This window comes from Musca autumnalis, unplaced genomic scaffold (genome assembly GCF_047663935.1).
Source record: "Musca autumnalis isolate F117 unplaced genomic scaffold, ASM4766393v1 scaffold_2, whole genome shotgun sequence".
In the NCBI taxonomy this organism is placed as follows: Eukaryota; Metazoa; Arthropoda; class Insecta; order Diptera; family Muscidae; genus Musca; species Musca autumnalis.
In genome coordinates this window covers 42352642-42640999 of record NW_027411755.1, presented here as the reverse complement: position 1 = coordinate 42640999, position 288358 = coordinate 42352642, and the positions used below count along the sequence as shown (strand labels likewise).

Here is a 288358-nt window from a genome sequence, read left to right as displayed (position 1 = left end):
TTATACACCATATATTTTATATTCAATTGTTTGCAATTTTTTGTTTTTGTTGCTGTTCAACAACTTGGTGCCATTGTTTCAATACACTGCCGCGTTTATTGTGAAAAATGTGCAAAAACAACCACAGCAGCAATAGCAACAACAAAATAATTGTCAGTTTCATAGTAAAACGGCGTGAATGTCTGACTGACTCCGGCCATTGTGCCAGTAAATATCATTTCTATGCAAATTATTAACAACAATTTCTGACAGCTATAAATCATTATTAATTATTGCCATTTGTAAACTTCCCATTGAGGTGGTTGGTTGTTGTTGGTACTTTCCTCCTCTTACTTAACCCTCAACATCCCCTTCGTTTTTACGTTGACTATAAAATATTTACTATTTTAATTGTTAATGGAAATTATAGTAACAACAATTATTATTAAATATCACCTCACAATATTTTGTAGTGACAGTGGATAGCCGGTCGTGGTGACAGAAAATTATAGCAACTGTATACATGTATACAGATAACGGGATTCTCATCGATATCCCTTAACAATTCAAAGTTTATTTGTTTATAAATATTTTCGGGAAGACTTAAAAACAATTTGAAATATTTCTAAAATTCGAATGGAAAATTTATTTCTGGATATGTTGGTGTCAATGATGACTACTGATGGCAAGTTTCAACAACATTTCTAAAATAGTTTCCAATAATGCCATAGTTCTTAAATAATTACAGGAAATAATGTAGAGCCCCCAATTGCCGACTCAATCATCAGTTTTCATTTACCACTTGTTTCTAATTTACTCACTACAAAGGGTAGGTAGATAGCCAAAGAGAGTGAAGAAGAAGAAAAAAACGTAACGTAACAACTCTCGAAACAAGGCAAATTAATCATATAAATTAAAATGAACACTTACATCAACACCGTTATGGCATTTCAATGTAGCAATTAACTGTTTGATAATATCAACGAAATGTTATTTATGATGTATTTTAATTGTCCCCACAAATTATAGAGTTCACAACAATTACAGTGTTGTATGAACGACAATAGGGGGCAAAAACTACCATATACTACAGGCAATGCATGTTTTTTATTAGTCACCAACCATCATTGTAAGTTGAAATGTTGTAAACTGCGTTTTCTCATAAATATATTGCAAACACTTTGACATTTTCCCAGCAATTAGTTTTATAGATAGAAGTTCACTTAACGACAAAGCGATTTTTCAAAAAAAAAAATCTGGCAGCTAACATTTGGGACAGAGACAATTCCTTTTCTGGATAAAAGCCCTTGGTGAGTATATTAAGAATACCGAAGGACAGATCTACCGTGAGTCGAACTTACGAGTTATGGCGTGATGAAGATTCTGCTGAAGCCCTGTAAGGCATCTGAAATTAGCTTATTTATGTTATTACATGTCTGCAGTCAAATCGAATGAGGATTATTTTCGTAGAGCTTTTCGTCCTTCTATCTCGCTTCTTCCAATGTCCTTTTCGTCCCATATTTTCAGGTTCGCTATAACAGTACCACAAGATTACATTTTTCAGCTTCGAAATGTTCTGCAAACAAGTCGCAGAAGAAAGTGAGTTAGAAGGTCGAAATGCTCTACGAAAATAATCCTCATTCGAAGTCATCTCATAAATAAGCTAAAACAACAGTTGACAAAGATATAATGCTAATTTCAGATGCCTTACAGGGTTTTCAGCAGAAACTTAATCACGTCATAACTCGGAAGTTTGACTCACGGCGAATCTGTCCTTCGGGTTCTTATTATACTCACCAATGAATTTCACCCCCAAAAGAATTATCGTTACTCCAGATTTTCACCTCCATATTGTGTCACAGTGTACATCATCGGAAAAATTAAAACTGATTTTTTAAAGAATATTTGTTCAAATATAGGAGAACTAATTTGTCATAAACTAGGATGTCAAGCCATAAATAGGATGCCATAAAACAAACACGTGTACAAAACGAGGGTTTAATATTTTCTAACAAAATTTTATTTGATTAAAATTCCAAATTACATGAATGAATGTTTCTAACTGAATAAAAATTATTTTGGAAAATGTTCATAACATTGACAAACAAAAAATAAATATCAATGCCCACGTGATTGAAAAAATTTTTAAAACATAAAGTGGAAAATTGAGAAGTAATATTGCCCACAGTAACCCCACCAGTTTCAGTTGCGCTCGAAACTAAAATTTTTCTTGCTTCTTGTAACCATTCCGGATTCTGGAACTTTTTCAAGGTGTACATCTTCAATGTTGACTAATATTCGTGCAGGCTTTATACGATCTATTGACACGACTTTTTCATTGTTGTTTACCTTGATCGTGAAAGTTGTATCATCTCGACGTATTACCAAGTACCGTCCATTATACGGCCGTTGCAAAGGTTTCATAACAGCATCATTTCTCAAAAATACATGTGTACATGTTGCGATATCTGTTGGAATATATACAGAGCTACTTCCATGACGTTGTACCTTTGACGTTCGTAATTTCTTCATGTGCTCACAGAAATTTGAAACCCAGTCATTACTGGTTGAATATTTACTGTAACTTACAAATTGACCTGGAATTTGCAGAGTGGTTCCATATACCATCTCCGCGGGTGAATATGTCAAATCAGCGGATGTTGAGCATCGTAGTCCGAGCATTATTAACGGTAACTTGTCAACCCAGTTTGTATCCGTATGACATTTGATGGCATTTTTCAGAGTTCGGTACCACCTCTCGATTTGTCCATTAGCCTGTGGATGATAAGAGGTCGTGTGAATAACTTTTGATCCAATTAACAATAATTCAAATTGTCGTCCTTGATCCTTTGCAATTTGCTTTGGAACACCAAATCTAGCCACCCAGCCTTGTAGAAATGCAGAAGCCACAGTTTCAGCTGTGATGTCTTCTATAGGTATCGCTTTCGCCCATCTTGTGACACTATCAATGCAGGTGAGGCAATATCTATAACCTTTCGAAGATGGTAAAGGTCCAACGATGTCGATGCTGATATGTGCAAATCACCTGTCTGGAACAGGATATGAACCTACAACGCTTTTGGTATGTCTTCCTACTTTTGACATTTGGCAAGTAACACCTGTTTTTTCCCAAGATGATATATCAGCTTTCATCGATGGCCACACAAAACGATCAGCTGTAAGTTTGAGAGTGGATCGAGTTCCTGGATGTGATAAACTGTGGACTAAATTAAATATTTCCCCTCGGAATCTCTTCGTGACAAAAGGTCGAATATTCTTTTTTGAACAATCGCAATAATAATTCCTGTTTTGATTCGGTCATTTTGATTTTCTTGAAAGAAAGACTGTGTTCCGTAGATGATAACATTGAAATTAGTTCTTCATCAGTTTCTTGATCATTTGCTAAGTCGCTGAAATTAAATGAATTAGGCATTCAGGAAATCAACTGTCACGTTATCTTTTTCTCGAATATATCGGATATCCGTGGTATGCTGACTAATGTAGTCTAGTTGGCGTAATTGTCTCGGTGATGCTTTTTCTGATTTTTGTAGAAATGCAAACGAAAGAGGTTTATGGTCGGTGCAAATCGAAAATGATTGCCCTTCAAGAAAATAAATATATCTGCGTTGCGTTTCTGAAAACTTTTTGGAATAGAATCCAAGAGGTACCCATTTATTATTGACATACTGTTGAAGAACCGCACCCACACCAAAGTCAGATGCATCGACCCAAAGAGATATAGGCGCACCCTGGACAGGATAAGAAAGAAGTGTAGCTTTCGCAAGTTGATTTTTGCACTCTTGAGTCCATTCAGTCTTCCGTTTGCCGTTCTTTTTCTTACCCTTCTTAACTTCATGAAGATCAGCTTGTGCTTCGGCAGCGTTTGGTATAAATCAACGATAAAAATTGATAAGACCAAGAAATCGGCTTAACTCCAAAACAGTTTCGGGTAACGTATAATTTTTGATCACTTCTACGCATTCTGGGTTTGGAAATAGACCTTCCGCTGTTACGATATATCCAAGAAATCTTAATTCTGACTTCGAATTCACACTTGGAGACATTAATGGTAAGTCCATAAGTTCTTAATCGCTCAAATAACAAAACGTATATGTTTCTTATGTTCTTCCAAATTTGCTGAAGCAATTCTTACGTCATCGATATATACGTAGCAAAAATCAAGACCTCTAAGAATCTCGTTCATGAAACGCTGAAATGTTTGTGCAGCATTGCACAAACCTAATGGCATTCGTGTGAATTCGAATAGTCCAATTGGTGTGGCGATTGCTGTCTTCGAAATGTCCTTCTCCTCTACGAGAATTTGAAAATATCCCGTTACCAAATCGATCTTTTAAAAAATTGTCTTTCCATGCAAATTACTAGCAAAATCGTGTATATGCGGGATGGGATATCTATCTGGAACGGTTACCTTATTTAATGATCTATAGTCCCCACATGGACGCCATTCATTGTTCTGTTTGGGTACTAAATGGAGTGGGCTTGACCAATTGCTCATCGAGGGACGACAAATTCCAAGTTCCATCATATATTCAAATTCCTTCATTACAATGTTCAGCTTTTCAGGAGACAATCTTCTGGGCTTGCTATGGGCCTTTTGTTTCAATGTGATGTTTCACGGAATGTTTGACAAGACACAATTTATTAGAAGGTTTAGTGACATCCTTGAATTCTTCTAAAAGAGAGTGGAAAGGGGAATCTCTTGGAGTCGTATTGCTTGTTACAGATAAAATTTGCTGTTCGTTATATATTGAGCATACAATTTTCATGTTTGTTTTCTTATCAATTAGGCAGTGTCTTCTAACATCAACTAGCAAATCGAAATGCTTCAGAAAATCGGACCCAATAATTGATTGTGGTACGTCAGCAATTATAAATGGCCAAACAAAATTTCTTCGCAAACCAAGATTCAGCTCAAGGATTTTTTCACCATAAGGCGTTGAACGTTTTTGTAAAATTGAAGCGGGTATCACAGACACATCCGCTCCGGTATCCACGAGGAACTGCTGATTATTATGTGTGTCTCTTAAAATTAGGCGACATAGCGTCAAACCCCCTTCATCCGTCACCATAGAAGAAGGAGTTTTTAGTTTTCCGTCTTATATGTATGTACACGGTGGACGACACTTGGATGCATTACTTCCAAATTGGAAATGATACCAGCATAGACGTCCACAAGTATCACGAGATTGACTGGAATTTCGATTTCTGCTCTTACTTCTTGCACGATGTCCAGCGTTAATTGACAGCTTATCGATTCGTTTCAAAATTTCACTCACCTGACCTTCAATGCGATCCAACCGCGAACACGAATTCTCCTTACTAACTTGTGATATCGATGAATTGCCGAGTTGATCATTAATTTTATCCGCCATGACTGCAAGTTTGTCCAGGCTGTCGGTACTTACGGATAAGACTGTTTTTATCATGGTTGGTAAACGTTGAAACCACAAAGATTTGAGCATGTCGTCTGATACTTTCCCTGATGATAGCTGGCGCATCTCCCTTAGTACGGCAGATGGTTTTCAATCGCGCATTTCGACATTCTGTAACAATTTCTGCAATCTTCTTTCTTCAGAATCTTGAAATTCAGCTAGCATTGCCGTCTTTACTTATTTTACATACCCATAGAAGAGTTTTCAATTTTAAAAAAATATAAAAATGTTGAAATATTCTGTTTGACACCTAAAATGCTTTCAATATTTATTTATGGTGACTGTCAGAAAATGATGCATAAGAAAATATGTCACCATTGTCAGATCGGTATATTTTTTTTTTTTATTTTTAGTGATTTAGAGTGTTGGCAATAGAAATCCGTTTCAAATTGTACACTTCAAGAATTTACTTTTTGCCTCGAAAACCAGTCGTTCTTTTATCATATGTAGGCTACTTTGGCGGTATATGCCCTCCAGAAATTAAAATATGGACCAAATATACAATGTTTACATTTTTCATACAAAAGTAATTGTCCATTTCACCCACTAATTAATATCAGATCATCATCCAAAACTGTAGGCACCTTCTTCAACCTAAAGTCTTACCTCGTGCAAAATTTCGTGACTTTTGAGTTATAATTGCGACCTCTAGCGTGTTTATTATTTTAATCTATATATATAAAAGAGTAGTGACGTGAGTGACTGACTGACTGAGCTGGATTCCAAAATTTTGAAATTAGGGTCACTGGTGGAGAGTAACAAAGAAAGGTATTTGGAAATTTGAGCTATAAGTGCACGAAAAGTTCTAAATGATACTAAATTTAGTACAATTTGGGTGAACAGATTGAGCTGGAATCCTGAAATTTTTAATGAGGGTCACTGTTGGAGAGCAACAAAGAAAGGTTTTAAGAAATTCGAACTATAAGTGAACGAAAAGTACTAAATGGTACAAAATTTAGTACAATTTGGATTTGGGTGAACGGATAGGGCTGGAATCCTGAAATTTGGAATTAAGGTCACTGATGGAGAGTAAAAAATAAAGGTATTTTAAATTCGAACTATAAGTGAACGAAAAGTACTAAATGGTACTAAATTTAGTACAATTTGGGTTTGGGTGAACAAATAGAGCTGGAATCCTGAAATTTGGAATTAAGGTCACTGATGAAGAGTAAAAAAGAAAGGTTTTTGGAAATTCGAATTAAAAGTATAGGAAAAGTACTAAATGGTACTAAATATAGTACAATTTGGATTTGGGTGAACGGATAGAGCTGAAATGCAAACATTTGGAATGAGGGTCACTGATGAAGAGTAACAAAGAGAGGTTTTTAGAAATTCGAACTATAAGTGCACGAAAAGTACTAAATGGTACTAAATTTAGTAAAATTTTTATTTGGGTGAACGGATTGAACTGGAATACAGACATTTGGAATGAGGGTCACTGATGAAGAGTAACAATGAAAGGTTTTTTTAAATTCGAACTATAAAGGTACGAAAAGTACTAAATTAAGAACAAATTGGGTTTGGGTGAACGAATAGAGCTGGAATCCTGAAATTTGGAATGAAGGTCACTGATGGAGAGTAAAATGGATAGGTTTTTGGAAATTCGAATTTAAAGTATACGAAAAGTACTAAATAGTACAATTTGAATATGGGTTAACGAATAAGGCCGGAATCCTGAAATTTGGAATGGGGGTCACTGAAGAAAGGTGTACCAAAGGTCGAAAAGTCCTAAATGGTAGTAAGTTTAGTATGATTTGGATTTGAAGAGCTGGAATCCTGAAATTTGGAATTAAGATTACTGTTGGAATATAGAATCGAGATATGGTGGTAGATTTGGAAAATCGTACTAATGTGCACGAAGCAGTACTAAATGGTACGGAATTTGCTACAATTTGTATTTGCGTGAACAGATTACTGTTGGAGTGTAGGATTGAGGTAGTTTCGGAAATTCGTACTTATGGAAAAGTGTTAAATGGAACTACATTATCAATAAATTGGGTTTAGGTGAACGGATAGAGCTGAGATATGAAAGTACAAGTGTACAAGTGTATATAGTACAAAATTCGGTACCTTTTGGTATTTGCTATATGGTATAGAATTTTGTACAATTTGTGATTTTGTGAAGGGTAGAACTGGAATTTCGAAATTCGGTATTAGATTAGCAATTGCTGTTTAGAGTGGAGGTAGGGAGGAGGTTTTGAAAATTCGTACTTATTTATAGTACTATAATGGGTTTCAGTACTAAATTTGGTGTTGGGTGTAGGAACAAAGCTGGGATTATATAATTTGGAAATACGCTATTTGTACAAAAAATACGAAACTAAAAAATATTTGTTATGAAGATCACTCTAAAATTCGAGACAAAGTTCTGAGTTTGAAAAATTGTACTGAATATTGTTCCATTGATTTGATGTTAACGCCAAGGCGTTTCTAAATAATGTACTGAAATTAAGTAGTCAAACGTGAAGTATCTTTTCAAAAAATGTTTTTTGTTCTGACTGCTTTGGTATGTAAATTTGAAAACGTGGTCCAATGCGACAATTTTGTTAACTAGAAGTTATTTACCCCCTGATAATAAAAAAGCCTAAATTGAAATGCCTCCAAAAAATTTTCCGTTATATACGGTTGACATACCCGTGCACATTAAGTACAATTTTTTGTAAAAAAGTTTTTCTAACCTTTCATTTTGAATTCCGAAAATTTAACGGACCTATTCGGGTTCTGGGCGAAACCGCTAAAGCTAGAACCTTGCATTGTAAATGTGCGTGATTGTTGTTGTGAAGGGGTGTGATAAAGTTTAGTGTTTGGAAATTCGTACTGAAAGGGAATGCTGTGTTAGTGAAGGGTTAAAACCAGGAGTCAAATCTAAAATTTGCAATATGATACGTAGTTCCGAAAATTCGAAATAAAAAATATGGTAGTTGTGTAGGGATGCGATACGGCAGATTGTTTCTTTTTATAATTCTTACTACAATCGAAAAAAAACAAGTAAGAAAAGGCTATAGTCGGACGGGGCCGACCATGTGATACCCTACACCACAACCTGTAGGAATTAGCTATGTGCAACCGCCTTGCACGATGAATGTCCGGGTTCGATTCCCATCAAATTGTCAAAGGTGGCAAAATACCCCTTAGTAATGTCGGCGATATTTCCTGAGTATTTCAGCCATGAAAAACGTCTCTACAAGTGGCAACTTAGGACACGCCGTTCGGACTCGCCGATAAAAACTAATTGACATATCAATAACTTAATATGAATCCATTGATATAAGAAAAGCCTCCCTTGTCCTTACTGGGATGTTTGTGGAAAATATATAAATTATACATTTCTAAAAAAAATTCGAAAATTGGAAAATTCACATTGATTAGCCCCTCATGTTCAATTACACACCAAAGAAGATAGTATAAGTCAGCTGCGCTAACGGTGATATACCTTCAGCCTCTAAAAATACATTTATTTTGTAACACGAGTTTGTTTCAAAATACGTGGAATCTGTAGGTATCGTAACATGGGGCTATACCAAATGAATTTTTGTAAGCTAAATTCTAAGTTTTGGAAATATTTGAGAATTATTTTTTTCAGATATGTAATTTTAGTTGGAGCCGGCAGGGGTTTTTGGAACTTCTGGACTATTATCTCAGGAAGTATGACTTACCCCGGGAAAGGGACCAGAATACGGACCGTAAAAAGAACCTTCTTCAAAAAAAAAAAATAATAATAATCAAATAGATCCGATACGGGTTCTCAAACTGCACTTTTCCCAAATTTTGTGTGGGAGGTACTCGAAGGACGGATAGTTTCGACCAATCAGAAAATCGCATTAAGAGTTAACTTGCAGATTTGCAGCGCAAGTACAATCTGCTGAAAAAAATTCAAAACGATTCTAGAGGACTCTTAAATTTCCCTTTTCCGAATTTTTTGTGGGAGGTACCCTAAGGACCGATATAGTCTTATCCGATCTATATCTGGAAGGAATAATATATGGAAAGTTTGGAGCAAATCGATTGCTTACTTCGCCAGTTATCGTTCACACAATTTTTCGAAAACAATTTTGAACTTTTTTGGGGGAGGTGTGGACCGACATAGCCTACATTCGAACTTAAACAAAGTTTACGTTTAATCAAAATGTTACGTTAAAATTTGTTTCTAATCGGTAGATCCATTCGAGAGTTGTCGTGCGCACCAGCCAGCTCGACATTAAGAGAGACAGATGAACGGACAGCGCTAAATAGACTCCATATTGTCTGAAACGAATTTCGTCCAAATATACTCGGGGTCTAAAACCAATATTGCGATGAGACACATCTTTGGTCGTATTTTGTGTGTATCCCTTTTACCCTAAATCCTGAGGTATACAATAGGTGGCGAGGCGACCCCATGTTGCAATATTTGTATAAAAATCCAATTTGACAACTGAACTGAAAATTTCTCTGTCATGATAGAGACAATTTGTAGCATGGGAGGAAATTGTGGTTCTCTACACAAAACACATTATATATCAGGCAGTAGGTGCGTTATCTAGCAGACACATTATTGCAATTTGCATCAGGGGAATGATCAGTAGTTATTTTTCCATATGTAGGCTACTTTGCCGGTATATGCCCTCCAGGAATGAAAATATGGACCAAAAATAAAATTTGTATATTTTTCATACAAAAGTAATGGCCTAAGTCAACCGCTAAATAATATCAGATAATCATGCAAAATTATAGACATTTTCTTCAACCTAAACTCTTACTTCGTGCAAAATTTCGTGGCTATTAAGCTACAATTGCGATCTCTAGCGTGTTTATGATTACACTACCAAAAAAAAAAAAACTGGATATATAAGGCTGTAACTCTGTTATCTGATCACATACATCAACATAATTGACATCAATGGAAAGGTTAAGAGATCGTCTTCCAAATATAACTCGCGACTGGGGCATGTGTCTTTCAGGAACAAAGATATAAGCTGTTTATTAAAAACTTTCACACAAAAGTTATGGTCCATTTAACCCTCTAAATATTATCTGACCGCCATCTCAAATTGCAAGCTTCCTCTTTGTCATATACTCTTACCTTATTTAAAATTTCGAGGCGATCGGACTATTATTGTGACCTACAGAGCAGCTGCAAAATCGGATAAAAATTATGTTTTTGGTCCATTTAACCCGCAAAATATTTCACGATCATCACCAATTAAAATAGCGATCTATTTTGATGTGAAACCGACCTCCATACCAAATTTCGTGACGATCGGTCCATAATTGCGGCCTAGAGTTTGATTACAATTTATAATGGACAGACGGACACACGGACGGACGGACGGACGGACACACATCTCAAAATCGCTTTATCTCGCCGAGATATGAAGATTGGTATACCACATTGGGGGTCTCCTACGAATATTTCGCGGTGTTACATGAATTTTTTCCAAAACAAACTTATAATACCCTTTCCATATAGTGGGGTAGGGTATAAATATTGGTAATAAAAATAGGTATAAATACAACAGAATCTCCAGTATTCACCATTCCCTTATTAAATATTGTTTATATATATTTTGTTCCCTTTCCGCATAACTCGGTAACTCTGTTATCTTATCATGTACACCAACACAATTGGCATCAATAGAAAGGTCAAAATTTTATATTCCAAGTATAGCTTACTTACCCGGAATATGTCTTTCATGAATAAAGATATAAGCTGTATATTAATAATTTTCACAATTTCACACTAAAGTTGTCCATTTAAACCTCTAAATATTATCTGATCATCATCTCAAACTGCAAGCTTCTTCTTCGTCATATACGCTTACCTTATTTAAAATTTCGGAAAAATCGGACAATTATTGCGACCTACAGAGCCGCAACAAAATTAAATAAATATTATGTTTTTAGTCCATTTCACCCGCTAAATATTTCACGAACATCACCAAAAAAAAATAGGGATCTATTCTGATGTGAACCCGACCTCCATACCAAATTTCGTGACGATCGGTCCATAACTGCGGCCTGGAGTTTGATTACAATTTATAATGGACAGACGGACGGAAGGACGGACGGACACACATCTCAACATCGCTTTATCTCGTCGTAGGGTATAAAAACGATTGTCATTGAAAATATATTTTCTAATAAACTAACAACTATTTCTTAACAATCCGTGTTTACATTAATTTTTCGAATTAGGCCACTTTTTATAACCTAACATTAGTCTATGTATATTATTAATTGAATAGCATATTTTATCTTCGAAAGAAACAATTTCAATTTAATTAATTTCTGGAATTACCCTAATTCAAACTATTTTTATTACAGCTACTAAACACTCCATTAAGAAGGCCATTCACCAGGTAATTGAAAACTAAACACACTGCCTCAGGTGTGCAGGTGTGTTTAACGAAGAGGTGGCTGTGGTGGTAGCCACCGATGTTTGTCTTTAAGTCATTTTGTTGTTCGTGACATTCCCTTTTAAATGTTAAAGCAAACAATTATTCAGCCACATTTGACATTCAACCAACCAAAGCATAAACAATTCAATGTCCATCAAAATTGTTGTCGTGTCTGACCGGCACAGTGTTGTTGTTGATTGTCGTCTGGCTGTTCAGAATGTGTTTAATAAATCACTTAAACTCCCCCTCGTGAGTGTTACTCCCTCTGTTATAAATGTTAGCTCCCCCTCTTAACTTAGTTACAATTAAAACAATTAAACTTATTGTAATTTACAAAAGACTGTGACAGCATTTGAACAAATGACAATTTATTAAGAAATTAAGAAGACAATAAAAAAGACACATAAAAATAGCGACGAAAACAAGACAAAAAGGTAAATAATGTTACACAAATAGAAGTATTTCAAAGGCAGCTACGCCATCAAGATAGTGTTCTGAGATACAGAAGTCATTACATTTAAGTGAGTTGTAAAAATTTCATAATTTATTAGGGCCATTTATTTCAACAAATAACATGTTTAATTATCACGTGGATTTAGTAGAATTAAAAGAGTGAATTCCTAAGACTAATTCACCATTTGAATCTCTAATAAAAATATTTCCAAATTCCCATTCACGCATTTGCTCTACAAATATTTCCCAACATCAAAACGGGTAATAATTGAAATTTGTTCATGATTTTGTGGTTATGATGGCATGCAAATTAGCACAGGTTTCTATATACTTATTTATTCTATCGGTTACTCATCGAAGTATTATTACACCCAAATATTTATATTATCGTTGTGGTTATTGTAAAATAATATAAAAGCGCTCACACACACACTAACACTTTAAATGAAATTTACAAATATCTTTATTGGTTATAAACATTCCCAAAATTTCTAAAAACAAATCAAATTATTTATAATGTTTCATGAGTACAGAAACCACACTGCAAATATATAGACCAAAGCAAATTGAAATGAAAATGAGACCAATGACCAAAAACCTAAAAGCGCAAATTCTCGTACGCGCCACCAATATCAACACCAAACAGCGTGCCACACCAGTGGGTACAGTAAGTCAATAGGTAAACAATTTGAAATGTGAAACAATTGAAATTATGAGCACGTATCCAACCGATTGTAGTGTATACGAAGTGTTATGAGTAGTGTTGCCAGATTGAAAATCTCATCACATTATTGGAAAAGTAAGACAAAGTGTGGCCCACGATTGTTGATTTGGTCGTCATCACAACTTCTGCCCTTTTGAAGGTTTAAACACTCCGGAACCGCATTTGGGATGACAAAGAAGTGGTTGTTGATAGTGTCCTCAACTATGCTTTTAAAGTCGATTCCACTTCATTCGCCATAATAGGCTGTTGATATTATATTTCGTGATGAGAATAATCGCTCCGCCCGGGATACCAACTATCCTCAGTTAAATCTTTCTAATTGACACGCCTACCTGCAGACGACCCGGACTTGAAGAAGTGAGTCTATCTAATCAAACAATCATGAACAAACATGAAACAATCATGAACAAAATATATGTTAGAAATATATTTGGTTACAAACAAATATTTGTTTGGGACTGTTTGCAAACAAATTTATGTTTGGATCCAAACATAATTTGATTGTATCCAAACAAATATATGTTTGCAACATTTTGTAACATATCTCAATTTTATTTGTTTGGGTACCAACATATTTTTTATGTTAGAACATATTTTTTATGGGTGGAGAGAGGGTGTTTGTCAAAGAGAGTAACAACAGTGCTCTCGCGGCTGCGGAATGCTGTTTTATAATAAAGAACTGTGTGTATTTTATAATAGAAGACGTAGAAGTGAAGAAGGGGGCTTTGGTGCTGTGTTTCTTGTTTTGTTGTTGTTAGCCAAAATAGCAAGCAAAGAGGAAAAGAAACAAGTAAAAAAGTATCAGTCGACTTTGCCGACAGAGATATACCCTCAGCCTGCACGGATTGAAATACTTTTTCCCAAAAAAAAAAAAACTTATGTATTTAGGGAGGTTTTAAAAAATTTGCTGATATCGATAGATAGGGCTTTTTTTATCACACTAGCCTACGAAAAACATAATATCGCTGTAACCAGGGCCACTGGGAAAACCTTCGGTGAAAAATGTGCAAAGGATCCTCGAACCACACAAAAATTTTGAACATTTGTGTGGGTGGTACCACAAGGATTGGACAGATTGGCCCGAAATTTGAACATAAACTAAGTTTCGACAATATTTAGAGATCCAAAGTTTGGACCAAATCTGTTGTTACGTCTACAGAAATCGCATGTACCATTTTAGCGATATTTTCAAATTTTGTGGGAGAGGTACCGGAAGGAGTGGACCGATAAGCAACGCCTTCGCTGAGGGTATAACAAGTAAAAAAGTATCAGTCGGCTTTGCCGACAGAGATATACTCTCAGCCTGTGTATATTGAAACAATTTTTTCCGTAAACGTATGTATTTAGGGGGTTAGGATTGATTAGGATTAAAGATCAAAAGTTTTGCGGAGGAGATACTACAAGGAATGGATCGACATTGACCATTATGGAAGTGGATCTTCAGCCACTACATATGGTGCCATAGGGGGTTTTTACACCCTTCGGGCTGTTTGCTCAAGAAGTATGGACTTTCCCCTGAAAAAAGGTATACCTTCGTAATTGAGGCAGCGAATGAAAGTTGCTTCAACAAAAATCAAAGTGATTCAATATCAGGTCCTAAAGTAAACTTATCCGAAATTTTGTGTGGGAGGTACCGAATGGAGTAGACAAATATAGTCCATATTTGAACCTGATCTATATCTGGTAGATATATTAGGATGTGTAAAGTATGGGCCAATTCGGCCACTCCCTTCAAGAGTTACCGTACGAACAATTTTTCCGAACATTTTTGAACTTTTGTGGGGGAGGTTCCTGAAGGAGTGGACCGATATGGCTTATCTTCGAACGTAAACTATGTGTGGACAAAATATTACTAAGGCCAAATGTTGGACCGAATCGGCAGATCCGTTCGAGAGTTATCTTGCGCTCCAATCACTACACACGGTGTCATGGGGTTTTTTGTAACTTTCAGGCTATTTTCTCAGGAAGTATGGACTTGCCCCTAATGAAACTTACAGCGTCGTATAGAGGACAGCGAATACAACTTGCGTAAACAAAAATCAAAGCGATTCGAGACAAGGTCCTAAACTGAACTTTTCCGAAATTTTATGTGGGAGGTACCCGAAGGAGTGGACCGATTGAGTCCATATTGGAACCTCATCTAAGTTTGGTATAAATTACACGATGTGTTAAGTATGGACCAAATCAGTTATTCCCTACAAAAGTTATCGTGCGCACAAGTTTTGCGACAATTTTTGAACATTTGTGGGGGAGGTACCTGAAGGAGTGGACCTATATGGCCCATCTTCGAACTTAAATCGAATCTGGACAAAATATTTCGATACCCAAAAGTTGAACCGAATCGATTGATCCGTTCGAGAGTTATCGTGCGCACCAGCCTGCCAGACAGACAGACGGACGGACATTGCTAGATCTACTCAAAATTGTCTGAAACGGATATCGTACAAACATACTTGGGGTCTAAAACCATTATTTCGATGAGGCACATTTTTGGTCGTATCAAAGTGTAAATACCCTCTTTAGCCTAAAGGCTGAGGGTATAAAAAATTGCCAAAGTATACTGAATTCGGATCAAATTTGGATATAGCTCTCATATATATTTGCTCGATTTGAGGTACTTAGTGCACCAAATACGCAAGTCTGTGTAATTTTATGCAAATTGGGAAATGTCGCGAAATTCGGGCAATAAATAAGTTTGCCAAGTTATATCTAAATCGGTTCAGATTTAAATATATCTCCCATTTTTCATCCTATTTAGTGTACAAATACGTAACATAAGTCCGATCCGGATTAAATTCGGTATTTCTGGCCGAAATCAGCCAAGAGTAGAGTCTGCCAATTTTTGTTATATTCAGTTCATAGTTAAATATAGTCCCCTTATATATTTTCATCCTATTTAATGTTAAGTTGATACGATAGGCAGAAGTTAATAATTTGGTTAAGGCGTGCACAAATGTTATTAATTTGTTGTTTAACTCCCGTCATGTTATTATTATTATCTTTCGCAGAAATCCAGTCCATAACATGTTTAGGTTCGCTGGTTTTTTAACCAAAAATTAATAATATTCAAAATTTTAAGTTTTACGAAATCTGGAAATTGACATTTTTTTTAATTCGCAAGTATACGCAAAATTTATTTTAAAAAACATCACATACTAACACAACAAATTATTAACCACATCTAATATTACATTTACATTTTTAATAATAATCTTAATTTATATACCATTACCCGTATTTCCATTTAAAAAAAAACAAGTGAGCCAATGCTACAGTCGGGTCGGGGCCGACTATGTGATACCCTACACCACTACCCCTGTTCATAAGCTTTTGACTAATAAAATTCAAAATATTAAAATAGGGATAGCTTAGCGCCTGCTTTACATCATTGTAATGATGGGATTTTTTACTTTCATTGTCAGACTTTGCTTTTGGAAGGTCCGGAACCAAAGCTGTGATATTCGTCATTATTATTAAAATTGTAAAAATGAAAAGTTGTGTGCGATATCTTCGCTGTTTGACCACCTACGACAACCTAGGTAACATCGTTGCAAAGGTGATACTTTCTACTTTCATCAGCAGGTTTTGCTTTTGATATACCCATTTTAGAAGCAGAGATATTCGCTTTGAAATAAAACGTTGACTTTTTCTCCAAATAAGTTTTTTGCCCATTCCGACCTCTGAATATTATCCGACCATCACCAAAATCAATAGACTTCTTTCTCTGTAGGATCCCCATTAGCCCCCAAAATTTCGTGACGATCCGATTAAAATTGCGACCTGTAGCGTGATTACAAAAAAATGAAAAAATGGGATGTGGCCACCTACGCCAACCTACTTTGCATCACTGTAAAGATGGGATTTTCTACTTTCATAGTCAGACTTTGTTTTTGGAAGATCCCCAACCGAAGCTGTGATATTCGTCATTACTATTAAAATCGCAAAAATAAAAATTTGGGTTTTATTTGCGACTATTGTGATATCTTCGTTGTTTGATCACCTACGAGAACCTTCTTTACATCATTAGAAAGGCGATATTTTCTACTTTTATTGTCAGGTTTTGCTTTTGGTATACCCCGTATAGAAGCTGAGATATTTGCTTTGGAAAAAAACGTTGTCTTTTTATCCACATAAGTTTTTTACCCGTTCCGACCCCTAAATATTACCCGACCATCACCAAAATCAATAGGCTTCTTCCCCTCCGGGACCCCCATTAACCCTCAAAATTTCGTGACGATCCGATCAAAATTGAGACCTGTAGCGTGATTACAAGGTTTAGATGGACATACGGACAGACGGACGGACGGACACACATAGCCAGATCGACTCAGCTCGTCGAGACATTAATTTTGGTATATATAAGTATGGGTCTACGACCATTATTTCGATGCGTTACAAACTTTTTGGCCAAAACCAACTTATAATACCCTCCCCACATAGTGGTGTAGGGTATAAAAATTATAATATCAACAGATCAGGTGTTGGCGCCAAAGTACCTAAATTGTTTAATTACGACTGAATGCCAGAAATAAACGGAATGAAAATTATGACATCTTTGGCATATCGGCGAGGGTCGTTGCTAGATTGTAATTTTATGGTTTTGGAGGTTCGAAAGTGTTAAGAATATAATTCCGTTATTATTTAATTTCAATCACTGACTTGAAAAAAATACTTTTTGCCTCAAAAAATTGTCATTGGCCCCATCGTCGAGTGGCGGGCTTACAAAGCGAGACTATCCATTAGCTGAGCTGCAGAAGACCTAAATTGGGATTTTCTGCATTGACGGCAGGAAGACCAGTTGAGGCCGGAAGTATGTATGTATATCCATAGATAAGCTAAGCAGAATTCTATATATAAACGGACCTAAGAGGGAGTATATTTATAGTCCAAAGTACGGTCTCAATCTAAAGACGAGATGAGGGGGAAATAGAAGTTCTATCCATAGACATCCTAAAAGAGGACCTATATACAAGCGAGTTGTAAAGCAAAGTGTCTATTTATATGGTAAAATGTTTACGGTCGATGTTCTATAGACCGTGTTGACGCGAGGAAACATTATCTCGACCAGTTGTCATCACCCCAACAACAACATGTTCGGCTTTATACCCCACACCATAGTATGGAGGGTATATTATATGTTTTGGCACCCGAATATCACCATAGGAAGGTCAGGTTTGAAAATACGCTATACCGGCCCATTTTTGGTATAGCTTCCATATAACGGCACCTCCAGATTTTCGGTATTTTGAGGACTTTACCTACAATTTTTAACCCAACTAGTTGTAAGTTGGAAATAGAAGTTCTTAGGGGTCACAACACTTCTTCACCAAAAATTGGTAACATAGGTCCATGTTTACGTATAGCCCCCATATAAAGGTACCTCCGGATTTTCGGTATTTTGAGGGCTTAAGCTAAAATTTTTAACCGAACTATCTGTAATTTGCCTATTGAAGTTCTAGGGGTTACAACATTTCTGCGATGTAAACTGCGATGTGAACTAGATAGTTACTTTGGCACAACTCTAACTGACAGACCTTCAACCTCTATGCAACTAACTGTGGATCGAGAAGATCGCACCCTCTCACTCGCATGTTGGAAAAAACGACTTCGACCCACTAGCCTGATTAGAGGTTTATAATATTTTAGTCGATCCAGTCACTTGGCTCGTTGCAGCACCATCTCCTATACTGCTTCTAGCTCCACTTTTGCAGTGACTAACGTATCTGTCATCTGGAAGTTCGGAGTTCTTGAACATTTCCCACTCTCCATTCCTCCTGCCGCTTCAGCGACAGGTATAGACGAAGCAGTCATACTAGATAACACTTTATGTAGCTGTTTTGTGGGCGTCTGTCTCTTCGGCTTGTGACACTGTAGGCACTTCGGTAGGTAAAAATCTTGTTGCTGTCGTCGCTGCCGATGTGGTCAAGTTATCCGACCCTACCACAGACACTTGTGATTCCTTGTGAAGGATTCCACAGGTTTTTGGTACTATTCCGGTAGAGGTGGAGTCTAAGCAGAGAACTAGTGATTGAAATACACTCGATTTGGAGGAAACGTTTGTTAAAGTGACAATATTTCCTTTCGAAGTTCTTCACGATTGGTATTTTCAGACGAATCTCAAGGAATTTTGCTTCCTACACATCTTATCGTCATCACCATTCCATACATACACTTATGCTTCCTTTCCCTAGCTTTCTACTTTCAGTGGGTGGAAATGTTGGGGGTCGTCCATATGCCCCTCCTCTACCTCATTTTCAAAATCATCCTGCCTTAGAAACATGGGCCTATCTCTTACTGTCACTGTTCCATCCCCATTGGAAGTTGCAATCCGTTCCGTGTAGGTTAGTACTCCTTGAAGCAACTAAGGAGGTCACCTCCCTGTTCGATTAAAATGGGATAACCGTGTTATTTATCCAATTGCCAGACAGGGGATTGTTTTCCGATTTGCTCACGGACGAACTTTCCCGACTCAGACCGAATGTTAAACTCTCTATCGCTAACCATAATATGGAGGGTATATTAAGTTTGTATTTTTGTCTTTAGTACATAGGCAGGCCAAGTTCGAAGATAGTCCCACCTTAAAGTACAGCCCCCATGTAACAGTACCTCCTGATTTTTTATATTTTTTAGAATTTAACTACAAATTTTAACCAATCTAACTGTAATTTGACGTTCTTAATGGTCACTACTCTCCAAAATATTGTCTTTATAGGTCTTAGTTTTGGTATAGGCCCCATATAATAGTACCTCCCACTTTTCGGTATTTTGAGAATTTTAGCTACATTTTTTGGCCGAACTATCTGGACAATGACATATGAGGTTCTCAGTGGTCATAAAACTTCTTCACAAAAAATTGTCAATAAAAGTCCATGTTGCGGTACACATGTTTTAGTATAGGCCCCATATAACGATACCCCCGATTTTCGATATTTTAAGAATTTTAGCTACATTTATTGGCCTAACTTTCAGTAAATTGTCATTTGAAATTCTCAGCAAGCAATGTTTTTATACGCTCAGCATTTATGCTAACGAGGATATATACACTTTCATACGGGCAAAATTTGCCTCATCGAAATAATGGTTTTAGACCCCAAGTATGTTTGGACGAAATGTGTTTCAGACAATTTGGAGTTGATTTAGCCATGTCCGCCGGTCTGTCTGGCTGGCTGGCAGTTGCGCACGATGACTCTCGAACGGATCAACCAAATTTTGGGTATCGTAAAACCCCACAAAAGTTCGAAAATGTTCGGAAATTTTGTGCACACTATATATTGAAGGGAGTAACCGACCATACCTTGCACATCGTGAAGTATCTACCAGACTTAAACGAGGTTCCAATATGGACTCAATCGGTCCACTCCTTCGGGTACCTCCCACACAAAATTTCGGAAAAGTTCAGTTTAGGAGCATTTCTCGAATCGCTTTGATTTTTGTTGTAACAACTTGTATTCAGTGTACAAATTTCAACAGGGGAAAGCCCATACTTCCTGACAAAAAGGTAGTGACCGATTTGGTCCATACTTAACACATCCTAATATATGTACCTGGTATAGATCAGGTTCGAATATGGACTATATATGTCCACTCCTTCGGGAAGCTCCCACACACAACTTCGGATAAGTTCACTTTAAGACCTGCTCTCGAATCACTTTGATTTTTGTTGAAGCAACTTGCATTCACTGACCCCCCTTTACGATTAGAAAGGTTTTTTCAGGGGCAAGTAAATACTTAATGAGAAAATAGCCCGAAAGTTGTAAAAATCCCCATGACACCATGTGTAGTGGCTGGAGCGCACTACAGCACTAGAACTGGTCAACCGATTTGGTTCGAATGTTTTCCTTCGTCATATTTTGTCCAAACTTAGTTTCAGTTCGATGATGGGTCCACAACGTCCCCCAAAATTTAAAAAAAAAATTACCAAAATGCAATTTAAACAAGTTAAAAAGTATCAGTCGGCTTTGCCGACAGAGATATACCCTCAGCGTGTGCAAATTAAAACACTTTTTGTCACAAAAAACTTATGTATTTAGGGGGTTTCAAAATTTTGGTCGTATGAACCGACAAAAATGTTGATTAGGATTAAAGTTCAAAAATTTTGCGGAAAACGTACTTAAAGGAATGGACCGACATAGACCATGGGGGTGCCATAGGGGGTTTTTACACCCTTCGGGCTGTTTTCTCAAGAAGTATGGACTTGCCCCTGAAACAACTTTTACCATCGTAATTGAGGCAGCGAATGTAAGTTGCTTCAACAAAAATCAAAGTGATTCAATAGCAGGTCTTAAAGTGAACTTATCCAAAATTTTGTGTGAGAGGTACGGGATGGCTTGGACAAATATAGTCCATATTCGAACCTGATCTATTTCTGGTAGATATTATGAGAATGTGCAAAGTATGGACCAAATCGGTTACTCCCTTCAAGAGTTATCGTACGCACAAATTTTCCGAACATTTTCGAACTTTTGTGGGGGAGGTACCGGAAGGAGTGGACCGATATAATCCATCATTGAACTTGAACTAAGTTTGGACAAAATTTTACGAAAGCCAAATTTTGGACCGAATCGGCAGATCTGTTCGAGAGTTATCTTGCGCTCCAACCACTACACACGGTGTCATAGGGTTTTTTGTAACTTTCAGGCTATTTTCTCAGGAAGTATGGACTTGCCCCTAATAAAACTTACAGCGTCGTATAGAGGACAGCGAAAACAACTTGCGTAAACAAAAATCAAAGCGATTCGAGACCAGGTCCTAAACTGAACTTTTCCGAAATTTTGTGTGGGAGGTACCCGAAGGAGTAGACCGATTGAGTCCATATTGGAACCTCATCTAAGTTTGGTAGAAATTACACGATGTGCAAAGTATGGACCAAATCGGTTATTCCCTACAAGAGTTATCGTGCGCACAAGTTTTGCGACAATTTTTGAACATTTGTGGGGGAGGTACCTGAAGGAGTGGACCTATATGGCCCATCTTCGAACTTAAATCGAATCTGGACAAAATATTTCGATACCCAAAATTTGAACCGAATCGATTGATCCGTTCGAGAGTTATCGTGCGCACCAGCCAGCCAGACAGACAGACGGACAGACAGACAGACGGACGGACATTGCTAGATCTACTCAAAATTGTCTGAAACGGATATCGTACAAACATACTTGGGGTCTAAAACCATTATTTCGATGAGGCACATTTTTGGTCGTATCAAAGTGTAAATACCCTCTTTAGCCTAAAGGCTGAGGGTATAAAAATGTCACTAGGTTGCATACAATTTGGATCTTTTAATATTTTCTCCAAATTTAATTTAATTTCTAAAATGGTCCATATTCGTCCTCTCCTTAAGGTACCTCCCACGCAAAAGTTCAACATTTTTGTTTAACCGCCTGTTCATGTATGTATGTCGCAGGGAAACCTGTACGAAAGGAAAGCAGTCACTCACTTCCGTCTAAAAATGCGTTCATGTATTTCGCAAACTATAGTGCGACTGCCGTTACGTATCCTATGCGAAATACTACTAATTTGAATGTACAAGTGTACAACTATGTTTATAAATGAGAGCCAAATGAGAAATGAAAACAAAATCCACATATACATACAAGCATTGGAATATGTGTGATTTGTTTTATTTGAAAAATAAAATGTGTCGGTATTTTGAATTATTTTATTTTATTGATTTCTTCAAAATAATGAATGAAACCGCCATTAAAACGTGTCTATAAAATTTTTATTTTGTTTCAAGAATGTGTTGCATAAATTTGTTTTAAGATTTTCGGTGTTATTCGCGAGTTTACGTTCTACTCGGCCGCTACAAATCAAGTGAGTGATTTTGACATTCTCTTTCTATAAGAGACAGTCCTTTCGAAATACATAAACCAAAATTTAATGGAAAAGTGTACGTTTACGTGTTATTTCGTAGCGCTTGTCGGTCGCAGAGATTTTCGCTTGGAAGGTGTTTACATGAACAGAAAATGATTTTTTCGACTTCCGAAGCGCAAGAAATCTTTTGGTCGACATACATGAACAGGCTGTTAATGTTTTGGAATAGACCCCATGAACGATTCATCGCGATTTTCAATATTTTGAGGATTTCAATTACATTTTTTGACCGACCTAGTTGTAATTAGGTATTTCATGGTCGGTGCTGTCGCGAAAGTGCTCCACTAAAAATTGCCAAATTAGGTGCATGTTTTGATATAGCCCCCATAAAACCATCCCTCCCGATTTTAAGTGTTTTGTTGAGTTTAGATACAAACTGCCTGTAAACTTTTAGACTAAAAAATTTCAACACAGGTTCATGTTTTGGTATCGCCAACAATCGAAGTACCTGTAATCTCTTGAGTTGGTCGAAAAACTTCCACACCAAAAAGTGTCAACATAGAATCATGTTTTGTTATAATCACCGTATAACTGTACCTAATGATTTTTGACGTTTTGAGGAGTTTATCTACATACGTAAATGTTTTGGTATTGCCCGGTAACTCCCGTTTTTCTGTATTTTGAGGAGTTTAGCTATAAGTTTTAACCAAACCAGCTGTAATTTGACATTTGAGGTTCTTAGTGGTCACAACACTTCTACCAAAAATTGCCAATAGAGGTCCATGGTTTCGTGTAGCCTCCAGATAGTGGTACCTGTCGATTTTCGGAAATTTTAAGTGTTTTACCTATATTTTTTGAGGATGAGGATCTCTATAGTCACAAAACTTTTCCATCAAAAATTGTCGAGATAAGTCCATGTTTTCGTATAAAAATACCTCCCAATTTTCAGTATTTGGAAGATTTTAACTACATTTTTAATTCGACCCAACCGAACTTAAAGATTTTTTATTTGTTTTTATTTTAGGAGTTGTATATCCCGGAATGGCGGAATGTATGAGTGTAGCGGTCAAGTGTGGAACCACCGAGATGAAACTGCGTAATGTGTACAGGCCATCGATTGATACTGTGTCCCGCGTCATCAAAATCTATGGCATTTAATCGTAGGAAATTAGCAGAGAGACATATCGCCGGCTGACCAAATAGATAGCTCCACATTATGCACCGAGAACAAGGACGTTCCCAATAGGATGCCATAGTTCGCCTGACATATACATCGTATCACCTGGGCTGTATACTATGGAATTGCAATTCAACGCCATTCGAATTCAATTCACGATATGTATGAGGAAATATGGGCGACATTTGATCATTACAGTTCAAGCGACACAAATCCACGTCACGAGAGATGTCCAACCGGTGAAGACTCGTGGTGTTCATATCAACGGGCTCAGGCAAGAAAAGAGGCTTTCACACACTTCCATCAAATGTTTTGGATGCTATTAGACCTATATACACGATCTAAGTAAGAAGTCTTTACTCGAAAGATGCGTCGGCGGCTTCAATCAAAATAGCAACGAAAGCTTCAATCAATTTATTTGGAAAATTTGCCCCAAAACCCCTTTCAAGTGGAGCACTCGTTGTAAATTTAGCTTTAGCTTACAATGCGACTGGTCTTTTTAACGAAGGTACAAAATCATTGTTATTTTATTTGAGCTCGATCGGATTGAGACACATTTTTTTAAATTTGTTGGCCGATTTTTGACTAAAATCGAAATTTTGATTTTACAGGTCACTATTTTTGTTCAAATAGATTTTTTAAAATTCTGTCTCGCTTAAAGACAAGATTATTAGGTTCTTAAAACGCGCCCCAAAATATATGGAGATCGGCCCATTCGTTTTCTAGCAAGCATTTTTACAAAAAATGGGTTTCGCAGGTAGCCATTTACCATAAAACTGTGCAATATTTTCAACAACAAAAATTCCAAAGGTAGTTTAAGATGTGTTCTTTCATAGGAATGAATGATATACCTACAAATATTGGTAGTTTTCTCAGAATATAATATGAAAATAGAGTTATTGGCAAGCACAACTAGGGATAACCCCTTACGATGGGATAACCGTGGTATTTATCCAATCGCCCACCAGGGGAATGTCTTCCGAGTTGCTCACGGGAAACTTTCCCGATTCAGACCGAAAGTTAAACCCTCTATCGCTTACAATAATATGGAGGGTATATTAAATTTCTGTCTTTGCCTTTATTTCATAGGCAGGCCAAGTTCGAAGATGGTCTATATCACCCACCTTATATTATAGGCCGCATATAACAGTAACAGTACCTCCTGATTTTCGATATTTTTTTAAGATTTTAACTACAAATTTTAACCAATCTAACTGTAATCTGAAGTTCTTAATTGTCACTACTCCCCAAAAAATTGTCTTTATAGGTCCAATTTTCGGTATTTTGCGAATTTTAGCTACATTTTTTGACCGAACTATCGGTAATATGATATTTGGGATTCCCAGTGGTCATAAAACTTCTTCACTAAAGATTGCCAATAAAAGTCCATGCTGCGTTATATATGTTTTGGTATAGGCCTAAATAACGGTACCTCCAGATTTTCGGTATTTTGATCTATTTAGTTACATTTATTGACCTAAATTCCAGTAATTTGCCCTTTAAAATTCTCTGCACGCACACAACTTCTCCATAAAAAATTGGCAAAATAGGTCCTTTTTAGCTACCTGTTATTTGACATTTGAGTTTCAAAGTGGTCATAAAACTTCTCCATCAAAAATTGTCAACATAGCCTCTATATAACGGTAACTCCCGATTTTAAGCATACTCTAGCTATATTTACTACCTTAGTTCCTCTTATTTGGCATTTAGTATTCGCCCGATTGAAGGCATTTTCTAACCTAATTTAGTAATTTAGGATATACGTGGTCAGAAACTTCTACACCTAAAATTTTGGACAGGAAAGGAAAATTTTTATAAAATTTTAGTTCAGAATATTTTATGGTGGAGAGTATAGAAAGTTCGGCCCGGCCGAACATAATGATTTGTTACTTATTTTGTTTTTATTTAGTTTGTAATTATCCATGAGGATTTTGTATATGGAGGACCGGAGGATAGTCTGACATAGCCTTCCACTGCTATGTCAGAAACTTTGCAAATAAGCCTGCTAATCATTGATGTGGTATCAACGAGGAGTTCTAATATTGTTGTTATATTACTGCAAACCGCAGAAGTCCGGTGGACAAGTTAATGAAATCTACTTGAAACCACTTGTATAGAAGTTTTCCATGGCTGAAATACTAAATAAAGAACGCCTTTATTACGCCACCGTTGCAATGATGCTGTCTGATCTGGGATTGAACTCGCCCATTTAGTGTCTTGCCCATTTAGTGTCTTACCACTGTACCACGACAGCAACGCGGCAACCATTTTCATAATATTTATTTAAAAGTTGTTTTTATGTGGCAACATCGCATCCAATTGTTTAATATAATTTTCAAATTATTTCCAGCCTATAATAATCCCCTCATATAAAACTAAAAATATCTAAAATCAAACACACAACAAACACTCACAAAATTATATGAATAATTTTCATCAATTCATTTGGGGCTAGCAACACTCGACTCTACACCCATAGTCTTGTGATAGACAGCAGCAATGGGCTCTCAATAATAACAAAACATTTCAATTCATTTTGCCGTCATTATTATTGTTATTATTATGCGATTATTATTATTAATTTTTATGGGAATTTAATAAGGCAGAAATGTGATTTTTATAGATGCGTGATTTGGTGGGGCATACGGAAAACCAATAGACCAATCAATTCGTCCGTCGACCACGTAACTCTGTGCAGACCTTTGTGGCAATGTACGGCGTGTCGTACACACAGGCATTTGAACAATCAACGTATTTGCCAATATTTTTATTTCAATAATTTATATTTATTGAACAAATTTATTTATAATTTGATGTGGTCAATTGTGTGCCCGTGTGTGTATGTGAGTTTGTGTTTTGGGGATCTGATCTGAATTTGAAACATGGTGGTATTTTGTGGGTCAATTATTCTCTTCACACACTTTTTGTTTTTGTCACATTGCAAAAGAATAAAGTGTGGTGTGGTAAAATGGTTTCAATAACTGCTAATAGATTGTTGTTCCCAGATATTTTGATACTCTGGAAAATGAACATGTACATATATTGTTTACTGTCATATTTGTACGGCTTGCGGTGTTAACAAGTGCAAATATTCCACCTCTTGTTTGCTGATTTCGACTGTTGTGTTCCTGCATATTTTTTTTTTATTGATGGCTAAATAATTCTGCAAAATAAATAATGTTTTTTGGTTTGCAATTATCCTATGCAATATTTTTAAGAATATAAATGATTTTGAGGTTTATTGAATAATGTAAATGTGGAGTATTACGGGAGGACTACGTCGTGGTGCTTAATGTGAGTACCTACCTTACAGTCTACCTCACAGTGCTCTTAACACCGGGTGAACACAATGCGTCTACCAACGCCCCCGCACAAAATGTACGAGTACCACTACGCTCACACGTATTTGGACGTGATCGCCACCTTGGTAAGAAGCGGAGCCTATCTAAACTCCTGCCTTTCTTTGGGTCAGGCACCTGGTTGATATGCAACTCCACATTCGAGCCAAAACTCTACCCGCGATTGGGGTCTAAACCACAGCCACCGCGTTGCTCCCACAAGGGGCCAACACCAGATCCGAAGATCTCCTCCAATTAAGCCTCCTCCAATTAAGCCAGCGGAACAAACATACAACACAGGACAATTAACATGTTGTCCTCACGGACGGATAACCGGCACTACATCCACACCAGGACCCGACGCCGCACCACACCAACTCTCCTCCAACACCACACGCCCAAATTGTAGAGATGACTATGTGGAGGATTTACCTCCACCAAGTCTAGCCCTTCTCCTAACAAACACTTCACGTGCAAAACTACTTAAACAACTAAAGGTCCGCCTGTCTTCAAGTGCCCTACTGAAATCCCACCCCGCCCCTCCATACGTGATACCCATATTGACTAAATCTCTAATGTCATCATAGTACCGGCATTCCGTCAGTATATTCCGCCAGTCTTCAGTCATCCCACACCCACATAAATCTGTCCCGGACAGGCCTATTGCATATAAAAATGCATTTAGAGAGCCATGCCCCGTCAGTAAGAATCCCAGACTCATGCTAAAGACGAAGTCTGGGCGGTCCAGTAAGATCGTTGCGTCAAGAATAAATTCGTACGTCACCCTCCCTTTGACGCTATCCGTACACCTAGTCCGCCACCTAACGCTCCCGAAGGATTGCACGGCGCCGCCTAATATCCCCATCCACCAGATCAGAAGGCCCGAGCCAATCATCCTCAGACAGTTGCAAGCCACGCTTCAGCTTGTACAGAACAGTCCTACATCTCACTTCCAGGTCAAAGGGCAGGGCGTCAAGTAACACCTGCATTGCGTCCGTAGACACAGTGCGAAACACTGGCAGACATGCTAACATGACCACTCGTTGACACGACAAGAGCTTCCTACGTCCAACAGAAGACTCTGCTGCGGCACACCATACAGGTGGACCATATGTTGCACAGGCAACAAAAACTCCACCATATATGGTGCTCACGGAACGCCTGCTCTAACCCCAGTCGGTCCGCAAGACCCTTCTAATTATACCAGCAACAGCAGTTAACTTGTCCTTCAAACGATCAAAGTGCGGCAGGAAATTCATTCTCTCGGCCATAGTTATTCCAAGGTACTTGATTTGTTTGACATACCGTATGCCGTGGTCACCAAATCGTACGTGGAGATGTCGACTGTGCATTAATCTGCCTTTCAGCAGCATTAGCTCAGTCTTCTCCCTGGACACCCCAACACCCACTCGGTCACTCCAGACCCGTACGATGCCCCTGGCCTCAACACCCACTCGGTCACTCCAGACCAGTACGATGCCCCTGGCCTCCTCAGCACGAAGTTCCAGTTCGACACGAGTCTCACCTTCGATCATGATGAGGAGATCATCAGCATACGCACAGATCTTGAAAGTGGTCGCTAACTCCCGCAGCAGGGAGTACATCATAAGGTTCCAAATAAATGGACCACAGATAGACCCCTGAGGGCAGCCTCGCTCCACCTCTGTCCAGACCGTCTCATTGGCTCCCACGATACAAGCCCTTCGTCCACTGAAATAACTCGACCACAGAACAAACTCCCGACACCCCCACGAAAGGAAGTCAAATGCGCCCTTAAAGTCCACAAATATGCCTAAGACATATTTGGCATTCGACCCGCTCAGACTGTTCTGCACATGCATCCACGCGTCCACCGTACGTGCCACTATCCTCGACAAAGCCGAATTGATGCGGTGAAGGACTCACGCCGCGGGATAGAGTTGGGCAATCTAGTTCCTGGAGCGGATCGATCTTTCTAGTTCCTTTTGGAAAATATAGTTCCGAGACCGATATAGTTCAATGAATCTTTCTCTTTCGTCGTTCTTTTTGTTTCCTTCGTTCCAAATCTTTCTTGTTTTCATCGTTTGGCGGATTAATTGACATAAACAAATTGACATAAAATAAATAAATAGTAGCGATGTAACGTGCATGTGATTTAGTTTTATTTAACAATGTGGCAGCATCTGAATAATAAACGAAAAGAACTAGAAAGTGTGAAATTAAAGGAAGGAGAATGAAAGGAACTATATGAATGCAAGAGCTGGATATAGTTCCAATAGTTCTTCGTCGGGAATAGTTCCTTGGAACTAGTTCGTTCAGGAACTACAGAAGACGTATGCTCATAGACGTTTTAAACCACAGCGAATAAAATAAGCATCTGTGGACAACTTAGCCGACCTGGGGGTTTGGTCTGGGATTAAACTTTTCATTACTATAATCAATACATTTGGATGCTTAAGTTATTACCATATAGCTAAACCACAGATGGAAATGCTTATGCGATTGATTAATAAGCCACCATTGTAAAAAATCAACTACTATGAAAAGCAAAAGGAAAGGAGATTCTAAAAGAATACGTCTCCAGAACACATACCGTAGACGGGACACAATTTCGTTAAATTTAAAATTCCTCCACATCAGTTTTATCTGGGTCAATGCCTCTACTGAAGACAAGGACGACAAAACAACAATTTTTATGTGTGCCTTAATGTGATACTCCCTGCCCATGGACTTTAAATAATCATAGACGATTTTAATGTAAACGCTGAAAAGTAGATAATATTCATACCAATTGTCGGTAAATTCAGCCGCCATAGTAAAACATCCCATAAAGAAATGAGTCTTGTCGACTTCACGACGGCAAAAGACCACAAATCGATCATGTTGTAATAGATGGAAAGCATGCGTCGAGTGTATTGTATGTACGACCATTTCAAGAAGCGAACATCAACTCAGACTACTACCTTGCTGCAGCAAAACTTCGCACCCGAAAAAATTTAGTGAAAAATGTACGCACAGACACAGCTCGAAAACAGGACATCGGAAAGCTGTAATCACAGCAGACATTCGCTACATAACCTGCACTACTTACGCAATTAGTAAACATTAGTGGTCCTCGTACCTCTTGTACTCTAACTCGGCATCGCCATTAATGCAATAAACAACATCAAAATGGTTTCGCAACTAAACACCGTTAAAAAATTAACGGGAAAACACGTTGTAACCTCTGTAAATTAAGACTGTGATTAAGAATAAACAGCTCATAAACCGAACATAAACAAAAGTGTTGAGCTTTTGTTAGGGAGGAACCCAAGGTTTTTTGCCCGATGTCTGAGAACACGATTTAAGTTTAAGATATATATTACGATGTGAAAGGTTCTATTTTCAGAGTTGTTGGACCATTATGTCAGGATACATCAGGATTTGGTCACGTGAGTGACTGACAGATCATCGCCCAGACGAAACGGCTAAAGCTAGAAGCTTGAAATTTTGAGTGTAGATTGTTCTTGGTGTGTAGGCATGAGATAACACGGTGCTCTTGAAGCAAATTTTAATGTTGATAGATGAAAAAATCGAAAAACCAAAAAAAAAATCGTCGGAGCGCTTTTTAAATAAATCGCGATTCAAGTTGGCCTTTTTAAGGGTTGTTTAGGTTTTCACGATTTTTCTTGGAAACCGCAGATCCTATTGAAATCGGACTAAAGAAGATGTTGTAGCCAAGACATTGTTTTATAAGGAAGCGATAGATTCAATGTATTAACCCTATTTGAACTTATATATCTCATTAACGGTAAAATCTACGAAAATTCCATAAAGGTCAATCTTGTAGAGAATTTGCATAGCTACAACATCTGTCATAGTCCGATTTAGATAGGATTTGCGGTTTTCAAGCAAAATCGTTAAACCTAAACAATCCTTAAAAATTCCATCTTGAATCGCGATTTATTTTAAAAACGCTCCGGCGATTTTTATAGTTTTTTGATTTTTCTCGTCTATGAACATTGTAGTTTCAGAATCCGCAAAACCTTCCGAGGTGTAAGCACCTTCCATTTAAATTTGCTTCAAGATCACCGTGATAAGGCTTTGGAAATTCGAACTACAAGGGTACGAAAGTTATTAAAAGGTTCTAAATATGGTACCCTTTGTATTGGTCAAACGGGACCAGCTAGAAATCAGAAATTTGGAAAGAGGGTCACTGATTGAGATCTAGAAAGATGTACAAAAGGGTTTTTGGAAATTCAACCTATAAGTGTACGAAAAGTACTAAAAGTTACTAAATCTGGTACCAATTGTATGTTATGAAAGGATATAACTAGAATCTTGATATTTGGTATGGGATTCAAGGTTAGGAAGTGGTGTTAAATTAAGGAAATGGTTTTGGAAATTCGTTCTTATGTGTACGAAATGCACTAAATAATACTAAATTTGGATTTGGGTGACCGGATGACGCTGAAATGATGAAATCCTGAAATTTGGAATCCAAGATTACTGTTGGAGTAAATGATTGAGGTAGTTTTGCAAATTCGTAATTAGGTGCACAAAAAGTACTGAATGGTACTAAATTTGTTATAAATTGGATTGTTGAGAAGGGATGGGGTAATCGCTCTATTTTTGTTGTTAGGATTTCGCCCAAATTTTTCGAACGAAAACACTGTTGTATTATTTTCCCAGCAAAAAAAGTTGGAAGTTGTGCAATTGGAGTTATGATTTCACAACATCTTTCGATGTAGTCCAACAGAGTTATGAAAAATGCACTCTGTTAGATACATTTTATAAGCAGTTGATTTAGACATCCCTGAAAAGAAAAATCACTTGGTTGATCCCTACCCAGCGTTAGCATTTTTTTTTTATAAAGATAAAAAAAGAAAGTTTCTACGAATTTGTTATAAAATAAAGAAATTTAAGCTAAACACGAACATTTTTGCGATAATTCACGAGACGGAAATTCCTAATGGGGTGGAGTTGGAGTCCATTTCGATAGCTGAACTAGTGATGGGAAGGCAAAATAAAAAACATTTTGGATGATGAAGTAAAATCAGTTGGGATTGTACCCAGCAAAAATCCTCATTACAAACCTCCTTTCCCACCCATTATTTTAACAAGGGCATGTCGCGGGAAATATCTGGTTATTTTGTAACCACTGAACAAAGAAGATGGTAACCACTGAAGTAAGCAGATACTGAGTAGATTCTGACTACTTATTTCAGTGGTTACAAAATAACCAGATATTTCGCGCGACATGCCCTTGTTAAAATAATGGGTGGGAAAGGAGGTTTGTAATGAGGATTTTTGCTGGGTATGAAATGCAGAGAAGGAGGAAGTACATTTAGTTGTGATTAAGTTTAATGACGAATTTTTATAATTTGTACTAATGTAATAAAGTTCTTAATATTCTTGTTTTAAACAAATAAAAATGAGCATTATTTATTCTGGGATATTTCGCAATGGCTTGCATTTTTACTGCATCTTTAGATTGATTAAAAATAAAATCTGAAGAGTGCCTATAAATTCAATCCAAAACACTACATCAAAAGCTGTAACTTGTTTCGAAAATGGAGTGCACCCTAGCTGTGTGCTGTGGAAGCATAATGGAGTACATCCTAGCTGCGCGCTCCCTTGTAAAATGCATAAGCGAATTTATAGAAAAAGATGTACACCAACGGCACTTGTACTGAACACTTGTAGTGATTCAACTGCATCCGCGGATGCAAACTTTATGCTGGGTAATTATATATTGTTTTGTTGTTTATATTTTGGTATGGAACGAAAATTCCAGCGTTGGTAGACCTCTATATTTTGAACATGAGTGTAAATATCAAAAATTTTATAACTGAACTGTAGCATCATCCAATCTCTGCACAAAAAAAAAACAAATAACGGGAGTGATGGGCATATGTAAATATACTATGACAGACCCAATCACCGCAATCTACAATAAAAAACATAATTTTTTATATTGCAATAAAAAATAATTTAAAAAAATTAAGTTTCAGTGTTTTATCTAGAAATGCACTTAAAACTAGAAAATAATTTGTCGCTTAGCCCCAATAAATATATTCTTTCTCAGGATGGAACCTCTCAAATAAAACGCTTGCTGTTTAATTTTGCCACCATTTATAATTTAAATGCAAGCGTTTTATTTGAGAGATTCCGTCATGAGAAAGAATATATTTATTGAGTAAATACATTTTTTGACCACTGAGAACAAAATTATAGTCAATTTAGGCATACAATTTAGATAAAAACATTAAAATGCCTGAAATCGTGTAGTACCGTTATATAAAGGCTATACCAAAACCTGGAGTTATGTCCATAATTTTTGGTGGGGAAGTTTCTGTACCATTGGGAACTCCAAATGCCAAGTTACAGCCAATTCTGGCTAAAAATTAAGATAAAATCCTTAAAACATTGATGGTACCACTCTATGGGGGCTACACCAAAACCAGGACCTATGTCAAAAATTTTTGGTGGAGAAATTTGTGTACCATTGGGGACTCCAAATGCCAAGTTACAGCCAATTCGGCTTAAAAATTAAATTAGATAAAATCCTTAAAACACTTGAAATCGGGTCATACCGTTATATGGGGACTATACCAAAACCTGGACCTATGTCCACCATCTTTTGTGGGAAAGTTTCAGTACCATTGGGAACCCCAAATACCAAATTACAACCTATTCGGGTTAAAAATGAAGATAAAATCCTTAAAACACTTGAAATCAGGCGGTACAGCTATATGGGGGCTATACCAAAACCTGTACCTATGTTCATCATTTTTAGTGAGAAAGTTTCTGTACCAATGGGGGGTCCCATTGCCAAGTTACAGCCAATTCGGCCTAAAAATGAAGATAAAAGCCTCATAATACTTGAAAGCGTGTAGTACCGCTATAAGCGGGCTACACCAAAACCTGGACCTATGTTCACAATTTTTGGTGGGGAAATGTCTGTATCATTGGAAATCCCAAATGACAGCTAATTCGGGCAAAAATGAATATAAAATCCTCAAAAAACCTGAAATCGGGTGGTACCGCTATATGGGGGATGTAGGAAAATTGGACCATATTCATGTATTGTCATCCAAATCTGAAAAGTGTGCAAAAGTGTGTTTAATTTCGATTGGTCAAATGAAACTGCGCTAAAAATGAGTTACTAGATTTGAAATAAATCGGATGGTACCGTTATATGGGGGCTAAAGGAAAAAATGGACCCATATTAGATTTGGTTTCATATTTATGTATTGTCATTTAAATCTTAAAAGTGTGCAAAGTTTCAGTTCGATTGGTCAAATGCAAATGTGTAAAAATGAGTTACCAGATTTGAAAAGCAATTTAAACAAAACACCGTTAAAACACTATAAAAATGGACCAATATATGTTTTGATTCCAAATTCATGTATTGTCAGCTAAATCTGAAAAGTGTGCGAAGTTTTAGTTCGATTGGTCAACTGCAAATGTGTTAAAAATGAGTTACCAGATTTGAACTAAACGGACACCAAAGCAATGTAAATAAAACACTGTAAAAATACCACTTGGACGATGTTTCTGGAACATAATACAATACTACCCTTGAAACACAGACCACAAAGGCCTCTAGAAACCTTAATGCGTGAAGTGTAGTCATGATCCCAATGACTGGGTTAAAACGTACCATTTATTTATATTGGTCACCGTAGGAGTTTTTGAGCTATTGAACCAGTATCTGAGGAAGCATGGCTTGTTCACGAAAATATGGTATCGTTGTAATCAGCAGAGTTGTGCCAAATGAACTATATGAAACTCTCTAGTTCACTACGCAATTCCAATGGCCCACATCATTTGTACGAACAAATGTGTATACCTATTATCACACGTTAGATTTTATGACGTTACATATACGTTTTTGAACTAGTACAGCGAACTAGGAACTAGATTACAAAACTCTAGTAATCAGAATCCCAAGCATTACCTTCGATGATAATTAAAACGCTCTTAAGCGGAACGCTCTTAAACTTTTGTGAGGGACGCAGCGAAAGCGTTTGTCCGATTATCCATCTTCGAACTCGATTTCACTTGAGAGAAATACTTCGATGTGCAATGGATGGAACCAACGTAGTCACTCCTTTCAATAGTTATCCTGATCATCCGAACTTTGAGCCATTATCACAGAAACTATAATTTGCACTAAAAAAATGTTACCCTCGCAAAAGGGCAGAAGGGCAACACTTCTGCGAATAATTTTGGGAGGAAAGTACAAGAAGGAATAGACTAATATGGTGAAGACCTGTTACTTCCTTCGTCAGTTTTCGTGTGCGTTATTTTACGGACATATTTTAGCATTCATCGCCACAAGAGTTATCGAGCACCGGCCAGACCGACAAACAGGGCAAATTCGACCTCAAATTTTCTGAAACTAATTTCCACCAAACATATTTGAGTTCCAAAGCTATTTTGAATGACCAAATACAACGTGGAAATTGTTTTGTTCTTCGCAATCAAATAACTAAGACATATTTTTTGAAGAACGGGCAATATTTAGGGACGTTTTTCTCAACAGATGGAGCTGTATCATTTGATACAGAAGTTCCCACTACTCCTGGGATGTTTGGTTTGGAAATGGGCTATATGGGCACACTTTTTGATATAGCCCCCATAGAACAGTACCCCCAAATTTTCGATATTTTTAAGGCTTTAGCTTCATAACCGCGCCGAAATGGGTGAATTTTGGTATTTAGTGTTAGTTTGTCGTAAAAAAGCTTAGAGGTATAGGTCAGCGTTTTTATATAGACCCCATAGAAAGTTTCCAACCGATTTTAGGTATTGTGAAAGTTGTGACCTCATTTTCACACCGAAATGGCTGGAATTTGTTATTTAGTCTTCTTCTTTTCAGTGCAGGTCAACGTTTTGATATAGCCCCCCATAGAACGGTACGGACAGATTTTCGGTATTTTAAAAAATTCCATATATAGTCTTGGTTGGGAAATATAAAATACGTTTTTACACCTTTCGGGCTGTAATCTCAAGAAATAGGGTAATTGAAGCAGCGAATGTAAGTCGCTTCAACGAAAATCAAAGTGATTCGAGAGCAGGTTTTAAAGTGAACTTATCCGAAATTTTGTATGATAGGTATCCGAAGGAGTGGACAAATATAGTCCATATTCGAACCTGATCTATATGTGGTAGATATATTAGGATGTGTAAAGTATGGAGCAAATTGGAACTTTTGTGGGGGAGGTACCTGAAGGAGTGGACCGATGTCGCTTATCTTCGAACATCAACTATGTTTGGACAAAATATTACGAAGACCGTATGGAACCTCATCTAAGTATGGCAGAAATTTCACGATGTGCAATGTAGGGACCAAATCGGTTAATCAACTCTAAATTGTCTGAAACGGGTTTCGTTCAAACATATTTGGGGTCTAAAACCATTATTTTGATGAAGCATATTTTGCCCGTATGAAAGTGTATATCCAATTCCTCGTTAGCGTAAATGCTGAGGGTTTAAAAAGAATTATTTTGTATGGACCTTTAATTTCTCAGCTTAGGCTGTGGATAGGTTGACCATATTGGCAGCAGTGCTTCGTAAAAGTAATGGTTTCAGACCCCAAGTATGTTTGGACGAAATTAGTTTCAGACATTTGGGGTCGATTTAGCAATGTCCGTCCGTCTGTCTGCCTGGCTGGAGAGTGACCGCCCTATGTCAGGTTTATAGCTACAACTTCAGAGCAAATTAGGTATAATTTGGCATTTATGGTGGAAGAGGTGCAAAAACTCGATTAAAAATTGTGGTCTCGAGTTAAAAGTTGAATATTCTATCACACAATGCTTCCTCTATGCAACATAAACCCTTAGCGCTTGTTTATTGAATAGTTGTATTCCGAGCCAATAAAAATTCGCAAGCTAGCAACTAAAGAACCGATAGAACTTAAAATTGTAAAAAATAACACAAAAAATTAAACTGTAATCAAATTTTTTTTTTATTCGAAAGATCAATACGTGACATTAACGTTTGAAAATGATTTCGGGCATATGGGCACCGCGGCTGTTCTTGACGAAGTGCATTCTGGACGTCCAATTTTTGGCCACTTTTTCGAGCACTGCTGGCCGTATGTCACGAATAACACGAACAATGCTGGCCTCCATGGCATCAATTGTTGCTGGTTTATCAGCATAAACCAGTGACTTCACGTAGCCCCACAGGAAATAATCGAAAGGTGTCAAATCGCACGACCTTGGAGGCCAATTGACAGGTCCACTTCTCGAAATCAACTTATCGCCAAATTTTGATTTCAATAAGTCGATGGTTGCGTTCGCCGTATGGCACGTAGCGCCATTCTGTTGAAACCACATCTCCTCCGGATCAATGTCATCCATATTTTCAAACAAAAAATCATTGATCATGGTGCGGTAACGATCTCCATTGACCGTAACGCGAGCTCCGGCCTCATTTTTGAAGAAATAAGGTCCGATGATGCCACCAGCGTGAAAACCGCACCATACGGTGCATTTTTCTGGATGTAATGGAGTCTGTAGGGTCTCTTGTGGATTGGTCTCACTCCATATGCGGCAATTTTGCTTATTAACAAACCCGTTAAGCCAAAAATGCGCCTCATCGCTGAACACAATTTTGCGATAAAACAACGGGAATCGACGACTGATTTTCAAAGTAAATTTGGATAATTTCGTAGCGTTGTTCAAGCGTGAGTCTATTCATGATGATTTGTCAGAGTATACTGAAACAAATAAAAAAAAGTTTCATCAAAATATAATTTTTTGTGTTACTTCTTACAATTTAAAGTTCTATCTAGCTTAAAAAAACACCCTATACTAGCAATTACTAATTAACATTGTTTTGTTTGTTTCCATACAACCAATTCCTCATACTATTAGGCCACAAACGCATTAGACTTTATGTTTCCTACTACTTGATTTTCATTACACATTTCCTATACACAAAAACTCCACGATGTTGTACATCCATACATACATAATTTTTTTATATTTAATTCTCATTTACATATTTCAATTATGGTGTTGGCTAAATTGCAATTTATTAATATTATTTTGTTTGCGTTGCTAAATTATGCGTGTCGGAATTTTTAATAATATCATTAAATGTTCATAACTTATTGCGAACATTTATGGCGGTTGCGAGTTAAGATGGCAGTGATGGTGGCGATGTTGGGTATGGCAGTAATTTATATTTGTTCAATTGTTGTTTTTAACAAATTTGTCAGTTTTGGTTGCTTTTAGTATATTTTTTGGGGTGTGGAGTTTTTTTCACATCTTTTAAAAATTCCACTCAAGTAATCCAAACACTAAATTGTCTTCACTTAAATTTAATTTTTTTGGAGTGGTTAAATAGTGTAATAATCATAACACACAAGGGTTTCTGGCTTTTTCTGTTTTATAATTTAATGTTATTGTCCACGAATATACGTGATTTTAATAATATTTAGGGACAAAAGTAATAATATGGCAAACAATATTTGGGGTATGTATGAAATTTTGGTAATTATTGGATATTGCTACCCAAAATTGGTAGACAGCTAGGTAATAATCAAGTGATATATGTTGAATGGAATTGTATACAAATTATTCTAAAATTAACAATATAGGCAAAAATTTACATAAATATCAGCAATATTTAAGGTGATTTATGATTGTATTTGATGTGACAATCGCATTAGGGAATTACCATATTTAGAGGGGTCATAAATATCTGATTTTTTTGGGGTAACAAATTGAATATCAATAAGATCGAATATTTTCAAAATTAATAAAATTGATTTAATATTCTGATAACAAGCTAGAAATTGGTGATATTGTACTAATGCTATAGAATTACATACATAGGTGATTTTAACATAAGTTTTGTTCCTGAAGTCGAAGCGGGAATATAATCCCAATTGTTTTGCGTTGTTATTCTTCTGCGTTATTCCAACTGGGACTATGTTTCGAGCTATCATCATTAACTTGTGGTTTCCACACATCATTTTATCCATACCCTTTGTTTGTACTTTCATTCGTCCTCACAACATGACTTAGTCAGGTACAGCCAAATAGAAATACCCTATTGTTTCCTAAGTTTGCGAATGTACCAGTGGGACGTCAAGTCTCAAGTTTTCTCTATACGCAACCATCCACCTCAAACAACCCCAAATTTCATGAATTCCATTTTTCCTGTACAAAAAATTCCCCTCAGTTTTTTTTTAAATCAATTTCAAAAATATCTTATTTACAAAAATATTTTCATTACATTTATCGAGGAGACCAACCACAACATATGAATTAAACCACAACAAAAAGGAAAAGCCCAAATTGAAAAATACTTCATAACAACAAATATTTTTCCAATGCAATGTATTCGATTTTTTTAACAAACTAAATCCTAATGAAATGTTATGTAAAGGAAAAAAAATAAATTTTCAAGTTGAATTCAAATAACAACACATCACCTACTACCATCCAAGCCACCCAATTGATAATGCAATTGTGAATTGATGTGAAAAGTTGTTTTGTTTGATAACCACATTAAAAGCAAAAAAACAAATCACATACATATTTTTTTGGTAGAAACAAAATATTTTTGAATATAATGAATTAGTTTTTTCCTCTGTCATACATAAACAGAACATGAAAGAATATTTTTTGCATGTGACAGTGGAACAAATGTTATTCAAATGTGTCTGCCCTTAGCCTTATACCTAAGTGTGATTCATTGAAAAAAAGGCTTTAGACCCCCACATTATATTAAGAAAAAATGCTTTTCAGACAATTTAAAAGATAGTAGGCATATATGTCCTTCCGTCTGGATATCTGTAACGAATGATAACTATCGAACGGAGTAACCGATTTGATCCAAAGTTTGTTTATGTATCCGTTGTGATTGTTACTCTGTATGAAGTTTATCTTGACATGAAGGATTCTCCACTGTTTTGCTCAAGAGTTCACCAATAATGTTATTCGTTTCAGCCGGACTTGTCTGTACCTCCATGTTTTGCTTGCATTCAAGGACAGAAATTCGGTTATGCTAAAAAAATATCTAAAAATTTTGTTATATTCAAGTGAAATACAAACATATGTTCAGTGCATGGATATCAATTTCAACATTGAATTCAATAGAAGAAATAAATGCATAAAAATTAATAAGACCGGGACACCGATAAATCCATTACCCTACTATTTTATGGCGATGAGAACTCTTGCCTGTGTATACGTACCGACACTACTCATACGTACTACGAAACACTACAAGAATATTAACCCTCACAGAGCGTATTAGTACTGTCGTTACGTATGCACTACCAAGGGCTCATGTTGCCATAAAATAGTGACCACTAAAAGTAACAAGTGATCCACATTCAAAGATAAGAACAATAACAAATAAGAAGGGGGTTAAGTTAGGCCGGGTCGAACTGTTTATACCCCCACCTCCACTATATTGATGTAAACATGAACAATTAGTAACTACTAAGCTCCTTTTCTACGAGGAGAATAATATGTTAACTGATGATAGTTATCATTATATATGTTATATGATAATAACCACTTTATACTTATATTTTCCTGTGTGGAGGTTTCCTACCCATTGAGATTCCAAAATCTCAGTTTACATTCACTTCAGAAGGAAAATGTTGCAACTCTCTTTAAAAGAGCTCATCGTTCTTCTATCCTCTGACTAAACACAAAAATAATCTCGGCTCCAAAATTTGACCACAAACCCCTCGAAATACAAACAATTTGGAAATACCGATCCATGGGGGTTAGACTAAAACCTACACATACATATGTTTGTTTTTTTTTTGTAAGTTTTCAGCTAATTTGGTAGAAAATGTGACTAAAATCTTCAACAACAAAAATCTTAAATTAGCTGGTACCCATGATGCCTTTGGCAAAACGTGAGCATATGATCTCTGATTTTTTGCACGGTATGTTTTGTATTTGTTATAATGTTTTCTACTCCTGGATGCGGGCCACCAGTCCCGGCTCCGTTTGGGACCAACTGGTAGTAGCCTTTATGGGTACGAGGTCGTACCAGAGACTTAATTTTGGGACCACGGGTGCCGGCAAGCCCCCTGGTCCTTGTAGCACTTTCCTTCGGGAATGCAGTCTCGGACTGGGGACGGTAGTTGGTGCGGCCCTTCGGGGAGTATCGTGGTGGCTGTGGTTGCCCAAAATCGCGGGAAGAGTTCGTAGAACTCGAATGGGGTAGCATTCTCTACCGGCTGTCTGTGCCATAAAAAGACAGGAGTTTTAGATGGTGCTCCGCGCCAAACCAAGGTGGTGAACAGGGCCAAACACCAGAACGCAATTGGTACCTCACTACGGTGCAAGGGGCGCTGATTGGTCGCTTGTAACTAGTCCAGTGTTGTGAGGACACCGTGGGGTTAGGCTGAAAGGCAGGTACCCACGTTAATCACACCACGTTCTGTACTCCTGGATAAAACTTTAAAATATCGAAAATCCGTAAGTGCCGAGATGTTGAGGCCACAACATTCAAAATACCGAAAATCGGGAGGTACTGCTCTATGGGGGCTATATTAAGACGTTGATCTATACCGATATATTGTACCCCCCCACGAAAACTAAATACCAAATTCCGGCCATTTTGGTGGTATATTAACCCATTTCGTACTTATTGTTCGATTTTTCGAACAGTATAATCACGTTTTTTCAAAAAAATATTTATTTATAAAAAAGGTTAAATTTTAAACAAGTTTTGGTATATGTATAAAGTCTAATCTGTCAGCAAATAAAAAAAAATTATTCCCATCGATGTTAAGGGTAGATTTTTGAAACCTATATTTTTGGATACTATTTAAATTAATTTAAAAAAAATTAAATTAAAAAAGTAATCATGGGAAATTATTGCCAATATATGACCCGTTTCACAAAATATAGAGAACATGATTTACATGCTCAAGCGCGACTTTACAGATGTGCAAAGTTGACTGTTCGAAATTTCGAACGCTGGTACTTAACCTACATATCGATGGGTATATTAAAACGTGGAAATTTAGTGACAAATTGCGGGGAAAAGTTATTAAAGCACCATATAAGACTAAATACTAAATTTCAGTAATTTCAAAGGGATAGTGCGGCTAAGATCCTGAAATGAAAATAATTATCAGTTTCGTAAGTGACAAATGAGGTTTTGGAAATTCTTTATACGTCTGTGGGGGACCTAATTATTCCACATCAAGCCTCCTCGAAGCCTCATCAAAGCCTTCTTACAATAACATCAGATGTGTAAGTTTTTTCGAACACTTGGGCATTATGGAAAGTAGTATGGGAAATAAAATTATAGCTTTGTAACAAAGACCTCAAAGTCTACTAATAGCTTTAAGAGAAACTGTATGAAGGAGTAGTCCTTAACATTAGGGCATTTCGGGGTCCGGAAGTATTACTACAATTTCAACACGATCCGAGAAACTGCCTTAAGCTGGACTAAAACGTCACCGTGTTCAACGGAAGACATAACCGAAGAAATGGATCGACGTCTTCCATCTCCATCGAACTGGATTCAATTTTGGGAGTCATTCCTTTCCATATTTAACGTACCAACCAGCCATTTTTTCTGGAAGTATAAACGTGCCCTTGAAAAAAACATGTTTTTGAACATATTCTTAAATATTTGATAATATCTTGGAAGAAGACCTGACCGATATCAACAGAGCCTATGGCATACGAGGTCTTCTGTGACTCGTGTAAGGCAATGTGAAACGTACAAGACCCCTTTGAGAATTTTATAGCAATAACGTAATTAGCATTTTCGTTGCTGACAAATGAAGTTTTCGAAATTTCCAGCTCAAATCTTTAGGCGTTTGTGGGGACATAATTATTCTACACCATTTTCAACGAAAGACATAACCAATGGAATGGATCGACATCATCCATCTTCGAACTGGATTCAATTTTGGGAGTCATTCTATTTCATAGTTATTTTGCCAACCAGCCATTTTAGTTGGTCACCGTAGAATTTTTTAGAGCTTTTGGAAAAAAATGCGTGAACTGATTATGCAAGATTACACTGAGATTGAGGTATCCTTGGACATTTGTTCCACTAGCATACATTCCATATTGCATGAACACCGCAAAAAAGGTTTGTTCTTGTTGGATCCAGCACAATTTGACAATTGCTCAAACAGGCTGGTTCCAAGAAATGTGGAAAAAATACTACAGCGGTACTTTAAAAGACGTTTATAGGATCGTCACAGGTGACGAATCATGGATCTATGCGTATCAGCTCGAAGCGAAACAGCAATCGTGGGTCCTCGAATACGAGCCAAATCCAACAAAGGTCGCTCGTCGAAGAAGCACTTCTAAGTTTGTTCCTTCGCAAAACTGACCATACAACTTGAGTACGGTTGATTCTGAGTCGTAAAACACAATTTTCTTGCCTGAAATGTTCGGAGAGTTCTCTCACATCGGCTTCAACCAGCGCCTTTTTGAAAGGACTTAGCACCCAATGATTTCTTGTTATTCCCGCACTTCAAAAAAATGCGAAGTTTCGTTGCCAGAACATGCTGTTAATATACATATGAGGGTATTTGTATGTATATAAAAGTACTTTTAACTCAAAAGAACCACCCTAAAATGTTTAGTTTTGTTAGATTTTATGATTGCCAAAGTTTGAGCACAATCGGTATATCGTCGGTGTCATGTTCCATACGCCATTTGCCCGTTTTGAGATAATCGCATTTTAATGTTTTGCGCCACAACTGCGTGGAGCTGACTAAAAAAAATATTTATATTTGTGAATTAAAATATTAAAAATAGTATATAGAACATATTTGCAAAAAAACACAGAGGAATATGTATAGGAATATAAAAGTTATCGAGATTTTTTTTAAAAAAAGAACTTTTGTCGATTTGTTCCATATCCACACTTATGACACAAATGTGAAATTTTGTTAATCACATGGAACAAAGTGACAAAAAAATTTTCCATCTTTGCCTCAATAAATTAAATACTTCTAAATCGAACATTAAAGTTCTGATTTTTGAAATGTGTTTTTAATCTTGTAAGTTTGTAAAATATTAATTTCATAACAGCAAAAAATTTAAGCTTTCGGGTCAATGCGTGGATATCTCGGAAAGTAGATCAGATAGGAGAAAACCGACTAGAAATTCAGAAAGAGCATACCGGAAAACCCTAGAAACCACCTGTATCTCAAAAAGTCGAAAATGGCGTATGGAACACTTAAGCATGACACCGACGATATGTCAAGACCTGCCACTGGGGCCTCGAAGTTTCCATAGTAATTTATATGGGACTAAAGGCGAATTTTCACGAAATTGCTCTACCGAATCAGCTGTATTTCAACTTTTCTGCGGAGATGGACATTGCCTTAGGTTATCCTCCTCCGAAAAATTTGAAGTTTTAAAAATCATAACATTGAAATTCTGTAAACCAAATTGTACACGAAAAACTTTATTTTAGTTGAATTTATATTTTTTACCAAAGAATTCTGATACTTCCCATAGATAGAGTGGACGCGTCATAGATTTTTCCTTTTATAACGAGCTAAAATTTTTAACCGAACTAGCTGTAATTTGACATTTAAGGTTCTTGGAATTTGAGGTTGTTAGTGGTCACAACACTTCTCAACCAACAATTTTCAACATAGGTTTAAGTTCGGCCCGCCCGAATTTAATCATTTTTACTTGTTTTATTTTTTCCTGCAATAGTATATGCCTTTTTAATTGTTTTATATAAATTCCCTGTGCCACTTATGCGGCAAACCTTAATTATGTGTCTATGTATATTTTATAGGGGACGTTTGCAACTCTTCGTATTTCAAATTAGATGTAGAAATTATGTTCAAAAATTTTTGTTTCAATATTATTCACAAAATTAGAATACATGCCTGGCAACGAATGAACGTTACCTACCTAAAAACAAAAATATCCTTGAAAAAAAAATTCTATAAAATATTTTCAAAATTCTAATTCATTTGATATACATATGCACAAATGTACATGCATATGCAACTACTACATGTTGATACATTTTTATAGCTAAATTTAAAATTTGTTGAAATATGGATTTCTATGCCTAGAAACAAAACAATATTTCATTTTTGTTCGAGAAGAAAACAAAAAATAGCAAAAAACTCAGAAAAATAACACATCAAGTGAAAGAAAAATCTTGTTGAAATATTTTCTATTTAATATTTTTTGCTTTGACCAATTGATAGTTGGAGTTTATATAGGTTCTAACCACTAGGATTAGAAATAAAATACCAGAAAAAAGTATGTGGACCACATATGGTTTACTTATGTTGCACATTCGGGAGGGAGTGTATATGGGGTAAGTGAAAATGAATACCTACAAATATTGCTTTGCAGAGGTAGGTATGTAGGAAGCAGTATCAAGGTAACTATGGCAAGCTAAGTTCATAGGCTGCATCTGAAACAAATGATATCACCTACACAATGGACTACGAGGAGCATACAACTAACAAATAATAACTCAAATGAAATAGATATGCAACCATGCATAAATGGACTATAGACAAAATAACAGACAAAGACACACACTAACAAACACAACGACTCACATGCATACATTTGAATATTCTTTTAACAAATATTTACGGCTTTTCTTTCGAAACAACGAAAATAGAGAGAGTTGCCCTGGCAAGCATTTTATATGTAGGTCTGCTAGGAAAGTTAAAAAAATAACGGAAAACAACTAAGAAAATTTGCCCAAAACTAAAGTGGAACAGTGGTTAATTCGCTCGCCCCCATTGAACACTGAATTCCTTGGTTCGACCTCCAAAATGTTACTCCTCCTCGCCTTTCGTACTCGGAGATAAAATGGAGGTCATATCATTTAAATTTAAATCGAATCTTGCTGTAATCGTTGGTATTGGATAAGTCCCCTTGTTCCTATCCAAGAATCAAGCGAATTCTGGACCTTAGTATGGGAAATACCAAATGCCTTTGGTCAAATATATTATAAATTCGAATAAAACAAGTTTTTTCCAGAATTTCTTAATTTTTTTGGTATGACCATCCTCATCAAAATATTCTATTAAAAACCTAAAATAGTTTTCCCTAACGTATTTCATTTTCCCCATTTTTACCAATATGATTGTGGCAATCATACTACTACCAATACATTATTCCATTGCCTGTCATGCCACCATATGTCCTTCCTCTGGCCATGCATGCACAGATGCTCAGTGCAAATATTTCTCAATTTATATGCAATGTTTATGATTTATTATCAAAATGCAAAAATAAATGGATATACCGAGAAGAGTACACACACCGAATGGATGCATTGTTTATGCGAATGGATGCTACATACTATGTTTGTAAGTACCATTTATGTACATATATATGTATGTTTGCATGTATGAACCATCATATCATCATTTTCATTTATTTGGACAAGACTTGAAAGTAATGAACACATTGAGGGTCTATGGTCATTTCAATACATGTTGTAGATGGTATTACCGATGGTAGCTTCACACAATGGGTGTAATGTGGCCTACAAATACTTTCAAACCCACCATACATATTGAAACTAAAATGGGTAGAAATCGACAAGGATGTTTAACATCCTTTTTTAGAAAGCGGAAGACCAACTTGTGATAAGAAAGGAAATGAAAATGGGATTGTATAAAATTAAGACCCATACAAAATCTGGTGAATGTTTTTAACCTAAACCGTCATTAAGGACCCGATATATTTTCCATTAACTCGTAACTAATTGCAGTAGGAATTCAAACTAGAATTGGGGTTGATACAAAGGACTACTGACATATCCAAATTTAACATCGATTGGCAAGTAAATTCGATCTGTACGTTGAAATCACAAAACTCTTCTAATAAGTCCATACGACGGATAATATCCTATGGCACTGTGAAAAACCATAATAATGTGAGATCTCACACATTGATTCAAATCAGCGCCTTTTGACAGGTCTAAACATGATGGGTCATCCGCCGTACAGGCACGCGATTATTTAATTTTATTCCCGCACGTTAAGAAACAAGTGAGCCAAGGCAATAGTCAGGTCGGGGCCGACTATGTGATACCCTACATCACTACCCCTGTTCATAAGCTTTTGACTAATAAAATTCAAAATATTAAAATTGGGATAGCTTAGCGCCTTTGCTCTGAATGTCTTCATTAACACAGGTCCAAATAAAAAATGGAAAAGTGGGATGTATGCCAACCATCAATAGGCTTCTTTCTGTGTTAGACCCCCATCAACCCCCAAAATTTCGTGAGGATCCGATCAAAATTTCGTAGTGTGATTGCACAAAAATGGAAAAAGGGATGCATTACCGACTATTGCGATATCTCTGTTGTTTGACCACCTATGACAACCTACTTCACATCGTTGTAAAGGTGATATTTTCTACTTTCCTTGCCAGGTTTTGCTTTCGATATACCTCCTACAAAAGGGAGATATTAACTTTGAAATAAAACGTTGGCCTTTTTTCCAAATATTTTTTTTTTGTCACATTCCGACCTCTGAATAATATCCGACCATTAACAAAAATTAAAAGGTTTTTTCCTCTGTGGGACCCCCAATAACACCCAAAATTTCGAGACGATCCAATTAAAATTGCGACCTGTAGTGTGATTTCCAAAAAAGTGGAAAAATGGGATGTATTACCGACTATTGCGATATCTCCGTTATTTGGATACCTACGCCAACCTGCCTTACATCATTGTAATGATGGGATTTTTTACTTTCATTTTCAGACTTTGCTTTTGGAAGGTCCGGAACCAAAGCTGTGATATTCGTCATTATTATTAAAATCGCAAAAATGAAAAGTTGTGTTCTATTAGCGGCTTTTGCGATATCTTCGACAACCTACGTAACATCTACTTTCATCAGCAGGTTTTGCTTTTGATATACCCCCTTTAGAAGCAGAGATATTCGCTTTGAAATACAACGTTGACTTTTTCTCCAAATAAGTTTTTTCCCATTCCGACCTCTGAATATTATCCGACCTTCACCAAAATCAATAGGCTTCTTTCTCTGTAGGATCCCCATTAGCCCCCAAAATTTCGTGACGATCCGATTAAAATTGCGACCTGTAGCGTGATTACAAAAAAATTAAAAAATGGGATGTATTGCCGACTATTGTGATATCTCCGTTATGTGGCCACCTACGCCGACCTAGTTTACATCATTGTAAAGATGGGATCTTCTACTTTCACAGCCAGGCTTTGCTTTTGGAAAGTCCCCAACCAAAGCTGTGATATTCGTCATTATAATTAAAATGGCAAAAATGAAAATTTGGGTTTATTTGCGACTATTGTGATATCTTCGTTGTTTGATCACCTACGAGAACCTACTTTACATCATTAGAAAGGCGATATTTTCTACTTTTATTGCCAGCTTTTGGTATACCCCGTATAGAAGCTGAGATATTCGCTTTGGAAAAAAACGTTGTCTTTTTATCCACATAAGTTTTTTGCCCATTCCGACCCTAAATATTTATTATCCGACCATCACCAAAATCAATAGGCTTCTTCCCCTCCGGGACCCCCATCAACATCCAAAATTTCGTGACGATCCGATCAAAATTGCGACCTGTAGCGTGATTACAAGGTTTAGATGGGCAGACGGACGGACGGACGGACACACATAGCCAGATCGACTCAGCTCGTCGAGACATTCATTTTGGTATATATAAGTATGGGTCTACGACCATTATTTCGATGCGTTACAAACTTTTTGGCCAAAACCAACTTATAATACCCTCCCCACATAGTGGTGTAGGGTATACAAATGCGTGGTAGTAGCCCTCTTACATACAAATGGGTTCACAAGATGGATTATCCCACAATTTTGCTCTAATCCAGAGATCTCTTCTTTACAACTGCAATTGAAACATAACAATGTGATCTAATGATTTTGAGAATGTTAAGTCTCTCAAGAAACTAAGTACAGGATATTCACCAAAACAAAAACCTGTCAGACTCCAGCAGTAAAACAAACAGAACCAGAGCGGAAATCCAAACTAAAGAGAAATTCCACAGCAAGTTGCCGCGATATATATTATAAGTAATTCCACCTTTAAGTAAGCCACAAAGAGGATCAGATTGAGGAGAGCAGTAAAGCCTCTAAAAAAAACAAAAACAAAAACCAATTCCGCCTTCTTATAATTCCAATTAATCGACTCAATGCCAATGCACAGGAGACTGTTCCGAGAATTCTTCAGCAATAGACGGCAGAGTGAGCTCGAATTACAGCTGAGACTGTAGGAGAAGAAGATGATTGCTGGGATTGTATAGTAGAAAACATCTTTCGCCAAAAAAAGTCATGAAGCAATATATGGACGAGAAAATGATCAGTATAGATTCATATTTCGGTAGTTACCTCCAGATTTTACGTATTTTGAAAGTTGTATACTAGGCCTGGCGATTTGTGTGGATGGCAAAACAACTTTAATGGACGCGTCACGTTTCTGATTCCTGGGATTGTACTGAGTAAAAAAGTCCACTAGACCACATGTCTACGACCAAATTGAAGTACTTTGACTGAATTTCTCAATATTTTCAAAATAAGAATTGAACAAAACAAAAAACATTAACCCAAATATATCCAAGAATATAATGTTTTGTTCAATATTTATTTTGAAAATTATGAAGTTATGAGACATAATTGAATGATACTATTCATCCCTTTAAAAGGAAAGAAGATTAATAGAAACCCGTGGTGAAAAAAGATGCTATATATGCTTAAAAATTTTAGAAGCCCATTTTTCGCTACAAAAAAAAAAATAAGTGAAGCAAACACCCAACGGTATCTTCGTGTTCCACGAACCCCAACACGATAGAATTTTTGCATCGGAACGCTTGAATATTTTTCTGGTCAACTCTTGTAGCTCAGTTGCATTTATGGACATTTGCTGAAAAATTTGCACTGTCGCAAGGCCAAAACTGTCTAAAAGATGTACCATAGATTTCTTAGTTATTGTTTTGGCTACAATTTTCGTCTTAGCGTTGGATCAAAAATCTCAATGCCAAAATAGACAAAAAAGTGAATGAAAAAACTTCAAATCAAAATCGGGAGGCTCAATTTTATCGTAGACATATGGTCTTGTGGAATTTTTTGTTCCGTACTATCCCAGGAACCAGAAACGCGACGCGCTCTTTAAGGTTTTTAAATCGCCCCGGCCTAACCCTCAGCCTCTGTGAATTAAAACAAGTAAAAAAGCGTTAAGTTCGGCCGGGCCGAACTTTTCATACCCTCCACCATAAAATATTCTGAACTAAAATGGAATAATTAGTTTTCATTCCTGTCCCCAACTTTAAGTGGGTACGTTAAAATGTCAGATAATGTACATAAAATGCTTCATTCGGGAGGCCCTTTTATGGTGCCTATATCTAACTATGCATGTTGAAAATTTTTGATGGGCTAGAAATTGGAAGGTACCGTTATATAGGGGTTATAATAAAACATGGACCTATGATGGGAGCCATTAATGTCAAATAACTCCTAATTCGGTTAAAAATTGCAGCTACAATCCTCAAAATACCGAAAATCGGTACATAACGTGGGAAATTCAAATGTCATTAACAGCTAGTTCGGAGGTATGTGGGCTATAAGAAAATATTAACTTAAATGAACAATTTTTGTTGCAGAATTTTTTTTGTTTTGTAGAATCCTCAAAATACCGAAAATCGGTACATAACGTGGGAACTTCAAATGTCATTAACAGCTAGTTCGGAGGTATGTGGGCTATACGAAAATATTAACTTAAATGAAAAATTTTTGTTGGCTTTTAAATTTTAAATTACAGAAAGTTCGTCCAAAAAATAAAGCTAAGGTACGGAAAATCGGGAGGTTTGTTCTGGGGCTATACCAAAACATGGACCTACGTTGGTTAAACATTTTAAGTAAAATCCTCAAAGTACCGAAAATCGGGAAGTATCGTTATATTGGGGCTATGTTAAAAAACTGTTGATGCAGATGTGTGGTGACCACTACAACCTTCAAATGTCAAATTATATATGGGAGCTATATCCGAACATGGACCTATGTTGACAATTTTTGATGGAGAGGTGTTGTGACCACTAAGAACTTCAAATGTCAAATTACTGCTAGTTCGGTTTAATATTGTAGCTAAAATCATCAAATTACTGAAAATCGGGAGGTACCGTTATATGGGGGCTTTATCAATACATCGACCTTTCTTGACAATTTTTGGTGAAGAGGTGTGGTGACCACTAGGAATTTCAAATGTCAAAAGTTCAAATTACAGATAATTCGGTTAAAACTTGTAGGTAAAAATCTCAAAATATCGAAAATCGGGAGGTACCGTTATATGGGGCTATACCAAAACATGTACCTATGTTCATAATTTTTTCGAATATAAGTTTTTTGGTCACTAAGAAACCTAAATATCAAATTATAGCTAATTCGGTCTAGAAATAAGACTTAAATCGTCAAAATACCTGAAATCGGACGGTAACGTTATATGGGGGCTATTCCAAAACATGGACCTATGTCCACTAGTTTTGTTATATAAGTTTATTGACACTTAAGAACCCTAAATGTCAATTTATAGCTAAATCGGAAAATGTATCTCAAAACGTCAAAATACCGTAAATCGGGGGTACCGTTATATGGGGGCTATACCAAAACGTGGACCTATGTCCACAAGTTTTCTTATATAAGTTTATTGGCACTTAAGAACCCTAAATGTCAAATTATAGCAACATCGGTCTGAAAATGTAGCTAAAAACGTCAAAATACCGTACATCGGGGGGTACCGTTATATGGGGGCTATACCAAAACGTGGAACTATGTCCACATCTTTTGTTATATAAGTTTATTGACACTTAAGAACCCTAAATGTCAAATTACAGCTAAATCGGTCTGAAAATTTAGCTAAAAACGTCAAAATACCGTAAATCGGGGGTACCGTTATATGGGGGCTATACCAAAACGTGGAACTATGTCCACATCTTTTGTTATATAAGTTTATTGACACTTAAGAACCCTAAATGTCAAATTACAGCTAAATCGGTCTGAAAATTTAGCTAAAAACGTCAAAATACCGTAAATCGGGGGTACCGTTATATGGGGGCTATACCAAAACGTGGACCTATGTCCACAAGTTTTCTTATATAAGTTTATTGGCACATAAGAACCCTAAATGTCAAATTATAGCTAAATCGGTCTGAAAATGTAGCTAAAAACGTCAAAATACCGTACATCGGGGGGTACCGTTATATGGGGGCTATACCAAAACGTGGAACTATGTCCACATCTTTTGTTATATAAGTTTATTGACACTTAAGAACCCTAAATGTCAAATTACAGCTAAATCGGTCTGAAAATTTAGCTAAAAACGTCAAAATACCGTAAATAGGGGGGTACCGTTATATGGGGGCTATACCAAAACGTGGACCTATGTCCACAAGTTTTGTTATATAAGTTTATTGGCACTTAAGAACCATAAATGTCAAATTATAGCCAAATCGGTCTGAAAATGTAGCTAAAAACGTCAAAATACCGTAAATCGGGGGGTACCGTTATATGGGGGCTATACCAAAACGTGGACCGATATAGCCCATCATCGAACTTGACCTGCCTGCAAACAAAAGACGCATTTTCCCAAAATTTCAGCGTCCTATCTTCATTTTTGTGGATCAGAATTTTACCCTGATCAAGAATATATATACTTTATAGGGTCGCAAATGAGTATTTCAATGCGTTACAAACGGAAAAACAAACTTAATATACCCTCCATACTATGGTGGAGGGTATAAAAACTTAAAAAAAAAAAACAAGCAACAACGGCGTTAAGTTCGGTTCTACCGAAATTTCTATACCCTCCACCACGAGTTGTATTGAAGTAAAACTAAAAAATTAGTTTCCCTTCTTTTATGGAGAAGACTAACTTCAACATTCCAGCAATTGGGTAATACAATGTGGCTATCTTTAAAAATACCAAATTCGGGAGGTACCGTTCTATGGCCATAACCTTCAAAATACCGAAAATTGGCATGTACCGTTCTATCGGGGCTATATGAAGGCATGGAATATACCGACAAATTTAGAGGGGAAATTTGAACACCTCCAATGAAGACTAAATACCAAATTTCAGCGATTTCAGTGGATTATTTGGCCATAACTTTGAAAATACCGAAAATCGGGAGGTACCGTTCTAAGGGTTTCGTATTAAGGCGTGGACCTGTACAAACACATTTCTCGGGGAAAGTTTTATACCAAGATCGAAGACTAGATAAAAAATTTCATCCATTTCGGATGAATATTAAGGTCTCTTAAATACCGAAAATCGGGAGGTACCGTTCTATGGGAGATATATACAAGCGTGGGCCTATATCGACAAATTTCAAATGAAGACTAAATATTAAATTTCAGCCATTTCAAAATACAGAAAATCGGGGCTTTATAAAATAAATCCCCGAACAGAAAATGAAATAAGTCCCCAAATTTGGAGCATTACTTTATAATGAAAAAAGTCCCCAAAATAAAATAATTCTCCAAAGAAGTGAAATTACTCTTCAAATTAAAATGAAATAACTCCCCATAGTTGGGGACTTATTTCATTATGAAATAAGTCCCCAATTTTAAAAATTAAATAATTCCCCAAAAAATTTATTTCTCTGTTATATGTTTTTATGCAACAAAAAATTGCAATTTAAAAAATATAATCTATATATGAGGAAAAGTCAAAATTTTTTAGTTTCCATGAAGCCAAGGTTTGCACTATTATAGTACGCGAACTATTGTAGTTTACCAGTAACTATGACTATTGCTGGATTAATTTAGATGTTTTTGTACAAAGCTCAAAAATTTAGCAAAAAAATTTAATTTACGTGGTAGTTACGACCGCGTAAAGGAAAAACCATAGGTAAAAACACGTTGAATCTAAACAGGTTTTTTACATTGCTATTCGATTTCTGATTAAACCATTCAAATGACGGACATCTGTCCAAAGTAAAAGTTGGAGAATACAAAATGAAGATTACACTTCTAATGTATCACTTTCCAAAATTTCCACTGCATCCACCTTTTATGGATGCTGACATTTTGAAGCCGGATTTCAGGTGTTTTTTGTATTTTTTATGTAACTAAGACGCGCATTCGGATATTTCGAAAAACCAATTATAGGACTAAAGAACTCGCGATTTCGCATAATCTGATATGTATATTAAGTATGTAGCCCACACAGCAGCAGAGTAATCTACTGCCAAAGGCCAAAATTTAGTGCGATATTTTTTCTAAAAAACCTATTTTTTGGGTACAGTATTTACAATATCGTTTTGAGTGTGCTGGTACCCCGCGATATTTTAGTTTTTCGACGATCCGGATCATATGCATCACAGATCGTAAAAATCCATCTACTAGAACGGCGGAAATGGCTACTGCAAAAGTTGAAAATTTTGCATGAAATGTTTTTCAAAATATCGCTGACTAATTCGCGTTTTATGTGGATCGTTTCCATTTCAATGAAGAAAGTGAATCATCACTCGCGTTTGTGCGAAAACAGCGGTTTAAAAAATTTAGTGGCATGGGAGCTGTATCCGATTTATCCAAAAAATACTGTGTGATGCTACATCCACGGTTCTTGATGGATTTTATTGAAATATGTTTAGATCGATGTATTTTTTCACGGTTGATAGTGAAATCGGATGCGCATAAAAAGTGTATGCACTTTGTGCAAAATATAAGCGTTATACAGTTTGTTGCTCACTAAACTGCAGACGATGCTACATCTTAGCGCCCAAAGTAAATCCTGGCAAATGTGTACAAATTAAAAGAGAAGAATTCGCTGTGTTGGTAAACCGCATGCGCATCCAGTGGTTTTGAGGATTTCGCGATTTACACGCATTTCAAAATGAACATTACCCGATACAGTTTTATTTCAAGAGCATACCATATTAAAAGGAACCCAACATTTATTTGAAGGATACCCATATCTTCCGCTAGATGTTAGTGTGTATTCGAGAAGTGATTAGAATAAAAAATTTGATTTTTTGCGTGAAATTAAACTAAAATAGAAGAATAACTCCGACCTATTTTTCCTACATTTTTTTCAAGTAACTCACAAAATAAATTTCAATAAATATTTTCTCTTACAAAAATTTTATAAATTTCCTCAATATATTTTTTTGTTTTTGCTATAATATGAAAACCACTAAACGGATTTGTATAGTTTTGGTTTCATTTGAATCTTCGCGATGTATAGATTACGTACATATTTTTTATATATTTTTCAGATGCATAAACAGGTTGAATTTTATTAAAACAAGTTGCAAAGTTCCAATTTTTTAAACTCTTTCTCAATTTCCGCGAAAACTTAAAACTTTTTCACTAATGTTATGGGGCCTCAGTAATCATATATTACGAAGGGAGCCCTAATTAAGAGAGTTTCTCAATATAATGATTAGAGTCTTTTAAAGATTTTTTTCTTTTTATCAGAATTGAAACCGCCATAACTTTTGCGCGCAACAACCAAAATTAGTATCTCGAACAGATTTAAGAATGGGATTTTTTTCGCAATCTATGTACCAAAAATCTTTCATGTAGCTTAAAAAAAAATTTTTAATTTTTTTTTTATGGAAAACTAAAAAATTTTGTCTTTTCTTCATATATATATAAAATTGAAATTTGTTTGTCTGTCTGTTTGTTTGTTTGTTTGTGCCTTATAGACTCGAAAACCGCTAAACTGATTTTACTGAAATGTTTAGGGTACATTGCTACATGGCCTGGAATGAAAGTAGGCTATATCATTATTTGAAATTTCGCGTTGATCTGGAGATATAGCATCAAAACCGGAGGTACCTCTAAATTTTTTAGATTTTGTATGCAAATATCTTTAGAACTATTACAGATACAATCTCCAAATTTTGTATGTGTGACGGAATTTAATGTAGAAATAAATTTACCAAATTATATTCAAATCGGTTCAGATTTGGATATAGCTCCCACATACATATATTTCCGACCGATTTCCTTATTTTATGTACCAAACATGCTATTTATGTCCAATTTCAATAATATTTGGAATGTGTGACGGAACTTGGTCTGGAAATAAACGTGCCAAAATATATCAAATTCGGTTCAGATTTGGATATAGCTCCCATACACATATATTTTCGGCCGACATCTTTATTTTATGTACCAAAGCGCTATATATGTCCAATTTCGCTGAAATTTTGAATTTCTCACGAAATTTGTTCTAGAAGTAAATGTGCCAAATTATATCGAGATTGGTTCAGATTTGGATATAGCTCCCATATACATATATTTTCGACCGATTTCTTTATTTTATGCACCAAACACGCAATATATGTCCAATTTCGCTGAAATTTAGAATGTGTGACGGATATTGGCCTAGAAATATATGTGCCAATTTATATCGAAATCGGTTCAGATTTGGATATAGCTCCTATATATATATTCTGCCGATTTCATGTATTTGAGGCACCAAACACGCTGTTTATATCCAATTTTAATAAAATTTGAAACGTGTAACTGAACTTGGTCTAGAAATACATGTGTCAAATTATACCGCAATCGGTTCAGATTTGGATGTAGGTCCATATATGTTTTCGGCCGATTTTCCGCATTTGATGCACCAAAACACGCTATATATGTCCAAATTCGCTGAAATTTGGAATGTGTTACAGAACTTGGTCTAGAAATAAATGTGCCAAATTATATCGAAATCGGGTAAGATTTGGATATAGCTCCCATATATATTTTCTTCCGATTTTCCGCATTTGATGCACCAAACACGCAATATATGTCCAAATTCGCTGAAATTTGGAATGTGTTACAAAACTAGGTCTAGAAATAAATGTGCCAAATTATATCGAAATCCGTTCAGATTTGGATATAGCTCCCATATATATTTTCGGCCGATTTCCTGTATTTTATGCATCAATCACGCTATATGTGCCCAATGTTGTTGAAATTTTTTTCTGACGGAATTTGTTCCAAAAATAAATGTACCAAATTATATCGAGACCGGTTCAGTTTTTTACACACTATATATGTATGTCCAATTTCACTGAAATTTGGAAAGCGTGACGGTATTCGTTCTAGAAATAAATGGGACAAATTATATCGAAATCGGTTAAGATTTGAATATAGCTCCCATTTATATTTTCGGCAGATTTTCTGTATTTTATGCACAAAACACGCTTTGTATGTTCAATTTCAATGAAATTCGGAATGTGAGACGGGATTTGGTCTAAAAATAAATTTGACAAATTGTATCGAGATCGGTTCGTATAGGAACGTAGCTCCCATATATATTTTCGGTCGATTTCATGTTTTTGTTACGTATGTACAATTTCAATGAAATTTTGAAGACTTAGCAGTCAATAGAAGTCATCCTTATTTACACAAGTACTTATAGTTGGGAAGGAATTGACCAAGGCTACATCTATTAAGTATCATATCTTTGAGAGACTTCTTAAGATTTATGTTTTATTATGATATATATAAATCATTAGGAATACTTATAGGCGGAAAGGCTTTTGGAGGAGTGTTACGTCCTGAAACATACAAAAATACCATAGTAGCTCCATAACAACCCTGAAGCAGTATATAACGCCTTCATATCTCCTATATTTATTCGTTAAAATATAAAAACGTTAATATAATTATGCATTCCATTATATTTTATCGTAGTCGGGGCAGCAAAGCGCGCCGGGTTCAGCTAGTTTTTTATAAATTTAAATAAAAATAAGCACTGTATCCCTCGTATTTCCCAGGCAATAAGGGCACTTAAAGACGTTGTTTTTTTGATCAGCAATTGAATTATTCTTCAAAGATTTCGTTTTTATTTGCAAAAGAAACTTCCTGACTTTCCTCATGGAAATAGGTATCTATTTTTGGTACCATATTTGCACACATGCCATTTCTCTCATATATTATCCAAGATAAAAAGGTTTCAACCGTTATTTACCGTTTTCCAATAACTCTGTTGACTTATCTATTACACTGTCTTTCATAGGACTATTTTTTAATTTTTCTTTAATAACACTATGCAACACTGAAAATGCAAACAACTTCTAGTATGCATTTTTTGAAAGTACATATTTAGACTACAAAAACCCTAGTAGGGTTTTGTCCTGTCAGATCCAGTGCGGATTTTATGGCCTTTTTTGCATTTATCAGGCCTTTATCTCAGAAACGAATAGGAATTTGGCCTTGCTGTCTTTAGAAATATTGTAGCCCTAAACTAGTAGCAGAAGAGAGACGTACTGGTTAAGGAACATCCAAGAATGGACAGGATACTGGGATGAAACGAATCTAATATATGCTGCGAAGAATCGAGAGCTGTCAATAATTTCATAACATAAAACATTAAAATATATTAATTTGTAATACATATAGTATTGTATGATCGCTTATATCCGAATAACGGATCCGCAAATAAAGAAGAAGAAGAAGAAACTAGTAGAACTTATCTTTTGAAAAAACCACATAAGAAAAATTCCATCTAGGGCATCAAAATCTATAAAATATAGAAAATTTTACATAATTGCTGAAATTCTGGTCAGTATCGGCAAAACTATTGAGAGTTGAACCAAGTAACCTTTGCAAAAATCTTCCAAATAAAGTTCTCAACAATTCTTTAGAACATTCTAAAACTCTAAAATGCTTACTTCATGTTGTTTCAGCGGTATTTTCATCATATCTTTTACAACACGTATTTCAAACACAGTTCGCCTTTCGGATTTCACTACATTATTGACATTTGTATTAAATCGTCGTTGAAAAATTTACTGAAAACAACGGCATAGAGGCATTTTACAACAATGACATGTTCTGAAGAGTTGTGTATTACATTCCAGGGAATATTTTTCCAAAAGAAAATATTCAGAAAAAATTAGCGGTTTTGGAGATACGGTGCGAAATGTATAAAAATTGCATAAATAAATTTGAGGCAATAAATGTAGTTTTTCGAGTTCATTATTTCTCCAAATATTTTATTCTTGTCCTTATCTACAAATTTGTTTCAAAGGTCAGAAGAAGATTCGCATTGGTTTCAGAGATATAGCCCCGAATTTCTTTAAAAACTCGATATTTAACCATGTTTTGATGGGGCCATAAAATCCGAGCTGGATCTGACACAACAAAACCCAACTAGGGTTTCTTGTCGTTTGAGTCTGTACTTTCAAGAAATCCTCAGTTCGAATTGTTTGCACAAAATCACCTTAAAAATGTTGCACAGTGTAAAGGTACATATTCCATGTTTTGATGTATTAAGAAGTTGCGGGTAAATTGTTTTGTTGTGAAAATATCAACCTATTCTAAAAACATGTAAGCAAAGGCTATAGTCGGACGGGGTCGACCATGTGATACCCTACACCACAACCTCTAGGAATTAGCTATGTGCAACCACTTTGCACGCTGAATGTCCGGATATAATTGCCTGGCCACATCAAATTTTCAACGGTGGCATAATACCCCTTTGTAATGCTGCCAATATTTCCTGAGTATTTCAGCCATGAAAAAGTTCTCTACAAGTGGCAACTTAGGACACGCCTTTCGGATTTGGCGATAAAAAATACGTCACATATCAATGACATAACATGAATCCATTGGTATAAGATAAGCCTCCCTTGTCCCTACTGGAAAATATTTGTGGAACAATTATATAAATTATACATTTCTAAACAATATCCCAAAATTGGAAAATTCATATTGATTGTGGGTTTATTGAAGATCTATCGTCCTCACATATGCTTGTGATTTTCAGGACATTTCGAAAATAGTTAATTGTAGTTATTGTATATTGTATACCGATATAAATAACTAATAATGAATATAAATTCAAATAAATTGAATGCAAACAAATTTATAAATCCCAAAATTATTCATATTGATTTACACACCAAAGAAGATAGTATAAGTCAGCCTCTGTCGTATAAAAATATATTTATTTTGTAACACGAGTTTACTTCAAAATACGTGGAATCTGTTGGTATCGTAATATGGGGCTATACCAAACCAATTTTAGTAAGCTAACTTCTGAGTTTTGAGCTATACCAAACCAATTTTAGTAAGCTAACTTCTGAGTTTTGAAAAAGTTTGAGAATTATTTTTCGGATTTGTAATTTTAGTTGGAGCCGGCAGGGGGTTTTGGAACTGTTGGACCATTATCTCAGGAAGTATGGACGGACGCCAAAAAAATTGTACCGTTGCAGTAGGGACCGTTAAAAGAACCTTCTTCAAAAAATTCAAATAGATCCGATACGAGTCTTCAAACTGCACTTTCCCAAATTTTGTGTGCGAGGTACTCTAAGGTACAATCAGCATCTGACCAAAAAAGAAACAAACACAAATATTATGTATTTTGTATTTTGTAGGTATCGTAATGTAAGCCTATACCAAATCAATTGTAGTGAGCTAACTTCTAATTTTTGAAAAAGTTTGAGAAATATTTTTTGGAAATTTGGACCATTATTTCAGGAAGTATGGACTTAGTCCGGGAAATTTGTACCGTTGCAATAGGTACCGTGAATAGAACCTTCTTCAAAAAATTCAAATAGATCCTAGACTGGTGCTCAAACTGCACTTTTCCCAAATTTTGTGTAGGAGGTACTCTAAGAACGGGACCGATATAGTCCATATTCCAACCTGATACGTTACTGGATGAAATAATAAGAAGTGCAAAGTTTGGACCAATCAGAAAATCCCCTTGAGAGTTATCTTGCGGATTTGCCATTTTAGTTAGGTTTCTTGCTTGTTTTTCAAGGTTGCTTGGACCTTTTCGGCCATACCCAGCAAAAATACTCATTACAAATTGGCCTACTTTCTCATTATTTTAACACGGGCATGTCATAGGGAGTAAGTACTTATTTTTTGGCACTTAAAAGTAAATAAATAAGTACTTAAATAAGTACTTACGACTTGAAGTAACCAGGGAGTAACAACTTATTTATTTACTTTTTAGTGGCCAAAAAGTAAGTACTTACTCCCTATGACATGCCCATGTTAAAATAATGAGAAAGTAGGCCAATTTGTAATGAGTATTTTTGCTGGGTAATCTCTGCAGGTATGGACTTGCCATTGCGATTGTACCATCGTAAAGGGGGCCGCAAGGACAATCTGCTGAAAAAAAAATCAAAACGATTCGATAGGACTCATAAATTTCACTTTTCCAAATTTTGTGTGGGAGGTACTCGAAGGTGTGGACCGATATAGTCTTACCCGATCTATATCTGGACGGAATAATAATATATGGAATGTTTTTTACCAAATTGATTTCACGCTTCGACAGTTATCTTTCACACAATTTATAAGCCAAATTTTGAACTTTTGGGGGGGAGGTGTCCGAAGGAGTGAACCGAAGCGACCCCATGCTGCAATATTTGTATAAAAATTCAATTGGACAACTGAACTGACAATTTCTCTGTCTTGATTGAGACAATTTGAAGTATGAGAGGAAATTGTGGTTCACTACACAAAACCCATTATATATTAGGCAGTAGGCCCGTTATCTAGCAGACACATTATTGCAATTTGCATCAGGGGAAATATTAGTATTTTTTTCCATATGTAGACTACTTTGCCGGTATATGCCATCCAGGTATAAAAATATGGACCAAAATTAAAATTAGTATATTTTTCATACAAAAGTAATGGGCCATTTCACCCGCTAAATAATATCGGATCATCATCCAATATTGTACGCATCTTCCTCGACCTAAACCCTTACCTCGTGCAAAATTTCGTGACTAATGAGCTATAATTGCGACCTCCAGTGTGCTTATGATTACACTTCAAGCAAAAACTGGATATATTAGGCTGTAACTCTGTTATCTGACCGCGTAAATCAATATAATTTACATCAATGGTAAGGGCGAGAGTTGGTCTTCCAAATATTATTTATGTGGGCGGAATGTGTCTTCCAGGAAGAAAGATATAACAGGTATATTAAACCTTTTCACACAAAATTTATGGTCCATATAACCGTCTAAACATCATCGGATCACCATCGCAAATTGCAAGCATCTTCTTTGTCATATACTGTTACCTTGTTCGAATTTGCGAGGTCATCGGGCTATTATTGCGACCAACAGAGCAGCTACAAAATCGGATAAAAATTATGTTTTTGGTCCATATCACCCGCTAAATATTTCACGATCATCACCAAAAACTATAGGTGTGTATTCTGATCTAAGCCCGACCTCCATGCAAAATTTCGTGACGATCGGTCACGGACAGACGGACACAAATCTCAAAATCGCTTTATCTATTCGAGATATGAAGATTGGTATGCCACATTGGGGGTCTCCGACGAATATTTCGCGGTGTTACATGATTTTTTTCCAAAACAAACTTAAAATATTGTTTCTACATAGTGGTGTAGGGTATAATGATTTTGCCAAGCTGGGGAATCGTTTTGCAAAAAAGTGGCAAATTGACCCATGCTGCAACGTCTGCATAAAAATCCAATTGGACAATTTAAACGTTAGTGCACCATGTAATTTGCAATAATGCAAAAACTGGGAATAGGAAAATGTAGTTCTCTACACAAAACACATTATATATTAAGCAGTAGGCCCGTTACCTAGCAGACTCGTTATTGCATTTTGCATCAGAAGGAAAGGTCAGTAGTTCTTTTTCCATATGTAGGCTACTTTGCCGGTATATATCCTGCAGGAAATAAAATATAGACCTAAAATATTTTTTGTATTTTTCATACAAAAGTAATGGTTTATTTCACCCGCTAAATAATATCGGATCATCATCCAAAATTGTCGGCATCTTCTTCTACCTAAGCTCTTACCTCGTGCAAAATTTCGTGATTATTGAGCTATAATTGCGACCGCTAGCGTGTTTATGATTACACTACAAGCAAATAACTGGGTATATAGGCTGTAACTCTGTTATCTTATCATGTACACCAACACAATTGACATCAATAGAAAGGTCAAGCATTCCCCTTCCCAGTTTAGCTTACTTGCCCGGTATGTCTCTTCTAGGAAAAAAGATATAAGCTGTATATTAAAAATTTTCACAATTTTCACACAAAAGTTGTGGTCTATTTAACCCTATAAATATTATCTGATCGCCATCTCAAATTGCAATCTTCATCTTTGTCATATACTCTTACCTTATTTAAAATTTCGAGGCGATCGGGCTGTTATTGCGACCTACAGAGCAGCTACAAAATCGGATAAAAATTATATTTTTGGTCCATTTCACCCGCTAAATATTTCACGATCATCACCAATTAAAATAGCGATCTATTCTGATGTGAAACCGACCTCCATACCAAATTTCGTGACGATCGGTCCATAATTGCGGCCTGGAGTTTGATTACAATTTATAATGGACAGACGGACGGATGGACGGACACACTTCTCAAAATCGCTTTACCTCGCCGAGATATGAAGATTGGTGTACTACATTGGGGGTCTCCGACGAATATTTCGCGGTGTTACATGAATTTTTACCAAAACAAACTTATAATACCCTTTCCACATTGTGGTGTAGGGTATAACAAAACAATTTACGTTCAAATACGATTGTAATAAATTTTCAACATGATACTTCCTTTTCCCCTATGATTTTAGTTTCATATATTCCTTCTTCATTCTTCAACAATTTATGCTGCAAAGGCAGGTGTTGTATATTAATCATTTTGTTCAAAAAATCGAGTTTCGAGGAAAACGCGTTTTAAGTTGGCGATTCAAATTTGACTTCTCTACTTGAAAAGATTTTTACACAAAAACTAAAATAACAATTTGGACCATATTTTGCAAACAGCTAGCCGGATATCAGTGCTAAATTTCTGTGCAAGATCAAGTACATTTTGAAGTGTTTTAGTGCTTCATAAATTCCAAAAACCTTTGTGTTGAATTATGCGAAACACGTAGTAAATGAGCTGTAACTCGTTGAGTTTTAGAGATATCAGCATGAAAATTTGACACAAGATAAAGTAGAAGTCGTAATTGCAAACTCAGAAAACGCGCTTTTTGAGTTATGCCACTCTTTGAGTAACTGAGCAATAATTTAAAATTCCATACTGATCAATAGACGCTCTTCAACAAACTAATTGATAAGCAATAACTACGAAGAAAACACAACGACTAGTTTCTTAATAATTTGCAATTTTAGAAAAATGAAATAAGTCCCCAAATTTATATTTAGGGATTTATTTCATTTCCAAAATTGGGTAGTTATTTCATAATGAAATAAGTCCCCAAAATTGCATATGAAATAAATCCCCAGAAAAATTAAATAAATCGCCAAAAATTTACATTATAGTCGTTGTTGTTTGGTGTATAAAATTTTGGCGACTTATTTCATTTTCAGTTTGGGGACTTATTTCGTAACGCCAAAATCGGGAGATACCGTTCTATGGGGGCTATATGAAGGCGTTGTTCTATACTGACGAAATTATGGGGGAAAGTTTTATATCCCCAACGAAGACTAAGTACCAAATTCCAGTCATTTCGGTGTTATAATGAAGCTAAAACCTTCAAAATACCGAAAATCGGTTGGTATCAAAAAGTGGACCGATATAGCCCATTTGCAATACCAAAAATCCAAGGAGTAATAGAAACTTCTATACAAAATTACAAAGCTCTATTACAAAGCTCTATTATCTGTGAACTGTATCTTGATTTCAGCAGACGGACGGATGGATATGGTTATATCGACTTAGAATTTTGCCCTGATCAAGAATATACATACTTTATAGTATCTCCGATGAATATTTCGATGTATTGCAAACAGAATGACAAATTTAATTATACCCTCCATAATATGGTGGAGGGTATAAAAAAACTTATGTAGTTAGGTGATTTTCAAAACTTTGGGCGTATGAACCGACACACAAATATGGATTTGGATTAAAGATCAAACGTTTTTCTGGTGAGGTACCTAAAGGAATGGACCATTTTGGAAGTGGGTCTTATTATTGGAGTCGTTCCTCTTGCCATTTCAATTGGCCACCATATAATTTAGAGCTTTTGGACCATTATATCAGAAAACATGTACTTGCCTGCGAAAAACATAATATCGCTGTAAACAGGGCCACTAGGAGTACCTTCGGTAAAAATTCCAAAAGGCTCCACGAACCCCTTAACCCCACAATAATGATTAACATTTGTGTGGTTGGTACTCCAAGGAGTGGACCGATAAGGCTCACTTTTGAACATAAACTATGTTTGGTCAAACTATTTCGAGATCCAATGTTTGGATCGGTTATTCTGTTTATGAGATATCGCGCGTACCATGTTAGCAAATATTTTCGAACTGTTGTAGGGAAAGGATTTGATTAATATTCGAAGAAATATTACGATATGCAAAGTGTGGACCAATGCACAGTATTCGGTTCGAGAATTTTCGTGCGCACCAGTCTCTACACAGTTTTAGGGTAATTTTCTCAAGAAGTATGGATTCGCCACTCAAAACACTTGTACCGTCGTAATAGCGGCTTTGAGCGCAACATGGTGCTAGAAAAATCAAACTGATTAGAGTAGGTCCTAAACTGCACTTGTCCGAAATTTTGTGAAAGGTTTATCCGAAGTAGTGTACCGATATAGTCCAAACTATGGAGCAAATCGGTTAATCCCTCCGAGAGTTATCGTTCGCTCCTGCCAGCCAGACAGACAGCGGGCGGACGTTCGTAAATCGACTCCAAATTATCTGAAACGGATTTTGTCCACACATATTTGGGGTCTATTTGGGGTCGATGAGGCACATTTTGCCCGTATGAAAGTGTATATGCCCTCGTTAGCATAAATGCTCATGGTATAAAAAGTAAAGAAACAGAGCTAACAATTGCGATCTCTATGTGGAATTCAATAAAATCTTCTAAATGGGCCCCTTTACGATGGTAAGTTTGCTCTAAGCCAAAAATGCCACAACAACACATTGAATATAAAGAGGTCTGAAGTATCGTACAGAAAGGAAGAGCAAGAGGATGGAACTTCCCTTCTAATTCTTATTGTAGTAGCAAAGCGCAACGGCATGGTTTTCTTCGTTGCGCTTTCTATGCTGCTATTTTCAAATATGATAAGAATCGGCGTAAGCCAGAAAACCAGCGACAAAAACTGTTTCTGATTACCCAAATCTACATCGAAGTGAGACGGCAACAATGGCCCTGATGGAAATCTACCGTATCTAAATAATGGTTTTGTACCCCAAGTATGCTTTGAAAAAATTCGTTTAAGATAATTTGAAGTCGAATTAGGCTTGCCCGCCCGCCTCGCAGGTGTGTACGAAAACTCTCGAACGAAAGCGATTTGGTGCAAACTTTGCACCTAATAATATCTTGTCCAAACATAGATCAAGTTCGTGGATAAAAAATTCTACAGTGGCGAGCTAACATGGCTGATTGACACGAAAACTATCAAAAGGAATGACCCCCAAAATTAGGTCCAATTCCAAGATAGAATATGTCGGTCCATTTCTTCAGTTACCGCCGCCACAACACTTTTTCGCTTTAATCGAGGTTAAGGTCACTTCTCGAATCGTGTTCAGGATTACAACAATTGCAAGGGGAAACCAATGCATCTTGAGATATGTTCATTAAGAGGTGAGTCATAAATTTATAATTATCCCTGGACATCGTTGCTTAGAGTACTTATACATTCGTCTAAGTCATGAATCCCTGTTATAATATCAGCAGTATCCTTAATATCCTTGTAGTTCTTACTTGAATACTTATTAAGATATTTCACAGACGTAGCCTAGCATATCCTTGTAGATCCTGCTTGTGTATTTCTTGTGGTCTCTCGCAGCCCTAGCTTTGCATATCCTTGTTGATTTTGTTTGAGTACTTATTAAGATCCCTTTCAATCGTAGCTTTGCATATCCTTGTAGATACTGCGGGAGTACTTATTAAGGTCTCCCGCAGACATGCATTTCCCTGTAGTTGAGTACTTATCGTACAGGCCGATTTCGCTTTTGTCACCTCTAGCGAAGACCCTTGAGGTCTTAGTCCTCCCCAGCATTAGAAACAGCTATCAAGTTGTCGATCATCAGCATGGATTCCGTAAGCAGCACAGCATGACAACAGCGCTGCACGCCATCTCCACACATATTTGTCTAGGACTCAACCAGGAGCGGCAGTGTGATAGAACAGTGATGGTGGCGCTTGACTTATCAAAAGCCTTTGATACTGTCAAGCACTCCACGCTGTTCGAGGACATCGAGCAGACAACCCTCCGTTCAAGTCTGAAACGTTGGGTAATCAACTATATGTGTGGTCGCCAGTCGTATGTGGAATTCAGGAAAAGGAAATCCAAGTCCCGTAGAGTGAAGCAGGGAGTTCCACAAGGAGGGGTGATATCTCCGGAACTGTTTAACCTCTACCTTTCCTGTATTCCACCCCCTCCAGACGGCATTGAGATCGTAACGTATGCAAGTGATTGTACTATCCTGGCGTCAGGTACCTACCCTGATGACATCTGTGAGAGACTGAACTCCTATTTAACCGATCTTACCACCTTTTTCCACGCGCGGAATATGCAGATATCCGCCACTAAATCGACGGCAACTCTGCTCACCACATGGACGGCGCAGTATAGAAGAGAGTTGAATATCAGGTTCGATGGTAGCAGAATTCCGACCACAAACTGCCCCAACATTCTAGGGGTCACATTCGACACCACTTTCACGTCGTCCGCGCATGCCACAGCTATCTGCGATAAACTGAAATGTAGGAACAAGGTCCTCAAGTCCCTAGCCGGCAGCACTTGGGCTGCAGATAAAGAAACCTTGTTGACCACGTATAAAGCGACAGGTCGGTCTGTGGTAAGCTATGCGGCGCCAGATTGGTCTCCGAATTTATGGGACACGCAGTGGGATAAGATTCAAATTTGTCAAAACGTCGCCCTTAAACCAGCAACAGGGTGCCACCTCAAATCTACAGTGGACCATCTACATGAGGAGGCAAAGATTTTTCCAGTACGACAACATAATGAGATGCTATCGTTGCAGTACTTGCTCGGGTGTTACCGTGAGAGCCATCCCAATCACCATCTGCTGGCCACCGATACACCCAGGCATATCAAGAAGGATATTCATGCTCTAGAGACGACGGTCCAACAATATAGGAGAGAACCTCTAGATCAACAGGCATATCAGGCAGGTTTGAACAGCATTCACACGGACACAGTTGCTAAGACCATAAGCAATTATTGTGTGAATGCAGTCATCCGAGCACATCCCCCATCTATCGCAGCTGAAGAGCGGCAGCTGCCACGACAAACCAGAGTAGTTTTGGCTCAATTACGCTCGGGATATTGCAGTCGCCTAAATTCCTATTGGGCGGGAATCGATCGCACCGTGCAGGACATGTGCCCAGTATGCGGCATGGGCCCGCACGGTACTAAGCACCTATTCAACTGCCCCACCAAGCCTACTCATCTGACCCCAGTGGATCTGTGGTTACATTCCATCGAAGTAGCCAACTTCCTGGAACTGGAGATAGACCCAGAGCCAGATTGAACAGGAGAACGAACATACAAACTTAATAATAAAACACTGTTAAAACAACATCAACAACACCAATACCCGGCTTCACTGCTCATTGAAGTGATTACCTCTCCACGTCTCAAGTGGAAACCCCTGTCAAACCCGATAATCTCATTACAGTGCGGACCGAAGACTGGTAGTATAGTACATTTCCCCAAGTGAATTATGAAGTGTCATACTCGTTATACATACCTAAAAACTACATCAACCATGATCAACTGTCTTTTACATTCTGTCTAATCTAAATAAATTCCTGTACTATCCTTTGGATCGCCTTGATGTGGTGCTTTGGATTGAGTTTAAAGGCATTCTTCGGAATATGTTTTTAATCAGTATAAATGAAGCGCTCAGTGCCAAAACGGCTTAAGCCACATGCCCAAAAAAAAACACACTGACAATAAAGAATTAACCGGAACCTCTCGAAATAAATCCTATAAAAATCAAAATTGCATTATTTTAGCAGGTAGTATAACCTAGTGTTATACAATGCAATATGGAGTTTTTTAGGATTTGTTTCAAAAAGTTCCGGTTAGGTCTTTATGGTCAGTTTAATTTTTTTGGGCATGTGGGTTAGGCCGTATTGGAACTGAGTGCCTCAAATATGCACTAACAGACCATTGCAAAATAATAAAAAGCATTTATTATTTGTGTAGAACAAGAATATTAAGAACTTCATTGCATAACACAAATTATAAAACGTCTGAATTAAATTCAATCATAACTGAGTTTATATCCTCCGCTCTCTATTTTATACAAACACTGATTTTACTTCATCATCTAAAAGGTTTTTTATTGTCTTCCCATCACGAGTTGAGATTTCGATTTGTACTCCATCCCCACTCGATTAACTATTTTTTGCACGGCCGTAGGATGAGGGTATTTAGCTGTTGGCAAAGCCGACTGATTCATTTTTACTTGATAAGTAATATTTTCGAACGCTACAATAGCTACAACCCTAGAATATTTTTCAAAGACCCAAGAGGTTTTTGAGGTTAAACTATTTTAAAGGTACAGGGAGTTTAAGTAAATAATATGTCGATATTTTAAAAATGTTTAATATATACATATTATTTTTATATCTCCTGCTCTATGACTCTACCGAGTTCTGCAGCCTATTATATATTCAAATGCCATCTTCAAAAATGCATTTATTTTTTCTTTGCTCCTATAACTCTCTTTTTTTGCAATTCTATTTACTTAATAAAAAAATTTCATATGATAGGATGATAGTTGAGGATAAACACTCTTTTAAAATTCTCTACTATCATTCACATCTCATACGACCTTTGGTGCTGATGCTGGTACTGCTGCTGGTGGTACTCATAAAAATCCCATCTGTTGTTGGTATTTATTATTCATCATAACACTCATAATGGGAGTTAGAGTACCACAACACACAGAAATGCTTCTCCATGTTATATAAACAACAGCAATAGACTCAAAACGAATGGATTGCTGGTGGTACTAAAAAAAGGTAATAAATTCCATACATCCTAGTTGCAAAACATAAGTCCCACATAGAGGAGAGGAAGAGGGGACAAAAACCTACCAACTAAGGTCATATACTGAAATATGCATTGAAAGTACAGTTTTGTTAACCAACACAAAAACATGCAACATATAAAAGTACTATAAGCCCCTATACATATGCAAAGCATAGTTTAGTTTTTTTTTTTTTGTCATTGCTCTCCTAAGTTTATACTCTTGAATTTATAAAGTCTAAAGCATACAATACGGCGCAAACAAAGAACAATCACACTCTCATGCATATTTTATGGAGACAATGGATGATTTTTTATGGATGACTGTTTTTCTGGGCAAAGTATTTGAAAATAAAAATCACAATACCTACGTATGAATGTATATATGTGTGTGTGCATAACAATGAATTTCACATATGACAGATTTCTTGTGGTAAATGTATTGTTATTTGAATGCCTAGTATACATATGTATATTGTTTAAGTGCCTAAAAGTGGACTCTGTTTTGTGGTGACACTCAAAAATATTTGAGTATGAGATGAACATTTTAAAAATCAAAAACAAGTGTCAGTTTGTGCAAATGTGGATTTTCCACTAATCCACGATTATTGAAAAAATATGTTTTAAAAAATGTACGATTATTGAAAAAAAATTTTTTAAAATTCCACGATTATTGAAAAAATATTTTTCTAAAAGTCCACGATTATTGAAAAAATATTTTTTTAAAATTTCACGATTATTAAAAAAATCGAATTGCAAAAATCGATTATTGCAAAAATATTTTTTTAAAATTCCACGATTATTGAAAAAATATTTTTTTAAAATTCCAATATTTTTAAAAAAATATTTTTTTAAAATTCACTTTTATTGAAAAAAATTTTTTTAAACTTCCACGATTATTGAAAAAATCGAATTGCGAAAATCGATTATTGCAAAAATATTTTTTAAAAAATTCACGAATATTTAAAAAATATTTTTTTTTTTAAATTCACGATTATTGAAAAATATTTTTTTTAAATTCCACGATTATTGAAAAAAATCGGACTGCAAAAATCGATTATTGAAAAATATTTTTTTTAAATTCCACGATTATTGAAAAAAATTTTTTCAAAATTCCACGATTATTGAAAAAAAAAGAAAATTAAAAATAACAATTATTCAAAATATATCTTTTAAAAATTTAATGTTTTTGAAAAAAATATTTTTTCAAAAATTAATGATTTTTGACAAAATATTTTTTTAAAAAAAGCCACGATCATTGAAAAAATATTTCTTAAAAAGTCTAAAAAACGACGATTATTGAAAAAATATTTCTTAAAAAGTCTAAAAAAACGACGATTATTGAAAAAATATTTTTTAAAAAATCCACGATTATTGAAAAAATATTTTTTAAAAAATCCACGATTATTGAAAAAATATTTTTTAAAAAATCCACGATTATTGAAAAAATATTTTTTAAAAAATCCACGATTATTGAAAAAATATTTTTTAAAAAATCCACGATTATTGAAAAAATATTTTTTAAAAATTCCACGATTATTGAAAAAATATTTTTTAAAAATTCCACGATTATTGAAAAAATATTTTTTAAAAAATCCACTATTATTGAAAAAATATTTTTTAAAAAATCCACGATTATTGAAAAAATATTTTTTAAAAAATCCACGATTATTGAAAAAATATTTTTTAAAAAATCCACGATTATTGAAAAAATATTTTTTAAAAAATCCACGATTATTGAAAAAATATTTTTTAAAAAATCCACGATTATTGAAAAAATATTTTTTAAAAAATCCACGATTATTGAAAAAATATTTTTTAAAAAATCCACGATTATGGAAAAAATATTTTTTAAAAAATCCACGATTATTGAAAAAATATTTTTTAAAAAATCCACGATTATTGAAAAAACATTTTTTAAAAAATCCACGATTATTGAAAAAATATTTTTTAAAAAATCCACGATTATTGAAAAAATATTTTTTAAAAAATCCACGATTATTGAAAAAATATTTTTTAAAAAATCCACGATTATTGAAAAAATATTTTTTAAAAAATCCACGATTATTGAAAAAATATTTTTTAAAAAATCCACGATTATTGAAAAAATATTTTTTAAAAAATCCACGATTATTGAAAAAATATTTTTTAAAAAATCCACGATTATTGAAAAAATATTTTTTAAAAAATCCACGATTATTGAAAAAATATTTTTTAAAAAATCCACGATTATTGAAAAAATATTTTTTAAAAAATCCACGATTATTGAAAAAATATTTTTTAAAAAATCCACGATTATTGAAAAAATATTTTTTAAAAAATCCACGATTATTGAAAAAATATTTTTTAAAAAATCCACGATTATTGAAAAAATATTTTTTAAAAAATCCACGATTATTGAAAAAATATTTTTTAAAAAATCCACGATTATTGAAAAAATATTTTTTAAAAAATCCACGATTATTGAAAAAATATTTTTTAAAAAATCCACGATTATTGAAAAAATATTTTTTAAAAAATCCACGATTATTGAAAAAATATTTTTTAAAAAATCCACGATTATTGAAAAAATATTTTTTAAAAAATCCACGATTATTGAAAAAATATTTTTTAAAAAATCCACGATTATTGAAAAAATATTTTTTAAAAAATCCACGATTATTGAAAAAATATTTTTTAAAAAATCCACGATTATTGAAAAAAATATTTTTTAAAAAATCCACGATTATTGAAAGAATATTTTTTAAAAAATCCACGATTATTGAAAAAATATTTTTTAAAAAATCCACGATTATTGAAAAAATATTTTTTAAAAAATCCACGATTATTGAAAAAATATTTTTTAAAAAATCCACGATTATTGAAAAAATATTTTTTAAAAAATCCACGATTATTGAAAAAATATTTTTTAAAAAATCCACGATTATTGAAAAAATATTTTTTAAAAAATCCACGATTATTGAAAAAATATTTTTTAAAAAATCCACGATTATTGAAAAAATATTTTTTAAAAAATCCACGATTATTGAAAAAATATTTTTTAAAAAATCCACGATAATTGAAAAAATATTTTTTAAAAAATCCACGATTATTGAAAAAATATTTTTTAAAAAATCCACGATTATTGAAAAAATATTTTTTAAAAAATCCACGATTATTGAAAAAATATTTTTTAAAAAATCCACGATTATTGAAAAAATATTTTTTAAAAAATCCACGATTATTGAAAAAATATTTTTTAAAAAATCCACGATTATTGAAAAAATATTTTTTAAAAAATCCACGATTATTGAAAAAATATTTTTTAAAAAATCCACGATTATTGAAAAAATATTTTTTAAAAAATCCACGATTATTGAAAAAATATTTTTTAAAAAATCCACGATTATTGAAAAAATATTTTTTAAAAAATCCACGATTATTGAAAAAATATTTTTTAAAAAATCCACGATTATTGAAAAAATATTTTTTAAAAAATCCACGATTATTGAAAAAATATTTTTTAAAAAATCCACGATTATTGAAAAAATATTTTTTAAAAAATCCACGATTATTGAAAAAATATTTTTTAAAAAATCCACGATTATTGAAAAAATATTTTTTAAAAAATCCACGATTATTGAAAAAATATTTTTTAAAAAATCCACGATTATTGAAAAAATATTTTTTAAAAAATCCACGATTATTGAAAAAATATTTTTTAAAAAATCCACGATTATTGAAAAAATATTTTTTAAAAAATCCACGATTATTGAAAAAATATTTTTTAAAAAATCCACGATTATTGAAAAAATATTTTTTAAAAAATCCACGATTATTGAAAAAATATTTTTTAAAAAATCCACGATTATTGAAAAAATATTTTTTAAAAAATCCACGATTATTGAAAAAATATTTTTTAAAAAATCCACGATTATTGAAAAAATATTTTTTAAAAAATCCACGATTATTGAAAAAATATTTTTTAAAAAATCCACGATTATTGAAAAAATATTTTTTAAAAAATCCACGATTATTGAAAAAATATTTTTTAAAAAATCCACGATTATTGAAAAACTATTTTTTAAAAAATCCACGATTATTGAAAAAATATTTTTTAAAAAATCCACGATTATTGAAAAAATATTTTTTAAAAAATCCACGATTATTGAAAAAATATTTTTTAAAAAATCCACGATTATTGAAAAAATATTTTTTAAAAAATCCACGATTATTGAAAAAATATTTTTTAAAAAATCCACGATTATTGAAAAAATATTTTTTAAAAAATCCACGATTATTGAAAAAATATTTTTTAAAAAATCCACGATTATTGAAAAAATATTTTTTAAAAAATCCACGATTATTGAAAAACTATTTTTTAAAAAATCCACGATTATTGAAAAAATATTTTTTAAAAAATCCACGATTATTGAAAAAATATTTTTTAAAAAATCCACGATTATTGAAAAAATATTTTTTAAAAAATCCACGATTATTGAAAAAATATTTTTTAAAAAATCCACGATTATTGAAAAAATATTTTTTAAAAAATCCACGATTATTGAAAAAATATTTTTTAAAAAATCCACGATTATTGAAAAAATATTTTTTAAAAAATCCACGATTATTGAAAAAATATTTTTTAAAAAATCCACGATTATTGAAAAAATATTTTTTAAAAAATCCACGATTATTGAAAAAATATTTTTTAAAAAATCTACGATTATTGAAAAAATATTTTTTAAAAAAATCCACAATTTTTGAAAAAATATTTTTTAAAAAATCCACGATTATTGAAAAAATATTTTTCAAAAAATCCACGATTATTGAAAAAATATTTTTTAAAAAATCCACAATTATTGAAAAAATATTTTTTAAAAAATCCACGATTATTGAAAAAATATTTTTTAAAAAATCCACGATTATTGAAAAAATATTTTTTAAAAAATCCACGATTATTGAAAAAATATTTTTTAAAAAATCCACGATTATTGGAAAAATATTTTTTAAAAAATCCACGATTATTGAAAAAATATTTTTTAAAAAATCAACGATTATTGAAAAAATATTTTTTAAAAAATCCACGGTTATTGAAAAACTATTTTTAAAAACTTTCAACGAATATTGAAAAACTTTTTTTTAAAAAATCCACGATTATTGAAAAAATATTTTTTAAAAAATCCACGATTATTGCAAAAATATTTTTAAAAAAATCCACGATTATTGAAAAAAAAAAATTAAAAATCAACGATTATTGAAAAAATATTTTTTTAAAAAATCGACGATTATTGAAAAAAAATTAAAAATCAACTATTATTGAAAAAAAATTAAAAATCAACGATTATTGAAAAAATATTTTTTTTAAAACCACGATTATTGAAAAAATATTTTTTTAAAAAATCCACGACCATTGAAAAAAAAAAAATCTTTTAAAAAATCCACGATTATTAAAAAAATATTTTTTAACAAAGTCACGATTATTAAAGAAATATTTTTTTAAAAATCCGCGATTATTGAAAAAAATGCTTAAAAAAAACCACGTTTATTGAAAAAAAAAATATTTAAAAAAAAATCGACGATTATTAAAAAATTATTTAAAAAAAATAATATTAAAAAATTAAGTTACAGTGTTTTATTTATAATGCACTAAAAACTGGAAAATAATTTTTCTTTTAGCCTCAATAAGTATATTATTCTTCTCTCAAATAAAACGTTTGCGGTTTATTGTCATTTAATTTTGTCACCATTTTTAATTTAAATGCAAGGGTTTTATTTGAGAGATAGTGCATATTAAATAAAACACTGTAACTTAATTTTATTTTTTGTATTTTTAATTTTTCAGTAAATAGATTTTACTATTCCAAACATCCTCCTCCGAACTTCTGAACAACCTCCACAGAACCGCCGAACTTTCCCTTCTCAACTTGCCCTTTCCACCTTCAACGGAACCACGTAACCAAATTACAGACACTTTGGTCCGAAAATGTATATATGTATACTATAGGAAAAAATTTACCCATACTGGTTTTGGTTTCATATTCATGTAATGTCATCCAAATCTGAAAAGTATGAAAATTTTTAGTTCGATTGGTCAACTGCAAATGAGTTATAAATTACTAGATTTGAATTAAAATGACACAAAGCAAGTTAAATAAAACACTGTAAAAATCAACAATTATGGAAAAAATATTTTTTTTTAAATTCACGATTATTGAAAAAATACTTTCTAAAAAAATCCACGAATACTGAAAATTTTTTTTTAAAAATCTACGACTATTGAAAAAATGTGTTTAAAAAATTGTCGATTATTGAAAAAATGTGTGTTAAAAAAATCCACGAATAATGCAAAAATATTCTTTAAAGATCCGCGATTATTAAAAAAAAATTGTTTAAAAAATCCACGATTATTGAAAAAAATATTTTTCAAAATTTTACGATAATTAAAATTAAAAAAAAAAGCTATTATTTAAATATTTTTTCTAAAAAATTAACGATTCTCGAAAAAATTGCTTTTAAAAAATCCAAGTTTACTGACAAAATATTTTTTAAAAAAATCCACGATTAAATATGCATAATTTTCTCAAGCTCGAGGTCATCCACGATTATTAAAAAATATTTTTTGATAAATCCACGATTAGGATTTTTTTTTAATTCACTATTATTGATAAAATATTTTTTTTATATATTTATTTTGTAAAAATGATTTTTAAAATATCACCTATAATTGAAAAAATATTTTTTAAAAAATCCACGATTATTGAAATAATATTTTTTTTTTTTAAATCTACGATTATTGAAAGAATATTATTTAAAAAATCCGCTATTATTGAAAAAATAAATTTTGAAAAATCCATGATTTTTTAAAAAAAAATATTTTTTTAAACCACGTTTTTGGATCTTTTTTCATCTTATTGTTCTATCTCAAACAAAGACTTCAAGGTAAACATTGCCCTCCAAATACTTTGGCCAAACTTAACGCCGCCTTATCAATCTCAAATCTCCCCACATTGAACATAATTTCTGCAGATAACATAAAAAGGCTTCATAAGGATTGAAAATTCCGTGTGTTTTTTCTTGTTCTTCTGACTATCCTGACAACATTTTACTCTCTTGTATTTCAAGTAAATATTTCAAATAATTTAAATTGTTCTCTTGTCATTTGATCATTGTTTTGTTGAAGTGTTTTTTGATCACTTGGCACTTAACATGCCATTAAAGATAGTTTCCTTGAAATGACCGAAGGCTTGACAAAAATGTCCTTAATTTTGCAATGCGTGGTGATCTTCACAACTGAACCTCATGTATTCCCAACAGAAATGTCAAAGGAATCTGTTGGATGTTGGTGTTTTTTGGTCGATCTTCTTTTCGCTCGCACTCTTCATAACATAAATGCGAAATTTTTAAAATTCTCCAAATCCGTCTTTAAATGGTTATGCTTTGGCATTGAAACAAGCCTAAACAATGCAATCGTTTAAAGGCTTGCTTAAATACCATGAAAAACATAAAACCAATAGCTCTGAACCCAACGAAGCACCACTATTTCCATCGAACACTAAGTCCGCAAGACGGACAGACAGCCAGCCACAGAGATCGACACAATACAAAGTGATATCGCTTCAGATACATCAGTGTTTGATTTCGCGTGAAATTCACTCACGACTTGTAATTATTTAATTTAATTGTTCTGTTGTGTGTTCCGAAATGTTTAACAGCCACAAAAACATTTAGCAGCAGCAGCAGCAACAAAAACAAAAAACAACGTAACAACATTAAAATGAAAACAGGCGGACAACAACGGACACCATCAATGGATATATGGATGGATAGATGGACAACGGCAGGCCGGCAGTTCGAATGGTCGTTTGGTTTTGTTTCTTCGGACAGACAGAAATTGCTAACAAAGCATCGTTTAGCAATGGACATAATGGAGCAACAATGATGTACTTTTTTGCTGGCTCGGTTTTTTCTGTTCCACATAATGATGGGGTGTGTTTATATGTTTGTTGTACGAGATGAATGATAAGTTAACAAGAAGTAACAAACTTGGCGCGTAGACTATTTATAAGAAAAATTTCGAGGAATAACATAAATTGAAAGACTTTGCAATACCCTACACACATTTGCTAAAGCTTCAAGCTAAGCCGAACTAAGAATTCTTTTCAATTTTGAATAAAATGCTTTTTGATGTTTTTATGTGGTCTTTCCATCGAAATCTTAAGTGTCCCACTCACTATCAAACAAGCTTGAAAGAATTCATGGTAATATGTTTAAATTTGACTTGAGGTTTTGTTTCGGAACTCCTTACTTAGCCAAAGTAGCATCTGTTTGTCGGAATTATTCATCTTCTAATTTCACAACAGTTGTTGCTTGTCATTGACTACCTAAAAATTGTAGTTATCAGTGTCTAAAGTTGGCCCGAGTATAATGGACGCATTGCGCGGCTATACCATTAACTTTCTCTTATCGCCGTTTACTGCCACACCCATATCAGATTATTTTGCTAATTCTTAACAACTACCGTAGCTGTTACTTCTTCTAGGACTATACTTAGAAGAAGTAACAGCTTAAGTGTTCCATACGCCATTTCCCATTGTGAGATAATCGTATTTTAATGTTTACGTTACAACTGCGTGGAGCTGACTGAAGAAAATTTTTATATCTTGGACTTGATTTACACTGTACAAAATTTTTAAAGTAATCTTATGCAAACAATTTGAACTGACGATTTTTTGAAAGTAGGGACTAGAGGTGGGCGCGTTCCGTGCCGTGAGTAGTGCGTGTTCGTGCCTTCTCTAAAAACGCCGTGTTTGTGTGTGTCGTGCCGGAATACATTTTTGGCCGTGCGTGATCGTATTTTTTTGTTCGACACGGTTTTGCACGACACGACTAAACACGATCTGCACTATGTGACACGAAGTTTTTGGTCTCCCTTTAGAAGTCGTGCGAGAGACCATACTAAACACGAAAATTGAACAAGAATATAAAACCGACCAAAATATTCCTAAAATTATTTGCCTAGTTTTTGTAGTCTGATACTTATTGCCGTTTTGTTATGGAGAGGCCAGAGTATGAGTGGAAAAAGATGATGTTTGTTTGCCATTTGTTTTGTTCATGAGAGAAGCAAACACAAAAACTACTCTGAAAATCACCCTCTTCTCGAATTAGGAAAACTGATTGACTGTCCAAAAAACGTTGTAGGATATTTTAAACACTCGGAGCTTAACAAAAAATTGTCCAAAATGTTAAAACACCTTGGAATTCAACATATATTATGCTTGCTTACGAAGTCCAGAATGAGATTAAGAGTATTTTGCTAGCATTTACTAGAATGAGTTGGATCGAATATCTGACTTAAAGTTTTCATTGCTAGAACTTCTATTGGGTTTTCATAAAATATTCAAAGAGTGTTCCAAAACATTTTTGTCTTTTGGACTAAAAAACTTTTTCAGAGTTTTTGGATCAAAATGGCAAAAAGACGAAAAATGAAAAGTCTCCAATTGATACAGAAATTGATACATATTATCGAGTGCCGCATCTAGCCAGACTGATGTTTTAAACTTTTGGAAACAGTCTAATCTAAAATATTTAAAACAATTATACTATGTTTACATTTACGAAATCCACTCAATTTCAACTGTCAATTCCTTAGTGTATACGTCAAATGAAAACTCATTTGAAATCCATTGGATTTCATTTGACGTTTGAGCAATGGAATTGACAGTTGAAATCGAGTGGATTTCGTAAATGTAATCTTAGTGTTAGCAAGGAAATATTTGGCTATACCAGTCTGCTCAGCAACGAGCGAGAGATTTTTTCCTCATCTGGAAATACTCTTAAAGAAAGATGTACTAGACTTTTGAGTTCTAACTTGAAGGATAAAATAATGTTTTTAAATAAGAATAGAAAAATTAGGAGTACATATGAATATGAAGTCTGCCGTTTAAAGGTTTTCAAATATACTCCACTTTTAGAGAAGGATAATCTGATATGAAAACAACCGCTATTTTAATACACTGAGGGAAATTTTATTACTTTTGAAAAGCAACATACGAAACCTAAAACCTCAATTCCCATGACTGTGTTTTCCCGCGGAAACAGGGCTTTTACATATGCGAGTTCAGTTAAAAAAAAAAACTACTAAATCGTAAAATTCGGTATGGAGGACATAACCTGGTCCATTTACATTATAACATAACACTGTTGAGAACAGTCGCGGACACCGAAATAAGAACACATATAAAATACAAAGTCCAAAGGTTGTGTTCAATTTGAAAAATGTGCTACAATTTTCCTCAGTGTATTTAAACAGCGGTTGTTTTCATGTCAGATTATCTTCCTCTAAATATGGAGTATATTTCCAAACCTTTAAACGGCAGCATCCGAACCACTCGATTGTATCCGTCGAGGTTGTCTGTGTCACATTCTATCTTACTTTGAAGAAATGTGACATTACTGCGCGACTCCTTTTGATATTCCGAGATGTTTCAATTATCTGTCATTTGAAACCCTTTTACGCTGTCATTTCGGTGTTCGAGGAATTATTTATAGGTTTTCTTTGGTGAAAAATGAGTAGAAAGCCTTGCTTTATCGACTGAAAGAATTCGGCGTTAATATCTCACAAATTAGCGAAAATAAAATGACTGTTCTATCCTAATGACCAAAAATATGTTTCGTAGTACTATCGGAAAATGGATCAGAAAATCATTTCGCGAAGAGTTAGAAACATAAATTTTTCTGTGTTTGATGCAAGATTAAAAACATATATTCATTCGTTTTGGGATAAATAAACAAACATTATCAAAAGTTATTTCTATTCTACTGACGTGGAGTGTATATGGATTTCACTTTTTTTGTAATTTCGTGCGTGAGTGTGCGTGTTCGTGCCTTCTCGAAAAACGCCGTGTTTGTGCGTGAATGTGCATAAAAATTTTGGTCCGTGTTCGGGCATGTTCGTACCTAATTTTTTAGGCACGCGCCTATCTCTAGTAGGGACCCAAACGATAGAACCCCCTAGTTGGGTTTTGTTGTGTCAGATCCAGCTTAGATTTTATTGGCCCATCTAAACATGGTTAAATAAAGAATTTTTGAAGCAATTCGGGGCTATATCTGTGAAACTAATACGAATCTTCTTCTGACCTCTGAAGCAAATTTTTATATAAGGGCAATAATAAAATATTTGGCGAAATAGTGAGCTCGGAAAACTACATTTATTGCCTCAAAATTTATAATATATCTAACAATGCCATAATTTGTATACTTTTTGCACCATATCTCCAAAACTGTCAAATTTTTCTTAATGTTTTCTATTGCAAAATGTAATACACAACTCCTCAGAACATACCATTGTTGTAAAATGCCTCTAACACATTGTTATTAGTATATTTTTCAACGACACACAGTGCGAAATATGAGCACTTTAGCTGAACTTTGCTAATAACTTTTAAAGGAAAGGGCGTAGATTCCTAAAATTTTGCAAAAATGTCTTTTATATTAGTGGATAGTGTTTGGCTCAAATTGGGTCACATAGGCCCGCAGTTTCCCGTAGCGTTCATGTAACCCCGGCTGCCGTATTCACGTTTTACATTCATTTTTCAATCGATTTTGCTGCAAATTGGTATATTTAGCTTTCAGCGGATAGAAAACTTATGTACAAAATATTTTCAATATAGGTTCGCGTTTAGGTATAGCTCCCATTGAACGGTACCGGTAGATGGGACCGATTTTAAATGTTACAGACACATTTTCCAATGTATTTGGTTGTATTTTAGCATTTTATGTTCTTCGTAGATAGAAAACCACTGTGCGAAATATAAGCATCGTAGATACGCGTTTTTGGTATATCCTCCATATGACGGGTTCCTTCATGTTAGGTATTTTAAATGTTGAAGACAAAAATTGCAACCGATTTTGATGCAAATGTACATTTTAAGATATTAGCGAATAAACATCCTCCTCACATAAAATCGGTTAACATAGGTCCACTTCTGGATGAAGCCCCACAACCGTACACATCCATTAAGAAGTAAAATGTCAATAATTTTTTGTTTTCATTTGTAGCATCCAAAAATGTTGCACTATATATAAATCACCAACATTTACAGGTCAAAACTATGAAAAATTGCGAGAGGAATCTTAATTTAACAGAAATCACCATTTGTTAGAATTAGTGAGTCCATTTCTACAAAACGCAGTCAACAATGGCGTTCATTGCCGCGGTTACCTTCCACTTTGGAAAATGCAATTAAATAAATTTTTCGAAGTCATTTAAAAAAACTTGAATTTCTCCGAAGACCGCACGTTGCCGCAGCTGTTTTATGGATTTGCGAATAGAGGAGACCCGAAATTTTCAGACCATATATATTCTAACACGGAAATGTACGGAAATCACTTTTGAAATATCCACGGAAAATAAAAAAATAATTTTCAAAACTTCAAAAAAGCACTTCATTCCTATTAAAATTGCATGAAAACAATAAGAGTTTTTTGCATTTTTTAAAGACTAAAATATCATAATTATTTTGTAAAATTTTAAGAAAAATAAATCATGGCATACTGACTTACCATTTTCCGCGCCACGCTATTTTTTAATGAAACCAAATTACATTTCTTAGAAAAAAAAATTATGAAACAAAAGTGCAACTTTATGTGCATTTTTAAGTCGTTTAGTGGAGTACTTAGCTAACGAATTCAATAAAAATTTAATTAATTTTATGTACTTCAAAATTCCTTAAAGTTCCACTAAACTTCCCATATTTTGCACTGTGCGACAGTGAAACAGTGTTTGAAATACGTGTTGTAAAATATATGATACAAGATACCGCTGAAACATTATGAAATAAGCTGTTTTGAGTTTCAGAATGTTCTGAAGAATTACTAAAAACATTATTTGGAAGATATTTGCAAAAGGTTAATTGGTCCAACTCCAACTTAGCTGATACCGACCAGAATTCCAGAAATTATGTGAAATTTTTAAATATTTTTTTTTATTTTTGATGCCCTTTGAAGGAGTTTTTCTGGTATGGTCTGTTCAACAGATAAATTCTACTGCTTTAGGGCTACAATACTGCCAAAGGCAGCAAGGCCAAATTCCTATTCGTTTCTGAGATAAAGTTCCGATAAATGCAAAAACATGTACTTTTAGCCCAGTGTAGATGAGGCCATAATATCCGAATTGGATCTGACAGGACAAAACACAACTAGGGGTTTCGTAGTCTCCATTCAAGATTTATCGTGCGCATAAATTTGCCTTCATATAGCCCCCATAGAACGTACCTCCCGATTTTCGGTGTCCCGATATTTGGTATTTAGTTTTCGCTGGTTTTTTAGTACCATACAACGGTACCACCCGATTTTCGGGTACTTAGTCTTCGTTGGGGGTATAAAACATTCTCCCAGAAATTTGTCGGTATAGGTCCACGCCTTTATATAGCACCCATGCAACAACGGTACCACCCGATTTTCGGGTACTTAGTCTTCGTTGGGGGTATACAACTTTCTCCCAGAAATTTGTCGGTATAGGTCCCCGCCTTCATATAGCCCCTATAGAACGGTACCTCCTATTTTCGGTATTCTGAAGGTTGTGGCCACAGCAACCCACCGAAGTGGCTGAAATTTGGTATTTAGTATTTGTTGGAGGTAATAGCCTTTCTGATTGAAGTTCGTTGGTATAGGTCCACGTTCCGATATAGCCCCCTTAAAACGACGCCAATATCTCACCGAAAGACTGAAAATTGTTATTTAGTCTTCCATGGGGTTAAAAGAAAATTATCTGTATAGGTCTGCGGGTTCCTATATCCCCCATAGAACCCTAGGTCTTGATTATCGGTATTTTGAAGGTTTTACCGTAATATCGGAAATTTGGTACTTAGTCTTCTTTGAGTCTATATATCGACGTTTTATCGAAATTTAGTATTTACCCCCAGTTTTTGTAACTTATTTTTGTTCGTTCGTCTATATTCGTAATAATTTAGACATTCATAGCTCAGTCCCCAGATGACATACACATCTAATTTTTCGTATACCCGTTCCATATATCATTAAGGATACCTCATTTAAAAATCAGCGCTCTACATTTGCGCTAAAGCGAGTAAATCGATCTACAAAATTTGACAATTCGTGTGAGAAGAATAAAAATTTTTACAAAAACTGGGGGTTAGTCTTCTTCATAAACGAAAGAAAACAAATTGTTCCATTTTACTTCAATGCAACTCGTGGTGGAGGGTATAACAAGTTTGGCCTGGCCGTATATTAGTTTCCTTTACTGTCCAGAATTTTAGGTTGAGAAGTTTTTGTGACCACGATCATAAAATGTATCTAAAAATGGGGGCTAATGGGGAAGTTTTGTGAACAGTGGGAACCTCAAATGTCAAATTATATATAGTTCGGTTAACTAATGTATCTAAATTCCTCAAAACACCGAATATCGGGAGCTACAGTTATATGGGGACCAAAATAAATCCTGGGATCTCCCATGTTTAACCCGATCAGCAGTAGGGTTTTGTAACCTTTTTTGTTCCGACAAAAATCGTTAAGACTATGATGCTTATAACTTAGATATTTACACTGCACCCCGGTTAACTACCTCCCATAAAATTCCAAAAGAATGAGGCAGTTATGCGAGAAAGGCAGTTACGAAAATCCCGCATAGCTACCTCATATGAGTAGTTATAAAAATCTCATCTCAACCTTACGAAAATGACAACAATTAGAATATAATCGTCATGAAACAAAACGATGTATAGTAGAATAGTTAATTTCAAGTCTAAAAATATATAAGTTGTATTATTTAACCAATAAGAAATTTAGCATAAATTGAGCATAACATAGCACTGGACATCTTCATCACAATTCAGGTACACCAGTGCGGGTAATAAACCGATAAAAGTATTATTAAATGTTCCTTTTGGAGAAAATATATGACGGGCAAATATCCGAATTGGGTACTTTTAGAAAAGTAGTTAACCGGGACAGTTTGAACTCATTTATATGAAAAAACTTTGGGGATTTAGGTTGTGAGGCAATTAAACGGGAAAGGTAGTTAAGCAGAGAAACAAAACAAAGTATTAATTAATCCCTACCGAAAAATAGCAAAAGTGCTGTCAACATTTATTTAAAATTTTCATTCATAATGTTTCGTTTAAATTTTACCGATTTATGTCGGTAATCAAAAAACGAGTTACAGAATTCCATTGCAGCTACACAGAAAAAAGTTTTACCTATTTTCGTCCGTGATGTAGTTTTTCATGCTGTACAGGCACCTCACATAAGATACATGTGCAGTTTTTTTCTTTCTACTTTCCATTATGTGCTCCCTACTTTCCATTATTTGCTCCCATATTTCCTCTCTTGTTTGGTAAATGCTCTTAACTTTGTTCTCTTTTTCTTTTGAATGGTCTTATCGCCTTACCACCACATTGACACTGTATACAAACCACAACCCCCACCATCGTCTCACATTCATATTGAGACTATATATAGTCTCAACAAACCACACCACACACATACACACCACACAACATACCTAAACCACTGTAGTTCGCAACAATTTTGTTGTTAGTTAACTGACAAACCAAACAACTACAGCGCGTTTGGTGTCGAAAAAACAAAGTGATATACGATATAATTCGCATCTACAATTTTTTAATTTCCTTACTATAAAGGCTACATCCCTGCCAACATTTTTTCAATTTTTGGAAGATTGTTCGCTTAGATTAATCTTCTGTGATTCCCCACGGCGATCATTGGGTGATTGTTTACATTTTTTTCTTACATTTTTCAAATGATCGCTGTAATCTCATTTACGATGGTAAACGTTTGCCCCTAAGCCCATACTTCTTGAGCAAACAGACCGAAGAGTGTAAAAACCCCCTATGGCACCATATGTTGCGGCTGGAGATCCACTTCCATAACGGTCAATGTCGATTCATTCCTTTTAGTATCTCCTCCGCAAAACTTTTGATCTTTAATCCTAATAAACATGTTTGTCTGTTCAAACGCGCAAAATTTTTAAAACCCCCTAAATACATACGTATTTTGGGAAAAATTATTTCAATATACACAGGCTGAGGGTATATCTCTGTCGGCAACGCCGACTGATACTTTTTTACTTGTTTTCTTACATTTTTCAAATGATCGCCGTTGGGAAACACAGAAGACTCTTCTGGAAGAGCAACAGATGATTGTTACTAACATTTTTGATTTTGTTGCATATAATTCTCATATACACTTTCTACAGAACTTTGATATAAATGGCAAGTATAATATTATGAGTATTGACAAACCACACATGTTCAGGTTTTGCCAAGTTTAACCAAAAGACAACATAGTGACTGAGGAAACAGTTAACTGAGTACAGTGCCTATAACAAATAACCACAACATAAAGGAATAATTAAAAACCATAACAAAGCAGAAAAGAAAACAAAAGCAGAAAACTAAACAACAAATAAAAGAAACAAAAAACAATTGTTCTATTCTTTTTTTAATTTTTCTTTACATGTTGATCTTCTGAAGATCTTCCAGATGATTAATCTGCGATTCTTCCTCGCGATTTGCTTCCCGGACACAGTTACTTTATGTCGGCGATTCGCAGGTTATCATTAGGCGCGCTCTTCCGCGATTGAATTGATCTTCCCCGCGAATCGCAGATTATCTTTAAGCGATTAAAAATTTTGACAAAATGTTTGCAGGGATCTAATATCTCAACCTAGTGCTGATAGACTCGACTTGTGTGAGGTAGTCATTCTCTCAGAAGAAACCAGCATTTTTTTTTTTGCTTTATGAAAAGCGTTCATGAAATGCAGAAATTTGAACCTTGGCAAGACTTCAAGAACACTATTCCTAAAATGCAGTATTTTTTTCTTTGTATGTCAACTAAATTTGAGCATAAAACCTAAATTTATGAACTATAATTAATTTGTGGAAAATCTAAAATGGGCCTATATTCGGAAAACGAAAAATTACTTTATGCATCGAAAAACAAACTTGGAGACACCATTGATTGATATCCTAAATTCGCTATATAAATTCCACTGTATACCTCTATATATATTATTCCCGCAATTTTCTGTAGATACACCAATATTTGATTCTCACATTTGGTATTTGCAACAACTGTTTCACTTGAATTTACCAACCCAAAAACCCTTTCCCAAAATGAAATTACGAACATGCTTTAGGCAAAATTGTCAGCATGATGGCTTATTAGTTGGTAAATATTAGCAGATAATATAGTTAAGGCCGCCATCAGACCATCTGCTTTTTCACATGTATGACATCAGCTGTTCTGTATATTAGTATACCCAAAGTTACAACATAAATGTGAAAAAGCAGATGGTCTGATGGCCGCCTAAGCAAAACATTCAAGTTATAAATGAACATTTGTTCAACCACAAAATACACTCATGAGTGTAAATACGGACATGCCAGTCGCCGCCACCGCATATGATTACGTTCTGCTAACCCACCCAGAAAAATATCATCACAACGCCTATTTCCATTAACATGGACTGTGATTTTATGTGCCCATTCTAATTTAATTCCTAACACCACCGACCACCTTCAATATTTTGCCGGTCATTTACCACATGCGTTTCATGCAAACGATTGCCAAACACCACCACCCAGCCACCCACCATCCATCCTTCCATCTAAGCACAACCATCATCACATCCCCAAAGTTCAGTTGTCCGGTATGCATGGTGAATGAATGAATGCGTCACTTGTCACTTTGCTTATGGTGATTGGTACTTAATATGTGTTCGTGTGTGGGGGCGCTGTTGTTTCGTTTACTGTCTGACAATGAGCTGTCATTATTTTATGCCTCATGACAAAATAATTAATCGCTTTGTGAATATTAAATCAATTTTTCGAAAAAAAAATTACGGCAGACACACGTACAGCCATCATAAGCACTTTGCTCAGATGGTTGTTGCTGTTGTTTTTTCTGGCATCAAGTAGCCTAAGGCCATGTTAGGTTATTTGTCAAATTGTCGTTTGAGTTTTGTAGTTGTTGTTTTGTCAAAAGGAACAGAGGAGAAGTCGACAATCCATTGGAAATTGATTTTTGTTTGCTCTGCAGAAACTTGACAATGTGGGCGGGCGGTGGACTAAAGTGAATGTTGCCTAAGTTGAGTGATTGAGCGAGTGAGTGGAGGCATGGGTTTGATGACTGCCAACAAGTGCAGAAGGAAATGATTGACGAAATAGAAAATAATTGGTATTTGTTGGGTGGAAAACAATCATAAATTAGTCCAAAGGCGTTTCTATACTACATTTTTTGGGGGTTTGGACGCACTAAACGAAGACAAATGTTTTGGACAGAGATAAATATTTGTGGCCTTAAGGCAAATTTGGCCATGCCTTCCTTTTTAGATTTAGAGGGGTAGTTAATTTTAGTTAAACAAAATTTGAATTTATGCGACAAAAAATTAAAAAAAAAATATAATTTTCATCCAAGAGATTTTTAAAACAATTTTTAATATTTTGAATTACACGGTGCTATTAAATCAAATTTAAATGGAAGGTGCTTCACCTGGGAAGTTTTTGCGGATTCTGAAACTACAATGTTCATAGATGAGAAAAATCAAAAAACAAAAAAAAATCACCGGAGCGCTTTTTAAATAAATCGCGATTCAAGTTGACTTTTTTAGTGGTTGTTTAGGTCTTCACGATTTTGCTTAGAAACCGCGAGTCCTATCAAAATGAGACTGAAGAAAATGTTGTAGCTATGAAAATTCTCTACAAGATTGACCTTTACGGAATTTTCGTAGGTTTCACCATTTTGGAGATATTGAAGTTCAAATTGGGACAATGCACTGACTGTATCGCCCCCTTATATAACAATGTCATAAAGGGTGCGCCTTAACTAACTTTTAATGAAAACCTCTTACACAGGGGAAGTTTTTGTGAATTCTGAAACAGCAATGTTCATAGATGAGAAAAGTCCAAAAACAAGTAAAAATCGCTGTAGGGATTTTTTAAATAAATCGCGGTCAAAATTCACATTTTTAGGTGTTGCTTGGAACCCGCAAGTCCAATCGAAATGAAGCTAAAGAAAATGTTGTAGCTGTGACAATTCTCTACAGGATTGACGTTTATGATTTGTTTCAGGTTGCACCATTCTTGAGATAAAGAAGCTCAGTTTACATTATTAGTTTTTTTTTTTGTTAGGGTTTCGCGATTTTGCTTGAATACGGCAAGTCTTATCGGTATGGGACCTGAGAAAATCTTATAGCTGTGAAAATTCTCTACAAGACTGACTTATGTAATTTTTCCTAGGTTGTACCATTTTTAGATATATAAGCTTAAGTTGGGAAATTGCAGTCATGACATTGTTTTATAAGGAGACGATACAGAATTGAATTGAATTTGAATTGTCCCAATTTCAACTTCTATATCTCAAAAGTTGGAAAACATACGAAAATATCATTAAGGTAAATCTTATAGAGAATTTTGATAGCTACAACATTTTCTTTATTCCAATTTTGATAGGACTTGCGGTTTCCAAGCAAAATCGCAAAAACCTATTTGAATCCCGATTTATTTCCGGCAATTTTTTTTTTTATTTTTTCTCATCTATGAACATTGTAGTTTCAGAAAACTTCAGAGGTGTAAGCACCTTCCATTTAAATTTGATTCAAGAGCACCGTGATTATTTTTTTATTAAATTTATTTTTCATTTATTTCCAGATTACATGAAAATATTTCTTCCAAGTTTTTTGTTGAATACTAAAAAATAAGATAAATGAATTTTCTCCATGTGAAATTAGAGATGGTGATTTGGATTTTGGTAAACAAAATTTGAATTTATGTGGCAAAAAATCAAAATTGTTTTTCTGTTTGATAAATAATTTTCATCCAAGAAATTTTTAAGATAATTTTTAATATTTCAAATCATATTACCCATATATATTTAAAAATCAAGTTATTTTTATTTACCTATATCCAGATTATATAAAACCTTTTTAACCAATATATTTTTAAATTAAAAAAAAAAAAATTAAAATAAAAAAAAATAATTTAAAAAAAATCTCCTCCGTGACAATGTTACTCGTAACATTGCCGTGACCAGGATTCGAACCTGGGTTACTACGGCCACAACGTAGGGTCCTAACCACTAGACGATCACGGCTATTGGAGATGTGTTGTGTGCTTGTGCTAACTGTCATTTTGTTACCAATGCCAAACAAAGCAAGCGCACAGCGAACGAAGCAAGCAACCAACACGAATGCTAACATTGATGGTGAATGGATGGCGCACAACCAACCAGCCATCCATCCACCCCAAAGTGGTGGTTGTTGTTGTAGTTTTCTGTCTGAATTCATTGATAACGCTAGCGTTTCTTATGGTTATTTTTAGCATGGTTTTCAGTATTTGAATATACATTTTTGTTGTAGAGTCGAGTTCATTGTTGTTAGTAAAAGCTGTATTTACGAGGAAAAAAGTGAAAGCTTCAATGCGCTTTAGAGCTTTGGCATATCGTTGCTGTGCGTATGGAAAAATAAACTTTATATTCAAGAAAGAAATACATATTTTCCAATCATTAATCGCAAACCTCCACATACATATGTACATATGTAGGTCTTTATAGAAACCTTAAATAAAATAAATAAATAAATTTAAATGATATACAGTGAGTCACAGTCAATATGATACCACCATTTTAGAAGTTAAACTAAGTTTGGACCAAATTTGTTCATGAGATTTCGTGCATACCCTTTCGAGTTTTTTAAATATTCGTGGGAAGTACCGGACTTTTTGAACCGCTATTGCCTATCTTCGAACAGAAACTATGACAAAATATGACGAAGGCCAACTTTTAGACCAAATCAGTTCGAGGGTTATCGTGCTCCACAGCCACTATATATGGTGCCATAGGGGTTTTTTACACGGACTTGCCCCTTAAAGGAATTTTTACCGTTGTAATTGAGGCAGCGAAAGCAAGTTGGTTCAACAAAAATCAAAGTGATTCGAGAGCAGGTCTTAAAGTGAACTTACCCGAAATTTTATGTGATAGGTACCCGAAAGAGTGGACAAATATAGTACATATATTAGGATGTGTAAAGTATGGACCAAATCGGTCACTCCCTTCAAGAGTTATCGTGCGAACAATTTTTCCGAACATTTTTGATATGATGTATGATATGTCTTATCTTCGAACTTAAACTTTGTATGGACAACATATTACGAAGGTCAAATTTTAGACCGAATCGGTTGATCTGTTCGAGAGTTACGTTGCGCTCCAACCAGTACACAAGGTGTCCTAGGAGTTTTTTGCACCTTTCAGGCTATTTTCTCAGGAAGTATGGACTTGCCTCTGATGAAATTTGTACCGACGCACAGTGTCCGATTTTCCAAAAAAAACCTGGCCAAAAATCGAAAAAAAATTATCAATTTACACTAAAAGGCGTCAGATATTGTTTATAGAATCCCAGTGCGTGTAGTTATGAAAAAATATTTACATTTCTTGTTTAATAAGTGGGTATAAAAGCAGGTCGAAGTGACCCTATTTGGATTTTTTTCTTTTCAATATTTAAGTTGTTTATAAATCTATGATAATATGCAAAACAAACAACGGTTATTAAATATTTTCTTTTTGTAATTGTAATTAAAGGTATGTGAAAAGTATTTAAGATGTTCAGTGTTGCCAATGAATTGTGCGTTCTTTAATAATTGATGTCCGTACTTGTTAATTTTTTTCAAGATCAATTTTCACAATAAATTATGAAAATAGTTATGAGTAAGATCAAGTTGGGCCGTGTAATTTATCATTTCATAAAAAAGGAAGGGGTTTTTACCAATTTCCATCGAAACATACTGCACATATTTGCACTTTTTATACCCTACACCACTATGTGGTAAGGGGTATTATGTGTTACTTTAGCCGATAGCTTTTATTGCTAGTGCTTTTTGTAATTTTTCTTTATTATAATTTATAATTATAATAAATATATTTAAATAAAATAAATAATAAAATTATGTGTTAGTGCATTTGTATGTAACATACAAAAGGAAGCGAGATAGACCCATAGTTCCTTCTAGGCATATACATAGAATCACTTTCTGAGTCGATTTATGCATGTCCGTCCGTCCGTCCGTTTTGGTATAGCCCCCATATAACGGTGCCCCCCGATTTACGGTGTTTTGATGTTTTTAGCTACATTTTCAGACCGATATAGCTATAATTTGACATTTAGGGTTCTTAAGTGTCAATAAACTTATATAACAAAAGTTGTGGATATAGGTCCACGTTTTGGTATAGCCCCCATATAACGGTACCCTCCGATTTGCGGTATTTTGACGTTTTTAGCTACATTTTCAGACCGATGTAGCTATAATTTGACATTTAGGGTTCTTAAATGTCAATAAACTTATATAACAAAAGTTGTGGACCACGTTTCGGTATAGCCCCCATATAACGGTGCCCCCCGATTTACGGTGTTTTGATGTTTTTAGCTACATTTTCAGACCGATATAGCTATAATTTGACATTTAGGGTTCTTAAGTGTCAATAAACTTATATAACAAAAGTTGTGGATATAGGTCCACGTTTTGGTATAGCCCCCATATAACGGTACCCTCCGATTTGCGGTATTTTGACGTTTTTAGCTACATTTTCAGACCGATATAGCTATAATTTGACATTTAGGGTTCTTAAGTGTCAATAAACTTATATAACAAAAGTAGTGGACATAGGTCCACGTTTTGGTATAGCCCCCATATAACGTTTTTAGCTACATTTTCAGACCGATGTAGCTATAATTTGAAATTTAGGGTTCTTAAATGTCAATAAACTTATATAACAAAAGTTGTGGACCACGTTTCGGTATAGCCCCCATATAACGGTACCCCCGATTTACGGTATTTTGACAGTTTTAGCTACATTTTCAAACCGATTTAGCTATATTTTGACACTAAGGGTTCTTAAGTGTCAATAAACTTATATAACAAAACTTGTGGACATAGGTCCACGTTTTGGTATAGCCCCCATATAACGGTACCCCCGATTTGCGGTGTTTTGACGTTTGTAGCTACATTTTCAGACCGATGTAGCTATAATTTGACATTTAAAGTTCTTAAATGTCAATAAACTTATATGACAAAACTTGTGGACATAGGTCCACGTTTTGGTATAGCCCCCATATAACGGTTCATTTAAGTTCATATTTTCGTATAGCCCAGATACCTCCGAACTAGCTGTTAATGACATTTGAAGTTCCCACGTTATGTACCGATTTTCGACATTTTGAAGATTCTAGCTAAATTTTTTAACCGAATTAGGAGTTATTTGACATTAAAGGCTCCCATCAAAAACTGTCAACATAGGCCCATGTTTTATTATAACCCCTATATAACAGTACCTCCCAATTTCTAGCCCACCAAAAATTGTCAACATACATAGTTAGATATAGGCACCATAAAAAAGGGCCTCCCGAATGAAGCATAAATGTACATAAACATTATCTGACATTTTAACGTACCCACTTAAAGTTGGGGACAGGAATGAAAAGTAATTATTCCATTTGAGTTCAGAATATTTTATGGTGGAGGGTATGAAAAGTTCGGCCCGGCCGAACTTAATGCTTTTTTACTTGTTTTTATGTGATATTTTGTCTTGCAGGTATGTACAGATTTTCTTTCATTCAGAATGTCAGAATATAGTATAGGGTCACTTTCTGGCGTTTGGGTATAATTTGGAGTTTTGGTATATTCTAAGACCTATAGTAAAATTTTATGGCGAACAAATTTCGAGAATATTTTGGTCTGATCCGATCACATTTTATAGGAGATTTTAAAGATTTGTGGAAAAAGGGACCAAAAGGACCCCTTTTATGACTCGCACGAGGGTTAATTTTTTTAAGAAAAATATTCCTCGCATTCTTGTCAGTATAGTTACCAAAGACATTATACCTAAAGTGAAAGGATTCCAAGTGATCTTAACTCAAATATTTCCAAAACTGTAGAAATGGTGGAAGCTTGCAACACTATTTCAGTTTCTTGGTTTTTTTGGTAAAAATGATACCGATGTTTTCTTGGTATGTAATGCAAATAGAGATTTCTTTTCTTTGGTAACTTATAGTGAAATTTAGCAGAGAACATTTTTGTCTTTGACGGCATTCTTCTAAAATGATGCTTTGTATGACAATTTTGCCAAAACTCACATGAAGTACGCCCATAACCCTAAAATGTGTTTATAATTTTGCATATTTCTGGAGTTTAGGTAAGGTATAGAGTTTTGGTTATTCTAGGACCATAGTAAAAATTGATGGCGAACAAATTTGTAGAATATTTTGATCCGATAAGATCACATTTTATAGGAAGAGGGACCAAAACGACCCCTTAAATGACCGCATGAGGGTTAAATAATATCAAAAATGCGGCCGGAAAAACATAAGAACCAAAGGATAGGTCAAAATCTATTCATATTTAGAGTTTTGGCCAGGTTTTTCGGAAAATCGGACACTGTGCGACGTGTAGGGGACAGTGAATAGGAGTTGCTACAAAAATCAAAGCGATTCGAGAGAAGGTCCTAAACTGCACTTTTCCGAAATTTTGTGTGGGAGGTAACCGAAGGTGTGGACCGATTGGGTCCATAGTGGAACCTCATCTAAGTCTTGGAGAAATTTTACGATGTGCAAAGGGTGGACCAAATCGGTTACTCCCTTCAAGAGTTATCGTGCGCACAAATTTTCCGTACATTTCCGAAGTATTGTGGGGGAGTTACCGGAATAGGTGGACCGATATAACCCATCTTCGAACTTAAACTAAGTTTTGACACAATATTACAAATGCCAAATTTTGGACCAAATCGGTTCATCCGTTCGAGAGTTATCGTGCGCACCAGCCAGAGAGACAGACGGACGGACATTGCTAAATCGACTCCAAATTGTCTGAAACGGATTTCGTTCAAACATACTTGGGGTCTAAAATCATTATTTCGATGAGGCACATTTTGCCCGTATGAAAGTGTAAAAACCAAAAATGTTTTACAATCGATGAATCCGAGTTTCATACACATTATGAACATGTTAACATATTCTATATAGTATGACTGAAATTCTTTAAAATTGAGTGTTTTAGGAGGGATCCCATAATGTCGACCATTAAAACTAATTTTCGTGGAAGCTGTGTTGGCATCAATGCAGAAAAGTGGGTAAAAAGTAGTTGAAGCCAACAAGTTTTTTTATGTTCCCTTCCGATTTCTGGCTTAACCTTATATTTTATAGACCTATGTCCAAAGAAAGAATGACAAAATACTCCATGGGCAACATGATACTAGTGTATGATTTTTGATATATCCACTGCATCCACCTAAAATTGATGCTGACAGTTTGAAGGCGGAATTTCTGGGTTTTTTTCCAAAATTTCCAGGCCAAAATTTCATGCGTGAATTTTCTTAAAAAACCTATTTTTATACCCTCAGCCTTTAGGCTAAAGAGGGTATTTACACTTTGATACGACCAAAAATGTGCCTCATCGAAATAATGGTTTTAGACCCCAAGTATGTTTGTACGATATCCGTTTCAGACAATTTTGAGTAGATCTAGCAATGTCCGTCCGTCTGTCTGTCCGTCTGTCTGTCTGGCAGGCTGGTGCGCACGATAACTCTCGAACGGATCAATCGATTCGGTTCAAATTTTGGGTATCGAAATATTTTGTCCAGATTCGATTCAAGTTCGAAGATGGGCCATATAGGTTAACTCCTTCAGGTACCTCCCCCACAAATGTTCAAAAATTGTCGCAAAACTTGTGCGCACGATAACTATTGTAGGGAATAACCGATCTGGTCCATACTTTGCACATCGTGTAATTTCTACCAAACTTAGATGAGGTTCCAATACGAACTCAATCGGTCCACTCCTTCGGGCACCTCCCACACAAAGTTTCGGAGAAGTTCAGTTTAGGACCTGGTCTCGAATCGCTTTGATTTTTGTTTACGCAAGTTGTGTTCGCTGTCCTCTATACGATGATGTAAGTTTCATTAGGGGCAAGTCCATACTTCCTAAGAAAATAGCCTGAAAGTTACAAAAAACCCTATGACACCGTGTGTAGTGGTTGGAGCGCAAGATAACTCTCGAACGGATCTGCCGATTCGGTCCAAAATTTGGCTTTCGTAATATTTTGTCCAAACTTAGTTCAAGTTCAAAGATGGATTATATCGGTCCACTCCTTTCGGTACCTCCCCCACAAAAGTTCGAAAATGTTCGGAAAATTTGTGCGTACGATAACTTTTGAAGGGAGTAACCGATTTGGTCCATACTTTGCACATTATGAAATTTCTACCAGACTTAGATGAAGTTCCAATATGAACTCAATCGGTTAATTCCTTCGAGTACCTCCCACACAAAATTTCGGAAAAGTTCAGTTTAGGACCTGCTCTCGAATCGCCTTGGTTTTTGTTGTAACATCTTGTATACACTGTCCCCTATACGAAGGTGCAAGTTTCCTCAGGGGCAAGTCCATACTTCCTAAAAAAATAGCCTGAAAGTTGAAAAACAAACCCTATGACACCATGTTTATGTTCTCGAACGGAAATGCCGATCCCGGCCAAAATTTGGCCTTCGTAATATTGTTTCCAAACTTAGTTTAAATTCGTACATAAGCCATATCGGTCCACTCCTTCCGGTACCTCCCCCACAAAAGTTCAAAAATATTCGGAAAAATTGTGCGCACGATGGGAGTGACCGATTTGGTCCATACTTTACACATTCTCATAATATCTACCAGATATATGTAGATCAGGTTCGAATATGGACTATATTTGTCCACTCCATCCCGTACCTCCCACACAAAATTTTGGATAAGTTCACTTTAAGACCTGCTATTGAATCACTTTGATTTTTGTTGAATCAACCTACATTCGCTGCCTCAATTACGATGGTAAAAGTTGTTTCAGGGGCAAGTCCATACTTCTTGAGAAAACAGCCCGAAGGGTGTAAAAACCTCCTATGGCACCCCTATGGTCTATGTCGGTCCATTCCTTTAAGTACCTTTTCCGCAAAATTTTTGAACTTTTATCCTATTTTTGTCGGTTCATACGACCAAAATTTTGAAACCCCGTAAATACATGTTTCTTTTGAAAAAAGTGTTTCAATTTGCACAGGCTGAGGGTATATCTCTGTCGGCAAAGCTGACTGACACTTTTTTACTTGTTTGCGTTTAAAATTTACAATTGTGATTCAATTTCATCTGAACCCCGCGTGAATTTAGTTTTTTTACGCGACGGATCTAATGGGCCCTTCCGCGATGTCCGGCTATGTGTGTCCGTCTGTCCATCTAAACCTTGTAATCACGCTACAGGTCGCAATTTTGATCGGATCGTCACCAAATTTTGGGTGTTGATGAGGGTCCCGGAGGGGAAGAAGCGGAATGGGCAAAAAACTTATTTGGAGAAAAAGTCAACGTTTTATTTCAAGGCGAATATCTCTGCATCTAAAATGGGTATATCAAAAGCAAAACCTGCTAGTGAAAGTAGTAAATATTACCTTTGCAACGATGGTAAGTGGTCGTAGGTGGTCAAACAACGAAGATATCGCAATAGTCGGTAATACAAACCAACTTTTCATTTTTGCGATTTTAATTATAATGACGAATATCACAGCTTTGGTTGGGGAGCTTCCAAAAGCAAAGCCTGACTATGAAAGTACAATATCTCACCTTTACAATGATGCAAAGTAGGTTGGCGTAGGTGGCCAAATAACGGAGATATAACAATAGTCGGTAATACATCCAATTTTTAAATTTTTTTTCGAAATCACTATTTTGATCGTCACGAAATTTTGGGTGTTAATGGGGGTCCCACAGAGGAAGAAGCCTATTGATTTTGATGATGATCGGATAATATTCAGGGGTTGGAATTGACAAAAACTTACTTTGGTATTTGGTTGGAATTTTGATCGGATAGTCACGAAATTTTGGGGGTTGATGGGGGCTCCATAGAGGAAGAAGCCAATTGATTTTGGTGATAGTCGGATAATATTTAGGGGTCGGAATGGGGAAAACCGCATGTGAAGACAAATTCAAAATTCAATATATCGGCTTCTAGTAGGGGTATTCCAACGGCAAAGTCGGTCAATGGAAGAAAATATTACCCTTACATTGGTGTAAAGTAGGTTGGCGAAGGTGGTCAAACAAGGGAGATACCACAATAGTCGGTAATGCATCCAATTTTTCCATTTTTTGCATTCATGGTCACGAAATTTTGGTTTCTTATGGGGTCCCAGAGAGAAAGAAGCATATTATGTTTGGTGGTAGTCGGATTATATTCCCTAAAAGAAATCTTTACCATTGAAAAGCTTATGCACAGGGGTAGTGGTGTAGGGTATCAAATGGTCGGTACAACGGGAAAACAACTGATTATCACACTAGTTGTCAAAATGCATTATTGTGAATAAAATCACATACAGAAGGTAAACAAGCAATTCACAGTAATGCGTTATTGTGAACAATTTTGACGATTGGTATGATTTGATGTAACACCTCCTTATTCCACCATGAGAAATTCACAATAATGCGTTATTTTTAACAAAATTTGACTTTTGGACTGATTTTGAGCAACTGATGTAACGCCTTCTTACCCCGCCGGTACGTGTACGGCACAACCCAACTGACTGCTGAGCAATAAAACTTATCCGTTAGAGCCGAAACCTTATATATCGTAAAATTTCTTGCAAACATACCAGCAGTTCCAAGAGTTCGCAAGGTACATCATTCACAAAAGTTCAACATTTTTGCTTAAGTACATTTTAGAGACATGTCAAGGATCGCTTTTAAATATTTACAACGGGCTAGTGCGGCTCATATTACGACAGTATAATTTTTATCGCGTTTAAGTCCATACTGTCTGAGATAATTGCCCTGTATAAATCCAACTGCCACCATTTGTTTCTTTAAAATTTTAAAAGCAATAAAATGTTTAGATTCTTGTATAGTACTTGTTGTACAACATCAAGAGTATTTGGAACAAATTTCCTTTACCGGCTTTTAATAGCCGGCCTTGGGCCGGGGATTTGGGACTTTCTCCTATGGACAGGAGCCAATCTCGGGAACGGGAACAACATTTTCCTTTAAATTAAAATTTTTCTCTAAGTAGCCGGCCTTTAAACAAGGGAATTTTCGGAACTTTAGAGTCCCATATCTCGGGAAGTATACATTTCCCCAACAAAAATTACACAGCGTTGGAATCAGCATAAAAAGCACTATCTGTGGTAAATATTTCATATTTTTCCGAATACTTTCGGTGAAGGAAAGATATGCCAAATTAGCCGCCAGTCGGTAAAATAGTCGGCGCGCCGCCGCCGATTGGCCACCATATGAACTGAGCGAGCGAGTCGAAAAAGGGGGTCGGCTTCGTTGTCTGTTGGTGATGGATAAAAATCACTGTGGTATGCTGATGCTAACGTATAGGGTTGTTAAGCAATCACATGTGTGTGTGTGTGTGCCTGAGTGTGTCATTGACCAAAACGCACTGCAAACGTTTGCCAAAAATTCTTTTTGTTTGGGTGGTGAAAGAAACCACTCGGCAAAGCATAGCCGAAGTACATTTCAGCAATCGTACAGTTTTCATCTTTTTACATTGAAAAGTTTGTGGTTTTGTTTTGGTTGTGAGAATGAAACGATTCCGAAAGTTTTTGGCTTTGAATATTACTGGCAACAATGCGGGGTAATGAAATAATGAAATTTGGCTTGGAACATTTCTTCTTTTGACACAATCCCCAAAATTCTACCTATAATATATAACTTTGTAACGTCATTTTCTTAACAAAGTATTATAATTAGATATCTAGTGTGTTCTGGGACCTACAGTGAAATTTTCTGTAAAATATTTGTTCTTTTAACACCTTTCGTCTAAAACTAAATTTAATGTTACTTTCATGCATCAACTCGAAAAAAAAACAAAACAAATTTATTCAAAAACAAGTAAGAAAAGTCTATAGTCGGACGGAGCCGACCATGGGATACCCTATACCACTATCCCTGGACAATCGCTCTCCACGGAACTTCTTTTCAAAGATTGTGAAAATTTAATTATCAAATATCAGAGATGTAATGTATAATACTTATGACCAAAACCAAAAAGTTATCTAGCATGACAAAGACATTTTTGTTGCAGGAAAGGAAAATTTAGTTCACACAAACTAAAATGTAATGAAACCCACTTATGTAGTACTACTACTTCCGTTGTTTAACCGCTACGTTACTGAAATTTTTACCAATTTCACACAAAAGTTTCAGTCCATTTAACCCGCTAAGTATTATCTGATCTTCACGTTGGTTTGTACGCTTCTTCATCATCATAAACTCAAACTATGTTTAAAATTTTGCGGGTTATTATTTTGACCTACAGAGCCGCTACAAAATTGGTTAAAATTTTGTTTTTGGTCCATTTCATCATTTCACGATCATCACCAAAAACTAATCATTTCTATTCTGGCCCGAACCCAACCTCCGTAAAAAATTCGTTACAACCGGTTCATAATTGCGGCCTTAAGCTTGTTTACAATTTTTAATGGACGGACACACATCGCTAAATCGCTTTATCTCGTCGAGATATGAATTTTGGCATACCAAATAAGGGGTCTAGGACGAATATTTCGTGGTGTTACATAAACTTTTGGAGAGACAATATGTAGCATGTGATAAAAATGTGGTTCTCTACACAGAACCCATTATATATTAGGCAGTAGGCCCGTTATCTAGCAAACACTTTATTGCAATTTACATCAGAGGAAAGATCAGTAGTTTTTCCCATATGTAGGCTACTTTGCGAAATATATATGTCCTCAAGGAATTAAAATATCGACCAAAAATAAAATTTTTATATTTTTCATACAAAAGTAATGGTCCATTTCACCCGCTAAAAATATCAGATAATCATTCAAAATTGTAGGCGTCTTTTTCGACCTATACTCTTACCCGGTGCAAAATTTCGTGACTATTGATGTATAATTGCGACTTCTAGCGAGTTTATTATTACACTACAAACAAATAACGGAATATATTAGGCTGTAACTCTGTTATCTGATCATGCACACCAACATAATTGGCATCAATTGAAAGGTCAAGCGTTCCACTTTCAAGTATATCTCACTTGTCCGGAATGTCACTTCCAGGAATTAAGATATAAGCTGAATATTAAAAATTTTCACAATTTTCACACAAAAGTTTTGGTCCGTTTAACCCTCTAAATATTATCCGATCGCCATCCCAAATTGCAAGCTTCTCCTTTGTGATATACTCTTACCTTATTTAAAATTACGCGTTGATCGGACTATTATTGAGGCTTACAGAGCCGCTAGAAAATTGGATAAATATTATGTCTTTGGCCCATTAACCTCTAAATATTTCACGATCATCACCAATAAGAATAGGGATCTATTCTGATCTGAACCCGACCTCCATACAAAATTTCGTGACGATCGGTCCATAATTGCGGCCTGGAACGTGTTTACAATTTATAATGGACAGACGGACGGACGGACGGACACACATCTCAAAATCGCTTTATATCGTCGAGATATGAAGATTGGTATACCACATTGGGGGTCTCCGACGAATATTTCGCGGTGTTATAATACCCTCTTCCACATTGTGGTATAGGGTATAACTATACGGGTTTTTGTGCAAATCTCTTGCTATAGGTCCTTACAACAATATTCCGTCAAAATATGCCAAGTTTATTTGCAATTTATAAAAAATACGGTGAAAAATAAGAATTAACTACTATTTGGGGGTGACAATAAAAGTATTGCAAAAATTACCAAATCGATGGTTTCTTCGAGAATTACCAAAGGTGTGTTCCTTAATGAGTTTACTATCCACATTGGACATTCATTGGAGCATTAATGAGCTTAGTTAAACCAAAAATTAAGGCTCGGTATGTTCCACTCTAAGGATACTGATTCCCCAATTGTTAGTAAATCTTGATCCTTCGTTGGAGGATGTTTTTGGAGTTTTTTGTTAAATTGGACCCAACAATTTTAGGAGGGTTGATATCAGGTGATGTATTTAAGAGTTTTGTGTTGTTATATTACATCGACAATTTACACGAATAAGATTAACATGTCATGGTCTGGTCTTTGGAATGGTGGTAGTTGACTTTGTTTGAGCTTTCGGGATCGACTTTTCTGACTTTCAGACTAATGACTATTAAATATTTCTTAATGATGTCAGTGGGGATGTCTTCCCAATCATTATTATATTCGTGAACCCAATTTCGCATACTATTTTCCATGGTAAAGAATATAGTACCCAAATGTTCGGTATTCCAGCTTCTCCAGTAGCGGTTTAATTTCCATATTTGATGGGTTTTATTCGATTTGGAGCAATTTTTTGGATTTATTATGATAGCAGAGGATAATATCTATCCACTTAGTAAAAATTAAATCATATCAATACCATTGAGTGACGAAATAGTGCTTACTCGTAGGTCGTTCCAAAATACTACACTGGTGTCAATTTTTTCCATATACTTTCCAGAGGTATTTCGATGATCTCAAAGCCAAAAATCGGACTGTTTTGCATTGTTCCATTATCCTACAATACATATTGAGTCAAATATTCATCCTTTGCCTACTTGTCTGTGGCCTATTCGTCATTGTTTATTGTTAATATGGTCCCATGCGTTTTTTACCTGTCTGAAGACCCCCCATGACGGCATTTTTTATTTCCTACAATTTTTGTTTTTGCAATACATTTGTTGTCAGTTTCTAGGGTTAATTCAGTAAATTTTGTCAGATCAGCAGTAGCTGCCATCATTAGTATTTAGGACCACGCCAAAATCGTATGTCAGATATATATTCACTGCACAATAGCCGTTGACTACCCCTGTGTTTTCACATTCAATATCAGGAACCTATGACTTATCCTGATGACGTTATTTCAGTTTATAGTACTAAAATACGTAATTTTACAAAGTCTGGACTATCAATATTTTCCCTATATATATTAATCATAGATATTTCAAAAACAGTTTGGATCGAGCACACATAATCTTCTGAAAGAATTTATTATGACAAAACATCAATAATATATATTTTGTGATCGCAGATAACGAAAATGTGAATAAAAACGGTAGAATATGGTCCTAAATCATATATAAAAAGCGAAAGCTTCTGGAGATGTTAAATATAATAGCTACAAATTTCTTTTGTTCAGAGACTCATAATGAAATTTGATTTGGAGTAGTCAATTCTTCGTCGCTGTAATGATATGTTATCTGGACGTGGAATGTTTTCATTAAGCAAGTGGTTGAGTGTGATGAAATGTGCAGAGCCTGTCTGTTGTTATTGCAGCTTTTCTATGACAAGCTTATTTGTTGTTCCTGTCGGTACTTTATTCACAACATTTAATCGAGTGAGAACCATTTCTGCAACAGTCGTTTTGCATTCTATACATATGTATGTCTACTATGCTCAACTGTGGAACAAGGTCCAGTGAAAAAGCGAGCTAAAACTCTTGTAAATCAGTAACCCGAGGCTGTTGAGAAACAGTGTACCGAAAGTGAAACTTTGAACCGAAGCTCCAGTAGAAATGCGAAGTGAAGGCTCAGTGAAAAGTCAAACCGTAAATTTAGTGGATAGGGAACACCGAAATAGTTCTCTATTAAATAAAGAACTCCGCAATTCAGAACTGAAGTCCTAAAGTCTCAAGTCATTAAGACTTTTGTTTAAAAAATCTTACAACTATCAAAGCGGTTGGAATACATTTTGTTGGCATAGTAAAAATATGTTGTTTATGTTGTTAGATGTCACAGTACACCATCGCAATTGCTCAAAGGCGGTAATTTGGAATTTGTACTTTTCAAGTACATACGCTAGTTCGTAAACTACCTGTTCATGGTCCTTAAAACGTTTGGGGCGTTATTTGCAATTAATTCAACTTTTCTTCGTTTTTAATTGGATTCGATATTTTAAGACGTTCCAAGATTTACTCCGAAACTCTCCACCCAGAACCCGCAAGCTGACCGCGACTACTTAAATGATTCTCAGTTACCTAACACCAATTCGGTAAAATCAATCTATAAATCTCCGAAAGCCGGCCCTGGCCCCCATACACAGCACCATACTGTGCACCCCAGCAAATTGCTACAGCATGCAAATGATATGACACATTGTCTAGATTTATAGACAATTGATTATCGGTTTGTTTTTATTGTTTCATTTTTATATCTGACAGATTTATCGCCATAATTATGAGAATTTATTTCATTTCAATATTATTGTGTTGTATAGAACTTAACGTTTTCTGAGTCGCTGTTTTGTTTTTTTTTTGTGTCTCTCTCACTTTTAATTAATTCACTGTAATGACGATGATAATCTTTATATTTGCCGTGTGTCGGCAACAAGCAACCGCAACAATCCGACATTATCATAAATATTTAAATGTAAATTTGTTTTGCAGTGTTCCAGAGGAGAGTCGCGTCAACAATAAATAAATATTCAACTTGAACAATCAATTTGTTTTAAATAATTATATTTTGTTGAGTGTTGGGTTTTTTACTTTATTTCACTTGCCCTGCTCCGAGGTTTTTGTAATTTATTGCCAGATTATTAAATGCAACAAGATTTGTGATTAAATGAAATAAAATTGTACTTGATTTGATTTGATTAAGTGAATTGTTAACTAAGGAATTTATTGTTACTTGTAAAGTTAGACATGGAAGAATAAATAAATTAATTTGATTTTGTAGCAGGGTTTCAATGTAATTTTATAATTAATTGGAACCTCTAAGGGGAATATATAAAATTTTTAGAATTTTAATTGTGAATCTGGAACATTATTCAACCAGGCTGAATAGAAGTTTTCCTATGGAAAATCTTATTCAGGCAGGCTGAATAGAAGTTTTCCTATGCAAAACCTTATTCAGCCAGGCTGAATAGAAGTTTTCCTATGGAAAACCTTATTCGGCCAAGCTGAATAGAAGTTTTCCTATGGAAAACCTTATTTAGCCTATGGAAAACCTTATTTTCCTATGGAAAACCTGCCAGGCTGAATAGAAGTTTTCCCATGGAAACTACTATTCAGCCAGGCTGAATAGAAGTTTTCCCATGGAAACTAATATTCAGCCAGGCTGAATAGAAGTTTTCCTATGGAATCTACTATTCAGCCAGCCAAAATAGAAGTTTTCCTATGGAAACTACTATTCAGCCAAGCTGAATAGAAGTTTTCCTATGGAAACTGCTATTCAGCCAGGCTGAATTCCTATGGAAACTACTATTCAGCCGGGCTGAATAGAAGTTTTCCTATGGAAAACCTTATTCAGCCAGGCTGAATCGAAGTTTTCCTATGGAAAACCATATTCAGCCAGGCTGAATTGAAGTTTTCCTATGGAAAACCTTATTCAGCCAGGCTGAATTGAAGTTTTCCTACGGAAAACCTTATTCAGCCAGGCTGAATTGAAGTTTTCCTATGGAAAACCTTATTCAGCCAGGCTGAATTGAAGTTTTCCTATGGAAAACCTTATTCAGCCAGGCTGAATTGAAGTTTTCCTATGGAAAACCTTATTCAGCCAGGCTGAATTGAAGTTTTCCTATGGAAAACCTTATTCAGCCAGGCTGAATTGAAGTTTTCCTATGGAAAACCTTATTCAGCCAGGCTGAATTGAAGTTTTCCTATGGAAAACCTTATTCAGCCAGGCTGAATTGAAGTTTTCCTATGGAAAACCTTATTCAGCCAGGCTGAATTGAAGTTTTCCTATGGAAAACCTTATTCAGCCAGGCTGAATTGAAGTTTTCCTATGGAAAACCTTATTCAGCCAGGCTGAATTGAAGTTTTCCTATGGAAAACCTTATTCAGCCAGGCTGAATTGAAGTTTTCCTATGGAAAACCTTATTCAGCCAGGCTGAATTGAAGTTTTCCTATGGAAAACCTTATTCAGCCAGGCTGAATTGAAGTTTTCCTATGGAAAACCTTATTCAGCCAGGCTGAATTGAAGTTTTCCTATGGAAAACCTTATTCAGCCCGGCTGAATTGAAGTTTTCCTATGGAAAACCATATTCAGCCAGGCTGAATTGAAGTTTTTCTATGGAAAACCATATTCAACCAGGCTGAATTGAAGTTTTCTTATGGAAAACCTTATTCAGCCAGGCTGAATTGAAGTTTTCCTATGGAAAGTTTTCCTATGGAAACTACTATTCAGCCAGGCTGAATAGAAGTTTTCCTATGGAAACTACTATTCAGCCAGGCTGAATAGAAGTTTTCCTATGGAAACTACTATTCAGCCAGGCTGAATAGAAGTTTTCCTATGGAAACTACTATTCAGCCAGGCTGAATAGAAGTTTTCCTATGGAAACTACTATTCAGCCAGGCTGAATAGAAGTTTTCCTATGGAAACTACTATTCAGCCAGGCTGAATAGAAGTTTTCCTCTGGAAAACCTTATTCAGCCATGCTGAATTGAAGTTTGGAAAACCATATTCAGCCAGGCTAAATTGAAGTTTTCCTATGGAAAACCATATTCAGCCAGGCTGAATTGAAGTTTTTCTATGGAAAACCATATTCAGCCAGGCTGAATTGAAGTTTTCCTATGGAAAACCATATTCAGCCAGGCTGAATTGAAGTTTTTCTATGGAAAACCATATTCAGCCAGGCTGAATTGAAGTTTTCCTATGGAAAATTATATTCAGCCAGGCTGAATTGAAGTTTTTCTTTGGAAAACCATATTCAGCCAGGCTGAATCGAAGTTTTCCTATGGAAAACCATATTCAGCCAGGCTGAATTGAAGTTTTCCTATGGAAAACCATATTCAGCCAGGCTGAATTGAAGTTTTTCTATGGAAAACCATATTCAGCCAGGCTGCATTGAAGTTTTCGTATGGAAAACCATATTCAGCCAGGCTGAATTGAAGTTTTCCTATGGAAAATTATATTCAGCCAGACTGAATTGAAGTTTTTCCTTGGAAAACCATATTCAGCCAGGCTGAATCGAAGTTTTCCTATGGAAAACCTTATTCAGCCAGGCTGAATTGAAGTTTTCCTATGGAAAACCTTATTCAGCCAGGCTGAATTGAAGTTTTCCTATGGAAAACCTTATTCAGCCAGGCTGAATTGAAGTTTTCCTATGGAAAACCTTATTCAGCCAGGCTGAATTGAAGTTTTCCTATGGAAAACCTTATTCAGCCAGGCTGAATTGAAGTTTTCCTATGGAAAACCTTATTCAGCCAGGCTGAATTGAAGTTTTCCTATGGAAAACCTTATTCAGCCAGGCTGAATTGAAGTTTTCCTATGGAAAACCTTATTCAGCCAGGCTGAATTGAAGTTTTCCTATGGAAACCTTATTCAGCCAGGCTGAATTGAAGTTTTCCTATGGAAAACCTTATTCAGCCAGGCTGAATTGAAGTTTTCCTATGGAAAACCTTATTCAGCCAGGCTGAATTGAAGTTTTCCTATGGAAAACCTTATTCAGCCAGGCTGAATTGAAGTTTTCCTATGGAAAACCTTATTCAACCCGGCTGAATTGAAGTTTTCCTATGGAAAACCTTATTCAGCCCGGCTGAATTGAAGTTTTCCTATGGAAAACCTTATTCAGCCCGGCTGAATTGAAGTTTTCCTATGGAAAACCTTATTCAGCCCGGCTGAATTGAAGTTTTCCTATGGAAAACCTTATTCAGCCCGGCTGAATTGAAGTTTTCCTATGGAAAACCTTATTCAGCCAGGCTGAATTGAAGTTTTCCTATGGAAAACCTTATTCAGCCAGGCTGAATTGAAGTTTTCCTATGGAAAACCTTATTCAGCCAGGCTGAATTGAAGTTTTCCTATGGAAAACCTTATTCAGCCAGGCTGAATTGAAGTTTTCCTATGGAAAACCTTATTCAGCCAGGCTGAATTGAAGTTTTCCTATGGAAAACCTTATTCAGCCAGGCTGAATTGAAGTTTTCCTATGGAAAACCTTATTCAGCCAGGCTGAATTGAAGTTTTCCTATGGAAAACCTTATTCAGCCAGGCTGAATTGAAGTTTTCCTATGGAAAACCTTATTCAGCCAGGCTGAATTGAAGTTTTCCTATGGAAAACCTTATTCAGACAGGCTGAATTGAAGTTTTCCTATGGAAAACCTTATTCAGCCAGGCTGAATTGAAGTTTTCCTATGGAAAACCTTATTCAGCCAGGCTGAATTGAAGTTTTCCTATGGAAAACCTTATTCAGCCAGGCTGAATTGAAGTTTTCCTATGGAAAACCTTATTCAGCCAGGCTGAATTGAAGTTTTTCTATGGAAAACCTTATTCAGCCAGGCTGAATTGAAGTTTTCCTTTGGAAAACCTTATTCAGCCAGGCTGAATTGAAGTTTTCCTATGGAAAACCTTATTCAGCCGGGCTGAATTGAAGTTTTCCTATGGAAAACCTTATTCAGCCGGGCTGAATTGAAGTTTTCCTATGGAAAACCTTATTCAGCCGGGCTGAATTGAAGTTTTCCTATGGAAAACCTTATTCAGCCGGGCTGAATTGAAGTTTTCCTATGGAAAACCTTATTCAGCCAGGCTGAATTGAAGTTTTCCTATGGAAAACCTTATTCAGCCAGGCTGAATTGAAGTTTTCCTATGGAAAACCTTATTCAGCCAGGCTGAATTGAAGTTTTCCTATGGAAAACCTTATTCAGCCAGGCTGAATTGAAGTTTTCCTATGGAAACTACTATTCAGCCAGGCTGAATTGAAGTTTTCCTATGGAAACTACTATTCAGCCAGGCTGAATAGAAGTTTTCCTATGGAAACTACTATTCAGCCAGGCTGAATAGAAGTTTTCCTATGGAAACTACTATTCAGCCAGGCTGAATAGAAGTTTTCCTATGGAAACTACTATTCAGCCAGGCTGAATAGAAGTTTTCCTATGGAAACTACTATTCAGCCAGGCTGAATAGAAGTTTTCCTATGGAAACTACTATTCAGCCAGGCTGAATAGAAGTTTTCCTATGGAAACTACTATTCAGCCAGGCTGAATAGAAGTTTTCCTATGGAAACTACTATTCAGCCAGGCTGAATAGAAGTTTTCCTATGGAAACTACTATTCAGCCAGGCTGAATAGAAGTTTTCCTATGGAAACTACTATTCAGCCAGGCTGAATAGAAGTTTTCCTATGGAAACTACTATTCAGCCAGGCTGAATAGAAGTTTTCCTATGGAAACTACTATTCAGCCAGGCTGAATAGAAGTTTTCCTATGGAAACTACTATTCAGCCAGGCTGAATAGAAGTTTTCTTATGGAAACTACCTATGGAAACTACTATTCAGCCAGGCTGAATAGAAGTTTTCCTATGGAAACTACTATTCAGCCAGGCTGAATAGAAGTTTTCCTACGGAAACTACTATTCAGTCAGGCTGAATTGAAGTTTTGATATGGAAAACCTTATTCAGCCTAGCTGACTAGAAGTTTTCCTATGGAAAACCTTATTCAGCCAGGCTGACTAGAAGTTTTCCTATGGAAAACCTTATTCAGCCAGGCTGACTAGAAGTTTTCCTATGGAAAACCTTATTCAGCCAGGCTGAAAACCTTATTCAACCAGCGAACAATTTGACAAGAAGGTTCTAGACAAGTTTATCTTTAACAAAAGTTATCATAATGGCCCTTAAAAAGCTTCTCATATTTCTTTTTTCAAGCTGATGTAGATAATAGTGTAAATATGTTGAAAGCTTTTATTTATGTATTATATTTACAGAGATGACATTTGAATAGCGTAAAGATTAGGTCATATGACATTATCGTAGTCGCCGTTTGTTTACATACCGTTTGCTGCTTCCCATAACTTACCATTGAAATTGTAATGGTCATTCGAAACTTCAACTCCACATAATCCCTTAATGGTCTATGGCATGGCAATGGAATCCCACAATATCATATTCCCCATACTTCTTCCGTTAAACTTGCTGTTACATTGAATTTTTATAATATTTGTATATTTCGTTGGATTGTTATTGTTGTTTTGGTGCTGATAAGCCCCATACTAACCAAGAACTCTTTGCCATTGTTCTAAAACTTCGTTGGAAGCATTGTTTACGCTTGCGCGCGCATACTTCCAAGACCACAAATAAAAAGCTAAATGTGATCACGACGACGCCATTTAATGTTCAATGTTCAGCAGAACGGAAGACAACAGAGAAACATTTAACTGACATATTGACAAAGTTATGGCTCTTAACTGATAAATAGGTGTGGAGTTTATTATTCATTTTTCCCTTGTCGTTTTTTTGAGCAAACAATCGAATTACAACAATAACGACAACAACAACACATTTATATTTATAGTAATGTTTAGAGAAAACAAATTTATGGGCCAAGCTGGACAGACAGTCATACAAACACACACCGAGAATTCATTGAAAGAAACAATAAATTGAAAAGTTTAGCCGTTTTGTTTATTCTTCTGTTTAAGCCATTGTTAACAATGAATTTAAATCTTATTTAGAACGATAAATCATTATAATTTATATGTGTCGGCAACAATGACTTCTTTGATAGTTGTTTTTGTATATATATATATTTTTTTGATTTTAGATTATAGCCTTCAGGGAAGGGAAACCTTGGTTAAACAAAATTGAATAATTCTTAAAGAATCTAGAAGTCGAGTTTTTGACATTTAAGAGCAGTTTTAAGTGTTCTAATAAATTATTTTCAACAACAGGAACTTTTGTGGCTTTTGCACGAGTAGGTCAGTTGTGTGAAAATGTTCTCAAAGGCCAAGAAAAATATGTGGAATTCCGTTTGGTGGAAAAAATATGAAAAAAATGAAGCAGTTTTCAAAAAATCAAAGGAAATAGTTCAATTTAAAAAGTCACTTCCTTAAGACCATATTTACTTACTTGCTCGAGAGGTAACGGGTTCGCAAATGACAAGGAAAACTAAGTAGATTATGAACGTAGAGCTAAAAATATGAGACGCGTGTATCGGCATTTTTAAAGTTTACATCGGAAAGTAACCAAAGTATGCGGGGCAAGTTCCGCCCATTTCTAGTTTTTTCGAAAAATTCCGATTTGGGTTTTCTATATTTTTATACCCTCAGCATTTATGCTAACGAGGGTATATACACCTTCATACGGGCAAAATGTTGACAATTTGGAGTTGATTTAGCCATGTCCGTTCGTCTGTCTGGCTGTCCGGTGCGCACGATAACCCTCGAACGGATCAACCGATTCGTTCCAAAATTTGGCTTTCGTAATATTTTGTCCAAACTTAGTTTGAGCTCGAAGATGGGTTATATCGGTCCACTCCTTCCGATACCTCCCCCACAAAAGTTCGGAAATGTTCGGAAAATTTGTGCGCACGATAACTCTTGAAGGAAGTAACCGATTTGGTCCATACTTAACACATCGTAATATATCTACCAGATATAGATCAGGTTCGAATATGGACTATATTTGTCCACTCCTTCGGGTACCTCCCACACAAATTTTAGATAAATGCACTTTAAGACCTGCTCTCGAATCACTTTGAGCAACTTGCATTCGCTGCCTCAACTACGACAGTAAAAGTTTTTTCAGGGTCAAGTCCATACTTCCTGAGACAATAGCCTGAAAGGTACAAAAAACCCCTATGACACCGTGTGTTGGGGTTTGAGCGCAAGATAACTCTCGAACGGATCTGCCGAGTCGGTCCAAATTATGGCCTTCGTAATATTTTATGCAAACTTAGTTTAAGTTCGAAGATAAGCCATATCGGTCCACTCCTTCAGGTACCTCCCCCACAAAAGTTCAACAATTTTCGGAAAAATTGTGCACACGATAACTCTTGATGGGAGTGACCGATTTGGTCCATACTTTACACATCGTAATATATCTACCAGATATAGATCAGGTTCGAATATGGACTATACTTGTCCACTCCTTCGGGTACCTCCCACACAAATTTTAGATAAATTCACTTTAAGACCTGCTCTCTAATCACTTTGATTTTTGTGGAAGCAACATGCATTCGCTGCCTCAACTACGACAGTAAAAGTTTTCAGGGACAAGTCCATACATCTTGAGAAAACAGCCCGAAAGGTTTAAAAACCCCCTATGGCAACGTATGTTGTGGCTGGAGAGCTCGAACCGAATACTGCGTTCGCCAACACTTTGGATATTGTAATATTCTTCGAAAAAATGTCCATGTGGCGCTGGGGCTTCACATAATGAATTGTAATGAATTTTCTTTGAATAAAACAAAACAAAAAATCGAAGGTGGTGCTTATAGGTCCATTCCTTCCGGTACCTCCCCCACAAAAGTTCGAAAATATTCGCTAAAATCGTACGCGCGATTTCTCATAGACGTAGCACCCGATTTGGTCCAAACTTTGGATCTCTAAATATTGTGGTAATTTAGTTTATGTTCAAATTTGGGCCTTATCTCTACAATCCTTGTGGTACCACCCACACAAATGTTCAACAGTTTTGTGTGGTTGGGGGATCCTTTGTAAATTTTTACCGAAGGTTTTCCTAGTGACCCTGTTTACAGCGATATTATGTTTTTCGTTGGCAAGTGTGATAAAAAAGCACTATCTATCGATATCCCCGCAAATTTTTGAGCTTTAGTCCTATCCATACTTTTGTCGGTTCATAAGCCCAATATTTTGAAAACCCCCCTACATACATTAGATTTTTTTGGGAAAAAAAGTATTTCATTCCACACGGGCTGAGGGTATATCTCTGTCGGCAAGGCCGACTGATACTTTTTTACTTGTTAAGTCAGAGCTTTGTAATTTGGTATAGAAGTTTCTATTACTCCTAGGATGTATGGTATTGCAAATGGGCTATATTGGTCCACGTTTTGATATAGTCCCCATAGAACGGTACCACACCGAAATGGCTGAAATTTGGTACTTAGTCATCGTTTGGGGACCTAAACTTTCCCCAGAAATTTGTAGGTATAGGTCCTTCATATATACTCCATAGAACGGTACCTTCCGATTTTCGGTATTTTGAAGGTTGTGGCCACAATAATCCACCAAAATGTCTGAATTTGGTCTTCACTTGGGGTATTAAACGTTCCATATGAAAATTTTCGGTATAGGTCCACGCCTTCATACGCCGATTTTCGGTGTTTTACAGGTTTTAACCTCAATATTTCTCAGATATATCTGAAATTAAATATTTAGCCTTTGTTGGGGGTATAAAACTTCCCCCAGAAACTTGTCGGTAATCCCCATTGAACGGTACCTCCCTATTTCCGGTATTTTAAAGGTTGTGGCCTCAATATTCCAGGGTAATAGCTGAAATTTGGTATTTGGTCTTCATTTGGGGTATTAAACATTCCATATGAAATTTGTCGGTATAGGTCCACGCCTTAGTATAGCCCCATAGAACTACCTCCCTATTTTCTATATTTTGAAGGTTGTGTGTCCACCAAATTTGGTATTTGGTCTTCATATGGAGTATTAAACGTTCCATATGAAATTTGTCGGTATACGTTCACGCCTTGGTATAGGCCCCATAAAACGGTACCTTCCGGTATTTCCGGTATTTTGAAGGTTGTGGATTCTGACTTAAATTCGTCGGTTTGGGCCCACGTTTCAATATAGCCCCCATATAAGGTACCTCCCAATGTTTGTGCTTCTGACGGTTGTGACGTCAGTATCCCACCGAAAGACTGAAATTTGCTATTTAGACTTCCATGGGGTTATAAAATATTCCAGGAGAGAATTAATAGGTGCGGGGGTTCCTAAATCCCCCATAGAAGCGTACCTCTTGATTTTCGGTATTTTGAAGGTTTTACCGAAATATCAGAAATTTGGTATTTTGTCTTCTTTGAGTCCAAAAACTTTCCGCCAGCAGGATCGACGTTTTGGTATAGCCCCCATGGAGCGGTACCTCCAGAATTTCGGTATTTTGAACTTTAGCCACATTGGTTTACCGAATTTGCTGAAATGTGGTATTTAGTCTTATTCATAAACGAATAGAAAACTTATTGTTCCATTTTGCTTCAATACAACTCGTGTTGGAGGGTATAACAAGTTTGGCCTGGCCGAATTTAACGCCGTTCTTACCTAACGCCATTCTCGTATATTATATGCTAAAGTCGAACTACAACGCATATACAATACAAGTGATCCCCACAGGCTGAACTCATCTTACACATTTTGGAGTCCTTCCCATTTTTCAATTTGTGCACAGGCACATCCTCCTGTAGAGACCAGCAAGTTAATTTGGTAACTGATACAGATTGTAGGCTCAGGATATGGAAAGAACATTTTTCCAAACTTTTGGTATCCGATAGCAGCGAAGACGGTGACCAGCTGATAAGGTGTATGCATCAGCTAGTTGGCACCATCTGACAGGAAGAACGCGTACCCGACGATTGGAACGTGAGCATCCTATGTCCAGTCCACAAGAAGGGGGATAACACTGTGTGCTCCAATTACAGGGGCATAAGTCTGCTCCCTATTGCATATAAGATATTATGTGGCATATTGTGTGAGAGACTAAAGCCTATGGTCAATGAAATTATGGGACCCTATTAGTGCGGCTATAGACCGGGCAAATCCATAATTGGCCAGATATTTACCTTGAGACAAATCCTGGAAAAGGCCCAAGAAATGCAGAATCCATCTTTTCGTCGATTATAAAACAGCCTTCGACAGCCCTATACGTTCGAAGGTGTTGCAAGCCATGTCTGATTTTTGTCTTCCTGCAAAGCTCATTCGGCTTTGTAGAATGACATTAACTGATACTCGGTCCTCGGTTAAAATAGGAAAGCACCTCTCCGAAGTGTTTATTACCAAAAGAGGTTTCAGACAAGGAGATGGCCTGTCGTGTGATCTTTTCAACATCCTGCTGGAGAAGGTCATACGAGACGCGAAGGTCAAAAGAAGTGGAACAATATACACGAACAGCCATATGTTACTTGCTTATACCGACGACATTGACATCATGGGCCGATCGGTAAAGGAAGTAACTGGCACCTTTGCAAAATTCGAAAGGGAATCTGCTAAAGTGGGTCTGGCAGTAAACGGTGACAAGGCCAAGTTGATTGTGTCGAGATCGGGCCAACTATCGACTAATTTTGAGGTAGTAAAGGACTTCGTCTACCTCGGCACCGTCGTAAACACAACCAACAACATCATTTGTGAAATAAAGAGAAGAATTAAGTAAGCAGTTTAAAAACAAGGCCACATCTCGTCAAACAAAAACAACGTTTTACAAAACACTGATACTTCCTGTGCTAATGTATGGTTACGAAGTCTGTGTACTTGCGCAAGCAGATAAGGCAGTGCTTGGTGTGTTTGAAAGTAAAATTGTTTGAAAGATATACGGGCCGATCTGCGTTGACGGTGAATATCGACGTCGTATGAACCACGAGCTGTATCTGCTATACAACGACATCAGTATAAATAAACGTATCGAGATGCAACGATTGCGTTGGCTAGCCAAATCATAAGATAGTTATAAGATAATGAATTGATAGGCCTAAGGTTTGATGGAGCGAATAAGTGGAAAAAGAGATGGAAACACGCGGTATTCCAAAAAGCGATGCAACAAACAGAGAGGATTGGAAATCTTTTCTTAGTTCGGCTTATGGAACAAATGTTCTGTAATGGGCCAGCTAAATAAGTAAGTAAGTAAGTTGGACTGTAGGATTGATATATGGAGGTAGGTTTGAACATAGTACTTATGTGTACTAATGGCTACATTACACTATATGTTTTTTACTACTGTTGGAATGTAGGACTTATATATTTTTGAAAGTTCGTGCTTATGTGTACGAAAAGCACCAATTGGTACTAAATTTGGTACGTCTTGGCTAAAAGGATAGAGCTGGAATCCTGAAATTTGGAATTAATTAACTAGTCTGTTGAAGTATATGATTGAGATATGGAGGTAGTTTAGGAATTTCCTACTTATGTTTACGAAAGGTTTATAAAAGAGCCGGGAGCAAGCTCGGTATACCATTACAGTTTCTATTTAACATGTTTCCCCAGTTTATAAAATAAGCTAGTTGCTGCAATGATTATTTTACATTCACATATTGTAATTAAAACAACACGTAATAGTTTTAAGTTATTATTTTTATGCAATTGTAAACTTCTTACTAAAGACTCAATAAAATTTAAATTGAAAATTGAAATTTACGAAAGGTACTTAATGGTACTATATTTAGATATTTGGTAGTTGTGTAGGGCTGTTGTGTGAGATTAAGGTATTGAGGTGGTGGTAATACGCACCGGAAGTAATCGAAACGTACACAATGGTACAACATTTCGCATAAGTTGAAGGAATAGAACTGGAATCCAAAACCTAGTATTATGGTCGCTGGTGATGTGTTGGGTTGATATGAGCAGGAAATTGGAACTATACGCGTACCAAGTGTACTTTGTGGTACTAAATTTGGTATTGAGATAAGGAATACACCTGGAATTTGGTAACATTGTAACTATAGGTGAGTGTTGTTGAGATTATGAGATTGTTTTGGAACTATAAGTACTATAAGCGAACGGAAAGTAACAAATGGCACTTAATTTGGTACAAATTGAATGAAAAGATAAAGCTGGAATTCTAATATTAATGTTAGTGCGTATGGTTAAGATAAGGAGGTTGATTTGGAAGTAGGTGCTATAAATGTGCAAAATCACTAAATTTGTTACACTTTGGTATTGGGTGAAAGGATAGCATTGGGATTCTGAAATTTGGAATGAGTGTCAATGTTGGTGGAATTTTGCTCTAAATATGAACAAAGTAAATAAAAATTCTGTTTGCATCCTCTTTTCTATTAATGTGAACTTGTTTCTAACGAAGTAGCGGGCACATGTATAGTATACAATAAATTCCGTGGAAAGCAGTGCCCAGAGGATGTGGTTTAGGGTATCACGTGGTCGGCCCTGTCCGACTATAACACTCTCTTATATTTAGACCACAAATGACACAGAATACTATGCCCAATTTTATAACAGATACGAAACGACACGTGTTGGATTTATGGTAAATCGCAAAATGAAAAGGCATACCTCCAGACGAGAGTGGCAAAAATCCATATCTCCGCAACGGCAGAAGATACCAAAAATATATTCTACGTATGTCTAAAGAGAACATATATTCGCTGCCACTACGGGGTCATTAAGATTCCCGTAGGAGATTTTTATGCTAAACCTTGGAGGTGAAATCTCTTTGGCTCATTTCGAAAAAAGTAACGATAGGAAGCAGCACCAGCTTCCCACATATTGATATAAAATAGTTCACGTGTAAGTCCACAGATAGCAACACTAGAAATCATATTAATCATATTGGGATAGATCTCGGACACTCTTTCACTGTCCGTTCGTTCACTAAAATGTCACTAACAAAGGCCTAAAGCTGGATGTCGAGAAGCTGCGAAACAACAGATTGGGCCTATAGCGCTCATCTCCTGAAATACGATAATGTGGAAGCGCAATGACAATAATCGTCCACTTCCTCCAAACTACCGAACAAATACGGTCAGTCGCAAAAACGACCAGAAACTCGAGATGTATAGAAACCGGTATGAAGTCATAACACTTCAACGAACACCCGTTTAGAAATATTTTCCATCATAAACGCTGCGGATTTATATGACGCACATTCAATGAATTAACATTTTTAATCCACTAGATTTAACAATGTAATCTAAGTTAAAATTTCTAAAAATAAAGATTTATGTTGTCCCCATTTTCGAACTATTGTCATTCAATTCTTATATTTTACTAAAGGGGAGTTTCGGATAATTTATGATGTCTCGTGTTAAGCATAAATTATGAAATATGTATCTATCTTAAATAGAAAACAAGTAAAAAGTCGTTAAGTTCGGCCGGGCCGAACTTTTTATACCCTCCACCATAAAATATTCTTAATTAAAATGGAATAATTAGGGTTCTTTCACAATTTTAGGTGGAACAACTTTTCGACAATGGATAGACTCCTACTGCCTCCCACTATTGCTTAAATTACATTGTAAACACAAATGTTGGGGTAGAGATAATGGAGATGAAAGCCCTTAGTGGGTTTATATTAAAAACCCCGAAGGACAGATGCGCCGTGAGTCGAACGTCCGCGTTATGGCGTGATGAAGTTTTTGCAAGAGACCCTGTAAGCCATCATGAATTAGCATTATATCTCTCACGGCGGATCTGTCCTTCGGGGTTCATAAAGGCCTTTATTCCCCAAGAGGAATTTTCCGTGCCCCAGACTTTCACCTCCATTTTGTTTCACAGTGTTATCTAATCTAATCTAATCTAATCTAAACAAGTAAAAAAGTATCAGTCGGCTTAGCCGACAGAGATATACCCTCAGCCTGTGTGAATTGAAACTTTCATCTATTGACAATATCAAATGTACCGGCTATACATTTCCAATGGATCTTCGAACAGATCCTAAACTGTACAATTTTTGACCGAATCGGCTGTTCCGTTCGAGAGTTATCGTTCGCTTCATTCAGCCACTTTACATGGTTCCAAAGGGGTTTTTATAGCTTAGGGGCTATTTTCTCAGGAAGTATGGATTTGCGCCCTAAAAAACTTGTACCGTCGTAATGGCGGCAGCGAGTGCAAGTTATTACAACAACGATTAAAGCCATTCGAGAGAAGGCCTTAAACTGCATTTTTTCGAAATTTTGTGTGGGAGGTACCCGAAGGAGATGACATATGTAGTCCATATTCGAACCTGATCTATGTCTCACAGAAATATGACTATGTTCAAAGTACGGACCAAATCGGATTCTCTCTTCCAGGGTTATCGTGTGCAGAAATTTTCCGAATATTTTTGAACTTTTGTGGGGGACCGATATGGCTTATCTTCGAACTTAAACTAAGTTTGGACAAAATATTACGAAGGCCCAATTTTGGACTGAATCGACAGATCCGGTGTTAAAGGGATTTTTTGCAATTTTCAGGCTATTTCTCAGGAAGTATGGACTTGCCCCTGATGAAACTTGTACCGTCGTATGGGGGGCAGTAAATACATGTTCTTATTACAAAAATCAAAGCGATCCGAGAGCAGGTCCTAAACTGAACTATTCTGAATTTTTGTGTGGGAGGTACCCGAAGGAGTAAACTGATTGAGTCCATATTGGAGCCTTATCTAACTCTAGTAGAAATTTAACGATGTGCAAAGTATGGACCAAAGCGGTTGCTCCCTTCAAGAGTAATCGTGCGCACAAATTTTCCGAACAGTTCCGAATTTTTGTGGGGGAGGTACCGGAAGGATTGGACCGATATAACCCATCTTCGAACTTAAACTAAGTTTGGACGAAATATTGCGAAAGGCAAATTTTGGACCGAATCGGTTGATCCGTTCGAGAGTTCAATCGACCCCAAACTGTCTGAAACACATTTCGTCCAAACATACTAGGGGTCTAAAACCATTATTTCGATGAAGCACATTTTGCCCGTATGAAAGTGTATATACCCTCGTTAGCATAAATGCTGAGCGTATAAAAAATGTGTTCAGCTAGGTAAAAGGTACCACCTACGAGGCTATATCAAAGAGTCAACCTATCTTTAAATTTTTTTACGGAAAAGTTTTATAGCTGCAGGGAACTTCAATAGTCAAGTTGAGGGTAGTTTCATCAAAACAATGTAGACCCTCAAAAATGGACCCATGTTGACGAATTTTAGTGTAGAAATTTCGGGACCACTAAAAATTCCCCGAAAATCGGGAGGTACAGTTATATGGGGGGATATACCAAAACATGGACCTATATTGACAATTATTTTTGAATAGACAAACCTGTAGCTAAAATTCTCAAAATACCGATCATTACAGCTAGTTCGGTTAAAAATTACAGCTAAAATACTCAAAATACCGAAAATCGGGAGATACCGTTATATGGGGGCTATACCAAAACATGGACCTATGTTGACGATGTTTCGTTGGAGATGTTTTATGACCACTGAGAACTTCAAATGTCAAATTACAGCTATTTCGGTTAAAAACTGTAGCTAAATTTCTCAAAATACCGAAAATCGGGAGGTATCGTTATATGGGGGCTATACCAAAACATGGACCTATGTTGACGATGTTTGGTGGAGATGTTTTATTACCACTGAGAACCTCAAATGGCAAAGTACAGCTATTTCGGTTAAAAATTGAAGCTAAAATTCTCAAAATACCGAAAATCGGGACGTACCGATATATGGGGGCTATACCAAAACATGGACCTATGTTGACGATGTTTCGTGGAGACGTTTCATGACCACTGAGAACCTCAAATGTCAAATTAGAGCTAGTTCGGTTAAAAATTTTAACTAAAATGCTCAAAATACCGAAAATCGGGAGGTACGGTTATCAGGGGGCCATACCAAAACATGGACCTATGTTGACGATGTTTGGTGGAGATGTTTCACGACCACTGAGAACCTCAAATGTCAAAATGCAGATAGTTCGGATAAAAATTGTGGCTAAAATTCTCAAAATACCGAAAATGCGGAGGTACCGTTATATGGGGACTATACCAAAACATGGACCTCTGCCCATATCCTTTGGGATAGAAGTTTGTTGATCACTAGGAACCTTAAGTGCCAAATTATAGCTAATTCGGTCTGCAAATGTGGCGAAGAACGTCAAAATACCTCAAATCCGGAGGTACCGTTATATGGGGGCTATACCAAAGAGTGGACCGATATAGCCCATCTTCGAACTTGACCTGCCTATGTAAAAAAGACCCTCAGGTGCAAAATTTCAGCACTCTATCTCAATTATTGCGGACGCTATAGTGATTACAACAGACGGACGGACAGACGGACATGGCTAGTTCGTCTTAGAATTTTATCCTGATCAAGAATATATATACTTTATAGGGTCGCAAATGATTAGTTCGATGTGTTACAAACGGAATGACAAACTTAATATACCCTCCATACTATGGTGGAGGGTATAACAACAAAATATTTTTTTATGAACGACAATACAAAGTTAAGCCAATTTACCTGCAGTAAAATCGAAAAATAACAACCAAAAAATTAACAATAAAACTAATCTATGACATGAGTTCAGTTGAAGAGCAGCTTCAGCTACTATTTCTTTAAAAAAAGACAATGACAACAATTATGGACAAAAGACAAACTACACAAATTTTAATTTACGAGGGTCAATGGGAAAGTTTGTTAACAGGAAATAGAAGTTATAGATTAGCCTTTTGTCGTAGCAAAGATATAAAATTTATTTAATTTGATTTATTTACTAAAAAATAATGTTAGATAATTTTTAATATTGTATTTAAATTTTGTAAAACAGTTATAGAAGATCACTATAACTTTTAGAGTTTCCCTCCCCTTTTGGCCCATCAGCTTCAAAGCGGTAGCCTTTGGCTGTTTATTATTTCAAGTAAGCTTGTTGCTTCTTTTAATTTCGCTTGAAGCCATTCAAGGGGTTTTTGCTATTAATTTGAATAATGACTTTTTGGTACGTTTTGTGGTAGTTGGTTTTTTCAACTTATTTTCGGAGGGCAAATATTGATTGAAGTGTACGCTGTCCATATCGCAGAATACAAATGAACACTCAACCCACAAATGTTATTCATTTGATTTATGTCACTCAAATGACAGCGGCAACCGACGAACCAATGTTTCAAACCAATGAAAAGACCATAAAAAATAATGGTGATTTTTAACGCGTGATCGTTGTTATAATTAAACAATTTATCATTTTTTGTGTGTTAATGGAAATATATGCGATGTTTTGCGAGACTAGGACGACTGATAAAAATAACAACAAGAACTATAAAAATTTATGTATCTGTTTTTTTTTTTTTTTTTTTTGCATAAAAATAAGTATGTTAACTGAAATTAATGATACTCTTGTCAAAATGTTATTCTTGTTAATAATAGAATAATAATATTCACAAAATTTTTATGGTTATGTATTTTTTTCATTGGAATGTGGTTTGCAAACTAGAATGGAATTTCTCTAGTCTTGTTTTCGGTTAGTTTTTTTTTAATGAATGAAATTGTATACTTTTTGGGAATTTATTTTGTGGTGTAGTTAAAAAGAGGGAGTGTATGAAATAATTAATAACACATATCACAAACAGACTGCAAATTGATGATTGAGATTTCAACAAGAATACGAGAGATTAGGAATAAAAATACTACACATGTCAATTAAAAATGCATGTTTTAAAATACATTATGATTGAATACCGAAGAATGTTGGGAGTCGACTTTTACCCTTTGAGAACATCCGTACCGGTACCGCCATCTCCTCCGAAATTAATAAAATATACATAACAAGGGCAAACATTAAGCTTTTGCTGCAAATTTGAAATCGGTTCAGTAGTATTGGAGATATGACATATTTAAAAAAAACAGGTGCGTCGGGTCTTTAGGCCTCAAAGATGTACTACATTGTAGATTAATCCGTAAATTTTTAACCGATACATGCGCAATTTTTTGCAAATATAGCGTTTTTTTTTAATGTCGCATAGTGGCGGTACCCCGCCCCCTCTGGAATTCAAAAAAGTATGCAGCCTGTTTTCGGGGGCCAACCATGTACATTCTCTGACAATTATAGGAAAATCGGTTCAGTAGTTTTTGTAGAAAAAATTTAAATTGAAAATTTAAAATTTAAATTAAAATTGAAAATTTAACAAAGGGGGCGTAGTAAAATTTTCTTTCCATAAAAACCTAAGTTGGGTTATGTCGGCATTTGATTTTTATTCATAAAGATATGGCGTTTTTTAAATACGGCAAAGGAAAGTACTCCGCCCTTTCTAAATTTAAGAAAATATGCATTCTATTTCGACCTGTACATTCTCTGAAAATTTGAGAAAATCTGTAGTCTTGTAAATGTTACTTACTTAGCTGGCCCATTACACAACATTTTTTCTATAGGCCGAACTAAGAAAAGATCTCCATTGCTCTCTGTCTTTCTCTTTCTGGAATACCGCTCCGTGTCATCTCTTCATCCACTTGTTTGCGCCATCTATTCTTTGGCCTGCCAATTCTGTGTGCACCGCCAAGCGGCTCATTTTTATACGCCTTTTTAGCGGGTTAATCATCGCTCATTCTTATGATATGGCGTAGCCAATGCAATCGTTGCATCTCAATACGTTTAACTATATTGATATCGTTGTATAGCAGATACAGCTCGTGGTTCATGCGACGTCGATATTCACCGTCAACGCTGATTGGTCCGTAGATCTTTCGAAGAATTTTTCTCTCAAACACACCAAGCACTGCCTTATCTGCTTGCGCAAGTACCCAGGCTTGGGAACCATACATCAGCACGGGTAGTATCAGTGTTTTGTAAAGCGTTATTTTTGCTTGACGAGATATGCCTTCATTCCTAAACTGCTTACTCAATCCGAAGTAGCATCTGTTGACCAATACAATTCTTATTTTTATTTCACAACTGATGTCGTTTGTTGTGTTTTCGGCGGTGCCGAGGTAGACGAAGTATTTTACTACCTCAAAATTATAGCAGCCAACGTCAACAGTTGGCCCGATCTCTGTGGACACATTGCGCGTCGACACCATCAACTTAGTCTTCCTGCCGTTAACCGCCAGACCCACTTTAGCAGATTCTCCTTCGACCTTCATAAAGGTATCTGTTACTTCTTTTACTGATCGTCCCATGATGAATGTATCATCAGCATAAGGCATTTGGCATTAAAATCGCCTAGAATAATTTTAATGTCATGGGCAGGGCAACGGTCATAAGTTTCTTCTAAGCTCTCGTAAAATATATCTTTGGTCATAAATTGTGGGACATTACGGGGCCAAATCTCTGGAAATATTGACGTTCTCAAGCAATTAGAAAATTAATAAAAAAAATAATGTTTAATCATGACAACATCACCTACTCGTCTAACTTTTGTACCTTCTCCTGTTATAAAAAAAAACGACCTCAGGGACTACATTCAGTGAAATTTTAAATACGATCGAACAGCCCTTAAAATACACTTAAGCAAAATATTGAAGTTTAGTGGAGGAGGTATCCGAACGGATCTGCCAATTCGGTCCAAAATTGGCCTTCGTAAGATTTTGTCCAAACATAGTTTAAGTTCGAAGATTAACCATATCGGTCCACTCCTTCAGGTACCTCCCTCACAAAAGTTCAAAGATGTTTGGAAAAATTGTGCGCACGATTACTCTTGAAGGGAGTAACCTATTTGGTCCGTACTTTGCACATCGTGAAATGTTTACCAGACTTAGATGAGGTTCCAATACGTACTCAATCGGTCCAGTCCTTCGGGAACCTCCCACACAAAAGTCCAAAAATGTTCGGAAAAATTTTACGCGCGATAACTCTTGAAAGGAGCGACTGAGTTAGTTGATTTAGTACTTTACACATCCTAATATGTCTACAAGATATAGATTAGGTACGAATATGGACTCTATTTGTCTATTCCTTCGTAATATTTTGTCCAAACATAGTTTAAATTCGAAGATAAGCCATATCGGTCTACTTCTTCAGGTTCCTCCCCCCCAAAAGTTCAAATATGTTCGAAGAAATTGTGCGCACGATAACTCTTGAAAGGAGTGACCGATGTAATCCATACTCTGACATCCTATTATATCTACCAGTCATAGATCAGGTTCAAATATGGACTATATTTGTCAACTTCTTCTGGTACCTCCCACACAAAATTTCGGATAAGTTCACTTTAAGACCTGCTATAAAATCACTTTAATTTTGTTGAAGCTATTTGCATTCGCTACCTCCATTACGACGGTAAAAGTTATTTCAGCCGCAAGTCCATATTTCTTGGAAAACAGCCCGAAATGTGTAAAAAAGCCCTATGACACGATAACTCTCGAACTGTTCAACCGCTTTGGTCCAACATTTGGTCTTCGTCATGTTTTATCCAAACTTAGTTTCATGGGGCTTGAATTGGTCAACTGTGGTTCTCCTAATATTTTGTCAAAATTTAGTTTAACTTCTAAAATGGCTCATATCGGTCCTCCCTAAGGGTACCTCCCCCACAAAAGTTCAACATGTGTGTCTAAGTGCAGTTAATTCCTAATCCACATTTATGTCGGCAATTTCAAATGTTCAAAAAGGGCCATAAAATTCTGAGGAAAACCTAAATACATTAGATCAGCCCGTAGATGAAAGTTTCACTTCATATTGACAGAGGGTATATACATATGTGTCGGCAAAGCCGACTGGCACTTTTTTACTTGTTTTGGCAAAATTGATACCGATATTTTCTTGATATGTAATGCAACTAGAGATTTAATTTCTTTGATAACTTACAGTGAAATTTAGCGGAGAACATTTTTGTCTTTGACGTCATTCTTCTTAAATGATGCTTTGTATGACAATTTTGCCAAAACTCACATGAAGTACGCCCTTAACCCTAAAATGTGTTTATAATTTTGCATATTTCTGGAGTTTAGGTAAGATATAGAGTTTTGGTGTATTCCAGGACCCATAGTAGAAAGTGATGGCGAAAAAATTTGTAGGAGAAGGGCCCAAAAAGTCCCCTTTAATGACCGTCTGAGGGTTAAAAAGTTTGAAAAATGAAACCAGCGACCCGAAAAACATAAGAACCCAAGGTTAGGTCTAAACCCATTCATTTTTAGAGTTTTGGCCAGGTGTTTCGTAAAATTGGCCACTGTGGATGCGAATGAATTTTTCGAAACTCAACTTTGTTTTTCCATTTTTCGCGGTCCTTTAAGAGAAAAAGCCTTGCAAACATGACCAATTTTGGAGAAAAAACTGTATTTAAAAATGAGAAAAATTTGTTATATTAAAAGCGAGCTTCTGAAACCAAGGGCTATTATTCACGCCTTAACTTAAGTTGAGTCATTTAGTAGATTGCCTAAGCTTCGTTTTTCTTCTTTTAATAATTCCTTTGCAAGGGTTGCCAAACATTTTGGTTATAATATTGGGCAAAATGGAAATATTTAATATAGATGTATGGATTTCCTTAAAGTTTTAGTTACTTTCCAAGCAAGAATCGTCACTATTACCAAATTAAAGCCAAGGGTCTGTAGATTTCAAAACTGTTTGGACAATATTTCGCGGGGAGGTTTCTATGCAATAAGAACTCTTTGTACAGGTTTACAGCAAATTCAATTGAGCATTGTGTTGGTAACAGTAAAATATTTTAATTCAGATGATTAGTTACGTGGGAACCACGCGAAAACTTGGACCTAGGACTACAATATTTTTGTTAGTGTGTTTCTAGGCCACTGGGACCCATTGGTAAAAATTTCAGTTCGATATATTATCTAGAAGTATTTTTGTCACACCTTTCCATGTAAGTGCCACCACTGTGCCATGGTAGGAAATTATTAAAATTGTGATAGAAGTTTTTTTCCGAATTGATGCAAATTACAACGCTGTACGGGATTTTGAAGTTTTTGTGCTGCCTTTGATTATAAGTAATGTAATACCTCGAAAATATTTCTTAATACATTTTTTTTTAATTTTTTGAAGAAATATATGTATAACATTACGTAATAATAAAAATATTATACATACATACAAATATTCCCACAACATCCCCGAAAAAAACAAGAGAGAATTGGCAATCATATAAATAAATTCCGTGGAAAACTAGTGCCCAGGGGAAGTGGTGTAGGGTATCACGTGGTCGGCCCCGTCCAACTATAGCCCTCTTTTATTAATTTTCAAATAATTTGCAACAGACAACCCAGAAAAATATTTTGGTGGCCGGCATATCCTTTGGTTTACGACAGGAATCAAAACGATAGTCGGAATATCGATAGTTTGCCAGCTAGAAGTATCATTGATCAATCGATTGAAAACAACACAAGCCTTTATCTATTTGTAGTAAATTACGATGCAACATTCAACGCTATGAGAAAACAAGAACTTCCATGAAAAATTCCAATCATATCGAAACTTGGCGGCAGGCGATGTAGCACTGGTATATCTAAATAAGTTCTGCTTCAAGGCATCCAAATAAATAATAATTATAATAATATAGAAAAATCTGTAATATTTTAATACTATTTTTTAAGATTCAGACATTTAAACAAGCTAACACAAATTTAACCCTCTACATTTTGTGTATATCATCTACACATTTTATTTCACATTTCCAATTGAATAGACCACAAGCTATATTTGTCACACACAAAGAGAGTGAAACCACACAAAGAACATAAACTGGCGCTTTCACAATAATAAAATAAATGGAAAACCATAATCGAATCGAATAATAACAAATGAGATTTCTACAAACAAATAAAGTAAATTATAACAAATTTACAATACAAATAAGGTCATAAACGATTGTCTATCGACAACATTCATACAATTATATGTATGCATGAATATACTGTATGGAGTCAATTATGGTATTGTTGAAAAAAATGTATTGATCTATAAAAAAGCTATAATTTTTTGGTGTGTATGTCGGTTGGATGGTTTGGTTGCCATCACATTTGCATAAATATGTACTCTATAAACAATACAGAGACTAAAACAGCTTTCAAAGTGGTTTTATTATTTTCGGCTAAGTAATGATATGGACATTATGAAAAATATGTTATTTTTAGAGAAAGAATACCAAATTTGAACATAAATATTAGCTTAAGCTGCTCTTCAACTGAGCTCATGCCATAGATTAGTTTGATTGTTCATTTTTTGGTTGTTATTTTTCGATTTTACTGCAGGTAATTTGGCTTGCCTTTGTATTGTCGTTCATAAAAAATATTTTACTGTTTTCTATTTAAGACAGATACATATTTCATAATTTATGCTTAACACGAGACATCATAAATTACTCGAAACATCCCTTTAATTAAATATAAGAATTGAATGACCATGTTACGAAAATGGGGACAAACATAAATCTTTATTTTCGGAAATGTTAACTTAGATAACACTGCTAAATCTAGTTGATTAAAATTGTTAATTCATTGAATGTGCGTCATAAAAATCCGCAGCGTTTATGATGGAAAACATTTCTAAACGGGCATTCGTTGAAATGTTATGACTTCATTCCGGTTTCTGGACACCTCTGGCGTTCTTGGGTGTTGGTTTTTGTGATTGAGCTTTTTTTCGGTAGTTTGGAGGAAGTGAACGACTACTACCATTACGCTCCATATTATCGTATTTTAGGAAATTGAGCCCAGTAGGCCTACAATCAGTTGTTTTTCAGCTTTTCAACATCCAGCTTCAGGCAGATCCGCCGTGAGTCGAACTTCCGAGTTATGGCGTGATGAATATTTTGCTGGAGACTCTATAAGCCCCCAAGAATAAGCGTTATATCTTTGTTAACTGTTGCTTTAGCTTATTTTTGAGATGACATGCCTTAGTCAAATCGAATGAGGATAATTTTCGTAGAGCACTTCGAGCTTCTAACTCGCTTCCTTCAATGTCCCTTTCGTCCTTTATTTTAAGAGCCGCTATAAAAGTACCACAAGATGAAGTTTTTCAGCTTCGAAATGTTCTGCAAAAATGTTGCTCAGAAAATGTTAGGTATGGCTCTCATTGACAACTAATCGATTTTGTCGCATTTTCATAGTCATTTTTATACCCTCCACCATAGTATGGAGGGTATATTAAGTTTGTTTTTCCGTTTGTAACGCATTGAAATACTCATTTGCGACCCTATAAAGTATATATATTCTTGATCAGGGTAAAATTCTAAGTCGATCTGAGCACGTCCGTCCGTCCGTCCGTCCGTCTGTGGTAATCACTCTAGCATCCACAAAAATAGAGATAGGACGCTGAAATTTTGGGAAAATGCGTCTTTTGTTTGCAGGCAGGTCAAGTTCGATGATGGGCTATATCGGTCCACGTTTTGGTATAGCCCCCATATAACGGTACCCCCCGATTTACGGTATTTTGACGTTTTTAGCTACATTTTCAGACCGATTTGGCTATAATTTGACATTTAGGGTTCTTAAGTGTCAACAAACATATATAACAAAACCTGTGGACATAGGTCCACGTTTTGGTATAGCCCCCATATAACGGGCCCCCCCGATTTGCGGTATTTTGACGTTTTTAGCTACATTTTTAGACCGATTTAGCTATCAATAAACTTATATAACAAAAGTTGTGGACATAGGTCCACGTTTTGGTATAGCCCCCATATAACGGTACCCCCCGATATACGGTATTTTGACGTTTGTAGCTACATTATCAAACCGATGTAGCTATAATTCGACATTTAGGGTTCTTAAGTGTTAATAAACTTATGAATTAGAAGTTGTGGACATAGGTCCACGTTTTGGTATAGCCCCCATATAACGGTACCCACCGATTTGCGGTATTTTGACGTTTTTAGCTACATTTTCAGACCAATGTAGCTATAATTTGACATTTGGGGTTCTTAAAAGTCAATAAACTTATATAACAAAAGTTGTGGACATAGGTCCACGTATTGGTATAGCCCCCATATAACGGTACCCCCGATTTACGGTATTTTGACGGGTTTAGCTATATTTTCAGATCGATTTAGCTATAATTTGACATTTAGTGTTCTTAAAAGTCAATAAACTTATATAACAAAAGTTGTGAACATAGGTCCAAGTATTGGTATAGCCCCCATATAACGGTACCCCCCGATTTACGGTATTTTGACGGGTTTAGCTACATTTTCAGACCGATTTAGCTATAATTTGACATTTGAAGTTCTTAAATGTCAATAAACTTATGTGACAAAACTTGTGGACATCGGTCCACGTTTTGGTATAGCCCCCATATAACGGTACCCCCCGATTTACGGTATTTTGACGTTTTTAGCTACATTTTCAGACCGATATAGCTATAATTTGACATTTAGGGTTCTTAAGTGTAACTAAACTTATATAACAAAAGTTGTGGACCTAGGTCCAAGTTTTGGTGTAGCCCCCATAAAAAGGTACCCCCGATTTACGGCATTTTGACGTTTTTATCTACATTTTCAGACCGATTTAGCTATCAATTGACATTTAGGGTTCTTAAATGTCAATGAACTTATATAACTAGTGGACATAGGTCCATGTTTTGGAATAGCCCCCATATAACGTTACCGCCCGATTTCAGGTATTTTGAGAATTTTACCAACAAGTTTTAACCGAATTATATGTAATTTGAATATTTGACATTTGAAATTCTTAGTGGTCACCACACCTCTCCACCAAAAATTGTCAAGAAAGCCCCCATATAACGGTACCTCCCGATTTTCAGTAATTTGATGATTTTAGCTACAATATTAAACCGAACAAGCAGTAATTTGACATTTAAAGTTCTTAGTGATCACAACACCTCTCCATCAAAAATTGTCAACATAGGTCCATGTTCGGATATAGCTCCCATGTAACGGTACCTCCCAATTTTCAGTAATTTGGCAATTTTAGCTACAATTTTTAACAGAACTAACTGTAATTTGACATTTGAAGGTTGTAGTGGTCACCACACATCTGCATCAACAATTTTCAACATAGCCCCAATATAACGATACTTCCCTATTTTCGGTACTTTGAGGATTTTACTTAAAATGTTTAACCGAACGTAGGTCCATGTTTTTGTATAGCCCCAAAACAAACCTCCCGATTTTCCGTACCTTAGCTTTATTTTTTGGACGAACTTTCTGTAATTTGAAATTTAAAAGTCAACAAAAATTCTGCAGCAAAAATTGTTCATTTAAGTTCATATTTTCGTATAGCCCAGATACCTCCGAACTAGCTGTTAATGACATTTGAAGTTCCCACGTTATGTACCGATTTTTGATATTTTGAGGATTCTAGCTAAATTTTTTGACCGAATTAGGAGTTATTTGACATTAAAGGCTCCCATCAAAAACTGTCAACATAGGCCCATGTTTTATTATAACCCCTATATAACAGTACCTCCCAATTTCTAGCCCACCAAAAATTGTCAACAGTTAGATATAGGCACCATAAAAAGGGCCTCCCGAATGAAGCATTTTATGTACATTATCTGACATTTTAACGTACACACTTAAAGTTGGGGACAGGAATGAATATTTTATGGTGGAGGGTATAAAAAGTTCGGCCCGGCCGAACTTAATGCTTTTTTACTTGTTGATATTTACCCATGTTTGCTAAGAAAAAAACTGTGTTTTTGTATGTTCTGTAACGAAAAACAAAATATAGTATTTTTCTGAACAAAAACAGGGTAAATGCACAAAACGAGCACGAAAACGCGATAAAATCGATTAGTTGTCAATGAGAGCCATACCTAAAATTTTCTGAGCGACATTGTTGCAGAACATTTCGAAGCTGAAAAACGTCATCTTGTGGTACTTTTATAGCGGCTCTTAAAATAAAGGGCGAAAAGGACATTGAAAGAAGCGAGTAAGAAGGTCGAAGTGCTATACGAAAATAATCCTCATTCGAATTGACTGAAGACACGTCATCTCAAAAATAAGCTAAAGCAACAGCTAACAAAGATATAACGCTAATTCTTGGGGGCTTATAGGGTCTCCAGCAAAATATTCATCACGCCATAACGGGGAAGTTCGACTCACGACGGATCTGTCCTTCGGGATTCTTAATATACTCAGCATTATATCTTCCCCAAAATTTGTGTTCACAGTGTTATATATATTCTCGATCAGGATAACATTCTGAGTCGATGTAGCCATGTTCCTCTGTCCGCCCGTCTGTCCATCTGTTGTAGTAACTCTAGCGTCCACAATAATTGAGTTAGAACGCTGTATTTTAGCACCCGAGTGTTTTTTCTCCATAGGCAGGTCAAGATGGGCTATATCTGCCCACGTTTTGGTATAGCCCCCCATATAACGGTTCCTCCCGATTTTCGGCATTTTGAGGATTTTAGCTAAATTTTTTAACCGAACTATCTGAAATTTGATATTTAAGGTTCTCGCTGGCCACGAAACTTTTCCACCAAAAATCCTCAATATAGGTCCATGTTTTGGTAAAGCCCCCATATAACAGAACCTCCCGATTTTCGGTATTTTGAGATTTTTAGGTAAATTTTTGGACCAAACTACCCGTAATTTAATATTTAACCGAACTAGCTGTTATAAAACTTTTCCACCAAAAATTGTGAAGATAGGTAGACACTTTGATATAGCCCCATAGGCGGTAACTTTCACCTGGCTGAACACATTTTTATACCCTTCACCATAAGATCGGGGGTATATTAAGTTTGTCATTCCGTTTGTAACTACTCGAAATAATACTTGTAGACTCCACAAACTATATATATATTCTTGATCAGCGTGCAATTCTGCATAGATATGTCCGTCCGTCTGTGCAAATCATTCTTGCGTCCGAAAGGATTGAAGTAGGTGGATGAAATTTTAGTAGAATTATATGTAAGTATGACTTTTGGTACTGAAAACGGGCTATGTAGGTCCACGTTTTCGTATAGATCCCATACAAAGTGACGCATGACGCGTCGTCGTTTTTAGGAATTGTTAAGATAAGTTTGTTTATATGGGTTCACGTTTTGGTATAGCCCCATATAACGCCCCATATATAGAACGCGTCACTTTAAGATATTTTGAATGTATTAGTCCATTTAACCACAGAATCGGTTGTAACTTTGCGTTTTGTGCTTCCAGGGGCTAAGAAACATTTCTACAGTGAAAAGCTTATATAGGTCCACGTTTTGATATAGCACCCATAGGGCGATATCTCCCGATTTTCGCTATTTTGAAGGTTTTAGCCTCATTATTACAACGAAATGGCTAAAATTTTGTATTTAGTCTTCGTTGGGGGTATGTTACTTTCCCCAGAAACTTGTCGGTACAGGTCCACGCCTTCATATAGCCTTCATAGAACGGTTTCTTCCAAATTCGGTATTTTAATCCACCGAATTAATCCATTAATCCAGCGAAATGGCTGAAATTTGGTATTTGGGATACTAAAGAAACTTACCTCTCGATTTTCGGTGTTTTGAAAGTTGTGGCCTCAATATTCTCAGAAATGGCTGATATTTGGTATTTAGTCTCCGTTGGGGGTGTAAAGCTTTCCGCAAGAAACTTGTCGGTACAGGTTCACGCCTTAGTATAGCCCCCATAGAACGGTAGTTCTCTATTTTCGGTATTTTGAAGGTTGTGGCCTCAATATTCCACCGAAATGGATGAAATTTGGCATTTGGTTCGTTGGGGGTATATAACTTTCCAGCAGAAATTTGCCGGTATAGGTCCACGTCTTCATATAACCCCAATAGAACGGACCTCCTGATATTCGGTATTTCGAAGGTTGTGACCTCAGTATCCCACGGAAATGACTAAAATGTGGTAGTAAATTTCGACCGGAAATTTTTCGGTATACGTCCACGCCCTCATATAGCCCCCATAGGACGATATCTCCCAATTGTCGGTATTTTTGAAGGTTTTAGCAATATTATCCTTCCAAAATGGCTGAAATTTGATATTTCGAAATTTATCGGTATCGGTCCACGTTTCGATGTACACCCATGGAAAGGTACATCCCAAGTTTCGGTAATTTGAAGGGTTTAACCTCATTATTACACCGAAATGACTAAACTTTGGTACAAAGTATTCGTTGAGGGTATAAAACTTTCCACCTAAAATTGGTCAGTATAGGTCAACGTCTTCATATTGTTCCCATAGAACGCTACCGGCCGATTTTCGGTATTTTGAAGGTTTTAGCCTCATTATTCCACCGAAGTGGCTGAAATTTGGTATTTAGTCTTTTTCTTGGCTAAAAAAAATTCCCTCAGAAATTAGTCGGTATACGTCCACGTTTTGATGTACCCCCCATAGAACAGTATATTCGAATTTTCGGTATATTGAAGGTTTTAGCCTCATTATAACACCAAAATGGCTGCAAGTTGGCATTTAGTCTACGTTGAGGGTATAAAACTTTTCCATGTCTTCATATGGCCCCCATAGTACGGAAACCCTCATGATTTTCGGTATTTTTAAGGTTGCTGCTCAATATCCCATCAAATGACTGACATTTGGTAGTTAGTCTTCGTTCCCCACCGAAATAGCTGAAATTTGGTATTAAGTTTTTGTTGGGGGTATCAAACATTCCACTCGAAATGTGCCGGTATAGGACGACGTCCTCAAATAGCACCCATAGGACCGTAGCTCCTGCTTTAAGGTATTGTGAAACTTGTAGCCTCAATATACCACCGATATGATTTCAGTATTTAAACTGCCATGGGTATATAAAATATTGCAGAAGAGAATTATAAGTTTAAGCCCTTTTCTTCAAATAACCCACATAGAAGCGTACTTCCCGATTTTCGGTATTTTGAAGGTTGTGTCATCAATATCCCATCGAAACGGATGATATTTAATAATCCGTTGGTGGTATAAATCTTTCCACCTGCAAATTTCCGGTATTGTTCCATGTTTTTATATGGCCCCCCAAATAGAAAGGTCCCTCCCAATTTTCTGTATTTTGAAAGTTTTAGAACATTATTCAACGGGAATAACTGAAATTAGGTATTTAGTCTTCGCTGGAGTTACGAAACTTTCCTCCAGAAATTTATCGGTACAGGTCAACGTTTTATACAGCCTCCATAGAACGGTGCTCCCAATGTTGGTAACTATCAAAATCCATGATATTCAGGTTTAGGTCTAGTCGGTATTGCCCAATTTTATGTATTTCGCTCAATTCGGAAAAATGTAAATATTGGTCAATGTTTTGGAAAGAACAAAAATGTCGCATCATATTAACTGTTTTGAAGGGAGTATTATCAGTTGAGATATATGTGCTAATCCTGCAATAAAAGGAAGAGTTTAGTACTTTCATAAACGAAAAAAAAAACAAACTAATTGTCCCTATTCACTTCAATACAGTTCGTGGTGGATGGTATAAGATATTGGCCTAAAAGCTCCAAGAAACCTTGACGGCACCAACCAAAATGGAAAATCTGGAAGATAATTATTTCATCCAGTCATGTATTAGGTTGGAATATGGAGTCTATCGGTCTACTCCTTCAGGTACCTCCCACACAAAATTCGGATAAGGTGAAGTTTAAGATCTCCTCTCGGATCGTTTTGATTCTTTATTCAGTAGGTTGTTCGACCGGCCTCATTTACAACGGTAAATTTTTTTGGAGTAAGTCAATACTTCCTAAGATAACGGCTTAATTACTGTATTTGGGCTGGTTTTGTCTTTTATGGTCAGTGGCTGAGGGTATAACTCCGTCAGCACATCTGACTTATACCTTCTTACTTGTTTTAGATTAGATTAGATAATTTAGGCATTTGGGGTATCCATGGTAAAAAAAATTTTCCACCTAGAATTGTGAAAGGAAACTATTCCATTTTAATTAAGACTATTTTATGATGGAGGGTGTAGAAAATTCGGCCCGGCCGAACTTAATATGTAATTATAGTAAATACTTTTTAAATAAAATAAAAAAAAATATTGAATTGGATAAATCCACGTTTATTGTTGATTTCGTGTTTTGAAATTTCTTACCTTCCAATCCTCGTTTTTCCTTATTATAAGATTCATAAAAAACATACCTCCATATTCATTGACATAATTGGCATTTCTTTGTCATCATAAACAATCAATTTCATTTCCTTTTATTTGTCGTTCATTAACCACACATAAATATCCGATTTATAGCTTCTTTTCATAAATACACAAAAAAATAAATAAATTTATTAGCATAAATATCATGTCATTGTGTCTATTGTATTAAACCTACATAATTTATATCATCTAATGAAATATGGAATACAAATTTAGATGTGTAGCATATAAAATGATTCAAAGAAATCGAAGAATGAAATGATGATACAGTTCGCATTGTATCTTTTGTCAAGGAAATTAAAAACTATGGCAACAATTTGATAAAGCCATTTGTGAAGCACACTTTTATGAATACAAATTTTGATCTATTTAAATGATAATTGGCAGTTTTGGAGGCAAAAGTAATAAAGATACTGTAACTGAAAAGACTTTGTTATATATGTAAAAAAATGTCACAAAGGAAATTAAATTTTATTAATCTTAATTTTAAATTTTAATTAATTATATTTAATTATAATATATAAAAATCATAGAAGTATAAACATGTATAAATATGTAGCTCAACTTATAATCTGATATTCGGCAAGATCTAAATGAAAATTCCAAAACATTTAAACTATAAAGCTCATTTAGAATAAATATTTCCATCCGGAAACATAAGCAGTAATAATCCTCTTAAAACACAGGAAAATATCACACAAAAATATTTATAAACATTTCCCACACACTCTACATACCATCAGTTCACACACGTCCATCCCCCCAGAATTATTTTCTGCCACTGACAAATCTCTTGTTGTGAAGAAAACCAAATTCCAAGCAATTATTTAATAAATAAATGTTGACATTTTTAATCTGTCATGGTTAATTTACTGCAAACAACTAAAACAACATGTCATGAATGGATAAATAAACAGTCCGATTGTCTCATAAAGTGGCATTTTGTGACCATCGGCATCATCATCATCATCCACCCACAGAAAGAAAAGGAATTTTTATTTTGAGCCATGAATTTGTTATTAAGAAAAAATACATAAACAAATTTTCCGCAGACAGATTTTAACACAAATATTTGAAATTTGTTTGTGACCAACATCAACAGCAACAACATTATCACGGACAAGAAAAATATTAAACCATAATATTTATTTTCTTAAGGAAGCCATGCCATAAACATTTTAAATGACAAATAAACACATTTTAAATATTCGCCAACGCATTGTTGACATGGAGTGTGGACATTTTGGTATGTGATGGCTTTTTAGACATTTCCATTTTTTTGAAACTTCGTTTCCAGTTACACCCTGTGACAAAATGTATTAAATATTAAAACACCTATAAATGTCATCAACCAAGGTTTATTAACAATTCTTACTTGTTTAGCTGGCCCATTACAGAACATTTGTACCATAAGCCGAACTAAGAACTACAAACTAAGAAAAGATCTCCAATTCTCTCTGTTTTTCGCCTTCTGGAATACCGCGCCTTTTCATTTCTTCATCCACATGTATGCTCCATCGAAGTTTAGGCCTGTCGATTCTGCGTGCACCGTCATGCCACATGTATTCATACGCCTTTTTAGCGGGTTCATCATCGCTCATTCTTATGATATGGCCTAGCCAACGCAATCGTTGCAAATCGATACGTTTAACTATATTCATGTCTTTGTATAGCTGATATAGCTCGTGATTCATACGACGTCGATATTCACCGTCAACGCAAATCGGCCCGTAGATCGTTCGAAGAATTTTCCTCTCAAACACACCAAGCACCGCCTTATCTGCTTGCGCAAGTAGCCATGCTTCTGAGCCATACATTTGCACGGGTAGTATCAGCGTTTTGTATAGTGTTATTTTTGTTTGACGAGATGTGGCTTTGATTTTAAATTGCTTACTTAAACCATAGTAGCATCTATTGACCAATACAATTCTTCTTCTTATTTCACAACTGATGTTGTTTGTTGTGTTTATGGCAGTGCCGAAGTAGACGAAGTCTTTAACTACCTCAAAATTATAGGAACCAACTACCACAGTTGGTTCGGGCTCTATGGACGCTTTGCGTGTCGACACCATCAATTTGGTCTTTTCGCCGTTTACCGCCAGACCAACTTTCGCAGATTCTGCTTCGACCTTCCTTCCTAGTGGTGTCAGTTACTTCCTTTACTGATCGTCCCATGATGTCAATGTCATCAGCATAAGCAAGTAACATGTGGCTATTTGTGTAAATTGTGCCATTTCTTTTGACATTTGCATCTCGTATTCCCTTTTCCAGCACAATGTTGAATAGGTCACACGAAAGGCTGTCTCCTTGTCTGAAACCTCTTTTGGTACAAAATTCTGCGGAGAGGTTCTTTCCAATTTTAACTGAGGACTTAGTATCAGTTAAAGTCATTTTACAAATCCAAATGAGCTTTGCGGGGATACGAAATTCAGACATGGCTTGGAATACCTTTGAACGTAGTGGGCTGTCGAAGGCTGCTTTATAATCGACAAAAAGGTGGTAGGTGTCGATCTGCATCTTTTGGGTCTTCTCCAGGATTTGCCGCAGGGTAAATATCTGGTAAATGGTGGACTTGCCAGGCCTAAAGCCACATTGGTATGGTCCAATTATTTCGTTGACCATTGGCTTTAGTCGTTCGCACAATATCCGTGACACTATCTTATTGGCAATAGGCAGAAGACTTATGCCCCCATAGTTAGAGCGTACAGCCTTATCTCCTTTCTTGTGGACGGGACACAGGGTGCTCAGGTTACAATCGTCGGGTACGCGTTCTTCCCGCCTAACTAGCTGATGCATACACCTTATCAGCGTATCGCTTCCGGTTTTAAACAGCTCGGCTGGTAAGCCATCGGCTCCTGCTGCCTTCTTATCGTTTAGTCGGTTGATTGCTGCTTTTACCTTATCTTGGCCGGGCGGTATACATTCTATACCATCTTCTGGGATTGGATTTGTGGTATCATCGTCTTCGCTACTATTGTATACCGGCAGATTGGAGAAATGTTCCTTCCATATCCTGAGCACGCTACCTTGCTGGTCTCTACAGGAGGATGTGCCTGTACCAAAGCCATCTGTTTGATGTTTCACTCTTTGGTAGAATTTTCGGACTTCATTCTGGCTTCTGTACATCTCGATTTTTTCACACTCCCGCTTTTCCATTTCTCTATTTTTCTTGCGGAAAAGACGTTTCTCTTCTCTCATTTTCTCCCGATATCTCTCGTGCGCTACGCGTTGTAAAGTAGCTCTATTGCCGCATTTTTCTCTTCGGTAGCTGCACGACACTCCTGGTCATACCATGAATTCCTTTGTGGAGGTCTCTGGTATCCAAGTATGGATTTTGCGGCTGTTTGCATGGAGTGGGCAATGTTTTTCCATTGTTCTGATATGTTATCGGGACGAGGAGTGCTTTGATTAAGCAGTTGGGCCGGTTGAGTGGAATATGCTGTGGCTATCTGTTGTGTTTGCAGCCTATCTATATCCAACTTCCGCGTTGTGTCTGTTCGTACTTTATTTGGAACGTTTAGACAGGTACGTACCTTTGCTGTAACAAGGTAGTGCTCCGAATCAATGTTTGCGCCTCGGAACGATCGTACATCCAACACGCTCGATGAATGTCTTCCATCTATCACAACATGATCAATTTGATTACTTGTTCTTTGATCTGGAGACAGCAATGTGCCCTTATGAATATCGAGATGATTATATCTGGTACTGCTAACTACCATGTTTTTTGCAGCTGCAAAGTCAATCAGCCTCATACCATTGTCAGATGTTTCCCGACTGTTGGGCCAAAATATTCTCCTTTTGGCATTAAAATCGCCTAGAATAATGGGCAGGGCAACGGTCAAATGTTTCTTCTAAGCGCCCGTAAAATATATCTTTGGTCTGTTCGTCCTTGTCTTCAGTGGGAGCATGAGCGCAAATAAAGCTGATGTTGAAGAATTTAGCTTGTCCACTAGAGATGAAAAAGGGACCAAGATAAATCCTGGGTTTTGCCATGTTAAAACCGGTCATGACCGTTCCTTGGTATCTTTCATCCCCTACGTCACCCAATATCGATATTTTCTACACGTTCAGATTCCGAAATAGTATTTTACATTCTCTTTAAAAATCCACGTGCATTATTCTTTTTGTCCTTGCAACATTTTCTTTTAAAATCCACGTGTATTTCTCTGTTTGACCTTGAAACATTTACTTTAAAAATTTACGTTTAATGTTCTGTTTGTCCTTGAAACTAATTCTTTAAAAATCCACGTTTTTTGTTCTCTTGATCCTTGAAGAAATTTTCTTTAAAAATCCTTGCTTATTGGTGTGTTGGTCCTTGAAAAAATCCATGTTTATTGGTCTGTTGGTCCTTGAAAAAAATATTCTTTGAAAATCCACGTTGGTTGGTCTGTTGGTCCTCGAAAAAATATTCTTTAAGAAATACACGTTTATTGGTCTGTTGGTCCTTGAAAAAATATTCTTTAAAAATCCACGTTTATTGGTCTGTTGGTCCTTGAAAAAATATTCTTTAAAAATACAAGTTTATTCGTCTGTTGGTCCTTGAAAAAATATTCTTTAAAAATCCAAGTTTATTCGTCTGTTGGTCCTTGAAAAAATATTCTTTAAAAATCCTTGTTTACTGGTCTGTTGGTCCTTGAAAAAATATTTTTTAAAAATCCTTGTTTACTGGTCTGTTGGTCCTTGAAAAAATATTTTTTAAAAATCCACGTTTATTCGTATGTTGGTCCTTGAAAAAATATTCTTTAAAAATCCACGTTTATTCGTATGTTGGTCCTTGAAAAAATATTCTTTAAAAATCAACGTTTATTGGTCTGTTGGTCCTTGAAAAAATATTCTTTAAAAATCCACGTTTATTGGTCTGTTGGTCCTTGAAAAAATATTCTTTAAAAATCTACGTTTATTGGTCTGTTGGTCCTTGAAAAAATATTCCTTAAAAATCCACGCTTATTGGTCTGTTGGTCCTTGAAAAAATATTCTTTAAAAATCCACGTTTATTGGTCTGTTGGTCCTTGAAAAAATATTCTTTAAAAATCTACGTTTATTGGTCTGTTGGTCCTTGAAAAAATATTCCTTAAAAATCCACGCTTATTGGTCTGTTGGTCCTTGAAAAAATATTCTTTAAAAATCCACGTTTATTGGTCTGTTGGTCCTTGAAAAAATATTCTTTAAAAATCCACGTTTATTGGTCTGTTGGTCCTTGAAAAAATATTCTTTAAAAATCTACGTTTATTGGTCTGTTGGTCCTTGAAAAAATATTCCTTAAAAATCCACGCTTATTGGTCTGTTGGTCCTTGAAAAAATATTCTTTAAAAATCCACGTTTATTGGTCTGTTGGTCCTTGAAAAAATATTCTTTAAAAATCCACGTTTATTGGTCTGTTGGTCCTTGAAAAAATATTGTTTAAAAATCCACGTTTATTGGTCTGTCGTTGGTTGGAAAAATATTCTTTAAAAATCCACGTTTATTGGTCTGTCGTTGGTTGGAAAAATATTTTTTAAAAATCCACGTTTATTGGTCTGTTGGTCCTTGAAAAAAATATTCATTAAAATTCCAAGTTTATTGGTCTGTAGTTGGTTGGAAAAATATTCCTTAAAAATACACGTTTATTGGCCAGCTGGTCCTTAAAAAATATTCTTTAAAAATCCAAGTTTATTGGACTGCTGGTCCTTGAAAAAATATTCTTTAAAAATCCACGTTTATTGGACTGTTGGTCCTTGAAAAAATATTCTTTAAAAATCCCTGTTGGTCCATGAAAAAATATTCTTTAAAAATCCACGTTTATTGGTCTGTTGGTCCATGAAAAAATATTCTTTAAAAATCCACGTTTATTGGTCTGTTGGTCCATGAAAAAATATTCTTTAAAAATCCACGTTTATTGGACTGTTGGTCCTTGAAAAAATATTCTTTAAAAATCCCTGTTGGTCCATGAAAAAATATTCTTTAAAAATCCACGTTTATTGGTCTGTTGGTCCATGAAAAAATATTCTTTAAAAATCCACGTTTATTGGTCTGTTGGTTCATGAAAAAATATTCCTTAAAAATCCACGTTTATTGGTCTGTTGGTCCATGAAAAAATATTCTTTAAAAATCCACGTTTATTGGTCTGTTGGTCCATGAAAAAATATTCTTTAAAAATCCACGTTTATTGGTCTGTTGGTCCATGAAAAAATATTCTTTAAAAATCCACGTTTATTGGTCTGTTGGTCCATGAAAAAATATTCTTTAAAAATCCACGTTTATTGGTCTGTTGGTCCATGATAAAATATTCTTTAAAAATCCACGTTTATTGGTCTGTTGGTCCATGAAAAAATATTCTTTAAAAATCCACGTTTATTGGTCTGTTGGTCCATGAAAAAATATTCTTTAAAAATCCACGTTTATTGGTCTGTTGGTCCATGAAAAAATATTCTTTAAAAATCCACGTTTATTGGTCTGTTGGTCCATGAAAAAATATTCTTTAAAAATCCACGTTTATTGGTCTGTTGGTCCATGAAAAAATATTCTTTTAAAATCCACGTTTATTGGTCTCTTGGTCCATGAACAAATATTTTTTAAAAATCCACGTTTATTGGTCTGTTGGTCCATGAAAAAATATTCTTTAAAAATCCACGTTTATTGGTCTGTTGGTCCTTGAAAAAATATTCTTTAAAAATCCACGTTTATTGGTCTGTTGGTCCTTCAAAAAATATTCTTTAAAAATCCACGTTTATTGGTCTGTTGGTTCTTGAAAAAATGTTCATTAAAAATCCACGTTTATTTCTTTTTAAAAAATATTCTTATAAAATCCACATTTATTGGATATTCTTTATAAATAATTATAGGGTGTTGGGAATGTCACCATGATCACCGCACCACACTTAGAATTTGTTTATGTACTCATCTACATGATGTTTGTTCATGTTCTGTCAAATTCTTATATTTTGTTTTCTTGAAAATAAATTATGAAATTAATTTTAAAATACGAGCGCTATTATTAAAATGCCATCATCGTGGCATGACATCGTCAGTGATTGTGTTAAGACATTTTTGTGACAAAATAGCAACATAATTAACAGATGAAACGTGTGAAGCGAATTGCCAGCAATCGGCCACCGCCAACACATGACTGGCTGACTGACTGACAGGGTGATTATTCATTTCAATGAACATTTGTGTTAATCACAACAAAATTGTTGAATGAAGAAAATATTTCACAGATTATGAGAATAAATAAATTTTCCGAAATGAAAATGTTTTTGTTGTTATTGCTGATGCTATTTTGGCGCAAAGTGACATGACAAGGCAAACAGTTTGTAATAATTCTTTTTTGTTTTTGTGTTATTTTATTTAATTATTTTTTTTTTTTTTTTGAAATTTCTTTATTTTTTTTTTTAATTCTAATGATGCTTCTACATTTTCTTTAATGGTGTTTAACGCTTGGAAAATTTATTTCATTTTTATTATGTTTTTCCTCTAAAAACACTGACAGTTGCTGTGATGATTGCGTGCGTGTTTTTCTGAGTAGAAATGAAATGTCGGTTTTAATTAAAATTTATTAATTGACCATAAGATTTTTACATTTCATTTTCGCGTTTTTATTTCACTGTTGCAGCCATGACAAATAGCTTCTGTGTTATGGGTTCTGTTTGTTTTTGTGATCTAAATAAAAATGACACACTTAAAGAGTGCCTTTTCGTCTTCTTCTTGTTTCATAATTTATGTTGTTAATTTTCCCGGGCAATTTGTTTTTATTTCAATTATATAGCGGCCATTTAGTTTTATTGTGATTATTTAAAACAAGAAGACTGGTGAGCGTGAGTAGTTGCCTTTCAATATTTAACAAATACAAAGCCGTATGAGCTGTGCGGGAATACCAAATTCAGACATGACTTGAAATATCTTAGAACGTATAGAGATGACAAAAACAGTCTAACGGTTGCCCAAAATATGTTAAGTATAGATCTTCATCTCTTCGGTCTTCCAGTCTTTCTCCAGAATGGCGCAAGATAAAAATAAAGGCAATGGTTTATTAGCCATGTTTGAAGCCGCGTTAGACTTATGGTCTAGTGGACCACAAGTCAATCCCACGGCAGCGGGTTCTTTCGTACCGGATTGACCCGGAACAACACAAAATCATCTTTCCGGTCAGCGGCTGCCACCTCAGTGTACATATGTTTGTATTTGTTTCGTTTTTCTTTGTTGGGAGCAGCATATCCCGGAATGCCTGCTCCGAATTCTTTTGGTCCGTGCCGGGACGGAGGAAAACCCAGGACCAATATATCTGTGCTCAGTTTGTCACATCCCACATCCAACCTTCGGTGAGATGCAATAGATGTCAGGAGTGGGTGCATCTAAGGGGTTGCTCTGGACTTTTCCACGTGAGGGACTATGTTGCTGCATGCTGCGTGAATACAGTCCCCAGTGAGTCGTCGTCGGATTACGAAACTCCCTCGTCGTCTGACTACGAAACTCCCCGCACATGCAGCCTTTAACACCAGCCGTTGTTGTCCCAATCGCAGAGAATGCATCCTTTTTGCAATTTAATTGCAATGTTCTCCGATGTAAGATCGAGGAAATAGTAGATTCCATGCGTCGGAAGAACATCAAGATGTGGCATTCAGCCCTCGGAAACGACCAGAGAGGTACAGCGCTGGCTGAGCAGATTGACAGCTCTACGTTTTGCACGGTCATTGAGGACGCCCCTAGCAGAATTAGAGGAGAGTGTCACAGCTCATAACCATCATGACGTTACCTGGCAACCCGTCATTTCCCTTGGATCAGACCATCTCCCCATAAATGTCTCCATTAGCAGACCACCCGATTTCATTACCTCTGAACGCCGCACATTCGTCAATCATAAGAAAACTGATTGGCCGGGTTTCAGAGACTTCACCAATCACCGCTTCAGAGAACTGCCCAATCCTTCTGATGTTCGGGTAGCGGAAAGGACGTTCCGAGACATCATCACTGCTGCAGCCGCTCGCCATAACCCTGCTGGTCGAATACCCGAAGTCAGACCAAGCTTCCCAGCAGAGGCGACGGGATTAGCAGATGAGCGTGATGAGCTTCGCCGAACCAACCCCAATGACCCCAGAGTAAGGGAGCTGACACTGGAAGTTAACAGGCTGGTCGGCGAGCATAAGCGGAACAAGTGGTTAAATCATCTGAAGAGTTGCAACATTGGAGCCGGTATAGGAGAATTGTGGGCAACGGTTAAGTCACTCTCGAACCCTGGAAGAAGGGAAGATAGGACCTCAGTCACGTTTGGTGAAGGAACCACCACAGTTTACAATGGATGATGTTGCCAATGGCATCAGGAACGCTAAATCATCCAAAGCGTTGGGCCCTGATGGAATCTCCATAGTAATGCTGAAGCAGCTGGATGAGCCGGGAGTGGAGTATTTCACTAAAGTTCTCAACTTGTCGCTATCCACCCTCATTGTTCCCGAAGTCTGGTAAATGGGCAGGGTGGTCCCACTACGGAAGCCCGGCAAGGATGCCAGCAAAAGTGAATCGTACAGGCCGATTTCGCTTTTGTCGCCCGTAGCAAAGACACTTGAGGCCTTGTCCCCCCCGGTATCAGAAACAGCTATCAAGTTGCCGATCATCAGCATGGATTCCGTAAGCAGCAAAGCACGACAACTGCGCTGCACGCCATTACTACACATATTTGTCAAGGACTCAACCAGAGACGGCCGTGCGATAGAACAGTGATGGTGGTGCTCGACTTATCAAAAGCCTTTGATACAGTCAGGCACTCAACGCTGTTTGAGGACATTGAGCAGACAACCCTCCTGCCAAGCTTGAAACGTTGGATAGTCAATTATATGTGTGGACGCTAGTCGTACGTGGAATTCAGGAACAAGAAGTCCAAACCCCGTAAAGTGAAACAGGGAGTTCCCCAAGGTGGGGTGATATCTCCGGAACTGTTTACCCTCTACCTCTCCTGTATTCCGCCCCCTCCAGACGGCATCGAGATCGTAACGTATGTAGATGATTGCACGATCCTGGCGTCGGGTACCTATCCTGATGACATCTGTGAGAGACTGAACAACTATTTAACCGATCTTACTACCGTTTTCCATTAGAGGAATATACCGCCACAAAATCAAATCAGCTGTTCTCTGGGCGGCATTCTGGCAGGTTTGAATCTTTTTCCAATTCGAAGCACATAATCTCGGGGACCAAACTGGAGCCGTATACCTCACCACAGACCGACCTATCGCGTTATATGTGGTCAACAATGTTTCTTTACTTGCATCCCAAGTGCTGCCGGCTAGGGACTTGAGGACTTTGTTCCTACATCTCAGCTTGTCGCAGGTAGCTGTGGCGTGTGCGTACGACTTGAATGTAGTGTCGAATGTGACTCCTAAAATTTTAGGGCAGTTTGTGGTCGCAATTCTGCTACCGTCGACCACAACATTCAACTCTCTTCCAAACTGCGCTGTCCATGTAGTGAACAGAGTAGAGTGGCTGTAGATTTTGTGGCGGAAATCTGCATATTCCTCGAATGGAAAAAGGTGGTAAGACCGTTACGCTCTCTATGCCGTCAGGAGGGGCGGAATACAGGAGAGGTAGAGGTTAAACAGTTCCGAAGATATCACCACCCCACCTTGGGGAATTCCCAGTTTCACTCTACGCGGTTTGGACTTCCTGTTCCTGAATTCCACGTACGACTGGCGTCCACACATATAATTGACTATCCAACGTTTTAAGCTTGGCCAGAGGGTTTTCTGCTCAATGTCCTCAAACATCGTGTAGTGCCTGACTGTATCAAAGACTTTTGATAAGTCAAGCGCCACCATCACTGTTCTATCACACGGCGGTCTCTGGTTGAGTCCTTGACAAATCTATGTGGAGATGGCGTGAAGCACTGTTGTCGAGCTGAGTTGCTTACGGAATACATGCTAATGATCGGCAACTTGATAGCTATTTCTGATACTGGGGAGGACTTGTGCCTCAAGGTCTTTGCTATGGGCGACAAAAGCGACATCGGTCTGTACGATTCACTTTTGCTAGCATCCTTGCCTGGATTCCGTAGCGGACGACCCAGCCCATTTTCCAGACAAGTTGAGAACTTTAGTGAGATACTCCACTCCCGGCTCATCCAGCTGCTTCAGCATTACCATGGAGATTCCAGCAGGGCCCAACGCTTTGGATGATTTAGCGTTCCTGATGGCATTCGGAATATCATACATTGTAAACTGTGGCAGGAAGAGATCTGATGCGACGTAATAGTCTTCTCTTCGCGACTCTCAGGGTGATCGACAAACTGTCGATTGAAATAACTTGCGCACCTCTTCGGGTCAGGCTGACTGACAAACGTGACTGAGGTCCTATCTTCCCTTCTACCGGGGTTCGAGAGTGACTTAACCGTTGGCCACAATTCACTTATACCGGCTCCAATGTTGCAACACTTCTTCCGGTTATGCTCGCCGACCAGCCTGTTAACTTCCAGTGTCAGCTCCCTGACTCTGGGGTCATTGGGGTTGGCTCGACAAAGCTCAGCACGCTCATTTGCTAATCCCGTCGCATCTGCTGGGAAGTTTGGACATACTTCGGGTATTCGACCAGCAGGGATATGGCGATCGGCTGCAGCACGTCCTTTCCGCTATCCGAACATCAGAAGGATTGGGCAGTTCTCTGAAGCGGTGATTGGTGAACTCTCTGAAACTCGGCCAATCAGCATTCTTATGATTGTCGAATGTGCGACGTTCAGAGGTGATGAAATCGGGTGGTCTGCTAATGGGTACAAATATGGTCTGATCCAAGGGAAATGACGGGTGACCAGGTAACGTCATTTGTCAGACCAGGTGACGCGAAGGTTATGTCTGGTGAACTGTGGCACTCTCCTCTAATTTGGGTAGGGGCGTCCTCATTTACCGTGCAAAACGTAGAGCTATCAATCTGCTTAGCCAGCGCTGTACCCCTCTGGTAGTTTCCGAGGGACGAATGCCACATCTCATGATGCGCATTAAATTCCCCCAGGACCAGACGATTATGACCTTCCAAAAGCGGGCTAATGTCAGGCTCGTAATCCACTTCTGGTGCGATCCTTCCTTAGCATGTTGTGTGCGGTTGCTGTCGAGAGGACTGCGGGGGAGTTTCATAATCTGATGACGAGGGAGTTTCGTAATCCGATGACGACTCACTGGGAACTGTATTCACGCAGCATGCAGCAACATAGTCACTGTCGTAGTCCCTCACGTGGACAAGTCCAGTGCAACTCCTTAGATGCAACCACTCCTGACATCATGCAGTAGATGTCACCGAAGGTTGGATATGGGTGAAGATGCGGATGAGACAAACCGAGCACAAATATATTGGTCCTGGGTTTTCCTCCGTCCCGGCACGGACCAAAAGAATTCGGAGCAGGCATTCCGGGATATGCTGCTCCCAATACAGAAAGACGAAACAAATACAAACATATGTACACTAACGTGGCAGCCGCTGGCCGGAAAGCTGATGTTGTGTGGTTCCAGTACGATAGAAACCGCTGCAGTGTGTCGTCTCTTGTATCGAATAATTTAGAATTAAACAAGGGCTTATTGCTGCCTTGGCCGCATTCTGACTAGGGTGTATATATTCAACATCATCTGTTGCGATTGGTTTTATTTTATCTACGTCATGGCTGTAATGCATATCAACAGCATGGACAGTTGTTCAGTGTATCGTTTTTATCCTTTTAGTTTAATGTCTAAGTTTTTCTACGACTTTTGGGACGATCTTTCGATATGTTGGGTGGCCGATAAAAATGTGTATCTGAAGGAATGGACTGACATAGACCATTTTGGAAGTGGATCATATATTGGGAGTCATTCCTTTCGATAGATAGCGCACCTAACAGTCATTTCAGTTGGTCACTGTATAATGTAGAGCATTTGGACCATTATATGAGGAAGCATGGACTTACCCACAAACATAAAGCATAATACTCTGTGAACTGGAGCACCTTCGGTAAAAATTTCCAAAGGATTTTAGCTACTTTGAGGATTTTTTAACCAAAAAATATTTTTTTTCTCTAATTAATACTCTTTCGAGTTAGATGTTATGACCTAAAAGGTACATTGTGGCAGACGGAAGCTAAGCTTGGTAACTAGTATATACACAATTCATTCGATAAATGTGAATCGGAAATTAATGTTAATTGAAAATTCTAACTTTTCCTATAGTCCAACTTGGCAATCCCATTTGTAAATGTTCACAAATACAATGGTAAGTTTTATTCCTACGTCATTTGTATTTGCTCTTCTATATCAGAAGATTTTGATCATCAATTATTGTCTACGAAAGTTTTGACGAGGCTCAGAACGCTAAGACGCCGGTAATCTTGACACTCGGATGACGGGGATCCATGTTCGTATCCCAACTGCTGAAATTATTTTATTTTTGCCAAGTTGGACTATAGGAAAAGTTTGGATTTTCAATTAAATAACATAATTTTATCGAATGAATTGTGTATATAAGGGTGACGTAGGGGATTAAAGATACCAAGGAACAGTCTTGACCGGCTTTAACATGTCAAACCCAGCACTTTTCTTGGCCCCTCTTTCATCTCAATTGGACACTGACCTCCCCGTGGTGTCACCTGGGGAGCTGCCTTTATCGCTCGTTAAAGGTATTCAGCTAACATGTGCCGTGCATTCACCCATAAGAACGATAAAAACTTGGGTTGGTCGTTGGGCTAGTAACTCACTCCGTCAAAACAGCTTACTATGCAAAAGAAAAGTAAAACAAACCCCTCTAAAGTTGGCGACCCCCTAACCGTTTCAAGGACCATGATGTGCGAATCTGCACCTGGAATGTCAGGACTGTCTACAGAGTAAGTGCAGTATGCGCACTGGCGGATGTACTTGATAAGTACAAAGTTGATATAATCGCCTTACAGGAAGTGCGATGGAATCGGGCAGATGTAAAGTTCACAAAAGATTACGCAATATATTATAGCTGCCATGAAACGAAGCATGAACTAGGTGTTGGATTTATGATAAACCGGAGGCTTACAAATCTCGTATCCAGTTACACTCCGGTTGATAAGAGAATTGCCACACATCTGCGCCCATGCCTTGACCAAAGAGAAAGACGAACCGACCAAGGATATATTCTAAGAGCGCCTAGAGAGAGCATATGACCGCTGCCCTGACCATGACATTAAGATTGTTCTAGGAGATTTTAATGCTAAAATTGGAAGGGAAAATGTATTTGGCCCCACGGTCGGCAAGTTCAGCCTTCATGAGGTAACATCCGACAACAGAATCAAGCTGATCGATTTTGCAGCGGCAAAGAACACAAGGCTACGTGGATATCCCCAGATGGGAAAACAAAAAATTAGATTGATCAGGACCGCTGACGACACTCGTCCAGTGTGCTAAATATCCGATCGATTTGAGGTGCGAACATCGATTCGGACCATTTCCTTGTAGCAGCCAATGTTAAGGCAAAAGTGCGATCTAACACAGGACGGAAGCTGGATGCCGAGAAGCTGCAAACACAACAGACAACACACGCTTACTCTGCTCAACTGACCCGCATGCTGGAAGACAGTACTCCTTGTCCCGATAATGTTGAAGCACAGTGGTAAAAAGTAGCCCACTGTCTTCAGACTGCAAATCTATACTTGGGTACCAAAAACCTCCACCTAAAAATTTATTGTACTATCAGGAGTGTCGTAAGGCTATAGAAGAGAAGAACGCGGCATACAGAGCAACGGTGCATTCAGTAGCAACACAAAGCGCGAAGGAAACTTATCGGGAGAAGAGGGGAGAGAATAAGCGTATTCTCTGGAGAAAAAAGAAGGAGCAAGAAAAAAGTGAGCGTGAGAAACTCGAGATGTTCAGAATGAAGACCGAAATTTTTACCCGAATTAAGAACACCAGACTGAAGGATATGGTGCAGGCACATGCTCCTGCAAAGATGACGAAGGGAATCTGGTAACTGATACAGATATCATACTGAGGATTTGAATGGAGCACTTTATGAAGCTCTTGGTATAGAATATGGGTGACGATAAAGATACCCCAGAACCAATAGTAAATGACAACGTTAAATGTCTACCACCTAGCCAAAGCGAGGTTATGACAGCTAATAATCGGCTGAAAAACAATAGAGCAGCATGAGCTGTAGGACTGAACGTTTAAAATCCATGGTCAATGAAATAATCGGGTAATATCAATGCGCTTTTAGACCTGGGCCCTATTCCACGAAACAACTTATCAACTTTTCATTTTGCACTTATCAATATTTTTGACAATGCTCAAAGTTAAGTGTTCCACAGAACCATTATTTTTTGATAAGTGATAATTTGCTAATTATAAAGTGAGTTTGCTTACTTTTCAAAATAATGTAGCTCTTTTTTTGATTTCTGTTCCACAAACGTCATTTCTGCTAAGTGAAAAGTTGTAACGGCAATGCGTATTTTGCTAAGATTTTGCAAAAAAATTTGCTCTTTCGTTCCACAGAAAACTCAGCATTTTGATTTTGCAGATCAAATTTTGATAAGTTTGCCTTAAATTTGCGAGGTAAACGTTCTCTTTGCCAATGTACATTGTTAAAGCGAGATTTTGTTCGGAAATACTGAAAACACGGTTATGACAAGAAATTGTAAAGATTTTTCCGAACTTCTACCCTCTGAATCAACCATCCTACTTCGAACTCTCACTATCCGAAATTCCACCCTACGAACAACCCCATTCCGAACTTCCACCCTGCGAACAACCGCACAAAACGATGTTTCTCGATTTTACATTTAGACTAAACTCTATTTGAGAGAATATTTTTATTTATTACTATACCCTCCACCATAATATTTCATTTGTAACTCATCAAAATAATCATTTGCGACCCTATAAGGTATATACATATATTTTTGATCAGCGTAAAATTCTAAGTTGATTTAACCACATCCGTCCGTCTGTTGTAATCACGCTATCTTCCGAACGAGTTGAGATAGGGGGATGAAATGCTGTTCACACGTGTCTTAAATCAAGTTGGAAGTTGAGCTTTGTTATAGCCCCCATATAGCAGTGCCGTCGATTTCAGCTATTTTAAAGATTTTAGCTACATTTTCAGAACGAATTAGTTTTAATATGCTTCCAAAACTTACCGACATAGGCCCATCTTTTATTATAGCCCCCATATACCGCCCTATTTCAGCTAATTTGTGGTTATTAGGCACATTTCCAGGCCGAATTAGGTATAATTCAGTCAATCACCAAGAAACGTCTCCACAAAAAATTATGGATATAGGTCTACGTTTTTTATAGCCTCCATATAGCAGTACCGTCCGATTTCAGCTATTTTAAGGTTTTTAGATACATTTCTAGAACGAATTAGTTATAATTTGACAAGTAACTTCTCCACTTTGTGGAGAAAGAAAACTAATTACTCTATGCCGAATATAACACTTTTTACTTGTTTGATTTCGCTTAATTTTATTGTATTTTATTTTATTTGTATTTCCCTTCATTTTATTTTAGATTATTTTATTTCACTTAATTTTATTTTACTTTATTTTATTTATTTTTTAACTTTATTTTATTTCAATTTACTTTACTTAATTCACTTAATTTTATTTTATTTCACTTCATTTTATATTGTTTTATTTTATTTCATTTTATTTTTTATTTTATTTTACTTCATTTGAATTATTTTGATCTTATTTTAATTTATTTCGTTTAATTATTATATAATCTTTATTAAAATTATTTTATTTTTATTTCATATTAATTTATTTTGTTTTATTTTATTTTATTTAATTTAATTTAATTTAATTTAATTTTATTTTATTTTATTTTATTTTATTTTATTTTATTTTATTTTATTTTATTTTATTTTATTTTATTTTATTTTATTTTATTTTATTTTATTTTATTTTATTTTATTTTATTTTATTTTATTTTACTTTACTTTATTTCATTTTATTTTACTTTATTTCACTTAATTTTATTTTATTTTATTTCACTTTATTTTATTTTGTTTTATTTTAATTTATTTTATTCTATTTTATTTTTTATTTTATTTTAGTTCATTTTATTTTATTTGATCTTATTTTACTTTATTTTCATTTAATTTCATTTATTTCGTTTAATTTTATTTTATATTATTTTATTTTATTTTATATTATTTTATTTTATTTCATTTTATTTTGTTTCATTTTATTTCAGTTTAATTTAATTTATTTAATTTTATTTTATTTACTTTTAATAACACTGTGCAACATTTTAGAGCCAATCACGTGCAAACAACTTCTGTCCAGAATTTTATGAAAGTAGAGGACCAATAGGCAAAAACCATATTTGGGTTTTGTTTTCTTAGATCGGGTTCGGTTTTTATGGCCTCATCTAAACATGGTTAAATATCGATTTTTTAAAGCAAATTGGGGCTGTATCTCTGAAACCAATACGAATCTTGTTTTGACATCTGCAGCAAACTTGTAGATAAGAGCAAGAAGAAAATATTTGGAGGAATAGTGAACTCGAAAAACTGCATTTATTGCCTCAAATTTTATAATATATCTACAAATTCTATAATGTGTGTATATTTCGCAACGTATCTCCCAAAATGTTAAATTCTTCTTAATGTTGCGTTTTGGGAAAATATTCTCTGGAATGTAATACACAACTCTTCAGAACATTATATTGTTGTAAAATGCCTCTATCGCCTTGTTTATAGCAAATTGTTCAACAACAATTTGGTAAATATTTCAATAATTCATTGAAATCCCCAACATGAGAATAAACAGCCTGTGTGAACATTGTTTGAAATAAGTTTTGTAAAAGGTATAATATGAAATACCCCTTAAACAACGTGAAATAACCATTTTAGAGTTTCAGAATGTTCTGAAGAATTGATGGCCACATTATTTGGAAAATTTTTAGAATGGTTACTTATTTCAACTCCCAACAGTTTAGTTGTTACTCACCAGAATTTCAGAAATTATGTAAACTTTTCTATATTTTGACGAGTTTGATGCGCTAGATGCAACTTTTCCTAGTTCATCTGTTTGAGACATAAATTCTACTAATTTAGGGCTACAATATTGCTGAAGACTGCAAAGCAAAATTCTTATTAGTTTCGGAGATAAAGGTCCGATCACTGGAAAAAAGGCTCATTTTAGGTCGGTTTAGATGAGGCCATAAAACCTAAACCCGATCTAAGAACACAAAACTCAATTAAGGTTTTTGTAGTCTCAATATGCACTTTCAGAAAATGCCCATTAGAAGTTGTTTGCATTTCCAGTGTTGCACAGTGTAATATCAGTTTCATTTAATTTTTTCGCTCGTCTCAATTTTACATGTCTTATTTATTATTGCCAAGTAAGAAATAATGCAAAGATGATAAAACGTTCTGTGGAACAAATATCATTCACACTTTGCAAGAGAACTGAGAGACTTACCAATATGGCGGAAAAATTGAGCAAGAGAGCACAACAACTGTGCTAAAAGAACAGTGATAGACAAATTTGCTAAGTGCAAGGGAAATTGAAAAGTAATTTTGTGGAACAAAAAAAGGTTATCACTTTTCAAAATAACTACTTTTTGATAAGTGCAAAATGAAAAGCGATAAGTTGTTGCGAGGAATAGGGCCCTGGTAAGTCGGCAATTGACCAAATCTTCACACTGCACCAAATACTGGAAAAAAACCCACGAAAGACAGATCGATACATACCACCTGTTCGTCGACTATAAGGCCGCGTTCGAAAGCCCAATTAGAGCAAAGGTGTTTCAAGCCATATCTGAGTTTGGCATCCCTGCAAAACTAATTCGAATATGCAGGATGACACAAGATCAGCAGTTAAAATAGGAAAGAACCTCTCCGAGCCTTTCAACACAAAACGAGGTTTCAGACATGGTGACAGTCTATCGTGGGACCTATTTATCACCTTACTGGAAAAGGTCATACGAGATGTGAATCTATATACGGCCAGAGGTAAAAACAGCAGATGACATAGACATAATAGGCAGCCACCTTAACAGCCACATTTGCAAAAATTTAAAAAGAATCTGCCAAAGTGGGTCTGACAGTCAACGGCGATAAGACGAAATTTATGTTATGTTGTCCAGTAGACCCGGATCAACTGTTTGAGGTAGTAAATGACTTTATATACCTCGGCACCGCCATAAATAAATCTAACAACATACGTTTTGAAATAAAGAGAAGAATAATATTGGCCAACAGATGCTAATTTGATCTAAGTAAACAGTTTAAAAGCAAAACCACCTCTCGTCAAACAAAGTTTACACTCTAGCAGACACTGATAATACCCGTACTTATGTATGGATCTGAAGCGTGGATACTTGCGAAAGCAGATGAAGCAATATGAACCACTAGTTACAATACAAGCCGACCGACATCGATATAGTAAAACATATCGAAATACAACGATTGCGTTGGCCCTGCTGACATGGCCAAAACTCCGATGGAAAAACCAAGCTGAAGAAGATATCACAAAACATGGCATCCAAAATTGGAGGAGTAAAGCAAAAGATCGGTGCGTTTGGAAATCAATTCTTAGTTCGGCTTATGGAAGAATACGTTCTGTTTAGAATTAAAGCCATATAATTAATTAAGTAAGAATTGTGTATATATACTAATTTCCAAGCCTATTTTTCGGCTGCCAAAAAAGTTCGGCCCGGCAGAACTTAACGCCGTTCTTACTTGTTTCTTATTTGCAGTACAAGGGCTGTTTTAGGATCATTTTAAAATCTGCAAGTCTATGCTTCTTGGCATAATGCTCCAAAAGCTCTAAAAATCCTACGGTAATCAACTAAATATCTTATCTTTCTCATATATTAAGCTCTAAAACAAAATTGGTGCCTTTTTTATGTTTTTAGTAATAATTTATATTTACTTTTAAAATTAGGGTTATGTTTATTGATAGTTTATTAATTATTTTGATGTCGGCAAGGTCGACTAACCCCTCCTTTAGTTGTTTATTATCACCTTTATTGTGGGAACATGTGTATTAAGTCCTGTAGTTTTTGTCGCAGCTTGAATAATGTTGATATCTTTATGATATTTTTATGAATGTAAGAAGATGTCATCGGCATCATCTAGATTTTCTATTCTGTTATCCACAAATATGTACACGATATTAATGAAACCTATTTCTACGTAGTTCGGACCTACTGACTTGTCTCCTCATTTACGCATGGCACATCAAGCTATAAGCTCGCAAATATGGGGTATCAGTTCTCCTAGAAAAATTATATCAAGCTTCTTGCTTAAGCAATTCGGGTGTCAGCTCCTCAGCTTTGTCTTTTTCTTCTTCCGCCGTGTCTTTTTCTTCTTCCGCCGTGATACTGTTAACATGTAAGATTCCAAATTAAAAGTTATATTCTCTAAAGATTTTTAAATTTCCTTTCCTTTCAGTTTTACTGGCAGTTTACAAAATAGCCTTATACACTTTTAACTTCTTACTGCTCTTTCCACAATTATTAACTTCTTCATGTCGTTCTTTTTGTGTGTTTCACAACTTGACTGTTTTCTTTTTGCACTTTTGATTTAGTATTCTCTTATTTGTTATTGCTTTTTTGCTAAAGTTTCATGCTTTTACTGGTTATTATAATCGCATAAAATAAAGAGCGAAACCATCCGACATTTTAATGGCCAACATAAATTGTAATATTAAATCGAGCTGTCATGTTGTTGGGTCGTTTATGCCGCGCTTACATCGCCGGGTACAGTGGTTAAGCCATGATTTATTGAGAGAATATGAAAAAAAGAATTCTAGGAAAATATTGTGGGAAGTTGGTATATAACAGTTTCGTTGCGGAAATCCAACACGAGATCTTGTGATGAAGGACTTCCTAAGATGGAAGGGATACCTCTCAGCAAAAGATGTTATGTCTTCAAACAAAACTCCTTTGGGTTCTTAATTTTTAAGGACTAGCAGACCAAGAATCTTGGATTTTTTAAAATATTTATCAAGAACTAGCACACCAAGAATCGTGGGTTTTTTTAAATAATTTTTTCAAGGACTAGCAGACAAAGAATCTTGGATTTTTTTAAATAATTTTATAAAGTACCAGCAGACCAAGAATCGTGGATTTTTTAAAATAATTTTTTCAAGGACTAGCAGACCAAGAATCGTGGATTTTTTAAATTATTGTTTTCAAGGTCTAGCAGATCGTGGATTTTTTAAATTAACTTTTCAAATTCTAGCAGAACGTGGATTTTTTAAATTAATTTTTTCAATGTCTAGCAGATCGTGTATTTTTTAAATTAATTTTTCAAGGTGTAGCAGATCGTGGATTTTTTAAATTAAGTTTTTCAAGGTCTAAAAGATCGTGAATTTTTTAAATTAACTGTTAAAGGACTAGAAGACCAAGAATCGTGGAATTATTAGAATAATTTTTTCAAGGACTAGAAGACCAAGAATCTTGAATTTTTTATATAATTTTTTCAAGGAATAGCAGACCAAAAATTGTTGATTTTTTAAATAATTTTTTCAAGGACTAGCAGACCAAGAATCGTGGATTTTTTAAATTAGTTTTTTTTCCAGGTCTAGGAGATCGTGGATTTTTTAAATTAATTTTTCAAGGTCTAGGAGATCGAGGATTTTTAAATTAATTTTTTCAAGGTATAGGAGATCGTGGATTTTTTAAATTAATTTTTTCAAGGTATAGGAGATCGTGGATTTTTTAAATTACTTTTTTCAAGGTCTAGGAGATCGTGGATTTTTTAAATTACTTTTTTCAAGGTCTAGGAGATCGTGGATTTTTTAAATTACTTTTTTCAAGGTCTAGGAGATCGTGGATTTTTTAAATTAATTTTTTTAGCCGATAGCATTAGATGCTAGTGCTATTTATACCCTACACCACTATGTTGAAAGGGTATTATAAGTTTGTTTTGGGAAAAATTCATGTAACATGATTTTTTAAATAATTTTTTCAAGGACTAGCAGACCAAGAATCGTTGATTTTATAAAATAATTTTTTCAAGGTCTAGAAGATCGTGGATTTTTTAAATTAGTTTTTTTCAAGGTTTAGGAGATCGTGGATTTTTTAAATTAATTTTTTCAAGTCTAGGAGATCGTGGATTTTTTAAATTAATTTTTTCAAGGTATAGGAGATCGTGGATTTTTTAAATTAATTTTTTCAAGGTATAGGAGATCGTGGATTTTTTAAATTAATTTTTTCAAGGTATAGGAGATCGTGGATTTTTTAAATTAATTTTTTCAAGGTATAGGAGATCGTGGATTTTTTAAATTAATTTTTTCAAGGTATAGGAGATCGTGGATTTTTTAAATTACTTTTTTTCAGCGTTCGAAAACTTACATTAAGGTACCGTACAATAACGTTTTGTAGCGTACCTAGCATGAAAAGTTACACTACGATAAGGTACCGTACATGTACACAAACTTTAAAAAAAAATGTTTGCGTTTGTGTACATGTACCCAACGATAATCGTAGCGTACATGTTTGGTACGCAACCACCATTGTAAAGTAACAACCACGTACCCAACCGAAATGGTTGGGTACGTACGTTATAAATGTTGCGTGTACATTAAAAAACCACGTAGCGTACATCATTATGTACCCTAAAAAATAAATAGAGGTTGCGTACACCTGGATGATGTTTATTAAGAGGTTGCGTACACCTGAGTGATGTTTATAAAGAAATATAAAATATGAATGGCATGAGGAAAAATGCAACCATAAAAATAAGAGTAAATATCGTATAAATAAAATACAAAAGTAACTATATTTATATTTAACCAGTAAATATGAAAACATTTATTTATTTTATAAAAAATTAACGAATATAAAAAATATTAACATACTAAAGAAAATAGAATTTAACAGGAGAACGCTCAACTTTTACCATTAATATATGTTCAAGCGTTCCACGCTTACTTGGGTTTACGGTATTGCCTGTACAATATTAGCAATCTCACTAATGATGGTTTTCTGAGAGTTCCAAAACGCTATTATATTTTCATTTAGTGGCAATCTTGATTGCCGCTCATAATTGGCAAAATCAGCTTCTAAATTGTGTAAATTAGATGAACTCGGATTTTCTGTGGTAGGATCTATAATTTGCAGATAATCGGAAAAAGATTTGGCTGCACCTGGTCTATTCGGTGATGGAGTTTCCTCTAATATTGGGTGACTTGTATTGTGTTCTGAAACATAAACGATTATTGATATAAATAAATATGCATTGTTCTGGTTTACTTAAGCAAACGTACCTTCTGTTGAGTTCATGCGTTTATATAACGATAGTATGTAGTTCTTCGCCCTTTGTTTTTGTTCGCAGGTTAAGCATACTTTGATTCGTGGATCTAAGAACACAGCTGCGTTAAACAGTTTATTTTCTAAAAGTTTATCCTTTCTTATCTTCAAGGACTCCTTGAGAAGGGTTTTCATGTTGCTATCCGGTAAAGTGTCAATTTGAAATGTTATATACATAACAATAATGTATAGTTCACTATAGCACAACTGTTTGCTTTGTAACTTAATGGTAGCATTGTAAATAGGTTTAAATAGTCCCAAGAATTCAGTTGCGAAAAACCATTCTTCAGATTCAAGAAATAAATCAGGATAATCCTTGCATAGTGTATTTATAATTTCCTTCATTTCCAGGCATCTTTCAATCATTTTATATGTTGAATTCCAACGCGTTACAGAATCAATGATAGGTTTTTTGTAGAGTTCACTTCTTAGAAAATTTAAAATCGTTTTACTTCTAAGTTTTTTACCACGAATCGTATCTTATCGACATTGTCTTTTATTGCCGACTGTTTCAGAACATCGTTAACACACAGTTGGAGAGTGTGAGCACCACAACGAATGCTAGTAATTGTGTTCGATGATTGATTCAATTGTGTCAATAGCTATTCGGCAATCGAAATCCACGGCATTATTATTTATCGACAATTGCATTTCAGAGTTCAGGATTCGTACAGTTTTGAGCATATTTGATCCGTTGTTGGTTGTAATAGTTAAAATATTACGTATATCAACATCATATTCCTTTAGAACATCCAGTATAACTGTTTTTAAATATTCAGAAGTGTGACTTGATTTAAGCTCCTTTATAGCCAACGTTTTAACAACGATTTTACCATGTTTAATGTACTGAACATTAATACCCAGCATACTTAAGTCCAGGCTTGTTACGACATCCATCTTAAGGGAAAATAATATCCCTTTAAGATCGTTTGCGATTTCAGTTTTAATATTTTTGAGAAAGCGATAATTCGTTCCATTATCCCGAGTACACTTAAAACAGGTTCTATAAGAACTTTGAAGGCTTTATCTTCGGCCATATGTAAAGGACGTCCATTTTTTGTAAAAAGTTCCACCAGTGCTGTTTCAATGTTTTTTGGATTCACACTTTTTTTAATAATACTTTGATGACACTTTTTTCTTTTACGTTTTCCCGTTTTTGATCAATATAGTTCGCATACAAATCGGGATGCACAATTTTCAAATGTCGCTCTAAATTTGCGGAACGCCAATTTAAAACATTGTTGACACAATTTTGTAAATTGCACACTGTTTGATTTGATTCGTTTGTACTGAACATATCACGAAGAACAATATTTTTGGTCTTGGCTGTTTATTAATATTTTCACTCAACGTTTAAAAATGAACTAAATAGCATTTGCGGGGGTTCTTTGCATATATAGTTTGCAAAAAATGAATTTTGTTAAAAAATTACGCTACGTGCAACTATTCCAAAGGATTTTCGCGAAATTTTCCGTAAATTATACAATAAGACTACGAGTGTAACAAACTCAAAAACTAGATCATTCATGTGGTACCTGAATGGTTATAATTTATTACAATACACAAGAAAGGTAAAAACCAATATTGTGGTTTACAATTTTTTAACTCATAATTTTTATGATGTAAAAAAAGGACAGGTACTTTATGGTTTTGGTGTGCGAGGAATACTATTTCCACCTAATTCTGACTTTCTAACTTATCAAAACCAAAAACTCCGATAATTCTATCTGTAAACAAACTATAAAAATATAGCAGACCCAAAGACCGGATGTTGCCTTCACAGCTAGGTACCAGTCCTTGGGTACCTCAACGGCAATTCATAATTTGGAAAAACACAAAAATGCAAAAAGTAATTCTTATTGTGGTGGTGTAGCATTTCTTTTTGTAAGATGATGTTGATACTGAAAACAACTTACTTGAAACTGTTCTTCGATGCTTTCTTGACTTTGCTAAAATATTGAAAATGAACCACCTGTTTTCACAATACAAATGATACGATTTTTAATAATAAAAAAACACCTCCATAACCTACAGCCCTATAGCAACCCTTTTGTAAATTGTCAAGATTTTAGATATTCGATGAAAGCGTTTTGTTTAGGCATTACTAACTTCTTGCATATGTATTTATGACATTTAAATAATGATATTTATAGTCCTAATTAGTTGAAGATACATATTCATTTATATTTACTTGTATTTCATTTGTATATATTCCACAAAAATTAAACTTAATATTTTTAATACCTTATTAAACAAACAAATGTAAGTGTACCCTAGCAACACTTTCTTTCTAAAGGTATATTATGATGTACTCTACGTGGTTTTTTAATGTACGCGCTGACGTACGCAACCTTTTCGGTTGGGTACGTGGTTGTTACATTACGATGGAGGTTGCGTACCAAACATGTGTGTTTGACGAACTTTTCGAATCTCGTTGGGTACACTTACATAAACACTAAAATGGATTTATAATGTTTGTGTACGCGTACATAGACTTTATAATTTTTTTAGTGTTTGTGTACATGTACTGTACCTTATGATAAGATACTGTTTGTTTCCGAACACTGCTTTTTTTAAGGTCTAGGAGATCGTGGATTTTTTAAATTAATTTTTTTAGCCGATAGCATTAGATGCTAGTGCTATTTATACCCTACACCACTATGTTGAAAGGGTATTATAAGTTTGTTTTGGGAAAAATTCATGTAACACCGCGAAATATGCGTCGGAGACCCCCAATGTGGTATACCAATCTTCATATCTCGGCGAGATAAAGCGATTTTGAGTTGTGTGTCCGTCCGTCCGTCCGTCCGTCCGTGTGTCCGTCTGTCCATTATAAATTGTAATCAAACTCCAGGCCGCAATTATGGACCGATCGTCACGAAATTTGGTATGGACCGGTTTCACATCAGAATAGATCGCTATTTTAATTGGTGATGATCGTGAAATATTTAGCGGATGAAATGGACCAAAAACATAATTTTTATCCGATTTTGCAGCTGCTCTGTAGGTCGCAATAATAGTCCGATCGCCTCGAAATTTTAAATAAGGTAAGAATATATGACAAAGAGGAAGGTTACAATTTGAGATGGCGATCAGATAATATTTAGAGGGTTAAATGGACCATAACTCTTGTGTGAAAATTGTGAAAATTTTTAATAAACAACTTATATCTTTGTTCCTGAAAGACACCTTCCCCACTCGTGAGTTACATTTGGAAGACGATCTCTTGACCTTTCAATTGATGTCAATTATGTTGATGTACATGATCAGATAACAGAGTTACAGCCTAATATATCCAGTGTAATCATAAACCCGCTAGAGGTCGCAATTATAGCTCAATGGTCACGAAATTTTGCACGAAGTAAGAGTTTAGGGTAAAGAAAATGCCTATAATTATGCATGGTTATCTGATATTATTTAGCGGTTGACTTAGGCCATTACTTTTGTATGAAAAATATACAAATTTTATTTTTGGTCCATATTTTCAGTCCTGGAGGGCATATACCGGCAAATTAGCCTACATATGGAAAAATAACTACTGATCATTCCCCTGATGCAAATTGCAATAATGTGTCTGCTAGATAACGCACCTACTGCCTGATATATAATGTGTTTTGTGTAGAGAACCACAATTTCCTCCCATGCTACAAATTGTCTCTATCATGACAGATAAATTTTCAGTTCAGTTGTCAAATTGGATTTTTTTACAAATATTGCAACATGGGGTTACCTCGCCACCTATTTTATACCTCAGGATTTAGGGTAAAAGGGATACAAACAAAATACGACCAAAGATGTGTCTCATCGCAATATTGGTTTTAGACCCCAAGTATATTTGGACGAAATTCGTTTCAAACAATTTGGAGTCTATTTAGCGCTGTCCGTTCATCTGTCTCTCTTAATGTCTAGGTGGCTGGTGCGCACGATAACTCTCGAATGGATCTACCGATTAGAAACAAATTTTATACAACGTAACATTTTGCCTAAACTTTGTTTAGGTTCGAATGTAGGCTATGTCCGTCCACACCTCCCCCAAAAAAGTTCAAAATTGATTTCGAAAAATTGTGTGAACGATAACTGGCGAAGTGAGCAATCGATTTGCTCCAAACTTTCCATATATTATTATTCCTTCCAGATATAGATCGGATAAGACTATATCGGTCCTTAGGATACATAATTCGGAAAAGGGAAATTTAAGAGTCCTCTAGAATCGTTTTGAATTTTTTTCAGCAGATTGTACTTGCGCTGCAAATCCGCAAGTTAACTCTCCAGGGGATTTTCTGATTGGTCGAAACTTTACACATCGTATTATTTCATCCAGTCATGTGTCAGGTCGGAATATGGACTATATGGGTCCGTCCTTCGAGTACCTGCCACACAAAATTTGGGAAAAGTGCCGTTTGAGGACCAGAATCGGATCTATTTGTTTATAATTATAATTTTTTTTTTTGAAGAAGGTTCTTTTTACGGTCCGTATTCTGGTCCCTTTCCGGGGTGAGTCATACTTCCTGAGATAATCGTCCAGAAGTTACAAAAACCCCTGCCGGATCCAACTAAAATTACAAATCTGAAAAAATAATTCTCAAATATTTCCAAAACTTAGGATTTAGTATAGCCCCATATTACGATAACTACAGATTCTACGTATTTTGAAGCAAACTCGTGTTACAAAATAAATATATTTTTAGAGGCTGAAGGTATATCACCGTTATCGCAGCTGACTTATACTATCTTCTTTGGTGTGTAATTGAACATGAGGGGGTAATCAATGTGAATTTTCCAATTTTCGAATATTTTTTAGAAATGTATAATTTATATATTTTCCGCAAACATCCAAGTAAGGACAAGGGAGGCTTTTCATATATCAATGGATTCATATTAAGTTATTGATATGTCAACTAGTTTTTATCGCTGAGTCCGAACGGCGTGTCCTAAGTTGCCACTTGTAGATACGTTTTTTCATGGCTGAAATACTCAGGAAATATCGCCAACATTACTAAGGGGTATTTTGCCACCGTTGACAATTTGATGGGAATCGAACCCGGACATTCAGCGTGCAAGGCGGTTGCACATAGCTAATTCCTACAGGTTGTGGTGTAGGGTATCACATGGTCGGCCCCGTCCGACTATAGCCTTTGCTTACTTGTTTTTATATAATTTTATTGTAATTTTTTATTATAATAAATATTTGAAATAAATAAATAATAAATAAATTTTTTCAAGGTCTAGGAGATCGTGGATTTTTTAAATTAATTTTCACTGACTAGCAGACAAAGAATAGTGGATAGATCGTTGAATAATTTTTTTCGAGGAGAAGCACAACAAGAATCGTGGATTTTTTAAATTAATTTTTCAAGGAGTAGCAGACCAAGAATCGTGGAATTTTCAAAATAATTTTTTCAAGGAATAAGACCAAGATCGTGGATTTTTTTAATTAATTTTTTCAAGGACTAGCAGACCAAGAATCGTGGAATTTTCAAAATAATTTTTTTATAGACCAGCAGACCAAGAATCGTGGATTTTTTTTAATAATTTTTTCAAGGACTAGCGGACCAAGAATCCTGGATTCTATAAAATAATTTTTTCAAGGACTAGCAGACCGAGAACCGTGGAGTTTTTAAAATACTTTTTTCAAGAACTACCACGGTGCTCTTGAAACAATATTAAATGGAAGGTGCTTACACCTCGGAAGTTTTTGCGGATTCTGAAATTACAATGTTTATAGATGAGTAAAATCAAAAAACAAAAAAAAAAACAAAAATCGCCGGAGCACTTTTTAAATAAATCGCGATTTAAGTTGATATTTTTAGGGGTTGTTTAGGTTTTCACGATTTTGCTTAGAAACCGCAAGTCCTATCTCTACAAGATTGTCATGTATGATATTCTCGTCGGTCTTACCCTTTTTGAGATATAGAAGTTCAAAATGGGACAATTCAAATTCAATTCAATTCTGTATCGCCCCTTATAAAACAATGTCATGACTGCAAATTCCCAACTTAAACTTATATATCTAAAAAAATTTTTCAACTTAGGACAAGTTACTTAAGCAAGTCTTGTAGAGAATTTTCACAGCTTTAAGATTTTCTCAGGTCCCATATCGATAAGACTTACCGTATTCAAGCAAAATCGCGAAACCCTAACAAACAAACCTAAAAATGTAAACTGAGCTTCTTTATCTCAAAAATGGTACAGGCTGGGAACAAATTACAAACGTCAATCCTCTTGAGAATTTTCACAGCTACAACATTTTCTTCAGCTCCATTTCGATTGGACTTGCGGTTTCCAAGCAAAATCGTGAAAACCTAAAAAACACTTAAAAATGTGAATTTTGACCGCGATTTATTTAAAAATCCCTACAGCGATTTTTTCTTGTTTTTGGATTTTTCTCATCTATGAACACTGCTGTTTCAGAATTCACAAAAACTTTCCCTGTGTGAGCGGTTTACATCAAATGTTAGTTAAGGCGCTCCCTTCATGACATTGTTTTATAAGGGGGCGATACAGAATTGAATTGAATTTGAACTGTCCCAATTTAAACTTCTATATCTCAAAAAGGGTAAGACCGACGAGAACATCATGCGGTTTCTAAGCAAAATCGTGAAAACCTAAACAACCCCTAAAAATATCAACTTAAATAGCGATTTATTTAAAAAGCGCTCCGGCGATTTTTTTTTTGTTTTTTGATTTTACTCATCTATAAACATTGTAATTTCAGAATCCGCAAAAACTTCCGAGGTGTAAGCACCTTCCATTTAAAATTGTTTCAAGAGCACCGTGCTAGCAGACCAAAAATTTTGGATTTTTTAAAATAATTTTTTAGGGACTAGCAGACCAAGAATTGTGGATTTATTAAAATAATTTTTTCAAGGACTAGCTGACCAAGAATGGTGGATATTTGAAATTAATTTTTTTAAGGACTAGCTGACCAAAAATCGTGGATTTTTTCAAATAATTTTTTCAGGGACTAGCTGACCAAAAATTGTAGATTTATTAAATATTCTTTTCAAGGACTAACAGACAAAATATCGTCGATTTTTTAAAATATCTTTTTCAAGGACTATATATCAAATATATCAGAAACAGTTTGCAGAAAATATAAAATACAGAAAAAGCATTTCGAAAATTTTGAAACAGAACCTAATTCCACCTTTTTAACACTGTCTCAAACATTCACCCCAACCCAAACATCTTCTTCATCTTCAAGCCAAATGGATACAGAGAGAGGAATAACATAACAAATGACTATAACTCTGCCATATTTTTGTTATCATCGCACAGTACTTCTGTGCAGCATAGACCATAGCCTTCACAACTGCACACCGTTTTGCAAGCATACAACAACATCAGCAACTCCGAAACTACCTTCAGGATCAATGTTACAACGTGTTTCATGGTTTTGTTATGTGTTGTCACTTGGTAGTTAAAAAAGTCACTCGGACAAAATATAAGTCGTAAACTTTAGAGACCGGGATGAAGGCGAAAAAACATACAAATGTTAGCATTTTTCGTCTTATCAAATATTGTTACTGCTTTTTCAACTGATGCTGCCACGACCATGGCAGTGGCATTCATGTTGCTGATGCTCCTCCTCCCTCTATAAATGCGCTTGCAGTTCAATAGAAGTCTGAAGCATAAAAGTATGTAATACCAAAGAAGTCTCAGCAAGCATTCATGATTATTAGTATGTTATTGTTATTGTTCGTGTTGAAAAAAAGACAGCACAAAAAAGTATAAACGAAAATAACTTTTTTCTCTTACCGTGGCTTACTTGTCCAACCACAGGCGGCCATTGGGTTGGTATGTATTTGTTTGAAGTTCGAAAGTGCTTATAACCAGAAACATTTGTATTTGGCGCTTTTCATTTCATTCCGGCGGCTTAAATGAAAGCAAAATGTGATTGAGAGTATAGTTGCTGTTATATGTTGTTTTTGTTATTTTGTCTTCATAAGGCGCTTAATAAATATTTAAGGTATAAATAAAAATGAAGAATACAGGATGTAAATAAAAATTGAATTGAAGTGGATTTCGCAAATGCGGAAGGGGTTTTTTTAGAGTTCAGTCAATTTATTAAGAAATTTAGTAAATAGAGAAGCTTATGATTTTAGCCTCCAAGTGGTTAATAATTTCTCCCTGGAGGTTCAGACATTTTATTATCCAATGGTATATAACATTGTGTTCTGTTCCATCATAATTTCTGAGATTTCGGTCCGTTCTAAAATAAGCAAGTCGAAGTTGGGTAACGTACAAAGTGCAATTTCTTTGAATATTCCCGTTTGGGTGGAATTAATTGTTCGTCGGATAGTCGCGTTCACGCAATCCGAATAATAGGGAGTAATGAGTTAACCTTCTCTTGACCCTAAGATCAGTTGTTGTTGTTACAGCAGCTTCCAACTCCAAGAACAGAAAAGACGCCACCTGGATAGGTTCGGACCATAATGAGAGTGGAGTTATGTGAGTTAGTTTGATTGGACAGTTGAAAAGGCGTAGCGTATCATTTCCAATAAGAATTGAAGCGGCTGCACCAACCGGTTCTCAGTTTCACCAAAATAAGTCTCGCCTGTTTCATTTCTGACATAACAAAAATAAAAGAATTTCGAACTAGGTTGCCCTTTTCTTTTTTATACTTTTATCACAAGCAACCAGGCGAGGTAGCTTATGTACCCAGGCCTTTAGTATCCTAATCCAAATGGTCCATTGAAGACATGAGGAGTCACCCAGTAGCTTTTCTTAGGGCTGCATTCTAGCAGGTTTGAAAGTTTTACAACGTTTCTTAATCCACACCCAAAGTGCTGTCGACTAGGCACTTGATGATCTTGTTCCTGCATCTCGTCTTATAGCAGATAGCTGTGGCATGCGCGGACGACTTACACATGCTATCGAATGTGACCCCCAGGGCTTTAGGGTTGTTAACAGCGTGCCTGGTGACTTAGTGGTGTATTTTTTCATATTCCTTGCATGGAAAAATTTAACAAGATCAATGATACAGGTGTTTAGCCTGACACAAATAGAGTTCGGCAATTGATCGACCTAGTTCACAATATAGTTCATGGGACACCGGCTGTTTGTATGAAAAAAATGCGTATACTTAATATCTCACGTTAGTTTGTATGATGTAACTCATACATTTTTGAACTAGGACTGTGAACTAGGTCGTTCAATTGCCCAACTCTAGACGCAAATGCTATCAACGGTGGGAACTGACGCCACAAGCGTACAGTCATCCACGTACGTAATTAACTCAATGACGTCGAGAGAGCGCGGAGTTGCAAAAAGGTAGAGGTTAAACAGTTCCGGAGATATCACCCCTCCTTGGGGAACTACACTCTACGGGTTTTGGACTTCTTATATCTGAATTTCACGTATGACTGGCGACCACACAAATAGTTGGTGACCCGGAGTTTCAGACTTGGCCGACGGGTAGTATTCTCGATATTCTCGAACAGCTACACATGGCTGACCATATCAAAAGCTTTGATCAGAACCAATGATACCATCACTGTTCTGTTGCACGGATTGTCCTGGTTGAGTCCTCGGCTAAAACACATATATGGAAATGGCGTGCAGTGCTGTTGTGGTACTATGCTGCTTCCGAAACCCGTGTTGATGATCCGCAACTAAATAACACGCTCTGATGCTGGGGAGGAGTAACGCCTCAAGTATCTTTGTTACTGGTTATAGAATGTATGATTCACCTTAGCTGGCATCCTTTCCAGATTTCAGCAGCGGGGCCACCCTGCCCATCTTACAGGCTTCGCGAACTATTAGGATGGCTATAGGTTGAGGATGATGATTTTGCGCCTCGGATAACATATGCAACATCATCTGTAGTGGTTCGTCCTCGGTTGGAAGAGATCGCAAACGACGTAAACCACTTCTCTTAGCCCGGTGGCTATTAGGGTGGTCGATAAATTGTCGGCAAAAATTGCCCACGCACTTTTTCGGATCCGTCACATCTAAAGTCACGCCGTTAAACATGACAGATGTCCGATTATCCTTGTTACCAGGGTTCGATAGCGCCTTAACCGTTGTCCACAATTTACTAAAACCGGTTCCAATGTCGCAGAACTTCAGATGCTCTAGCCACTTTTTCCACTTCTATTCACCGACTAACTTATTGACTTCTACCGTCAGCTCTCTCACTCTGGTGTCGCTAGGGTTCATATAGCGATCTCCTCAGGCTCATTCGCTAATCCCGTCGTCTCTGCTGGGAAATTAGGTCTTATTTCAGGTATTTGACCAGCAGGAAAATGGTGAGCGGCTGCAGCAGTGATTATGTCTCGGAAATTCCTCTCTGCTACCCGTACATCAGAGGGATTGGGCAGTACTCTGAAGCGTTGGTTGGTAAATTCCCTGAATCCTAGCCAGATAGCTTTCCCATGGTTAATGAAAGTATGACGTTCAGAGGTTATGAAGTCGGGTGATCTGTTGATGGAGATAAGGATTGGGAAATGGTCCGACCCAAGGGATAGGACGGTTCGCCAAGTCACGTCGTTCGTCAGACCAGGTGACACGATGAATATGTCAGGCGAACTGTGGCATTCTCCTCTAAACCTGGTGGGCGCGTCCTCATTCACTTGCTAAGCCAGCGCTATGCCTATCCTAGGCTCGAATGCCACATGCCTCATGATGCGCATTGAAATCCCCTAGGACCAGTCGCTTATCACCTTCCAACAGCGGCCTGATGTCAGAGCGAATAATGCGTGGCACAGCTATTAATCGGCGGGATATACACATTCAGCAGTTCTATCTCGGCGGGTTCACACTTCACCGCTACCACCATACACTCCAAGTATGGGCCACACTGTACAGTGCCGACTGGTGTAATAGGATTGCAAGTAAAACAACCCCCACTTCTTGTACGATCCAAGCGAAGAACTTTGTATCCATCACAACTCTGAAAATTGTAGGTGTTCGCTTCGTTTCCTGAATCGCCACGACCATTAAATTTCTTCGACTCATAAAATCCACGATCTCATTAATTTTGCTACGAAGACCATCGCAGTTAAACTGCAGGAATGTCACATTCTCAGGAATTGGAACAACAATATGCGGTGTTAGCGACTGCGGCTGGTACATCTGTTGGTGAGATTGCGGGTGGGTTTCATAATCCGACGACGCAGACGAAGACAAATTGGGGATCACGTTGGTGCAGCACGAACACACCTAATACCTATCGTAATATTCCGTCAGGAAGGCCAGGGCTGAACAGTTCCTGAAATGCACCGACCTATGGTGGATGAGACGTTGACAAACGGTGCAAAACTCCTTAAGTAGATGCAGTCAATGTTAAGGAATCGTAAGAGATCTGTATTGTAACATAGGGAATGTCGGACACTAAGCAACGTTCCTGACTAGCTTAAACATGACAAAGTCGATAACTATCTTCGTCCTCTAACACCACGTGGTTAGTTAACGGGGAATTGCCATTAAAATCAGTTACGCACGCACTTTTATATTCACCCATAACAATGAAAAAGTTGGGTTAGACATCGGCTAAGAAACTCAATCCTATTCAAAAAACCTCATACAATAAAAAAAAAGATTAAGAAAAGCAAACTCCTCGATATTTACGACCAATAGTGGTTCCGAAATCGATTTTACTGGCCAAAACCCCAATTTTTTGTCGTCACCGATTGTTAATTTCTAATTGGGATTCGATAGTAAACGTATTGAAAATATGGAAACCAAAAAATTATTTTGTGGGCGTCGCGTGCTTGTAAAGAAGACCCTGTTTTCGCAATTTTGGAAAATACGTCATTTTTACAAAATTTCTGAATAAGGAAAAAGTTACTACTCTGAAACAATAACAGATATTGTGTTCGTTGTTTTTTTAGATGGGTTTCAGATGAACAGCTTGGAACAAAGTTAAGTTTTCACGGAATGATGTCCGATAGTGTCCACTTTCAGCGCATATATACTTTTGTAAACGTCCCGTTCCGTCCTTTTAACACTTTTTTAATTTTTGTTTTGAAATTACATGGGTAAAAATGTGTGTTTTTTCCAATATAAATTATAGTTTTTTACACAAATGGAAATTTTTTAATATATGAGTTTTTATAAGACTAATATGAGTTATATGAAAACCCATGGAGTATCTTTTTTAAAAAAATAATTTTTTGAAAAACACTTTGTGAAAAATATTTTTAAAAATGTATTTCTAAACCATTTTTATACCCTCCACCATACTATGGAGGGTATATTAAGTATGTTTTAATGTTTGTGACACATCGAACTAATCATTTGCGACCATTTGCAGGTCAAGTTCGCAGATGGGCCCACGTTTTGCTATAACCCCCCATATAACGTTACCTCACGATGTTCGGTATTTTGGGGTTTTTAGGTACAATTTTTGACCGAACTACCTGCAATTTAAAAATTCAAAGTTCCCAGTGGTCACAAAATATCTCCATCAAAATCGTCAACATAGGTCCATGTTTTAGTACAGCCCCCATATAAACAATACATCCCGATTTTTGGTGTTTTGGGGATTTTAGCTACATATTTTGACCGAAGAACGTGTAATTTTACATTTGAGGTTCCCAGTGGTCACAAAACATCTCCACTAAAAACCATCAACATAGGTCCATGTTTTAGTATAGCTCCCATGTAACGGTACCTCCCGATTTTCGGTATTTGGAGGATTTTAGCTACAATTTTTGACCGAAATACCTGTAATTTGCCAGTTGAATTTCCTAGTGATCACAAAATATACCCACCAAAAACTGTCAACATAGGTCCATGTTTTGGTATATCTCCCATATACGGTACCTCCCGATTTTCTGTATTTTGAGGATTTTAGCTATTTTTTTTAACGAATTGCATGTAATTTAACATTTGATGTTCCCAATAGCCACAAAACATCTCCACCAAAAATTGTGAAGATACATAGTTCCAGGTTCACGTATATCGCCCATCCCGATTTTTGGTATTTTTAATATTTTAGCTACATTTTTTAAACAAAATACCTGTAATTTAACATTTGATATCCCCTATGGTCAAAAAATATCTCCACCAAAAATTTTCAACATAGGACCAAATTTTGGTATAGCCTCCATATAATTTCCCAATATTAGGTGTTTCTCTCTATGCAGTAAAAAAGTTTTTCTCTCAAAAAAAAAAAGTTTTTTGCCAAAAAAAAAAAAATATATGTATTTAGGCGGGTTTTCAAAAATGTTCAAATTTGCGGAGATAACGATAGATAGGACTTTCTTATCACATTAGCCTGCGAAAAACATAATATCGCTGTAAACGGGGCCATTAGAGAAACCTTCGATATAAATGTTCAAAGGATCCTCGAACAGACCCTTAACCACACAAAAATGTTGAACATTAGTATGGGTGGTACCACAAAAAATTGGACAGATAGGGTCCAAATTTGAACATAAACTAAGTTTCGACAATATTTATATATCCAAAGTTTGTACCAAATCGGTTGCTACGTCTATGAGAAATCGCGCGTAACATTTTAGCGAATATTTTCAAACTTACCGGAAGGAGTGGACCTATAAGCACCACCTTCGAATTTCATCTAATATTCGAAGAAATATTATAATACCCAAAGTGTGAACGAACGCAGTATTCGTTTCGAGCTCTCCAGCCACTGCATATAGTGCCATAGGGGTTTCTTACAACTTTCGGGCTGTTTTCTCAGGAAGGATGGACTTCCCCCTGAAAAAAATTTTACTGTTGCAATTGAGGCAGCGAATGCAAGTTGCTTTAACAAAAATCAAAGTGATTCGAGAGCAGGTCTTAAAGTGAATTTATCCAAAATTTTGTGTGGGAGGTACCCGAAGGAGTGGAAAATTTTAGTCCATATTCGAACCTGATCTACATATATCTGGTAGATATATTAGGATGTGTAAAGTATGGACCAAATCGGGCACTCCCATCAAGAGTTATCGTGCGCACAATTTTTCCGAACATTTTTGAGATTTTGTGGGGGAGGTACCTGAAGGAGTGGACCGATATGGCTTATCTTCGAACCAAAACTAAGTTTGCACAAAATATTACGTAGGTCACATTTTGGACTGAATCGGCAGATCCGTTCGAGAGTTATCTAGCGCTCCAACCACTACACGCGGTGTCATAGGGTTTTTTGTACCTTCCAGGCTATTTTCTCAGGAAGTATGGACTTGCCCCCGATGAAACGTATGCCGTCGTATGGGGGCAGTAAATAAAAGTCTCTACAACAAAAATCAAAGTTATTCGAGAGCAGGTCCTAAACTGAACTTTTCAGAAATTTTGTGTGGGAGGTTCCCGAAGGAGTGGACCGATTTTGTCCATATTGGAACATCATCTAAGTCTGGTTGGAATTTCACCATGTGCAAAGTATGGACCAAACCGGTTAATTCCTTCAAGAGTTATCGTGCGCACAAATTTTCCGAACATTTCCGAACTTTTGTGGGGGAGGTACCGGAAGGAGTGTACCTATATAACCCATCTTCGAACTTAAACTAAGTTTGGACAAAATATTACGAAAGCCAAATTTTGGACCGAATCGGTTGATCCGTTCGAGAGTTAACGTGCGCACCAGCCAGCCAAACAGACGGACGGACATGCCTAAATCAACTCCAAATTGTCTGAAACGGATTTCGTCCAAACATACTTGGGGTCTAAAACCATTATTTCGATAAGGCACATTTTGCCCGTATAAAAGTGTATATACCCTCGTTAGCATAAATGCTGAGGGTATAAAAATTGATCAATAACCATAAACAAATTTTTTGTTTGAAATCGTTTATCGATCGCTTTCTAGTAACATTTTCATGTTTGATAAATATTTTCCCAATATATTCGTAATATTTTATCGCCATTCTACAAAAGATGGCGATAAAGATTTTAATCAATACTTCCGGTGTGGCTTTTTTTCTGTGTAGCATATCCCAGTAACCAGGGGAAAGTTGTCAATACACACATATATCACGCCCGATGGGACTATGGAGAATTCATTCATATCATTAAGGACGAGTACGCATATCGTTGACCTGAATATAGAATTAATATTTTTCATATGAGAGAGTCTACCATTATTAGTCTGGAGATTGTTTCAAATGCTAATGAATATTAAAATATCAAATTTTTTAAAAAGAAAAAATTTCAAGGACAAGTATTTTTGTTTGTTACTGTAAAATACCTCAATCAATTCAACTTTTCATCGTCTTCATCATTTTATTGATATTAAATTCATGACATTGTATTTTGTTTGGCAAAAACCCTAAACAGAAGTTAAATATGTCTTCAATAACATCCAGCACACCGACAACGTTCTCAGTGGCCACCTTTCCCTTAACGTAGCTGTCTGTATTGTTTTAATTTTTTTTCCTTTCCTACACATCAGTGGCAGCAAGAACTTAAACGGCAACATCCAAGTCCATCTTAGCTGTTGGTGGTTATAAATTTTTGAAAGAATATTTATGTTGACACATACGAAAATAATAAGACACATTTAATATTTCGCTGTTCGGTGTTTTATGCCCATCCGTCCGTCGCAACAGAACAGACATAAATATCAAAATGAAATCCCTTCGGAGAATAAAGGTTGGCTGGCTGTATGTCTGGGTTTGTTGGAAGATTGCTTCTTGTCTTGGCGGTCGGTATGTTTCTTGTGATGATATCGCATATCGTGTGAAAAGTTAACTTTAAAACATTTGATATAACTTATGGAAGGACAAGGGGAATGGAATGGGATGAATGAGAGGTTTTTGATATTAATCATTTTAAATTGGTTTTTTCGAAATTTAGAGAATTTTAAATTAGAAATAAAATTATTAAGAGGTATTGGCGATGCAAAAGATTTTCAATATTGAATAAGTTTGGATTAGAAGTTATTGAATATTCTCAGGCAATTCTTAAAATTTCATGGCAGAGTTCTCAATAGCTTGAGAGTTTTTTTTTTTTAAATAGTGATACCAATATTTTTGTTTTCAAATAATTCGTATATCATGTTTAAGTTAGCGTTCATCGCTTCGATTAGGTAAACTTGTTGGCCTTATTCGGATGCTCTTCTTTATACATTACATTACAATTCACTTAATCGCTAGTGTAAACATGACTTCAATGCTAACATCCAAACATTAATTATTATGTCTTATACCGTTAGTCTGTAAAATTTATATTCCCTACACTAAATTCGCAGCTTTTGAAATTGATTAAAAATATTTGCTCAAAACCACATGATGTTCATGTTTTTAATTACATAAATCATTAACAGTAGCAGTAGCTGTAAAACGCATAATGACTTAAGCGATTATTACTCTCATGCGCCAAGTAAGAACTTGTTTTTCGTTAAGCATTCGAGCATAACAATAACTTGCGTGTTGACAGTTCTATAATCAAGGCAATAAATTTCCTACTTTCTTTAAAAAAATTAACATTTATGAATTTTAAATGAAATTATGTTAAGATATAAAAAATTATTAATAAATTACAAATTCAAAAGTTGTAAAACATGATATTTATTACAACGGTCGGCCAAAATGCGGTTTCATTGTAATTCCTTACTTTTAATTAACATAATTGTAAAATGTTAATAATTATTTTATGTTTCCGGCCTTCGGGCTAGTTGATAGCTACCGGACGCGTTAACAAGTTGTGGATAGTGGAACGGCCAGTAGATGCGAATTGAATAAACCGTTTCTCTGCGATAGAAGAGTTCCAGATTAAGAGTCGGAGTGTCTATGATCTCTAGCGTAATCGTATGTATATTTGGTTGAAAAGCAATTTTCCGATATGGGAAAGTTAAAAGTCAATAGCTAAACTGACTTGGATTATTTAAAAAATATTATTTCAAGGACGTGGATTATTTAAAAAATATTATTTCAAGGACATGGATTTTTTGAAAAACATATTTTACGGACGTGGACTATTTAAAAAATATTATTTGAAGGACGTGGATTATTTTTAAAATATTATTTCAAGGACGTGGATTATTTTTAAAATATTATTTGAAGGACGTGGATTATTTAAAAACCAGTAAGGAAAGGATCAAAGTCGGGCGGGCCGACTATATGATACCCTGCACCACTGTGAATATGTAAAATATAAATCGGAGCTATATCCAGATTTTAACCGATTTTGATATAATTTTGCACACTTATTTGTAGACAAAATTCAGTCACATATTCAAAATTTCATCAAAATTTTGACGTATATAGCGTGTTTGGTGCAGCAAATACGTGAAATCGGGAGAAAATATATATGGGAGCTATATCCAAATCTGAACCAAAAGTAATAGCGTTCTTCCTATGGTTAAAAAATTTGTATTCCCCAATTTTCAGCTGAATCGGACAAAAAATGCGACCTGTATGTTGTGAACAAAAATACATGGACAGACGGACAGACAGACGGACGGACACGCATAAATCGACTTAGAAAGTGATTATATGTATATCCCCAAAAGGAACTGTGGGTCTATTTCGTTTCCTTTTGTATGTTACATACAAATACACAAAGGCATAATACCCCTTACCACTGTGTGGTGTAGGGTATTAATATTATATCAAGGACGTGGAGTACTTAAAAAATATTATTTCAAGGACGTGGATTATTTAAAAAATATTATTTCAAGGACGTGGATTATTTAAAAATAAATATTTCAAGGACGTGGATTATTTAAAAATAAATATTTCAAGGACGTGGATTATTTAAAAAAATATTATATTAAGGACGTGGATTATTTAAAAAAATATTATATTAAGGACGAGGGTTATTTAAAAAATATTAGCTATAGACTAAGTAACCCACTCTTAGAAAAACACAGTACTTTGAAGCAAGTATGCTGTTGTCGAGACGTGCCAGCCATGTGAATCTGAATATTGGTAGCCTAAGTGATCGATAAACGATTTCAAAGAAATAATTTATTGAAATTTGTTTATGGTATTTATACATTTTTGTTGTTAAAATGGTTTCGCTTTGTGTTTGGCATTTATATGCATTTCAATAAAAGAAACAACCACCACCATTTATAAATGTGTGTATGTACCCTTTGTAATTAACAAAAAAACGAACAATTTAATTGTAAATATTAAATTTTTTATCGATTTTAAAAAACTGATTTCAACAATTTTTTATATATACCTATATATATTTTTATTTTATCAAGCAATCTGTAGCATATTTTGATAAATAGTTCTGTCAATATGTGAAATATTTTATCAGTTCAAAATAAAATTAGTCGATAAATATTTTAGTCAATATTACAATTTTATTTTATCAATTTCCTTTTCACTATGTGTATAGATGGGATTCTACCCGGTATTTGCCAAAAACATGGGTAAATACCTGGTAAATACCATTTAAATACCTTTTCAGGGTGTTTATTTGGGTATTTAAAAAAAATATAAAAAACAAAATTGAGAATTTTTAGTTTTCAATTGGCTGAAAAATAATTTCAAATAAAAGTAAGAACCGCTTAAAAAAAGTATTGTGCTTGTAATACAATAATCTGTTTAAACTGTGGATAAGGTATGCGTTAATATCTGAAGACCGTTAAAAATGGAACAATAAAATTTAATCGTTTTTAAGATGGGAAGACCTAAAAATGAACGAATATGGAAGCATTTTGCAACAAATCCAAGCAACTCAAAGCAGTTCTTTGCAGATATCGCAACACAGTTTATAAATTTCCAAATGTTAATAAAATGGCAAAACATTTGGTCAGCTGCGTCAAGTGCCTAATTACGTTAAGAAGTGAAGTAAGTGAAATGATTCCAAGTGAACAGAACACCCCCATTGCAAAATTCGAACCACTACAGTGATGTTTTAAGCGCATCAACTCCTCTTCCACCATCAAACTCGAGCCTTAAAATATGCGATGAATACAAAGAGAGCCTTCAAGAGAAACTTGCCAGAGCAATTATTGTATCAGGAGCTCCTTTTTCAAAGGTTGAGCATCCACGTTGGTAGCAATTTTTCGAAGAATTGAATCCTTCATTTAAGTTACCAAATATAAAGACAATTTACAGCAAGATATATGATGAAACTTCGAAAAACATTACTGAGCAAGCGAACGCAGCAAGTTACATGCATCTGCAGTGTGACGGTTGGAGCAATCTGCGCAGTGAAGGTGTAATCAACTTTTTAATCTCAAAGCCCGAGGTGGTGTTTGTCCGAAGCTTGGCAACTGAAAACAGCAAGCACACCTCTGCATATATCGCCGAAGAGATTATTAAAGTAATGAATGTATACGGTGAGCGCAAGTTTATAGCTCTCACTGGCGATAATGCTGGGAATATGCAGGGTGCATTTAAAGAGGTCCAAAAGGTATACCCTCAAGCAGTACCACTAGGATGTGTAGTCCATTGCCTTAATTTGCTTAGCGAAGACTTTTTAAAATGTCCCACTCTGAAGAACTGTTTTTACAAGTTATTGATATAATCAAAACTATTAAATACAGTAAGGTCCTCTCGTGGACATTTGCTAAGATCTGTAAAGAAACAGGATCTGGGGAGCAGCTAAAACTCCCAGTTAAAACAAGATGGGACAGTTATGCTACTTCATTAAAAAGCTTAGTGACCAGTAAAGTATCCCTTCAAGCCTTGGCTGTCCATGAAAAAATAACCCTGAGTCCAACAACAAAATCATTGATACTCTCGGAAGATTTTTGGAACACGTTAGACATCAATTGACAACTCATCCAACCTATGGCTATATGGACAACATTTTTCGAGTCGAATCAACACAGTATACATCGAGTGAATTTTGCATTTAAAGACATTCGCAATAAGCTGCAAAGTACATTAACAGCAACAAACGAAATTAATGATGATGAAAAAAAAGAATTATTTTCGTCCTTTGACAAAAGGATGAAAAAATCGATTAAACCCATACATTTGGCAGCAAGTGTACTTGACCCCAATAGCGTTGGGCATGATTTAAATTCATCTGAATTTTTAATCGCAATGGAATTTATTTATGATATGAGTTTAAAATTTAATGTAAATGTAATGACGGATCTAGCAAACTATAAAGCTAGGGAGGATCTATGGTCAAAAGATTTTGTATGGAGCTGCGTACAAGAAATATCTCCTACTACATGGTAGAACAGTATTTGCGTCACAAAAGAACTTAGCAGGATAGCGGTTCGTATTTTGACTGCTCCATGCACATCAGCAGCCACAGAACGGTCATTCAGTACTCAACGTTTCATCCACTCCAAAAAGAGAAACAGATTAAGTGCAGATACTGCTGCAAAAGTATGTTTCATATCTCACAATTGGAATCTCTGTAATAGAGAAAAAAATCCAAGGTGTAATTCCCAGAAAAATATATGCCCTGAGGGCGAAATCCTAAATTTGTCTCCATTATTGGAAGAAACACCATCCACGTCCAGTGGTATTACCCACTCTACGCCCAACTCTTCCATAATTTGTATTTGGAGTGAAACTGATAGTGACAGTGATGTTATGACCTAATATTGCAAAAATAATGTGTTTAAATAATATGTATACTTGTTCATTTTAACTTGTTCTGTATGCTGTTTAACTGTACATTAATAAAATTTATTATAAATGGACGATATAATACTTCAGACTGCATTTTGTCCCAAATTTCTTACTTAATAGTTTTTACCCACAATTTGGGTAAATACTCGGGTATTTACCCATTTTTACCCAATATTCCCAAATTAATGCGTATTTACCTTTTGGGTATTTACCCATTTCCCATCTCTAACTATGTGATGAAATAATCTTATCGAATTTTGTCAATATGACAATTTTGTTTATCGCCGGAAAATTTATATGTTTTTGAATTTTTTTGGAAATGGCTAAACGTTTTTTTCTGTGTATGGTTTCGGATCAATCCGGTTTGACGAAACCCGCTGCCGTGGCATTGAACCAGTAGGTCTTCACATTGAAGATCAGTAGGTTTGTTTTCCATAGGTCTTCTTCCGGAGGACCATTGGGTCTTTTCATAGAAGACTAGTACATCTTTTACTATGAAACCAGTATTTCTTATAGAGTGCATGTAGATCTGCTCACCCGACCAGAAGGTGATCTCATAGAAAAACATTTGGTCTTCCCCTGAGTTCTTCTAATAAAAAACTAGTAGTTTTTCTTCTTGAAGACCAGAAGGTCGTCTCATAGAAGACCAACAGTCTGTGAAATATAGCACAGTTGCTAACTTTTCCTTGCGCAGCATCTTCAACACCTCTCTCACGTTCGGTTCAGGAGGTTGAACCCAAATTCTAGTTGCTACTCTGTAGGGTATTTCAGCTGTTGAAATTGAAGATAACTTCTAGACCTCTCAAAGTGCATCCATGCTTAGATAATGGCTGCCATTCCCAAACCGATCTTGATGCTTTAGTCATGAATGCTTTAGATTATGTGACAAATGTCCTGTATCTGGCTACAAAGTGAGTAAGAAAATCCTTTCAACAATAAACGGCAAATCTTAATTGGCCCATTGCTCATCATAAGCTAGCGTTTTTGTTCTTTTCCACATTTAATTTTTAACGCGCAGTCTGCACTTTGTTCTTATCCACTACATTTGTTATATAACAAGGCTTCCTGTAATACACATCAGCTTATTGGTATATTTTAATTGTGCAGATTTCTTTAAAAGATAATGCCCACATAAACTTTGGTGGAAAATTTGTTAATCCACTGCCAGTATTTGACATACTCGCCTACAGAGAGACTTCAGTTCGAAACAAATCATAAACATTTAATTTATGATTTTTCTTCTGTTAAGTTTTTTTTTTCTTGGATTTTCCAGTAATACAGGTTGCTACTGCAGTTGTTTGGCATTTTTTTTTTCGTCCCGCTTAATCTTGTTTGCTTTGAAATTTAAAACCTCCACCTCTTTTATGTTTGGAAAAATTTATGGTGGTTACCTTCAAATTTTTCATATTTTTAGTGTTGCGAATTTTCTGCTGGTTATAGTTTTTCCGTTCGATGTTTGGATGGTTGTGTGGCTGACTGGCTGAAGGTGTTGTTGGCAATTTTTTTCGTTTTTTGTCGATTGTAGGCTTTTGCGTGTTGTTCAGTATTGTTCACCGAAAAAAGGCCTTAAGAAAAAACACGAACACAATAATGAACAGCTTGTAACCACATTTCATTATATTTGTGATTTATTGCACCTTTGAATAATGCATTATTTAATAATAAAAATATAAAAAAAATGGAAAAAAATTGTTTAGTCGAACGGAAAAACCTCCATCCATACTATAACAGAAACATAAACGTAGAATTTATTACCCACTTTAAAGAAATAAAAACAACAATAAATTGCAAAGAAATAAAACAAAAACAACAAATATTGTTTAGCTAACATGTAACATGGTTATAAGGTTATCGAGTAGTTCATCATATTAGCAAATAACATGAACATGAAATCTTAATTTACGAACGAGCGAACGAACGAAGGAACAGCTGAATGAACGAACGATGGAGGTGTTCTTCATTCCAAATGAAAACTTTATTGCCAGTCAATAAAATTTTTTGTTATTGTGTTTTTTGATTCAAATTCTTATTTGTTAAGCTATTTTGACATGATTTTATTTCCAATAACCATTTGTCATCACTAATGATACACCCTGTGTTAGTTGCGTGTCATGCCCTTGCCACAAATAACATGGCCATAATTTATTTCTATTCAAGAACATCCCACGCAATCAATTTATAGTTTTTGTCTATTCTTTTTGGGGACAAATTTATTATTATTTCTTAATCATTTATTACCACTTAATTATTTCAAAATAAATATCAAAGTTTTTGCGAGTTTCGTGTTTATTTAAAAATAATGGCATCATAAATTATAAAGAGAAATTATAATTAATTTTACGAGGAAGATCAATAACAATAGGCCACTTAAATAAAACCTGAAGTCTAAGATGGAGAACTTAAGATGAGAGGGTGGAATGCTACCCCTCATCAAAAAAAAAAAAAAAAACTTATGTGGCAACAAACAATAAATTACATTTTGTGAAATTTTAACAAGAGGATGTGTACGCCCACACATCCCCCTTTCGCGACAATGTTAAAAGTGACACAGAACCATAAACAAAAAAAAATTAAAAAATAAATAAACAATATTAATTTTATGCTAATCACAAAGTGACACATGAATTTCACACATATACAATTTTTGTCAACATGCGGCGAAAAAAATGCCAATAATTTGTTTGGCACTTCAATGCCTCGCAGCCACTTAAAAATGTTGGAATTCCATGTTAATATGTGTTAGCTTCTTTTTTTCTTTTACAGTTTCATATTAATTTGCCACTTAAATAATGCCAAAAATCACCAACAACAACAAAAAAGCATGAAATATTTTTATTTCCAAAGGCAATAAAATAAATCATAATGACATCGTTTTTTGCTAACGCTTTTGGCTGTTTTGGAACTCATGTTCACACTTGTCACACCCAAATGTATGTATTTTCCCCACTCCTCTTGGTAACCAATACTACCATTTCTTATGCATTTAAATTCGAATCGAATTGTATAGTGGTTGCTTATATGCAAAACGGAAATAAACCAACCAATTAAAAAAATAACAAAGTACCATGGAAATAAATTCAAATATCCATGTCATAGAAAATGTTTACTAGGTCGCCAGTTTGTTTAGCTGGTATACAGTGGTATACAAGATATTTTTATTGAAAAATATTGTTTTTTAATGTTAGTAAGTTATCTATATAACCCCTTCTGCCTTGCGTCAATATTTTGAAAACCTAGAATTAAATACTATGGGGATTTCTGAGTGGGTGACTTCTTTAATATTAATCCAAATAGGAACAAGTAAAAAAAGCGTTAAGTTCGGTCGGGCCGAACTTTTTATACCCTCCACCACAAATTTCAGCCATTTCGGTGGACTAATGTGGCCACAACCTTCAAAATACCGAAATTCGGAAGGTACCGTTCTATTGGGGCTATATGATGGCGTGGACCTATACCTACAAATTTCTGTGGGAAAGTTTTATACGCCTAAAGAAGACTAAATACCAAAATTCAGCCATATCGGTGTGATAATGAGGCTAAAACGTTCAAAATATCGAAAATCGGGAGATATTGTATTATGGGGGCTATATCAACACGTGGACCTATATAAACATTTTATGGTAGAAATGTTTCTTAGCCTCTGGAAACACAAAATACAAACCTATTCTTTGGTCAAATGGGTCTAATACATTCAAAATATATTAAAATGACACGTACTTTATAAGGGGTCTTATGTGGGGACTATACCAAAACGTGGACCTATATAACCCAACTTTGGTAGGAATGTTTTCTGGCCTCTGAAGACACAAAATACCAAATTACAACCAATTCTGTGGTCAAATGGGTCTAATACATTCAAAATATATTAAAATGACGCGTACTTTATATGGGGCCTTATATGGGGGCTATACCAAAACGTGGACCTATATAACCCAACTTTGGTAGGAATATTTTTTGGCCTCTGGAGACACAAAATACCAAATTACAACTAATTCGGTGGTAAAATGAGCCAATAATCTTACAAATTCCTTAAAACGACGACGCGTCACGCGTCATTTTGTATGGGGGCTATACGAAAGCGTGGACCTACATAGCCCGCTTTCAATACCAAAAGTCCTACGTAAATATAACATATTTTCCCAAAATTTCATCAACCTACGTCAATCCGTTCGGACGCTAGAGTGATTTCCACAGACGGACAGACGGACAGACAGACAGACGGACAGACGGACGGACATGGCTATATCGATGTAGAATTGCACGCTGATCAAGAATATATATACTTTGTGGGGTCTATAATGATTATTTCGAGTAGTTACAAACGTAGTGACGAACTTAATATACCCCCATCCTATGGTGGAGGGTATAAAAATCGGTTTTTGTATTTTTACTGTTTTATCAGCTATCGAATAAAAAATAGAGAAAGAATTTGTTTTGGATGCAATTTCTGCGATTTAAAATTTAAAATCAATTTTTATCAATGATTGTACTCTACAATTTTCTTGAAATTTTTGTGTATTAAACAACGAATAATTACAAAAATTTTAAGTTCTATTTGGTAGTGGGATTCGAATGATTACTATTTGTTCTTAATTTTTTTCAAATTTGTCAATACAATTTTTTCTTTATACCAGTGAGAAACATTTGTTATTTTACCAAAATAATAAAAAGTTGTATTTATTAACATTTGTTTTGTTATACCCAAACCATTATGTGGGGAGGGTATTATAAGTTGGTTTTGGCCAAAAAGTTTGTAACGCATCGAAATAATGGTCGTAGATTATATACATATATGTATGTATATACCAAAATGAATGCCTCGACGAGTCGATCTGGCTATGTGTGTTCGTCCATCTAAACTTTTGATCGGATCGTCACCAAATTTTGGGTGCTGATGGCGGTCCCGGAGGGGAAGAAGCCTATTGATTTTGGTGATGGTCGGATAATATTTAGGGCTCGCAATAGGCAAAAAACTTATTTGTAGAAAAAGTCAACTTTTTTTCCAAAGAGAATGCCTTAACTTCTATAGGGGGTATACCAAGACAAAACCTGACAATGAAAGTAGAAAATATCAGCTTTACAACGATGCAAAGTAGGTTGTCGTAGGTGGTCAAGCAACGAAGATATCACAATAGTCGCAAATAAAACCCAAATTTTCATTTTTGCGATTTTAATTATAATGAAGAATATCACAGTTTTGGTTGAGGACTTTCAAAAGAAAGCCTGAGTATAAAAGTAGAAAATCCCATCTTTACAATGATGCAAAGAAGGTTAGGGTAGGTAGCCAAATAACGGAGATATCGCAATAGTCGTTAATACATCCCATTTGTCAATTTTTTTTTTTTTTTTTTTTTTTTTGAAAGGTCGCAATTTTGATCGGATCGTCTCGAAATTTTTGTGGTTAATGTGGGTGAAGTAGACTATTAATTTTGTTGATGGCCGGATAATATTCAGGGGTCGGAATGAACAAAAAACTTATTTGGAGAAAAATCAACGTTTAATTCCAAAGCAAATATCTCAGCATCTATAATTGTTATACTAAAAGAAAAACCTGACAATGAATGTAGGAAATATCACCTTTCTAACGAAAGTTGTAGTAGGTGGTCAAATAACGAATATATCGCAATAATCGCTAATGAAACCCAACTTTTAATTTTTGCCATTTTAATTAAATAATGACGAATATCACAGCTTTGGTTGGGGACCTTCCAAAAGCATATCTGCGCTACGACTACATTCCAAAAGGAAAGCCCGTCAATGGATGTTCAAAATATCACCTTTATTATGATGCAAAATAGGTTGGCGCAAATCTCATCTTCTAATTTTTTATTTGAATTTTACTGACGAGTATCTCAGCTTTGGTTGGAAGCGTCTCAACAATGTTGACATTCTGAGCTTAAAAATTTTCCCAATTGCGTTACCAAAATTGGAGAAATGCTTGTGATGTTGAAAATTTATGGAATTTTATTTCCATGTCAGATATTTCTGCTTCTGTTGGACATATTCCAAGGAGAGAGCTTGATAATGAAACTAAACCATCTGAGTTTTAAATTAATACAAATGTGACATTTATGGTAAAATAAAAGAATTATTGCAAAAGGTGCTAAGTTATCACAATTTTAATATTGTGAAGTTTTTACTTTAATGACAAATACCTCTGCTTCTATTTAGTGTATTAACACATGTAAAATGCTAATCAAGAAGACCAGTTAATTAATTATTTTGGTTCAGTTCGTCTTAAGTCATTTGGTATAAAAGCCAGATAGGTGATAACTTTACTATCTCACTAAAAGAAATGCACAGGGGTAGTGGTGTAGGGTATCACAGAGTCGGCCCCGTCCCGACTATAGCCTTTGCTCGCTTGTTTTTTTATAAGTTTGACCATTTAATATCTCAATTTTAAATCCTCTTTCGTATTTAAATAGTCATCTTCTGGTGAAGATATCACTTTAATATTTGGAAGATTATTCGTCTCGGATGCCCATTCATATAATTCCAATCCTGTAGGTTTTTAATCATCGATTTAGATAGTTTATTGTCCGCTGGTACAATAACAGCTTAACCATTTTCAAAATCAAAAAATTACGAAGTTTTTAAGATGTTTAAGATAAATTCCCAAATAAAAGTAAAGAACAAATGTTGAAAAATGTATTTTTTTATTATTTTGGTAAAATATCAAATGTATCCTACTGGTATCAAGGAAAATTTGTAATTACAAAATTTAAAATATTAAGAACAAATAATAATTATTCGATCCCACTACGAAATAGGACTTAACATTTTAGTTTAATAGAAAAAAATTTCAAGAAAATCGAAATCATAGATAAAAATTTATTTTAATTATACCCTATACCACAATGTGGAAAAGGGTATTATAAGTTTGTTTTGGTAAAAATTCATGTAACACCGCGAAATATTTGTCGGAGACCCCTAATGTGGTATACCAATCTTCATATCTCGACGAGATAAAGCGATTTTGAGATGTGTGTCCGTCCGTCAGTCCGTCCGTCCGTCCGTCTGTCCATTATAAATTGTAAACACGCTCCAGGCCGCAATTATGGACCGATCGTCACGAAATTTTGTATGGAGGTCGGGTTCAGATCAGAATAGATCCCTATTCTTATTGGTGATGATCGTAAAATATTTAGCGGGTGAAATGGACCAAAAACATAATATTTTTCCAATTTTCTAGCGGCTATGTAGGTCTCAATAATAGTCCGATCAACGCGTAATTTTAAATAAGGTAAGAGTATATCACAAAGGAGAAGCTTGCAATTTGAGATGGCGATCGGATAATATTTAGAGGGTTAAATGGACCAAAACTTTTGTGTGAAAATTGTGAAAATTTTTAATATACAGCATATATCTTAATTCCTGGAAGTGACATTCCGGACAAGTGAGATATACTTGAAAGTGGAACGCTTGACCTTTCAATTGATGCCAATTATGTTGGTGTGCATGATCAGATAACAGAGTGACAGCCTAATATATTCCGTTATTTGTTTGTAGTGTAATAATAAACTCGCTAGAAGTCGCAATTATACATCAATAGTCACGAAATTTTGCACCGGGTAAGAGTATAGGTCGAAAAAGATGCCTACAATTTTGAATGATGATCTGATATTCTTTAGCGGGTGAAATGGACCATTACTTTTGTATGAAAAATATAACATTTTATTTATGGTCGATATTTTAATTCCTTGAGGACATATATATTTCGCAAAGTAGCCTACATATGGGAAAAAACTACTGACCTTTCCTCTGATGTAAATTGCAATAAAGTGTTTGCTAGATAACGGGCCTACTGCCTAATATATAATGCGTTCTGTGTAGTGAACCACATTTTTATCCCATGCTACATATTGTCTCTCCAAAAGTTTATGTAATACCACGAAATATTTGTCCTAGACCTCTTATTTGGTATGCCAAAATTCATATCTCGACGAGATAAAGCGATTTAGCGATGTGTGTCCGTCCATTAAAAATTGTAAACAAGCTTAAGGCCGCAATTATGGACCGATTGTAACGAATTTTTTAAGGAGGTTGGGTTCGGGCCAGAATAGAAATGATTAGTTTTGCTGATGATCGTGAAATGTTCAGGGAATGAAATGGACCAAAAACAAAATTTTAACCAATTTTGTAGCGGGGTTAATAATAACCCGCAAAATTTTAAACAAAGTTTGAGTTTATGATGAAGAGGAAGCGTACAAGACAACGTGAAGATCAGATAATACTTAGCAGGTTAAATGGACTGAAACTTTTTTGTGAAATTGGTAAAAACTTCAATAACGTAGCGGTTAAACAACGGAAGTAGTAGTACTACATAAGTGGGTTTCAGTACATTTTAGTTTGTGTGAACTAAATTTTCCTTTCCTGCTACAAAAATTTCTTTGTCATGCTAGATAACTTTTTGGTTTTGGTCATAAGTATTATACAATTCATCTCTGATATTTGATACTTAAATTTTCACAATCATTGAAAAGAAGTTCCGTGGAGAGCGATTGTCCAGGGATAGTGGTATAGGGTATCCCATGGTCGGCTCCGTCCGACTATAGACTTTTCATACTTGTTTTTTCTTTGTTTTATTACATAGCTGATAAAACAACAAAAATACAAAAAAATGATTCTTTCTATTTTGACCAATATTAAAGGAGTTAGGGGTATTTTTTGCACATAGTTTTTACAGAATTTGACTTTTTGAAGGCGCGATATCTCTGGAACCGTTAGTAAAAAAAAAAATAAAAAATCCGAAAAAAACTAAAATCAAAAACCTCATCTTGAAAAAGTGTCCGATATCCCTCAGAAATCCCTATACAGTGATCGACATTCGTTTAAGCGCAAGACAAATTTTTGTGTATATTTGAATATTGTATTCCCGAATTAAATACATTTTTTACATTTCTCATTACAAAACAATAAGTTTTATTATAATTTAACAAACTAAGAGGAAAATTCATTCAATTAATCGTGGAAATTTTTCTAAAAACCTTAAAAATCATGCAAGATTTGTTTAAGCGCACACTACTTAAAAGTTAATAAATAGGCTTAATATCAATTTAAGCCGATAATTTGTCCCCAATTAATATGGACTCTTTAGTATCCTAAATGATAAAAAAAACGCTAATTAGAATTGTTGTTATATGACATTGACTGGTTTTAATGTAGAAATTGGACTATGACACCTTACCCGCCTATATTTGACCGTTGAGTTTTGAATGTGCCTTTCAGCTGTGTGTGCAGTAGCGGCGAGATTGTCTCATAGTATTTATTTTCAATATCGCGCAGAACTTTAAATTTGTCACGAAAATGTATGATGCTTGAAAACGTATATATAATGAAAGTTGGAGATTAATTTCGTAAGGAATATGCAGAAATTCCGCTAACCTAAACTGATTTTGGACACAATCTCGACTTGCTGGGGATTTAAGAGATACCAATACCCATTATATGGTAATAACTTCATTGTACCACATGTTAATAAAATACAAAAAACTGAAAAGAATGGAGTTATAAAAATTCCTATTACTTTAATATAAAAATTTAAAGATTTATACAATAATTACTAGATTCAATTAAATTTAGCCTTATAGAGCCTTGAAAGTAATACTTCCGCGATTTAAGTAAAAATAAATAAATTACATCCCAGCAATGTTTTGTTGATAAAAGTCCTATAGTGCGGGGTGGTTTTTCTGTAGAAATACGTGGACGATTGGTTTCGTAAAAATAAAAATGATTTCGCAAAATATCCGTGGACTTGTCGATTTCCAATTTTAATAAATAAAATGTAAAAATACGTTATTTTCAGCGAGAGCCCTGCGCCCAACTAAGAAATAATAGCAGAAAATAAATGTATTATCGTGAAAAATTGAAGTGTTGATTAAATTCAGCATAAAAACTATGGAGCATTATCTCAGCTATTGCTTACACTAGTGAAATACACTACTCAACAATCAAAGATCCAAAATAAGCGGTTTATAAGTGTTGGTATAACTCTTACCTGAAAACGAGTCACCATCTTATAACAACAATTGCAATTCGCGATTTTTCTCCATGTCCATATATTTCACTATTAAGTAGGGTGCGCTTAAACGAATGTCTTACCATTTTTCATGCTTTATAGAAAATTTTCCACGATTAATTGTTATAAACTAATTTTTGTTCCTAATTCGATAAATTGTAATAAGACTAACTGTTTTATAAAGGAAATCCCAAATAAATGTAGCTTAGTTCGCGAATACACACAAAAGATGGGTGGCGCTTAAACGAATGTCGATCACTGTATGTCAAAACTAAGTTATAACAATTTTTTTTTTAAAATCGATTTAAATGATTTGTCTTTACACGACTAATTTTAATGATGTTGATCGTGATACAACTCATAATTTTTGTTGTTTGTTGTTTTTTTTAATACACAAAACTGAAATTAACCAAACCAATGTGTGTTTTGAGGAGAAAATTCCGTTCGTTTCAAATAAAACGATGCTAAAGTCTATTTGGCTGCGAAAGGGTTAACAATATTTCCTTTCAGAATATTTTTGAGGGAATGTCGTGGATTTGTATATTTCCTCCAACACAGAATGTGACTCATTCCTAGACAGCGGAATCCTATGCAAATGCATATATGGTTAGGATGGTCGTAGAGAAAATATGATTAGAGAGAAAATCGTTTCATCACAAAACATTTTTGCATATTTTACATATCGTGCATCTTTTTAAATATTTGCATAAAATGAGCATATGCAAAAATATATAAAAGGATTTGTGGTCTAAATATCCAACGGAAAAGGATGAAAATTGGTATTAAGTCTGAAATGGCTGACATTTTATATTAGTCTTCGTTGGGAGTATAAAACTTTCCACCAGAAATTTGTCAGTATAGGTCCACGTCTTCATATAGCCCCCACCTCCCGATTTTTGGTATTTTGAAAGTTGTGGCCTGAATATCCCTCCGAAATGGCTGAAATTTGGTATTAAACCATCCTTGGGGTTATAAAACTTTTCACCTGAAATTTGTCGGTATAGGTCCACGTCTTCATATAGCCCCCAAAGAACGGTACCTCCCGATTTCCTGTATTTTGAAGGTTGTGGCTGATATTTGGAAGTGGCGAAATAGCTGACATTTGGAAGTACGTCTTCCTTGGGGGTAAAAAACTTTCCACCTGAAATTTGTCGGTATAGGTTCACATCTTCATATAGCCCCCAAAGAACGGTACCTCCCGTTTTCCGGTATTTTGAAGGTCGTGGCGTCAATATCCCTCTGAAATGACTGAAATAGGGTATTAAATCTTCCTTGGGGTTAAGCAACTTTCCACCTTAAATTTGTCTGTTTAGATTCAGGCCTTCATATAGCCCCCATAGAACGATACCTCCAGATTTTCGGTATTTTGAAGGTTGTGGCTGTGAACAGCAAAATTTTACACACAAACATTTTTGTACCTATTATTGAAATATTTGTTGCATAAAAAAATATGTAAAATGCATAAATTTGCATATTTCATATGTTTCGATTGCAATATTATCGGAAACCAAAAATATGCTCAGTCCCAAAATTTGACATTAATCGGACCAAAAATAGGGGCTGCATAAAATTCCACTGTCTACTCATTCTGTATGAAACTCATTATTACTTTCGCTTTTACATATAAAACTTTGATAAGATTAAAAATGTGCCTCATGGAAAATGTCATTTCGGACTCCAAGTACGAGTATATTTGGACGAAATCCATTGTTAATTATATGAAGTTGATTTAGCCCTGTTCGTCTGACTGGCTGCCGCATTATAACTATCAAATCAAATAAACTTTGCACCTCTTAACTTAGAACAGGTGGACCATATCGGTGTTAGAGAATCGCACTACAGGTTCGAATGTGGACTATATCGACCCACTCCTTCGGATACGGCCCAGTTATGTTTGGTTCATAGCTGCAATAAGCAAACCAACAATTTTTTGTTAGGCTACCTTCTTTATAAATCATCACATCATTATTGTTGTGGTTTGTTATGCAAACACGGTTGTTATTTAAATATTTATTTTAGTGGACAGAAAATAACGAATTTTCTGTCTTAGGAGTAACATATCCCAGAAAGCCGGATCCGGATTCTTTTTAAGGATACACAGGTAAATGCAATAATCGGGGTTTCGTCTAAAACTTGAAACTCGATTTTCGGTTAATCCTTTTTATAAAAGTTTTCTAAAAGACGACTTTCAATTTCAATATCAATTTATTTTCATAAATGGGAACCTAGCCCATATGGCCAAGAGCGGTTCCAAAAGCTACAAAACATACACTACTCCAACTTTCGAGTTTTTAGACAACCGAAATCCAATTAGGAATAATCGATTATCCGGTTTTCGCACAGCTAATAGACGACTACGGTTTTTACAAGTTTTACGACCAATAACACTGTGACACAAAATGGAACTCAAAGTCTGGGGGGTGGAAAATTTCTTTTGAATGTGAAAGCCCTTGATGAGTATACTAAGAACCCAAAAGGAAATTTTCGCCATAGGTCAAGTTTCTGAGATATCGCGCGATGAAGTTTTTGATTTTTTTCATATCTCTGTTTTCCATATCTCTGTTTGGCGTTGCTGTAGCTTCCTTTTGAGGTGACATGTTTTCAGCCAAATCGATTGGCGAATCTTTTTGTAGAACATTTCATTCTTCTAACTCAATTCCTTTCATGTCCTTTTCGTCCTTTATTTCTTGAACCGTAGTGAAAGTACCACAAGATGAGATTTTTCAGCATCCAAATATTCTACGAAAATGTTGCTCAGAAGATTTTAGGTACGGTTCTCTTTGACAACTAATCGATTTTGTCCCGTTTTCATTGTCCTTTTTGACATTTAATCTGTTTTGGTTCAGAAATAAACTATGTTTTGTTTTTCTGTATATTCGTCATTGGTTATTTATTGATACGTAAACATAACCATTGGTTATTGCTTATGTAGACATCTGGGGTGCTTCTGAAATACTTACCACAAATAGCTATTGTAATGGTGAACACGTTAATAACAATTTTTCTTGGAGGATAGATCGGGTTATCTCAATTTTGGAACCGGATATTCCGACATTAAAACCGATTTTTGAACCGGTTTTATGTAACCGATTAAACTTATATGTATACCGTTCAAAGCTTATAGAGTTGTCAATCAAATTAAATTAATTCGCTTCTGAAAACTTTGTTAGTTGCAGTTCTACAACAAAAAAACCGTTTTCTAAACCGTTTTTAAGGAAAAATATCAGTACGCGGAAATATAGAAATCAAAGGCTGCGGGGGCGAACAATTCTTTTGGCCTTTGGCCCTATAAAATGGGGACCAATTTTAATTTTAATTTGTATTGGCGAATTTTCACTTTACAGATCACATTTATTGTCCAATCGATGAAAACAGTTTACAGTTGCTAAACAAGTAATCCCACAAAAATTTTTGAAAATCGGGACAGATTTTAATTTTGGCTATATAAAGGGCCCATGGAAACTTTGAGGCACCAGTGGCACGTGTTAACATACTCCGATTGAGCTCAAGCTCTGTCAATCTTAATTTTTAACAAAACTAAACGTTTTAGGAGGGTGCCGCATAAAAATTGGACATCGATTTTTAAAACCACTCTAGTACATATATTAAAACAGGTACAAGTGGCAATAACATGCATTTAGAAACTCGAAGTTCGCTTCCATAAGCCATAGACGCCACTAGCGAGAATTTTATTAAATTTCATGAAATTAGGCGTTCTTAGATCGAATTCTCCACTACATCAATTTCACGATTTTACTCTACTGTGGAACTTGATCTAGAAACACAAAATGTTATTAAGTTGTTTAATGAAATGAAATGTGTGGTTCCCGACTAAATAAATTAGTTTCAAGAAACTATTGTTACTATATTTATACCCCCAGCCTTTAGGCTAAAGAGGGTATTTACACTTTGATACGACCAAAAATGTGCCTCATCGAAATAATGGTTTTAGACCCCAAGTATGTTTGTACGATATCCGTTTCAGACAATTTTGAGTAGATCTAGCAATGTCCGTCCGTCTGTCTGTCTGTCCGTCCGTCTGTCTGTCTGTCTGGCTGGCTGGTGCGCACGATAACTCTCGAACGGATCAATCGATTCGGTTCAAATTTTGGGTATCGAAATATTTTGTCCAGATTCGATTTAAGTTCGAAGATGGGCCATATAGGTCCACTCCTTCAGGTACCTCCCCCACAAATGTTCAAAAATTGTCGCAAAACTTGTGCGCACGATAACTCTTGTAGGGAATAACCGATTTGGTCCATACCTTGCACATCGTGTAATTTCTACCAAACTTAGATGAGGTTCCAATATGGACTCAATCGATCCACTCCTTCGGGTACCTCCCACACAAAATTTCGGAAAAGTTCAGTTTAGGACCTGGTCTCGAATCGCTTTGATTTTTGTTTACGCAAGTTGTATTCGCTGTCCTCTATACGACGCTGTAAGTTTCATTAGGGGCAAGTCCATACTTCCTGAGAAAATAGCCTGAAAGTTACAAAAAACCCTATGACACCGTCTGTAGTGGTTGGAGCGCAAGATAACTCTCGAACGGATCTGCCGATTTGGTCCAAAATTTGGCTTTCGTAATATTTTGTCCAAACTTAGTTCAAGTTCAAAGATGGATTATATCGGTCCACTCCTTCCGGTACCTCCCCCACAAAAGTTCGAAAATGTTCGGAAAATTTGTGCGTACGATAACTCTTGAAGGGAGTAACCGATTTGGTCCATACTTTGCACATTATGAAATTTATACCAGACTTAGATGAGGTTCCAATATGGACTCAATCGCTAAACTCCTTCGAGTACCTCCACACAAAATTTCGGAAAAGTTCAGTTTAGGACCTGCTCTCGAATCGCCTTGGTTTTTGTTGTAACATCTTGTATTCACTGTCCCCTATACGAAGGTACACGTTTCCTCAGGGGCAAGTCCATAAAAAATAGCCTGAAAGTTGAAAAACAAACCCTATGACACCATGTTTATGGGTGGAAGCGCCAGATAATTCTCGAACGGAAATGCCGATTCCGGGCAAAATTTGGTCTTCGTAATATTGTTTCCAAACTTACTTTAAGTTTGTAGATAAGCCATATCGGTCCACTCCTTCAGGTACCTACCCCACAAAAGTTCGAAAATATTCGGAAAAATTGTGCGCACGATAACTCTTGATGGGAGTGACCGATGTGGACCACATTCTCATAATATCTACCAGATATAGATCAGGTTCGAATATGGACTATATTTGTCCACTACATCCCGTACCTCCCACACAAAATTTAGCATAAGTTCACTTTAAAACCTGCTATTGAATCGCTTTGATTTTTGTTGAAGCAACTTACATTCGCTGCCTCAATTACGATGGTAAAAGTTGTTTCAGGGGCAAGTCCATACTTCTTGAGAAAACAGCCCGATGGGTGTAAAAACCCCCTATGGCACCCCCATGGTCAATGTCGGTCCATTCCTTTAAGTACCTTTTGCGCAAAATTTTTGAACTTTAATCCTAATCAACATTTTTGTCGGTTCATACGACCAAAATTTTGAAACCCCCTAAATACATAAGTTTTTTGTGAAAAAAGTGTTTCAATTTGCACAGGCTGAGGGTATATCTCTGTCGGCAAAGCCGACTGATACTTTTTTACTTGTTTTAATTTGTTTTTTAATATTTACAAGTATACTTACTATTTGACAAATTCCCTACCACTGTGCTTCACTTCGCGGCCAAAGAAAATCAAAATATATAGTCGGGTCGGGGCCGACTGATACCCTACACCACTACCCTAGTTTCTAAGCTTTTGATTGGTAAATTTCAAAATATTAAAATTGGGTAGCTTAGCGCCTTTGCTATGAATGTCTTCGTTAATACAGGTCAATTTTGTTGAAACGCATTTTTGTTGAAACGCGTCGTAGGCTTCTTTCTCTGTGAGACCGCCATCAACCCCCAAAATTTCGTGAGGATCCGATCAAAATTCCGACCTACTCATAAACTATACAATCTCACTGTCTATGTTGGGGATACAGTTACAATTACAGTTGAATTGCAGGAATGGTTCATTTGATATGTTGAAGAACATATGCGACGAAGACGATGAATCTGGCGACAGATAAGACTGGAGCAGGCTCGGAAGTGCACCCATTCAGTACAACCATTACATCGCACCAACGTTGCTGGGTAGTGGATGCGAACCTGGCAAATGGAACCGATTTATCGCCTGGGATTCATCAATATCCCGGCACGGATAAAAAGTCTTGGATTTGACATTGAGAGATACATTTGTTGAAGTGAGAGCGCCTGGTTGAATTCCTATGAGTCAATCCGGTACATAGACCCGGAGGCCCTGAGATTGATTTTCGGCCTAATGCTTCTCCATTCCGATGTATTTCTTTCTTTTTCTTTTTGGTTGATATATATTGATTTAACCTACTTTCGTCTCATCATAACGTTCTCCCAAATTCGTTTTGATCTTGACTACATTGTTGCTTGTTGTGATCTTACCTTGCTCTCCCGCCGTACCATGTGCTCCTGGCATATGGTCAAGATCAGATACACCAGTTCTATTTTGGCTACTTTCTATAGAGCGGACAATTTTGTGCAAATAGTGTTTTCGTGATACAAATTAAGTTTTTCTTTACAGCAAAACGTACATTTTAATAAATTGATTGCCGAACATAAGCACTGAGAAGGAAATGTAATAACTCAATGTTCTCTACTTGAATCGTCCATATGTCCAAAGGCACTTTTCCTTTATATTTGGTATTAAAATGTCGTGAGCCAAGAATATTATGTGTTGGACAAGGGTGATACGCATCTTATAGGAGATATTAAACTCATATTTTATTATCTCTGAAGGCGCCGTGAAAGCATATAAGGCCTAGTTCCAGTTAACTTTCCAAAATAATTATTTCTCTAGACCCTACCATCTGATATGCTCGATGAGATGAATAACCACCACCAGTGACTTCGCTAAATATTATTTTTCAGTTCAGCTCATGATAGCCACTGTGATTCACTCCGTGGCCAAATAAAATATACGAAAAACATATAATTTTTGTTGCGTACGGATATACATATGTATAACATACATAAGTATATCAACAAACATATTAAAAAAATTATTCATGTTTTTGTTATTTTATGTTTTTAATTATACAAAATAAATTATGGTGTGTTTTAGTGGTCACTGGCTCTAACAACAGACAAACTGCCTTCAGCTGCTGCCACAAATATTGTACAAACATTCAAATATGCGTGAGTGCGAGTGTGTGTGTGTGCTTTATATTTATTTATGAATTATGCAGAAACACTTTATATAATGTATTCGCGTCGGTTGGTGTTTTTGGCTATTTTTAATAGAAGCCATAAAATCCATTAAAAAGCTTTTATAAATCTTCACAGTTGGACAATTTTATGTGTAATAAAAATTTTGTTGACCCCCATCATTCGATGGCGACTTTGTTATCATTCCGATGGTCAAGTTTTCATTTTTAATTTAATTAACAAATTAACCATATATTATTTTCAATGAGATCATAAATATGAAATTATGCAATTTATGTATTAGTGTTTTAAAATAATCTTGAGGAAATAAAAAAAACATAAAATATTATGGAAATACCTGAAAATCTTCATAGTCTTTCCTAAAAACAAAAAATTATTGCACATAAACAATTCTAGTTACACAATGACAAGCAATAGGAAATTTATGAGCCCATTGTTATGGCTGTTTAATTTTTGAAACCCTAATAAATTTATTAAAAAAGACAAAACAAACGGCAGCAAAACCAAAATCGAACAATGCAAAACATAGCCAAACCCCCAAAATCAAAAAAGATATCCCAGTTATATTTTAATAAATAACTGTCAATTCGACAAGACTACATTGACACTGTGGCCATATACATAGCTACAAATGATTTGTTATACCGATTTTAAGTTTGTGCATCCATAAGCTAAGATTTCCTGCCTAAAATATTGCATACAATACCAAAGTTTTACCTGTAAAATACCACGTTTTTTTAGCTTTTTCTACATGACAAATGTTCAAACAAACATTAGATTTAAGATAAATTTATGCATAAATAAATAATAATAATAATCATTGTTGTAGTCTATTAGTTTGGTTTTCCAAATAAAAAAACGAACGACGGGAAAACACACCATTAAAGGTTTTGCGCCCGTAGTGACATATCTATAATCAGAGTGTCAAAATGTTTGTTTGATTTATTGCTGTGCATGTTCGTTTAAAACCCGACATGAACACTTTAATGTAAATATTTGTAATTCGAAATGTTGAGGGAGGTGGTTTTTGAATGTTTTGTTTGTTAACGCTGTTAATAACTTGATTATACACTCAAACGGATTAATAACATAGTCAAATTGTGTTTATTGCCAACAACAAGTTAACAATTCTCTGGTTAAATACACAACCGTGTAGTAAACCAGTGACACATTAAATTTTGAGACAAATGCAGAGAAAAAAGTTATTCCTAAATTTGTGTGAAACTGCAGATCTTTCGAGGTCGCAAATATTTAGGAATAACTTTTTCTCTGCATTGCTATTATTGCAACAAATGTTTGAGATTTCTTTAAGTCAGTATTTGAAAATACCCCTTGGGCAACATGGTTCTAGTGTATGACTTTTCGATATATGTATACACTGCATTCCCCTAAAATCGATGCTGACATTTTTTTTGATTTCAGTGTTTTTTCGAATTTTTCTTATAGTTAGAGGGTGTAACTAGATAATAATCCAAACTAGTTATAGGATTTTAGAACTCGCGATTCCACGTCGTTCGATGTATATCTCATAAGTGTGCTCCGTACAGCTTCCTAGTAATAGGAGTCCACAGGCGAAAATTTGGGTCGTAAATTTTCTGAAAAAAAACTTATTTTTTGGCTTAAAAAATTACAACTGTCGTACAGGTACCCCTTAACCCCGCGTGATTTTAGTTTTTTTACGTGCCAGATCTAATAAGCCATTCCGCGTTCGAATCCATCCACTAAAACGCCGGATAAAGATACCTTGAAAGAAGGAAAATCTGCAAAAATATATTTTGACAATTCCAGGAATTGAACCTCGATTTTCTTTGATTATTTTTACATAAATGTAATTTTTACATAAATGTGTCACAAAATACAAAGATTCGGTAGTAATATCCCTATTTATCCCAAAATAGAATGTGGTGGCACATCCGCAGTTCTTGACGAATCTGTCTAAAATAGTTTATATTGACGTATTTTTAATAGGCGGCCATTGAAATCGGATGCACCTTATAATCAATCATATGCACATCGCGTAATTTTTTTTTGAATAGTAAGATGCAACTGATGCCACACTTTCGCCGCTGAATGAAACATGGGAAAATCCATGCATATTGATAGACATGGACTCCTTGTATCCGAAAAGCACATGCACCTCAACTGATTTAAACGGATTCGCGAATTATACGGTTTTTAACTTCTATGTTTTTTCTTTGATTGTAATTTCAATATTACTCTCTACTTCATAATTCTATTGCTTATCACAGAAAGCAAATATACTTTCACGATGACAAACTATTTTCCTTATAGAAGTTTTAGCAAAATTCTTCAGATTTGTATGGAAATTTAGCGAAATAGTAGTATAACTCCCAACAAATTTTCTTAAGATTTTCTTATTACACCAAAAAATATATTTTTGAAATAATTTCCAATAATAAATCTTCGTCCTTTGTTTTTGCTGTAGTATGCAAGTTATAAACCCAATCTTTATAATTTTTGTTTCACATTTTTCTACGCGTTGCACGGTGCAAAATATGAGCACTTTAGCGGAATTTTACTAATAACTTTTAAAGGAAAGGTGTAGATTCCTAAAACTTTTCACAAATGTTTCTTATATTACACTGTGCAACACTGAAAATGCAAACAACTTCTAGTATGGATTTTTTGAAAGTACATATTTAGACTACAAAAACCCTGGTTGGGTTTTGTCCTGTCAGATCCAGTTCCGATTTTATGGCCTCATCTAAACCGGGCTAAATCTACACTTTTTTGCATTTATCAGGCCTTTATCTCAGAAACGAATAAGAATTTGGCCGTGCTGTCTTTAGCAATATTGTAGCCCTAAACTAGTAGAACTTATCTTCTGAAGAAACCACATAAGAAAAACTGCATCTAGGGCTTCAAAATCTTTAATATATAGAAAATTTTACATAATTGGTGAAATTCTGGTCAGTATCGGCTAAACTATTGGGAGTTGAACCATGTAACCTTTTGCAGAAATCTTCCAAATAAAGTTCTCAACAATTCTTTAGAACATTCTGAAACTCTAAAACGCTTATTTCATGTTGTTTCAGCGGTATTTTGCATCATATCTTTTACAACACGTATTTCAAACACAGTTCACACCAACAATTTATTCTCGCATTTCAGATTTCACTACTTTATTGACATTTTTATTAAATCGTCGTTGAAAAATGTACTGAAAACAACGGGATAGAGGCATTTTACAACAATGACATGTTCTGAAGAGTTGTGTATTACATTCCAGGGAATATTTTTCCAAAAGAAAATATTCAGAAAAAATTAACGGTTTTGGAAATACGGTGCGAAATGTATAAAAATTGTGGTATTCTTGCATATATTTTGAAAATTGAGGCAATAAATGTAGTTTTTCGAGTTCATTTTTTCTCCAAATATTTTATTCTTGTCCTTATCTACAAATTTGCTTCAGAGGTCAGAAGAAGATTCGCATTGGTTTCAGAGATATAATCCCGAATTTCTTTAAAAACTCAATATTTAACCATGTTTAGATGGGGCCATAAAATCCGAGCTGGATCTGACACAACAAAACCCAACTAGGGTTTCTCGTCGTTTGGGTCTGTACTTTCAAAAAATCCTCAGTTCGAATTGTTTGCACAAGATCACCTTAAAAATGTTGCACAGTGTTAGTGGACAGTGTGGGACTCAAATTGGGCCACATAGACCCGCGGTTTCCTGTAGCGCTCATGTAACGGTGGCTGCCGTTTTTACGTTTTACATTCATTTTCAATCGATTTTGATGCAAATTGGTATATTGAGTTTTCAGCGGATAGAAAACTTATGTACAAAATATTTTCAATATATGTTCGCGTTTTGGAATATGCCCCACATGCCGGGTTCCCTCATATTGGGTATTTTAAAGGTTAAAGACAAAAATTGCAGCCCATTTTGATGCAAATGTAAGTTTTAAGATGTTACCGAATAAAAAACCTCCTCACACAAAAGCTGTCAACATAGGTTCACTTCTGGGTGAAGCCCCACAACCCTACACATTAAGGAGTAAAATGTCAATATTTTCTGTTTTCATTTGTATCTATAATGTTTATTGGTCCATTCAGCAGGTATGCTCCATTAATTTTGTTAATAATGTCTTTCAGATCAAGTTCAGCTCTGCACTGCATTACAATTTTTAACGTATTTTGGTATTTGCACCGCAGCATCTAAAAATGTTGCCCTATATGTAAATTACCAATATTTAGAGGTCAAAACTATGAAAAATTGCGAGAGGTTTCTTAATTTTACAGAAATTATCATTGTTAGAATTAGTGAGTCCATTTCTTCAAAACACAGTCAACAATGGCGTTCATTGTGGCGTTTACCTTCCACTTTTGGATCCGAATTCCCGAAGTCTTTTTAGAAAATCTTGAATATCTCCAAAGACCGCGCGATACCGCACTAGTTTTATAGCTTTGCGAACAGAGGAGAATCCAATCTCTCGGATTATATATACCTTAACACGTGAATGTACGGAACTCACTTTTGAAATGTCCACGGAAAGTAAAAAATTATAATTTTGAAAACTTCAAAAAATCACTTCTTTCCGACTAAAATTGCACGAAAACAATAAGGGTTTTTTGCATTTTTTTAAGTGTAAAATATCATAATTGTTTTGTAAAATATTAAGAAAAATAAATCATGGCATACTGACTTACCATTTGTCCGCGCCTCCATTTTTTAATGAATCAAAAATATATTTCTTACAAAAAAAAAAAAAAAAATAATAATAATAAACAAAAGTGCAACTTTAAGTGCATTTTTGTCGTTTCGTGAAGTAAATCGGCAAACTGAGTATGGACCATTTGCAGTGGAGTACTTAGCTAACGATTTCAATAAAAGTTTAATTAATTTCATGTACTTTGAAAATCCCTTAAAGTTCCACTAAACTTCCCAAATTTCGCACTGTGCGTTGTCTAGATTCTGTACGTATTTTTAATTAATTTTTTTTAGAGATTTTTACGGGCTCTGAGTTGGAATAAATAAAATTTACTCCAAGATTTCTTCATTATTTGTTGATTTTCCGCGAAAATAAAAACAAGTTTAGAAATATTTTAATATCAGCGGATAGACATAACATTCTGTTAACGATTTATACATATATTTTCTTATTAAAACCCAAAGGGAATTTTTAAATATTTTTTCTTTATAAGGGAACAACAATTTTGTGAACGCGAACATATGTATTTGAAACCACAATTTTTTTCTTAACCTAAGTACCAAAAAACGCGGATGTGCTCCCAAAAAAATTAATTTTTTTTCCAATGGAAAGGAAATTTGAAATTACCACATACACTTTCATAGGGGCAAAATGTGCCTCATCGATATAATGGCTTTAGCCCCAAGTATGCTTGGACGAAATCCGTTTCAGACAATTTGGAATTAATTTAGCCATGTCCGCCCGTCTGGCTGGCTAGTTGGAGCTCCCGAAAACTCTCGAACGGATCAAACGCCTCGGTCCAAAATTTGGATTTCGTAATATTTTGTCCAAACCTAGTTTAAGTTTGAAGAGGGGTTATATCGGTCCACTCCTTCCGGCACTACCCCCACATAAGTTCTAATATGTTCGGAAAATTTGTGCGCACTATATTTCTTGAAGGAAGTAACCAATTTGGTCCATACTTTGCACATCGTGATATTTCTACCAGACTTAGATGAGTTCCCAATATGGACTCAATCGGTCCACTCCTTCGGGTACCTCCCACACAAAATTTCGGAAGAGTTCAGTTTATGAGCTGCTCTGGAATCACTTCGATTTTTGTTGTAGCAACTTGTATTACCGCCCCCCATACGACGGTAGAAGTTTCATCTGGGGCAAGTCCATACTTCCTGAGAAAATAGCCTGAAAGGTGCAAAAAAACCCTATGACACCGTGTGTAGTGGTTGGAGCGCAAGATAACTCTCGAACGGATCTGCCGATTCGGTCCAAAATTTAGCCTTCGTAATATTTTGTCCAAATTAAGTTTAACTTCTAAAATGACCGATATCGATCTCCCTAAACTGCACAGTTAAGATACCTTAAGGAATCTCCCCGACAAAAGTTCAACAAATGTGTCTAGTGTGCGATATTGCGTTTTCCGTGGACAAGTTCATGCCTCCTGCCATACTGGTGCAAAATGTATACGATGACCCACTGAAATGACTAGTGGGTGCGATATCTATCGAAAAAAATATGACTCCAAAAATAAGATTCACATCCATAATGGGCTATGTCGGTCCATTCCTTTAAGTACCTCCTTCGCAACACTTTTGATCTTAAATCCTAATCCACATTTTTGTAGGCAAGTTCAAATGTCCAAAAAGGGCCACACAATTCTGAAAAGACTGTAAATACATTCGATCTGTCCGTAGATGAAAGTTTCAATTCACATAGGCTGAGGGTATATCTCTGTCGGCAAAGCCGACTGATACCTTTTTACTTGTTCATCTTCGGTCGGGGCTTGGACGCAGATGAGGCTGATGTTAAATAACCTTTTATACTGATTGTGGCAATTCTCTCATCCACAGGAATAAATCTGAAGACCAGGTTTGAAGTCTCCGAGTACATCCGCCGACTGCACATACTTTGTAAGGAATCCGGTTTAAAGATTCGCATCGCCTAATAATACAGTGACCGATTCAGCCGTAGCCGTGGTTCGTTATGCCCATCCTTTTTAGACAATTGAACCTGCCGACAAAAATGTGGATTAGTTTTAAAGTTCAAAAGTGTTGTGGAAGTGTTATGGGAGTGGATCTTATTTTTAGAGTCATATCTTTTCGATAGATATCGCGTCCACTATTCATTTCAGTGGGTCATCGTATAACTTTTGGACCAATATGCCAGGAAGCATAGACTTGTCCACGGAAAGAATCATATAGCTGTAAACAGGATCACAACGAACAGCATCGGTATACATTTCCAAAGGATCTTCGAACAGGCCATAAACTGCACTTAGACACAAATGCGGAACTTTTGGGGGGGGGGGGGGGGAGGTGCACTAAGGAGAGGACCGATATAGGCCAATTTGGATAAAATACAAGAAGATCCAAAGTTTGGACCAAGTTGGTTGCCCCGTTCAAGAGATATCGTACATTCCATTTAAGTGAATATTCTTTAAATATTGGAGGGAAGTGCCGGACCGGTATTGCCCATCTTCGAACTGCAACTAAGTTTTACACCTTTCGGGCTGTTTTTTTCAAGAAGTATGGGCTTGCCCCTGAAAAAACTCTTACCGTCGTAATTAAGGCAGCGAATTCAAGTAGTTTCAACAAAAATCAAAGTGATGACAAATGTAGTCCATATTCGAACCTGATATATATAGTAGGATGTGTAAAGTATAAACCATGTCCGTCACTCCCTTCAAGAGATATAGTGCGCACAATTTTTCCGAAAATTTTTGAAGTTTTGCGTTAAGTACCTGAGGAAGTGGTCCGATATGGCTTATCTTCGAACTTAAACTTAAGTATGGGAAAAATATTACGAAGGCCAAATTTTGGAACGAATCGGCAGACCCTTTCGAGAGTGGCGCTCAAACCACTACAGACGGTGACCCAGGGTTTTTTTTGCACCATTTAGGCTATTTTCTCACGAAGGATGGACTTGCCCCTTGCACCGTCGTATGGAGGCAGTGAATACAAGTTGTTACAACAAAAATCAAGAAGATTCGAGAGCAGAACATAAACTGAACTTTTCCGAAATTTTGTGTGGGAGATACCTGAAGGAATTGACCGATTGAGTCCATATTGGAACCTCATCTAAGTCTGGTAGAAATTTCACGATGTGCAAAGCATCGCCCAAATCTGTTGCTCCCATGAAGAGTTATGGTACACAGAAATTTTCCGAACTTTTGTGTGGGAGGTACCGGAAGGAATGGACCGATATTACCCATCTTCGAACTTTAACTGAGTCTGGACAAAATATTCAAAACCAAACTTTGGACCGAATCGGTTTATCCGCTCGAAAGTTATTGTGCGCTCCATCCACCCAGACAGATAGACGACATGTCTAAATCAACTCCAAATTGTCTGAAACGTATTTTGTCCAGACATACTTGGGGTCTAAAACCATTATTTCAATGTGGCACATTTTGGCATTATGAAAGTGTATATATCCTCGTTAGCATAAATGCTGAGGGTATAAAAATGGTTATTGTTTGTTGAACTGACAGTGAAGATGACTTTATTTCCAGGATATTGCTGTGTTGTTGATCTGTGGTTTGTTCTGGAACAGAAAGAGATTCATAAATAAATGGAGTACCTTCGTGTTTTTGTCAAGCCATGATAGATTTTTGGCAAATTTAAAAAGGGTAAAGAGATCCATGTTTGATAAGAAGGTAAGAGTATATGTCTCGTATCTGCCACATAGTAGGAGTCTTGTTGTGTGCAACAAGGGGTACCTGCAAAATAGACGCTCGATCGTCTCTATTTCTTTTGCATCTCAACATAATCTACAGTTGTCGTTGCCACTGTCATCCCATCTTGAGTTAGAGATCGAACCCTACTGAGACACGTAATAAGTTCCACAGTGATCACCACCCCTTACTTATAGTGTGAGAGAAGGATTGCTTTAAATACCATCGCCTTCTCAAGGTAGATCTCACTAAGGTTGCCGATGTAGGAGCACATAGATTGCCACATAGATTCATCAATTGGTAAATCGATCGACTTAAAGGCACACCGATCTACTTCATCTATTAATTATTTTCCCATTATATTATTTTGTCCAGCAGATCCATTCTGCAATCAAAAAGATCTCTCGAATTTATAGTCCATGACTTGAGAACCTTAAGAGACGCCTCACTATCCTCTTAGCAAATGTACTGCTGTACTGATAGCTAAAATATCTTCTTAAATGACTTTAAGTTTATATGAGTGTGTTATCAATGGATTTTCGCTCCCGTGCCTTCCTCCATCTTGGATCCATGTTTGTATATTGTTCGAATACTGTCGCCAAATTCAAGCTGACTGTCTATTAAGCTCGACTTATCAAAAGCCTTTGATACAGTCAGGCACTCCACGCTGTTTGAGGACATTGAGCAGACAACCCACGGCCAAGCTTGAAATGTTGGATAGACAACTATATGTGTGGACGACAGTCGTACGTGGAATTCAGGAACAAGAAGTCCAAACCCCGTAGAGTGAAACAGGGAGTTCCAGAAGATTGGGTGATATCTCCGGAACTGTTTAACCTCTACCTCTCCTGCATACTGCCCCCTCCAAACGGTATCGAGATCGTAACGTATGCGGATGATTGCACGATCCTGGCGTCAGGAACCTTCTCTGATGACATCTGTGAGAGACTGAACTCCTATTTAACCGATCTTACCACCTTTTTCCATGCGAAGAATATGCAGATTTCCGCCACAAAATCTACAGCCACTCTGTTCACCACATGACAGCGCAGTTTGGAAGAGAATTGAATGTCGTGGTCGACGGTAACAGAATTTCTATCACAAACTGTCCCAAAATTTGAGGGGTCACATTCGACACTACTTTCAAACCGTGCGCACGCCACAACTATCTGCGATAAACTGAAAGGCAGGAACAAGGTCCTCAAGTCCCTAGCCGGCAACACTTGTCGACCACATATAACGCGATAGGTCGGCCTGTGGTAAGCTATGCGGCTCCAGTTTGGTCCCCGGATTTTTGTGATATGAATTGGAAAAAAATCAAACCTGCCAGAATGTCGCCCTGAGAACAACAACAGGGTGTCTCCTCAAGTCTTCAGTGGACCATCTACATGAGGAGGCAAAGATTCTTCCAGTAAAGCAACACAATGAGATGCTTTCGTTGCAGTACTTGCTTGGGTCTTACCGTGAGAACCATCCCAACCACCATCTGCTGGCTAGGCCCGACACATTGAAGCATATCAGGAAGGATATTCATGCTCTAGAGAGGGAGGTCCAACAATATAGGAGTGAGCACCTAGATCAACAGGCATATCAAGTGGGTTTAAATAGTATTCACACGGATGCAGATATAGTGTGAATAAAGTCCTCGGAGTACATCCCCCATCTATCGCAGCTGAGGAGCGTCAGCTGCCACGACAAACCAGAGTAGTTTTGGCTTAGCTACGCTCGGGATAGTGCAGTCGCCTAAATTCTTATTGGGCGGAAATCGACCGCGCCGTGCAAGACATATGCCCAGTATGTGGCATCCCATCGAAGCAGCCACTTTCTTTGAACTGGAGGTAGACCCAGAGCCAGATTGGACAGAAGAACGAACATACAAACTTAATAATAAACACTGTTACAACAACAACATCTATTAACCTTAAGACCTATACATGCATGTCTAGACTGCAATAGTCGCCGCAATACTGACTCCAGGATAGCCACAGTTTGGAGATCCAGGATCACATTCAAATCAGTCTTGATTGCTTTGGTTATCAGAATGTACGCAGAAGTCTGAAAGCTTGATAACCTTGACAGCAGTGCCTTTTACCCAAATACGCCATATGTTAAAATGGGCAGATACATGGCTACATGAGGCCTGTGTAGTTCTTGTAGGGTGCAATAAGAATTTTCATTGTCCACTCCTCCATATTACTTTTCCATGTCAAGCGATGGACCAGGAATGTACCAAAGTGTTTAGCTTCAGGAGAAAGTTATAATGCAACTCCACCCAAAACTGGTTATTGGAAATCGGAAAGTTTGCGTTTCCTGTTGAATATTACTAGCTCCTTCTTCTCCGGATTCACACCAAGACAATTGTCAGGTATCCAACTTGACAGTTGTAACAGAGCACCTTGCATAAGGTTAGACAAGGTTGGCAACCATTTCCCACTTATCTGTACAGGTATATCATCACTATAAGCCCCCAATTTAGTTTCAAACCACAAGAAGAAAGAATAGGGGTGAGTGAGTACCTCTCTTTTTGTTTCTGTTGATGATCCTGCTTTTCTGCATCATATCAATCCATTCCGCTGGAATGGAGGAAATTTTTGTGTAGCTGAGAACGGTAAGGGTGGATTCAAGTTTTACATTATTTAAAGCACATTCTATATCGAACAATTAAAAATTTGTTAAGTTCAGCCATAAAATATTCTGAACTTAAATGGAATAGCCAGTTTCATGTTCAAATGCATTGATAAGGTTAGAGAACCTTTATCTAACAATGTCTTAAATCGGGAGGTGCTTTTATATGGGGTTATATCAAAGTGTGGACTTATTCACACACATTTTTTGACGGAGACGTTTTGTGATCACTGAGAAACTCAAATGCCTAACAACAGGTAGTTCGGTCATCAAATGTAGCTAAAATCCTCAAAATACCGAAAATCGGGAGGTACGTTTATATAGACGTTAACCAAAACATGGATCTATATTGACCATTTTTGATAGAAAAGTTTCGTGACTGCTAGTAACCTCAAATGACGAAAATCTAGGTAAAAACCTTAAAATATCGAAAATTGAGAGGTATCTTTATATGGGGCTCATGGACCTATGTCGAAAAATTTTAATGGAGAAGTGAGATGTGACCACTGCAAATATCAAATGTCATATTACAGGGAGTTCGGTCAAACAAAATGTAGCTAAACTTTTCAAAACACCGAAAAACGAGAGGTACCGTTATATTAAGCCTATGCCAAAATATATTACTATTTTGGAAAATTGTATGGAGAAGTTTTGTGACCCCTGGGAATGCAAATGCAAAATAACAGATAGTTCGGTCAAAAATTTAGGTTAAATCCGCAATAACGGGAGGTACCGTTATATGGATGCTATCTGCGTAGAAGGTCGATGGTTTATCACCTAAGAAGTCTTCGTATTCATGGGCGAGAGCTATGGGTCTTCTGAAGATCGGACCTGTTTCAAACCTTTTTGCTGTGAAGCTTTTTTCGTCTTCCTAGAACATGATAGTTTCTCAGTTGGTTCTGTCACCTTAGCTTCTTTGCAGCCTGTGGAGGCTTTTGGTTCCGTTTTTCCTCCTCTTTGCCCTTGCCTTCCGGCTTTGAGTTGGGCTTAGAGTCAGACCTCTTCGCAAAATGGTCGACTTTATGGATGTCATTTGGTTTAGGTGTAAATTCTTCATTCTCTTCTGGGTTGAGTTCGGCTTCGGAGTAGAGATTGACTCCACATTTTTGCTTTGAGCAGTAGGTTTTGTCACCTCCACTTGTTTGCTTTCCGCCACGGCCTCTTTAGGAGCTTTGATTTGAACAACTGCAAGGGCTGGTTGTAAGATATTCCACTTGAAGATCGCGTCGCACTATGTCGCGAGTTCATATTAACTGTGGCCAAAAATAGAAGAAGTTGTCGTAGGTGCATCAATTTTGGTACACGTACCTATCATTGACTTACAATCTTCAGGACAAAAATTTGGGTTGGTCGGTCCACGTTTTGATATAGCCCCCATAGAATCGTACCTCCCGATTTTCGGTATTTTGAATGTTTAAGACACAATGACCAACCGAAAGTATTCAAATTTTGTGGTTAGTCTTCGGCAGAGGTATTAAACATTCCAACAGAGAATTGTGGGCTTAGGTCCACGTTTTGATATAGCTCCCATATAACGGTACCTCCCGATTATCGGTATTTTGAAGATTTTAGCCTCATTATTACACCTAAATTGCTGAAATTTGGTGTTTAATCTTCGCAGGGGGCATTATACCTTCACCATGAAATTTGTCTGCATAGGTCCACGCCTTCATATAGCCCCCATAGGACGGTACCTCCCGATTTTCGGTATTTTGGAGGTTTTAGCCTGATTATCACACCGAAATGGCTGAAAATTGGTATTAAGTCTCCGTTGGGGGACTTATAACCTTCCACCAGAAATATGTCGGTATAGGTCCTCGTCTTCCTATAGCCCCCATAGAACCGTGCCTCCTCATTTTCGGTGTTTTGAGTGTTGTGGCCTCAATATCCACCCGATATGACTGAAATTTGGTGTTTAGTCTTCATTTTCTTTGTGAGCATATTGAATATATCAAACTCTTGTCTTTATATATGAGAAATTTCCTTTAAAAAAATGTTTGACGATTAGTGGTCAAAAAACGGTCAATTTTTTGTAAAAAATCGAATTTTGATTTTCGCTGTTCACTATTTTTTTAAAAATTCATATTTTTAAAAATTCTCTCGTTTTAAAGCAAGACTATTAGGTACTTAATAAGCCCACAAAAATATATGATGATCGGTTCATTCGTTTTCGGGCTATAGCCAACACCGCAAAACGATTTGTTAAAAGTGGTCGCTGAAAAAGAGAAGTGACATATTCGTCTGCAAACCTCTGCAGCTGGGACCTTTATATATTTGAAGTACTCACTTTTTACTACTCATACAGCAAAAAATATCCCACTCCACTCAATTTAAAATTTGCTTCAGAAAATTAATAAACTTAGTAATACATGTTTGGGTAAATGTAAACACCATATGATTAATATTTACATGCAAACAAAGGTGTAGCCAAATTTATTACATCCCAAGAGAACTTAGGAACCAATTTTGCAGCGACCGTAACTTTTAAATTTTAAATATTAACGCATAATATAATTTATTAATTTTAGAAAAAAAACACACAAAAATACGTATTAACTAAAATTGTCGGATTTAAATCCTCATATAGCAAAAACTACTTCACGTATCAGTACCAAAATTCAGATTTTTCTTAATTAATATGTTTTCTATCACTCCCCATCAATAAATTTGTTCAACGAAGTATTTAGTTTTTACCATTTTTGGCCACGGTCGTGACACTGTGCGTCGGGGTATATGAGGGCAGGTTTTCCAGAACTTCCTTAAGTACCTTGACTTGGTTCTGATGAAGAAGATTTCCTTCTCAGTATGCAAATTCGCGTCTAGTCCCACGAATTTGCTCAGATACGTCACAGCGCGTTTATTGTGCTTCGTTTCTTTAACTTCTCTGGCAGTTCTGTCGTTGGGGAAATTGAATATTGTTGGAGCCTCCTTGGATTCCCCATCATCAGTCAATGATCCTGTTGAATCCTGCCTTTGGCATTTTTTACCTCCATGTGCCGATATATGTAGGACCAGCTGGGACTGGGCTTGTTGCCAGTTGAGCATCCGAGTCCATGCTCCCTTCGTCCATTTTACTATCTGCCTAGTAGATTTGGGAGTGATAAGCATGTCATCAGTGAAGGTTTAGCTTATTATCATTCCATCTGGAATCGTATCACGATTCTGCTCGATTGAGAAGATTGAGTCCTTTCCATCGTAGACTGGTTTACACCCATCTTGGCCTTTATTGTTTTTAAAGATCTCGGTTCGTCAACTATCATATCATTATTGTTTTATGCATTTGTAGCAGGTACAGCTGTAGGTGCCACGGCATCCACACTTAAAACAGCGGGATCATAATCACTTGATCTCGACGACACATGGTTTGTGGTCTTACCAAATCATTTCGATGGTACTGGGTTATTTAGGCCCTGCACCGTAACTTTATTCCGCCTATTTCGCCTGCCTATCGCATTTTAGTTTTAGTTAATTTCAATATTCAATAACATTTTCATTGTCTTCAATAGAAAGGAAGGGTTTCCCTCTTTCAAGATGTAGGCCAATCTTAGCTCTTTCATTATTCAAAGTCCCATACCCTGCCCCGTTAAAGTTGATGAAGATCGCTGTATCCTATAAATTACGATTAATAGAAATTTCAATCAACAATAATAACTGATAACTATAATGTTCAGTTCCTAACAAGAAGAGGGACAACAGGAAGACAATTAACCTTCATGCCTCCTTTTTATTAGACTTGAAAAGAATTTATAACTGGAAAGCTCTCAGGTTCTTCCTTGAAAACACAAAAAATAAAACCCTGTAAAAACAAAAATAATTTCAATCTAAGGCATGATTTAAATATTTGTTTTAATTAATTCACCAAAACCTGAGGATAAATTCACTTTGAATTGCTGAACAGCAATTACATTGTAAATAAAATGCACTTTAATTGTTTTATGGCTTAAAGACATTTTAAAAAAGGAATTAACAACAGCTTCACAATTTATCACCTTCTGATCAGAAAGGTAGGTAATTTGAACAGCAGCAGCAGCAAAATTAAAATTCAAACCTGTAGTGACAGACGTACGCACACCAAGATACAAAGTATTTAATTGAAATGAAATAATGTTTAAACGTTCATTAATTACAGCAATTAAAATGTCACACATACTCAAGAAAAAGCAACAAAAACAACAACAAGTGGTGTTTAGATCAGAGACATACACAGACACAGGTTAGAGTAGGTGAAAAACTAAATATGTATGAAATACTTACATGAGCTTTTTGATCTAAGAAAAGTGTTGTATGAAAAATCGACTTGACAATAAAACGTCAACTAAGTAAACGGGTTAGCTTAAAGTGTTGTTAAAACTAACGAAACATATAATTAAGATTGAGTGGAAAACGTGTTAATGGACAAAAACCAAAAACAGTGGGACAGGAGGTGAATTGGCAGTTTCAGTAAAAATAAAGTGTCACATTTTCATATTTCAGTCCTGGGATGCATTGAAAGGGTTCCTACCAATAAACATCCTGAGGCTTATTCCACGATTAAGATTGGGTTCAAGGTAAAAGTATGTTCCAATGTGCCCTGAAGAGAGCCCTTCGAATGACTATTAAAACTTTTATAGAGCTAACTCAATAATATGCAGAAGACTTCATCAATTCACTGTTCCAGAGATAATTATACAAAAACATAAAAAACCAACAATCATGTTGCAACAAGCACAACATTTTTATATCACCAGCAATTATGATTAGCATATAAATAAATTTATGTTCGACAAATGGCCTAAAAAAACTCAAAGACACCCAAAAGATCAAAAGCCATTTCTGCCCCTAGTCGCCAAACGATCGATTTCTTATCGTCTCGACAACCGCATTTTTAAGTGGCTAGATATCACCTTATACTAATGTCCATTAAAATAAGAAAAACTAGAAAATAAAAATTAAAAATGCCACAAATCACCAACTACTACTACCCATACAACTTTGACCGGATTCCCCCCTTGTGTGCCTTCGAACCACCCGTTTTTTCGTTTCCTTCTTCTTTAGCCAGTTACTCTGTATTTTATATGTTAATTTATTATAAACAATATTTGTGTTAAAGTTAACACATTGTGTATAATTAAACTACATAAATCAATCATTTACACCCAACATGTTTTATGTCATAAATTAAGAGAGACAGAGCGAGAACCGGCAATAACCGCAACAAGTCATTCAGCAGCCAGCAGTAGATCTCGTCGAACAGGCAGGCAGCCAGGCAGTCAAGTAATCAGTAAAAAACGATCTATGAAAGACAACAACGTACATAAAACAAAAAAAATCTGAAATGACATATTTAACTCCTTTTTTGTGCCGAAGCATGCATGCAGACGGACAACATACACAAACTATTATCTACATCTCATTTTTGAGTTGTTCTTTTTAGGTGGGCGAGGGGTGTGGAGAAAGTTTGAAATTATAAACTACGTACAATTATAAAATATATGTAGGGACAGCCAAGTTCAAGCCAAGTGACTGCAACAACAACATATGTTCTCTTTATTCCCTTCTGTTGTGGTTTAGCAAAGGAAAGACTCGCTCAGAGAGACTAATGCACAAAATAGTTTGAGCACCACCGGGTATGAAATAGAGGAGGAAACGGTTTCTAGAGAGTTTACGCCGCAAAGTACAGTCTTTTTCCCACATCAGTTGCAAGCTGGCCTATTACCGAGACTTTTCCCTACAATACACTAGTTAACAGCAACTCGCAACATATTTACGCATAAAAGGTTTCAGGGACTGAAAAAAGTCCAGGACCATAGTTGTGTTCTGCCCACATCCAATACAGGTCAATCCCACGGCTGTGGGTTTTATTCTATCTATTCACCTCAACAATTGTGTGTTTGTGTTCACATCAGTCGCAATGTTGTGTTCGTGTATTTTTTCGCCATGGGAGCGGTAATATACACCGGAATGCCTGCCGGGATAGAGAAAAACTACGGGCCACGGATATTTTCCGTTTGCCAGATCCGCATCCACCATATCTCAACTTCGGTGGGCTGTAATGTTTGTTGGGAATGGGTAGACTTGAGAGACTACTTAGGACTTGAGGTTTGGCATTCCGTCCTATGCAATGACGAAAGGGTACAGCGCTGGACTAGTGAATTGATAGCTTAACGTTTTGTATGGAGAATGAAGACGCTCGTATGAGAATAAGAGGAGACTGCCAAATCTCGCCAGGCGTCACCATTGTGGCGCCCGGTCGGACAAATGAAGTGTCTTGGCAACACGTCATTTCCTTTGGCTCAGACAATCTTTCGATCATCGTCTCCGTGAACAGACCTCCCGACTTCATAACTTCTGACAGCCGTAATTTTTTTAACCATTATCTCCTTTATTCTAACTATGGAAAACAGATTGACAAGGGGTCAGAGTATTTATCAATCATATCTTCACTTCACCCACTTCATCAGATCCTCGGTTAGCTGAGGTAATTTCCCGTAAAAAGCCTCTCGCTACTGGTCAAACACCCAAAATCAGACCAAATTTCCCAGTAGAGACGCAGTACTAGCAAATGAGCATGATGATCTTTGTCGTACGAACACTGAAGACCCAAGAGTTAAGGAACGCACTCTTGAAGTCAACACGTTAATAGGCGAACATAAATGGAAAAAGTAGATAGACCACCTGAAGCAATGCTACATTGGTACAGCATCAAAAAAATTATGGGCAACGGTTAAATCACTCTCGAATCGAATGATGTGAAAGTAACTGATCCGAAGAGATTTTAACAGGCAGTTTATAGAGCACCCCGAGAGCGATAGGGCAAAGGGTACGCTGTATAAGAAAATCACACCCAGCCGAAGAGGAACCACCACAATCTACAATGGGCGATGTTGCAGACTTCATCTGAAACGCGATATCATAAAAAAGCTTTGGACCCATACGGAATCTCAATGGTAATACTTTAGCAACTGGATGAATGCGGGGTTAAGTATTTATCAAGTATCCTCAATTTATCGGGCGCCACCGTGTTGCAATTGTATGCACACTAGCCTTGCACGCTAAAGGTCGTGGGTTCGATGCCGTTCGGACTCGGCAATAAACAGTAGGTCCCATATCGTTGAGCTAATATGAATCGGGGTGAACTCATTGATATGAAAGAAGTCTCCCTTGTCTCATCTGGGATGTTTGTGGAACAATAATTATTATTATCCTCAATTTATCGCTAGCCACCCATATTGTACCAGAAGCCTGGAAACTTGACTACTGAAGCCCACTACTGAAGTCCACTAGTTAAGATCCGAACGATGCAGGATGTTAGCAGAGGCGATTCGTGCAGGCCGATCTCCCTGTTGTGACCAGTAGAGAAGATCTTAAAGACACTACCCCGTTCAATAACGAGAAGCAGGTTCCCGCTTGCCCAACATCAGCATAGAAAGCATAGCACCACAACATCAATACACGCCATATCCATACATATCAGTCGAGGACTGAACCAGAACACTCCCTGCAACCGAACAGTTATAGTGGGTTTTTACTAATCGAGGGTCTTCAATACCGTCAACCAAGCCAATCTCTTCGAGGACATAGAGAAGACATGACTTTATCCTTGTTTGCAACTTTGGATAATCAACTACATATGCAGAGGTGACGTAGGGGATGGAAGATACCAAGCAACGGTCCTGACCGGTTTTAACATGGCAAAGCCCAGGATTTATCTTGGTCCCTCTTTCAGCCCAAGTGGACACTGGCCTCCCCGTGGTGTCACCTGGGGAACTGCCTTTAACACCCGTTAAAGGTAGTGAGCTAACATGTGCCGCGCGTTCACCCATAAGAACGTTAAAAATTGGGTTTGGGCGTCGGGCTAGTACAAGGCCGACATTACTGCCATACAGGAAATACGATGGACTGGGAAAGATGTCACAACAACACCTAAAGGTGACGCACTGTATTATAGCTGCCATGACACAAAGCATGAGTTTGGTTGCGGTTTTGTAGTTGGTCAGAGGTTAAAAAATCTGGTCTCCAGCTTCACCCCAGTGAATGAAAGACTTGATACAATTCGATTAAAAGCAAAATTCTTCAACATCAGCTTTATCTGCGCTCATGCTCCAACCGAAGACAAGGACGAACAGACCAAAGATATATTCTACGAGCGCTTAGAAGAAACATATGACCGCTGTCCTGCCCATAACATTAAAATTGTTCTAGGCGATTTTAATGCCAAAATTGGAAAGGAGAATATCTTTGGACAAACAGTCGGGAAATTCAGTCTACATAGTGAAACATCAGACAATGGAATGAGGGTGATAGACTTCGCAGCGCCAAAAAACATGGTAGTTAGCAGTACCAGATTTAAGCATCTCGATATTCATAAGGGCACTTGGCTGTCTCCAGACCAAAGAACAATAAATCAAATTGATCACGTTGTGATAGATGGAAGACATTCATCGAGCGTGTTGGATGTACGATCGTTCCGAGGAGCAAACATAGATTCGGACCATTACCTCGTTGCAGCAAAGGTACGTACCCGTCTTAACGTTGCAAATAAAGCACGGACAGACACAACACGAAAGTTGGACATCGCTAAGCTGCAAACACAACAGATAGCCACAGCATATTCCACTCAACTGACCCAATTGCTTAATGAAAGCGCTTCTCGTCCCGACATATCAGCACAATGGCAAAATATTGCCCAATCCATGCAAACTGCCGCAAAATCAGTACTTGGATACCAGAGACCTCCACCAAAGAATCCATGGTATGACCAGGAGTGCCGTGCTGCTACCGAAGAAAAAAATGCGGCATATATGGCTACTTTACAATCAGTAGCAACGCGTAGCGCACGAGAGAGGTATCGGGAAAAAAGGAGAGAGGAGAAACGTCTTTTCCGCAGGAAAAAGAGAGAGATGGAAAAGAGGGAGTGTGAACAAATAGAGATGTACAGGAGACAGAACGAAGTCCGAAAATTCTACTAAAGAGTGAAGCATCAAACTGATGGCTTTGGTACAGGCATATCCTCCTGTAGAGACCATCAAGGTAATTTGGTAACTGATACAGATAGTGTGCTCAGGATATGGAAAGAACATTTTTCCAAACTGTTGGTATCCGATAGCAGTGAAGACGGCGAAGATACCACAGATCCAATCTCAGAAGATGGTATTGAATGTATACCGCCCAGCCAAGATGAGGTAAGGACAGCAATAAACCGGCTAAAGAATAATAAGGCGGCAGGAGCAGATGGCCTACCAGCCGAGCTGTTCAAAACCGGAGGCGACACGCTGATAAGGTGTATGCATCAGCCAGTGTTCGAAAATAAACACTATGGTATCGTACCGTACCGTTCTGTACCGTACCAAGGTGGATAGGTACACTACGATAGTGTACCGCTCCGGAACACAAACACTAAAAAATATTTTAGTGATACTGTACCGGAACACAACGATAAACGTAGTGTACCACATGCCGGAGCACTAAAAATCGTAGTGCTCCGACTGCGGAGGACTAAAAATCGTAGTGTTCGTCTGCGGAACACTAAAAATCGTAATGTTCCGACTGTCGGAGCACTAAAAATCGTAGTGTTCTGACTATCGGAACACTAAAAATCGTAGCGTTCCACGAGCCGAAACGCTAAAAATAATGTTAAGATAATCGTCTGTTTATTATGTGAGCACGTTGTTTCGATTTTTGAGATCCGGCAGTCGGAACACTAAAATTTTTAGTGATCCGGCAGTCGGAACACTACGATTTTTAGTGATCCGGCAGTCGGAACACTACGATTTTTAGTTATCCGGTAGTCGGAACAATACGATTTTTAGTGCTCCGCAGCCGAACACAACGATTTTATTGTTCCATTGTTTCGATTTTTAGAGATCCGGCAGTCGGAACACTTAAATTTTTAGTGATCCGGCAGTCGGAACACTTAAATTTTTAGTGATCCGGCAGTCGGAACACTACGATTTTTAGTGATCCGGCAGTTAAGTTCCCAACGTTATTAATTAATATGTATACATACATGGATTTAAGAGGTGTATCTGAGTTTTTATGTATTAATTTGTACTTATCTCAAAAATTATACATATTTAATTTTCCTCGAAAATCATAATAAACTCGTGTGTGGTACATTATCGTTACGTTATTTTTTAGTGCTCCGACTGCGGAGCACTACGATTTTTAGTGTTCCGACTGCGGAGCACTACGATTTTTAGTGCTCCGACTGCGGAGCACTACGATTTTTAATGTTCCGACTGCGGAGCACTACGATTTTTAGTGTTCCGACTGCGGTACCCAACGTTTTTAGTGTACCAAAATGTGGTACACTACGTTTATCATTGTGCTCCGGAACAGTATCACTAAAATATTTTTTAGTGTTTGTGTTCCGGAACACTAACGCTAAAAATATTTTAGTGATACTGTACTCGGAGCGGTACACTATGTTAGTGTACTGTTTATTTTCGAACTCTGGCATCAGCTAGTTAACACCATCTGGCAGGAAGAACGCGTACCCTACGATTGGAACGTGAGCATCCTATGTCCAGTCCACAAGAAGGGTGATAAGACTGTGTGCTCCAATTACAGGGGCATAAGTCTGCTCCCTATTGCATATAAGATAGTATCTGGCATATTGTGTGAGAGACTAAAGCCTATGGTCAATGAATTATTGGACCCTATCAGTGCGGCTTTAGACCTGGTAAATCCACCATTGACCAGATATTTACCTTGAGACAAATCCTGGAAAAGACCCAAGAAATGCAGATCGACACCTTCCATCTTTTCGTCGATTATAAAGCAGCATTCGACAGCCCTATACGTTCAAAGGTGTTCCAAGCCATGTCTGATTTTGGTATTCCTGCAAAGCTCATTCGGCTTTGTAGAATGACATTAACTGAGACGAGATCCTCAGTTAAAATAGGAAAGAACCTCTCCGAAGAGTTTATTACCAAAGGAGGTTTCAGACAAGGAGACGGCCTGTCGTGTGATCTATTCAACATCCTGCTGGAAAAGGTCATACGAGACGCGAAGGTCAAAAGAAATGGAACGATATACACGAACAGCCATATGTTACTTGCTTATGCAGACGACATTGACATCATGGGTCGATCGTTAAAGGAAGTAACTGACACCTTTACAAAAGTCGAAAGAGAATCTGCTAAAGTTGGTCTGGCAGTAAACGGCGAAAAAACCAAGTTGATGGTATCGACGCGTAAAATTACCACAAACCCCGCACCATTTGTGAATGTTGGTACCTACAATTTTGAGGTAGTAAAGGACTTCGTCTACCTCGGCACCGCCATAAACACAACAAATAACATCAGTTGTGAAATACGAAGAAGAATAGTGTTGGCTAACAGATGCTACTTTGGGCTGAGTAAGCAGTTTAGGAATAAAGCCACCTCTCGTCAAACAAAAGTAACACTTTACAAAACACTGATACTACCCGTGCTAATGTATGGTTCCGAAGCATGGGTACTTGCTCAAGCAGATAAGGCAGTGCTTGGTGTGTTCGAGAGAAAAATTCTTCGAAAGATCTACGGGTCAATCTGTGTTGACGGCGAATATCGGCGTCGTATGAACAACGAGCTGTACCAACTACACAATGACATCAATGTAGTTGAACAAATCGAGATACAACGATTGCGATGGCTAGGCCATGTTATAAGAATGAGTGATGATGAACCCGCTAAAAAGGCGTATAAATACGGGCCGCATGGAGGTTCTCGCAGATCTGGAAGGCCAAAGCTTCGTTGGAGCGAACAAGTGAAACGAGATATCAGTAAGCTACGTATCCCAGATTGGGAAAATACAGCAGCAAACAGAGAGGATTGGAAATTTTTTCTTAGTTCGGCTTATGGAACAAATGTTCTGTAAAAGGCCAGCTAAGTAAGTAAGTAAGTAATATGCAGAGGCCATTCGTTTGTGGAATTTAGAAATAAGAAATCTACGATCCGTAGGGATTTCACAGGGATTTCCCCAAGGAGGGGTAAAATCTACGGAACTGTTTAACCTCTACCTTTCTGAAATTCCACACCCTCCAGACGGCATAGAAATCCTAATGTAAGCGGATTAGGCCGGGGCGATTTGTATGGAAGGAAAACCTTAATGGGCCCTTCGCGTTTCTTATTCCTGGGATTTAACTGAGCAAAAACGTCCACTAGACCATAGGTCTACGGTGAAAATCGAGCCTCCCGATTTTGACTTTAGGTTTTTTTATCCACGTTTTTTGGACATTTTGGCATATAACAGCCAAACCATTGAGATTTTGGATCGAACACAAGGACAAGAAGTATGAGCACTGTTATCAAGTCGCTGGCCGGCAGCAATTGAGATGCTGACAAAGAAATTTTTTCACCTCTTTTCAAGCAATAGGCCGGTCTGTGGTAAGTTATGTGGTGCCAGTGTGGTATGCAAATGTTAGCACTACGCAGTGGACCATCTTCATCAGGAGACGAAGATTTTACCGCCATGGGCATCACTAGACAGGCTTCCACCATCCAAGCTCGTAGGGAGAGATCTTCATGACGTGGAGAGAGAGAGAGGACCAAAGGTATAAACGAGAACCTCTTGATCAACTTACCTATTAGGCAGGCTTGAATAACATTCATACTTATGCAGAAGAATGCCAGCTACCAACGCAAACAGAAGTGGTTTTAACCCAGTTAAGATCAAAACAATGCAGCCGCCTCAATTCATATTGGGAACAACTTGATGGTACGATACCCAACACATACCCTGATTTGAGTCACACGACACACTGCAGTTGATTCTTTATAGACGCAGTCAGTCCAGGTTGCGGCATTTTTGATTCTGCATACAGAGAACCACAACAAGAAAACTGAAAACAATATACAAACGAACATATGTATTTGAGTTGCCTCAACAACAACAGGTCAATGCAACATATGCATAGATTGGGTGCACTTCAGGGGCTGTTCCGGCTAAGCCTGGCTCAGAGAAGACAACAACAAAGACTATAAAAACTTAAATCCGTGCTCGTCTTCATCGTCATCATGGTATAAGACTCCTCCGCAGTATCTTATATCGCATACGCCTTCGCAGCACTTCAGTGGCTGTTTCGGGTTAACCATCAAGTCAACAGCTTACCATCAAGTCAACAGCTTCCACACGATTGTCATTGGGCTTACCATCAATAAGCCGATATCAATCGAGCCTACGGCAACAACCGGATTATAATCATAGCATAGTCTCAAATCAGTGCTCGTCTTCATCGTCATCATGGTATAAAACTCCTCCGCAGTCTCTTATATCGCATACGCATTCGCAGCACTTCAGGGGCTGATTCGGGTTATCCCGGGTCATAGACTGCAATTAGCAATTACCATCAAGTCAAAAGCTGCCACACGATTGTCATTGGGCTTATCATCAATAAACCGATATCCCAACTTTCCTACTTCAGAAGCACGCCTTGCAGAACAATGCGATGAATTATAACATACGTGTCCAGATGACCCAAAAGATTTTCAATCTCACGGAGGAGATAAATAACTACTAAGGCTGCGATGCTGGCTCACATACACACTGGGCCACTATTAGGAGTCTAACTGGTGCCAAATTATGATCGGGGAATGTAGCTGTAAATTGGGGATGTGCTGATGTATCAAATCAAAAAAATGAGCACAGAAGTTTTGCAAAACAAGTAAAAAAGTGTCAGTCGGCTTTGCCGACAGATATATACCCTCAGCCAAAGTGAAGCGAAACATTTACCTCCGGACAGATCGAATGTATTTCAGGTCTCTTCAGAATTTGGCCCTTTTTGGACATTTGAACTTGCCGACAATAATGTGGAATAGGAATAAACTGCGCTAAGACACAAATGTTGAACTTTTGTAGGGCAGGTACTCTTAGGGAGGACCTATATTGGCCATTTTAGAAGTTTAACTAAATTTTGATAAAATATTAGGAGATCCAAAGTGATATATTTTAAATATTGGGGAGAAGTACCGAAAGTTGTGGACCGGTATTGCCCATGTGACTAAGTTTGGATATAATATGACGAAGACCAAATGTTGGACCAAATCGGTTGAACAGTTCGAGAGTTATCGTGTTCTTCGACCGCCACATATGGTGACATAGGGGTTTTTTACACCTTTCGGGCTGTTTTCGCAAGAAATATGGACTTACCCCTGAAAAAAACTTTTACCGTCGTAATGGTGGTAGCGTATGCAAATAGCTTCAACAAAATCCAAGTGATTCGATAGCAGGTCTTAAAGTGAACTTATCCGAAATTTTGTGTGAGAGGTACCAGAAGGAGTAGACAAATTTAGTCCATATTCGAACCTGATCTATATCTGATAGATATATTAGGATGTGCAAAGTATGGATTAAATCGGTCACTCCCTTCAAGAGTTATCGTGCGCACAAAATTTCCGAACATTTTCGAACTTTTGTGGGGGAGGTACCGGAAGGAGTGGACCGATATAATCCATCTTTGAACTTGAACTAAGTTTGAACAAAATATTACGAAAGCCAAATTTTGGACCGAATCGGCAGGTCCGTTCGAAAGTTATTTTGCGCTCCAACCACTACACACGGTGTCATAGGGTTTTTTGTAACTTTCAGGCTATTTTCTCAGGAAGTATGGACTTGCCCCTAATGAAACTTGTACCTTCGTATAGAGGACAGCGAATACAACTTGCGTAAACAAAAATCAAAGCGATTCGAGACCAGGTCCTAAACTGAACTTTTCCGAAATTTTGTGTGGGAGGTACCCGAAGGGTTGGACCGATTGAGTCCGTATTGGAACCTTATCTAAGTTTGGTAGAAATTACACGACGTGCAAAGTATGGACCAAATCGGTTATTCCCTACAAGATTTATCGCGCGCACAAGTTTTGAACATTTGTGGGGGAGGTACCTGAAGGAGTGGACCTATATGGTCCATCTTCGAACTTAAATCGAATCTGGACAAAATATTTCGATACCCAAAATTTGAACCGAATCGATTGATTCGTTCGAGAGTTATCGTGCGCACCAGCCAGCCAGACAGACGGACAGACAGACAGACAGACAGACAGACAGACGGACGGACATTGCTAGATCTACTCAAAATTGTCTGAAACGGATATCGTACAAACATACTTGGGGTCTAAAACCATTATTTCGATGAGGCACATTTTTGGTCGTATCAAAGTGTAAATACCCTCTTTAGCCTAAAGGCTGAGGGTATAAAAATTGTAGTACACCCAACTCTACAGAATAAGGCAAACAGATCTGCCTTTAGGACAGCCAAAAAGACAACCACAAAGCCTCGCCTCCTTTTTACATCGGAAGAAATCAGAGCAGCGATATCAGAGCAAACCCATCCATGGTTCGGGATCTCGATACTCATGCTTAAAACATTGGCCCTACTGCAAATCTATTTTAGCGCATAGCCTGAAACTTTCATCCAACACGTCAGTCAGAGTTATGGAAATGGCGAGAATTTTTCCACTCCCAAAACCGTATAAATTTGTTAGTAGGGGAGATTCTATCTCCCAATCTCCCTACTTTCGCCCCAAGCTAAGGTTTTGGAATCTCTGCTGCTGTTTAGCATGACGGAACACCTTCCAAATCCACAGCATCAACATGGATTTCAGAAAGCATACAGTACCACCTCTGGCCCCACAGTGCCGTAAAAAGCATCAAAAATGGCCTAAACCAAGCAGACCTGGCGAAAGGCCCAGACGTTCGATACCATCGATCAAGCCATTGTGCATGACGACATCCTCAATTCCATATTAAATCACAATAAGTCCAAAAACCATAAGATTAAGCTGGTTGTTCCGCAGGGTGGAGTAATCTCCTCTCTACTTTTTAATCATAATGTCTCTAGTTTTCCTGTCACTCCAGAAGGCGTAAAACTTCTTACACACGCAACTGACTGCACAGTTATGGCAACAGGTGCGAATATCAACGCGCTGGGTGATAAGATAAATTTTTCTCTCAATACCTCATCGCAGTTTCTGCAGAAAAGAAGTTTAACGATTTCAACGCCAAAATATGCGGCAACTCTCTTCCAATCGTAGACCTAGTTTTTAGTTTAAAACTCCAACTGTCCATAATCCAAGAATCTACGGAGTCATCTTCGACACTTTCTAAAAACATGCAAAAGTTCAGAAAAGAAATAAAGTGCTTAAAGCCGCATGCTGTACAGATGTTGTGCAAAGACAATCCTTGCCATCTAGGAATTCAGACGACTGCACCATCCCGAGCGTAGTTGTGCCAAAACAACTCTGATTAGTTTCGGCAGCTAACGCTCCTTAGCTGCGGTAGATGAGGGAGGTTCTCCGAGAGCGCATTCACACGATAGTTGTTTATGGGTCTTGGACGTCTTGTTCCTGAATTCCACGTACGACTGGTGCCCGCACTATGGATGCAGTACCGATCTGGGTGTTATCGATCCATTCATTCATATCAACAATCAATGGATAGATATATTCCACCCAGGCAAGTAAGGCAAGATCTTCATGATCTAGGACAGAGTTCCAGATATAACAGTATTAGCGCAATTCGAATCTGGAAAAAAGGGAACTCGATATAACTATGACCGCCCGTCGCAAAATTTCAGATAGAGCTCTACAATGGCGGTTATATCGGTGCACGTTATAATATAGACCCCATAGATTAGGATATGTTAGGTTATAGGATGCGCAGCTGCTATAGGTTGCAGCCACTCCACTCGGAGACCTTATGGTCCATTGTGATCATCCTGGGTGTTGAAAGTGTTGAACAATTTTTGTGTGTTTATTGGTTGTAGTTGACAAATTTGTGTAAGATAGTTGCGGATCCGGTTGTGGTGATGATGAGTGCTGCTGATGGAAAGAAGAGATGCTATGGAGATGGAGATTAGTTATGGGTAGGACAAAGTAGATGGAAGGAGACAGGGGAGAGTCGAGAGATGATAAGAGAGTAAAGGAGAGGAAACAGATAATATTTAGAAGGTAGATTAACTAGTATATTTAGGTTAACCCGCCCCATAGCCATTTAAGGCCTCTGCAGTATCCTAGCAAGACTGTGGGGTCGGAAGAGGAGAAGTGAGACAGGGATTCCGTCGTGTGAACGCCAAAAAGCCTGTGTCTTTTGGCCCTCAGTCTGCGACACAGACAGAGAAGATGTTCAATTGTCTCCGTCTCCTCCACGTTCTCACACAGCCTACAATAGTCACTGCTGCTGTTGTCCCATTTGCAAGTCATGGATCTGATGTTGCAGTGACCAGTAATGATCCCGACAAAAACTCTGATCTCCGACTTGCACAACGAGAGAAGGGAAACAGTTCTACGCGCCGAGATTACCGGCCAGATTGACTTAGCAACCCGACATTCAGGAGCATCTAGCCAAATTCGTTTGGTTTTCTCAACGTAGAACCTGGTGAGATTATCCATGAAGTGACAAAGCGGAGGTTTCACACCAACCTCCACTTGCATGTTGGTTGATTGTGAGCCCCGCCTCGCCAGTTCATCCACAATCTCATTACCCTCAACACCACAGTGACCAGGTACCCAACAAAATCTTACTGACATACCACAGGTTTCCAAGATAGACCTACAATATTGAACGATCCTAGACTTAATAGTGAAAGACCCTAATGCTTTTAGCGCTGCCTGCCTGTCTACATAAATAGTGACTGCCCTGTTTGCTAAGTCCGTTCTTCCCACTATTGCCTCTAAGGCCTTCAATATTGCAAGGACCTCGGCCTGGAAAACACTGCAGTTGTCATTAAGTTTAAACGAGTACCTCCGAAGACCTAACCCGCTTGACGCATGTCTGCTGCGGGGAGGTCTTTGGTTTGCCACTGGCCTGCCTAGAGGTTGAGGGACCGTCAGTCGTTCCAACCACCCGAGCTTCTGCTTCTCCAACGCCTCTCACTCATCCGTCTCCTGAGGGTGGACAGGGCTCCTTGGGGTCCTTCGGCGCCTCAGAGTCCTGTGTGCCAGAACTCTGCATCGTCAAGGCTCCCAAGCAGTCTCCACTCCTGTTTACCCCGGCAGCAGCGGGGGCAGTCGCCGGCAGAACGGATGCACTAGATGTCGCCTTGTGCATCTGCGTTGCCCGCGACTGTCCCTTTTTCCGCTCTAACATCGAGAAGGGTGTTACCTTTGTGGGTAATGACCGCCGTGATGCCTTCGAGGCCGAACGCATCCTTCTGCTCGTCTCCGCCGCAGTCACCGCCGGTGTCCGCAAGGAGTTCGAGCAGCCCGATGCTTCCGATTTTTGTGTTTTCTCTGGAACCACTGCACTCTTACCAGCCGTTGGGTTGGGGGGTGCAGTGGTTCCAGGAGTCGGAATCCGATCAACCAGAATGGGGATCTTCTCCATGTGAGGGTACTTGCGCTCAAGTCTCCTCGCAATTCGAAGCCTCACTCCGATTAATCGGAGTTCATCTTGACTCACATTGCTTGGGGTTTTGTCAACGAATTTGTTGCAATATTTGGCAACCCTTTTGTATTCGTGACGGTCCTTCTTTTCCTTGGCCTTACTGCCCATGTTGGTTGAGGTCATTGTGGATGGTGTCACTTCCTCCAGTATGACTTCTTCCTCCATGGCGTCTTGCCTCGGAAGGAAAGGTCTATCGGATTCGACCGATGGATTATCCCCCAGGGGAGTTGGACTCACTAAGGTGAGGTTAGAGATCCCCCCTTGGACTGAAGAGAGCGCTTCCTGGGATGTCCGAGATGGGATGACTGTAACATCCATCTCTTCGTCCGACATAAGGGATCTTCCCAGTTCCAGGGGGGCTCTCCTGACTCAATCTGTGGGTCTCTCTCTGCCCCAGGAGATCGAGCAATTCCCTGCTCTGCGTGAGGATATCTTCACTAATCCTGTCCATTGTAAAGGTCGTCAGGGTCTCGTCCCCGCCCAGGGGTTTTTGTGGTTGTTCCATAGTCGCACTTGGTACGGCGTTGTCCATTGTCGTAGCTAGGGTCCATATAGAGGGTGAAGTTGTCTTTTTTTTTTTTTTTTGTGGGGTTTATAGTTTATTTTTCGTATCATCCATGAGAAAATATGTTTATTGGGGAATTGAGGACAGCCATGGCATAGCCCTCCTTACCATGACTAGGGCACTAATTACTCGTGGAGGTGTCCAGGTATCCACGAGGCTCCGTTCAAATACAGTTGGAACCCTAACTGCAAACCGAAGAACACCGATGAGCACGAGGTCGCTTGACACCCCGGTGTTAGGGGATCTCCTTTGAGGTAGGAGATCAAAACCTGGGATAACCTTTGGTCGTACACAACCTTCTATTTTCCAGGTAGTACACTTGAAGTGCAGAGTATACACTTGAAGTACACTGCTTGGTCAAGAAGACAGTTGCGAACTTAAGCCCCCACATCGCCTCAAAATTGTTATCCCCCGGTGGGGGGTATTTTGAATGTTTTACCCACATTATCTTGTATTTAGTTTTTTTACGAAACTTTCGCCCAGAATATTGTCAGTATATGTCAACGATTTGATATAATCCTCATATTCCGTTTCTTAAGGTTTAAGCCACATTACTTACCGGAATGGTGCCTGTTGATTTTCAATACTTTGATGGTTTGAGGCATATCATCTTACCGAAATGGTTAAAAATTGGTATTTCGCCAAAATTTTGTCCGTATAGGTCCACTTTTTGATATAACCCCATAGAATGGTACCTGCCGCTTTTCAGAACCAATTTTCCCATCTTTCCCCAAAACCCTGCCTACCTTCCTTCCTCACCCCTCGTTAATGAACTTTGTCTTTTTGTCTCGGTATGTCTCTGGATAATGACAGTATTGCACTTACGCATTTGCCATAGCCATTATTCAAGTGTTTATTGACATTTTGTGCGTAAATTAACTTCAACGTCAAATGTATGTACTGTCGTCGTCGTCGAAGTATGACGGAGACGGACACGACGACTACGATTACGATGTTGTCGCACAATATCGGTAAGCATTTGCTCAGAGTATTATAACGATTGGGGTTTTCTGCTGTCAGTAAAATTTGCTGACATGCCTCATGGCTGGCTGTCATATAAAATGTGCTGTCAATTTGATTTATTTCGTTGTGGTTTGTTCGTTTCGTCCCGTCCATGTTGAGTGTGTGTGCAATAACGCATTGCATTAACGCTGCTGTCATTATTATAGTAAACTTAAAATAAAAGTTTCTTTTAAATATCAAAATGCTCTATCATTGGTCTCCTCTTTTACTCCTCACTTCGTCTTCTTCTTTTGCCTTTGGCAAAAATGACAGCAAACATTAAACGCGTTTTTCACCAATCAATGATTAATGGTTTAACATATTGTTTACTTTGGTGATTTTCTTCAAAAAATAAAGGCTGTCTTAATGTGTTTTCAACAAACACATGTACGCACTCGTACACACTCTTGCTGCTAAAGTAACGCCACTTATGTAGATATGGTAATCGTCACCATACCTAGTAGTACGTAGTGCTAGCAGACAATATAACAAACAACTTTATATGATTTCCAATAAATATGCAAAATAGGCCCGAAAGACATTTGACGTTGTACAAAAACAACAACAACAGGTCGTGACGCTAACGCGCGAATCGTAATGGAAATATGTAATTGAAATTGCAAACACACAATTATCAATTTCCTGTTTACAAAATCATAATAGATAATGTACAGCGATAAAATGCGTTTATTGCATGGTTGTAAATGGAAATATATACTTGTCACAAAAAAGAATTAGTGGGCTTTGCCAATGGCTGAATTATCCCCAGCCTAAGAGTGCAGAAACAACAAATACAGATGAGATGGACGTAATTTTTCTATGAGAAGATGCCTAATTTTAATTTTATTATCTTTTAATTATTGAAAAAATATTTTAAAAAATCCATGATTGTTGATAATTATTTAATGAAAAAAAAAAATATTTTTTAAAAAATGGACAGTTGTTGGAAAATTATATTCCTAAATATTCACTTTTGTTGTAAAATTATAATATATTAAAAATGGACGATTGTTGAAAAATTATTATTTTTAAAATTCCAAGATTATTGAAAAATAATTATTTTTTAAAATCCACGATTATTAAAAAATTATTATTTTTAAAATTCCAAGATTATTGAAAAATAATTTTTTTTTTAAATCCACGATTATTAAAAAATTATTATTTTTAAAATTCCAAGATTATTGAAAAATAATTATTTTTTATAAACCGCGATTATTAAATAACACTGTGCAACATTTTGGAGCTAATCGCGTGCAAACAACTTCTGTCCAGAATTTTATGAAAGTAGAGGACCAATAGGCAAAAACCATATTTGGGTTTTGTTTTCTTAGATCGGGTTCGGTTTTTATGGCCTCATCTAAAAATGGTTATAGATCGAATTTTTAAAACAAATCGGGGCTGTATCTCTGAAATCAATACGAATCTTGTCTTGACATCTGCAGCAAACTTCTAGATAAGAGCAAGAACAAAATATTTGCAGGAATAGTGAATTCGAAAAACTGCATTTATTGCCTCAAATTTTATAATATATCTAAAAATTCTATAATTTGTGTATATTTCGCAGCTTATCTCCCAAAATGTTAAATTCTTCTTAATGTTACCTTTTGGGAAAATATTCTCTGGAATGTAATACACAACTCTTCAGAACATTATGTTGTTGTAAAATGCCTCTATCGCCTTGTTTATAGCAAATTTTTCAACAACAATTTGGTAAATATTTCAATAATGCATTGAAATCCCCAACATGAGAGTAAGCAGCCTGTGTGAACATTGTTTGAAATAAGTTTTGTAAAAGGTATGTTATGAAATACCCCTTAAACAATGTGAAATAACCATTTTAGAGTTTCAGAATGTTCTGAAGAATTGATGGTCACATTATTTGGAAAATTTTTAGAATGGTTACTTGTTTCTACTCCCAACAGTTTAGTTGTTACTGACCAGAATTTCAGAAATTATGTAAACTTTTCTATATTTTAACGAGTTTGATGCGCTAGATGCAGCTTTTCCTAGTTCATCTGTTTGACACACGATTTCAACTACTTTAGGGCTACAATATTGCTAAAGACTGCAAAGCAAAATTCTTATTTGCTTCGGAGATAAAGGTCCGATCACTGGAAAAAAGGCTCATTTTAGGTCGGTTTAGATGAGGCGATAAAATCTAAACCCGATCTAAGAACACAAAACCCAATTAATGTTTTTGTAGTCTCAATATGCACTTTCAGAAAATGCCCATTAGAAGTTGTTTGCATTTCCAGTGTTGCACAGTGTAATTATTTTTAAAATTGCACGATTATTGAACAATTATTATTTTTAAAAATCCACGATTATTGAACAATTATTATTTTTTAAAAATCCACGATTATTGAAAAACCGTTATTTTTTAAAAAATCCACGATTACTAAAAAAATTATTATTTTTTAAAAATCCACGATTATTGAAAAATTATTATTTTATAAAAATCCACGACTGTTGAAAAATTATTATTTAAAAAAAAACACGATTGTTGAAAAGTTTTTATTTTTAAAAATCCACGATTGTTTAAAAATTATTTTTTTAAAAAATCAACAACTTTTCAAAAATGTTTGTTTTTTAAAAACTCCATGAATATTAAAAAATATTTTTAAAAATGCAAGATTATCGAAAAAACATTTTTAAAAAAAATTCACGATTATTGTAAAAATATTTATTTTTAAAAATGCATGGTTATTGAAAAAACATTTAAAAAAAATCCACGATTATTAGAAAAATATTTTTTAAAAAATCCACGATTATTGAAAAATATTTTTAAAAAATCCACGATTAATGAAAAATATTAAAAAAAATCAAAATTAATTAATATATCGTTTTTAGAAAATCCAAATTTATGTAACAAAATATTTTTAAAAAACTCCACAATATTGAAAAGGTTTTAAAAAATCCGCTATGAACAGACATTTATTTAAAAAACCAACAACATTGAAAAATATTTGTAAAAATCCACTATTATTTAATAACCCACGATTATTTAAAATTGTTTTATAAAAATCCGCGATAAATGAACATATATTTAAAAAAAAATCCACAATTATTGAAAAATATTTTTTAAAAAACCTCGACTGTTGAAAAATATTTTTTTGAAAATAAACGATTATTGAAAATAAATTTTAAACATATCCATGGTTATTGAAAAAAAAATTTAAAAAAATTCACGATTATTGAAAAATATTCTTTAAAAAAATCACGATTATTGAGAAATATATTTTAAAAAATCCACAATTATTGAAAAAATATTTTTTTAAAAGTTCAAGATTATTGAAAAAATATTTTTAAAAAAGTTCACGATTATTGAAAAAATATTTTTTTAAATCCACGATTATTGGAAAATATTTCCTCAGTTATTGAAAAATATGTTTTAAAAATCCACGATTACTGAAAAATAATTCCACGGTTTTTGAAAAAAAGCTTTTTTAAAAAATTCACGATTGTTGAAAAACATTTTTTAAAAAATTCACGATTATTGAAAAATATATTTCAAAAAATTCACGATTATTGAAAAATATATTTTAAAAAATTCACGATTATTGAAAAATATATTTTAAAAAATTCACGATTATTGAAAAATATATTTTAAAAAATTCACGATTATTAAAAATATTATTGAAAAAATATTTTTTTTTTAAATTCACGATTATTAAAAAAACATTTTTTAAAAATTTACTGTAAAATGTTTATTATATTTTAAAAATTCACGATTATTGAAAAATTTTTATTTTTTAAATCAACGACTATTGAAAAAATATTTTTAAAAAAATCCACGCCATCAGGGTTGAACTGCGTATCACACCTCTGTCTTGGCCCTATCAACTTTGAGGTGCCCTATAAGCTACTGTTTAAAACAGATCGCTTAGTTGAAAGTAACTGCCGATCTATGATTTAACCGTTGCCCAAATGTTGCTTCAAGTGGTGTATCCACTCTTTCCGCTTATGGACGTCTCCTCGCTTGTAAATTGTTAAAAATTGTGATTGTAATCAGCTCCCCAAATACTGTCGGCTAGTGACTTGAGGGCCTTCTTCCTACTTCTCATCTTATCGCAGAAAGCAGTGGCAAGCACTCACGAGTTTTATAAAGCTATCGAATGTGACCCCCGGGATCTTTCGGTAATTAGTGGTCGAATTTGTGGGAGCTTCAATTTCGCATTCCATGTGCTGGACATTGTAACGGTTGAACTTGTGGCGGATATTTTCTTATTCCTGTCGCAGAAGAAATCAGCAAGATCAATGATATAGTCATACATAAATATCTCTATGCTGTCAAGAGGGTATGAAATTTCAGAAATGTAGAGGTTAAGAAGTTCCAGAGATGTCACCCATCAGTGGGAACTCCCTGCTTCACTCTATGGTTTTTGGAATTCTTATCTCCCAATTTCACGTATGATTAGCGACCACACATTCAGTTGGTGATCTCATGTTTCTATTATCTCGACAGGCTAACAAAATTCTGAATTGTTTGCAAGATATGATCCTGACAAAATAAATAATTTTTTGTGGGGCTCATTACAGCGAAAGTGCATTGCTTTATTTTTCAATATATGGTAACATGGGGCGACTTCGCCACGTTTTGGTTCAAAATGTTATCAAATGTTAAAGCTTTCTCAAATATTATTTTTGGTAAAATTATAAGCATACCTTGACTATAAGTTTTGATATATAAATGGTTATAATTTTATTTTTAAAATATTATTTTTGAGAATTTACAAAATATGTAAAACGTGGCGAAGCCTCCCCACCCAACGGGCTTTAAAACTGTAATTTACTATACTTCCTCCTTAAATATCAACATTATGCAGAATAGGAACATGTTTTCTATTGAATAATTATACCCTACACCACACAGTGGTAAGGGGTATTATGTCTTTGTGCATTTGTATGTAACATACAAAAGGAAACGAAATAGACCCATAGTTCCTTTGGGGATATACATATAATCACTTTCTGAATCGATTTATGCATGTCCGTCCGTCTGTCCATGTATTTTTGTTCGCAACGTACAGGTCGCATTTTTGGCCGATTCAGCTTAAAATTTGGGACTACAACTTTTTTAGCCATAGGAAGAACGCTATTGCTTTTGGTGAAAATCGGTTCAGATTTGAATATAGCTCCCATATATATTTTCGCCCAATTTCACGTATTTGCTGCACCAAACACGCTATATACGTCCAATTTTGATGAAATTTTGAGTGTTTGACTGAATTCGGTCTACAAATAAGTGTGCCAAATTATATCGAAATCGGTTCGGATTTGGATATAGCTCCAATATATATTTTCGGCCGATTTCACGTATATTGTGCACCACACACGCCATATATTTCCGATTTCGATGAAATTTGGAATGTGTGACTGAACTCGGTCTAAAAATAAATGTGCCAAATTATATCGAAATCGGTTCAGATTTGGATATAGCTCCCATATATATGTTCACCCGATTTCACGTATTTGCAGCACCAAACACGCTATATACGTCCGATTTTGATGAAATTTGGAATGTTTGACTGAATTCGGTCTAGAAATAAGTGTGCCAAATTATTTAGAAGTCGGTTTAGATTTAGATATAGCTCCCATATATATTTTCGGCCGATTTCACGTATTTTCTGTACCAAACACGCTATATATTTCCGATTTCGATGAAATTTGGAATGTGTGACTGAATTCAGTCTAGAAATAAATGTGCCAAATTATATCGAAATCGGTTCAGATTTGGATATAGCACCCATATATATTTTCGGCCGATTTCGCGTATTTGCTGCTCCAAACACGCTATATAAGTCCGATTTCAATGATATTTGGAATGTCTGACTGAATTCGGTTTGGAAATAAATATGCCAAATTATATCAAAATCAGTTAAGATCTGGATATAGCTCCGATTTATATTTTACATATTCACAGTGGTGTAGGGTATCATATAGTCGGCCCCGTCCGACTTTGATCCTTTCCTTACTGGTCAAAATTGATTCTTAAATTCACAAAAAGAACCAGATTCTAGTACTTAATTGAACTAGGTACCTTGAATATACATAGGTACAAAAATTATAATATTACTAAAACAAGATATGTTTAGGATAATATTTGATTTTAACTTCACATTATGGTGTGGTATATCTATGGCATAAAGAATTTAAGTTAAACATGTCAAATTTCTAACATTAACCTACCAAACCCCTATCATGGCGAAGGCACCCCCCCCCCCTATACATATTTCATAATAATTTTTATTTTTTTTTTTTCGCTAAAAAGGCATCATTTCAAAAACTGAGAAGGCAATTGATAATTCCCTTCGCCGGGATGAAATCATGATATTGGTAGCGATCAGTAAAATTTTGCAACACTGTCAGTTCGTTTTGAAAAACATTACTCTCTGTAATAGAGGGTAATAAATGAAGTTGAGCCAATGGGGGAATACTCCACTCAAGCAATCGAAAATGAGATTGAACTTCAACAATAAACAAAACAAACAAAAAACAGCCGAGGCACGGGCGGATTGGAGCTTTGTTAAAAACAAAAAAACAAAATTCCAATAAACAACCTCACAGGCAACTGTGTTGGTGTTCTTTTCAACTCACAGAATTCGAAGAATTCTTAGTTGATACGTGCTGACATGTTGCAAAATATTTTGGTTTTGGTGTTTCTTTGGAAAAGCCGAAAAGTGAGTGTGATTCTCATTCATATGAGAATACTAGACATTTAAAGAGTTCGGTTTTTCGCTAAAAAGGCATCAATTCAAAAACTGAGAAGGCAATTGATAATTCCCTTCGCCGGGATGAAATCATGATATTGGTAGCGATCAGTAAAATTTTGCAACACTGTCAGTTCGTTTTGAAAAACATTACTCTCTGTAATAGAGGGTAATAAATGAAGTTGAGCCAATGGGGGAATACTCCACTCAAGCAATCGAAAACGAGATTGAACTTCAACAATAAACAAAACAAACATTTCATAATATTAATATATTGACATTTGTAATTGCTTTTTTCATGCGAATTATTGAGGTTTATATTCTTCAGTAGTTGTCTTATAACGTTATAAAATATGTTTTTGATATCACAAAAGGTAAAGAAGATATCACAAAAAATACCTACCATAATTATTTTTCCCTATACCCTGAAAGCACAAAACAGCGTGCGTCCGCTATCGTACCTATGACATAACTGCCAACTTTTGGGATATGCTAGATCTTCATTGAACTTAAAATTTTGCCTTTAACGGATTTTTTCTAGCACTTGTAGTTTGCGAGAAAATCGGCGCTGGCGTAGGCGCCACATGTTACCATATATGTATGTGTCATTAATAAAAATATTGTAGTCACTTCAAAAGAAGGTCAAGTTAGAATAAAAGAAATTTTATCTTTTCTTGAGAATATATTTTCTTTAAATATTAAAAACATTCGAAAAGTCAAATAAATATTATTGGTCCTTCGAGAATAAATTACTTCACAAGGCTATATTTAAATAAAAATTCGGCCTATCAAAATATCAACGCTATTTCAATTGTTGAATGTTACTCTAAAAACCACTACAGATATTAAAAATAATGTAATGCTAATAGTTAATATTTATTCTATATTCCAAAATTGTAAAACATATTTTAAAATTTTTGTACTCTGCCGCCGTTTATAATTAATGACATCTCTTAAGTGTTCCACACCATGTTTCTCATAAATATTTTCTACATTATTTATCCCAATATGGAAATATCGATTTTTGGTTTCAATTAATGGCCTTTCATAAATTAACAAATTTTATCTCTCCAAATTTCTGAAATTATGAATAGTTTTATAATCACCAACATAAATCTCAATTAAAAAGCTTTGTTTTTGTGTATAATCTCCATAATATTATTGAAAGGTTGTATATTTTGTTGACGTTAAAAATAGAGGTGATGAAATAATTTATTTTAAGAAATTTACTAATGATGGTAGCTACTTGTGTTACAATATGATATGACAACAACATTAATCTATACCGAAGTCAAATTTTGTAGATCGATTTACTCGCAAATGTAGAGCGCTGATTTTTAAATGAAGAATTCTTTACTATTATTCTTTACTATTAAATTTCAATGTGAAACACATTGAAATGTATGCTCACTTGTTCTCAGTAAGCCAGTGAGCGCTTATCTCTAACATATACACACATTTATAAATGGTGGTGGTTTATTGAAAGGCATAGAAGTACCAAACAAAAGCAACAACAGACTATGTGTACATAAAAAATTCCAAAGAAATACATAACAGACTTTAATAAAAAAAAAACTGAATGAAATAATTTATAAAAGTCACACTTTAAAAAAATAAAATTAAAAAAAAAAAAAGTTTCAGTGTTTTATTTAGAAATGCACTTAAAACTAGGAAATAATTTGTCGCTTAGCCTCAATAAATATATTCTTTCTGGTGATGCAAACTCTCAAATAAAACTCTTGCCGTTTAATTTTGCCACCATTTATAATTTAAATGCAAACGTTTTATTTGAGAGATTCTATCATGAGAAAGAATATATTTATTGAGACTAAGCGACAAATTATTTCCTAGTTTTAAGTGCATTTCTAAATAAAACACTGAAACTTAACTTTTTTAAATTATATTTTATTTTTAACTTTTTAGTAAATACATTTTTTGACCACTGAAACCAAATTATAGTCAATTTAGGCCGAAAATTTAGATAAAAACTTTAAAATGCCTGAAATCGTGTAGTACCGTTATATAAAGGCTATACCAAAACCTGGACTTATGTCCATAATTTTTGGTTGGGAAGTTTCTGTACTCCAAATGCCAAGTTACAGCCAATTCTGGCTAAAAGTGAAGAAAAAATCCTCATAATACTTGAATACGGCTGGAACCGCTATAAGGGGGCTATACCAAAACCTGGTTCACAATTTTTGGTGGGGAAATGTCTATATCATTGGAAATGCCAAATGACAGCTAATTCGGGCAAACATGAAGATAAAACCCTCAAAATACCTGAAATCGGGTGGTACCGCTATATGGGGGCTGCAGGATAAATTGGGCCCATATTCATGTATTCTCATCCAAATCTGAAAAGTGTGCAAAGTTTCAGTTCGATTGGTCAACTGCAACTGTGTCAAAATTGAGTTACCAGATTTGAAATGCAATTTAAATAAAACACCGTAAAAACACTGTAAAAATGGTAAAAATGGACCAATATTGGCTTTGCTTCCATACTCATGTATTGTCATCTGAATCTAAAAAGTGTGCAAAGTTTCAGTTCGATTGATCAACTGCAACTGTGTTAAAAATGAGTTACCAGATTTGAACTAAACGGACCAAAGCAAGTTAAACAAAACACTGTAAAAAATATATAAACATCGTTGAACGCTTTTCCTTAGTTGCAAAATAAAACACATTTTCCTCAAAGTTGAAATCATCAAGGGTAAATCGGCATCTGGAATCATATCTTTATATAAGGTAATAAATAGGTACATCCATATTTCAAATATACATACGTATGTATGTATATGAAATATGTGTTAATGTAATTATAAATATTAACTGCGATTATAAAATAAATAAAATATTTCCATTCACCTTTTTGACTCAATTATAAAATTTCCAATTATAACATGTGTTGGGCATTTAATTTACTAAAAAGCACAATTTCTTTAAGAAAACATAAAAAACTGATTTATTCACTCACTTTACCGTCTTTACTCATCGATTGTATTTAGAAAACTGAAGAAAAAATAACAACCTCTTCTCTTGATACGTTGGTTAACAACAACAAAGCACGAAACACACGTGTTTGGCCGCATACACACCACCAAAGATTATGCGTCTCCTATTACTCCATACGCAGAGCTCGTTATTATAAAACAGCAGTCCGCAGCCGCGAGAGCCCTCTTGTTACTCTCTTTGACAAAAAATCCTCTGTCCATCCATCAAAAATATGTTCTAACATAAAAAAATATGTTGGTATCCAAACAAATAAAATTGAGATGTGTTACAAAATGTTGCACACATATATTTGTTTGGACACAAACAAATTATGTTTTGACACAAACAAATTATGTTTGGTCCCAAACATATATTTGTTTGCAACCAGTCCCAGACAAATTTTTGTTTGGATCCAAACATATTTCTAACATATATTTTTCTCCGTGTGTGAATGCTATCCAAGCCTGCCTGATAGGTTCGTTGGTCTCCCTCTCTTGAACATAAAAATCTCTCCTAACATGGACGAATCATGCCAATTAAAAAGCGACAGGTATGCTCACGGCGATAACACACATCCTGTTGTGTTGATGCACCGGTAAAACCTTCGTCTTTTCTTAAATTGGGTCAGTTTGTGGTCGGAATCAGTACACCATCGACCAACATGTTCAGTGAGAGCCTCTGGAGCCGTCTGGCGGAATTTCAGAAAGGTAGAGGTTAAACATTTCCGGAGATATCACCCCGCCTTGACGAACTCTCTGTTTCACTCAACGAGTTTTGGGCTTCTTGTTTCTATCTGAACCTATAGTTGATTATAAAGCATCAAACTCGCCTGGAGAGTGCTTATATCTATATCCTCGAACAGCTTGGCATGGTTGACGGTATCGAATACCTTCGATATGTCAAGTGCCACCATGACGGTCGCACGGCCAGTTCTGGTTCAGTCCTCTACTGATATGTGTGGATATGGCGTGTATTCCTGTTGTGGTGTTGCACATTTTCATGCTGATGTTGATCAACTGGGAAACTGCTTCTCAACATGGGGTGGAGTAGTTCCTCTAGACTATTTTTTACTGGCGACAAGAGAGAAATTGGCCTGTGGGATTTACCTCTGCTGGCATCCTTGCCATGCTTCAGTAGCGGGACCACTCTGCCAACTTCCAGGCTTCTGGTACAATATGGGTGGCTAACAATAGGTTGAGGACACTTGTTAAATACTCAACTCCGGGTTCATCCAGTTGCATGAGCATTAACATTGCTATTCCGTATGGGCCTAACGCTTTGGATTATTTCGCGTTTTGGATGAAGTCTGCAACATCGCCCATCGTAACTTGTGATGGTATCTACTCGGCTGGGAGGGCTCTTTTTATACGGCGCAGCACACTCTTCCTCGCCCTATCACATTTGATTGCTCTGTAAATTGCAATAACACGCACTAACAGCCGTTCTATCATCCCTCATTCCCGAATTCGAGAGTGATTTAACCATTAGACACAATTTACTTAATCCTGTACCAATGTTGCATTGCTTCAGGTGATCTAGTCAGTTTTTCGCTTATATTCGCCTACCATCCTGTTGACTTCAAGAGTACGTTATCCAACCCTTGGGTCTTACGTTCATACGACGAAATTTGGTCTAATTTTGGATATTCGACCAGCAGGTATTTAGCGAGTAGAGTTGGGCAAAACGTATGAGTAACATCATACAAACTAACGTGAGATATTAATGAACTAGATTATGAACTAGGTCGTTCAATTGCCCAACTCTAGTAGCGAGCGACTGCTGCAGTGATGATGTCACGAAAAGTTCTCTCAGCCAACCGAGGATTTGAGGGAATGGGCAGCTCTCTGAAGCGGTGATTGTTTCCCATGGTTCGAAAAAGTGCGGTATTCTGAGGTTATGAAGTCGGGTGGTCTATTTACGGAGACCATGATATGAAGGTGGTATGAGCCAACGGAAATGACGGGTTGCCAGGATATGTAATTTATCAGACCTGGTACCATAATGGTGATATCTAGCGACCTGCGGTAATCACATCTTATCCTCGTAGTAGCGTCTTCATTCAACGTGCAAAACGTGGAGCTACCAACTTGCTCGGCCAGCGCTGTACCCTTTGGCCATTACCTAGGACGAAATGCCAAAGCTCTCTAAAAGCGAACAAATATCGGGTGTATAACGCAGGGCACAGCTATTTATCGGGCGGTATGTACACATTAAGCAGCTCTACCTCGGCAGTACCACACTTTACTGCTTCCATGTATGAGTCACTAGATACAAGCTCAATCGAGATAGGTCTAAACTGAACAGACTAGTGTATTATGAAAGCAAGCCATCCGACTCCGCTTGTGCGATCATTTCGCAAAACGTTGTAACCATCGCAACGTTGCAAGTTTCAACTGGCGGTGAGCTTTGTTTCCTGGATCGCGGCGACCATGATGTTTTTCCGACTTAGAATGTCCGTTGCTATTGAATTGCAGGAATGATGCGTTTTCCGGCTGTTAAACAACAGTTTGGAGTGTTGAATGCTGCGTTTGTCGCTATTGGGAAGACCGTTGCTATAGAATTGCAGGAATGATGCATTTCCGGGCCGTTGAACAACAACTTGTGGTGTTGGATGCTGCGTTTGTCGCTGTTGGGGAGACTGCGGTGGCGTTTCGTGTTCCGACGACGACGAAGTTGGAGACACACTGGCGCAGGAAGCAGCAACATACCTATCGCAGTAATTCTCGTTGCGACTAAGGCCAGAGCACCCTCGATAGTGCACCCATTACATCTCATCATTGTTGGCATGTGGTGGATGCGAATCTGACAAACGGAACAGATCCATACTTGTTCGGGGTTCATCTCAATCCCGGCACGTACCAAAAGAGGTCGAACATATTATTGTTGAGGTGAGTAAATCCGAGTCAATCCAGTGCATAGAACCGGCCATCGTGGAATTGCTCTGAATTATTCGTTCCTGCTGCCTAATCATTCTTCAGCCGACTTGCTGATCTTTTGGTCTCGTTCTAGCTGAACGTTCCCGTCTTCTGTGAAGGATGATCGGCCCTCATTGCCACCACTGGAAAACAACAGCTTGGAAAAGTGTTATCTTCAGATACCGAGTGGGCTATCGGTTTCTGTGACTAAATTATTTTGTGTGTCTGTACCAAAGCTATTAGTTCTTCTATTTGATAGCAGTAGGATATTTTTGTTCATTCGCTGAGTTCCTTGGTGCAGGGCTTAGGTACTAAAGTACGGATTTTGAGGTTGTTTACATACTTTGCCATTGCACTGATATGTTATCGGGATATTAAGTTCTCTCGTTAAGTTATTGTATAACTTAGGATGAATTTGCCTAGACTACTTATTGTAATTGAAGCTCCCTGATTCTAAACTTCCGTATTGGTCCTGTTCGTACTCTATTGGGTAGGTTTAATGGGGTAGAAACCCTTGCTTTAATAAATTAGTGGTCCGAGTCGATACTTGATCCTCGAATCGATCGTATGACCAACACGAGTGATTAACACCTTTCGTCTATCACAATGTATCTCTTGAAAAATGTATCAGCCTCATTCCGTTGTCTGATGTTTCATTGTGGAGGATGACTCTGCTGATTTTAGACGGAGTATTTTCCATTCCAATATCGGCATTAAAATCGCCTAGAATAATTTTAATGTCATGGCAACCCATTGGTTATGCGCTCGCAAAATATAGTTGTGGTCTGCTCGCCCTTTTCTTAGGTCGGGTACATACGTAGTCTTGATATAGTACTTCGGCTGTGATAGCTTCTTTATAAAGTTGCGTCGTAATCTGTTCGACAGCACGCTCGATTCGTCTATTTAAAGTCCAGTAACCTGCCTAGAATAATTTTAATGTCATGGCAACCCATCGGTTATGCCCTCGCAAAATATAGTTGTGATCAGCTCGCCCTTGCCTTAAGTCGGGTACATACGTAGTCTTGATAGAGTACTTCGGCTGCGATAGCTTCTCTATAAAGTTGCGTCGTAATCTGTTCGACAGCACGCTCGCTTCGTCTATTTAAAGTCCAGTAACCTGCATCTGAAAATAGAATCGGGCATCATTAATATGATATGAGAGAAGTTAACCCGTGCTCCTTCACTGATATTTGTGTTAAAATATGTCCGTACTTTTCATAAGTGCCCACATTTTTTCGTTCATCATAGCTTATAAACATTTCAAATTCCGCACCAAATTGAAATAAATTTCAGCATAGCGCAAAATTAACTGCCTTACATGAGAGATTATGTCTTAATCATTGTTAAAACTTGCCTTTAAGACATGCATCACATTTGTTGTTAAGTTCCCTCATTGATTGGGTGCTGGCTGTAGGCTTTGCATGGACATTTCTCGGATACACGACCACATTACTAAGCCACGCAAAGTGACATGCAAAGCTCGAAATACAAACAAAATGAACATAATAAATTGTACCTTTCGGAAACAAAACATTTACAGATGACAGGCAATAAAGTGTCCAAAGAATTGGTAAAGTATTTATAACAAAAGTCCAAAACAGCAACAACAACACCAAGAGTTACCAATAACAGCAAACCAAATGTTGTCAGGAAGAACGCAACAGGAGCACACAACTCAAAGCACCAAAGTTATTCGCACACGAAATGCCCGCACAACATTGTGGTATTACTGCAGTTGCATTCCCAGCAGTTGTTGTTTTTGCTGGAATTTTTTTCGGTTGTCAACATTAACATATTTATCGCATAAATTGAAAGAACTTTTAATCGGACCTAAGCTTACAATTTGCAAGCAATAACATATGCGTTGCATGGTGGCATGCAACAATATGACTTCAAACTTTAGCAACGGACGAGAGAATAGATTGCATTGTAGCCAGTGGTCAGTGGCTCCACAAACGAGATATGGAAGAGAACAAATGTGAGTGGCTTCAACTGCTGGTCAACAAGATGGAAAGAAAGTACCTCTTTGGATGCCAAGTCATGAATTCTAATTTATTGAAGACTTTGGCGTGTTTGAATTGTGAGGATATAATCATAAGCCGTTGCTTACGATGGCGTGTTTGTTTACGGGTGATAATTTTTCCCTACAAAAGGATATTAAGACATATTATTCGACATGTATGTGGCATGCAGACACTGCAGTGATTTCATTAAGACGTTATTGACATTATTTGAAGTCAACCAAATACAGGGTTGGAAATTTGTTGTCCAATCAGGAACTATGTTGACAATTTTTGGTGGAGTAGTTTCCCGACTTAGGGTTCTACCGTGGTGCAATGGTCAGCGCACTCGCATTGTACGATGAAGGTCGTGGGTTCAATTCCCCGCCCAGGCAACATCAAAAATTGTTCAACGGTGGCAAAATAACCCTCAGTAATGTTGGCGTCATTTCCTGAGTATTTCAGCCATGTAAAACTTCTCTACAAGTGGTGTCTTAAGACACGCCGATCGGACTTGCGATAAATAGTATGTCCCATATCATTGAGCTAACATGAATCGGGGTGCACTCATTGATATGAGAGAAGTCTCCCTTGCCCCTTCTTGGAGGTTTGTGGAACAATTATATTATTTCGCGACTGCAAGGAACCTCAAATGTCATATTACGAGTAGTTCAGTCAAAAATTCAGATAAAATCCTCAATATACCGAAAATCGTGAGGTACCGCCGTATGGGGACTACACCAAAACCTGGACCTATGTTGACAATTTTAGATAAAAAATTTGGTGACTTCTATGGACCTAAAATTCCAAACAACAGGTTGTTCGGCCGAAAATGTAACTAAAACCCTCCAGATACCGAAATTTGGGAGGTAACGTTATATGGGGTCTATACCTAAACATCGAACTATGTTGATGATGTTTGGTGGAGAAATTTCGTGTCTGCAGGGAACCTCAGATTACAGGTAGTTTAGTAAAAAAATTAACTAAATTACTCAAAATACCTAAAATCGGGAGATACCGTTATTTGGGGGCTATACCAAAATATGGACCTATGTAAACAGTTTTCGGTGGTGATATTTTGTGATTACTAGGACCCTTAACTGTCAAATTACAGGTAGTTCGGTCGCAAAATGTAGCTACAATCCTAAGGGTCTATAGAAGCACCCTTTCTTTCAGTAAGGGTCTACAGAAGCACCCTTTCTTTCAGTAAGGGTCTACAGAAGCACCCTTTCTTTCAGTAAGGGTCTACAGAAGCACCCTTTCTTTCAGTAAGGGTCTACAGAAGCACCCTTTCTTTCAGTAAGGGTCTACAGAAGCACCCTTTCTTTCAGTAAGGGTCTACAGAAGCACCCTTTCTTTCAGTAAGGGTCTACAGAAGCACCCTTTCTTTCAGTAAGGGTCTACAGAAGCACCCTTTCTTTCAGTAAGGGTCTACAGAAGCACCCTTTCTTTCAGTAAGGGTCTACAGAAGAACCCTTTCTTTCAGTAAGGGTCTATAGAAGCACCATTTCTTTCAGTAAGGGTCTATAGAAGCACCCTTTCTTTCAGTAAGGGTCTATAGAAGCACCCTTTATTTCAGTAAGGGTCTATAGAAGCACCCTTTCTTTCAGTAAGGGTCTATAGAAACACCCTTTCTTTCAGTAAGGGTCTATAGAAGCACCCTTTCTTTCAGTAAGGGTCTATAGAAGCACCCTATCTTTCAGTAAGGGTCTATAGAAGCACCCTTTCTTTCAGTAAGGGTCTATAGAAGCACCCTTTCTTTCAGTAAGGGTCTATAGAAGCACCCTTTCTTTCAGTAAGGGTCTATAGAAGCACCCTTTCTTTCAGTAAGGGTCTATAGAAGCACCCTTTCTTTCAGTAAGGGTCTATAGAAGCACCCTTTCCTTCAGTAAGGGTCTATAGAAGCACCCTTTCTTTCAGTAAGGGTCTATAGAAGCACCCTTTCTTTCAGTAAGGGTCTATAGAAGCACCCTTTCTTTCAGTAAGGGTCTATAGAAGCACCCTTTCTTTCAGTTAGGGTCTATAGAAGCACCCTTTCTTTCAGTAAGGGTCTATAGAAGCACCCTTTCTTTCAGTAAGGGTCTATAGAAGCACCCTTTCTTTCAGTAAGGGTCTATAGAAGCACCCTTTCTTTCAGTAAGGGTCTATAGAAGCACCCTTTCTTTCAGTAAGGGTCTATAGAAGCACCCTTTCTTTCAGTAAGGGTCTATAGAAGCACCCTTTCTTTCAGTAAGGGTCTATAGAAGCACCCTTTCTTTCAGTAAGGGTCTATAGAAGCACCCTTTCTTTCAGTAAGGGTCTATAGAAGCACCCTTTCTTTCAGTAAGGGTCTATAGAAGCACCCTTTCTTTCAGTAAGGGTCTATAGAAGCACCCTTTCTTTCAGTAAGGGTCTATAGAAGCACCCTTTCTTTCAGTAAGGGTCTATAGAAGCACCCTTTCTTTCAGTAAGGGTCTATAGAAGCACCCTTTCTTTCAGTAAGGGTCTATAGAAGCACCCTTTCATTCAGTAAGGGTCTATAGAAGCACCCTTTCTTTCAGTAAGGGTCTATAGAAGCACCCTTTCTTTCAGTAAGGGTCTATAGAAGCACCCTTTCTTTCAGTAAGGGTCTATAGAAGCACCCTTTCTTTCAGTAAGGGTCTATAGAAGCACCCTTTCTTTCAGTAAGGGTCTATAGAAGCACCCTTTCTTTCAGTAAGGGTCTATAGAAGCACCCTTTCTTTCAGTAAGGGTCTATAGAAGCACCCTTTCTTTCAGTAAGGGTCTATAGAAGCACCCTTTCTTTCAGTAAGGGTCTATAGAAGCACCCTTTCTTTCAGTAAGGGTCTATAGAAGCACCCTTTCTTTCAGTAAGGGTCTATAGAAGCACCCTTTCTTTCAGTAAGGGTCTATAGAAGCACCCTTTCTTTCAGTAAGGGTCTATAGAAGCACCCTTTCTTTCAGTAAGGGTCTATAGAAGCACCCTTTCTTTCAGTAAGGGTCTATAGAAGCACCCTTTCTTTCAGTAAGGGTCTATAGAAGCACCCTTTCTTTCAGTAAGGGTCTATAGAAGCACCCTTTCTTTCAGTAAGGGTCTATAGAAGCACCCTTTCTTTCAGTAAGGGTCTATAGAAGCACCCTTTCTTTCAGTAAGGATCTATAGAAGCACCCTTTCTTTCAGAAAGTGTCTATAGAAGCACCCTTTCTTTCAGAAAGTGTCTATAGAAGCACCCTTTCTTTCAGAAAGTGTCTAAAGAAGCACCCTTTCTTTCAGAAAGTGTCTATAGAAGCACCCTTTCTTTCAGAAAGTGTCTATAGAAGCACCCTTTCTTTCAGAAAGTGTCTATAGAAGCACCCTTTCTTTCAGAAAGTGTCTATAGAAGCACCCTTTCTTTCAGAAAGTGTCTATAGAAGCACCCTTTCTTTCAGAAAGTGTCTATAGAAGCACCCTTTCTTTCAGAAAGTGTCTATAGAAGCACCCTTTCTTTCAGAAAGTGTCTATAGAAACACCCTGTCGTTCAGAATGGGTCTTTCAACGAGATCATGCCATTTTGTTACTGTACTGGAGGAATATTTGTCTCCTCATGTAGATGGCCGACTGAAGACATGAGAAGGCACCCTGTTGCAGTTCTCAGAGCGCCATTAGGACATGCTTGAATATTTTTCCATTACGTTGCACTAATATTCGCGGACCAAATTGGAGCCGCATAGCTTACCACAGACCGACCTTTCGCTTTACATGTGTTCAGCAAGGTATGCTTATCTGCGCAACAAGTGCTGCCGCCTACGAACTTAAGGAACTTATTCCTTATTCTTAGCTTGTCGCAGATAGCTGCATGTGTGTACGACGTGAACATGCTGCCGAATGTGACCCATAGTATTCGCAATTCTGCTACCATCGACCATGACATTCAACTCAATGCTCACGTCTGCAGTCCAGTGGTGAAAGGAGTGGCCATAGATTTGGCGGTGGATATTTGCATATTCATATATATCAATTTCATACATATATATAAAATCAGTCAAATATAGAGTTTATCCTTTAAAAAATGGCATCAGGGAAGGTAACTAACGCCATGAAAGAACTATCTCCCTAAACGAATCAACCTCAATGCCATCTAGAGGAAATGGAATACAGGAAATGTAATATATAAACATATACATATGTAGATATCGACCCACCTTGGTGAACTCCCTGTTTCATTCTACGGGATTGGACTTTTTGTTCCTGAATTCATCGTACGAATGGCGTCCAGACATATAATTGATTCTTCAAGGTTTTAACCTTGGCCGGACGGTTATCTGCTCAATGTCCTCCAAAAGCGTGGAGTGCTTGACAATATCAAAGGATTTTAGTAAGTCGAGCGCCACCAACACTACCCTATAGAACGGCTTGTTCTGGTTGATTCTTCCACTATTATGTTTGGAGTTTGCGTGCCACGGCAAATATACATAGCTATTTCCTCAAGAGTCTTTACTACGGGCGCCAAAAGCGAAATCCGTCTGTACGATTCACCATTGCTGGAATCCTTGCCTGGCTTCATTAGCAGGACCACCTTGCCCATTTTCCAGACTACGGGCGCGATGTTGTGGTTAGCGACAGGTTGAAAACATTGGCGAGATACTTCACTCCTGGCTCATCCTACTGTTTCTGCATTATCATAGAGATTCCATCAGAGTCCAACGCTTTGGATAATTTAGATTTCCTGATGGCATTCAAACAACATACATTGCAAATTTTTGTGGTCCCTCCACGGCCGGAAGAAATCGTGAATGATGTAGTATCTTCTTTCTTCTGAAAAATCGAGAGTGATTTAACCGTTGCCCACAATTCGCCTTTTCCAGCTCCAATATTGCAACACTTCAGATATCTAGCTTCTTATTCCACTGGTGCTCACTGACCACTGCCAGGTCCCTGTAAATTGTGGTGGTTCTTCTTCCGCAGGAAAAGATCTAATGCGACGTAGTACTCTCCTATTCGCCCTGTCTCTCCCTGGGTGCTAAACAAATTGTCGATTGAAACAACTTGTGCACGTCCTTTAATCAGTCAGCGTAACGTCGCCAAACGTGACGGAGATCCTACCTTCCTTCTTTCCAGGGTTCGAGTGACACTTCACCGTTGTCCACAATTCGCTTACTCAGGTTACAACTCTTCTTCAGATAGTTTAGCCACTTGTTCCGCTTATGCTCGCTGATCAACCTGTTTACTTCCACTGTCAACTTCTGACTCTAGGGTCACGATGTAGGTCCTTTCTATCTTCCTCCTATCTTCCTTCTTCCGAGGTGCAACTCGAACCCTCCAGATGATGTAGCCACTTGTTCCGCTAATGGTCACCTAACAACCTGATAATTCCCAGTGTCAACTCCTTGATTTGGAGGTCACTGGGGTTGGCATGACGAAACTCATCACGCTCATTTCCTAATCAAGTCGCTTTTGCTGGTCTTACTTCGGGTATTCAACAAGCTGGTATATGGCGAGCGCCTGCAGCAGTACTGATGTCTCGAAACGAACTTTCTGCTACCCGAATATCAGAAAAGGTGATTAGTGAACTCTCTGAAATAATGTCAATTAGCTTTTTACTGATCAATGAAAGTGCGGCGTTCAAAGTTGATGAACTCCAGCGGTTTGCTGATGGAGACAATTACAGGATGCCATCTGACATAATCTGGCAAAGTCTGACACTCTCCCCTAATACTAGTGGGGGCATCCTCATTGACCGTAGAGCCATCACTCTGCTCAACTAGTACTGTACTCCTCTGGTCATTGCGGAGGACCGAATGCCACAACTCATGATGAGCATTTAATTTCAGCCATTTTCGTGGAATATTGAGGTCATAACCTTCAAAATACCGAAAATAGGGAGATACCGTTCTATGGGGGCTATACTAATGCGTGGACCTATACCGACAAATGTCATATGGAACGTTTAATACTCCAAATGAAGACCAAATATCAACTTTCAGCCATTTCGGTGTATTATTGTGGCCACAACCTTCAAAATACTGAACATCGGTAAGTACCGTTCTATGGGGGCTATATGAGGGCGTGGGCCTATTCCGACAAATTTCATATGGAACGTTTAATACTCCAAATGAAGACCAAAGATCAAATATCAGCCATTTTCGTGGAATATTGAGGCCACAACCTTCAAAATACCGGGAATAGGGAGGTACCGTTCTATGGGGGCTATACTAAGGCGTGGACCTGTACCGACAAGTTACGGGGGCAAAGTTTTTTACTCCCAACGAAGACTAAATACCAAACTTCAACTACTTCGGTGGAATATTGATGCCCCATTCTGTGGGGGCTATATGAAAGACCTATACAGACAAATTTCATATGGAAAATGTTATACCCCAAACGAAGACTAAATACCAAATTTCAGCCATTTCAGTGGATTATTGTGGCCACAACCCTCAAAATACCGAAAATCGGGAGGTACCGTTCTAGTGGGGCTATCTTCAAAATTCTGGGGGAAAGTGTTATACCCCCCAACAAAGACTAAGTACCAAATTTCAGCCATTTCGGTGTGATACTGAAGCTAAAACCTCCAAAATACCGAAAATCGGCTGGTACCGTTCTATGGGGGCTATATCAAAACGTGGACCGATATAGCTTATTTGCAATACCAAACATCCTGGGCGCAATAGAAACTTCTATACCAAATTACAAAGCTCTATTTTAAAAATTGCGAGCTGTATCTTGATTTCAAAACGCGGACTGAGCGCGGACATGGTTATATCAACTTAGAACTTTAACCTGATCAAAAATATATTTGTAAGCACGTCCGTCTTGCACTAAGAGGGTCTGCGGTTCAATACCTAACCAGAACAACAAAATCCCCTCAGCATAATGCTGGCTGACATTTCCAGAGTATTCCCCCATGAAAAACTTCCCTACAAGTGGTGTCGGAAGACATGCCATTTTTACTCGGTGATAAAAAAGTGGGTCCCATATCATTGAGCCAATATGAATCGGCGTGCACTCATTGATATGAGAAAGGCCTCCCTTGTCTCTTCGTGGATGTTGTGGGAACTTAGGTATGTACATTATCGAAAACCCTAACAAATTGTCTCCGAACCATACATTAGGCCCACATAAATATCGCCAAAATCGTCATCATTTGAAGCGAACAGCATTTTAATGGCAACATTCGTATTATATCATGACAACTGCCGTTGCATGCAACTTTTTTCACTTACAACATTTTTATTTATTCGCCCGATATTATTATTGTTGTTGTTGCCGTCGTTGTTGCCGTCGTTGTTGCATCTCTTAATGCTCCTCTTATTGCACGATGTCGGTGTCATGTCACTTGCCTGCCAACCAGCTACGCCAGTCAACTCTACCAGTCAGCAAACAAATCGTGTGCTGCAAGTAAAATGTTTTATAACTATCCATCTCCTATAGAGATAGAGAGCATGTTGTTGCTGTTCCTGTAGGCTGTCGCCGCCAATGGTGCAAAGAGGAGTTGCGTGAACGAGTGTGTGCTTTTGATCACAGAAACAGAACTGTCCAAAAATTGAACATTAAGTCTTCTTTATGCATGGCAGGCAGCTCCATTGTCTGTCCTTCTATTTTGAGTGTATGTGTGTGTGTCTGCGTCTTTCTTCTTTTGTTGACCATTGCCCATGCATATCTCTGCTTCCATCTGTGTTTTTAACTCTTCATGGGCTACAGTTGTCTGTTTCGTGATCAACTACTTTTTTCTCGTTGTTTAGGCCTTAACGGTATGTCGTTCTCTTTCTGTGGGTCTTTAATCTTCGTTGCACTGCGTTTTGCCATAGCTGTTGCCGTTGTTGCAGCAGTTCCTGTCAGTAGTGTCCGGCGGCAGCAGCAACAACAGCAGTCGCTGTTTGCTGTTTAGTGCATTTATTGCGTTTTAAATGCAATCATAAATCAAATTGAATTTATGTCAACATTTTTATGGTCGTTTGTCCGAAGGCGCTATTTCATGTATTTCCAATGAGATTAAATAAATTATGTTGTGCTTGTTCGCTGCTGCTGCCGTTCCTGCTGCAGCAGTGGTAACCAAGTGTTGTCCACCATTTATTTTTTGTTTTGCCGTTTTTTCCATTTTGATCACCACCACTGAATGATGTTGCTTGCCTTTTGAGGAAGCAACGAATATTTCAACAGCTGCTAAATGCCTTCAAATGTTTATGTTTTAATTGTACGCCTTAATGAAGTGCCATAGGGAAATGATCCGGCGTTGAAATGTTAAACCAGATGGACAGAGAAAAGGAAATTGAAGAAATATTTTATTTGTGTCAACAAAGCTAATTTTTTCAACATTGGTGGGAAGCTGCTTAAATATGTCGTACAATCTTCGCACTGAGTAACAGTTTTTAAGATGCTTATAGAATGTGTTTTTCATATAGAGACTTCTACACACTATTTTATGTATTTTTTGAGGATCCCTCCTTCCCAAATATTTAGTCTACGTCCAAGTTTTGGCAAAAACACTAAACTGAACTTCATTTTAGGGGCTTCGAAGATAAAAGTGCAGAGGAGTCGGTAGGTTATTTTCGGTATACCTATTAGAGTTATGACGTTTTACAACTTCGTATCCCTGCGTAATATTTTGACACGTTTTTACCTAAGATTAGGTAAAATCTAAATTATAAGGTGATTTATCTATATGACCTTTTTGACAAACTTTTGAAGTCACTTTAGGCAGATATATAGCTGAAAATAAGCTTTGGAGCCACACTACATCACCAAAGTGGCACAACCTCTTGTTTCTCAATAATTTTATCATCATATCATTACATATATATCATTTTATCTTATATGTAAAAGGCAATGTGTGTATGTTAGTATGCTTGTATGTTCCGTATAGACCCAAAAACGGCTGAACAGATTTTCTTGAAAATTTCAGAGAATGTGCAACGAACACCCGTGGTGAAAATAGGCTATATATTTTGTTGAATTTCGCAGGGGGCGGGGCACCTCCCCCATGTCTTATTTTTCAAAAACTTACTAGGGTATTGGTTAGAAAATAAATTTGAAAGGCAACGGTGGTCGAATCTTCGACCCTAGGTACTTATTTAGGGCCTAAAGACCTGACCACGCCCACTTATTTAAATATGTTATATCTCCGAAACTACTGAACCGATTCTCCTGGAAAATTTCGGAGGGGCTGGGAACCTAAACTATGCCATATATTTTAAAAACGCTATTTTCGTAGATCTTGGAAACGTATCGGTTTGAAAATGAATTTGCAATGGTGGTTGTGTTTCCCACCCTAGGTCCTTATTTGGGAACTAAGTGCCCGACAATGCCGTTTTTATACCCTCAGCATTTATGCTAACGACGGCAGAATGTGCCTCATCGAAATAATGGTTTTAGACCCCAAGTATGTTTGGACAAAATCCTGTTCACAAAATTTGGAGTCGATTTAGCCAAGTCCGTCCGTCTGTCTGCCTGGCTGGTGCGCACGATACCTCTCGTACGAATCAACCGATTCGGTCCAAAATTTGGCTTTCGTAATATTTTGTCCTAACTTAGTTCAAGTTCCACTCCTTTCGGTACCTCCCCCACAAAAGTTCGAAAATGTTCGGAAAATTTGTGCGCACGATAACTCTTGAAGGGACTAAAAGATTTGGTCCATACTTTGCACATCGCAAAATTTCCATCAGACTTAGATGAGGTTCCAATATGGACTCAATCGGTATACTGCTTCGGGTAAGTCCCACACAAAATTTCGTAAAAGTTCAGTTTAGGACCTGCTCTCGAATCGCTCTGATTTTTGCTGTAACAACTGGAATTCACTGCCCTTCATACGACGGTTCAAGTTTCATCAGGGGCAAGTTCTAACTTCCTGAGAGAATAGCCCGAAAGTTTCAAAAAAACTCCATCATACCGTGTGTATTGGTTGGAGCGCAAGATAACTCTCGAACGGATTTACCAATTCGGTCCAACATTTGGCCTTCGTAATATTATGTCCAAACATAGTTTAAGTTAGAAGATAAGCCATTTAGGTCCAGCCCTTCAGGTACCTCCCCCACAAAAGTTCGAAAATGTTTGGAAAATTTGAGCACACGATCACTTTTGAAGGGACTAACCGATTTGGTCCATACTTTGCGCATCTTAAAATTTCCATCAGACTTTGATAAGGTTCCAATATGGACTCAATCGGTCCACTCCCTCGGGTACGTCCCACACAAAATTTCGGAAAAGTTCAGTTTAGGACCTGCTCTAGAATCGCTTTTATTGTTATTGTAACAACTTTTATTCACAGCCCCCCATACGACGGTACAAGTTTCATTTGGGCAAGTCCATACTTCCTGAGCAAATAGCCTGAAAGGTGCAAAAAACCCTATGACACCGTGTTTAGTGGTTGTAGCGCATGATAAGTCTTGAACGGATCTGCAGACTCTGTTCAAAATTTTGCCTGCGTAATATTTTGTCCAAACTAAGCATAAGTTCGAAGATAAGCCATATCGGTCCACACCTTCAGGTACCTCCCCCACAAAAGTTCAAAAATGTTCGGGAAAATTGTGCTCACGATAAATCTTGTAGATAATGACCGATTTGGACCATACTTTACACATCCTAATATATCCACCATATATAAATCAGGTTACTATATTTGTGCACTTCTGTGGGTACATTCCACACAAAATTTCGGACAAGTTCACCTGCTGATTTTTGTTGAAGCAGCTTGCATTCGCTGCCTCAATTACGACGGTAAAAGTTTTTTCAGGGCCAAGGGGGTGTAAAAAAACCCATATGGCGCCATATATACCATTTGTAGTAGTGGCTAGAGAGCACGATAACTCTCGAACTGATCAACCGATTTGGTCCAAAATTTGGTCTTCGTCATTATTTATGCAACTTAGTTTCAGTTCGAAGATGGGCAATACCGGTCCACAACTTCTGGTACTACCCCGAATATTTAAAAATGTCACTAAAATCGCATGCACGATATCTCTTGCCCTGGGCAACCAATTTGGTCCAAACTTTGGATCTCCTAAAATTTTTTACAAATTTAGTTTAACTTCTCTCCCCACAAAAGTTTAAGATTTATGTCTAAGTGCAGTTTACGGTCTGTTTGAAGATCCTTTGGAAATTTATACCGATACTGTTCGTTGTTGACCGTGAACAAGTCCTTGCTTCCTGGCATACTGGTCCTTAAGTTATACAATGACCAACTGAAATGACTACTGGGCGCGATATCTATTGAAAAGATGAATGTTTAAATTCACATAGGCTGAGGGTACATCACTGCCGACAGATACTTTTTTACTTGTTAAATATGTTATATCTCCAAAACTTCTGAACCGATTTTCATGTAATTTTCAGATGATGTCCCCTGGTGAGCGATTTGAAAATTAATTTGATAGACAATTGTGGTTGTGTCTCCGACACCAGGCATTTATTTGTGGCCTTAAGATCCGACCACGCTCACTTTTTTAAATATGTTATATATCTAAAACTTCTGACCGATTTCCATGTCATTTCCAGGGATGGCCAATGGTGTAAACGAACACGCCCACTTGTTTAATATGTTATATCTCTGAAACTACTGAACCGATTTTCCTGAAAATTTCGGAGAATTTCGCGGAGCGGGTTTGAAAATTAATTCGATAGACAATGGTGGTTGTGTCTCTGACCCGAGGTATTTATTTGTGGCCCTAAGACCCGACCACGCCCACTTCTTAAAATATGATATATCTCCAAACCTTCTAAACTGATTTCGATGCCATTTTCAGATGCTGATGATCCTTGGTGAAAATAGGCCATATATTTTTTTGAATTTCGAAGGAGCAGGTTATTATGAAGATGTCTGTTTGGGTATATATTTTAGCCATAAGACCCGACCACTCCCATTTTTTAAATATGTTACAAAGCAATGGAAATACCAGTTGTTATGCATAACGAAGCTTTGGTCCTATTGGAAAGCAAGTGTTTAAATTATAAGTATACAGCGGAATCCTATGCAAATGCATATATGGATAGGATGGTCGTAGAGAAAATCTGATTAGACAGAAACTCGTTTTATTACAAAATAAAACGAATTAGGTCCACGTCTTCATATAGCCCCCATAGAATGGTACCTCTCGATTTTCGGTATTTTGAAAGTTGTGTCCTCAATATCCCACCGAAATGATTGAAATTTGGCATTTTGTCTTCGTTGTGGGTATAAAACGTTCCACCTGAAATTTGTCGGTATAGGTCCACGTCTTCGTATAGGCTCCATAGAACGGTACCTCCGGATTTCTGGTATTTTGAAGATTGTGCCCTTAATATCCCTCCGAAATGGCTGAAATTTGGTATTAGGTCTTCGTTGGGGATATAAAACTTTCCACCTGAAATTTATCGGTATAGGTCCACGTCTTCATATAGCCCCCATAGAATGGTACCTCTCGATTTTCGGTATTTTGAAAGTTGTGTCCTCAATATCCCACCGAAATGACTGAAATTTGGCATCTTGTCTTCGTTGTGGGTAAAAAACTTTCCACCTAAAATTTGTCGGTCTAGGCCTTCATATAGCCCCCATAGAACGATACCTCCCGCTTTTACATTTACATTTCTTTACATTTCTCTATTTTATTGACTTGTCTGAAGAGAATTTTAAACAGAAAAATTGTACACACAAACATTTTTGTACCTATTATTAACATATTTGTTGCATAAGAAAATATGTAAAATGCATAAATTTTGCATATGCAAAAATTTATACATTTTGTATAATTTTGCATATGTCATATACAGTAGAACTTCGATAATTCGTACCTCGATAATTCGTAATCTTCGATAATTCGTAACAAACTGCCGGTCCCTTGAAAAAATCGCGATATTTCGTAAAAATTACACGCATTTTGGTCCCTTCGATAATTCGTAATTTTTTCACCTCAAAACATTTTCAAATTTCATACAAATTTTACAATTTTACATCTTGTTAACATCTTTTTATAACAAATGTTTACGCTCCAAATGCATAGCATCAATAATTCTTGCGAAATTACACAATCACTAAGCGCTGTCAACGGCTTTTACCGTTAGTTTTTTATGATGTTGTGTGTTTTCATTGTCAGTGTGTTCGCTAACTCAGGGGTGGTGTGACAAGAAGGAGAGCGAAGCATAGAATGACAAACAAACGTACGAACAAAACTTTGTCGCAAAAACGAAACATTATTGAAGCAGTTGAAAATGGAGCAAAAAAATTGATGTGGCTAAACAATTTGAAATCGCTTCATCAACGCTTACTTCAATATTAAAAAAGAGAGAATTAATTTTGCAACCTTCTCCTAGCAGTATTATAAAGCTTGGATGAACATAAGCAAATCGTGTATTCAAAATTGCTTCCGAGCTTGCGGTTTTGTTAAGGATTTGATCCACAATTTATCCGATGAACGGATTGTAAATATCAATAACGAGTTTCAACGTATTCCTTTTAATTCCGAGAATGTTGTTACCTTTGAAGAATACGTAAATGTGGATAATGACGTTGGTGTTACTGGAAATTTGGGAGATGACGATATTTTGGAACAAGTTTCAGGGGAAAATTAAGAAAGTGATTAATTTTTATATAAGTTTTTCAATAAATGAAAAAACCTCGATAATTCGTATTTTTTATTTTAACCTCGTTAATTCGTAATCTCCGATAATTCGTAAAAATTGGCTGGTCCCTTAAATTACGAATTATCGAAGTTCTACTGTAATTCGATTGCAATGTAATCAGAAGCCAAAAATATGCCCAGTCCCAAAATTCCGCTGTCTAATTATAAGCAACCTATCGATAGCTATAGCTTCATCAGGTATATAAGATACATTATAAGAAGGTGGAAGGAAGACACAGTCGGCCCTAAAGTTGCCACTGGACATTCATTTCAATGAAGGGCATACATGCAATACTAAAAAGGACGGTGACACATAAAAATGCCCTAGAAGCTTTAGATCGATTCTAGAAGGATTTAAGAAGCAATTCACGTTTAGATTTCAGACAAACACTTCCAGTTACACTATTCCAGCAGATGAAATAAATGCATGCCTCAACATTTCTGAAGATTTCTTTTTTTAAATTCAATTGCAGATCGCGACTAATTAGCGATGTAAGAAAAATATAATTGACTTAAGAAAAGGTAACATAAAACTGTTTCAAGGGCCAGCAAGGCGGACCGGGTCGGCTAGTATCATATATAATTTTATTTCATATATCATAACAATTAAAAGTGGTTTGTGCGGGACCTTTTTAAATAGTTAAATGGAAAAAAGTTATTATAGCCAATAATAGGCTATAAAGGTCATTCATTCGTGCAACAGGAAACAATTTTTTGAGATTTTTTTAATTTCATTGTATTTTTGAAAAAAACAAGTTTTTTCAAAGTGGTTTGTGTGTGACCTTTTTCAATACTTAAATAGATAAACTTTATTTTAGCCATTAATAGGAAAAAGTTCATTCATTCTTGCTACAGGAAGTCATTTACCTAATACATATGTATCTATTTTTTACTCGTTTCCAAATCACTGAACCCGTCAATTCATTTTTTTTAATAGTACCTCCTAAAAGTATGCTATGAACTTTTTAAAAAGAAATATACAAATAAAACATTTAACCATACGGTTTTAATCTCATCGAAGCGGAATGACCAAAATTTTCTTTTCTTTTCTTCAGTGAGTGCCTTGCATACGAAATGGCTGAGTTCGAGTCCCAGGAAAGATAATAAAAATGTTTAAAACTGGTTAAGTCTATCAGCGTTATGCTGGCTTAGATAAGGTTTTGTTAAAAAACCCCGCATATCCAGTGGATGTCCGCACTTAAGCCAGTGTGTCCGTTAAGTTCTGCGGTTTTCACAAGCTTGGCAATGGTAGAGAAATTGTTTTGATGTTTTGCCAACCTCTCTGCCTGCACATTCTATTTTTATATCCTCCACCATAATATAATAATAATGTTTATATTATATCGGTCCATTAATATAGCCCCCATAGAACGTTACATCCCGATATTCGATATTTTTAAGGTTTTATCTACATTATGTTACCGAAATGGTTACTGAAATGGCAAACGTTCCCCAGGGTTTTTTAAATATTAACTGCTGATGTCATGTCAATTAATGTTACTCGACACGATCGTATTAATTTTGCATGAATACCAAACTGAGTCATATGTTGTAGCACCTTTGATCTTATTGAGCTGTCGAAGGCGGCTTTGTAGTCGACAAATAGGTGGTATGTGCCGACCTCTTTTTCATGGCTTAGAGTGAAAAGTTGGTCTACTGTAGATTTCACTGGTCTAAAACCGCATTGGTATGACCCGATTATTCCATTTACCATAGGTTTTAGCCGTTCGCACAATATGCCCGGCAGCACTTTATATGCGATGGACTTAAGTCTCTGTAGTTGGCACAAACCGTCTTGTCTCCTTTCTTCAGCACAGAATATAGCACTCTGAGGTTCCAATCGTTAAGTATGCATTCCTCCAGCCAAATTTTGCTAATCAACTGGTACATACTAATTATCGTCAACGGTCTTGAACAGTTCGGCAGGCACCCATCAGCTCCTGCTGCCTTATTGTCCTTTAGTCGACTTATTGTTGTCTTGACCTGACTTTGGCAAGGTGGTAAACACTGAATGCGGTCGTTTGGAATTGGTTCTGGGCACGGACGTAGCCAGAAATGCCAAATGTAAAAAAATACAATTTCCTTAGTATACTATCTATATCAATTACCCGATTCCCTTCATCATCTTTACGGAAAAATGTACCTGCACCATATATTACTGTACAGTCTTTTACGCTCTGGTAAAATTTTACGACTTCATTCTGGCTCCTGAACATCTCGAGTTTCTCACGCTCACGTTTTTTCAACTCCTTCTTCTTCGTTCTGAAAATACGCTTCTCCGCCTCCCACGCTTTGTGTTGCCAAATTCTTTTGTTCAATAGCCACAACACACTCCTGATCGTACCATGGATTTTTAGGTGGTGTTTGTTGGAACCCAAGTAAAGATTTTTGACAATTTGAAAAGAGTGGGTAATTCGTTGCCACTGCTCTTCCCCATTATCGGGACAAGGAGTTCCATCTTTCAGCATGTGGGTCAGTTGAGCGGAGTAGGCTTGTACTAGCTGTTGTGTTTACAACTTGTCGACATCCAGCCTTCGCCCTGTGTTAAGCTAAGACGAGTGCGTACCTTCTAAAGGTCGAATCGATCGGACATCTAATACACTGGAAGTGTGCCTTCCATCTATCACAACACAACATAACATCATCTGGTTTCTACTTTTCCTTTTCTCGTGGAACCTGTGCTACAGTGAAAATTTGCAGGGGTTCTGATGCATAAATTCGGTATTGTGGGAGTCCATGGAACGCGAAAATACCTTTGGTTTCTACGGGTCACTTCGCTTTTTGATTTTATAACGGTAAATGTAGTGAAAAACGGGGTTTCTTGGATTTTCAATTTAAAACGGACATAACTTATTTTTTCCACAAGAGACTTTTACAGCTTATTTTTTATTTAAAAGGCGAAAATCATGTCTTTTGAACAAGCCATAATTTTTAAAAATCGGGTTAACAAATGGTTAAGTTGTAATGATTTAAGTGTGACAAAAACGCATTAAAAAACAGGAAAATGCCTTTTCTCGTGCTCTAGGCTAAATAGAAGACACCAAACTGCATAATTATTTACTTTTATCAAGAAGGAAATTTCGTTAGCTTTACAAAATGGGGAAAACCAATGAAATCGGTTGAAAAATAGATGAGTTATAGCATTTTTTGTGGTTTAACCTTTTGGTTTTTCCCTTATAAAAGTTGGTACCTTATTATTACATATCGTCACATGAAATACCCAAAGACGTAACCCTTTGAGAATTACGTCTTTGGGCATTTCAGGAGACGATATGTTGCCACAATAACCCTGAAGGGAAAGATTTTTTTTCGATGCAAAATCGATCAGCCCCATTCCGTTGTCGGATAGGGCCAAAGATATTTCAATTTCACAAAAAAATATGTTTTAAAAATTTAGCGATTACAAAAAAATATTTTTTAAAGAATCAGCGACTATATAAAAAATATTTTTTTTTAATCTACGGTTATATAAAAAATATTTTCAAAAAATCTATGATTAATGAACAAATATTTTTTAAAAAATCCACGATTAACAAAAAAAAATTTTTTTCAAAAATCCACGATTATCGAAAAATTTTTTTTTTCAAAAATCCACGGTTATATTAATTCATTCATATCCACGGCTAATATTTTTTCAATATTTTTCAACAAATCCACGATTATAGAAAATATATGTATTTTATAAAAAAATCCACGATTATAGAAAATATACATATTTTATAAAAAAAATTGACGATTATGGAAAATATATATATTTTTAAAAAATCCACGATTATCGAGAAAATATTTTTGTTTCAAAAATTCACGATTTTTGAAAAAATATTTTTCAACAAATCCGCGATTATGGAAAAAATCTTTTTTATTTTTAAATAGAAACAAGTGAGCAAAGGCTATAGTCGGGATGGGGCCGACCATGTGATACCCTACACCACTACCCCTGTGCATAAGCTTTTCACTGCTAAACATTTCTTTTAGGGAATATAATCCGACTACCACCAAAAATAATATGCCTCTTTCTCTCTGGGACCCCCATAAGCAACCAAAATTTCGTGACCATCCGATCAAAATTACGACCTGTAGCTTGATTGCAAAAAATGGAAAAATTGGGTTCATTACTGAATTTTGCAATATCTCGGTTTGCTCACTTACGCCAACATACTTTGCATCATTAACGGGTATTCCTTTTGGAATACTCCAACCAGAAGCGGAGATATTCGCATAAGAAAAAAACGTTGACTTTCCTCCACATAAGCTTTTCGCTTATTCCGACTCCTGAATATTATCCGACCATCACCACACTAAATAGGCTTCTTCCTCTGTGGGACCCGCATCCACTCCCAAAAAATTCGTGACGATCCGATCAAAATTGCAACCTGTAGCGTGATTACAAGCAAATCAGAAAATGGGATACATTACCGACTATTGCGATATCTCTGTTGTTTGAGCAGCTACGACAACCTACTTTACATCGTTGTAAAGGTGATATTTTCTACTTTCCTTGCCAGGTTTTGCTTTAAAAATACCTCTTAAAGAAACAGAGATATTGGCTTTGAAATAAAACGTTGGCCTTTCTCCAAATAATTGTTTGCCCATACCGACCCCTGAATATTATCCGACCATTATCAAAATCAATAGGCTTCTTTCCCTTTGGATCGTGACGATCCAATCAAAATTGCGACCTGTAGCGTGATTACAAAAAAATCGGAAAATGGGATGCATTATCGACTATTGCCATATCTCTGCTATTTGACGACCTACGACAACCTACTTTACATCGTTGTAAAGGTGATATTTTCTACTTTCCTTGCCAGGTTTTGCTTTAGATATACCTCTTAAAGAAACAGAGATATTGGCTTTGAAATAAAATGTTGACTTTTCTCCAAATAAGTGTTTGCCCATTCCGACCCCTAAATATTATCCGACCATCACCAAAATCAATAGGCTTTTTCATCTGTGAGATCCCCATTAACCCTCAAATTTTCGTGACGATCCGATCAAAATTGCGACCTGTAGCGTGATTTCCAAAAAAACAGAAAAATGGGATGTATCACCGACTATTGCGATATCTCCGTCATTTGGTTACCTACGCCGACCTAGTTTGGATCATTGTAAAGACGGGATCTTCTACTTTCATAGTCAGGCTTTGCTTTTGGAAAGTTTACAACTAAAGCTGTGATTTTCGTCAATATAATTAAAATCGCAAAAATGAAAATTGGGGTTGTATTTGCTACTATTGTGATATCTTCGTTGTTTGATCACCTACGAGCACCTACTTTACACCTAAATATAATCCGACCATCACCAAAATCAATAGGCTTCTTCCATCAACATGCAAAATTTCGTTACGATCCGATCAAAATTGCGACCTGTAGCGTGATTACAACGTTTAGATGGACAGACGGACGGACACACATAGCCAGATCGACTCAGCTCGTCGAGACATTCATTTTGGTATATATAAGTATGGGTCTACGACCATTATTTCGATGCGTTACAAACTTTTTGGCCAAAACCAACTTATAATACCCTCCCCACACAGTGGTGTAGGGTATAACAATATTTTTTTTACAAAATCCACGATTACAGAAAAAATATTTTTTTTAACAAATCAGCGATTATGTAAAAAAATATTTTTTTAATAATTCACGATTATAGAAAAAATATATTTCAACAAATCCGATTATGGGAAAAATATTTTTTTTTTTAAAAATCCACGATTATAGAAAAAATATTTTTTTTTTAAAAAATCCACGATTATAGAAAAAATATTTTTTTTTAAATCCACGATTATAGGAAATTATTTATTTTTTGTTTAAATCCACGATTATAGGAAATTATTTATTTTTTGTTTAAATCCACGATTATAGAAAAAATATTTTTTTTTTAAAATCCACGATTTTAAATCCACGATTATAGCATTTTTTTAAATCCACGATTATAGCATTTTTTTAAATCCACAATTATAGCTTTTTTTTAAATCCACGATTATAGCATTTTTTTAAATCCACGATTATAGCATTTTTTAAGTCCACGATTATAGCATTTTTTTAAATCCACGATTATAGCATTTTTTAAATCCACGATTATAGCATTTTTTTAAATCCACGATTATAGCATTTTTTTAAATCCACGATTATAGCATTTTTTTAAATCCACGATTATAGCATTTTTTTAAATCCACGATTATAGCATTTTTTAAATCCACGATTATTGAAAAATATTTTTTAAAAAATCCACGGTTATTGAAAAATATTTTTTAAAAAATCCACGGTTATTGAAAAATATTTTTTAAAAAATCCACGGTTATTGAAAAATATATTTTAAAAAATCCACGATTATAGCATTTTTTTTAAATCCACGATTATAGCATTTTTTAAATCCAATATTATTGAAAAATATTTTTTAAAAAATCCTCGATTATAGCATTTTTTTAAATCCACGATTATAGCATTTTTTTAATCCACGATTATAGAATTTTTTTTAATCCACGATTATAGCATTTTTTTTAAATCCACGATTATTGGAAAATATTTTTTAAATCCACGATTATTGGAAAATATTTTTTAAATCCACGATTATTGGAAAATACTTTTTAAATCCACCATAATTGGAAAATATTTTTTAAAAAATCCACGATTATTGAAAAATATTTTTTAAATCCACGATTATTGGAAAATACTTTTTAAATCCACCATAATTGGAAAATATTTTTTAAAAAATCCACGATTATTGAAAAATATTTTTTAAAAAATCCACGATTATTGAAAAATATTTTTCAAAAAATCCACGATTATTGAAAAATATTTTTTAAAAAATCCACGATTATTGAAAAATATTTTTTAAAAAATCCACGATTATTGAAAAATATTTTTTAAAAAATCCACGATTATTGAAAAATATTTTTCAAAAAATCCACGATTATTGAAAAATATTTTTTAAAAAATCCACGATTATTGAAAAATATTTTTTAAAAAATCCACGATTATTGAAAAATATTTTTTAAAAAATCCACGATTATTGAAAAATATTTTTTAAAAATCCACGATTATTGAAAAATATTTTTCGATTGTTTGAGTGGAGTATTCCCCCATTGGCTCAACTTCATTTATTACCCTCTATTACAGAGAGTAATGTTTTTCAAAACGAACTGACAGTGTTGCAAAATTTTACTGATCGCTACCAATGTCATGATTTCATCCCATAGCTTGGTATCTTTCATCCCCTATCTCACCCACTTGTTAGGGACCATGCTGACCTGTACTGCGGATGTTTGAACTCTTCAAAAGGGAGGATACAATTAATATACTCGTGGATCAATGAGAACTGCGTCTACATATCATGTCACTCTCGGACATGATGTTTTGATGTTTTTGACTAGATGATCTTCTGCCGTAGACCCGTAGTGACTTGGGGTATAGATACACACGTTTTTCGCTTTAGCTTGGCTCTAATGATCCATATATGGAATGTATGGGGTCAGCAGCCAAGTGTGAAAGCGCTGAAGTAGAGTTGCTTAATTCATCCCGCAAAAAAGTTGCTGTACTCCAGCCTTCAAGCACACCTCTAGCACGGGACTTTGATTCGGTCCTATGTAAAGACCAGAGGGGTATAGCGCTAGCTGTTTTTTAACTCCACGTTTTACATGGCCAAGGAGGACGTAACTACCTCACGTGTCACCTGGTTTCACAAATAACCTGGTATCCCGTCATTTCTCTTTTGTAGACCGCCCTTTTTCATCACATCTGAACGCCGCAGTTCCTTCAATCATGGGAAAATCTGGTATAGTTTCAGAGATTTCACCAATCACCACTTCAGAGAACTACTCAACCCGATACAAATCCTGATAATCGGGTTGCAGAAAGTATGCTCTGGGACATTAACTCCACTTGCTGATCGAATAGCCTAAGTGCGACCAAATTTTCCCGGCAGGTCTAGGAAATGAGCGTGATGAGGTTCGTTAAGCTAACCGCAGTGACCCCAGTGACCCACGCAAGATGTATGTTGAACAATATGTGTAAAGGATCTGTCCTCGCCTTGGGCCACTCAAATTTTGAATTTTGCAAAATTTGAATTTGACTGGTCTAATTTGAGTGCGACCACTGTGAAAGGTGGCTTTGCGGAGAATGATTAATGGAAGTAATCTGCAGACTGAGTGCCTGATCACTTTTCCGTTGTCTGAATGGGATGTAATAAACAATCGAAACTGTAACTGGAGGATTAGGTGAAATTATAGTCGGATCACTTGGCAAAGTTTACCTGGATGGAGAGCTAAATGGAATGCTAGCTGTGGACCTGGAAAAAGCTCATTGAATAACTGACTTGGACACTAGTTACATATCTCATCGAGAGCTAGTCGCCAGACCCTACCAATAGAGATGTTGCGGCTGTTTGCATAAATTGGATATTTGAAAAATTGGATATTTGATATTGGAAAAATGAAGGCCTTCATTTTTTTGAAAGTGACATTTCACTATAAACGATTTTTTAAAATGCCGCGGTCTGAGTGATCTGTCTGAGTGATCGGCAAGAGTAACTGACTCTTTAAACCAACGACATTTATCGGTCTCATGATCTCGTCGTCGTATCTCAATATGCGCTGATAGGAATTTTCGAATGTATATGAATTATGAGCAATCGAAATATGAATTTTCGAATTAAAAAAGTGTTTGTATAAGAACCCACTGATGCTATGCAGAAAATGGTAATGCCAAAACTTCGATAAAGATTTTCATTTGATTTTTCTGTGAAGCTATGACATCTCTCTTGAAGCAAACATTATGGCGTATTAGTAATGTGGTCTATGTGTGTGTCATTGACACACATCATACGCCACATATTCCCATTAATGCGATAGTTTAAGGCAAACGTACATTTGATTATTCCACCTAATACTTATTTACATCTATTATTTAAATTCCATCTTAAAATTAATCTGACAATTTGTTAAGTCAGAAACATTTATATTGAATTGCATTAATAAATGTATGCCTAATAATAATCCCACTTCAATTATACTTTCTTATATGGCATTTAGTATTCCATTCACTGGGAGAGAGAAAATGTTCTCATAAATGTTAATCTAATTAAAATTTGCAAACGATTAAACAAAACTCCAACTACAAAATTTATTCATTAGTAATTTGCGAAAATTTATAACCTTGCATATTTAAACAAATACCCGAAGAGTAAGAAAATTTAATTATTTTAATAAATAGAAATGAAACTTCTTCTTCATGAGCAAATAAAATTTATTGCCAAACACATATAACAAATACCAACACAAAAACTACAACTGGTATACCGACAACTACAAGAATATATTACATTAAATTAATTAGTTTTAATATTGGCAAATACAAAAGTAAATCCTTAGTCGGTACATTTTAATCAGTAGCAATGAAAATGTTTGTTTGATTGTATAAAACTTCATTAGATTACAACACACACACAAACATAAGTATTTACAGACAAATTGAAAATGCTTAATGCGTCCGTAGAAATGTAAATATCCTAGGAATTATAAATAATTTGTTAGGATATAATATTACATTTCCTTTCAAATAGATTTCGATTACAGCAATCGTAGCAATGTTCTTCCATTAGTGGAACAGAAGTCACGTTAGTTATAGGGAAATATATATAGAGGAGGAGTAGGAAAGGGGCTACAATTTTAAAAATTCATCGCCATACATTTCAATGAATTCAATGTAAAATTATTCAAAAGGCATCAAAAATCAAATAGTCACTGACATGACCAATACCATCACATAGATATATTTCCACTTCCACATCAACCATACCATAACAGCTGCTATGCCATCGTTGCAATGCAACAGTATCAAAGGGAAATGCTGGCTATATCAAAAGTAGATTTTGGGTTACAGTAAAGCCTTGGAAGACGTGGAGAGTATTCTCATTATTGTTGAAATAATATCCTTTAAAAAATCCACGCGGTTGAAAACAATATTTAAAAAAATAAAACACTGCAAAAGTCCACATTGTTTTAAAAGATATTTAAAAAATCCACGCTGTTGAAAAAAATAGTTGAAAAATGCACATTGTTGAAAAAAATATTTAAAAAGTCCATGTTTTCAAAAAAATATTTAAAAAAATTAAAATTGTTGAAAAAAAAAATATTACAAAATGCATTTTGTTGTTCGAAAAATTAAAAAAAATCCACGTTGTTGAAAAAATAATTTATAAATCCACGTCGTTAAAAAAATATTTAAATAAATCCACGTTTAAAAAAAAAAATATTTAAAAATTTCAACATATTGGAACAAAAATATTAAAAAATCCACGTTGTTGAAAAAAAGCATTTAAAAATCCACGTTGTTGAAAAAAAATTAAAAAATCCACGATGTTGTAAAAAAATATTAAAAAAATCACGATGTTAAAAAAGTATTTAAAAATCCACGTCATTGAAAAATATTTAAAAAATCCAGGTTGTTGCAATAATGTTGGCGACATTTCCTGAGTATTTCAGCCATGTAAAACTTCTCTACAAGTGGTGTCTTAAGACACGCCGTTCGGACTCGGCGATAAAAAGTAGGTGCCATATCATTGAGCTAATATGAATCGGGGTGCAGAAGTCTCCCTTATCCCATCTGGGATGTTTGTGGAACAATTATTATAAAATATCCACGTTGTTGAGAACAAATTTTTTTAAAAAATCCACGTTGTTGAGTACAATTTTTTTTTAAAAAATCCACGTTGTTGAGAACAAATTTTTTTAAAAAATCCACGTTGTTGAGAGCAATAATTTTAAGAAATCCACGTTGTTGAGAAAAACATCTTTAAAAAATCCATGTTGTTGAGAAAAAAAATTCTTTAAAAAAATCCAAGTCGTTGAGAAAAAATTCTATAGAAAATCCATGTTAATGAGTTTTTTTTTTTTAATCGACGCTGCTGAGAAAAATTTCTTTAAAAAATCCACGTTGTTGAGAAAAAAATTCTTTAGAAAACCCACGTTGTTGAGAAAAAATTCTTAAAAAAATCTTTAGAAAATCCACGTTGTTGAGAAAAAATTCTTTAAAAAATCTTTGGAAAATCCACGTTATTGAGAAAAAATTCTTTAAAAAATCTTTAGAAAATCCACGTTGTTGAGAAAAATTCTTTAAAAAATCTTTAGAAAATCCACGTTATTGAGAAAAAATTCTTTAAAAAATATTTAGAAAATCCACGTTGTTGAAAAAAAAATTCTTTAAAAAATCTTTAGAAAATCCACGTTATTGAAAAAAAAATCTTTAAAAAATCTTTAGAAAATCCACGTTATTGAGAAAAAATTCTTTAAAAAATCTTTAGAAAATCCACGTTGTTGAGAAAAAATTCTTTAAAAAATCTTTAGAAAATCCACGTTATTGAGAAAAAATTCTTTAAAAAATCTTTAGAAAATCCACGTTGTTGAAAAAAATAATCTTTAAAAAATCGTTAGAAAATCCACGTTATTGAAAAAAAATCTTTAAAAACTCTTTAGAAAATCCACGTCGTTGAGAAAAAATTCTTTAAAAAATCTTTAGAAAATCCACGTCGTTGAGAAAAAATTCTTTAAAAAATCTTTAGAAAATCCACGTTATTGAGAAAAAATTCTTTAAAAAATCTTTAGAAAATCCACGTTGTTGAAAAAAATAATCTTTAAAAAATCTTTAGAAAATCCACGTTATTGAAAAAAATTGAGAAAAAATTTTTTAAAAAATCGTTAGAAAATCCACGTCGTTGAGAAAAAATTCTTTAAAAAATCGTTAGAAAATCCACGTCGTTGAGAAAAAATTCTTTAAAAAATCTTTAGAAAATCCACGTTATTGAGAAAAAATTCTTTAAAAAATCTTTAGAAAATCCACGTTGTTGAGAAAAAATTCTTTAGAAAATCCACGTTGTTGAGAAAAAATTCTTTAAAAAATCTTTAGAAAATCCACGTTGTTGAGAAAAAATTCTTTAAAAAATCCACGTTGTTGAGAAGAAATGTTAAAAAAATCCACATTGTTAAAAAATAATTCTTTAAAAAATAAATGTTGTTGAGAAAAAATTCTTTAAAAAATCCACGTTGTTAGGAAAAAATTCTTTAAAACATAAACATTGTTGAGAAAAAATGCCAAGTTGTTGAGAAAAAATTCTTAAAAAAATCTTTAGAAAATCCACGTTATTGAAAAAAATTGAGAAAAAATTCTTTAAAAAATCTTTAGAAAATCCACGTCGTTGAGAAAAAATTCTTTAAAAAATCTTTAGAAAATCCACGTTGTTGAGAAAAAATTCTTTAGAAAATCCACGTTGTTGAGAAAAAATTCTTTAAAAAATCTTTAGAAAATCCACGTTGTTGAGAAAAAATTCTTTAAAAAATCTTTACAAAATCCACGTTGTTGAGAAAAAATTCTTTAAAAAATCCACGTTGTTGAGAAGAAATGTTAAAAAAATCCACATTGTTAAAAAATAATTCTTTAAAAAATAAATGTTGTTGAGAAAAAATTCTTTAAAAAATCCACGTTGTTAGGAAAAAATTCTTTAAAACATAAACATTGTTGAGAAAAAATTCCAAGTTGTTGAGAAAAAATTCTTAAAAAAATCTTTAGAAAATCCACGTTATTGAAAAAAATTGAGAAAAAATTCTTTAAAAAATCTTTAGAAAATCCACGTCGTTGAGAAAAAATTCTTTAAAAAATCTTTAGAAAATCCACGTTGTTGAGAAAAAATTCTTTAAAAAATCTTTAGAAAATCCACGTCGTTGAGAAAAAATTCTTTAAAAAATCTTTAGAAAATCCACGTCGTTGAGAAAAAATTCTTTAAAAAATCTTTAGAAAATCCACGTTGTTGTTGAGAAGAAATGTTAAAAAAATCCACATTGTTAAAAAAGAATTCTTTAAAAAATAAATGTTGTTGAGAAAAAATTCTTTAAAAAATCCACGTTGTTAGGAAAAAATTCTTTAAAACATAAACATTGTTGAGAAATTTTTTTTTTTCTCAATAACTTGGAATTTAAGTTGTTGAGAAAAAAATTCTTAAAAAATCCACGTTGTTGAGAAAAAAATTCTTTAAAAATCTACGTTGTTGAGAAAAAATTCTTAAAAAATCCACGTTGTTGAGAAAAAAATTCTTTAAAAATCTACGTTGTTGAGAAAAAATTCTTTAAAAATTCCACGTTGTTGAAAAAAAAAATTCTTCAAAAATTCCACGTTGTTGAAAAAAAATTCTTTAAAAAATCCACGTTGTTGAGAAAATTTCTTTAAGAAATTCACGTTGTTAACAAAAAATTCTTTAAAAAATCCACGTAGTTGAGAAAAAATTTTTAAAAATCCACGTTGTTGGGAGACAATTCCGTACAAAATCCACGTAGTTGAGAAAAAATTCTTTAAAATATCCATGCTGTTGAGAAAAAAATCTTAAAAAAATCCACCTTGTTGAAAAAAAATCTTTAAAAAATCCACGTTATTGAGAAAAAAATTCTTTAAAAATCCACGTAATTGAGAAAAAAATTCTTTAAAAATCCACGTCGTTGGGAATAAAATTCTTTAAAAAATCCACGTTGTTGAAAAAATTATTCTAAAAATCCACGATGTTAAAAAAAATCTTTACAAGACAAACGTTGTTGAAAGAATAAACCCACGTTGTTAAAAAAATATTATTTTTAAAATCCACGATGAGAACAATTCTTTACAAAACCCACATTGTTAAAAAAAAAAATAAAAAAGTATCAGTCGGCTTTGCCGACAGAGATATACCCGTAGCCCATGTGAATTAAAACCTTTTTTGGACATTTGAACTTGCGACAAAAATGTGGATTATCGAAGTGGATCTTATTTTGGGAGTCATATCTTTTCGATAGATATCGCGCCCACTAGTCATTTCAGTGGGTCATCGTATAACTTTTTCACCAGTATCCCAGGAAGCAAAGACTTGTCCACGGACAACATAATATCGCTGTAAACAAGACCACATCGAACAGCATCGGTATACATTTCCAAGGGATTATCGAACATACCCTAAACTGCCGTTAGACACAAATGTTGAACTTTTGTCGGGGAGGAATGCTTAGGAGAGGACCGATATGGGCCATTTTAGAAGTTTAACTATATTTTGACAAAATGTTAGTAGATGCAAAGTTTGGACAAAATTGTTTGACCCCTTCAAGGGTCATCGTGCCATTTTTAAATATGGGGGGAAGTACCGTAAGCTGTGGACCGGTATTGCCCATCTTCAAACTGAAGTTTGAATTGCCGTCGTAATTGATGCAGTGTATACAAGTTGCTTCAACAAAAAAGTGATTTGAAAGCAGTTCTTAAAGTAAACTTATCAGAAATTTTGAGTCACAGATCCCCGAAGTAGTAGACAAATAAAGTACATATTCGAAACTGATATGTACCTGGTAAATATATATGGATGAGTAAAGTATGGACAATTCGGTTACTCCCTTCAAGAGTTATCGTGCGCACAATTTTTCCGAATATTTTTGAACTTTTGTGGTGGAGGTACCTGTAGGAGTGGACCGATATGGCTTATCTTCGAACTTAAACTATGCTTGGACAAAATATTACGCAGGCCAAATTTTTGACCGAATCGGCAGATCCGTTCGAGATTTATCCAACCACTACACACTGTGTCATAGGATTTTTTTGCAGCTTTCAGGCTATTTTCTCAGGAAGTATGGATGTGCCCTGGATGAAACTTGTACCGTTGTATGGGGGGCAGTGAATACAAGTTGTTGAAAAAAAATCAAAGCGATTCGGGAGCAGGTCCGAAACTGAACTGTGGACCGATTGAGTCCATATTGGAATCTCATCTAAGTCTGGTAGATATTTCATGATGTGCAAAGTATGGATCTAATCGGTTCCTCCCTTTATGAGTTATGGTGTGCACAAATTTTCCGAACATTTCCAAACTTTTGTGGGGGAGGTACCGGAAGGAGCGGACCAATATAGCCCTTCTTCGAACTTAAACTAAGTTTGGACAAAATATTACGAAAGCCAAATTTTGGATCGAATCGGTTGATCCGTTCGAGAGTTATCGTGCGCTCCAGCCAGCCAGACAGACATACGAAGGGACATGACTACATCAACTCCAAATGGTCTGAAACGGATTTGGTCCAAACATACTTGGGGTCTAAAACTATTATTTCGATGAGGCACATTTTGCCCATATGAAAGTGCATATACCCTCGTTAGCATAAATGCTGAGGATATAAAAATATACTAAAAATCCACGATGTTAAAAAATCTTTACGAAACCCACGTTGTTGAGAAAATATCTTTTGCAAAACTTACGCTGTTGAAAATATATTGTACAAAAATCCACAATGTTGAAATTTTTTTTTTTAAAACAACCACATTGTTGAGAAAAAGTTCTTTATAAATCTTACGTTGTTGAAAATATGTTATACTGTTGATGAGAGTATTGTTTGCCTTATTAATTAGATTTTTGTTGTTGAGAATTGTTTGGCTGTAGGCTTTTCATAAATAAAAATCAAATTTTCTGATTTTGATGCTTTATTTTCCAATATTTCGATTGGACTCTCCAAACATCTTCAGGGAACTACAAATTTTTTTTACAGGTTAACAACAATTTTATTTAAATATATTTCATAATTTATTTACTTGAAAGATAGTTGTGGTAACTTCTACCAAGAGCTTTCTTCAACTAAAACTTGGCGCGTTTGTATTTGCTCACAGTATGTCTGTACATTTGAGCGCAGTTGTCAGTGTCTGTTTTATAATTTAATCTAATATCGTTTGGAGTGTTAATAATCTGTAACATCCATCTCAAGAGTGTAGCGTTTATGATAGTTACTCTCTTGAATCAGTATTTTGATGTTGTTAAAATCCGGAGTGTGTTGTGTCAATGCACAGTGGGCTGCAAGCGCCGTCTTCTGTTCTGGGTATTTATTAACTGCTTTCTGGTCAGATTTGTGACTTGACACTCTAGTCTTAAGTTTAGACTTGCCACGATGCTGAAAAAAGTTTATTTAAAACAACCACGTTGTTAAAAAATTTTCTTTAAAAAATCCAAGTTGTTAAAAAATCCACGTTGATGTAAAAAAGTGTTTAAAAATCCACGTTGTTAAAAAAATATTAACAAAATTCACGTTGTTGAAAAAAAAATATTAAAGACTCCACGTTGTTGAAAAAAATATTAGAAACTCCACGTTGTTGAATAAAATATTAAAAACTCCACGTTGTTGAAAAAATATTGTTTAAAAATTCTATGTTGTTAAATAAGCCATGTTGTTCAAAAAATATCGCTTAAAAAATCCACATTGTTCAAAAAAATATTGTATAAAAAATTCAACGTTGTTTTTAAAAAAATATTGTATAAAAAATTCAACGTTGTTTTTAAAAAAAATATATTCTTTAGAAAATTCACCTTGTTGAAAAAATATTGTTTAAAAAATCCACGTTGTTGAAAAAATATTCTCTAAAAAAATCCACGTTGTTGGAAAAATATTCTTTAGGAAATCCACGTAGTCGTTGAAAAAATACACTTTAAAAAATGTACGTAGTCGTTGAAAAAATACTTATTAAAAAGTCCATATTATTGACAAATATTTATTAAAAAAATCCACGTTGTTGAAAAAATATTTATTAAAAAATCCATGTTGTTGAAAAAATATTTATTAAAAAATCCACGATGTTTAACAATTTTTTTAAATGGTCTACGTTGCTGAAAAAATATTTGTTGAAAAAATATTGAGTAAAAAGTCCACTTTGTTGAAAAATATTTATTAAAAAATTCACGTTGTTGAAAAAATATTTATTAAAAATCAACGTAGTTGAAAAAATATTTATTAAAAAATTAACGTTGTTAAAAAATATTTATTAATAAATCCACGTGGTTGAAAAAAAAGTTGTTTAAAAAATCTACGGTTATGAACAAAAAATATTCTTTAAAAATCCACGTTGTTGAAAAATACTCTTTAAAGAATCCACGACATGTACCGTATTCCCCTTGACTTATCTGTCATCTGTCACCACTTGAGCAACCCTTCATCTCCTGCTGTGCAATCAAAAATCTGCATCTAAAAGCTTTTGATTTCATCTAAAACTTCAATAATGTTGTTATTGCCTAAAAGTACTTTCTATTGGAAAATTTATCAGCCAATGTGTGTGCATGTGTGTGTGGACAGTACATCATCCTCCTCATACCAAATTGATATACAGTTCCAGAAAAGTATACAACTCAATATGCTGTACCTCAATAACATCACAGCCATCATCTGTCTAGGTTTCTTTCAATTCCATACAAGAACCACATAGAATCGAATGCATACACTTTGGTCAAATTAATTTTGTACAATCCTGTCACGTTCATAACGTTGGAGAGATGGTAGTCGAGGTCATCATATATATTGGCCAATGTGTGGGAGAAGAGGGTACAAGTATAAAGTGGCATTGGCCATATATGTATGAATGTACCTCCACCATGAATATTTCATTTATACATCAAGCGGAAATTGTGGTTAAAATTGTACGTAGCAGTTGATGAGAACGATGATTGGTCCAACCGTAGACAGTAGTAATAGTTATCATCTACCACCTCCAACAGCACTTGTCATTCATACACTTAGGCAGGAAATCATGTAGTCTGTCAGCCAAGCAGGCACCTGTTATTTTCCTCAACTGACTGGATGGATGAATGAAAGGTTGGTATTGGAACATCATCACTACTGGTTACTAATTCAATAGTGGGGATTGTGACCATAGTAATCACACACACCCACATACCCACTCTCACATCTACAATATATCATCAATACACCTCCATGACCTGTCGTTAAGGTTTCAATCTTGTAGTTTTGTTATGACATGCTCTATGCTGGCATCCTTGTCCATTTGCAAATGTTTTGTGAGTGTATTTTGTGTTCTAAAACCACAATTTCATACCAGGAATTTGAATTTGATTTGGTTAAGCCTATACCATGAAATGTACTATTGTTACTCTAGATTCTATCAATACCTACCTATCTACACACCCCAGCTGCCCACCTGCCTTTCGAACTATATATATTTCAACATCATCAGCGACAATCCATCGTCCTGCTGGTAGAGGTTTCTATTGATTTTTGTTTCCCTCCGTTGGCATTGTTGAGCCCAGTTGTTGTTGACTCTTGAAAACCAAATCTTGTTACAATCCCAAACTGAAGGATATTTACCATTACTAAGCTATTTGCTTGCCAACTACTTGGACTATGGGTTTTAGTAAATACAACAACCGAATGCTATTGAATTATAAATTTGCAACTATTGAATGGTTGAATGTGGCATAATCATTGGTATGTGCCGAGCATGTAAATGTTAATCTCTAAAGGGTCTTACATACATATATCTTACGAAATAAGGGGGTATTAGACGACCTTTATTAAGAGATGAAACAGTACGAAGATGGCTTTGCTACGTTTTCTAATGGTAACACACTGCATTATAGTCTCGTGAAGAGATGAGGGTAATAAATTCTTTAAAATTACATCTGAAGATGAGATATTTCAGACAACCCGAATTAAACGAAGCAAGTAGGAAAATACTGTAATCGGATGGGGCCGACGTAATGATGTCAAACGATGGATTGCTAATCACCTTAATGGAAGACAAACCTCATTTGAATTCCGAATAAAATAAATCCTAGTTCTTCAAGATGGGTGACGTAGGGCATGGAAGATACCAAGCAACGCTCCTGACCGGCTTTAACATGGCAAAGCCCAGGATTTATCTTGGTCCCTCTTTCATCTCAAGTGGACACTGACCTCCCCGTTGTGTCACCTGGGGAACTGCCTTTAACACCCGTTAAAGGTAGTGAGCTAACATGTGCAGCGCGTTCACCCATAAGAACGTTAAAAACTTGGGTTTGGGCGTCGGGTTAGTAACCATCCCCTAGAAAAAACATCCTACTATGAAAAAACGAAAGAAAAAAAAAAACAAATCCCTCAAAAGTTGACGACCCCCGCAAACGGTTTAAGGACTATGATCTGCGAATCTGCACCTGGAATGTTCGCACTCTTTATAGATAAGGTGCAGTTTACGCATTGGCAGATGTACTTGAAAAGTACAAGGCCGATATTACTGCCATACAGGAAATACGATGGAACGGGAAATGCGTCACAACAACACCTAAAGGTGACACACTGTATTATAGCTGCCATGACACAAAGCATGAGTTTGGTTGCGGATTTGTAGTTGGTCGGAGGTTAAAACATCTGGTCTCCAGCTTCACCCCAGTGAATGAAAGACTCGCTGCAATTCGATTAAAAGCAAAATTCTTCAACATCAGCTTTATTTGCGCTCATGCTCCCACTGAAGACAAGGACGAACAGACCAAGGATATATTTTACGAGCGCTTAGAAGAAACATATGACCGTTGCCCTGCCCATGACATCAAAATCATTCTAGGCGATCTTAATGCCAAAATTGGAAAGGAGAATATCTTTGGGCCAACAGTCGGGAAATTCAGTCTCCACAGTGAAACATCTGACAACGGTATGAGGCTGATAGACTTTGCAGCTGCAAAAAACATGGTAGTTAGCAGTACCAGATTTAACCATCTCGATATTCATAAGGGCACCTGGCTGTCTCCAGATCAAAGAACAAGTAATCAAATTGATCATGTTGTAATAGATGGAACACATTCATCGAGCGTGTTGGATGTACGATCGTTCCGAGGCGCAAACATTGATTCGGACCACTACCTTGTTGCAGCAAAGGTACGTACCCGTCTAAACGTTGCAACTAAAGCACGAACAGACACAAACCGGAAGTTGGACATCGATAGGCTGCAAACACAACAGATAGCCACAACATATTCCACTCAACTAGCCCAATTGCTTAACGCGAGCACTCCTTATCCCGATAACATAACAACACAATGGCAAAATATTGCGAGCTCCATGCAAACAGCCGCAAAATCTATACTTGGATTCCAGAGACCTCCACAAAGGAATTCATGGTATGACCAGGAGTGTCGTGCTGCTACCGAAGTTAAAAATGCGGCATATAGAGCTACTTTACAATCAGTAGCAACGCGTAGCGCACGAGAGCGATATCGGGAGAATGGGAGAGAAGAGAAACTTCTTTTCCACAAGAAAAAGAGAGAAGTGAAAAAGCGGGAGTGTGAAAAAATCGAGATGTAAAGGAGCCAGAATGAAGTCCGAAAATTCTACCATAGAGTGAAACATCAAACAGATGGCTTTGGTACAGGCACATCCTCCAGAGACCAGCAAGGTAATCTGGTAACAGATACAGATAGCGTGCTCAGGATATGGAAGCAACATTTCTCCAATCTGCTGGTATCCAATAGTAGCGAAGACGATGATACCACAGATCCAATCCCAGAAGATGGTATAGAATGTATACCACCCGGCCAAGATGAGGTAAAAACAGCAATCAACCGGCTGAAGAATAATAAAGCAGCAGGAGCCGATGGCTTACCAGCCGAGCTGTTTAAAACCGGAGGCGACGCGCTGATAAGGTGTATGCATCAGCTAGTTAGCACCATCTGGCAGGAAGAACGCGTACCCGACGATTGGAACCTGAGCATCCTATGTCCCGTCCACAAGAAAGGAGAAAAGACTGTATGCTCCAACTATAGGGGCATAAGTCTCCTCCCTATTGCCTATAAGATAGTGTCAGGGATATTGTGCGAACGACTAAAGCCAATGGTCAACGAAATAATTGGACCATACCAATGTGGCTTTAGACCTGGCAAGTCCACCATTGACCAGATATTTACACTGCGGAAAATCCTGGAGAAGACCCAAGAGATGCAGATCGACACATTTCACCTTTTTGTCGATTATAAAGCAGCATTCGACAGTCCCCTCCGATCAAAGGTATTCCATGCAATGTCTGAATTTTGGTATCAAAAAATATTTATTATTTATTTATTATAGTCCTTCAAAAAATATTTATTATTTATTTATTATAGTACTTAAAGAAATATTTATTAAAAAATGCACGCTTTGGTAGTCCTTCAAAAAACATTTATTAAAAAATGCACGCTTTGGTAGTCCTTCAAAAAACATTTATTAAAAAATGCACGCTTTGGTAGTCCTTCAAAAAACATTTATTAAAAAATGCACGCTTTGGTAGTCCTTCAAAAAACATTTATTAAAAAATCCACGCTTTGGTAGTCCTTCAAAAAATATTTATTAAAAAATCCACGCTTTGGTAGTCCTTCAAAAAATATTTATTAAAAAATCCACGCTTTGGTAGTCCTTCAAAAAATATTTATTAAAAAATCCACGCTTTGGTAGTCCTTCAAAAAATATTTATTAAAAAATCCACGCTTTGGTAGTCCTTCAAAAAATATTTATTAAAAAATCCACGCTGTGGTAGTCCTTCAAAAAATATTTATTAAAAAATCCACGCTGTGGTAGTCCTTCAAAAAATATTTATTAAAAAATCCACGCTGGGGTAGTCCTTCAAAAAATATTTATTAAAAAATCGACGCTGTGGTAGTCCTTCAAAAAATATTTATTAAAAAATCGACGCTGTGGTAGTCCTTCAAAAAATATTTATTAAAAAATCCACGCTGGGGTAGTCCTTCAAAAAATATTTATTAAAAAATCGACGCTGTGGTAGTCCTTCAAAAAATATTTATTAAAAAATCGACGCTGTGGTAGTCCTTCAAAAAATATTTATTAAAAAATCCACGCTGGGGTAGTCCTTCAAAAAATATTTATTAAAAAATCGACGCTGTGGTAGTCCTTCAAAAAATATTTATTAAAAAATCCACGCTGTGGTAGTCCTTCAAAAAATATTTATTAAAAAATCCACGCTGTGGTAGTCCTTCAAAAAATATTTATTAAAAAATCCACGCTGTGGTAGTCCTTCAAAAAATATTTATTAAAAAATCCACGCTGTGGTAGTCCTTCAAAAAATATTTATTAAAAAATCCACGCTGTGGTAGTCCTTCAAAAAATATTTATTAAAAAATCCACGCTGTGGTAGTCCTTCAAAAAATATTTATTAAAAACTCCACGCTGTGGTAGTCCTTCAAAAAATATTTATTAAAAAATCCACGCTGTGGTAGTCCTTCAAAAAATATTTATTAAAAAATCCACGCTGTGGTAGTCCTTCAAAAAATATTTATTAAAAAATCCACGCTGTGGTAGTCCTTCAAAAAATATTTATTAAAAACTCCACGCTGTGGTAGTCCTTCAAAAAATATTTATTAAAAAATCCACGCTTTGGTAGTCCTTCAAAAAATATTTATTAAAAAATCCACGCTGTGGTAGTCCTTCAAAAAATATTTATTAAAAAATCCACGCTGTGGTAGTCCTTCAAAAAATATTTATTAAAAAATCCACGCTGTGGTAGTCCTTCAAAAAATATTTATTAAAAAATCCACGCTGTGGTAGTCCTTCAAAAAATATTTATTAAAAAATCCACGCTGTGGTAGTCCTTCAAAAAATATTTATTAAAAAATCCACGCTGTGGTAGTCCTTCAAAAAATATTTATTAAAAAATCCACGCTGTGGTAGTCCTTCAAAAAATATTTATTAAAAAATCCACGCTGTGGTAGTCCTTCAAAAAATATTTATTAAAAAATCCACGCTGTGGTAGTCCTTCAAAAAATATTTATTAAAAAATCCACGCTGTGGTAGTCCTTCAAAAAATATTTATTAAAAAATCCACGCTTTGGTAGTCCTTCAAAAAATATTTATTAAAAAATCCACGCTTTGGTAGTCCTTCAAAAAACATTTATTAAAAAATCCACGCTTTGGTAGTCCTTCAAAAAACATTTATTAAAAGATCCACGCTTTGGTAGTCCTTCAAAAAATATTTATTAAAAAATCCACGTTGTGGTAGTCCTTGGAAAAATATTTATTAAAAAATCCACGCTGTGGTAGTCCTTCAAAAAATATTTATTAAAAAATCCACGCTGTGGTAGTCCTTCAAAAAATATTTATTAAAAAATCCACGCTGTGGTAGTCCTTCAAAAAATATTTATTAAAAAATCCACGCTTTGGTAGTCCTTCAAAAAATATTTATTAAAAAATCCACGCTTTGGTAGTTCTTCAAAAAAATATTTATTAAAAAATCCACGCTTTGGTAATCTTTCAAAAAATATTTATTAAAAAGTCCATGCTGTGGTAGTCCTTCAAAAAGTATTTATTAAAAAGTCCATGCTGTGGTAGTCCTTCAAAAAGTATTTATTAAAAAGTCCATGCTGTGGTAGTCCTTCAAAAAGTATTTATTAAAAGATCCACGCTGTGGTAGTGCTTCAAAAAATATTTATTAAAAAATCCACGCTATGGTAGTCCTTCAAAAAATATTAAATAAAAAATCCACCTCTGTTGTAGTCCTTCAAAAAATATTTATTAAAAAATCCACGCTTTGGTAGTCCTTCAAAAAATATTTATTAAAAAATCCACGCTTTGGTAGTCCTTCAAAAAATATTTATTAAAAAATCCACGCTTTGGTAGTCCTTCAAAAAATATTTATTAAAAAATCCACGCTGTGGTAGTCCTTCAAAAAATATTAAATAAAAAATCCCCCTCTGTTGTAGTCCTTCAAAAAATATTTCTTAAAAAATCCACGCTGTGGTAGTCCTTCAAAAAATATTTATTAAAAAAACCACCCTGTGGTAGTCCTTCAAAAAATATTTATTAAAAAATCCACGCTGTGGTAGTCCTTGAAAAAATATTTATTAAAAAATCCACGCTGTGGTAGTCCTTCAAAAAATATTTATTAAAAAATCCACGCTGTGGTAGTCCTTCAAAAAATATTTATTAAAAAATCCACGCTGTGGTAGTCCTTCAAAAAATATTTATTAAAAAATCCACGCTGTGGTAGTCCTTCAAAAAATATTTATTAAAAAATCCACGCTGTGGTAGTCCTTCAAAAAATATTTATTAAAAAATCCACGCTTTGGTAGTCCTTCAAAAAATATTTATTAAAAAATCCACGCTTTGGTAGTCCTTCAAAAAAATATTTATTAAAAAATCCACGCTTTGGTAATCTTTCAAAAAATATTTATTAAAAAGTCCATGCTGTGGTAGTCCTTCAAAAAGTATTTATTAAAAAGTCCATGCTGTGGTAGTCCTTCAAAAAGTATTTATTAAAAGATCCACGCTGTGGTAGTGCTTCAAAAAATATTTATTAAAAAATCCACGCTGTGGTAGTCCTTCAAAAAATATTAAATAAAAAATCCACCTCTGTTGTAGTCCTTCAAAAAATATTTATTAAAAAATCCACGCTGTGGTAGTCCTTCAAAAAATATTTATTAAAAAATCCACGCTGTGATATTCCTTCAAAAAGTATTTATTAAAAGATCCACGCTGTGGTAGTGCTTCAAAAAATATTTATTAAAAAATCCACGCTGTGGTAGTCCTTCAAAAAATATTAAATAAAAAATCCCCCTCTGTTGTAGTCCTTCAAAAAATATTTCTTAAAAAATCCACGCTGTGGTAGTCCTTCAAAAAATATTTATTAAAAAATCCACGCTGTGGTAGTCCTTCAAAAAATATTTATTAAAAAATCCACCCTGTGGTAGTCCTTCAAAAAATATTTATTAAAAAATCCACGCTGTGGTAGTCCTTCAAAAAATATTTATTAAAAATCCAAGCTGTGGAATTTTTTCAAAAAATATTTATTAAAATTATACGCTGTGGTAGTCCTTCAAAAAACATTTATTAAAAAATCCACGCTTTGGTAGTCCTTCAAAAAAGATTTATTAAAATTATACGCTGTGGTAGTCCTTCAAAAAACATTTATTAAAAAATCCACGCTTTGGTAGTCCTTCAAAAAAGATTTATTAAAAAATCCACGCTTTGGTAATCCTTCAAAAAACATTTATTAAAAAATCCACGCTTTGGTAGTCCTTCAAAAAACATTTATTAAAAAATCCACGTTTTGGTAGTCCTTCAAAAAACATTTATTAAAAAAATCCACGCTTTGGTAGTCCTTCAAAAAACATTTATTAAAAAATCCACGATTTGGCAGTCCTTCAAAAAACATTTATTAAAAAATCCACGCTTTGGTAGTCCTTCAAAAAACATTTATTAAAAAATCCACGCTTTGGTAGTCCTTCAAAAAACATTTATTAAAAAATCCACGCATTGGTAGTCCTTCAAAAAATATTTATTAAAAAATCCACGCTTTGGTAGTCCTTCAAAAAATATTTATTAAAAAATCCACGCTTTGGTAGTCCTTCAAAAAATATTTATTAAAAAATCCACGCTTTGGTAGTCCTTCAAAAAATATTTATTAAAAAATCCACGCTTTGGTAGTCCTTCAAAAAATATTTATTAAAAAATCCACGCTTTGGTAGTCCTTCAAAAAATATTTATTAAAAAATCCACGCTTTGGTAGTCCTTCAAAAAATATTTATTAAAAAATCCACGCTTTGGTAGTCCTTCAAAAAATATTTATTAAAAAATCCACGCTTTGGTAGTCCTTCAAAAAATATTTATTAAAAAATCCACGCTTTGGTAGTCCTTCAAAAAATATTTATTAAAAAATCCACGCTTTGGTAGTCCTTCAAAAAATATTTATTAAAAAATCCACGCTTTGGTAGTCCTTCAAAAAATATTTATTAAAAAATCCACGCTTTGGTAGTCCTTCAAAAAATATTTATTAAAAAATCCACGCTTTGGTAGTCCTTCAAAAAATATTTATTAAAAAATCCACGCTTTGGTAGTCCTTCAAAAAATATTTATTAAAAAATCCACGCTTTGGTAGTCCTTCAAAAAATATTTATTAAAAAATCCACGCTTTGGTAGTCCTTCAAAAAATATTTATTAAAAAATCCACGCTTTGGTAGTCCTTCAAAAAATATTTATTAAAAATCCACGCTGTGGTAGTCCTTCAAAAAATATTTATTAAAAATCCACGCTGTGGTAGTCCTTCAAAAAATATTTATTAAAAATCCACGCTGTGGTAGTCCTTCAAAAAATATTTATTAAAAAATCTACGCTGTGTTAGTCCTTCAAAAAATATTTATTAAAAAATCCACGCTGTGGTAGTCCTTCAAAAAATATTTATTAAAAAATCCATGCTGTAGTAGTCCTTCCAAAAATATTTACTAAAAAATCCACGCTACGGTAGTCCTTCAAAAAATATTTACTAAAAAATCCGCGCTGTGCTAGTTCTTCAAAAAATATTTATTAGAAACTCTACGATGTGGTAATCCTTCAAAAAATATTTATTAGAAACTCTACGATGTGGTAATCCTTCAAAAAATATTTATTAAGAAATCTACGCTGTTATAGCCCTTCCAAAAATATTTATTAAAAAGTCCACACTGTGGTAGTCCTTAAAAAAATATTTATTAAAAAATTTACGCTGTGATAGTCCTTAAAAAAATATTTATTAAAAAATTTACGCTGTGATAGTCCTTCAAAAAATATTTAATAAAAAGTCCACACTGTGGTATTCCTTCAAAAATATTTATTAAAAAATCCACGCTGTGGTAGTCCTTCAAAAAATATTTATTAAAAAATCCACGCAGTGGTAGTCCTTCAAAAAATATTTATTAAAAAATCCACGCAGTGGTAGTCCTTCAAAAAATATTTATTAAAAAATCCACGCTGTGGTAGTCCATCAAAAAAAAATTATTAAAAAATCCACGCAGTGGTAGTCCTTCAAAAAATATTTATTAAAAAATCCACGCAGTGGTAGTCCTTCAAAAGATGTTTATTAAAAAATCCACGCTGTGGTAGTCCTTCAAAAAATATTTATTAAAAAATCCACGCAGTGGTAATCCTTCAAAAAATATTTATTAAAAAATCCACGCTGTGGTAGTCCTTCAAAAAATATTTATTAAAAAATCCACGCTGTGGTAGTCCTTCAAAAAATATTTATTAAAAAATCCACGCTGTGGTAGTCCTTCAAAAAATATTTATTAAAAAATCCACGCTGTGGTAGTCCTTCAAAAAATATTTATTAAAAAATCCACGCTGTGGTAGTCCTTCAAAAGATATTTATTAAAAAATCCACGCTGTGGTAGTCCTTCAAAAGATATTTATTAAAAAATCCACGCTGTGGTAGTCCTTAAAAAAATATTTATTAAAAAATCCACGCTGTGGTAGTCCTTCAAAAAATATTTATTAAAAAATCCACGCTGTGGTAGTCCTTCAAAAAATATTTAATAATAAATCCACGCTGTGGTAGTCCTTCAAAAAATATTTATTAAAAAATCCACGCTGTGGTAGTCCTTCAAAAAATATTTATTAAAAAATCCACGCTGTGGTAGTCCTTCAAAAAATATTTATTAAAAAATCCACGCTGTGGTAGTCCTTCAAAAAATATTTATTAAAATATCCACGCTGTGGTAGTCCTTCAAAAAATATTTATTAAAAAATCCACGCTTTGGTAGTCCTTCAAAAGATGTTTATTAAAAAATCCACGCTGTGGTAGCGCTTCAAAAGATGTTTATTAAAAAATCCACGCCGTGGTAGTCCTTCAAAAAATATTTATTAAAAAATCCACGCTGTGGTAGTCCTTCAAAAAATATTTATTAAAAAATCCACGCTGTGGTAGTCCTTCAAAAAATATTTATTAAAAAATCCACGCTGTGGTAGTCCTTGAAAAAATATTTATTATAAAATCCACGCTGTGGTAGTCCTTGAAAAAATATTTATTAAAAAATCCACGCTGTGGTAGTCCTTCAAAAAATATTTATTAAAAAATCCACGCTGTGGTAGTCCTTGAAAATATATTTATTAAAAAATCCACGCTGTGGTAGTCCTTCAAAAAATATTTATTAAAAAATCCACGCTGTGGTAGTCCTTGAAAAAATATTTATTAAAAAATCCACGCTGTGGTAGTCCTTCAAAAAATATTTATTAAAAAATCCACGCTGTGGTAGTCCTTGAAAAAATATTTATTAAAAAATCCACGCTGTGGTAGTCCTTCAAAAAATATTTATTAAAGAATCCACGCTGTGGTAGTCCTTGAAAAAATATTTATTATAAAATCCACGCTGTGGTAGTCCTTCAAAAAATATTTATTAAAATTATACGCTGTGGAAGTAATATAAAAATATTTATTAAAAAATCCACTATCCTAAAACTCAAATTTCTTTCAACCCCAAATGCTATCATCCGTATTTAGATCACCCTATATCCGACTTTATTGGCCAATTTCTTTGCATTTGCAAATTGCATCACGAATTTCTCATCATACACCAAAATATATTTAAATTTAATGGAAAAAATTGCGGAATACACATTTATTAAAGCAACAACAGGCCGAGATGGTGATGATTGTGATGAAAATGAAAACTACCACAAACACCACAAAAAAAAAAAACAATGAAAATTACTTAATAATAGCAATTCACAAATGACAGGCAAGCCAAAAGGCCTGGCAATGAGGGCAAACTGTGTAAGTTTTTATATAAAACAATTACGATAAATTGCAAAAATTTACATGATTATTCAGGAAGAATGAGAGGGGAGGAGAGAAGGGAACATATATGACAAAATTTGCACAAACAGGCAACACTACATTCTCACCAGATAATGACAGCCTTAATAAATTACACAACATAGAAATAATAGCAGTGCCGCCTTGGTTGGTGTATGAAAATTCCTTAATGTTAATGTTTAAAAGTTATAAAAATTCAATTTTAAGTTGCACTTAAAATTTTATAGCCTACATTCATGCTATTAATTTTTGCGTTTCAATTGCAGGGTTATGGCAAAGTTTATAGGATGGTGTTTGGGGTGCTTGCCACATTTTGCTTTGGAAGAGAGTCCAATAAAAAATAATTTGATGTGTATTAAACATGCATCACGTTCGACCATCATCATATTTTTTGATTCATTACCAAGAGCTGAATTGTTCTTGAAAATATTTAGCCTTCAGCTTTCCTTTCATTAATAATCTCATAAAGAATTTTTTATTTCTATAATTATTTAATTTAGTTTTATGATCTCAGCTGGTGTTCAGTTGTTGAAAATAAGTAATTTTGCAGAACATTCAATTCAATAAAAAGTAATCACAAAATACTAAATTAAAGGATGTTGAATAGGGGATAATTGTAAGCTTATGCTGAACTTGGTAATTGACACCTTGTCGTAAACAACGAAGTGAACTTAAAAGATACTGCGTCGGAAAGAATTTTTAAGGTAAAAAACAAAGTGGAGCTGCACATGCTTGGAAAGATAATCTACATATACCAATTGTTTCCCATTCAATCTAAAAACATTAAAACATCCTTCCCATTATTCTCCATTTCTTTTATTAAATTGTCACATTGCCCCCAAAATTCCAGCAATTTAAGAACCGAACGCATTCTTAGCCATAAATTCTTTATTTACATAACAAATTACATTTTCATTTTCAAAAGCCAAATTTAATATATGGTCCCCTCTTTTCCCTGATGGCCAACATCTTTTGCAAGCTTTCCCCATGCCTGATCAACAACAACCAGAACAAACCCCAAACAATGGCCAAAAAACAAGAGAAATATAGCTTCAGCCATAACAACAACATTGGCATTGGCAGTAATAACCGGCTATGTGGCATAAAGAACACGATTACAAGCCATAGTCGTTGTTGTAGCCGTCGTCGGTCGTCGTCATCGTTGTCGCCGTACTCCATATATCAATTCAACATCAGAGACCACTCTTGTGGCAATCATTTTGGAAAATTTATGACAAAATTTGCAGCTTTAAATTATGCCATTAAACACGGCATGTAACTCATATCGTCGCCAAGCCGCCGAACCACACACACCAGAATAAGAATAACAACTGCAACAAAAACAACACCAAAACGGCAATAGCGACAATAGTCCCAAATGCTATGTAAAAAAAATGAAAATTATGTTAACTTTACTTAGTTGACGTTGTTGCAAGTTCATGTTGCACGGTGGGTAATAACGATATCTGTTTAAATAAAAAAAATCCAATACCTTAAGAAACTGTTAATGGTAAAAAATACAAAAAAACAATCTAAAATTTTTCGCAATAAGTCCGAATTAAAATCAAAAATTGGAAAAAAAACAGGAAAATATCGAATGAAAACAAAAAACAAATTAACAGGCGATCCCGCGACAGCATGTTCTTTGTAGAGCTGGCAATCTGTCGACAGTCCGACTACCGTTTTGATCGTCGTCGATAGTGGTAATATCGATAGTTTGTCAGTTCCTGTTCTGTGTTTGTTCTTCGTATTAACCCGGGACCACACAAAACATTCGTATTCCGGCCAGCGCCTGACACCTCAGCGAACACATCCACATCCACTTTCATACTTAAACTTTTGTGAAATGCAATACATGCCGGAAGTGGGTGCATCTCAGGGGTCCATGTGAGGGACTGTGTCTCTGCATGCTGCTTGAACCCAGCCCCCACTGAGTTGTCGTCATTAGAATACGTCATTAGAATACAACGTATTGAGAAATGATCGCACCAGAAGTGGAAGTGGGGAATTACCTTTCCTATTGCAGCAGTCTGTTTAATACAGGGCTATCTCGCTTGAGGCTGGCTCTAATAATCTGTACATGAAATGTATGGGGGTAACAGTCAGGCTGTCTTCCCAACAACAGACGCACACGCAACACTTGACACCTGCCGATCCCAATCGCTGAAAATGCATCCTTTTTGCAATGGACCCCGAGGTAAGATCGAGGAAATAGTCGGAAGAATATCAATGGCGCGTCGGCGCAGGAAACCAAGTTCAACAACAACTGCAGCTTACAGAGTTGTGATGGTTGCAACGTACTGAGAAATGATCGCACCAGAAGTGGCTGTGGGGGATTACTTTTCCTATTGCAGCAGTCTGTTTAATACAGAGCTATCTCGCTTGAGGCTGGTTCTAATAACCTGTACATGAAATGTATGGGGGTAACAGTCAGGTGTGGAACTGCAAAGGTAGAGTTGTTGAATGTAGAAATCCCGCCGATAAGTAGCTGTACACCAGGTTATATGCCTAACATTAGCCCGCCTGGTCTTGGGGGACTTTAATGCTCATCATTAGTTGTAGCATTCGACTCTCAAAAATTACCATATCAGATTGATAGCTATCAAATACGTTTTGTACGGCCAATGAGGACGGCCCTGCCAGAACTAGCGGAGAGTGTACCAGTTCGCCAGATATAACCATCGTTTGATATAACCATCACGTCACCTGGCATCTCGTCGTTTCTCTTGGGTCATATTATCTCGCCATAATTGTCTACATCAGCAGACCGCCCAACTTCATCACCTCTGAACGCCGCTTTTTTGTCAATCAGAGAGTTCACTAATTACCGGTTCAGAGATCTGCCCAACCATTCTGATGTTCGGATAGCAGAGAGGGCAGTCCGAGACACTATCACTGCTGCATCCGCGCACTATATACCTCCTAGTCGAAAACCAGATTTGAAATCAAATTCCTCAGGAAAAATTAGCAAACAAGCGTAATGAGCTTTGTCGTGCCAACCCAATGACCCCAGAGTCACGGAACTGACACTGGTTGTTTGGTTGGTCGTTGAGTATAAGCGGAACAAGTGGTTAAATCATCTGAAAAGTTGCAACATTAGAGCAGGAATAAGTGAATTGGACCACCGCTAAGTCACTCTCGAACCCTGGAAAGAAGGAAGATAGGACCTCAGTAACGTTTAACGACGTTACGTTGACTGATCCGAAGAGCTGCTCAAGTTCTTTCAATCGACAATTTGTCGAGCACCCCGGGCGATGGGAAGAGTACCACGCCTCATTAAATTTCTTTCTATCGTTCATCCTCGTCAGGAAAAATTCTAATGCGACGTAGTATTCTTCTCATCTCCCGGGGTGCTCGACAAACTGTCGATTGAAACTAATAATGGATGATGTTGCGAATGTCATTGGGAACGCTAATTCATCCACAACGTTGGGCCCTGATGGAATCTCCATGGTAATGCTGAAAGAGCTGGATGTGCCGCCGGGAGTCGAGAATCTCACTTAAGTTCTCAACCTGTCGCTAGCCATCCATAGCATTCCCGAAGTCTTGAAAATGGGCAGGGTGGTCCCGCTACTGAAGTCAGGCAAGCATACCAGCAAAGGCGAATCGTACAGAACGATTCCGCTTTTGTCGTCGGTAGCAAATACTTCTGAGGCGTATGAAATAGCTATCCAGTTGCAATTCATTAGCATAGGTTCAATAGGCAGCACAGCACTACAACAGCGCCGCACGACTTCTCCGCACATATTAGTCGCGGACTCAAGCAGGGTAAACCGTGTGATAGAACAGTGATGGCGGAGCTCGACTTATCAAAAGCCTCTGATACTAGCAATCACTCCATGCAATTTGAGGACATTGAGAAGACTACCCCTCGGCCTAGTTTGAAACGTTGGATAATAAATTTTATATGAGGAATTCAGGAACAAAAAGTGCAAACCCCGTAGAGTGAAACAGGGAGTTCCCCAAGGTGGGGTTATATCTTCGGAAATGTTTAAGCTCAACATCTCCTGTATTTCAACACCTCCAGACGGCATTGAGATAGTAACGTATGCGTATGAGTGTGAGATCTTGGCATCAGGTACCTTCCCTGATGTCATTTGTGAAAGGCTGAACTCCCATTGGACTGATCTTACCACTAAATCTACGGCCACTTTGTTCACCACATGGACGGCAAATGTTAGAATTTCAACCACAAACTACCCCAAAATTCGTTGGGTCATATTCGTCCGTATGTTCACGTCGGTCGCTCATGCCACGGCTATCTGCGACAAGCTGATATGTAGGAACAAGGTGCTCGTGTCCGTAGCCGACTGAACAGATATACAACCGATATGTCGGTCTGTCTTAAGCTGTTCGGGGCCAGTGTGGTCCGTGAATATAAGTATAACGTGATGGAAAAATATTCAAATTTGTCAGAATGCCGCCCTGAAAACTGCAACAGGGTGCCTCTTCATGCCTTCATTTACAGCAACACAATGACATGCTTTCGTTTCAGTACTAGCTCGGGTGTTATCGTGAGAACCGTCTTTGCAATCTTTTTTTGTCA

At 36.0% G+C, this 288358-nt stretch overlaps 1 non-coding gene across 1 annotated transcript; it reads right to left on the bottom strand.

Moving 5' to 3' along the window:
• Window positions 1–90269: 90269 nt before the first annotated feature.
• TRNAH-GUG (transfer RNA histidin (anticodon GUG)) lies at window positions 90270–90341 on the bottom strand. The gene has a single exon. It is a non-coding gene; the product is annotated as a tRNA-His (tRNA).
• Window positions 90342–288358: the final 198017 nt, after the last annotated feature.